This window comes from Eubalaena glacialis, chromosome 12 (genome assembly GCF_028564815.1).
Source record: "Eubalaena glacialis isolate mEubGla1 chromosome 12, mEubGla1.1.hap2.+ XY, whole genome shotgun sequence".
NCBI classification, from domain to species: domain Eukaryota; kingdom Metazoa; phylum Chordata; class Mammalia; order Artiodactyla; family Balaenidae; genus Eubalaena; species Eubalaena glacialis.
The window spans coordinates 7,701,552-7,989,909 of NC_083727.1; the positions used below are offsets into that span (position 1 = coordinate 7,701,552).

The 288,358-nt window shown below is 47.3% G+C and overlaps 5 protein-coding genes across 8 annotated transcripts; 2 read left to right on the forward strand and 3 right to left on the reverse strand.

Annotated features, from left to right (window-relative positions):
- The first annotated feature begins 272 nt into the window (after positions 1–272).
- Positions 273–29,098, forward strand: SLC22A2 (solute carrier family 22 member 2). Of its 2 annotated transcripts, XM_061207303.1 has the most exons (11): positions 273–1,288; positions 3,181–3,284; positions 9,553–9,707; positions 11,660–11,828; positions 13,657–13,771; positions 15,317–15,423; positions 17,153–17,367; positions 17,964–18,072; positions 19,062–19,174; positions 22,615–22,714; positions 28,294–29,098. In XM_061207303.1, exons 1-11 carry the CDS (start codon positions 878–880, stop codon positions 28,358–28,360), a joined length of 1,665 nt encoding a protein of 554 aa, XP_061063286.1. In that variant the 5' UTR covers positions 273–877; the 3' UTR covers positions 28,361–29,098. The 2 variants fall into 2 exon arrangements, with proteins under 2 accessions (XP_061063286.1, XP_061063287.1); XM_061207304.1 differs by lacking the exons at positions 17,153–17,367; positions 17,964–18,072.
- Positions 29,099–48,614: 19,516 nt separating this feature from the next.
- On the reverse strand, positions 48,615–81,642 carry LOC133102012 (solute carrier family 22 member 1). Of its 3 annotated transcripts, XM_061206920.1 has the most exons (11): positions 81,130–81,640; positions 75,837–75,940; positions 70,400–70,554; positions 67,891–68,059; positions 66,598–66,712; positions 66,254–66,360; positions 62,486–62,700; positions 58,925–59,033; positions 52,777–52,889; positions 51,490–51,589; positions 48,615–48,818 (listed from the first exon to the last, which is right to left on the reverse strand). In XM_061206920.1, exons 1-11 carry the CDS (start codon positions 81,538–81,540, stop codon positions 48,719–48,721), a joined length of 1,698 nt encoding a protein of 565 aa, XP_061062903.1. In that variant the 5' UTR covers positions 81,541–81,640; the 3' UTR covers positions 48,615–48,718. The 3 variants fall into 3 exon arrangements, with proteins under 3 accessions (XP_061062903.1, XP_061062905.1, XP_061062904.1); XM_061206922.1 differs by lacking the exon at positions 52,777–52,889 and having other exon boundaries at positions 81,130–81,642; XM_061206921.1 differs by lacking the exons at positions 48,615–48,818; positions 51,490–51,589; positions 52,777–52,889; positions 58,925–59,033 and adding an exon at positions 59,052–59,705 and having other exon boundaries at positions 81,130–81,642.
- Positions 56,289–57,204, forward strand: LOC133102464 (large ribosomal subunit protein eL42-like). Its single transcript, XM_061207456.1, has 2 exons — positions 56,289–56,344; positions 56,806–57,204. The coding sequence occupies exons 1-2, from the start codon at positions 56,289–56,291 to the stop codon at positions 57,152–57,154; spliced, it is 405 nt and encodes a 134-aa protein (XP_061063439.1). The 3' UTR covers positions 57,155–57,204.
- A 10,358-nt stretch (positions 81,643–92,000) lies between the features above and the next one.
- Positions 92,001–202,312, reverse strand: IGF2R (insulin like growth factor 2 receptor). Its single transcript, XM_061207284.1, has 48 exons — positions 201,985–202,312; positions 181,890–182,029; positions 171,974–172,098; positions 170,303–170,401; positions 164,648–164,780; positions 163,276–163,405; positions 161,399–161,504; positions 158,713–158,875; positions 158,376–158,553; positions 157,435–157,538; positions 151,857–152,021; positions 149,286–149,426; positions 148,032–148,172; positions 146,822–146,959; positions 146,091–146,238; positions 145,410–145,587; positions 144,631–144,746; positions 144,015–144,183; positions 142,285–142,464; positions 139,858–139,959; positions 138,605–138,706; positions 136,059–136,254; positions 133,164–133,334; positions 132,198–132,341; positions 131,942–132,117; positions 131,592–131,679; positions 130,925–131,140; positions 123,751–123,881; positions 123,395–123,492; positions 117,598–117,734; positions 116,266–116,456; positions 114,658–114,784; positions 113,507–113,626; positions 112,962–113,218; positions 112,477–112,695; positions 109,855–110,004; positions 107,574–107,735; positions 106,261–106,468; positions 105,783–105,929; positions 104,507–104,741; positions 103,667–103,803; positions 101,397–101,511; positions 100,519–100,665; positions 99,759–99,946; positions 96,197–96,383; positions 95,571–95,723; positions 94,530–94,599; positions 92,001–93,809 (listed from the first exon to the last, which is right to left on the reverse strand). The coding sequence occupies exons 1-48, from the start codon at positions 202,131–202,133 to the stop codon at positions 93,411–93,413; spliced, it is 7,476 nt and encodes a 2,491-aa protein (XP_061063267.1). The 5' UTR covers positions 202,134–202,312; the 3' UTR covers positions 92,001–93,410.
- A 62,103-nt stretch (positions 202,313–264,415) lies between these two features.
- MAS1 (MAS1 proto-oncogene, G protein-coupled receptor) lies at positions 264,416–265,406 on the reverse strand. The gene has a single exon (XM_061207520.1). The coding sequence runs from the start codon at positions 265,391–265,393 to the stop codon at positions 264,416–264,418; it is 978 nt and encodes a 325-aa protein (XP_061063503.1). The 5' UTR covers positions 265,394–265,406.
- Between the last annotated feature and the right edge of the window lie 22,952 nt (positions 265,407–288,358).

Genomic DNA, 288,358 nt, shown 5'->3' on the forward strand with positions numbered 1-288,358 from the left:
GGAAAGATGTTTGCCTGTTTCCCTTGCATTTGGATGCAGCCAACACCATCCTAAAGAGCCCCTCCACCCCTGACCACAGGCAGAAATAACTAAGACCAGAAAACAGCGGAATGAGACCACTCCTGCCTGCATTACACTTGACCTACATGTGTGGAGAACATTTTATTCTTTCCTCACAAACAGGTCAAGGGGTTCCAGGGTTCAAAGGCAAGAATGCCAAATTGTCATTCTTTAAAGAGCAGAATTACAAAATCCTGGAAAAATCAAAGCAAACAGCCCCAGCAGGTACCCCGAGTGCCCCGGCTGTTGTTTGTAGAAAAAGCCCAGCGATAGAATTTGCAAACCGCCTTGAATCCAGACAAGAGCTCTGACCGGCAGACCATGATTCGCATCGTACCCAGCGAGCAAGGCCAAAATTGTGTGTGTTTCCCTGCAACACCTTAGCGAAAAGGTTGGCTGTGTGAGTGAGATATGAATGTATTAATTTCCTGGACACTCAGTTTACTACAGAAAGATCAACAGGGCTGTGATATGTGACAGTGCTCGGATTTCTCCCGGTGTGGTACAGAGGAAGGATTGTTTGCGGGGCCGGCATGAGGTAGGGACCCGCTCACCGGAGGGATGCTACAATAAACACAGCATCTTGCCCTGTGACTTGCTCGGGGAGTTTCGGGGGAGCAGCTGGGCACACGTGGCCGGGGAGGTGCGTGGCTGGGAGTTGGTCCGACCAGTAAAGGTCTGGACCAAAGGCTGGTCGCTTTCTAAAATAAACTCACCCTTTGACTTTTGGTCGGGGTTGTGCTGAGCTGGGCCCAGCCTCGCTCAGCGGCGTCTGAGCAGCGCAGGAGACAGCATTGGGACTTCTCTCCCCGGAACAATGCCGACAGTGGACGACATCCTAGAACACATAGGGGAATTCAACTTTTTCCAGAAACAAACATTTCTCCTCCTCGCTCTGCTCTCTGCCGCCTTCACCCCCATCTACGTGGGCATCGTCTTCCTGGGCTTCACCCCGGACCACCGCTGCCGGAGCCCCGGGGTGGCCGAGCTGAGCCGGCGATGCGGCTGGAGCCTGGCCGAGGAGCTCAACTACACGGTGCCGGGCCCGGGGCCCGAGGGCCAGGCCTTCCCCCGCCGGTGCCGCCGCTACGAGGTCGACTGGAACCAGAGCGCCCTCGGCTGCGTGGACCCGCTGGCCGGCCTGGCCGCCAACAGCAGCCTCCTGCCTCTGGGCCCCTGTCGGCACGGCTGGGTGTACGACACGCCCGGCTCCTCCATCGTGACCGAGGTAGGTGATGGTGGGACTTAGAAGGGATGGAGAAAGCAAATCGTGCAGTTTTTCTTAAGGAAGAACCCAGGGAGGGCCAGATGTACTCTTTGGACTCTAAGTATCTTATTAAAAAAAAAACCAAATAAACAAATTAATTAATTAATTAATAAAATCAAATCCTAGTTTTCAAGAAAACATACAGCCTCTTATTTGTCTGTAGTGTGAGTAGGTGAGTTTAAGCTTCAAATTCTGACAATAATGATTCTAGCGTATGCAAGTCTCAGTGGTAAGAAGCAAGCAAAAACATCAGAATTCCTGGAAATTATGCCAGGAAAGGGAAAATTTTCAAGCCTCCTCTTTTTCTGGAAGCCCTGCCTTCCCTTCCACTCTGCCATGGTACAGATGGACACCTGACACCTCACAGAACTCACCTGAACGGTGCCTTACTGTGATACAATGTACTTTTCTCTCGATGGCTTATTTTTTTCTCTTTAATTTCCTCGAAGTATCCATATCAAACCATTTGGGCTTGGCGCTTATGCTATGGTACTATTATTTTATTAAAAACTACACTTGGCATTAACATCTAATCATGAGGCCTCTTTTCAATAAATAGAAAGAAAAAATGGAGACTTGCTGTTTTAAAATTTTTTATTGGAATATAGTTGATCTACAATGTTGTGTTAGTTTCAGGTGTACAGCAAAGTGAATCAGTTATACATATACATATATCCACTCTTTTTTACATTCTTTTCCCATATAGGCCATTAATGACAGAGTATTGAGTAGCGTTCCCTGTGCTATACCGTAAGTCCTTATTAGTTGTCTATTTTATGTATAGTAGTGAGACTTGCTTTTATTGGAGACAAAGCAAAATGGGGGGATAAAATTATTCTGCAAATACAAAGAAAGCCAGGTGCCTGGCTTAACTTAAAAGGACTGCTTGGATGATGTGAAGATATTCTGTACAGGCGTTAAGGTAGAAGAGCCATTTGAAGGATCTAAAATGGTCTGATAGTTACATGAAATGTGGAGGATTGAAGACTTAACACCATAAAACTTTTTTTTTTTCTTCTACAGTGATTCTTTATTTCCAGCCTCCATTGGCTTAACATGTTTGTGATTTTTGATTAAACAAAATCATTAAAAAGTAGAAATAATGTTTAACCAAGTATCTGGGCATCCTGTGATCCAGTCAAGTGGACACATGAAATTAACCATCACAGGAAGCTACCTGTTTCTTAAGGCCTGGACCCAGAAAATGGCAAAGTAAAACTTCCACCACATTCTGTTGGTCAAGTACCATAAAACTTTTAAGAGGCTTTTGCAGCGTGGTTCATCTCATTGTTCATACAGAGATGGGAGACTGAGGCCCAGAGCAGAGAAAAATTTTGCCCAAGGCCACAAAGTGAGAAAGTTAGTCCTTAGCCCTAGAAAGGGGTTTTCTCCCGACCTCCAGGCTAGCGCCTGTGGCTCCCCAGCACCGCCTCCTGTTCCAAGTGAGGACAAAGGTAACAGCCATTAGCAAGATGCTAATTCCCCTAATTTAAAGAGACACTGAACAGCCCGGCTTCCTTAGGGCAACGCTTGTATGTGTCCACACACATATTTAATAAAATTACAAAGAGAAATGGTTTGTGCGTAAGTAATTACCCAATTTGAGCTCATTTACCCAAAACAGAGTTCAGCCTGATGACATACTGCCAGATGGAACGCTAAACAGACTGCGGGACAAATCTTCAGGGTTGTGTAAAGAAAATTAACACGAGCAAGAAAAGAGTTGGTTTATTGTCATCCAGTCACATCAGTGCCATGCAAGGAATACCTCCTGAGTTCCCTGGATTGAGCTGTGTCTAACAGAATTTTGTTTTCTTTCCCTCCCAACCCGGGACACCCCTGGCCTCTCGCAGTTTAACCTAGTGTGTACCAACTCCTGGATGCTGGACCTGTTTCAGTCGGCTGTGAATGTAGGATTTTTTATCGGTTCTGTGGGTATCGGCTACCTAGCAGACAGGTAGGTACAGTACAAAAGTGGTGGAAGGTAAGCAGTCCAAGGAGAGCGCTTGGATTCACCTGTTCCTGCTTGAATACCATCCATTCCCAGAGCACACAGACCACACTTTCCTGAATTGTCGTGACGGTCTTAGATTTCTTTTACAGCTTTGATTAGCATGACCAATGTCTTTATTTTCTAATTCTCTTGGATCATAGAGGGATGTTTCAACACTGGGCAACAGTGTTTCCTGGTGGGCTATCCAGAAGCTTAGCGTTAGAAGGGAGAGTGATAGAGGATTTGATCCCTTTTGTAATCCCGATTCTTTCTTTGGCCTCATGCCATCCACCTGGTCACGCGTCTTCAGGGCCTCTGAGCTCTGTCCCGTCCTCTGCTTGCCTCTCCTGTGCTGGAACCAGGTAGACTCTCCCTTTTGTTCTTACCTGAGCCTGTGGCGTTGCAGGATTCCTGAACTGGGGCCCTGGGGCCAGATGTAATTATATGTATGGAACCTAAGATATAATCTGGTGAAAGGGAAACAGGGTCTCCACACTGGCAGAGGTAAATATCCACTTCCATACTGTCACGCCCCTGGAGAGAGATAAGGAGAGACCTCTCCACAGGGAAAGTACAGCAGGTGGTCCTCGCACATGGGTCCGTGCCTCTGGGAGCTAGTTTTCAGTGACTCATACTATTGGAGCCGTTCCTATGTCTTTTATTTATCCACTATTTTGTCATCCCAGGTTCACTGTGCTGGAAGTTCCTCATAAGGTGCATCTTTACTCTGTTGATGATCAATTAGACATTATTAGGAGTCCCCCAAAGGGAAAGGAATAGAAAAGTTGGCTTTATACTTGATAAGCACCTTAGGTAATTTGGCCATCAGTGCTAATTATTTAATATTCCTAATATTGACTGTTTATTGAGTATTTCCCATGTTCCAGACACCGTGTGCAACATTCTGGACAGTATTATCCTCTTTAATCATTAGTCACCTAGTGAGATAGTGCCATATAACTATATAATAAATATACAATCTTTTTAATTTATTATAAGCTATAACTATATGTATCTAATTCTGAAATAAGTGGTAAAGTAAATACACGTTATGCTTGTTGCCTTCCCCAACTATGTCTTTGATACAGATAAACCAAAAGCCGTGAGCTTAATATTAGATATAGATAGAACATTTTCTCTGATGATACTACAGTCTGGATTAAAACTTGCAAATGTGTTAAAGATTAATAAGGATGGCTGAATCAATCACACCCTCAGGGGCATCTGAACTGTCACAGCCGGGGCGCCCTGTGGCAGCAGGAGGGAGGGAAGGCGACAGTGAAGGTGCTGGGTCATGAGGCAGCCCCGTGCATCACACCACTTCTGTAACTGTCTGCTCAGCCTCCCTTCGAAGGCTCCTCCTGGGCCTCTGTGTGGCACAGAGGCTTGTGAGGTGCAGAGGAAGGTCATTCGCTTTTACTTTTATTGCCACAGAACTGGCAAGAAGGACGGTGGTTTGGAAATGACCCCTGAAGTCCTGAGAGGTACCCTGACGAGGGTGGTGGAGAGTCCGCCCTGCTCCCCGCGTGTGGCTGTCTGGACCCCTGACTCCCGGCTCCCTCTCCACTCGCTCTTCCACTAAGGAAGAGATTCTAACACTCAACTCGCCAGCGCAGAAGTGAGCGAACAGGGGACTGAGCTTCACAGCTGGTTAAATAAATGAGTTAATTATTCCCTTCCCACTCAGAGAGTACGAGAGTACCGGTTATCCTTCTCTCCGGATGGTGCATTCCTGACTTAAAATCCCCGGTCAGTTATCCACCTTCTTAGATGACCTCATTATTTTGTTCCCATTGTTGAAATCTCCCATGTAAAGTTGACTACTCATTATTCTTCCCCCCAAAGCTGTGTACATCCCTCTATTTCTTTTTCTTAAACTGTCTGAAGTCTGGTTGGTTGCTGCCCCCTTCTCTTCTGTTTGTGTATGCAGGTTAAGGGTGCATAATAAGACAACCACCCTACTACGGGTCCAAAAAGGACACTATCTATTGCACATTTAATGCCTATTACTGAATAATTGTCAGGTTTTATAGAATGGAACAAGAATCTCATGGAAACCCATCTGATGCTACAGATTAAACCAACACTAAATAAAATAGATTGTCAGCTATGAGGAATTTTAAAAATATTGTTACTGAGCCCAAACTCACTCTGCTTGCCACTTGACAGGCCAATAAATCGGAGACGAAGTGTTGAGACAAGGAACACGACTTTATTCGGAAAGCCGGCAGACCGAGAAGATGGCAGGCTAGGGTCCCCAAAATAACCATCTTATCGGGGTTTGGATGCCAGTTTCTTTTATAGAACAGAGAGGGGGAGGAGATGGGGAAGTAAAGTAAAAACACCATAAGTTTTGCAAATATCCCCTGGAATGGCCAGCCTCAGGGAGGGGATGTGTTCATTTCTTCTTCCTTGCAGCCATCAGCAGGTGGACAGGGTCCGGATGTTTCCCTGAACAAAGGCACTTTGGTTTAACATTCAGGCAGAGGGGCGGGGTTCCCGGAGGCAGGCCATTATGTATAGACAGTATCCTTTTAGTGAACAAAAGCAACGGGAAGCAAAGGTTAAAGTAAAAGAAACAGATCCAACATGTAGTCAGACGTGGTTCTCTCCTGTAACAATATGACCTAACAGCTGATGAAGGTGTCTTCTAGAAGAAAGCCAGGAGCACGCTATGAACAGATTATAATAAGAATACTGAGCCTTACACCAAGTCAACTTTCTGAAGGTCACCTTTGCAAGTAGACGGAGGGAGGGAAGGGGGATATATGCTAGAGATTTTGAAAATAAACCTTTTGTAAGATGTCTAATTTGTTTCATCATTCAAACCTCCTAAAGAATGATTTTCAGAATCACCTGACACCAAAAAAGTAATCTCTCACCAATTCAAGGGTTTTTGACTCTGATGGTCAGTAATTTAGTGTCAGGCTTGTAAATGTTTAACAACTGACTCTCTGAAGGAAAAAGCCCCAATTTGTAGGGTTGGTTGATCTCCATGTTGTCAAGGCTCCCACGGTGGTCCATTTCAAGCTACCAAAGTCAGGTCACTGAACACAGAGTTGGCTAGAAATATGCACCATTCTATGGTATTTCCACCATACAACTACAACAGATAGACATAAAAAACTTCCTGAGCATAGATAATGGTCAAACACAGTAAAATAATTAGGGAGAGATAAGTTTTGCATATTTATTACACATGTTTTTAACATAATTTACTTTATTGTAAGTGTGTACTTTCATTTTTTTTTTTAAACTATCTCTAATTTTATTTATTTTATTTATTTATTTATTTATTTATTTATTTATTTATTTATTTATGGCTGTGTTGGGTTTTCGCTTCTGTGCAAGGGCCTTCTCCAGTTGCGGCAAGGGGGGCCACTCTTCATCGCGGTGCGCGGGCCTCTCACTATCGCGGCCTCTCTTGTTGCGGAGCACAGGCTCCAGACGCGCAGGCTCAGCAATTGTGGCTCACGGGCCCAGCTGCTCTGCGGCATGTGGGATCTTCCCAGACCAGGGCTCGAACCCGTGTCCCCTGCATTGGCAGGCAGATTCTCAACCACTGCGCCACCAGGGAAGCCCTGTACTTTCATTTTTAATAATGGCTGTGTTTAACAATCAGCTCACAAATTTTCTGAAAGTCTATCAGTCAGCTCTCGAGAGCCAGCACTGCACTGTCCAGATTTCACAGAGGAACGAGATCAAAGCAGAATCAAAGTCCCAGTGGGTCGCAGTCGAACTTACTCAACTCTGTGGAATCTTTCAAAACTAGCTCTCCCCTACGTACTATGTGCCAGTCATTGTACTGGGCATCCCTGTGTGTTACATTTCACTTAGGATCATAACAGCCTTTGAAAGGAGAGTTTATTATCCCGTTTGCAGATGAGGAGACTGAGGCTCAGTGAAATGAAAGCAATGCTTCCCAAATGTTAACGTCCATGTTAACCACCTGGGGGTTTTGTTAGAATTATGATTCTGATCCAGTGGGTCTGGAGTGGGCCTGAGAATCTGCATTTCTAACCACTCGCCGGTGATGCTGATAGCCCCAGACTACAGTCTGCGTAGCAAATAGCTAAAGGACTTTTGAAGCCAGCATTCCTGGAGTTCACCCCATTCTCTTTTATTTGCTCTTCGTTTTTCATTTAACCACTTAAGTGGTTCTGTTGTGGTAGGGTAGGAAGGGGGGGAAGGTTCTCAAACCACTCTCCCAAATCTCCAAAATTTCTTCCAGCCCTGCCTCATCGTGTTTTTTTGTGTGTGTTTTTTATTTATTTGTTTATTTATTTTTGGCTGTGTTGGGTCTTTGTTGCTGCGCACAGGCTTTCTCTAGTTGCGGCGAGCGGGGGCTACTCTTCGTTGTGGTGCGGTGGCTTCTCTTGTTGCGGAGCACGGGCTCTAGGCACGCGGGCTTCAGTAGTTGTGGCTCGCGGGCTCTAGAGCGCAGGCTCAGTAGTCGTGGCGCACGGGCTTAGTTGCTCCGCACATGTGGGATCTTCCCGGACCAGGGCTCGAACCCGTGTCCCCTGCATTGGCAGGCAAATTCTTAACCACTGCGCCACCAGGGAAGTCCCTGCCTTATTGTTTTAATAGCATTGTGTCTTTATGTGAACATGTCCCCTAGTGGAGCTGTTCTGCATTGGTAGATTTGATTCTCTGAAGGCTTCCACACACTGAGTTTCAGATGGTGAATGTTCCCTCTCATCAGCCGTGGGATTTTGTCCATATACAGGAGCATGGTTATGGTGCTTGGTGATTTGGCTGAGTCAACTTTGGAAGTTGAAGAATTATCACTTCAGCACATACTTGTAAATTCTTTGAGGGTAAAGGGAGAGGTTCAGGAAGAAAGGCTAAAACATTGTGTTGATATGACTTTGGAAAGCTGTGGATAAAAGTCCAGGGGGTATATGTTTACAGTGAGGAACCACTGACTGAGAATTTTAAAATGATGTGGTCAAAACAGGTTTTTAAGAAGTTTAGCAGTTTACATTAATTACTAATGAGACTGCTTGATCTTTAAATTTCAGATTTAAAGCATTAATAATCCCAAGTAATTATTAACAATGTTGTGGATTCTTTTCAAATGGTCAGTTAGTATTGAAATGGTCACTAGAGCACAAATTGCCTAAAAGAAGAGCAGTAATTAAAAAATGTCCAGCCACATCGAATGTGCACTGCTAATGACGTGGTAGCACTACTGACATTCAGTTTGAAGTGGATAAACAAACAAAAATTAAATAAAACATCGCTTTGCGTGAAGAATTTTTAAAATATCCACTAACAGCTAATTAGGGCGTCTTTTAGAACAAAACCAAGAGGACATGATGAAATGTGAAAAAAAGAGACTGAACCTCAAGTCAGCTTTCTGAGAGGCAGCTTCGCAAAGGGAGGGAGGGAGGGAGGGAGGGATGAGGGCTGGGTGCGAAGCTCTTTACGTGTAATACCGCACTTAATCCCCTGGTCAGGCTGGGTCAGATAGCTCTTCTCCAGATGAAGAAACTGAGAAAGGCCGCATAACTCGCCCGACATCCCAGTCAGCAGTAAGGCCAAGGTTAAACCCAGATTCCCACGTTTCCGTCTACTCTGTACACTGAGACACTCTCCAGGTCCCTAAACCGTTGGGACCCAAGTCTCTCAAATAAAATGTGCAGGAGCAATCCTGCTAAGATACTCCACGGCAAAGGCCTATGGGATGGCAACAGGTGAGATGATGACAGCGCCTCACAAAAGACCGTTTCCATGGAGACACACAAATACCATGAAGTCCAAAGGCAGTGTTGGAAATGGATGGGGAAATACATTGAACACGGAATTTTGTTTTTTCTAAAGCAAAAGCTCCTCAGTGGGCAACTAGTTGAGACTGTTGGTGCAAAGGCCCAGCTCATGTGATGACAGAAGACCTAGACGGGCCCTTGGGGCATTCAGCACTGGGTGGCCTGAAGAATCACCCCCTCCCCACGTACCCTCCACAGTATGGGGCTGAGAGGTGCTCCATCCCAGGGTGAATGGGCCTCACTGGGCTTCAAGTTTATACATAGTGCCCTGGTGCAAAGTCCTGATGGAACTGACCTGAAGTCAGGGATTCTCTTGGTGGGTATCAGTCTGTACCTCCTGAATTTCCATAATTCAGAGATAACCTCCACTTTAGTTTAGAGTTCCATAACTTCCATGAATTTTCTACAACCCTCATGAATCTAATCTAATTCCATTCCCTCTCTTCGTTTTCTCCTTGCAGGTTTGGCCGTAGGCTCTGCCTCTTGATTACAATCCTCATAAATGCTTCATCTGGAGTTCTCGTGGCTATTTCCCCAACCTACACATGGATGCTAATTTTTCGCTTGATCCAAGGACTGGTCAGCAAGGCAGGCTGGTTAATAGGCTACATCCTGAGTAAGAACGCTTGTGATTGTAGCTATGAGGGACATTGCTGGCAAAATATAGTCAGTCACCTGAGGGTAGCTGCACAGGAAAATGGACTCAGCTTCAAGACAATGTTGAAAGATTTTTTTTCTGTATCAAAAGAATTTCTGAAATCTTTTCAGTAAACTCATTCTGCATTCCTCCTAGAAAGAAAACAATGAAGCAGGAATGAGAGTAAACATCATGCCATCCAAACTCTTATACAACTCTTCAGGAATTTTTGTTTTCTGTGCCCTGGGGTGTACCATAGAGAGGAAATCTAGCCTACCAGGCTTTACAGAGAGACAATTCATTGATGAGAATATATTAGATTTATAAGGGGCTTTATTAATTTGAGTACAGACATTCTAGCAAACCACAGTTATCCTCAATGTATATGCAAGGAAACCAAGGATAGAAGTACTGTGGTCAATCTCGGTTCCTCAGCGAGCCATTTGTAGGACCAGGAATATCATTTACATCCTACTCATTAGGAGCCAGGGTTATGCTTAAGCTCCATGGATTATAAGAGAATATTTGAATGATAACAGCAGAGCATCTGTAAAATAATATTAAGGAGAATTACCACCATAATTAGATCTTGGGAATTCACTCCATCATTGCTTGCCCTTCTGCTACATTCAAGTAGCATCCACACAAAGGGAAATGGACACTGAAATTAAAATAGTATTAATCAATCTTTCATTTCGCACAAGAGAACTAGAATATGTGTGCTTAAAATTTGACCCAGTATAGTTAATTTGGGGGATTCTGTGAGATGAAGAGGAGATGGTGCCTAATACTCTCAGGTGCCTGTCATGGTCGTCACCTGATCTATGTCTGGGCAACAAAGGAACTAATGTACGCAGTTATTCGATGAGAAATTTGGTTTCTCATACACATGACATGTAGAAATATGTAGAATTTGAATTTAAATTTCATCCTTCTCCCATTAATTTCTTCTCCAGTCCCTCTGGATGTCCTTAAGGTGCACCTGTCATTCACCCTCTTTCTACCTGCTACCCCAAGACCTCATCCATGACCCCAACCACTTTGAAAGACAGACATTTCTATTTATTAAGCATGTACATAATTTTGTCTGTCTTTTTAAAATGCTTTTGGATAATTCACAGGGATTTATAGAAATAATTTCAGAGTGCATTTCTATTTGGTTTACAAATAGTTGAAGTCTTTAACGTGATTACCAAACATTTAAAGCAAAACTCTGTGGTTCATGGAATATCTAGAATCTCAATTCTAGAATGTCTGTAATATAAAAATGACTATTTCTTAAATCCACGTACCACAGACTTCATACTTCTGTCATGATGTAGTCATGGGATTGGATAAGGCTGATTATTATACCATGTGCAGTGTTATGCTCGTAAACCAGCTCTTGGAGAATAAAAAGCCTGATTCATTTCTACAGAAATTTCTATAGACATTTCAACAATTTCTAAGTTGTAAATACTCCCACCATGACTGCTTTTAAGATACCAATGGGTTAAAAACCAGCTTGCAAAATTCCTGAAAATTTAAAAATCAGTTCTTGCAAGCCAGTACTAGCCGACTCCAGTCAGCTTGGAACGCCACCACCAGGTTTCCAAGCCATTTAAACACATTAACAGGATTGCCAAGAAAATGTTTAACTCATGTAAGAGGACAAGTTATATTGAGCTATTCATTTACGTGAAAATCATCTATGCTCTAAAGTCAATGTTTACTCCATGTAATGTGGGATTATAAGATTTCACATTAATTAACACAACAGCAGTAATCATAACAAAATAGGTCCCAAAGAACATTTAAAAGTTTTCAGAGAGCTGTATAGAAAATTCTAGAACTTGGACTACTTTTTGAGTTGGCATTCTAGTTTCCGCATGGTTAGACAGCCAACTCACTGTTGTACTGACTTGCGTTGACCATTTGGGTTCTCTCTGCAGTTACAGAATTTGTTGGGCTGAGCTATCGGAGAACAGTGGGGATTTTTTACCAAGTGGCCTTTACGGTTGGGCTCCTGGTGCTTGCTGGGGTGGCATATGCACTTCCGCACTGGAGGTGGCTGCAGTTCACAGTGACTCTGCCCAACTTCTGCTTCTTGCTCTATTACTGGTAAGTCCATGTGGAACCAAGAGGAGATAGACTGAAATATTTTATTTAGCTAAAAAGACTGTCTTCCCCAATGCACACCATCCTTCCAACCTAAGATATCCTTCACTCTTCTGTTTCACAGGAAACCCAGGTCCATGTTTCAGGGATAAAAATCATAAGCTTTAACCTGTCTTCCCCTCTGGAAATCACATGTTCTTTCACTTTGAACTTAAGAGTTTTATGACTTGGATCTCACGTTTTTCACATTATTTTTGTGGTGTTTAAAGTGGCTTCCAGTAGCCATGATACCCTTTAAAGAGACTGACAATATTACTGTTCTTATTCTGCCCCTCCTCAGAAGAAACTTTAGGATAGAGAAGGGGAAGTATGGCACTTCTGTCACCACTTCCCATACCATGCCAAAAGCAGACATCCCCAATCAATCACAGCAGTCTTTATCCCAGATAAGGCCGACATGGCACCCCAGAGAGACCATACCAAGCAATCAGAGTTACCAGGGCAAGTGAAGTATGTTTCTCACCCCTGCCCAAGGGAAACATGGAGAACAGTAAAAACAGAAGAAACTATCGGAAACTCCTAATGCAAGGTTACCTGAGATAAAGCAAGAGGGATGCTAGATTATCAAACAAATCTCTCTCCTATGAGAAAACTCACTTATTTAGCTCCTGGACATATCTACCTGTTCTTCCCATAGCTGTCTTGTCTAAGAATTAAACATCTCAACCCTTCCCAGGAAGCCCATTTCTCCTCCAAAAGCCAGTAAAACTCTGAGAGTGATCCTTAGCTTCATTCCTATATCCTTTCTACCCCCTTTATATCTCTGAAACCATCCCTTTTTTCCCCTGTTCTCATTAGGAATCCATTACGTCTTGCCTGGATTTCTGGGTAGACTCATAACTGGTCTCTTTGGCATCAGCTTTCCCATCCTCTAATCCATGTTTCACGCCACATTGTAAAAATCCAGGCCCACCCCGTTACTCCCCTGCTTAAACGTCTTTCAGTAGTTTGATTCCTTTCAGAATAAAGACCTAATGCTTTAGCATGATAGAAAAGACCCACCTATTATCCAAGTTCTGACTGTTTCTGAAGCATTTCTTGCCACTTTCACTCAATAGAGTCAAATTTAATGTTCTTACAATTCTACAAGCTCCACAGAAGAGTAGAAAATAGGTATTTGGGGTGTTTTGTTTTCTTCAGATAAATATTCAGAAGTGGAATTTCTGGATCATACAGTAGTTCTAATTTTTTTAAGGAACCTCCATACTGTTCTCCATAGTGGCCGCACCCATCTACATTCCCACCAATAGTGCACCAGGATTCCCTTTTCTCTACATCCTTGCCAACACTTGTTACTTCTTGTCTTTTTGATAACAGCCATTCTGACAGGTGTGAGGTGTTACCTCACTGTAGTTTTGATTTGCTTTTCCCTGGTGATTAGTGATGTTGGCCATCTTTTCATGTAGTTGTTGGCCATCTGTATGTCTTCTTTGGAAAAATGTCTATTCAGATACTCTGCCCATTTTTAAATTGATTTGCTTGGTTTTCTGCTATTGGATTGCATGAGTCCTTTATATATTTTGGATATTAACCCTCTATCAGATACATGGTTTGCAAATATTCTCTCCCATTCAGTAGGCTGCTTTTTCATTTTGTTGATGGTTCCCTTTGCTGTGTAGCCCCTGCACACTTTTATTTCCTTTGTAGATCCAACCAAACCTCACTGTGTAAGATCCCTCACAGAAATCTGCTTATGACCCCTGGGGGTGGGTGTTCAGTAAGATTTTCCCCTCCACTTAACAGCATTGATGACACTTTTTCTGTGCCCTAGGTGTGTCCCTGAGTCTCCTAGGTGGCTGATCTCCCAGAACAAAGATGCTAAAGCCATGAAAATCATTAAGCACATAGCAAAGAAAAATGGAAAATCTCTGCCTGCCTCTCTTCAGGTGAGCCAGCAGCTGAAGTATCAAATCAGGGAACAGTGGAAAGGAAGATTTGGGAAAACCGTGCATTGTCTCAATGGGGAGTGGCAGAAGGGGCCCACCCACCATGTGCAACAAGATATTTCTGTTGTTCTAAGGTTTGTGGTTCCCTGGTAGAATATTTTAAGCAGATGGAAAACATAAAACTAAAGGAAGCCAAAAGTCTTTTAAAAGTCAAATGAAGAGCTTCTATCTTGTTTACCTCTTGACCATGTTGCCCCTTAGGCTCCAGTACTCGGTACTCAAAGTCTTGTTTACCTGTGTGTCCATCAACATCCTCAGGGAGGGAAGTTTTCCCCAGAGGAAAGATTCTTCAAACACAAATAATTTCTTAGAATTTTTAAAATTTTGGATAGAAATTATCCCAAAACATTTTAAGCAACCCCTGCCTTCCTGAATAGAACAAATTACCGAAGTGTTCATTTTCTCTGCATTTAGTGTTTTGCCTTTAGCGGACCTCATCACCTTTAATTTAAACCTTTTCATCTGACAAGGCTTGGAAAAGAGAACATCAAGCTTATTAGGAATTTATATTGAAATAAGAGTAAGTCATTTCTGATGAGGCTCTAAGATGAGTGACCTGTAAGAATTTGAGATTGACGTGGCATTTAGAGTGAGGATTTGGGGGCTCAGAGCTCTTTTTTCTTCACTTCCTCTCGGGTTTCTGGGTGTTTGGAATATGTATTTTTTTCCCACGAATGACAGGCATAGCACTGATTCTTGGATTGCAGATCCTCTCAGAAACTGGCCAGGGAATAAGGCACATGTGGGTCCCTGTCTCGCTCAAGGTCAGAGTTCACGTGAGGGTGGTAAGTCTGGTCACTGCTGGTCTCCTGGAGACGTCTTCCCCTCGTTCCTGGGCCTTTCACACAACATCACGTGCTGCTCCAGGAAGGGGACAGAGGGGAGTGGGTCTCACAATGGTTCTGCTTCCTGAACCCTGGAGATGAAATGTCCCCTCCACCACCTACTGTGTCATCTAGAGTAGGGCTTCTCAATTCTGTGCACAGGACCACCTGGGGACCTTGTGAACGTGCAGATTCGGGTTCCATCTGTCTGGGCTGGGGCCTGAGATCTTTCATTCTAACGAGCTCCAGGCGATTCCGTTACTGGACTGAGTGCCAGGGTCCCAGATCACTCTCCTGACCTTTGGGTCACACACCGGTCCAGGTGTGCAGAGAGGGCGTGTCAATGCCCTCAGCCCTCAGGGCCACTGGGCTGGGCCTTGATTTTACCGCACCCGCTTTACCAGCAGTATCCCTTTATATACGTGCATGAGTTACCTCACTTCTCTGTAGCCCAGCTTCCTCTTCTGTGAAATGGGGTGAAAAACGTAGACCTAACTTGTAGGGTAGTTGTAATGATTAAACAAGCTAATGTGTGTGAAGCGCTTAGCTAGTCCTGGGCACATTAAAAGCACTCAGCGAGTGTAAGGCATTATGTTCCCTGGATGACCCTGGGACGCCATCATGAAATATACAAAGCTCTTCCTATTTTTTCTATTCTTAGAGCCTCGGACCTGATGAGGAAGTTGGCGAGAAGTTGAATCCTTCATTTCTTGACTTGGTCAGAACCCCTCAGATAAGGAAACACACTTTGATCTTGATGTACAACTGGTAAAGATTATTTTTCACTTTAAAATCCCTCCAAATTCTTTAAATCTGAATCATCCACATAAAGGGAGGGACCAAGAGTACCTTCAAAACATAGCCTGGGTCCAGTTAGCATCAACAGTGGATTGCAAGTAGGCTCATTTATAGGTGGTATTCCTGAAATCATTTTTCTCAGGCAGATGTTGAAATCAGCTTACAGTCCCAACGCATAGATCACTACATTCTCAACCTTGGCTTTCCCTTAAGAATCACCTGGGAGGTAGTGAAATGCCAAGGCCAGACCCCTCCCTGACAAGGATATGGATTTAATTGGTCGAGGGAAGGGCCCAGGAACCAATACTTTCAAAATCCTCCAGGTGATTCTAATATATAGCCAAACTGAGAACTATTGGTATAGATTAATTTTTTTCAATTGAAGTATAATTGATTTACAATATCATGTTAATTTCAGGTGTACAGCACAGCAATTCAGTTACATATATGTGTATATATATACATGTACATGTATATATTCTTCTTCAGATTCTCCTCCTTTATAGGTTATTACAAAATATTGAGTACAGTTCCCTGTGCTACACAGTAGGTCCTTGTGGTATAGATTAATTGATGAAGAGTGTACATCTCTCCTGATTGTACAAGGCTTTTTATTTTTCTTTTCTACCTGGAGAAAATAAATAAGTAAACTTCCCGAACAAGAATAAACCACAGGAACAGATGAACCAGTTTGCAGGGCAGAAATAGAGACACAGATGTAGAGAACAAACGTATGGATATCAAGGGGGGAAAGTGGCAGGGGGTGGTGGTGGTGTGATGAATTGGGAGATTGGGATTGACATATATACACTAATATGTATAAAATGGATAACTAATAAGAACCTGCTGTATAAAAAAATAAAACAAAATTCAAAAATTCAAAAAAAAAAAGAATAAACCACAGGAATAATCCACTGGCTCCACAATCCAATAGCAAGCCTGACCGTCCTCACCGCCTGCAGGCTGCTCCAGAGCCCTGTGCTGTGGGCCCTGCAACAGCCTCCTTTGCTGCAGCATGCTTCCCTTCACCGGGCGGCATCACCGGGACGACTCACATCAGCCAAAGGAAGCTTCACGGTCACTGACAAAAGCAAAGCTCATCAGGAATTAATTTAGCAACCTTCACAATATTGCATGTAAAATGCATCAGGGAAATTTGGCTTCATTATCCTTTCTTTTTCTGAGTAATTGTGATTCTTGCTAATCATCCTCATATTTTCCATTACAGACAATGAACATTTTTAGTCAACAAAACTAGATCAAAATGTTGCTGTATCACGTCAGAAGATAAATCATCAAAAGTTGGCCTGTACCCATTTGGGAATTTGGTACCCATTTGGTCTCCTGGGTTCCTAATATTTGGATTAAGTAGTCAATCCTTGTGATTTCGACTGCATTAGAAGACCACAAAGAGAAAAACAATTAACAACCACTAATAGCTTGATACAGTTTACTAAATAAATCACTCTAGTAAGACATTTCTTCTTGCCTTTCAATTTGGTTAAGGAATGTTAGCCTAATTCTTCCCCTTTCCTGGTTCTGGGGTCACAACCAGCCCCCGCAGTGGGTCAGATGGTGTTAAAGCAATGGAATAGAGGGAAAAACAATAATAAGAGGACCAAAAAAGGTGACCTACAATCAACCTTTCAGTGACTTGCTCCTGGTGCCTGGCTTGACCTGAGCTCTCCTCTTTGCTCAGGTTCACGAGCTCTGTTCTCTACCAGGGCCTCATCATGCACATGGGCCTCGCCGGGAGCAACATCTACCTGGACTTCCTCTACTCTGCCCTGGTCGAATTCCCGGCCGCCTTCATCATCCTCGTCACCATTGACCGCGTGGGTCGCCGTCTTCCATGGGCTGCATCAAATACGGTGGCAGGGGCAGCCTGTTTAGCCTCGGTTTTTATCCCTGAGGGTAAGTGTCGGGCCAAGCCGGGGTGTTGTCTTCCAAGGCCCTGAGAAGAGGGGGTATTACAGCCCTTTGATAGAAAGACCATGTCATTTAACATCCAAGTCAATTTGGAAAGAATGAACAAAATATTTGGGACCTTCCTGAGTGAACCCATATGGCAACTCTGCCTTTAAGAACAGTGGCACCCAGTGGTTGCCTGATGTAATATAATAACACCCACTGGTTCTTTGATGTAATATAACAAGAGAGGCTAGGAGGACCCATGCCACAGGCCATCGAGCTGGCCCGGAGCAGGGAGTATGCTATTTCTTTTGGGTGACTTCTATAGACTAAAGCTGGTGCAACTCTGGAAGCTGGTATAATTGTGTTGTCATTAATGACTGGGGTCTAAAGTGAAGAGAGTATCAGAATTGTGTCTGAGGCTAAAACAAACAGACATGGGGAATTTGGCTGAATTGTCCTGGGTCTATAGAAGAACCGATTGTGCATTCTTGCCCCATTCTGGAGGGTGCACTTTCTCCTTGCAAACGCCCCTGGGGCACTGCTGGGAGACCAGGGAGTGAGCGCAGCATGTGTCAGCGGTGTGTTTTCCCCTTCAGATCTACACTGGCTAAGAGTTACAGTCGCATGCTTGGGTAGAATGGGGATTACAATGGCTTACGAAATTGTCTGCCTGGTCAATGCGGAACTGTACCCCACATTCATCAGGTGAGCACATTTCCTTCAGCATGAAGAGAGCAGCTGGGACATTTGTTTACTGGTGAGAACGACCACAGGTGCCAGCAGAGGACACCGTACTTTTTTCTTCAATTTATTTTATTGAAGTATGGTTGATTTACAACGTTGTGTTAATTTCTGCTGTACAACAAAGTGATTCAGTCATATATATATATATATATATATATACACACACACATTCTTTTTCATATTCTTTTCCTTTATGGTTTATCACAGGATATTGAATCTAGTTCCCTGTGCCCCTGTGCTATACAGTAGGACCTTGTTGTTTATCCATCCTATATATACTAGCTTGCATCTGCTAATCCCAAACTCCCAATCCAGCCCTCTCCTGCCACCCCCTCCCCCTTGGCAACTACAAGTCTGTTCTCTATGTCTGTGAGTCTTTTTCTGTTTTGTAGATAAGTTGATGTGTGTCATATTTTAGATTCCACGTATAAGTGATATCATATGGTATTTATCTTCCTCTTTCTGACTTACTTAGTATGATCATCTCTAGGGAAGACAGCTTACCTTTCAAAATGCAGGGTAAGAGAGGTTGAGACCATTTCAAGGCAGTATGCAGGTCACACCTCACACTTACAGGATAGGGTAAAACACAGAAACCATGCGATGAGAACAGAAGCTATTGAATTGCCAGAGAGGGATGACCAAATGTCAACATGAGGGTAGCCCAAGCAGGACCATAGAATAGAGCAGGGGAGACAGTGATGAAAGTAAAAAATGAAAATTGTCCCCAACACCAATTAAAAATCTTCAAGAAAGTTAATATAAAACAAGTACAACAGAATATGAATGGAATTATGTACCATGTATCATTTATGTGCATTGACAATAACATGTATACTTTCAGTTCACACACACATTTTAATGATTTGGGGAAGTATTTATCTGGGGGGTGTGGGAGAGAACCACTGTCCTTTGATAAGCAAAGGATACATCAGTGTCCTGTGTTTCAGGAACCTTGGGGTCCTCGTCTGCTCTTCCATGTGTGACATCGGGGGCATCATCACGCCGTTCCTGGTCTACCGGCTCACCAACATCTGGCATGAACTTCCACTGGTGGTTTTTGGTAAGAAATCCTCAGAGATGTCTTTGAATGAAAACCTATTTTTTAGAGGCCTCCATGTTTCTACCTCAAAACAAGTGCTATGTTTGCAAGTAACTACTAAATATGACTAGTAATTGCTACTACCAGTAGTGTAGTAATGCTAGTATTACTAATAGTATTAGCAGCTGCCAACACTCAAGTCTGGGAGCCCACGAGGACTTATGCCCATAGAGGTGCAAAGTCAAGGGAGAGTGAGGTGGAGTTTCCCCTGAAGAAGACCCTTCTCTCCTCACTGATTTCCACCCCTTTGTCCAAGAGCTCACTCTTTCTGCCTCCTCTATGCCCAGATGTAGAAAAATACAAACGTTTTTACTTCGTTACTTCAAAAAAGGCAGTTAAAATTTTGCAAAGGGCAATTTCAAAACCCAGGGGAAACAAAGACCAAGAAAATGTGTTAGAATAACTGGAACACCTGTGTGCATGCTGGGCACCCTGGTCCTCAGATTCCTCGGCAATTAGATTTAAGGAGCATGGGCACAGCACTTCCCTCTGACCCTGAAGGATGTACAGACACTGAGCCTGCCTCTCCCTGACCAGCCCACAGGAGAGAAGGGGAGGGACAAACCTAATTATCAGCAAATGCTGAACGTGAAGTCTGCAGACTGTGAAAGGGGCTGGGAATCCTGGGCATTTCCATTCACTCAATATCCATTGTCTTTCCCCACAGCGGTAGACAGAGGGACAGGTCCTCTCCTTCTGTGCGTCCACGCAGACACAGCTCCAGAGCCATACACGTAACACTCACTTTGTCAGTGTTAGCCCCAAGGTCTCGATGGACACATTTCAATCTTCTCTCAGATGCATTCTGAGTCTTTATTTATTTATTTACTTATTTTTGGCTGTGTTGGGTCTTCGTTGCTGCAGGCAGGCTTTCTCTAGTTGCAGCGAACAGGGGCTACTCTTTGTTGCGGTGCGCAGGCTTCTCATTGAGGTGGCTTCTCTTGTGGCGGAGCACGGGCTCTAGGTGCACGGCCTTCAGTAGTTGTGGCACATGGGCTCAGTAGTTGTGGCTCGCGGGCTCTAGAGTGCAGGCTCAGTAGTTGTGGCACACGGGCTTAGTTGCTCCGTGGCATGTGGGATCTTCTCAGACCAGGGCTCGAACCCGTGTCCCCTGCATTGGCAGGCGGATTCTTAACCACTGTGCCACCAGGGAAGTCCCTGAGTCTTTCTTTTAATTTGACAGAAATGTAACACTTTTCTCCATGGGCATACAAGACTTAATCTGGGGGTAGGAAGGGAAAGACCAGCTCAGATGCACAGCAGGGGGATAGCACATAGTTCTCCTCTTAGTGCCACGCGTTGTCACACACAAGTGTCTCTGCTCATTCCCTTCTTCTCAAGGAATTTGTGAAGGGGAAATTTTCTACTGCCATAGATCTGCCAGCAAAAGCTCCAAACCTTTGCTAGAACTCACCCTTGAAAGAGACCCAGTGAATGTCTCCACGTTCCAACTTAATAACAGGATGGCCCAGGTTGATAGAACACGAGCTCTTTATCCTGAGATGACCAGCGTGGCTGGCCCTGCTGGGAGGCACGTGCCCCAGATTCTTTCCTCCCCCAGCTCTGGCCAAGGAACCTGACCCCAGAGCCCCCTTTCCATCTTGGGGAAGCTCCCTCACACGCTCTGCATCCTTCCTTCCATCCCAATCTTGCCCACTCCCCTAGGTGGGCAGTGAGTGATGCATGGGTCAGCGGGACATTTCTGGGTAGAAAATAGATACTTCATTAGTATTTATTTTGTTTCTCTTAGTACCATTTAACCAAAAAATTGCAAAGTCCAGACCCAGAGGATCCCCCCATACCCAGACCCTCCCTCGGACCTTGCCTTTCCATCGAAAAGATAAAGGATTTTAACTGCATTTCAACATTGAAGTAAACTCAAAGACAATTCTCAATTTTATTTTGCTGGTAGTTTCCTTCTCTCACCAACCTTTAATAGCTAGCAGGAAGCAAAGCTAACAGTTTTACACTTTTTCTTTCTCTTTTCACACAATAATGGTGTGTCAATTGTGCTCTTGAAATAGCCAGAAATGGTCATCTAGAAGCCTGAAAACCAACAAATAAACACATTGGAAAATCCTGGTTGAAAGAGCACTGGAAAAATTGATAAGGGATATCCTAGTAAATTAGGCCTATCTTTGCAAATAGAAAGTACTAAATGGATGATAATTTGATTATCTAATATATTCTTCACAGTTCACTCACTTCAGCGAATTGAAGCCAGCTGAATATGTCTCTTGTTTGCATGAGTTACAACCAAGTGAATCTCTCGAGGTTTGGGGAGATCTTGAGAAGTTAACTATTTAGTTCATGCCATGTGCCAGGCACTCTTCTAAGCGCTTAACAAATATGAATTCATTTCAGCCTCAAAACAAGCCTTTGTGGTGGAGATACCACCCCACTTTCTGTCGGGGAGTCTGGAGTATCAGGGGGATCATAGAACTTCTCAGCGCTCTGAGACCAGTACTCGGGGTGTCAGTACTAGACCCAGGTGCCCAGAGCTACAGCCGGTGCCCTGAACCACTGCACCCTGGAGGCCCATATGTCTGCCAGTTTTAAGCGTGCAAAAAGTGGAGTCCAGCAGGCATTTTTTGAAACCCCCCAGCTAGCGAAGAACCCATATCCTACTTCCTGCATTCAATGATGGAAAAACATATAAAGATGTAACCTTAAATCCTAAACTCTTAATGGGAATTTAGAGAAACAAAAACACCAACATCTGCAAAAGATTACAGCTGGAGACAAAGGAAAAAAGGAATAAGAGAAATTTATCCAATACCTGAATCAGAACAGAAAGGCCTGGCTATCTGAAAAAGACTATATATAGCCATATATATATATATGAATCACTTTGCTGTACACCTGAAACTAACAGAACATTGTACATCAACTATACTTCAATTAAAAAAAATAAAAAGCAAAAATAAATAAATAAAAATCCAATAAAAGGCCTGGCTATACTATTTAATGCTGTTATGAAATAATGCGTGATTCATTACTTTTATTTGCTAGTAATGATCCAAGTTTCTGACTCATTTTCATTACTGAGTGCTTTATATTGGCAGGGCTATATTCTTTCTTTTCTTAGCATTGGTTCTTTTTCAGAGTTATTTTCTGACTCCAAAGTATCTTAATATCATGGCAATGTCCTCTAGCCTAGAATAACCTTGACTCAAAATGTTAAGTATTTCATTTCCCTATAAGGAATTGTAATCCAGCAGAGTGTGGAATGGGCAAAATATTTATGATGGGGAATAGGGCAGTCAGAGATAGCAAAAGAATCTGTAAGTATAGGAAATCAGCAAAAAAAAAAAAATTTTTTTTTAAGAAATAAGGAGAGCTTTAATTATAGAGCCATCATGGTTCAGTTCTGAACGTGATTTGCGTCTGTTGGTTTTCAGCTGTAGTTGGCCTGATTGCTGGAGGACTGGTGTTATTGCTCCCAGAGACCAAAGGGAAGACTTTGCCTGAGACCATTGAAGAAGCTGAAAACATGCAGAGGTAGGGAGCTGGGATTCCTAAATGAACTATTCAATACACGTTTTGGGAAAACTCTGGAGCCAGTTGTAAAGAAAGATGAGGTTGAATCTATACCTCGCACCAGACACTGAGATCAATTCAAATGAAATCAAAGACTAAAATGCACCAAAAAGGAAACACTAAAAGAATGAAGATACTATGGGAGAATACCTTTAGCCTTTCATAGTGAGGAAGGTCTTTAAAATTTGACCACAAATATCCAGGACCCATTAAAAAAAGTTTGCCTTCATAAAAATTTAAAATTCTATGTTGAAAAACTACCATAAACTTTAAAAAAAGTAGCAAACTTAGAGAAAATATTCACTCCTTCATAAAGGGCTAATTTTCCGAATATATAAAGAGGTCTGACAAATCTGTAAGAGCAACCCCTCAACAGAAAAAATGGGCAAAGGACTTGAACAGACAATTTAGTGAAAGAAAGAAAAAAACAGTTCCAAAATATATTAAAATATGCCAAATCTCTTTCATAATAAGAGAAGTGCAAAGTAACACCACAGTAATAGCCACTGGGATTGTTAAAGATCAAACTGCTTGGTAACATACAGGTGACCCTTGAACAATGCAGCGGTTAGGGGTGCCAACACCGTGTGCAGTCAAAATCCACATGTAACTTTCAACTCCCCCAAACCTTAACTGCTAATAACCTGCTGTTGACCAGAAGCTTATGGATAACATAAATAGTTGATCAACAAATATTTTGTATGTTATATGTATTACATACTGTATTCTTACAATAAAGTAAGCTAGAGAAAAGAAAATATTATGAAGGAAATCAAAAGGAAGAGAAAATACATTTACAGTACTATACTGTATTTATCAATACTGTAAGCTTACATCGTCTGTTTATAGACAAATTGTCATTACCTACATTAACATTGTCTTATATTATACAAAACACTGTAGATGTTATATGTATTACTAACACTAGACATCAAAAATGAAAAGATAATGTAAAAAAGAAGTCCATATTTATTAACAGATATAGTGATTCAAGCATTGAAAATGAAGAAGCAGCAATATGATTGCTTTATGGTCGCCTAGTGTAATTGATAATACAATTGCTTCATGGCAGCCTAGCCTATACACTAATGAATGAATTGATATAAAATGTTTATGTCATACAGTATACAGTCATATTCATAATACAGTATTGGAAACATTGTTACATTTTTTAAAACACCACTTACCTGTGATGATAGGCTGATACGCAGTTTCTCCAATCCAAGCCAGAAAGGCGTATTGTACGATAATGTAATCCTTTGAAAGCAAAATTATAAAACAGAAAATGAACACTTTAATTTTATGTTAAATATCACTCACCTTATGCCTATGTAAGGATAGACTAATGTCTACGTATACTTTATGCATTCATGACATGCTTAACTTTGTCTTAATTTTTTCAATATTTCTAGGCTACATGGTTCATCTGAGAGTTTTTTCAAATCATCACAAAATGCCAAAACATTTTCCAATATATTTATTGAAAGTGGACCACATAAGCGGACCCGTGCAGTTCAAACTCGTGTTGTTCAAGGGTCAGCTGTACAATGTTGGGAAAGGATATGGGGAAATAGGCAGTGTCCTACATCGCCGGTAGGAGTCAGATTTAAAACCTCTATGATGGGCAATATAACAATAGTATCAAAATTACAAATGTGCTTATCTTTTTACCAGCAATTCCACACTTCTAGGAATTTACATGTGCAAAACGGTGTATGTACAGTATTATTCATTCAAACAATATTTTTTATGTAATGAAAGATTGGGAACTTTCAATGCCCATCAATTGGGAGACCAGTTAGATAAATTATGGTATGTTGTTCAATAAAATACTCCCTAGTCATCAAGAAGAATGAGGCACCTTGATATACACTGATAAGGAAATTCTCCTAGGGGTATTATTAATGGAAAAAAGTAAAACATAGAAATGTATAGAGTCTATCATTTGTGTACAAAGAGCAAAAAACATATACATTAAATATATGTACAATTTACATGTATCTCTGGAAGAATATGCATAACATTGATTGTCTCTGGAATTGGGAGGCTATGGGATATCAGTAGGAGGGAGACTTTTCAGTATATTACTTTTTGTACTTTCTGAAGACATATGAATCTATTTAAAAAGTAACCTTAAAAAATCTAAATAAAGAGAATCACATATGACACATTCCCCATAAATTTGTTTATGTGATATGCTTAGATATTACTGTTTATTTTAACCATATTCCATTTTTGGCACCATGAACTGAACTGAATTGTATCCACGCTACAAACCCTTCACATTTCGCATATTAAGCACTTGGGAAAGGTCACAGCAGAAGAATCACAGTGGTCTGAGCTTTCCCTAGAACTTGGAAGAGGCTTTGAATTCAGCCAGATGTCACGCACTGGCAACCCACAGGATACAAGGGTCTCAAGAGCTTTGCTTGACCCCCATATTTTTTAAAGTGGGAAATCCACATAAACTGAATTTCCAGGATCTGTTTTTTAAAAATCAGAGGATTGGGTAACACTGAACAGGCATTTCCTCCTGTTGACAGTTTGCAGGAGCTGAGTGGTGACGGCTCAGCTCATAGAAGGGCATGCTCGCTGGAGTCGGCCACAGACCCGCATTCCCTACATCCTGTGCCTAGGACACTTCTGTTTTCCGCCTGGCGAGTGTAGACATTTGAGTTTGAGATCCTTGACCTTGATCAACCAGCCCCCATAGACCCCATCTCAGTGCAGCTTGCCACGCACATGAGTGCCTCCCCTTGAGGACAGAGACTCTACCCCATTTACGGTCGTGTCCCTAGAGGTAAGCACAGAACCTGGCACAGACAGAGCAGGTGCTCACCAAATATGTGTGGAATAAATGGAGAGCTCCTTCTACAGCATCCCTAAGTGACGTTCCCCCAGGCTTTTCCCAGCCAGCTCCGGTGTCAGGAAGGCAGTAACATGTGATGGTGAGGAACAGGCCAGGTCTGATGCCGAAACCTGGCCTCTGTGCACCGACACCAAACTGAATCTCAGAGACAGAGTTTTGGGTGAAGTAGAAAAGAATAGCTTTATTGCAGGTGCCAAGCTAGGAGTCCAGGGCAGCTGGTGCTTAAAAGACCCGAACTCCCCGAAGGCTTTCAGGGAAAAGTTTATAAAGACAGGGTGAGGGTGGGGGGTTTATGGGGTGTGTGATCAGCTCATGGAATGGTATGTCATTCAACAAAAGACTCCAACCATTCTGATTGGTTGATGGTGGTGTAATCGGGAGTCAGCATCATCAACCTTCCGGTTCCAACCGGTCTGTGGTCTACGAGCTTGTGGGCAGCATACAGTTAAATTCTTCCACCTGGTGGAGGTTTCAGTATCTGCAAAACAGCTCAAAGGACACAGCTCAGAATATTATCTATAGTCCTTAGGGAAGAAATAAATGTCCTTGACTTTGGTTACTGGCTAACATATTATTATTTTTTCTTGCTTGACTGTGTTCCTTTCTTTCTGCATTTTCTCACTTGTCTGATTAAATTTATTCTTTGACTAAAGTTCTTCTACAGACAAAAGGCAGGCAGAGGACATGGGTGGGAGTCTATTCTGGGAAGGCCTCATAGGGTCCTGCTGGGTTATAGGTCCTCACATTTCCTATCGTGTGGCCTTAACTCCTCTAGGCCTGAATTTTTCTTCTGTAAATGGGGACAACTGTTCCTACTCGTTGGATTTTTGTAATGATTAAATGAGGTAATACATGTAAAGTGCCTGGCCCTTAGTAAATGTCCAGTAACCACCGGGATTATTCATAGAAGTTTTCACAGCTGTTCTATAAAACAGGAAAATATGTACCCAGATGATTTATTGGAAATCAAATTTTTAAATATATGCCGAATGGTTTTTGAGATAGGGAAGTGCAGCTCAGTGACATACACTTACACCTATACTTGAAAGAGCTTTCCATTTTCATCAGGCTGGTTCAGAATAGGCTAAAGAGATATTTTAAAAGATTATTTGTGTTGTTATTGTATATTCTCGCTAATTATGTGATCTACAGATACTTCTGTGAAGATTTGCACTTTCCTATTTTCTGTATCACGTATAACCCAGTTCACCTTTCAAAGATAGAAGACAGACCTGTAAGCCTCGGGGCTTCTTTGTGAGAAGATGGGGGACTGAGGCAGAGGTGGGCAGAGACTCCCCTGCAGAGAAAGGTGAGGAAGGGCAGCCTGCAGGGGGCAGAGGCGGCCAGGAGGGGGCGCCCGACCGCAGTTGGCCCCTGGGGTCAGGCAGGCTCCTCGCTCAGAAAAACCGACCCGGGCAGAGCACCCCAGACACTGAGCGAGAGCAGAGAGAACAGGGAGGGCAGGAGCCCCACTACCACCCAAGTCATTTGGTCCCTGAGCCCATTCAAGGTACAAAGAGAGCTTTCTGGCTTACTAACATACACCTCATTTCACCCCTGCAGCCTGTTTCCTTTTCTGTAAAATTGGGTCACAGCAGCTAACATGTCCTAAGAGCTTTCACTAGTGCTTTGCAAGCCCTTTTCATGCATCACCTTATTTAATCCTTGCAACAACCTATGCAACAGGTAGTATTATTAACCCGATTTGACAACAGGAAAAAACAGCAGGGCAAGAGAGATTTGCCCAAAGTCAGTAAGTGACAAAGCAAAGTTCTAACCCTGGCAGCCCAGGGCCAGGGCTCATGGACACGCCGCACCTCAGAGGGCTGGGTTCAGCCAAGGTGCCCGTGCAGAGCTGTGTTCGGCTACCGGTCACTGTGGCTGCTGCTGCTGTTGACATGGAGACCCTGGGAGCTCGGCTGATGAGCGTGGGCCCCTGCATCTGGAGTCTGAGAGGACCAGTGATTTGGATGAGCTTCTGCTCCTATCCCCGTCTCAGATGGATCCAGAGGCTGAGGCAAGACTAAGCCCCTCCGAGTCAGGGGGATTCTGTGAGGAGCTGGGCCCCAGGAGCAGCCCCACGCCAGATTTCAGTATTATCAACAGAAACATGTCAAGAGGGCTTGGCTGGGAACAGCAAAATGAAGAAAGCAGCATTTCTGCACTGAGTATCAGCAACATCCTGGTGTTCATAAAGACAAGATGACTGAGAAAGGTTGCAATTTGAACAAGTTTTTGAATTGGTTTTTTACTTATTTACTTTGACTGAAAAGTAAATAAACTTTGATAAAAATAATTTCTCAAGTCTTATTTGCAGAACTGATGATAACAGTGTCTATATTTTGCAGTTATCATTTTTAATTGATAGAAAATTAAATTTAGACATTTACCACGTTCTCTATTATGGAGAGAGGTGAAACACCTTAAATAAGGAACGTAGGCCAGTCCCACTCCTGGGAGAGCCTTTAGGCGTGACTCCATCCACGTTATCTATTCACCACGCTCTGTCCATTTTCTTTTTGAGCATCACCCCTGGGAACTCTCTGCAAGACTGATCCTGGACGAAGCTTATACTCATTTTTTGCTCCATTTATCTATTATCCACTTTATTTTGGTTTTCAGCTCTTCATAATCTCTTTCTCCCCTCTCCATTTTTGTTTTATTATTGCAGACCAAGAAAAAACAAAGAGAAGATGATTTACCTCCAAGTCAAGAAGCTAGACACTCCACTAAACTAAGAAGAGAGAGCTGCTCTGGTTTGCTTCGATTAAACAAGGCCAGAATCAGAGATTTCCACTCTCATCACAAAGCCCATGCAATTCAACCTTACTTCTCTTTGAACACTGTTAACCTCGATCAATAACCAAATGGAGTTTGTTGTACTACTGTATAAAATCTGCCTATGGGACGAGGTCCCGCAATCTTCCCTTGCTTGAACACTTTCAATGACCTCATCTTACGTAGGTACCCTAAGAGGGAATGCCAGTACTCCACTGGACCAGATATTTCCAAGGTAGATGCTAGAATGTCCCAAGGGGAGAAGTAAGAAGTCTGTCTAGGAAAGAGATAGCTTACACATGAAAAGAATGTCAAGATTTTGTAACTTATATCAGCAGAAATCTGGCTAAGAGTTTAGGAATGAATTGTAATGATACTAGGCCCAGGAGGATGAAACATAATAATGGATCGGGTCAAATTTATTGACATGAGTGCTCTAAACCAAGATTCTAGATTTAATGTGCTGGCCAGAGCATCTAGCATTAGCTCCAGCAGTTAGCAGACCAAAAACATGAGAAAAGATATAAGAGAGTATTTCCATAATTTGAAATAAGTTGGACTTCTTAGGCACGAACAGAATCCAAGAGCCATAAAGTGAATGATTGATTGATCAATGTGACTACATAAAACAAGGCTAAATTCAATGAGGCTAGCTGTATAACACACACCCCAAAAATAAATTTAATGGATGAGTGACAGATTTGGGAACATATTTGCCACATATATAAAATATTCAAAGGGCTAATATCCAAAAGAAATAAAGAGCTACTAAAAATCAATGAAGAAAAGACAATCCTGTAGACAGACCATTAGAAAAAAATAATGGTCCAAGAATATGAAGTTATTTATAGAAGTAGCATTAAAAAATGGTTAAGTTAGGGACTTCCCTGGTGGCGCACTGGTTAAGAATCCGCCTGTCAATGCAGGGGACAAGGGTTTGATCCCTGGTCTGGGAAGATTCCACATGCCGCAGAGCAACTAAGCCCGTGTGCCACAACTACTGAGCCTGCCCTCTAGAGCCCGCAAGCCACAACTACTGAGCCCATGTGACACAACTACTGAAGCCCGTGCACCTAGAGCCCGTGCTTCACAACAAAGAGCAACCCCTGCTCGACACAACTAGAGAAAGCCCATGCGCAGAGATGACCCAATGCAACCAAAAATAAATAAATGAATGAATAAAAGTAAAAAATAAAATAAAATAAAACTTCAAAAAAATGGTTAAGTTATATCAAAAAAGATGTGCATCCTCACTGTTAGTCAGGAAAATACAAATAACAATGAAATATTTTTCACTCATCAGATTAATTAATAAAATTAATAAAACTTAATAAAATTGGAAATATCAAGTATGGATGAGGATATGAAGAAACTTTCATGCATTGCTGGCAGGAGTATTGATTGGCATCTTCTTTAGGGAAGCAATTTGGCAGGGTCCATCAATAGTAGAAATGCACATGTCTGTGACCCAACAATTTCACCCCTAGGTATCTATCTTTGAGAAACACAAATGTGTACACAGATGCATCTCAGAGGTATTCATTGCATCATTTGTTGATGACAGCAAAAACTGGAAATAGCCAAAGTCCTTAAATATGAGGAATGCTTAAATAAATATGGTATATCGACTTAACGGTTAAAAAGGAATGAAAAAGATGTATATCTACTCCATAGAAAGACCTCCATGATGAAGGGCAAAGGTGAGTTTTGGAATAATAATGTAGGAATGATAGGATGTACATCTAACTAATGATCTAGGGGGAGGAGGAATGGGACTGGGCAGTGCACAAGGAAAGATTTTAGATTTTTCTGTAATTTTTGCATTTTTATGTTTTCATGTGCATGTCCATGGCATGTTCATGCTGTTTTAAAAAATAAATGATTAACTCTGGAAAATAGTTCGGCAGTTTCTTAAAAAAACTAAACATGCACTCACAATATCACCCAGCAATTGGACTCCTGGGCATTTATCCCAGAGAAAGGAAAACATATATCCACACAAAATTCCATACACAATTGCTCATGGCAGTTTTTATCTATAATAGACAAAATCTGGAAATGACCAAAATGTCCAAAAATCCCTCAAGGAATACTCCTCAACAAGAAAAGCAACAAAGCAACAATACACAGACAATTTGAATGGATATCAAGGGCATTATGCTGAGTGATAAAAGCCAATCTCAAAGAAAAACTATTGAGATGGAAAACAGATTAGTGGTTAATTACGGTAGTGGTTACCTAAACCTACATGAGTGATAAAATGACATAGGTCCATATTCACATACTGCATCAATGTCAATTTCCTGGTTTTGATATTATACTTTAATTATGTAAAATGTAACCATTGGGGGAAATTAGGTGAAGGGGACCCAGGACCTCTCTGTACTATATTTGCAACTTCCTGTAAATCTATAGTTATTTCAAAATAAAATTTTTGAAAATAAATGATTAAAAGTACAATATTTAAAAAAATTAAATCCTATGGGGGCCCAGAAGAGGCCATTTCTCTATAGCAATGTTTCTTAAAGTTAGTGATCAAAATGCCTTTGAAATCCAAAGAAAACTACAGTTCCTCTCTCCAGAAAAATACATACCCCAAATTTGCATACACTTTCACAGGTTTTACCAATCCCTCACTCAGTTAAGAACTCTTGCTGTAGACACAGGGTTCAGTCCATAAACCAAATCCAGCCCACTGCCTGTTTTTTAAATAAAGTTTTATTGGCACACAGCCACACCCATTCACTTCTTTTTTTTTTTTTTTTTTTTTTTAAAGTATTGTCCCCACCCCAGATCTACAGAGTCAGAGACTCTGAGGGTGAAGCCCAATAATCTTGGGGGTTTTTTTGTTTTGTTTTGTTTTTTAATTAATAGCTACTCTATTTATTTATTTATTTTTGGCTGTGTTGGGTCTTCGTTTCTGTGCGAGGGCTTTCTCTAGTTGCGGCAAGCGGGGGCCACTCTTCATCGCGGTGCGCGGGCCTCTCACTATCGCGGCCCCTCCCGTTGCGGGGCACAGGCTCCAGACGCGCAGGCTCAGCAGTTGTGGCTCACGGGCCCGGTTACTCCGCGGCATGTGGGATCTTCCCGGACCAGGGCTCGAACCCGTGTTCCCTGCATTGGCAGGCAGATTCTCAACCACTGCGCCACCAGGGAAGCCCCCCATTCACTTCTACACCCTCTATGGCGGCTTTGCAGTGACAGCAGCAGAGTGAGTAGTTGCTACAAAGATTCTCCGACCCACAAACCTTAAAAGATTTACTATCTGGCCCTTTATGAAGAAAAGTCTGCTGACCCCTGGGTACAATTCCACCTCTTGTAAACTGAAAGAAACATTGGAATAAAAACATAATAAGAGCACAGAGAGGGCAATACAATTAACATTCTAAAATCCGCATTCCTTTTTCTGTGTGCCTGGAATGCAACACCATTTTTTGTAGGCAGGCAAACAGGCAAGAAGTCAGATGAAAAGGTGGCAGTTTGGAAAGAAGAAGAAAAGCTCACATTATGTCAGTGCGCTCGTGGACATGGCCCCCTTGTGGATCCCTCCCTATGCCCTGAGGTGGGCTGGGATGCGACCTCCAGGCTGGACCCAGCGGCCTTGGGGTGTGTCCTGGGGGTGGTGATCCCCAAAAGCCCCAACACCCTTGAGGAAAAGAAATGGGTTGGCTGTGTAAACTGGGAGAGGCAACTTTTGAGTGGAAGGGCAGGGGACCACTCTATCTGTGTTGTAAGATGTGATCAGCAGAATCCCCATTACCTAACATCCCAGTCATCAAAGACTATTATTTTAATTTAACCTAAAACAAAAAGAACATATTTCTATTTCTTCAACGACAGATGAAGATCTTTTCTTTAAGTGTAGGCCTCCTGATAGGAGTTCTACGTGCTCTTTCTTGCATAAACCTAATGCATTGTTTATGATTTGCAATTTGGGTCTCTTTAAAGTAGAGACAGAACTCAAAACACTTTGAAACAACCTGAATCCAAAATCCCAGATTCTTACCACACTTTTTCTAACATTTGACTTGCCCACGTTTAGATGACATTTTTAGGTACTCATTTCACTGAATATCAAGAAGGCATTTAATTTACTTTAATCAAATTATAATAAAAATGCATTTTCACCTTCCTATTTCATCAGGTTACACGATGTCATCAAATTAGGTAATCACAATACCAAGTTCAATGAGAAAAAACAGATTTAGGAACAAATCTAATTGATCCTTCATCAGCCTGTAACTCAACTAGGAGATGCAGATGGGTGGGCACATTAGAATGTGGCCACCTAGCCGAGCTGAGGGGTCATCAGCTGGTTTTGCTACCCAACACAAGTCGGTGTGCCCAACGCACAGGGAGGCCAAACAAACCGAAATGTCAGAGTTCGGAGCAGAGAAAGGTTTTATTGCAGGGCCAAGTAAGGAGAATGGGTGGCCCATGCCCCCCAAAACCCCCCCAGCTCCCTGAAGGATTTCAGCAAAGCATTTTTAAAGACAAGGTTGGGGGTGGGGGGCAGTGGCAGGTTTGGTGATCAGCTCGTGCACAATTCTGTGACTGGTTGATGGTGAGATAACAGGGCAGTGTCACAGGGGTTAGCATGGTCAGTCCTTAGGCGCCAGTAGGTCTGGGGGCTACATGATCATCAAGTAGTTAATTTCTTCCCTTTGGTGGTGGTTTTTAGCATCTGAAAAACTCAGGAAATATGCATGAGATACTGTTATCTGGGTACTTCAGAGAGGAGCTACAGCAGAGGATATGGGGGAGGGGGTCTGTCCCAGAAAGGCCCCATAGGGTCCTGCTCAGTTACAGTTTCACAGAGAGGTGGTGTGCTGGTCAGGGTTCCCCAGAGAAAACAGAACCAATGGAAGATATATACATATACACATACACGAAAGGAAACTTTGGCTTACACGATTGTGAAGGTTGAGAAATCCCACGATCTACTGTCAGCAAGCCAGAGACCCAGGAAAGCCAGTGGTGCCATTCAGTCCAAGTCTGAAGGCCTGAGAACCAGGGGAGCCGATGCTGTAACCCCCAGTCCCAGCGCAGAAGACAGATGTCCCAGCTCAACAGCAGGCAGGAAGGGAGGATGGCAGGCAGGGGACAACCCTCCCTTCCCCTGCTTCTTTTTCTGCTCAGTCCCTCCATGGATTGGATGATACCCGCCCACGTTGGGGAGAGCCATCCACTTTACTGAGTCCACCGCTTCCAACACTAATCTCATCTGGAAACACCCTCACAGACACACCCAGATATCATGTTTAATCTGGACACAAAATCATCACAGGGGGGTAATCCTGTAAACCGTTTTAGTAGAGGCTGGTTTCATGAGCTTCTCCTAAGCCCAATGCTGGTAGTTTAAACAAAACATAGAATTTTCTTTGTTTCTCTCATGTGAGACTCGACGAATAGGACAATGTGTATAAAACACTACTACCCGAACTGAACCCAAAGAATAAAACTCCCTTCCCTTTTCCCTTTTGGCAGCTTTTAGTACAAGATCCACGATTAACAAGGACTCTGAAGCCGTGAGCTGGACTGACCCCCATTAAGTTCTGGAATCAAAAGTGACTTGGCAAAGACTTCTTTTCCAAAAGAGTCTGCCTCTACGTTATGTCATCAGACAAATGGGTCTTGGGCTCAAGTTCACTTTCAGATGTCTTTGGCAACAATTTCTTTAAGGCAGGAAGATGTGGAGTGAGAGGTGTACACATCCATCACTCTCCAGCTGCTGTAATTTTCAGGTTTGTGTGATATCAATGTGCCTTCACTCTGTGTCTTCCCTGCCTGGAGTCCAACACATCTTGCACCAGGAGTGCTTTTCTTCAAGCATAAATCTCACAAACGTACCACCTCTATCACGACTGGTCCTGGCAAAATTGAGGCATCCACGTTCCAGGTTCCCTTGTCCCTGGGCTGCCTCTCTTCCCTCCCCACACCCACTCTCCCTGGCCAATCCAGGGCCCTTTGACACCAAGCAATCTCCCCTCTGGTGCCTCATCGAAAGAGAGGCACTCTATGACCCAGAATCTTAGGGCTCTCCTGGGGAGCGGCCCGTGGGGGCAGAGGGCATTAATCCTGGAAACCAGCCTGGCTGTGTTGTGGAAACTAGTGGTCTCCATCCCAGTGCCGTTGGTCCTTCAATCACTTCAGTGCTCGTGTGCCCAGAAACTCCTAAAAAGCAATGACTCTGAACACCAGGTGCTGGCTGGGATTTCCAAGTCATTGGTCCCAGCCCAGAACTCCCTTCCCAGCTCCAGATGTCCTGAGGGTTCCTTGCAGCCAGCATTTCTTTTTGAGATTTTACTGCCAATGACAAAAATGTTTATCATCTTTAGATTTTGATAAGAAGAAGAATTCTGAAAAGGTCCATATTCATATTTTGCTTGCACAATATATTGGCTCAGAAAATATTCATATTTTCTAAGCCAACTCTCATCCCCAGGAAAACTTGTGGAATGTTACAGGTATTTACCCCCAAACAGATGTTCAGTGATGATTTTCATGTCAGGCATAACTACAAGGGTCAGAAACCGTAGGAGGAGTGAGCCTACCCAGACGCTGAGCCCCGGAGGTCATAGCCCAGCAGGGGCCCAGTTCAAACACAACAGACAGGTGCTGTGTGTAGGACCGTGCCTGGAATGTCCCTCATCACTAGAGCGCTGACCACAGGCTACTAACCACAGCGCAGTCCAAGTGTGCAGGTCTTCTCTACTTGGGAATTACGGGCTACTGAATAATGGCGCCAGCGTGACCCCAGGCGTCGGGGTGAGATGAACAAAGTGGATGTGGGCTTTGACTTCATGGGCGATGGAGGAAGTAACCGGGCAGCGACAACACAGTGTGGAGAGTGTGCCTGGGGACAAACAGGAAGGAAATGCCTGCGCTCCCAAAGTCAGAGCTGGGCCTGCTTCCTGAATGGAGACAGGTCTCCCTGGGGAGCTGACACTTAGCTGCAGTTCTAGGAATCTGCAGACAAAGGAGAAAGTGCGTTCCATGCGGAGATGGCAGCAGGTTTGGGGAAGATACCCTGGGTGGTTGAGGTTCGGTGTGTGCAGGGAGTGGACAGGCAGGCAGAGTGGCCAGGGGTGTTGACCTTGACCTTGTGGGCAGAGAGTCGGGCAGGGAGAGTTGGGATGGGCAGCAGGAGGCGTGGAGCCGCCAAGTGCTGGCCTGAGCAGGGGCTGAGAGAGGGAGGCAGATGAGAGAGAGATTTAGGGAGAAAAGAAAAAGGATGGCTCTTAGATATGGGGCCAGAGGCTAAAGAGGCATTTCAGAAGAGTCTAGCAGTGTGACTTATCCCGTCACAATCTAAGAAAACAAACACGCTAGAAACTAACTGCACATGCTCGGCAGCCCCGGGACACTTCACAAAGGGACAAACGTCCAGGAGCAGGTCTAGAGGTCCTGAGACTGTCGGTACCTTAGAGCACCACACAGCAATTTCTGTCCACAAAACAACCAGAAATCGTAAAAACGATTTCAAGTATTTTCAAGTACTCTCTCAGAAAGCAAGAAAAAATAGAAAACATTTTAGAAACACTTTGATCCAAAAATGGTTCAAAGAGAAATTGCATCAAGATTGAGAGTAGGGATAATAATAAATTTTCTTCTTCATAATTTTGACAGTTCCTCGATTTTCTGTAATGCATGTATTTTTAAAAAAATATTTGTTAGGGACTTCCCTGGTGGCACAGTGGTTAAGAATCCGCCAGCCAATGCAGGGAACACAGGTTCGATCCGTGGTCCGGGAAGATCCCACATGCCACGGAGCAACTAGGCCCATGCACCACAACTACTGAGCCTGTGCTCTAGAGCCCTCAAGCCACAACTACTGAACCCGTGTGCCACAACTACTGAAGCCTACGCCCCTAGAGCCCGTGCTCCGCAACAAGAGAAGCCACCGCAATGAGAAGCCCGCGCACCGCAACGAAGACCCAACACAGCTTAAATAAATAAATAAGTAAAGTTAAAAATATATATATTTGTTAGTCAGTATTTGGTGCCTACAAAAGTACCTATGTGACAGATGGGTCACTGATAAAGGTTTCCTTCCCGAATCCATTCCTGGTCCAGCCCCCATCACACCAAAGGTAACAACTATTCCAGATTTTGTCTCTCTCATTTCCTTGCTTTTAATGTTTATCACACACACACATGCGTACACACACACACACACACACTCACGTATGTATGCATCCTGTTAGAAAACAAAATTCCCCAGAGTAAATTTTAAAGATCTAATTGGCTTTATTGAACAATTCATGCATCAGGCTGTGTCCCATCCATCGTGTAGAGGGGTGCTCCAGAGGGTGACAGAAAGGGAAAGTTTCTAAAGGCAGGACAAGGAAGTCATAAACAGAAAATAGGATTATTTCAGATTAGGTCAACTTCCTTTGGTGAAAGAGGGGTCTTATTAGGTGGGCTACCTCACCTTCCTTTGGGGGATGGAGAGGGCCCATGTGACAGATTCCCTCACTGGTACTGACCAGAAAATTCCTGATTGACAGGTTAAGGCTGTATTTCTGGGGGAGTTTGAAGCTTCAGTTAAGTTAGGTATTAAGCTCTGGTTTGGTGGCCTGACCTAGCATCAGTGACTCCATTTAGTGTCTGTGGTCTTCTTTTATCAGTTTCTTTTTTTTTTTAATATATTTTTTAACTGTATTGAAGTATAGTTGATTTCAATCTCTTTTCATCTCTGTTTTATATTTCATTACTTTCTGCTTTTATCTTTATCTTCATTTTTCTTACTTTGGGTTTATTCTGTGGTTCTTTTTCTAATTCCCTATTCTGAATAACCATTTAGGCTCTGAGCCTCAACCATCATAAATAACTAGGATATTGGCTGATTCTTGTCTGGGAGGCTGCTCCCATCTGGGAAGCGTTCCCCACATCCCCAAGTCCTGTGCCCCATGTCCCATGTTCCCTGGCTGGGACCCTCACACTCAGAACGTAACCGGGAGACAGTCCCAAAGCTCCATCCCCTCCCACAGGCTCTGTTAGGCCCCTTATCAACATGGGTTGGTACAAAATGCACAAAAATATTTTCCCACAGCCAACCAACAATGTGGGTTGCTTTTTTCTTTGAGCCGTGCTGAGTTGGGAGGCCAGGAAAACATCTGTTCCTGGGTCTTCAAAGGAGAGCAGCCACTGGTGCTTTCTGGGGACTCCTCCAAACCCAAGCCCGGCTGTCTCTAATTTCCCTACGTGGGAATTGACTGCCCCGGGTGAGACACTGACACATCATTATCTCAGCTCAAACACATTTTTTAAAATAATAACAGTTTTCTCTCTTCTAGGGGCAAGAGAATGCTATTCAATGTGAAGTGCAGCAGAGATAGTAATTAACTTAATGAGAGGACAAAGGGAAACTCTAAAAAAGAGATTCCCCCTCCCTTCTTTTAAACTTGGCTCCAGAGAACATGGCCAAGTTCAACTAGTGAGTGATTCTTTCTAAAGCATGCCAGAGAAGGGGGGATTGGTCAAGTGTCTCTAAGGAAAGGAAGTCCCACTAAACCACTTAAACAGGGTTCTCCAACAGATCAAACTAGGTAAGTCATTGCGATGGGGTGAATAGACAGTAGAAGATAAAGAGGGAAGACAGTGTCAGAGAGAAGTGAGGAAGGCCAGAGACAGAGAGAGGTTTGACGTGTCTTTACTGCTGTTACTTTGTGTCTGCAACTGCAGTAAAGCTGAGGCAGTAGATAGGAGTGCTTAAGAGCTGGGATAGTGTAGAGATGAGAGTTTTCCATTTACTAGCTATGTGATGCACATTTAAAGACTTTTGCTGCATGTATCAAATTGTCCTTCAGAATGTGTTACAAATTAATTCCACCAACAGGCCACGGGAGAGTGTGCTTTTCCATGTCCGCATCCCCACACACAGTTTCTCTCTTGCTCACTCACTCTTTCTCTCTCACCCACCCACACACACACGCACCACTGACACACACAGTTTTGCCAAGTTGATCAGCAAAAGATCACACCTCATGGCTGTTTTCCCTGCGTTTCCTTGAGCAGTGAGGTTGAGCATGTTTTCATATTTCTTGGCAATTTTCTTTTTACTGTAACGTGACTATTTTTGTCCTTTGCCCATCTTCCCTTTGGGATCTTCCACTTTTGCTTATTAATAGGCAAGAGCCTTTTATATATTAAGAATATTAACCCTTTGATTGGCATGGAATCCTCACTTTGTGTCTTGGAGTTGATCATTGGCCTTTTAGTTTCTTATTTGGGATTTTTCACATACAGAAATGTTTTTAAAATTTCAGTGGACAAATCTATGTGTGTTTTCCTTTATGGTTTCTTGATTGGTATTATACTTAGAAGGTCTTGCCTAAACCAAAATTATATAAATGTTGGCCTATATCATCTTCTAGTATTTTAAATGGTTTTATTTTCCACTTTTAGATAATTCAACCGGAATGTATTTGATGGAAATTGGAGGGCATTGTTGGAATTCCCCACCTTCTAGGGGTGTTCAGGATTGTCTCCATGCTTGTGGGGTAACTTTGGTGTGATTAGATTGGAAGGTCTTTTGTCTCGGTCCAGTAATTCTGGATATCACCATATCTCTGCCGTGTGGAAGGGGCTCCCTGCCCCACTTCCTCTTCCCACACTGCCAGCTTCGCCCAGATTCCATTCCCGAGCAAAGCACTCCTCTGCTTTCTGTGGAACTCAGACGAAGCCCCAAGCTTAGGGGTAAAACAAAAGGAAACTTCATATCGAATATTCTACATATGCGTATTGCATCGAGGGTTTCTGCTTTCCTTGACTTTTATCTTTTTCCTCATTTTGCTCACGTTGCCACACTTCTCCTCATTCTAGCAGAATTTCTCAAGCTCACCTCCTAATTCACTAATTTGGTTTTCTGTAGTATTCAATGTGCTCTTTGTTGCCTCTGTTGCTATTGCAGATTTTTTTCTTCTAAAAGTAATACAGTAAGTCCCCTACATACAAACAAGTTCCATTCTGAGAGCACGTTCGAAGTCCAATTTGTTCATAAGTCCAACAAAGTTAGCCTAGGTAACCAACTAACACAATCGGCTACATAGTACTGTGCTGTAGTGGCTATATAATACTTTTCACACAAACAATACATAAAAAACAAACACAAAAAATAAAGAGAACATTTTTAATCTTACAGTACAGTACCTTGAAAGGTACAGTAGTACAGTACAACAGCTGGCATCCAGGGGCTGGCATCCAGGGGCTGGCATCGAGTGAACAGGCAAGAAGAGTTACTGACTGGAGGAGGGAGAGGAGGTGGGAGATGGTAGAGCTGAAGGATTGTCAGCAACAGGAGACGGAGGGCAAGCTGCAATTTCACGCTCGCCTGACTTTGATGGAACGGACGTTCACATCTTTGAAAGTTCGCAACTTGAAGGTTCATATGTAGGGGACTTACTGTATATCTATTAAAAATTTCTTTTCTCTTTTCATGACTTCATTATCTTCGAGAAACTGGGAGAGGACATGAATTAGAGATTTTCTTGAATTTTCCCCTTTTTGTGGGGGGAACTCTTTTAAAAGGAAACATTCGCTGATAGCTCACTTTTTGTGTTTGTCATTTTGGCTTGAACTCCTAAATCTTTCTAATGTTTGGTTACGTTTTCTGTGCTCATTTTTTTTTGATTATGAAATCTACATTTTTTTTTCCCTAGAATTAATAGCTAAGGTAGTTTCCTGGAGTGTGTTTCTTGTTATTAAATGGAAATGTCACCACCATAGTCACACACGCAGAATGTGTGGGTCACTCTTCAAAGTTTGTGGGTACAGACAAGTGGATATTAGAACAGATTAAATTCGCTGCAAAATGGGTTTGCCCCCCATCTCCGGCCAGACTGCACTTTGATTCTTTGGCTCACAATGAGATGGAAATGTCCTGGCATCAAGAGTCTGATGTTGGAGATTTCCCTGGTGGCACAGTGGTTAAGAATCCGCCTGCCAATGCAGGGGACACGGGTTCGAGCCCTGGTCCGGGAAGATCCCACATGCCGTGGAGCAACCAAGCCCGTGCGCCACAACTACTGAGCCCCTGGGCCTAGAGCCCATGCTCCGCAACAAGAGAAGCCACCACAATGAGAAGCCGGCACACCGCAACGAAGAGTAGCCCCCGCTCGCCGCAACTAGAGAAAGCCCGTGTGCAGCAACGAAGACCCAACACAGCCAAAAATAAGTAAATAAATAAATTTATTTTTTAGAAAAGTCTGATGTTGGTTAAAGGATTCCACCCACCCATTTTTTTCTGATTAAATGTGACACCTAAACAGTATCTCAATATTACTTGAGTTGCTTTCAGCCTTCTGCATGGGGATTGGAAAATTACAAGAGCAGATGGGAGGCCCTGAGCTGTTGTTCCCACTAGAAGCAGACAAATAAAATAGTGTGCCCACTGCCTAGAGCTGAAATTTGGGAATTGGGGGGCCATTCCACTCCAGCAATTGAAAGTTAAGAAGGCAGAATTTGTAGCTTCGTAAAGAAATTCACTCACAGCCTCCCAGAGTTTTAATGTCAACAAATCTTACTGGACAAGAACAGTAAACTAAGACACAATTCTCTGTCTAAATAGATTTAGGAAGAGGTGTTACAACCAGGGGGCAGAAAAGAACATCAAATAAAAGGATTTACATGTATTTTTAATCCTTCCTCAGAAGAGAGAAGGGATATACACTTCTCAGGAACCAAGGTATAAATGTATACATATTCTCTATCTGAGAAAAGAGGAAAACATTTTTTACAGAGTTACTTAAACTAAATTAGCCCGGGGGGTGGAGAGGTTACATTCAAGTCTCTCTGCATCTGGTTGTCCTGTGTGACTTCACTTCCTTTGGAAATTACTTAAATCATTTGTTTATTGGTTTAATTTGTCTCCCCCAACTAGAATTTAAGTTCTATAAGAGCAAGCGATTTTGTCTTTCTTCTTCTCTGACTGGATCCCCAGTACCTAAACTGTCTGGCACATAATAGAGGGTTTATTAATGGCTGCTAAGTGAATTAATGGCAGATGGTTGGATTGATGGATCGATCAATTGATGGAAGCAGTTAAGGTACTTCTTGAGGCATAGTATGCCTTGATCTTGGCCTTTATTTATCCAAGACAAAATAAAAGTCTGGGGATATGGGTGAGAGAGGTCCATTTGTGCAGCCTGACAATAATGATTATCGGGTAATGATCCAATTCCTAGGTAAGAGCATTTTTACCTAGGGTCATTAATTCATTCACTGTATTTCTTTGGTGTTGATTTTTTTGTCATTACCAAGTGCGTCATTTTTCTTTAACTTACAACTAATCAGCATCTCTGCATCCTTCTATGCAGTGGCTCTCACACATGCATTGCCAGAAACTATGCGACTGAATTAACCAGGATTCCTGCACCAAATGTTAGAATTACCCAGCCTTTTCCCACAGATAGTGGTGGTCCAACATTGCACAACTGTCCTTTCGAGCAAAGCCAGCACAGGGGCTTCCCTGGTAGCGCAGTGGTTGAGAGTCTGCCTGCCAATGCAGGGGACACGGGTTCAAGCCCTGGTCAGGGAAGATCCCACATGCCGCGGAGCAACTAGGCCCGTGAGCCACAATTACTGAGCCTGCGCGTCTGGAGCCTGTGCTCCGCAACGGGAGAGGCCCGCGCACCGCGATGAAGAGTGGCCCCCGCTTGCCGCAACTAGAGAAAGCCCTCGCACAGAAACGAAGACCCAACACAGCCATAAATAAATAAATAAATAAACCCAAAGTTAAAAAAAAAAAAAAGCCAGCACAGAACAAGATTTCAAGGGCCACTTGTATGTCTTCCATGAGCCTTTGGGATGAGATGGAAATCCATCTTTCTTGTTAGAGGGCAGCCTTTGGTTTGGGACCTGGAACTCCAGTGGTCAGACGCAGTGGGTTGCGTCTCCAGCTTTGAACAATCACAACCATGTCAGGAGCAGCTGGTCCACAGGGACTGTACTAGAAAAGGAAAAATCTTCAAGAATCTCCCAATTTCAAATGACAGTGGGTCATCAGTTTTATTTCCCAAATCCCTGGACAATATGTTTCCATGCCCGTGAATTGGGTCATAGGTTTTTCTTTTTTTCTGTGTTTAATTTTTATTGGAGTATAGTTGATTTACAATGTTGTGTTAGTTTCAGGTGTACAGCAAAGTGAATCAGTTATACATGTACATATATCCACTCTTTTTTAGATTCTTTTCCCATATAGGCCATTACAGAGTATTGAGTAGAGTTCCCTGTGCTATACAGTAGGTCCTTATTAGTCATCTATTTTAGTCATGGGTTTTTCACCTTATTCTGCCCCTCCCCTATTAGCCTTCCGGCTAATTGTTAGTGGATTATCATCAAGTGAGTCCCTCAAATTTTCTGAAAAAAAGAAGAAGAATACATATTGTTTTAAGTGCACATGTCTGATTGTTATCTTCCAATTCAATCATCAAGGCAACAGTTCGGACTTGCTCCTCCGTGGGGTGCCACACAATCCCGTGAAGGTGGGCTTCACCAGGTCTCGCTGGGCCATGGCCCCTTCACTGTCTTCACCCTCCCTGATCATGTCCACAAGAGCAGGAGGAAGTGGGGAGAGCCCATGTCTGCAAAAATTTCAGAATTTTTCAGGGTGCTGGCCTGGGATTTATAGTGCCACTTGAAGGTTTGACTCTAATTACTATTAGAGTGTGATAGATAAGGTAGGAAGGAACAGTCTCGTAATTTCCATTTTTTCAGGATGAATTAAGAAATTGTAACACTTTGAAATATTATTATTTTTTTAATCTTTGAAGGTGATAATTCCATGACTGTTTCTGCCCAACACACAACTGGCTTGTTGGGCAGCCAGGCCCACAGCAGCAGCTACCTGTTGGCATTGTGAGTCATGGTTGGGGCAATGCCCATGGACCTCTGTAGCCCATCTCCATCTTCCAGCCCTCCACCCCTGCTCGAGTCATCTTTTCCCATGTGGACCAAGCAAGTCTACATGCTCTATTCCTAACCTATCGTTCTCAACTTGGAATGAGTCCCTGAAAGCTTTGACCTTGGTTTCCAGGTCAGTTTAATTCTGGATGGCCCACATATTTTAATTTAAAATGATCAAACCATAGACATTACATATTTTAAGCATGTTTTCTTTCCTTCTACATCTGTTCCTGATTTATGATTGTTAACCTTGACATTAATCTAACCCTCAGTAGCAAATTCATATTGTGTTGTGTTGAACAATTAATAGAATGCCTTATAAACTTTATTGGAAACTCATGTGTGCTTTTTCCTTGGCTCAATTCCTATTATTTGTTCCTTTTAAGTATTATCACGGATTGTGACTCTTTTTATAGTCTCAGCTTGTTCCAATAGACTCTAATTACTGTTTCTATGATGTTGAAATTGTCCCTGCTTGGCCATTATGAGCCCTCCATATGTAGGCATCTTTGTCTTTTTAGCGTGACCTTAGTCATCCCTGACAGTCTTTGCTCTTTGGCAAAAACGTTCCCCCCACTTTTGAATTTTGAATTTTTCTTGGCCCTATAGGCCTAGCCACAGCAACTCTTCCTGGGATCTTAATTTCTTTCAAGCAAATTGTGTATGGGAGACTAAAATATGGACGCCTGGAGTGCATATGAGATGGTCCCACTGACTCTTTCAGCAGGCAGGGCAGAGGCAGCCTCAACCAAGAGTGAAATTACAAGTATTTCCAAGACACTTGGCCACAAGTTCAAATTTGGACTGAGCCTAAGATTAGGCCACAAAAGCCTGCCGTGCACAGGTCAACTACCAAATGTTTCAAGGGCACTTCTTTTCATGAAGAGCTATTCTAGATTTTATTACTAATATTAATGTCTGGGACTGCAATAGCAGAGCAGATTATAAACCAAACATTCTTTGGACAGTTAGAGACACATGGACCTTCGGACTGGACGGTAAATTGCAGAGGGTAGATTATGAGCGCCAGTGCTTGGAGTCGGAGGGGATGTCAGCACATGGAGAAGAAGTCAGAGAGATGGAGGACGAGGGGCCTGAAATCTAGGCCTGGAAAGGGGAGGAACATTTTAATACAGTTAGAGGGTCACTGAGACATAGATGGAACACTGAGAAGGTTTCTCTGAACTAGGGTAACTGAATGACCAAGTGTGACCCTCTAAATAGTCCAGACCCTCCCTCCAGGACTAGATGGAAACAAAACTAGCATCTGACTTGAAGAGGTTAGAAGATGGGCCCATGCATCACCAAGCTCTGTTCTCAAGCTCTTGAAATACCCCCATTGTACCCTCCTGGAACCAGCAGAGAATCCTGACATCACCAGCCAGGGTGCGTGTGAAAAGCAGGCAGTACGTCCCTTTTGGAGCACTTAGCAGCTGTGATCAGGCCTCCTGTTCTCAGGCCACTGGGGGAAGCACAGTGGACGGGTGTCATGGTTGGGATGAGAGGATGCATATGAGAGACCTCCTGACCTCTGAGGGGCTGGCCTGCTCAGATGTGCGCCTCATTCCCACATCTTCATTCTAGCTTCCTTCCCTTCTTCTAAAGACCCCCTTTGTCCCTCCATTTTTAATCTAGAAGGCAGCTTTGAGCTTCCAGTTTTATAAATTACAGATTAGCCATCTCTTTGTTTTCTTATCTCCTTCCCAACCCAGCTTTCATGCCCAAAAGGGCCAAGGGAGGCAGATTTGCTAAACAAGAGGCCATTTGGTCCCTGGGACCTACTATGCCACTCCCCAAGGGGACAGCAGCCTTGGGGACAGTGAATCCCCCTCCCTCCATATTCCTCAAGGGGCAGAAGGTCAGAACACGTGCGCTTGCATTTGAGGGGTAAGTATAGTACCTCGTGGGTAGGGAGTTATTTAATTAAGACAGAGCAAAATTTTTAACTGAGATGTTTGGGAAATGTACCTATTGAGAAATTTCATATGCAGTCATGTACGTTTGGGATGATTTTATATGTAATGTAATATGCAACGTGAAATGTAACAGAGAGAGGGAACAGAATGATTTCGTAAGATGAATCAAACCAGATTTGGTTCAGCAAGAAAAATACATTTAAGCACACAAAATGCTTAGAAGAGCAGAGATAGATTCTATACTGTCTGGACCTTCTGACAAACACCGGAAAGAGAAGATGTTAAAATGGAGCTTGTGAAGGGTTTGTTGAGGGTGACCGAGTGCAGTGAGTCCTGGAGCCCATTTGCCCCATCTGGGAGGGAAAGCCTGGCCAGGAGGCAGTGTCGGGCCGCTGTCCTGACGGCTCCCTGGCCACCCCAAGGAGAGTCAGGCCAGGCAGAGGGGGTATGGCAAACGAGATGGAGCAGGAAAGCCAACAAAATCCCCGTCATTTAATTTCCAGTGAAGGGGACCAAATTCTAGGAACAGAAATGGTTGAATAACTTCTCTCGCTCAGTGCATCACTATGCAGTCATTAAAAAGACTCAGACCCATGTGGCCTGAAATGGAAGAATATTAACTTGCAGACCAATGTGTAGGGCATGACTCCACGAGTTCTCAGGCCATAAAATTCAAACGTGTGAGAAATGTAATCTTGTTTTTCTCAAACTTAGTTTTTATCTCAATTCCCCACTCTTCCAGGAAGTGTCCTCAAGGGAAGCCTGTCCTCCATGCTGTGGTCCATCCCCTGCAATGTGTGTGCATATGATGGGCGCATCCCAGCAGCCACCTGGGACCTGGGAAGCCCTGCTCAGCAGAGCAACGAGACGGCGGCACCCGGGCTGTCCCCAAGCCACCAACTAGCCCTGGGCAGGCAGCCTCGAACTTCTTGAATATAAGAAAGGAAGAACTTTTATCCAGTTGAAGCCTTTGATAGTTGGGGGATTTCAGTTACAGGCAAATTTAACCCAGACTAATGTACCCCCTGGGAGCTCCACCAACATCTTGAAGCATCAGACATTGAACCCTCACCTGCAGGGAGGAGGCCAAAGTGGGGTGGACAATAGGACACACTGCCCTTAGCAACCAGGCGCAGGGGGGGAGCTGGTGGGATGGCTCGGTTCCTTCTCCAGCGGAAGCTCGGCGGGTCCCTGCAGGACGCAGATGTGGGGACCAGGTGGCATGGAGGCTGGGACAAACCATAAAATCGGTAGATGGTAGAGGAGGCCTGGGAGTCACATCCAGCTCATTCCAGGGTCGGGTCTCCTCTGTGACATCAGGCTGCTGCTTTATGGCCACGTGGTGCCCCAGGGAGTGAGGCCGACAGGGAGCACCTCCTGCCCTGCGGTCACCTGCCCTCTTCAGGCACCGTCCCCGCCCCTCCAGTCCCCACTCCACTCGGCTCCTACCTGGCAGGCAACCCCGTCCCCATTGCTCGTTTTCTTCCATCTCAGTGGTTGGCTTTCAAGACCCGCAGGGAGAAATCTCTAATGGCTGGGTTCCAGGCACTGAAGGAAATGTTGGGGCAGGACTGGGGAGGTGATTTTCGAGACCCTCAAATCCCTCCACCTGCTTAAAAGGTTGGCCCTGCTGACCCTCCTCATCTAACAATACGACCAAAATGGCCTCACAAAGGCTTCATTCCTACTGTGAATGCCCATGTGGGCGCTGTTCCCAGCACGCCCTGCAGCTGCCTTCGGCCTTCCTGAGAGCCCAAGATGACAGAGGCATACAGCAGGCGCTCAGCACATGCTTGCTGAAGGAACAGGACTTCACAGCTGCCGGGAAGGAGGGGGCCCCTGGCTGCCACGCCCTTTCCAGGAGCTTCTTCTGTTTTCTGAGGCCTGAGTCACACCTCCCGGGCTCTGCAAGTATTCACAAGCCATCTGTGCCCTCCACCCTCCTCTAATGGGATTCACATTGGCTCGTTGTAGCCACAGCGAGGAAGGCAGGAAGGGAAGAGGCCCAACGTCATCTCTTGACACATAGGAGCTGCTCCTGGGTCTGCAGACACGCAATCCTTCACTGTTTAGACAGACCACACTGTGATGCAAACCCTTGTGTTGTTCAAGTAAAGCCTGACCTGCTTCTCTTCCAGAAACAGGGCCATCTAATTTGTCCAGACATGTCTTCTGAGCAGAAAGACAGAGGTTTCTCTGTTGTTTTAACGATGACCCCTCTCTGTCTAAAGTCTTCCTCAGGAATTTTGCCCAAGGATTCTAAGAAAGATTAGACAGGCCATTTTTAATACACATTTGAAAAACTGATTCAAAGCCTGCAATTTACATATTTGTTACCAGTAAAGAGTATAATTGCGATGGTCAAAAAGATAAGATACAGAGTCAGGGCTTTGCTTGGGAGAAGCTGAAATGAAGCGCTAGGTCCCCTCCATGGGTCCAGATGTGTTTTTGTTTTGCTTAATTATTTATTTATAATCTTTTAATCGAAGTATAGTTGATTTTTAGTGTTTGTGGTTTTTTTGCCAAGGGCACGGTTTCAGGTTTCCAAGTAGCCCACGTCCATTCTCAGGGGAAGGTCAGATGCCATCCAGGACAGAATCCAGAGATCTCAAGTCCCCGAGGCCATCCCCTGGCTTAGCCAATCTGGCCGTAAGTGTTTATAAAATGACCACAGGTCTTTGATCATGCCTCCAATTCACATTAGAATCTCTTTTCCCCCAATGTACTCTGAAGGGTGCCCAGTATGTTGTCTTTGTGGTTTGTCTCACACTTAAAGAAATTAGTTAAGTCTTTGTGTACTCCAGGAATGAAATCTCTTCTTGAACCAGACCTTGAACCAGTTACTACTAATTCACAGTAAACTGAACTCCTCTTTTTGCTGTATTTACTGTGATATTCCATAGTTGGCATGAGTTCATCTTCTAGTATCTCCAACAAGAACTAAAAGCAAGAGTGAAATAGAATAAAGTATTCTTAGAAAGTAAGTGGCAGAAACGTCTTCCCTAAAAAGCTCACAATGCTCCTGGCCTTTGGATGAGGAGCGTTATGTGTAAGCAGGGCTGGGCGGGAGTTTGCTGGAGGAATCACCATGCTTAAAAACCAAGTGCCCTCCAAGAAATCTATATGTTGAAATACTTTTGCCAACACAGGCACCTACAAATACAAAGACATTTTCTCTCAGAGAGTGAATAAAACAATACTTATCCTAGGAAACCAGTTACGGAGGCCTCTTTTATAACAGTATTTAAATTCTATTGGACCTTCCAAATAATTTAGATAATTAAGTACCTGGTAACCACCAACAGCTCTCACTGGAAAGGGTAAGTAGATAAAAGACAGCCAGGGCTCTGAGAGACTTAAAACAAAGAAAATAAAACAAAACAAGGCACACTTAGTGTTCTTTAGAACTGATATTGACTTAGGGGCAGGCAAGTAGGAGGAAAAGCTTAGGGCTTCTGAGCATTTCTTCAGATGATAACTCTGTCCTCATCTCTGTCACCCGGTCCCCAGCGAAGCATCTCTCTCGGGTGCCTGCGAGTTGAATTCTGATGTTTGGATCTGAAGGTAAATCTTGTTTTCTTTGGGCTTTGCTTTCCTGTAGCAATCAAAAATTAAAAATCTAAGTTAAAACACATAATGGGGGACTTTCCTGGTGGCGCAGTGGTTAAGAATTCGCCTGCCAATGCAGGGGACACGGGTTCAAGCCCTGGTCTGGGAAGATTCCACATGCCGCGGAGCAACAAAGCCCATGTGCCACAACTACTGAGCCTGCGCTCTAGAGCCCACGAGCCACAACTACTGAGCCCGCGTGCCACAACTACTGAAGCCCGTGCGCCTAGAGCCTGTGCTCCACAACAAGAGAAGCCACTGCAATGAGAAGCCCGCGCACGGTAACAAAGTGTAGCCCCCGATCACCGCAACTAGAGAAAGCCTGTGCCCAGCTACAAAGACCCAGTGCAGCCAAAAATAAATAAATTAATTAATTAATTAAAAATTAATTAATTAAATAAAATGTATAATGGCTTGATTAAGAAACTGTTGCAAAGTTGTACCCAGGAATAAGTCTCAAAAGAAGAGGTGAGAACAATGACAGCAGGTGACAAAGAAGAGAAGGGTCAGCAGAGACCACCAGTGACCGGTTCTGGTTCTCTGCCTGTTTTGCTATGGCCTGTGAGTTAAGAACGGTTTCTTACATTTTTAAATAGTTTTCGAAAATCAAAAATAAAATATTATTTCTTGACACTTGGAAATTAGATGAAATCTAAATTTCAACATCCATAAATAAAGTTGTGCTGGAACTCAGCCATGCCCATTCATTTGTGTACTGTCTGTGGCTGCTTCCATGCTGAAAGGGCAGAACTTGGCAACAGAGACTGAATGTCCCCGAAGCCAGAAATATTTACTCCCTGGCCCTTTAACAGAAAGAGTTTGCCAACCCTTCACACAGAGCACCTGTTGTGTTGCTGCCTCACTCCATCACCTGACAGTCAACGTTCCATTTTGAAGCTGGGGACTTTGAGGGTATCTGTCATTATTTCTTCCATCTGTAGAATGGGTATGCTAATGACAGGAGCTGCCTCGCAATGTTTTGAGAGGATGCGGTGAGAAGGCACCTGAAACTCAGTGAAGCTGACGCACCGTGAGCCCTCTGTTAGCTAGAGCTACCACTACTCCCATTCCCTGACCTTGTTTCCTGGAAAGTAGGGAAGAAGGTGTCATTGAAATGATCTCTCCGGCAATAGACTGTGGACACTATTTATGGAATTAGGATAGTGGAGAAAACAGATAATGAAATAAGTGATGATTATACTTTGTGCAGGGCATTATCAAGAACACAGGGCGAACAGGGAGGTGTTGGGCTCAGAGCAGAAGCCCCTGGCCTCACCTGGCAGGCCAGGAATGGCTATGACGATGGAGTGAAGGGATAAACACAACATCTTAAAAGATGACAAAGTGCCTATTAACAAATTATAATGAAACATCTTAAAATCAGGTAGTCAACCTTAGCTATATATGTCTACCACTTGGGACCAAAAAGAAGCTTATTGTCAGCAATTACAAAATGTGTTTACAGTTAAGATAGAGTGTTTGTGCCTTATCAGTACTGAGAAAAGCAGATTTCCTCAAAGTGAGGAGCACAGAGGGCCTGAACAGGTATTGACTGTCATTAAAAGTTGAGGTTTCCGGGGCTTCCCTGGTGGCGCAGTGGTTGAGAATCTGCCTGCTAATGCAGGGCACACGGGTTCGAGCCCTGGTCTGGGAAGATCCCACATGCCGCAGAGCAACTAGGCCCGTGAGCCACAACTACTGAGCCTGCGCGTCTGGAGCCTGTGCTCCGCAACAGGAGAGGCCGCGACAGTGAGAGGCCCGCGCGCCGCGATGAAGAGTGGTCCCCACTTGCCGCAACTAGAGAAAGCCCTCGCACAGAAACGAAGACCCAACACAGCCATAAATAAATAAATAAATAAATAAATAAATAAATAAATAAATAAAATAAGTCAGTTAAAAAAAAAAAAAAGTTCGGGTTTCCGGGTTCCCCCATTCATTTACCAAGTCAGAAACCTAGAAAGCCCAGGAATCTGCATTCTTCTGCATACTAAGTTTGAGAGTCACTGAGGAAATCACACCATATGCAAGAAGAATGGAGAGAATCTAAGATTTATTGAATACCTACTATGTGCCAGGCAATGGATTAGTCGCTATCACCTACTTTATCTCATTGAACTTTCACAGCAACCCTCTCAGTTAAGTATTATTGTGACTATTTTTCAGGTGAGGAAATGAAGGTTATAGGGTTCCATGACATTCCCAAAGTCACTTGGCCAAGTAGGCGACCACCCCTGGACTGAACCCAGGCCTTAATGAGTCCATGGAGTCTACTCTCTACTTCCCAGGGACACGTGTGTCCTTACTGTGGGATCCAGAGAACCGAGCCTGTAACGACCACATCATCAAACGCTTTGTCTTTCTTCCTTTCCTTTTTTATGGCTTTAAGGGTAGGACCTGGGACTCCATTGAGCACTTGTCCCCATCATAGGAATGAAAGTTTTAAGTCATTCTTCTTTGTGAAGAAAGTCACTAAGGAATCTGAACCAACAATCGCTAAAAAGACAGAAGATTGATTTAAAAATAGCTTCCAACTCAGAGCTGTTAACTCTGTGGGTGACCTGGGGACCTTGGTGCACCATGTGGTCAGGATCACAGACAAATCGTTCTATCTCACAGTTTAAACCAGATGACTGTCTGCCCCAGCGCCCAGGGCTCACCTCCGCAAGTTCTCCGCGTCCTTGATGGTCTCCGGCAAAGCGACCCCCTTGGTCTCCGGAAGAAGCAGCGTCATTCCCCCGGCAACCAGCCCCAAAACCGCTTCAGATGAGACAGATTTCACATGGAGCCATTAGAGCATGGTCAATACCATTTACATATGATGACAGCTAACTAAAGAGATGCCTAGGTAACACACGTGTGAGGGTCACTTTTAAAAAGTTGGGAACATCTAGAAAATTAAAGCAATAGGATAACTGGAGAAATGGCAGAGCAAGAAAAGGGAATATTGTCTTTGTTTTACTTCCACATAAGTATATAGTTCTACAGTAACTGATGTTTAAGTATTAGGGGGATTTATTGATTCAGGTACTTCAAAAACAATACGGGACTCAATTTTGACTAGTTACTATATATATAAAATACTATATTAATTTAACATAATATAATATAGTATTTGTATATACTAACCATAATTTATATATTATCGTTTATATTCAGTTAACTATAATATATATTATATACAATAATTTGTTGTAATATATAATAATATATAATTATATAATACATACTTTATAACATACATTATATATAAACTATAACATTATATTATAGTTACTATATATAAATATTATGTTACCATATATACATTTGATATGGAGCCTAGGTGATATGTATGTGGGCAGTGTGGGCCTCTCTCGTTATTCATCACCCCCCGTCGCCCCTCGTGGGTTCGCCTGGGCCCAGGCATGGCAGCTCTCTACATGGGCAGCCGTTTTGCCCTCCACCGAGTGGTAGGTTTGGGGAGAGGTGGGAGAGTCCCCTCCTCCTTCTCTAACCCAATATAATCAGTAACAAAGCTGATACTAAACTTTGATTCCCATTTGTCCCCTTGTGTCTGCTGTCAATTGTTAAGATCTGGAAGCGGAACAGGGATGATAAACTAGCACCTTCAAACCTCTAGTAATTACATGTTAAATACACAAAAATTGGGAGTCAAATTCATAAGAAACCAGGAGGCTATGTCAAATGTTCTCTCCGATTCTATTGCATAGAATGAATTATTGGACTCCAGAGCCATAGGACATAAACCTCTGGCCCACCTTCTAGGAACAGCATCTTATCTTCCCTGTGAAGCAAGACAGAGTGAACCAGGAGCCAGTGAAAGAGCAGGCACCATCCTTCCCTTCTGTACACTCGCTGGGGGATATCATTTGCTCATCAAATAGTTCTCGAGTACTCACACTGAGCTGGAAAGAAGGAATAATAAATGTTTCATGACGTCTTACCAAACAAAATGAGTGGTAAGCCTTGCCAAACCTCCATCAGCCTGAAGACCAGGAAGGGGGTGATGACCCCACCCAAGTCACACAGGGAGGAACACACCATCACTCCAAGGTTCCTGATAAAATACAGAGAACGAAAAAGATGACATTTCTGTGAATCAATTTTCCAAATGGTAAACTTGTTTTAAAGCAAACACACCATTCCCGAACCTCCAGGGAGGGGAGAGGGGCTGCAGATGGAGTTAATCACTGATGATTTAATCAATCTCACCTACATAATGTGCCGAGAGGGTGGCACACCCCAACTCCACAGGGACAGAAGCACCTGTGTTCAGGACTCTTCCAGACCTTGCCCTGTGTACCTCTTCATCTGGCTGTTTATATCCTTTATAATAAACCAGTAAATGTAAGTGCTTCCCTGAGTTCTGTGAGCCATTACAGTAAATTACTGAACTCAAGGAGGGGGTCATGAGAATCTGATTTATAGCCAGTGGTCAGAAGTGTAGGTGGACAATGCGGGGCTTGCAACTAGCATCTCAAGTGAGGGCAGTCACGTGGGACTAAGCCCTTAACCTGTGAAGTCTGCACTAATTCCAGGTAGTTAATGTCAGAATTGGATTGTAAGAATTGTTTGGAGATTGGAGAATTGGTTGGTGTCATTAGAGTTTTTTCTTTCACATAGAGGGACAGGGAAGGATAAAGAGAGGATATTAAGAAATGGAGGACAAAGAAAGCCAAAGGGGAAATGTAAGGAAACTGTCTACTTGAAATGACCTCCCTCTTCATCCCTGACAATAGTCTTTGCTCTGAAATCTATTCTGTCTTATATGAATATAGCCACTCTGGCTTTCTTTTTATTAGTGTTCACATGGAATATCTTTTTCCATACTTCTACTTTTAAACTATCTCTGCCCTTAAATTTAAAGTTAGTTTCTTGTAGACAGCATACAGTTGGGTCTTTTTTTTTGCCAATCTGATATCATTTTCCTTATCTCTGAAAGACATTTACATTTCTTGTAGTACAGGTCTGCTTGTGATGAATTTGTTCAGCTTTTATATATCTGAAAAAGTTTTTATTTTCCATCCATTTTTTGAAAGATTATTTTTTGCTGAGTCAAGAATTCTAGGTTGGGGGCTTCCCTGGTGGCGCAGTGGTTAAGAATCTGCCTGCCAGTGCAGGGGACACGGGTTCGAGCCCTGGTCTGGGAAGATCCCACATGCCGCGGAGCAGCTGGGCCCGTGAGCCACAATTACTGAGCCTGCGCGTCTGGAGCCTGTGCTCCGCAACAAGAGAGGCCGCAATAGTGAGAGGCCCGTGCACCGCGATGAAGAGTGGCCCCCGCTTGCCACAACTAGAGAAAGCCCTCGCACAGAAACAAAGACCCAACACAGCCATAAATAAATAAATAAATAAAATTAAAAAGAAAAAAAAAAATTCTAGGTTGACACTTTTTCTTTCAGTACATCAAAGATGTCGTTCTACCACTTTCTTGTTTGCATTGTTTCCAATGAGAAATCTACTGTCCTTATTATCTTTGTTCCTTTTTCTGATGTCTTTTTTCTCTGACTGCTTTTTAAGATTTTTGTGATGTGCCTTTCTTGATGTTGTGTGTGTGTGCTCTGGGTCAGTTTGTCCTGTTACCCAGCGTGCCACTTCAAATTATAAATCCAAGCATTCTTTTATTTTCAGACATTTTTTTCAAGTTTTTTTTTTTTCTTGAAGTTCTTTTGTTTCATTATTTCAATTATCTTCTTGGGAACATATGTATAAACATGATCTCTAAGCCTTTTAAACTCTGCTTATTTCAATCTTACTTTGCAATTCTTAGGCCTGTCTTGCCTTTCCTTTACTATATCAGTTCTCCTTTGTACTGCTTTCAAAGTAGTTTTCATTTGTCAAATATTTTAATTTTTCTTTTTGTTTTTTTTTTAGCCTGAGCTGACTTCATCTATTGTCTTATCACATAGTCTGCCAAGAACTTGCATCTCTGCTTTACACTCTTATTTTATAGAGATGATTGATTCATTAATATTTTGCATTTAGTTGTAGTATATTTGGCCACACTTTTTATTTGCTTTCTGACAATATTTTTCCCTGTGCATTTTCTTCCTTTGCCATTTGCTTTTCCTCTTCCTTTCCCCCTTTCATCTCATGATATATTTGTATAGCTCCTGGGCAAGTTACTTTTTAATTTATTCTTCTTCTTTCAGTACTATGATTTCTTCCTGTATCAGCTATTTTAGAAGGATTTGAGGGGAGGGGCATGTTCTAGGCTACTAGAAATTTTCTTTCTGACCAGGGTTGTCTGTGATTAGATGCTTTGGCCTCTCTTATCCCTAGTCTACAGGGGCTGACAGTACAGGACTTCTCACCCGGCAGGGTCTCTCTCTTCCACCCCACCTCACAGCACACTGCTCCCTCAAAGGTTCCTGAATGTTCTCCCACAGCCTTGCCCTCCCTGCCTCATCTCCAGCCACACAACACCCAGGGAAGGAAGCATATGCCCCCAGCCCTGCCTCCTCCCTGTTATTGCAACAAGGGCTTGTGGGTTAGACCCTTCAATGTACACTTCCTACTTTGGAAAACCACTGGCCTTGTCTCAAATTTGCTGTCACAGTGAGCTTCCCTGGAGTCTTCCAGACCCTCTTAGACTCACTGCATTAGGCAGCCCTTCTTCTTCACTATTGTCTTTCAGGGTCATCCTAGTTTCAAAAATGGCATTTGCATTTTTTTTTCTTCTGTTTCTCATTCTTCTAATAGTGTTAGTGTGATTTCCAAGAGGAGGAAAAAAAGACACCATTATTTTTTTTACAATTTTAAGAAAATAAGTCTTAAAAAGAGAGAAAAATTTGATAAGCACACAGAAGCTAGAAGAAGTGAAGAACTAGTCCCTTTCTTTAAAATTCATATATCTGTGATACTTCATTCATTCATTCTACAAGCACCAGGTGACTGGTTAGTATAGCTACAGAACAGTTGCAGGAGGTACAGAGAGGTATGATATGTAGTTCCTGCTTTCAAGGAGCTCGTAATATAGTGATGAGGAAAAAATAGGAGGATGATTTTCAATACAAGGCAGAGCATACTGATGCCAAAAGAATGTTCTTGACAATACATGTTGCAGACAGTTAGAAGGAGGATGCTGTTCAACTCTAAAGCCTCCTGTGAATAAGAAGCAGGGTCAAAATGGTTTAACTAAAAACTGTTTGCACTTGAAGTGTTTATAAAGTAATAATCCCTTTTTTCCAATTTCAATTTGATTCAATTGATTGAAAATACCGAAACTTCCATGACTGCCTTACTTTTGTGTGTGGTGTGTGTGGATCAAGTTTAAGTTATTTCTGAACATCTGGCCTCCCTTCCTAATTACTGAGAATCCTCATCAAACTGACTCTCTGCACAAATGGTCAAGGGCTCCTTGAGGACACGTCACTTGGCCTTCCTCCACCCAGGGCCAGGCACTCAGTACCTTTGGCAGTTTACATTCTGAGTCAGTCCCCTGGGTCCAGTGGCCATGACAATGGAATTGTTTGGCCCGGCTATTTTAGACTCGGCTCAGAACTGCCAGATGTAGGTTTTTCTCTTTCATTTGTCTTCGTCTCTTTGTACTCATTCCAAGCAACCTTTTCCAGATGAGAATATGAGAGAGGGCTTTTTAACGAAGGGATGGGCAGGAGAGAGAAAAGAGTGAATCAGAGTCACCCTTGTGTCTTCTGGCTTAGGGAGGGGTTCTGAGAGCTGTCCTGGTGTAAGAGGAGGATGGGGAGCTGGAATATTTCTTAGACTTCACTGGTCTGATGACATGGGGAGAAGAAACAATTTATACAGAGGGAAAAATGAGTTTAAGGAAATCTGCCAAATTCTAACAAAGATCAGAATTAAAGCTTTAAATAAAGTGGTTAATTACTTTTACAATCAAAATGCTCTTCATTTAAACTAAGTCTTCTAAGATACAGATGATAATAAGTCCATGCAAAGACGCTCAACATTATTAGTAATTAGGACAATGTAAATCAAAGTCACAATAATAGCTCTTTCCATGCCGATACCGCTCTCGCAAACGTGGTGAACATTCCTAAAACCCGCCGGACTTTCTGTAAGAAGTGTGGCAAGCACCAACCCCACAAAGTGACACAGTACAAGAAGGGCAAGGATTCTCTGTGTGCCCAGGGAAAGCGGCGGTACGACGGGAAGCGGAATGGCTATGGTGGGCAGACTAAGCCGATTTTCCGGAAAAAGGCTAAAACTACAAAGAAGATTGTGCTGAGGCTTGAATGTGTTGAGCCGAACTGCAGATCTAAGAGAATGCCGGCTATGAAGAGATGCAAGCATTTTGAGCTGGAAGGAGATAAGAGAAAGGGCCAAGTGATCCAGTTCTGAGCTTCATATTTTGTTTTGTTATGAAGACAATAAAAAATTGAGATTGTTTACTTCGTTTAGTTTCAACTGTTTATTTATTTATTTTTTTGGAAGGGAAATAAACTAGTACCATCAATAAAATTCTCCTTGGGGGGGGGGACGTCACAGTAATACCACCATTTCCAAGAATTACTTATGTTTTTAGAAGCTGGCGATACCAAGGACTGATGAGGATGTAGAACGACCAGCTCTCTCACGCGCAGCTGGTGGAACAGAAAATGGTGCGGCCACTTTGAAAAACATTCTGACAGTTTCTCATGAATTTAAACACACATCCACCACGTGACCCACTCCTAAGAGAAATGAAGACGTATGTCCACTCAAAGACCTGTATGTGAATTCTTACTGGCAGCTGTATCGTAATTACCCCAATCTGGAAAGAGCCCAAACCTCCATGAGCTGGGAAATGGACAAACACATCGTGGCACATCTTCCACACACGGGACACTACTCAGCAATAAGAAGGAACGAAGCGCTGATACACGCCACAGCATGGATGGGTCCCGTGATGCCACGTGAAAGAAGCCAAACACAAAAGGCTACACTCTATGTTATTTCATTTACGTAACATTCCGGAAAAGGCAAAACCATAGGGAGGGAAATCAGATCAGTGGTTGCCAGGTACTGGAGGTGGGAGGGGAGAAGGTGGACCACAGAGGGATATGAGGAAGCATTTGGAGGTGATGGAAATGTCTCTATATTACATTGACTGTGATGGTGGTGAAACGAATATAATCAACACTAATCAAACTGTACCTTTTAGGGGAAATTTTGCTCTAAGAAAATTCTACCTCAACAAACCTGACTTTAAACAATGAGTCCTCTAGGCCTGTTGCTATGTTTACAGAGTCATCATGGGAAAAGCATCAGCTTCAAGGTCAGAAAGAAGCGGGTTCTTGGTTGCCAAGAGGGTGAGGGGGTGGGGGAAGGATAGACTGGGAGTTTGGGATTAGCAGATGCAAACTATTATATATAGAATGGATAAACAAAAAGGTCCTGCTGTAGAGCAAAGGGAACTATATTCAATATCCTGGGATAAACCATAATGGAAAAGAACATGAAAAAGAATATATATATATACATATATATATTATGCATAACTGAATCACTTTGTTGTACAGCAGAAATTAACACAACATTGTAAATCAACTATACTTCAATGAAAGAAAGAGAGAGAGAGAAAGGAAGGAAGAAAGTGGGTTCTTGTCTGGGCCCTGCCACTTTCTAGCTGTGTGACTCTTGGAAGGTCTCTTTCCCTTTGTAAACCTCAGCTTTCTCATATGTAAAATGGGGATCACAATGATATTATAGGATGACCTGCAGCCCATGTCTGGCAATGCTCTGTATGTCACTGTACAAATATGAACTGCTCTTAAGCAAGTTATGTCCAGAGGTGTCAGTGGAGCTGCGGAAGTTTAGACAACTGGTCGGCGCCAAGGACAGGGTTGAACCTCAGCCTCCCACGCACCGCCCAGGGCTCTCTCCTCTGTGCCAGAAACCTTTTCTCTTGCGCTGGCCCTCCATACAGGGCACGATGCAACCCTTAGCCCACTGAACCTATGCATTTCACCTTCTCTACCAGATTAGGCGAGGGCCCTGTCTTTGATGCCCAGCCCCCATCTCAATGTCAAACAATCCACCCTTGGGGCATCTTGGCGGATGGTCCTCACCGAGCCTGGCTGGCCCACAGCTCTGCCAGCGGCCACCCGGCCCACACCACCGTGCACTCACCTGAGGAACGTAGGGTACAACTCAGCGTTCACCAGGCACACCATCTGGAACGCGAGGGTGATTCCCATTCGGCCAACACAAGCTACCACGATATTCAACCAGTGCAGATCTGGAGAAGAAACACACAGAGGGTGTGGAGAGCAAGTGAGGACTGTGCCCATGGAGTTGCCGGGAGAAGCCATGAGTGGAACCTTGGACTTCAGAGCTGGAAGGGCCGGAAAGATCGTCTTATCTGACCCCTCCATTGTGGATACGTAAACTGAGTCCTGAAAGGTTTGGGGACTTGATGATGAGGGGGAGGCCCCGCTGGGCAGAGGGACAAATGTGCTTTTCGAATCTCAGCTCGGCCTCCCGTCAGCTGTGGGAGCCGGCAAACGCTTTACTTCTTCTTCTCTTTTTTTAAAAATTAATTAATTTATTTATATTTTGGCTGTGTTGGGTCTTCGTTGCTGCGCATGGTCTTTCTTTAGTTGCGTCGAGCAGGGGCTACTCTTCGTTGCGGTGTGTGGGCTTCTCATTGCGATGGCTTCTCTTGTGGCGGAGCATGGGCTCTACGCGCGCGGGCTCAGTAGTTGTGACACGTGGGCTCAGTAGCTGTGGCTCGCGGGCTCTAGAGCGCAGGCTCAGTAGTTGTGGCGCACGGGCTTTGTTGCTCTGCGGCATGTGGGAACTTCCTGGACCAGGGCTCGAACCTGTGTCCCCTGCATTGGCAGGCGGATTCTTAACCACTGCGCCACCAGGGAAGTCCACGATTTACTTCTTCATGCTTCAGTCTCCTCAGCTGTAAAATGGGGATAATTTTACCCAGCTTATAGGTTGTTGTGAGATTTAGAGATAATACATGTCAGATGCGCACCGTGACCACTCCCTAAGTGTTGGCTTTTCAATTATCGTGCGATAGTGTCGTTGCTGGCACGGTTCCTGAAACGTAATAGGTCCTCAACAGCATGGTTCTCTCGGGCAGAAGTCCTGGAGCTGGTAGACCAGACTTCTCATCCTCAGTCTAGTGCTCATTTCCCAACACATTTTTTAACCCAAACATCTTTCAGAGCAGTCTGAGAATATGAGGAAAGTGAACCCTCGTCTCCTCCCAGCAGACTGCTCTCGGTTCTTGATTAGCTGAAGGTACAGGAAGCCCTCTCCTTCCTGGGGAGCCATCAAAGCATTAGGCACCATCATCCACTTCACCTGGTTGTTAGATGTTTACCCAAACACTGAACCACCAGTGGCTCCTGAGACAGGCCAGCTCACTAACAAAGCCTCTGGGGTCACAGACAGCATGTCATCTTGACACGTGAGAGTGTGTCCCGGGAGAGCGGACCCAGTGGTCCTAGGACCAAGATGGCCCAGGGCCAGCATAGTCTCTCCAGGTCTCGGCTGCCCTCTGCCTGGTGGAGAACCCAAGCCAAGCCTTTAGTTAGGGACCACACCTCCCAGCTCCCAAAAGATAGAAGATAAAGGAATTCACTCAGATATCTAGAGGGGGGCCCTTGTCACAAATTCTGTAGCCTTTGATCGATTTGGCCAGATGCTCTACTGGACGTGCACAGCATCCCTGCCCTCAGAGAACTGCCCTGCCTCTGCCAGGGCCCGGGCCACTCTCCTCAGCAGCCAGAGGGCCCAGTTAGAACCACAGTCCTGCCGCGTGGCCGCCCCGTGCAGACCCAGGTGGTGTCCTTCCATGCTCGGGATAAAATCCACGCTGGCATCCCCTGCTAACTCCTGACCTCACTCTGGCTGTCCTCGCCCCTGCCTACCGAGTCCTAGCACAAGGGTCCAGCGGCTCCTCCCCCAATGCCCAGCTCTCCCCATCCAGGGGGTCCTCGCTCTTGCTGTTCCCCTGCCTGGAAAGCTCCTTCTCCGGATGTTTCCATGGCTCGTCCCCACTTCATTCAGGTTTCCTAAGGCCACCTTTGACCACCATACAAAGAATTATCGCCCCGTCCCTCTTCCTCCTTCTCTTTTTCATCTAGAACATAAGCTCTACAAAACAGAAACTTTCTCTGCTTTGCTCACATCTGAGATCCTAGGGCCGAGATGCCTGCTACATCAAGTGCATAGAAGGTAACCGAAATATTTCCTTGTTGGGGTGGGGGGGGGGCGGGTGGCAGTGAAGGCTTATCATCTAATGGGATGAGGACTAAATGGGGGCAAGTGGAGAGGGTGGGCACTGGGAGGAGGGTCCTGGGGGGCGCAGGACAGAGGGGATGCTGCCTAAGCTCCCGCTCAGCTTAGGCATCACCTAAGGTTTATCCCTGAGGTGATAAACAGTCTCAGACCTCAGGCTCCCTCTCAGCACTCCATGCTGTTACTAAAAAATAAAAATAAAAATAAAAATCTGCCCATTCACTCCATTTTACCAGGATTCCAGAAAAAGGGAGATGGGGAGAAAATGGGTAAAATCGATTTCAGATGCTCTCTGCCTCTTTTCCTGTCTTCTTTGTTCTCTCTCCACGAAAGGAGGGAGAAAAAACTTGAGTTATCTTTTTCCATCTCTTTAAATTTCCAGCCTGATCTATAGAACCTGGTTCTTGAGAATACAGATTTTACAGGACGTTTCCCATAATATCCTATCCAAAAGCCTGCCAAAACGACTCAAACCAAAGAGCTCAGAGCACAAGCAATAAAAACTGAGAAAATAGCAAATCTGCCTTCGTATTTTTTTTAACATTTCCAAAAGTAACATGAGAAAGGCAATTTATGTACTTAAATTAAAACCACCCAAGTGATTCCGCTTTGGCTTATCTTGGATTGCTAAGAATTATGGAGTAAAGCACACAGGTACCAAAATGGCTGGTGTTAGAAAGACTAGCAATACCAAGCGTTGGTGAGGGTGTGCAACCATGGGAATGTTCATGCATCGCGGTGGGAGTGCGAATTGGTCCAACCATATGGAAAGCTGTCTGGCTATATCTACTAAAACTAACATACGTCCCCCTCACAGCAAGGGAAATGACTGTCCACGAAAAGATGTGCCCGAATGTTCACTGCAGCCTTAATCCCATTGGCAGACCCTGGAGGCCACACAACAGTCAATCAACAGTGGCGTGGATACATAGTGGGGTATTCATACACTGGGATGCTTCACGATAAGGAAAAAGTACAAACTTCACTCTCGTGACAACGTGGACGAACCTCGTGGACGTAAGGATGAGCAAATGAAGTGAGGCCATACAGAGTACGCGTGGTATGGTTCCGTGTGTATGAAGTTCAAGAACAGTCAACATTAATCTGCAGAGACCAGAGCAGTGGTGACCCATGCAGGGGTGGTGAATACTGATGGTCAAGGAGGGTGAGGAAACCTTCCGAGATGTTGGCAATGTTCTTTATCTTTTTGTAGGTCGTGGTGCCCAGGCATACATACATGTAAAAATTCACTGGCTTGAACACTTATAATGGGCTCATTGTACGTATGTTATACCTCAATGAAAATGTTTTAAAAAATGATTCTAGACTCAGGTAATGCCTTGTTTTTGTTCCTGTTCCAGAGGCTTATGAAAGAGTTAACACACTATTCCCACAATTCAATGACCCAGAAGATGATGAAAGTGGACCACTCACCGTGTGAGATAAAGATCATGAGGAAGCAGGCTGCCCCCACCACCAGATTGGACCCGGCCAGCGGGTAGAGGCGGCCGAAGCGCTCAGTGGTGACGAGGATGATGAAGGCCGCCGGGAATTCGACCAGAGCAGAGTAGAAGAAATCCAGATAGAGGTTCCCGCCGGTGACGCCCATGTGCATGATGAGGCCCTGGTAGAGTACGGAGCTGGTGAACCTGAGCAGGGAGGAGAGGCCAGGTCAAAGGCAAGCTCCTCGGAAGAGGGGAGATTTAGGATTCTGGCTGGGAGGATAAAGGACACTGTGAGCTGGGTGTAGAATGTTCTAGAGCAATATGAGAAGAGGGGGATCAAAATCAAGAAAGGTGCCCTTGAGGGGCCCTCGATGAGACCCTCCTTTCACAATTTATGTGAGGGTGTGACTTACAGGATAGGTTCACATTTTCGAGAAACGGCAAACAATGGTAGCTACTTTTTACTGTGCACCTGGGTGCTGGCCCTGCTCTGAGCACTGCGTGTGCCCTACCTCATCAGATGCTCCAACGGCCTCCAAGGGGAAGGGCAGGAGAAGGCAGTGGTGAGTGAGCAGTTTCAGGAATCAGACTGCTGTGTGAGCTGTGTGGTCTTAAGTAAGTTAACTAACCTCTCTGTGCCTCAATTCCTTCAGCTGTGAATTTGGGCTGTCTTGAGAATTCATTGAGGTAATGGACAAAAAGCGCTCAGTATAGCTCCGGGCACATAGTGGGCACTCGGTGAAGATGAGATTTTACTGCTGTCATTGTTGTCTTTCCAAGGGCAAGAATCCAGAGCACAACAGGGTGGAGAAGTCGGCCAAGTCTTTCCAACTCCACAGTGGTCCTCCCTCCACACATCACACCATCTTTACCAGGCAGTATTCTCTTACTCTTTTTACCTCATATCCCGCTGCACGACCCCTTCATCCATATTCGAGGAAAGAATAGCCATGTTACAGAAAATGGCACACAGACCGACGGGGACCAGCACAGTCACTCCCACTCAGGGGAAAATTTAGAGAGTCCCATGTGTCACTTTTGGTCAAACTACATAATTTTGGAACATTGAATGATTCTATTGGTACAGTTGTTCCTCACTGTCCTTTGGGGATTGGTTCCAGGAGCCCCCAGGATACCAAAATCCAAGGATGCTCAAGACCCTTGTATAAATTGGCGTAGTATTTGCAAAGAACTTATGCACATCCTCCCGTATACTTGAAATCATCTCTAAATAACTTATTATACCTAGTATAATGTAAATGCGATGTAAATAGTTGCTAGCATGCAGCAAATTCAAGTTTTGCTTTTGGGGACTTTCTGGAATTTTTTTCAGATATTTTTGATCTGCAGTTGGTTGAATCCCCAGGTGCAGAACCTGCAGATATGGAGGGTCGACTGTATTTACACTGTGAGAAGAGATTTAGGTGGATAAGAAATTATTTTCTTATAGACATGCCAATTGCCCATCAGCTCCAAAACTGAGATCACAGCAGATGTTTCTCATTACTATACCCCCTGGTTTTATAAAGCTGCACTCAGAGAAGCATGGGATGCTTTTGTTTCTAGTCCTAAATTATTCCTGGTTGAACCAAAGGGTCAAGAATACAAGAAGAGGACTTCCCTGGTGGTCCAGTGGTTAAGAATCTGGCTTCCAATGCAGAGGACGCAGGTTCGATCCCTGATCGGGGAACTGAGATCTCACATGCTGCGGGGCAACTAAGCCCACGCGCCACAGCTACTGAGCCCACTCATCCTGCATGCTGTAACAAAGATCCTGTGTGCCACAACTAAGACCCGACGCAGCCAAATAAATAAATTTTTTTTTAATGTAAATTAAAAAAAAAAAAAGAATACAAGAAGGAAGGCACTGGGCAGCAACTCAGTGAGTTAAGATAAGCCCGGTGGGGTCCTCCATGCTGGTTAGCTTAGCCGGTTAAATGGGAATGGTCACCTTTAACCCATAAAGGGACTGATCCAAGAGAAAGGAATGGAGAACCCTGATTTTTCTGTCCAAAAAGACCCCCAAAAAACAAACAAAAAACCAGCAAGTTAATAAACGTGCAGGGTTGCCATCTTTTGGCAGGACCCATGAATTGCATGCACACATTAAAATACAAACAGCAATTTGTAGTTGTCAGGCATAAGCCCTTTATACATATTATCTCATTAATTCTTCCAACAGGCCTGTGAGTATCATTACATCCACTGGCTGATGAGGAAACTGAGTCACAGAGATCATGAAGCTTCCCGACAGTCACACAGCCAGGAAGTGATGGGCACCCCTCCCGAGATGCTGTGATGAATGGAGAGGATGGGGGGGGAGGGGAGGGGACAGTAGGAGAAGGAGTCCAGGGGCCAGATCGCATGAGCCCTTGTAGGAAGGAATCTGGTTTTCTTCTCAGTGGATTAGGAAGCCAGTGAGGACATGGACGAGGGGGTGACCCGGTCCGTGACCTTTGCCTGCTTTGTGAGCAGTTCCTGAGGGGTACAGGAGTGGGAGCAGACCACCAGCGAGAAGGCTACTGCAACAACACAGACGAGAGATTACGACACTCAAACAGGGACCTAAGAGTGCAGGTGACGAGAAATGGCAGAGTCTCAGTATATTTTCAAGACAGAGCAGAATCTGCCCAAGGATTGCGTGGAGGGGTGTAAGACAGCAGAGGGGACAAAACCGCCACCTTGACAGGAGTGCTTAGGGGATGGAAATGGGCCGTGGAGTAATATAGGAAGGGAGCAAGCCTTCCTATCTGCAGGGTCCCGGGCCTCCACACCGAAGAGACATTGCTGAGTCGGATACTGAGCGTCATGAGAAATGCACCAGGCACCTGGGGTGTTCGCAGAGGCCCATCACGTAGCGGGGCACAGGACTCCTGGGCCAGCCCAGAGACACAGTGACCGGGGCTGCCAGGACAGGGTGAGGTTAGCCTGGCGTCTGAAGAACTTGGGATGGCTTCTGTGGAACAGTGGTCATTCATTCAACCTCCAGCAAATATTTACCGAGGGTGCCAGGGGCTGCCCTCTTAGTTGGAACCCTTATTTCATGGAAGGGCAAACAAGTGCAGGGCAGCAGAGCGGCTCCAGTGGAAGGGGAGCCCAGGGTCCAGCTACTCAGCCCAGGTATTCGGGAAGTAACTGCATAACCTCCCTCGTGCTGAGAAGAAAGCCCTGATGTCGGGAGCTGACCCGGCACCCCTTGGGGAAAGAGGGTGGAGACCCCGTCTCCACGTAGCTACCTGGGAGGCGGATGCAGCCCTGGGGGTGTGCAGGGGGTACGTGGGTGAATCTGGATGTGGATGTGAGTTTCCTAATCGGGGGGTGAAAAAAAGCACTGATGCTCTCATCGGGGTCTATAAAGGTCTTAGATGCGAGGAAGGGCTCTTCCTCCTTGAAAGCACCAGGAGCCACTGACATCTCATCCACCTTCTGATGCTATGTCAAGACTCGGCTACTCCCCAAAGATGAGACGTGTGGGATTTGAGGCAACCTTGAGAACCCTCCGTCCAGCTTACTGTTGACCTCTCCTATGTAAGAATTTCTTCCTACTAAAATGAGGCCCTTCCTCTACTATGCAATCCTCAAGGGAGAAATCAGGTGTCTTTTTAAGGGCTCTTTGACCACTGGAAACCCATCTGGAAATTCCTTTTCATGCTTCTCTTTTTCCACCTGAGTTGTTCCACTGTCTTTAACTTGTACCCGGGTATGCAGGTAAGCCCACCAGTTCCATCTGGGGACAGGCGTCGGAAAGGCCCCTTACCACAGGTACATCAGGATGAAGGTGTGCTTCCTCAGGTGCGGCGTGCGGAACAGGCCTGCAAACGAGGGGCTCAGCTTTTCAGTGACATCCTCTTCGAGAGACAGCATCTAGGAAGGAGTCAGGGCGTCAGCTGCGTCCAAGCTGCCGTGAGCAGGAAACGCCATCAGAGCCCCCTTTCCCGGCCCCCGCCCCGAGGTCCGTCCTCGCATGGCTGCCCGCCACACCCATCACCCCAGATGTCACCAGTGCCCTCTTGCGTCCCAAGGCAGCCCCACAGGCATGCTCTAAGTCATAAATGCAACCCAAAGTTCAGTGACGGGAGAAACCCTTTGCTAGCTTGTCACCTTTAGATCAGGAGGAGGCAATTTCCCATTCTTTTGGGCTATGTAGTCCATTATCTTTATTGCTTGAGTGTTTCTCTTTTGCGATAACAGCCATCGGGGCGACTCGGGCACAAACCTGTGGACACAGATCACCACCGCTTCTCATTTTCTCCAGAGCTCATCTGATGTTAAGCCCCGATCAGAGCAGCCTGCCCTCCTCACGCTGGGACTGCAATTCCTCAAGCGTCTGGTGGATGAGGATATGGGGCCACTGCGTGCTGGCCCAGGGAGCCCACACAGGAGCTCTGTGAGTCACTCGTGCTCTTAGTGCCACCTGCTAAGATTTACGGACCAGAAGAGAACCATCGCTTCCTATGTAGCCTTCATTCGGTGGGGCGGGGGTCCCATTCTCTCCTGGAAGCCGGCAGCCCTTCTCCCCACCCCAGGAAATCTCTCACACATAATAGATGCTCCACACGCCCCACCCCTTGCGATACAGCAGATGTCTCCTTGTAAGACAGGGGCTGTTGAACATGTCTCAAAATATTTCCAAAACAAAATAAACTACAGTCACTTTTTTTTAGCATCAGATACACCATGGTGTCTATTTCAAATGGGACAGGGATGTTATACAGTCAAAGATTGGGAATCTCTGGTCATCTGAAAACACACAGGTAGAGTCTCACCCAACCCGGCCATCGGGACTCAGCCAGGGGGTCCCGTCGCTGGAGGGCCCCTTGTTTCACGCTGACAAGGAGGGAGCAGGCCCTTCCTGAACGGGAGTGTACTTAGAGCCGCAGTTTTGAGAAACTGGGCGGACTCGATGCCTCCCACGGATAAGATCTGCCCGCAGCAAAACGGTGACAAAAGCTGCATGGATGCGATCGCTCTCTCCACACACCTCTCTGCTACCACGCACCCCCGCTTCCCTCTCCCACGATAAAAACTCATCTGTCTAGCTGCTTCTCCCTTCACCCCGCCAAGGGCTGACAGCTAATAAGATTAACAGCTCACTTGAAAGGGTTTTGTTCATAACGGTTTAATGTGCACACTCCCCAAAGATCCTTTCATCCCTTCATTCACTCGACAAACAGCAGATGCCTACTTTGTGACTCGGTGCACTTCTGTCTGACTCGTAGCATCCCAGCCTCTGTCTTGGGGATGCGAAGTGAAAGAAGCTCTGTTTGAGGGCAGCGCCCCCGGGGAATGAGGGTTACCCTGGGACAGAACTCCCCAAATGACACAGATGGCTGTAAGCCCCAGGCCTGCGGGTAGGGCCGCCGGGAAGACGGGGTCCCCGCGAGGACACAGTACCAGTAGCACAGCAGGAGGAGGAAGGTGGGCAGAGAGACGGCCAGCTGGAGCCAGCGCCAGTGAGGGACCGCGTAGGCCAGGCCGGAGAGCAGCACGAGCCCCACCGTGAACGCCACCTGGTAGAGGATCGCCACCGTCCTTCTGTAGCCCAAGCCCACGAATTCTGTGACTGAAACAGGAGAAACGTCACTGGTGGGCTCCACCGAGGAGAGACGCCAGGGCGGCGCGCCCCCAGCCTCCTCCGTGCCCTTCCCCCTCCTCCCCACGATGCCCAGTCCTTTCATCCCGGCTCTCCTCCAGCCGCCCCTTTTCTAAACCCCCCATCTGCCGTCTGGAGTTCTCCTTTTCACGCGGCAGGATTCAGTCTGCCGGGCTCTCTTCCCTGGAGCCTTCCTCCCATCGGCTCCAGGCCGAGCTGGACTATCTTCCACGACCCCCCGGGGTGCTCGCTAATTTCACGACCGTCTTTGAGTGCCCGCCAGGGACCTGGCCCTGTTGTGGGTGTTTGGATGTATCGTGATCTCAGTCGGCAGAGTCCTGCCCTCCTAACCCCGCATTCTCGTGAGAGATGGTGGACGACACACACAAGGGAGTAAATCACAGCAGGGGCATAACGCGATGCGCGCTGTGCGGAGAGAAAAGGTAAATGGCACGAGACGATTCAGGAGAGTCCAGGGTGGAGGGGTTGCAGATTTTCAGAGAGCAGTGGGGTGGAGCTCGTGCCTGAAATTTGAGCCAAGACCTGCAAGAGGTGAGGGAGTTAGCCGAACACGGAAGGGCGAAGCGAGTTCCAGGCAGAGGAAACAGCAGCGCGGTGGCCCTGTGGACGAGGACCCCATCAGTGGGGCAATGCGCCCTCCTGGGGGGCCTCGCAGGCTTGCCGAGAACATTGGCTTCCACTGCGGGACACGCAGAGCCGCTGCGGCACGGGGATAACGCGATCCCACGTCTATTAAAGGCTCACTGTGCTGTTCCCTGTAGGTGCCACAGGGAGCCCGCCGTGGAAGCGAGGTGAGGCTGGTGTCTGGGAGCCGTGGAAGCACCAGAGGAGTGAGATGGCTGGGGTTCCGGAGGTATTTTGAAAGTAAAGGGGGCAGCAGGGCTGGGGAGGGGGGCACAGGTGGAACAGGCTGGGGGATGGGGGAGGACAGTCTCCTGGGTCCTGCCACGTGAAGGGGTCAGGGAGCAGAGGAGGAGCCAATACGGCGGACTGCGCAGGAGCCGCGTGCGCAGGACCAGGGAGTGTGTGACCCGCAAGCAAGTGGGGACAGCCGCGGGAGGAACGAAGCCAGGGGTAGCTCTCACGGCACCACAGATAAATAGGGGTCCCGGTGGGTCTCCCTTTCTCTCTAGCCTTTGAGCTCCTTGAGGGCGGACGGGGGCCTTATCTCTCTTGGCACCTCATCTCGCCCCCTGCCTGCCAAATGGCAGCAGGTGTGCGCGCTGCAGGGAAGAGTATGGGGCGGGCATCCCTCTAGGCTACACCTGGGGCACTTCATCTACCTCGCAGCATTGTCATCCCCATGCCGAGGACCCTGAGGCACAGAGAGGTGATGGGACTTGTCCGTAAGACCACACAGCCGGTCAGTGTTGGGTGTACATTTGACCTCAAAATTAATCCTCTTCACCATGTGCCAAGTAGTGCACGTTCAGCATATAGACGGCTGGGCTTTCACTAAATACGTGCTGAACTCACTAAACTTAACCAGCGTGTTCATGGTTTCTCAAGGGAGGAATATGATTTTTCTTGGCTCTAGTGAACTATTTCTCAGGATGCCAAGCCATAGGAAATCGTTTTCAGAGACGGCAAGACATGGCAGAAATGTGGATTATCCTCACTGCTGTCTGATGTGCCCAAAAACCGGCTGAGGGATGCACAGATGGCTCTTATATTACCTCCTTCTAAGGAAGTATTTTTCATTTTCTATTCTTACCCTTCATAGAAAATTTGAAAAAAAATAGTATATAGAATTACATTGCTTTACCCTTCATTTTTTAAAATCATTATGTTTACCTCTTCTTTTATTTCCTCCATGTCTTCTCTCCTAACTGTTTAGTGTCCTTCAAACCAGTTGAGTTTGTTGTATTTACTTTGAAAGATGCTGGTTCTTTCATATTTAAAATGTTAAAATACTCTCCCACCTGTCTCCCCTCCCTGCACACCCCCTATCTCTGTAACCATGTCACATGTGATCTTCTTTTCCCAAACGGATTAGTTGATACGGAAACACTGATTTATTTAAGTGGTTATTTAAGTGTCTCTCAAACAAAAAGAAAGAGAGAGAGCGAGCAAGAGAGAGAGAGAAGAAGGCCATCCTGACAGCATGCCCAGCCCTAGTCACGCAGACAACAAGTACAGCTAGAATGACCACACTTTCTCCAGACCCTGCAAACATCCTCTTCCCCAAAAAAACCCACCTCCACATTCGGCTCCATCCCATTCTACCCCACTACCTGACTTCGGTGGCTTCTTAAAGTGTGTGGAAACCTCAGGCCAGCGGATGCTTACTCAAGGTGTAGCCAGCCGTCCAGCTGCCCTTGCTGACCAGCCCCTGCCCCAGGCGGAAGAGCAGCAGGGACGTGTAGTCTGGAGCAGCCGCCGTCAGGACGCCCAAGATGGCACTGATGAGGGTGGTGGCCAAGAGGCACACTTTACGGCCAAACCTTCAGAGGCAAGGAGACAGCGAGGGGAGGTGAGTATTGAGTATTCACAGGGACGATGGGACAGCAAGTGTCTCTAGTGGGAGACAAGACAGTTTTTCTGAGGGATCATGCAGTCCGTTGATCACTGCCCCTCCTCAAAGCCTGACCTGGTCCTTCCTCAGTGAACAGCGACCAGAGGCTCTTGCGAGGTTAATTAAGCCACTCTGAAGAGGAATCCTGACTGCTCTCAGCAACGTGGCATCTCAGCCAAGGATGAGTGGCCTCCCTCAGTGACTCTCCTAGTTCTCAGACTCATCTCCTCTCATTACCTTTGTATTTAACAGACTGTATTACTATTAACAGGGTGCACCAGAAGCCAGGCTTTTCCCCCCACATAGTTAGTCTTATCGATGGTCATACAAGTTTTTCTGGGAAAACCTTCAGTTCTAATAGTATAAATATTTTTTAATAAATTTATTTATTTTATTTTATTTATTTTTGGCTGTGTTGGGTCTTCGTTGCTGCGTGTGGGCTTTCTCTAGGTGCAGTGAGCGAGGGCTACTCTTCGTTGCTGTGTGGGGGCCTCGCATTGTGGTGGCTTCTCTTGTTGTGGAGCACGGGCTCTAGAGCGCAGGCTCAGTAGTTGTGGCACACAGGCTTAGTTGCTCCATGGCATGTGGGATCTTCCCAGACCAGGGCTCAAACCCATGTCCCCTGTATTGGCAGGCGGATTCTTAATCACTGCACCACTAGGGAAGCCCCTAATAGTATAATTATTGAAAAGTGTTTTTCCCTTCCTTTTTCATGAATAAAATGGGCAAATTATTTGCTAAAACTTCATCCCATAATCGTGCTTTATTGATTCGATCTTTTAAATCTTATCCCACATTCTCTGGCAGTAAGGCAAGGAAGGAAGGGACCAACTTCTTACGTGGTTACATTGAACTGGCCCACACCCAGGATCTCTGCCCCGCGGCCCAGCAAGCCCTCTGCCTTTCTCTGTCATCCTCTTTCCTGGCTTCCAGCATGTCTACTTCATTTATCTACTCCATGTCTTCTTGCCTCAAACTTCTATATACAGACACTTCTTGTCTGAAGCCCACATCTTCTTACCCAAGAATGTTCAGACATAATAGTACCAGCATCCATTTTCTCCTGTGTCTCCTCCCAAAGGCAGCCTCACTCACTGCACTTGGGTCCAGCCCTTGACTGAGCCCCTTTGGTTCCTTGCTCTCTCCATGATATTGTCCTCATCTTCCTGGACCCTTCACCTTTCCACTTCCCCATTTCCTTCACAGCCATCTTGTTTTAAAGAGTCATCTATGCAATGATCCAAAACCTATGGGATGCAGCAAAAACAGTTCTAAGAGGGAAGTTTATAGTGATACAAGCTTACCTCAGGAAACAAGAAAAATCTCAAATAAACAACCTAACCTTACACCTAAAGGAACTAGAGAAAGAAGAACAGATAAAACCCAAAGTTAGTAGAAGGAAAGAAATTATAAAGATCAGAGCAGAAATAAGTGTAATAGAGACTAAAAAAAAATAGAAAAAGTCAATGAAACTAAGAGCAGGTTCTTTGAAAAGATAAACAAAATTGATAAATCTTTAGCCAGACTCATCAAGAAAAAGAGACAGAGGGCTCAAATTAATAAAATCAGAAATGAAAAAGGAGAAGTTACAACTGACACCACAGAAATACAAAGGATCATAAGAGATTACTACGAATCATTATACACCAATAAAATGAACAACCTAGAAGAAATGGATAAACTTCTAGAAATATACAATCTCTCAGGACTGAATCAGGAAGAAATAGAAAATATGAACAGACCAATTACCAGTAATGAAATGGACTCAGTAATTTTTTAAAAAATTTCCCAACAAACAAAAACCCAGGACCAGACAGCTTCACAGGTGAATTCTACCAAACATTTAAAGAAGAGTTAACACCTATCCTGTTCAAACTATTCCAGAAAATTGAAGAGGAAGGAATGCTTCCAAGCTCATTCTAAGAGGCTAGCATCACCCTGATACTGAAATCAGACAAAGACACCACAAAAAGAGAAAATTACAGGCCAATATCACTGATGAACATAGATGCAAAAGTTTTCAACAAAATATTAGTAAACCAAATACAACAATACATTTTAAAAAAATCATACACCATGATCAAGCAGGATTTATCTCAGGGATACAAGGATGGTTCCATGTCTGCAAATCAATCAATGTGATATACCACATTAACTAATTGAAGAATAAAAACCATATGATAATCTCAATAGATACAGAAAAGGCTTTTGACAAAATTCAACCTCCATTTACAATGGAGAACTCTCCAGAAAGTAGGCATAGAGGGAATATACCTCAACATAATAAAGGCCATATATGACAAACACACAGCCAACATCATATTCAGTGGTGAAAAGCTGAAAGAAATTCCTCTAAGATCAGGAACAAGACAAGGATATCTACTCTCACCATTTTTACTCAACATGATATTGGAAGTGCTAGCCACAGCAATCAGACAAAAAGAAAGAAAGAAAGAAAGAAAGAAAGAAAAGAAAGAAAGAGAGAAAGAGAGAAAGAGAGAAAGGAAGGAAGGAAGGAAGAAAGAAGGAAAGAAGGAAAGAAAGAGAGAAAAGGAAGGAAGGAAGGAAGAAAGAAAGAAGAAAGGAATCCAACAGAAGAAGTAAAACAGTCACTGCAGAAGACATACTATATGTAGAAAATCCTAAAGATGCCACCAAAAAAACTATTAGAACTAATCAATGAATTCAGCAGTTACAGGCTACAAAATTAATATACAGAAATCTGTTGCATTTTTATACAGTAATGACAAACTATCAGAAAGAGAAATTAAGGAAACAATCCCATTTACAATTGCATCAAAAAGAATAAAATACCTAGGAATAAATCTAACCAAGGAAGTAAAAGATGTGTACTCAGAAAACTATAAGACATTGATGAAAAAATTGAAGACAATACAAAAAAATGGAAAGATATACTGTGCTCATGGATTGGAAGAATTAATATTAAATGGTTAAAATGACCATACTTCATTCAAGGCAATCTACAGATTCAATACAATGTATTGAATTCAATACAATACAATACCATAGAATACCAATGACATTTTTCACATAAGTAGAACAAATAATTCTAAAATTTGTATGGAAACACAAAAGACTCCAAATAGCCAAAGCAATCTTGAGAAAGAAGAACAAAGCTGGAGGTATCAGGCTCCCTGATTTCAAAGTATACTACAAAGCCACTGTAATCAAAACAGTATGGTACTGGCACAAAAACAGGCATATAGATCAATGGAACAGAATAGAGAGCCCAGAAATAAGCCCACACTTATATGTCAATTAATCTATGAAAAAGGGGGCAAGAATATACAATAAGAAAAAGATAGCCTCCTCAATAAATGATGGTGGGAAAACTGGACAGCTACATGCAAAAGAATCAAACTAGACTACTTTCTCACACTATATACAAAAATAAACTCAAAATGAATTAAAGACTTAAATGTAAGACCTGAAACTACAAAACTCCTGGAAGAAAACATAGGCAGTATGCTCTTTGACATCAGTCTTAGCAATAGTTTTTGGATATGTCTCCTCAGGCAAGGAAAACAAAAGCAAAAACAAACAAATGGTACTCCATCAAACTAAAAAGCTTTTGCACAGCAAAAAACTATCAACAAAATGAAAAGGCTGTCTACAGAATGGAAGAAGATATTTGCAAACAATATATCTGATAAGAGGTTAATATCCAAAATATATAAAGAGCTCATTCAACTCAATATCAAAAAAACAAACAACCAGATTTTAAAATGGTCAGAGGATCTGAATAGACATTGTTCCAATGAGGACATACAGATGTCCAACAAACACATGAAAAGATGCTCAACATCACTAATCGTCAGGGAAATGCAAATCAAAACTACAAGATATCACCTCACACCTGTCAGAATGGCTATTATCAAAAAGACAATAAATAACAAGTGTTGACAAGGATGTGGAGAAAAGGGAACCTTAGTACACTGTTGGTGGGAATGTAAATTGATGCAGCCACTATGGAAAACAGTGTGGAGTTTCTTCCAAAAATTTAAAATGGAACTACCATACAATCCAGCAGTTCCACATCTGGGTATTTTTCCAAAGAAAATAAAAACACTAATTCAAAAAGATATCTGCACCCCTATATTTATTGCAGCATTATTTACAATAGGCAATATATGGAAGCAACCTAAATGTCCATCAATCGATGAATGAATAAAGATTTGGGGGGTGTGTGTGTGTGTGTATATATATATGTATATATATAATAATGCAATATTAGCCATAGAAAAGAATAAATTTGTGACAACATAGATGGACGTAGAGGGTATTACATTAAGTGAAAGTAGACAGAGAAAGACAAATACCATGTGATCTCACTCATGTGTGGAATTTAAGAAACAAAACAAATATATATTTTTTAAACTCATACATGAAAATTATCTACTCCTGAAAATAAATAAATGCTAAAAATATTCTAATCTACTGTGACCGAAAAATTCACTCCAACTTCTTCCCACATGTAAAGATGAAATTAACATGCTTTAAGGAAATACGGTGGGGTGTGTGGGGAAGAGTCGTCCACACACAGAAATCCACTCTCTCATCTCTCACTTACCTTCAACCTTCCACTGACACTGCCATTGCCCACCAACTTCTACATGTGGATCTTCTCTCCATATGCCCTCTCCTAGCTTATCTCAGACTTGGTTTATAGCTTTAAATACCAATTGCCAGTGACAAATCCCAAATATTTAACTCTAGCCCAAACCTCATAATCCAGTTGCCTACTTGGCATCTCCTCTCTGTCTCACAGGCTACTCTGAACACATCTCTAATCTCATCACTTCCAAGACAGAACTCTTGCTTGCTCCCACCCGCTTCACCCCAAAGGGCAGCAACCAAGGCTGTTCCTAACCCATTCTGTCCCGTCTCAAAAAATGGCTCTGCCCGCCTCCACCCATCTGCTAGAAGCATAAACAGTGGCTTTGTCCCCCTTCCTCTCAGCCCCGCACCCCAGCTATACACTCTGCATGCAGTTTCAACCTCTGAAATCCATCCTAAATCCCCACCTGCCTCCGTCCTGCTGCCCCACAAAGTCCAAAGCACTCGCTGCCATGTTTTGTCTCCCTCAACTTCTGCAAAGATTCCCACTGGCCACATTCTCCCTCCATTGGCCCCTAAAGCCCGTTCTTTCCATGGTGTTGATGCTGTTTAGTTGGATCGGCCTTTACGTACCTGTCTGCAATGTAGCCGATGCCCAGAGAGCCCAGGAAGAAGCCCACATTCACACAGGACTGAAAGAGGTCCACCTTCCAAGAGTCATCGCACACCAGGTTAAACTGCGGGTCACACCACGGTCGGAGGGGCCGAAAACACAAGACCGTTTGTAAGTCAAACTACACCTTCTATCCTCCCTCCGGACAACGTAAACGCACAACACAAAATGTGGGATCCCCCAGGTGCTTCACATCTTTTTCTCTTTACCACATTTTCATAAGACAAATTCAAGGTTTCTGGTGAATCTCAGTCAATGTCATTACATGCCTAATATCTTTACCTTGGCTTTACCCTCAATATACACTAAAGAGGCTGTTGTCAAGTGCCACTGACAGTTATCAAACGACAGCACGGCCAAAAGGGAAGCTTTCTAAAGGAAATACAGCAAAGTCATTATCCAAAGACAGAAATGTGGTAAAATAAATGTTTTCCAGAATTGGTCAAGGCCCTTAAGTAAGTGCATATTAATTATATGTTTAATTATGTAAATTCTACCAGTAATTATGTAAATTGGTCATGACTATGGAGCTGTGAGTGTCAACACGAGAATTGCTGAGCAAAGACACAGAGGCCCGGCGGTGGGAGCTTCTTGGGAGCAGCCCGTGTGCTGCACAGCGTGCAGGGGGTAGGGGGGGACCCAGGGGTGGCAGGAGACTCGGGGGGAGGGATTGAGGGGGAAAGACCTAGGCAAAGGCAGGAGCGGGTCCCCTGGGGAAGGACACTGCTATGTGTGGGGTCCCCTCCATGCCTGGCACACGCATGGTGATGCCCACACGCCTGGGCAAGCTGGGAGGCCCGAGTGCGGAAGCATCACCGCTTAGAGCTCAGAGGTGCAGAAAGCAGGACGGCGCCCCAGGGACGCGAGAGGGACCGGGGGGGTGGCAGCCGGGGCCCTCGCCTCCCCATTCCTGGCACAGCACCAGCTGGGTGGTGTCCAGGGACACTTTGGATTCATGGTTCCGCCCCACCAGGCGACACTGTGGGGTGTGACGCAGGGAGGTCACTTAGCAACTTTGGGCCTCAGTCTCCCAGTCTGATAGGTGTGTGGTGCCCGTCCTGTCACCGTCACAGAGCTAGTGCAGACACTGCAGGGACAAATCATGTGCAAATGGTTTGGTAGATAATAAACCATTTGACTTTTTCAGTGGAGGCTTTATTACCCACCACCTTTAAAAATCTAAAGTTGCCCACACGAGCCATGCCCTTTTCCCGGTCCCGGGGATCCATCATGAGCACTGTTAAAAATAAAATATAGGTAAAACTCCTTGCTACCACTGGCCTTTCAGAAACTAATACTGAGCTCGCGCTACCATCTGTCTCATGCCCAGAGCCCGCTCTCTGCTCGCAAGAGTAGCTCAGATCTGAGAGACAGGATGAGATACCAGTCACTCCCATTCTCTGCCGGTCCAGGTGTTTATTCCCTTTAAAATTCAGCTGAAAACACGCCCTTGCCAGAAGTTTCTCCTGCAGATCTTTGGCTTTCCTGCTGCCTGGTCCCTGTCAGCAGAACGCGGGGGAGGCCACTCCTGGGTGTTATCTAGCTGTCCCAGGTCTGCACCTGCAGCCGCCTCTTTGCAGCCTCCACCCACGTCGCCCAAGACGACTTTCTGTGCATTCTAGATTTCACCAAAGCCGCAGGGCACCGGTTTTTTGCCCTGGGTTTGTTCTACTCTTTTCAGTCAGCATCTTTGTAAGATGTCCCTGCCACCCTTCCTGAAATGCCCTGGGTGCCATCCTTCCCCGGGGGCGTGCAGAAGCCAGAGTGTTCGCGGAGCTCAAGGAAGGGGCACCCGGCCTTCCCTGCTAACCCCGCCTTCCCTGAGAACTCTGCCCCCAGCTGCGCTGAGGGTCTCAGTCTGGAGGCACCTGCAAGGCTCGTAAGCCTGCCTGCCTCTGTGCTCCCAAACCCTGCCACTGCCCCCAGACACTTTTGTGCCACCAGGAAGACAAGCCTGGCCCCTGGGGAAAGCCTGGGGCTGCACAGGGGGAGTGCAGGATGGGGTGACCTAGGCCGGGTCACCGTCCCTGCTGGAATTTCACTGGGACCGGGCCGTGTGGTGGGAACACAACCTATAGAGCAACATAGTGTTCACCAAGCTCGCCCGAGCACAGAATCACCCAGCGTCCTCGTTAGAATACAGGTTCCCATGGATCCTGTCTCAGCAGATACGGATCGGAACCCAGGTGATCCCTGGGATCAGGCGAGATTGGAAACGGCACATTCCTGCCCCAGATGGACCCTGACCTCCGCCCCCAGGACGAGGGGGGGAGCGGAGCCGGGTATCCAAACAGGTCGCCTCATCGTCCTCCCTTAAGCCAGTTCCAATGTCCAAGGCAAGGCCAAGTTAAAGATTATTTCTGCAGAAATAAATAACAAAGGTGAATTCCCCCCAAATTAAGCTTCAGCTGTGGATGCGGAGAGGAGGCAAAAGGGGTTTCGAGGCAGTGGGAAGGGAGAGTTAGAGGGAAGCCCGCTCCTTCCAGGAGAAATTGTTCTCACGCTCCTGACCTCAGGGCCCCCGCTCTCATGGCGCTTCATCACCTCCAGCCGGGTCCCACCGCCCCTCACACTAAGCGGGTCCCCAGATGAGCTCTACCCTACAGCCCCTCACCTCACCCTCCCAGGCCTCCCCAACGCTGGATCGTAGGGCAACTGGAAGCCCACAGTTGGCCAGTCGGTTCTGTGTCCCCTCCTCTCCAAGTCCACTGCCCCGCTCAGGCCACCACCTGGCCAGCCTCCCACACCTGCAGGAACAGCTACTGCCCTGTGTTCCAGCCTCAGTGTTCAGGAGCTCGGTTCCCCTTCCTCCCCAGCCAGAACCCTCTGGCAAATTGGCCCCGTCCTTCTCCCCAGCCCCCGCCGGGCCTGTGTCTCTTAAATCGGTTCTTCTTTTCATTCCTGTGACAACCACGTTGGTTGACAGTCCCCCCGGGACTCATGTCTCGGCCTCCTCAAGCTCTCCCCGCCTGAGGAAGCCCCCAGCCCCACGCCCACCAGCGCCTGGACCATCCCCAAGGTCCAGCGAGGATGGTCTTCCTCCTCTGCCTGACTAGCAAGCTCCCTTGTTTGGCACGAAGGCAGGGTGGCCAGATTTAGAGGAAAAAGAAAGTACATGGTGCCCCGTTGAATTGGAATTTCAGATAAACAACTCTTTTTTTTGTATAAGTATGCCCCCTGCAGTATTTGCATTCCCAGCATCCGTTGTATTCCCAGGTATTGCACAACATTTGTATCAAATGTTGTGCAATACCTGGGACTTAATTAGCCTAAAAAAGTGTTCGTTGTTCACCTGAAATTCAAATTTAACGGGCGTCCTGTATTTTATCTGGTGACCTGCGTAAGGACTCAGTGCTCTGGCCTGAAGGTGAGCTGGCACCACCATTCTCCCCTGGAATTCCTCTGCTGGACCCTGGATTCCAATCAATTTAACAGCTCGTTGCTGTCCGAATGTAGCACCCGCTCCCTCTCCCCTGAGCTTTGGCTCACGCTTCCCCGCCCACTCTGTTCCCTCTCCTTGCTGCTCAAAATACCACCCGAGGCTCCATTCAAATGCCACTTCCTAAGGACCTACTGTATAGCACAGGGGACTATACTCAATATTTTGTAATAACCTTAAAGGAAAAAGAATCTAAAAAAAAATAGATATGTAGGTATGTATACCTGAATCACTTTGCTGTACACCTGAAACTAACACAACATTGTACATTAACTATACTTCAATTTTTTAAAAAATGCCACCTCCTTCTGGAAGACCCCCGTGATCAGCTCAGTAGCTAAGATCCCCCTCTTTAGAGCCCACTGGCCCCTCCGCATCTCCCACACATGGTCTGGGATGCCGGTCTTATTCTCACCACTGCCATCTGTCCCTCACTCCCTGGAGACTGCAAACTCCTTAAACCTCAGAGGTTTCTTCTCTGTCTCCCTCCTGGCATCACACCCAGTGCCCGAACAGAGGAAAAGCTCAGAATACGTTTACTGAATGAACAGATGGAGGAGTGAGTGGATGAATTCTTGCATCTGATCCTTTCCAAGCAGAGTATACTGCAGCCACAGAGAACAACACTTCCCCGTCCTGGTCTATTTCTAGATTCCCAGCGAGAAGAGTGGACAGTTCAGTATCCCTGGGAAATGAGTCTTCCAATTGGACATCTGTCGTTGGAGGATGCCTTGGAGGTCAGATGTTCGTGCACTAGCACCTGCCCTGCTCCCCCCTTGGAGGAAACTCCCTGCTCTGGCCCCCGCCCTCCTCGAGACAGTGAGCTGGTGAGGCCAGAGGAGCGGACACAGCGCTTTTCTCCGGCAAGAGCCCAGATGTGTTGATGCTGAGACTACTCAGTTCCCTTGTTTCAGGTGAGTAGCACCCTCACCAAAACCGAGCTTTGCTGACAGACAGACTCTGCATAGTTCGGGTCTGCGGCTTCACCACGTGACCTTGAGGCCAGTTTCCAAGTGCCCGTGCTTGTCATGGTACAACACTTTCCAAAGGGTCCGTGAAGGAAAAACAACCTGGTGCCTTTAAACTAAAATACTCGCAAAGCAAACACTCAGATAACTCATTAAACTATGCAGGAAAAGCCTTTGCCACCATCCCCCTCTCCCGTGGGCCGTCAGTGGGACACCCAGCGTAGCTCGGCTTGTCTGGTCAGCACCTTCATGCTGACCCCTGTGAAGGCAGGGCATTATCATTGCTGGTTTACTGATGAGGAAACTGAGGCTCAGAGAGGTTGAGTAACCTACTCAGTAACGCTCAGCCAATCCGGGGCCTGGCTGGGATTCTGTCTGACTCCAGGTCAGCTTCCACCCACCTCAGAGGCCAGTGGTTAGCTGTCACGTGTCCATGGCTCTTGAATGCGGGGGGGGAGGGAGGGGGGGAGGGACGGGGGGCGCTTCACAATTCTAACAGTGGGGAAGCTAGACCCCAGGTGAATTCTGCAGGCCTGCGGAGGAGCCAGCGGGGCAGAGAGAAGAGGAGCCCCGGTCTCCCCAGAGACCCGCGTCCAAGCAATCCAGCTCAGCCTGGCTCTCGATGGTCTCTCCTCAGTTTCTTCCTTTAACACCCGGAGTCTGTGGAGGATTAGACAAGGGAAGGATCCCGAGGGCCCAGCCTGGAGCCTGCTGATGCCAGCGTTCAGGGAACACAGCCCCGCTCCCTCTTTCCTGACGTGAAGCTGAACCTGGTACTCTTCGTCATATATTTCCTCCCTGGCCCCGAAACCCACAGGCTCGCCCCAGCGCAGGGCCCGCTCGTACCTCGGTCACGATGGAGGAGCCGGGCGTGTCGTACACCCAGCCGTGCCGACAGGGGCCCAGAGGCAGGAGGCTGCTGTTGGCGGCCAGGCCGGCCAGCGGGTCCACGCAGCCGAGGGCGCTCTGGTTCCAGTCGACCTCGTAGCGGCGGCACCGGCGGGGGAAGGCCTGGCCCTCGGGCCCCGGGCCCGGCACCGTGTAGTTGAGCTCCTCAGCCAGGCTCCAGCCGCATCGCCGGCTCAGCTCGGCCACCCCGGGGCTCCGGCAGCGGTGGTCCGGGGTGAAGGCCAGGAAGACGATGCCCACGTAGATGGGGGCGAAGGCGGCAGAGATCAGGCACAGGATCAGGAAGGCTTGCTTCTGGAACCAACCGAACTCCCCGACCTGCTCCAGAACGTCGTCCACGGTGAGCATGACTGAACCAGCACCTTCATAGCTCTGACCAGACCTCTTCGGCCGCAGGGCCCGGGGTCAGTGCCTCATGTGGGTTTCTGTGCAATGGACTGGTCTGAAATCAACTTGCTGTCTAAGCATAACACCCCTGGAAGCCAACCAACTGGAAATAATCTTTCACCCTGCGGTACGGGTTTCAGGCAAGGGCGGGAGGATGACTGGCCAAATTGTTTGCTGGGCCAGGGAGTCTCCTGGGCTGGGGGCCTAATTCTGTTGAGTTGGAGTTCACAGCGCAAAAGCAGCGAGCAAGGGCGCCGTGAGCCTCCCGCAGTCTCTTCCAAAGGGATTAGCTACTTTAAAACTCTTTATCATCCAGATAAACCAAAGACAGCATGCTGGCCGCCAGGCACAGCTACAGGACCTACTACTTGTGATTGGCATCTGATGCAGGGGGGAGTGAGGGTCTGGCTGGGGTGATGGGAGAGCCAAGCCCTCCAAACGGACCCGTCTCCCTACCTCCTTGTCCCAACGTAGGATGACCACGTTCTCTGGGACCCACGAGGGACTTCACCCAGCTTCACTACGTCCCCAGGCAGGCTCCCGGCTGCTGGTCTGTGAGGCACCCTGAATCCCCAGGAAAGCTGGCCAAGGGGGTCGTCTGGGCACAGACCTCCATGGGCCCCGGCCAGAGATGCTGATAGAAGACCTCAGAGAGCCACAGGCAGAAAACGCCGCCCCCTCCCCCCACCTCAGCCCGGACATTCAGGCCAGGTCCCTCCCTGTGCACACAGGAGGGACAGATAACAGATGCAGGGGCTGCCAGTACACCGCCTCGTTCCTGGGACCCTCGCCTCTTCACTCCGTGGACAATGGGAGCTGGCCACCGGCTGGTCTGCTAATACAGCCCGCCTCAGGGGGCTGCAGCTCTGCAAACCCCCTCCCTGCCTGGACTGAGCGCTCACTGCTGGGGAGGGAAGGAAGAGGGCTGGGGGCGGACCTCCGCAAGGCAGGGCCTCGGCAAGTCCAGGCCAGGCGCTGAGTGAGATAATAGAAACTATATCTTGGTCTCCCCCCACCCGCCCTGTTCCTGGCACGGGGCCCCTGAAACCCTTGACATTTCCTAGCGATAGGAGTGTCTTCCGTTCAGCGAGGTGGCCCCAGGTGGGCTCCTGGATGGCTCCTGGCCACAGGAAAGACCAAGCCATGATTAGAGACTTGGAACTTTCAGCCCTGCCCCCATTCTCTTGAGCAGGGAGAAGGGCTGAAACGGGGGTTCATGGCGACGACGTGGTGAAGTGTCCATTAGAATCCCAGCAGCCGGGGTTCGGAGCGAACACACCCACACACCCCAGCCCCATGGGGACAGCAGCTCCTGCTCTGGGATCCTCCCCGACCTCGCCTGTGTATCTCCTCTTCTGGCTGTTCTTCTGATTCTTCACCATATCCTCTAATAAACTGGCGAACCAATCAATGTTTCCCTGTCTTCTCTGAGCCGCTCTAGCAAATCACTTGAATCCAAAGGGGGAAGAGGTGATGGGACCCTGAGTTACAGCTAAGTCGCACAGAATTGTGGGTAACCTGGGGACCTAACAGTGATTGGCATCTGAGGGGCGGGGGCAGTGTCGTGGGTCCGAGCCCTTAACCTGCGGGGTCTGACGCTCTCTCCAGGTAGATGGTGTCAGAACTGGGCTACACTGTGGGACACTCAGCTGGTATTGCAGAGAAGTGCTTGGCGTGGGGAAAACACCCCACATTTGGTGACCAAAAGTGAAGTGTCCTGTGCGAAGAGCGAAGGGGCCTCCCGGGAGCAGGGAGAGCTGGGTGTTCCCTGCATTGGAGGAAGCTACTGGGGTTTCTAACACAACCAGCCCCAAATGCACGGGCTCCCCTGACATGAGTCCTCAGCTTGGGAAGCAGCCAGGGTGCGATCCTGCTCCCAACACAACCTGGGGAGGAAGCAGGACCCTCCCTGCCCCCGCCTCCCCGGCCAGGCCGGACACCACTGCCCACTTTTCTCCGGGGAGAGGGCAGCCTCCCGGCTCTGGGCAGGGGCGCCCTCCGGCTCTCCGTGGCCTGGGAGCTCTTTGTTCCTATTGGACCGGAGAGCAGGGAGGCCCTCCCCTCGCCCTGCATCACTCCCTCCCCCCGTCTCCCAGCCCCTGGTCCAGGTGCACATCGGGGTGGCCGGGTCCTCCTGGGCTCAGATTGCAGAGGGTAGAAGCGACCAAGGCCCATGGGTAAGTGCCAACTGGGAAAGGCTGGTGCCACCATCCTCACTGGCCTCTCGGGTGACGGGCCAGGCTCCTCCCTGATCTTGATATTTACATGATCTTGCGAGAACCCTCGAGTTACCCACGTGTTAGAGACAAGAAACCAAGGCCCAAGAGGTCAGTCCCTTGTCCACTGTCATGCTGCTGGCTCTCGGCCAATTCTCAAGAAATCGATGCACTGAAAGCCCCAGGGCCAGTGCCCAGTGCCCAAGTTTCCAGGACTCTTGTGCTGCCACTCAACTTGCCCAATGGCCAATGAAACACAGATTTCATGCAAATATGCTTCTTTTGTTCCAGGACAGTTCACCCCACGCCTTGGGACCTCCCGAGGCCTCAGACGTAAGAAGAGAGGCCGGGCTCCCCTCCGGGAAAACAGAGAAGGAAGAGGCGTTAGGGGCAAGCCCAGATCTGCAGGTGAAAAGCCGGCCACCAGGGCTCCCGAGGTTCAGGTGACCCTCACAGTGGCGTGACTTCACCACGACCGGGCAGACTTTCCAGAAGGGCTGTGGGAGAACGGGCCTGCCTGCCACCCTGCGATCCCGGCCCCGGAGGCCCCGCTCCTGCCGCCACTGGGCGTCCTCCTCCCGGGCTGTGCTGCAGTGGGGCGGGGACGGGGTGGGCTGCGGCTGTCCCGGCACCGAACCCCAGGGTCACTGTTTCCCTCTCCGTGCTGTCAGGAGGGGACCGTCCTGGTGGAGCAGACCTCTCGTCTCAGCCCCTGACCCCGGCACCTTCTTCCAAAGCAGCACCGCTCAGTAAGGCCATTAGGGGACGGGTGTTATCTACACTGAGGAGCACGGAAACGGCCAGAAGCGTGGGAACAGCACGGGAGCCCGCCGTGAGGCTCCGGCCTGGCCATCAAAGGCCCAGCCTTTCTTAGGGGCACGGACTGTCCCTCACACCCCAGGCTCCTCCCCGAAGCCAGCGGCCGGCTCTGATGGTTCTGCTTTGCCTGCACCCAAGCCACTGACACAGAAGTCCGCCAGCCAGGATGCTCCCGCCCAGGCCTCAATCAGGGGACAAAGCAGAGGAGCCCTCGGCCTCCACCTTCTCCTCCAGGGACCGGGACTGTCCTCCCAATGGCCTGCGTCTGCCTCAGCTGCCCATGACAGTCTTCTTGTCCTCACCTGTCCCAGGAGACAGGCAGCAGAAGCCGGGCATTATTAAATCCCTACCTACCCTCCCCACCTCCAGAGCTCAGAGGGCCGAGTGCGCACAGATGCCACCACTGAGGCTGGGGCTCCTGGGATGTGGGCCAGCCCACGAGTGCAGGCAGGAGCCCGTTCGGTTCTATTCCTGATGAGGCTCCAACATTCCAGGGCAGGGTAGCCTCGCGACACGGTGTGGAAGGCTTGTCCAAGAGAACCCGCCCAGCCCTTAGCTACCCACCGCCCTGTCCCCGCAAAGGGACCCACTCACTCACCCACTGCACAAAGTAGAGCACCTACTGTCTGCCAGGCTCTGCTCTGGGCACTGAGGACGCAGCAGTGAACAAAGAAACAAACATCTCAGAGCAGAGTCTGTACTCAGCAAGGGAAATGCTGGACTGTATGATAGTAGGTGGGAAGCGCGACGGAGAAGATCTTGAGCAGGAAGGTGCGGGCTGTGACCGCAGAACCAGCGGTCAGGGATGGCCTCTCAGAGGTGATGTGAGCCTTGAGGGAGGGAGGAGGGCGAGCCCTGCGGATGGAGGAAGAGCGTTCCAGAGAGAGGGGCCTGCAAGAGCAGAGGCCCGGCGGGCTTAGCAAGGAGGCCAGCAGGACTGCCGGAGAGCCAGCGGAGGGAGCAAAAGGACGGATGCCAGAGGGGCCACGGGCCAGGGCACAGGGCTCTGCAGGCCCCGCCAGGACTGGGGCTTTACCCTGCGGGCCCCCGGAGACAGCCTGAGCCTGGGCAAGAGGCCGGGCCCAGGTGGCTGGGATGGAAAGAAGCAAACTCAGGATATGATTGAAGGTAGAGAGGAAAGGATTTGCTGACGGGCTGGGTGTGGGTATGAGAGCAAGCGAGGAGTCCAGAGGCACCAAGGCGTTTGGCCTGAGCATCGGAAGGACTGGCTTGCCCTTAACCGAGGAGACTAGTCTGGGGGCTGCTGTGAAGCGGGCCACGTCCAAAGAGCGTGTGGACAGCGCATGGGAGAGGGGCTTTGGAGTCAGCGAGCCCGTTCAAAGCCCGCCTCCATCAGCACCAAGCTGTATGCTATACATCTTCTAAGCCTTAATCCTCACGGCTGCAAAATGGGTCTGCACCTGCCCCACCCCATGGCGTGGCTGTGCGGATCAGAAAGCCTGGGGCGGGAGGTAAGCTTTTCTGTAAAGGGCCCCGTGGTAAATGCCCGGGCGTAGTGGCCTTTCTGGGCCGTCTGGTCTCTGCAGCTGCTCCCCTTCAGTCCAAACGCCAACGCAGCCCTGGATGAGACGTAAATGAACACGTGCGCCCAGCTCCCCATAGAGCTTCATTTCGGCACATGGAAATTTTCGTTTCATCTAATTCTCATGTGTCACGTAATATTCTTCTTCTTTTAATTTTTTTCGACCATTTAAAAACATAAACCCCATGCTTAGCTTGCGGGCCAGACCAACTCGGGTGGGACACAGCAGATGGACTTAAAGCTCAGGCCTTGGGTCAGGGTGAGCGGTCAAAACAAGCTGTTGTTATGACAGCAGGGGAGAGAGTCCGATGACTCCTCCTGGATGTGCACAAATGCACAAATTCCCCCTCTTGGATGACATGCGTTTCCCAGGCTGGTCTCTGGTGAAAATCCAAAACAGAAAAAAAGAAGAGACAGTTAAGGGAATTCCCTGGCGGTCCTGTGGTTAGGACTCCTTGATTCCATTGCAGGGGGCATGGGTTCAATCCCTGGTCAGGGAACTAAGATCCCGCATGCCATGGGGCCAAAAAAAAAAAAAAAATTAAATTAAATTAAAAAAAGAAAAGACAGTTAAAAGAAGAGACTCAGGACCATGGGACTCAGAAACACTCTATTTTGCTCACAACTGCCAAGCTCCACTGTGCCCAGCAGATAGAAAGCATGCAAGAAACAGTTCTTACATTGATGACTGGATCTAGTTTTACGGGTGTGCCAGCACTGTGTGTGTGTGCATGTGTGTGCACACGTAGGGGTGCCCCTAAGGGGTGTTCAGAGGTTCCCAGGAGCCCGGCCTGAAAAGCGTCTGTGTTCTCCACCTCCTGAGTGCACTGTAGCTTCTGTTCCCAGTTAGGGGCTGAACTGAGCTCTCCCTCACCCCAAACTCACATGCTGAAGCCCTAACCCCAGTACTTCAGAATTTGGAAACAGGGTCTTTAAAGAGGTAATTACGTTAAAATGAGGTCAGTAGTTTGTGCCCTAACTTATACATAGAGTTTCTTATTTATATAGAGGAGATTAGGACACAGACACACACAGAGGGCAGGGAGACCATGTGAATACCTGGAGGAAGGCGGCTGTCTGTAAGCCAAGGAGAGAGGCCAGGAGAAACCAGCCCTGCCAACACCTTGACCTCAGACTTCCAGCCTCCAGGACTGTGAGAAAATTAATTTCTGTTGTTTAAGCCCCAGTCTGTGGGCCCTTCTCTCCCACCAAGAACGATGCTGATGCACTGAGCACAGACCAAGCGCCAGCTGTTACTTCTCAGTCTCCATGCTAACCCAGTAAAGCAGGAAGCACTCTCTCCTCACATGAGAATCCAAGCTAAGCAACTAACTAACTTGCAGGAGCTACTTGGATGCAAAGCCAACGCCAAGCCTGACCCCTCCCTTCACAACCTACCCACCGGCGACCTCCTGCCTCATTCCCACCTGTGAACTGGCCTCTGAGGGGCTAGTATACACAGGCAGTTAAGGGCGCAAATCCTGAGCCAGAAGAACTTGGTTCAAATGCCATCTCCGTCGTTCACCAGCTGTGACCTTAGACTGACTGCCTAACCCTCAGGGCCTCAGTTTTCCATCTGCAAACTGGGATACCAGGAGTATCCACTCCACAGGGTTGCCATGAGGATTAGATGAGTTGGTATCTGTCAACTGCCTGGCACACAGTTAAAGATGTATCCGCGCCAGCTGCCACCCCAGGGCCCTGCACCTGTGGGCACAACTGTAACCTGCACCGTGACTCAGGAGGTGTGCTAGCGTCTCTCATGGTACCTGGCCTGAAAGACTTTCAGGACTGTTTGCATGGATTTTCTGCATAGCCTTTTCAAGAAATCCCAGGAAAGGCGACTGGCGTGGACCATGATGGGCATGAAAGGCAGTGAAAGGTCATGTAGGGCAGCCTGGCCTAGGGGCCGGCGCCTGGCACAGCCATGGGGTCCCCCTCCACGTGTCTCATCACTGCCCGGCCGCTCTGGGAGGCTGTGAGCTCCTGGAGGCCAGAGGCTGGGCCTCTGGTCTCTGGATTAATTCCTGTAACAAAGTACCACGGGCTGGGTGGCTTAAGCAACGGAAATACATGGCCTCACAGATCTGGGTGCCAGAAGTCCAAAATTCAGGTGTCGGCAGGGTTGGTTGCTACTGAGGGCCGAGCGAAGGCTGTCCCAGGCCTCCGTCCTTGCCCTGCGGATGGCCGGCTCCTCCCTGTCTCTTCACACCTCTTCCCACGGTGCCGTCTGTCCCTGTGTCCAAATTTCCCCTTTTTATAAGAACACAGCCCTAGTGGGTTAGGACTGACTCCACTGACCTCACTTATCACCCCAGTAAAGACCCTGTCTCCATGTCACATTCTGAGGTACTGGGGTTAGTACTTCAACGTGTGGATTTTGGGGAGACGAGATTCAACCCGTAACAACGTCTATACCCCAGCGTTCAAATGTGGGGAAATAAATGAAGAATGGGGTCAGAGCACCATTTCAGTGGTTCCAGTACAGCGGTCCATTGGTATCCACAGGAGGCTGGTGCCAGGGCCCCCATGTGTCCTGAAGTCCGGGGATGCTCAAGCCCAGAGTCACCCTCCTCCATACTCACAGCTTCGCATCCACGGATTCGGCCAACCACAGAGCGTGTAGTACTGTGGTATTTATTGAAAAAAATTGGCGTCTAAGTGGACCCGTGCGGTTCAAACCCGTGTTGCTCAAGGGTCAACTGTATTTCAAGATCAGGGCTCAGGGTCAACTTCTTGGGGAACTTGACCCCAAGGAGAGAGAAGTACTGGGGCGACACAAATGGCAGGGGCAAGGCGGGGGGAGGGAGCGGAGGCTTCCTCTGGGGAGGGCAGGTCTGAGGTAGCGGGTGCCCACTTGGCCTGTCATTCATCAGCCGCAGTGTGTTCTCGAACAGACAACCCACGAGCCTGCTCCTCAGGACTGTCCCGAGAACAACAGAGCCATGCCCACGGTGACAGCACCCTCAGCGGGCTGTCCACGCCCCACCAGGTCCCCCAAGGGGACGCGGGCCAGCATCCAGGGACTGCTGCGTGCCGTTCCCCTGCTCGGAGACTCACCGGCCACGTTTCCTACTCTAATTTCGCCCAGCAGTGTCTCCTTCTAAAGACTCTCTGAGAAGCCTCATAGCAACAAAAGCCATTTACCTTTCATTCAGCATTTTCCAAACTTTCTTGAACGTAAGTCGTTTCCAATTTTTGCAGAACATCTGTCATAATCACACAGAACAAGTGTTCCGTGGGGCGCACTTAGGGAAATGCCACTATACGACAATCCGTCCGTATGCCAACGCGATCTTCTAGTTCCAGTGTGATTTCGATCATCCTGAGCCCCTCGCCTCTTGTCCCGTGCTTCCAGAACGAGTCCCAAAGCCATGAGGTGGGCAGAGCAGGACAGGCCTCGTCCCAGCAGCAGGGTGGGCGAGGGCGTCCCTGAGGGGAGAGTGACCGTCAGGCGTGTCAGAGCGCCATCAGGATGAGGAGGGTGACCTCACGTGTCAAGGTCACCAAAGTCAAAGAAAGGCTGAGGAACTTTCCAGACTGAGGGGAACTCAAAAGAGACAGGGCAACTGAATTGGACAGGATTCTGAATGGGGTCCTCTTAGTGAAAACGGTGTTGCCATGACAACTGGCAGGACCACGTGGGTGTTCTGGGTCCGGAGGGTGCACTGTGTTCGTGGGGGGTGACATCCTGAGGGGCCTGGGATGACAAGGCACCAGGGAGGCAGCTCACTCTAGCACAGTTGAGGGAAAAAAGTTCTTGGTCCTGTATGTTCAAATTCTTTGTATGCTTTGTCAACTTTTTTTTTTTAATTTGCAGCCAAGTGTCACAGGGTCTGCCTGGGAACCTGACCCTCTACGCACCCACCCCATGGGATCCGGCACCCACGTCACTTCCCTGCTCTGGTGGAATGAGGCTTGCTCCCCGGGCCGCTTTCTCCAGGACGGCGCTGAGACCAGCTGCCGGGTGACCTGCATTGTCACCTTGTCCAGGGGGGATGACCAGCAGGACCACTCAACTTTGCTTTCCTCTAACTCCGTGAGTATCAAAGTAACAGTATAAATTTCATTGAATTTGATTCACAAACTGGTCAAAACAAAATAGAATAAGAGGTAAAGAAATATGAGTAACTAATAATTCACAGCCTAACTTTGGCCTTTCCCTCTATGTTTAGGGGAAACACTGTATTTCCCCCAGGGTGGTACTGACAGCGACTTCCATGGGACTCTTCAAGTTCCAGGACTGTTCCAGCCTTACCTCTGCAGCCCCTCCAGCCCCTCCGTCCCCACCCCAGCCCAGAGAGGAGCTGCAGGACCACCCGGACAGGCCACCCCGCCCGGGCTTTGTGCAGCGAGCCACCCCGGGTACCCGTCCTTCCAGGAGGCACAGCACGCTCAGCTTCCCTTGAGAGACGCCGGCCCCACGTCAGCCACGTTCATTTGGGGAAATAAGAAGTTGTGTTGCGAAGTCAGAGTCATGGGGATTCTCCAAAGCTGGTGAAGGGGGTTTTGTCAACCTAAGCTGGCCAGTACTTTCCGCTCCCGAGGCACACCACATCCCCTTGTGACCTGATCCCCTGGACGGGAGCTAAGACCTCCATGCCCACTTCTTCAACTGGTACAAAGGGACCAAAGAATTCCTTCTGAATGCCCGGGTGGCAGTCGGCCTCCCTAAAGGAATCGTCGGATGATCAGCCTGTCAGAGGTTGGTGGAGAACTGGATTCAGCTGCATTTAGAATGTTCTTGGCGGGAGCCATGTTTCCACTCCCCCGTGTATTTCCTGGGCCCAGGGTTTGCCTACACCATCCTGACCTTCCACTTATCCCATTCCTCCACCATTCAATGGACAGTCTCAAAAAAGCGGGGGGGCTTAAAAAATTTGGTTAAAAGGAAACTAATTAGAATCTTAAAAGATTCTAATTCCTATTTGCTGTCAGGGAGTGGTTTCCTAAACTACCTGTGACCACTGCTGGCACGGACTGTTAGTCTGTTTGCAGGGGCTCAAGAAAAGAGCCTGAGCAAAAGCTTCACGCACACGGTCACTTCCCCATCCCTCTGCGGCCGGCACGAGCTGGGCAGCAGGGCAGGTGGCCCGAGGTGCAGATGGAGAGCCTCCCCACCATCAAGTTTACCAGCAGGGCCAGTGAGCACCGCAAGTGCCCCTCCGGACAGAGAGGGCCTCCTGCGTCTCAGCAGGAAGGGAGTGGCTTGGAGAACAGCCCCCTGGACACAGTGTCCGAGGACCAGCAACTCTGGCGTCACAATGTAAACCTTCATAAGACCCCAGAGTGTCTGTCTCAGGAGAGACATTGTAAAATCCTTAAAAATAAAAAAAAAGTCACCCCAATTGGAAATAATCAGAAAATGAGGCGGGAAGGATGCTAACTCCGAGAAGTCTAGTCGTTGACGTTGACATTGACATTGTAGTAACTCCCTGTTTGGTCTGCTTTCACATTAATATCTAAGAAGCTCTCATTACGTGTCAGTAATTTCAGATGGAAACCAAATCTGTGCAAGAGAACCCCTCCTGCCCCCATGTTAGCTTGGGCTGCGCACCAGGATGCTTTCTGGTAGCATGGGATCTGCACGCGCGGTGGCTGTTTTGGTCACAATACCCTTTCTCGGAAGGAGGAAGAATCAGGTGTGGACGAAGCTGACAGAAGCCCCGGGGGCCTCGGGTGAGCACCGACACGCAGGGAGACTCCAGAGAGAAGGCTGATGTGCTGCTCGTGAAGGGCCGGCTGCCATCCGGACACGTAACAGGAGGCACAGAGATGGCACTGGGCGTGGCAACTAACCAGGCAGCTTTTCACGCTCATGGGGAAAAAGCAGGAACAACCAGTTAATAATTTATCTTTTATTCAAATTGTTGAATACTTCATATTACAGTAAATTTGATTGAAAAAAAATGAGGAAAGAAATCAATTTTTAAAAATACACTCATGTTGAAATCAAATAAGCCAGCCAAACGGAGTACAAACCAAGGAACCCTGTAGGTTGGTTTGCTTTCCAGGATATGAATACCACTGAGTCTATATACAGTTCTATAATGCAAGAAAAGTCATTCATTAAACACTTCAAGAAAGGAGCCAACAGCCGGGAAGGACAGTGGTCTCGCCCTCCCGTCCTGCAGACTGAGAGGCCGGCCTTGGCCGCCCCCCCCTCCCCACCCGCCCCGAGCAGGAATCCAGGTGCAACGCTAGGGGCGAGAATCTGGCCCACTGGCTTTCATGCAATTTCCGTGAGTCACGCACTGTGCAAATTAAGGCTTCTTATAGGTCGAATGGTTGATAAACACTTTTTTCTTAAAAAAAAAAAAAAAATAAGCACAGTAAAGGTGGTATCATGAGAACCTGAAGAGGTGAGACCTACACCCCCAAGTCCGGAAAAAAGTCTGACATCTCAACTCCATTCTCTCTCTCACACACACACACACACACACACACACACGCACAAATCAATCTTTGGGTGGGTTGTTTAACTTCACCAGCTGGCGAAAGAAATACTGATAACTGTGCTCTGTGCGCCTAGGACTGAAGATGTCATGCAAAGAGCTGCAGCCGTTACTGACCAGAGGCAGACAGCAGGCAGACCCTCCAGAGCCCAGGCACTAGGGACCCACACGTGTGTGTGTGTGTGCACGCACGCGCCCTTACGAGACAGGAGCAAAAGGGAAAAGAGACAGAACGGCAGAGTCTAACCTAGAGGGCATGTCGTGGAGTTCAAAACCTCATATGGAACCACCCGACCGCCCCAACAGCCTCCCTGCTAAGGGATGGACAGATAGATTACCCCCTGCCGGCAGGAAAAAACTGTTGTTGTTGTTGTTTTTTTCCTTTTTCGCAAACCTGAGTAATTGTCAAAGTCAATAAATAGGAGGAGAGAATTAAATGCTAAAATATAATGATCAAATACCCTACAGGGCCTAAAGCAGCAAGGGTTTTCCGCAAACGCAGCCCTCTGTTCCGAGAGGCATCTGGCCCAGGCGCGGTAGGAAGCGCCCGGCGGCCACGTTCTATGCGAGGACTTGGGACTAAACATGCGGCCCCGGCGCCGCCCTCTGGCAGCTGGAGCGATGCCCCATCTCGGTGACCACAGAGAGCGGCACCCACCTCCTCACCCTCTCCCCCATCACCAAAACTCTTCCCTTTTGAAACAGTTTTTGTTAAAGGCAAAAATGATAGAAGCATCACGGAGTCGAAGTCTTATTTGGTTGGAGGTGCCGGCGGAGTCGCCGAGCGCACCCCGCAGTCTAGATGTGCAGGAGGTCCTCGTCGCTGTCGTCGTGGAAGGAGCTCACGGGCTTCTGCGCGGCCCGGGGCCTCCCCCTCCTGGCCTGCTCCACACTCACCAGCCCCACCCGGTCGTCCGCTCGCTCCCGAAGCGCCTTCCTGGGCGGGGGCCTCAGTGGGTGCACGCCTTCAGCCCCGGCCCCTCTGCCCGGGTGCACTTTCACCTCCGGGAGGGTCAGCACCTCGTCCTCGCTGTCCTGGTCGTCCCCGTGCAGGGAGGTGAGGGCTTCGGCTTTCACGGACTTGGTAGTGACGTGGCCGTTCTCCTGCCCCTCCTTCCCGGGCCTCGGCGACGGCAGCTGGATCTCTTCCATCAGCCACTCAGTTTCGTTCTCGTCCGCCTCTTCCTCCTTGTTCACCTGCCGGGACACAGCAGAGACCGTGGGTCCGCCTGAGACCTCGTCGGCCTCCTCTGCCCCCCTCCCTCCATGACCCACCCAGAGGCGGGGCCCTCTTCCCAGCCCACCGCAGCCATCACGGTCCCGTGCTCCCCCTCAGGGAGAAGGGGAGGGCTGGTGACTGCCAGCTCCTGCTGAGACCCAACCACGGCAGATGGTGTCAGGAGGCAGGAAGGCGGCCAGCGACAAGGCGGCGGTGCCGGGGGACGGGGCCCCTCTGCTCCAGGTGCCCTCGGGCAGCAGGGACAGGAGCCGCGCGGGGGGACGCGAGGATGAGTGTAGTTGAGGGAAGGCTTCCAGAAAGCAGCTGGCAGCACACTCAAGAGCCACGAGTGCATTTAGGCCCTCTGGCCTGTTTCTAGACATTTATCCTAAGGAAGTCATCCAAATGCCAGAGGCACAGAAATTTTCATTACTATCTTTTTTTGTAGAATAGCCAAAAAAGTAGAAGTAAGCTAAATACTAAACGCTGTAAGAAATCAGCTGCCACCACAATGAGAAACACTTGAAGGAAAAAGAACAAGATGTGTGTTCGGGTTAAGAGCAGAGGAACATTTTCCCTTTGTCCATTTCAAACTTCCCGCGATGACAGGTTCCTGTAGTCGCTGACCGACATCGTGACAACAGTTCGATCGCGTGCGCGCGTGCGAGTCGCCCAAGACCCCGGCAGGCATCAATTACCTTCGAGTATTTGTAGGACACGCTTGCGCTTCTCCGACAGCAGCTGGTGATCCTGCTCATCACCGTCTCCCTGGAAGGAGCCCCACGTTACTCCAGGCTGGAGCCGCGCCCCCTCCGGCTCCCGAGTGCCCGCCCCCAGGGGGCTGCAGCCCCAAGAGCGAGCGCTCCCTCACCCACCACAGCAGGGCTGTAAACCAGTTCAGCAGGAAGAACGCTCTAGAGTCAGACAGATGCGGATCCAAATCCTGCTCCCCGTTTTCAGGGTGTAAGAAGGGCCAGAGTGGGTTTCCCAGCACTTGTCCTTCTGCTTTTTCACGTCAATACGACGACCCACACCTTCCCACCACCCCAGGGCTGCGCTGAGATTACTGGGCCAACGGACGAACACAGGGCCGGCTCACACCCAGACCTCCCGCTCCGATCCTGCGTCCCACTGACGGCCTCTCAGGGTCGGGATGGCTGCGGTCAGCACTCCCCGACCCTCTCTCCTTTGCCTCTGGCTCCTCGGGCAGGTGAGAGAGGCAACAGGCAGCCCCAGAGCTGGACCATCCCTGCGCTCTGGACAGGGCTGACCACACACAGAGTCCTGGGCCTCATTCATGCGTGACATGAAATCTGCTGGACGGTCCTGCTGCCTGTGAGTGACAAGACCTTTCACCAGCAAAGGGGAGCCAATGGAGGAGGTGTCACAGCCGGTACCTAACAAATGCTCCCCTTTTAAAGGGCAGACAAGTCAGCTGATCAGAAGGAAGTCAGCTCGTGACAGGTGTTTAACTCTCTGTCCATCTGTGGACACGTGCAGAGAGCCACATCCTGGGAACAGGTGGGCCAGGCCAAGGCCCGCAGAGCATCTGCCACGTGACCTGACAGGGTCCACAGCCCTGGTCAGACAGGACACATCGCCACAAGGATGCAGACGTTTGCAAAACACAGCTTTGGGGACCGCTTCCACACTTTGGCTGCTGATGGGCTCAAAAAAAGGAGCCCAGATTCCGACCCTGAACCACTGGCCGGCCCCCCGGCCCACTCCCCTCTCCTCACCGTCGCTCCTTCTTATGCAGTAGCAGGGCGAGCAGGCAGCCGGTGAGCGCCACCAGCAGCAGGCTGAGCACGGCCCCCACGGCCTGGCTCCGCTCCGAGAGCCCCGTGCGCTCCTGCGCGTCGTCCCCGGCGCTCTCGCTGTCGAAGCCCACCCTGCGGGGAGGTCACACCGCTCAGCCACCGCCAGTGCCTAGCGAGGCCCAGCTCAGGCGGTGGCCCTGCCTTCGCAGCCCCCCACAGCGAGACGAGATCCACCAGAGGTGGAGGACAACAGCGGGCAAACCCCTCTGATGATGAGACTGAGGCAGGAGGACGGGGAAGGGCGATCCTCCGGCCACACGGCCCTTCGCCACTAAGGGAACGAGAAAAGCCGAGCTTTGGGCAACACGCCTCCCCCAGGCCTCGCTGATCCCGCTGCAGGGCCCCGAAAGCACAGAGGCGCTTCTGGAGCAAAGACTCAGGGACACGCTGGCCGCCCTCGTCTCCCGGGAACACGGCTCTCTTCTCTGGGAAGAAACAGTGATCACAGCCCAGGTAATAGCTTCTCCCTCCCAACAACTCATCTTGGGACACAGCCTCAATGCTCCTGGAGTTAAGGGAACACCGTGGGGCAGGACCCCACTTACCCCAGAGGACACACGGCAGAGGTGTACCAGGAGAAGAGGTACTGGCAGTCGGCGGTCTCGTGGCTGAACTCCGGGATCCCGTCCTTCACCAAGGGGTCACAGTGGAAGAAGATGGTGGAGGAGACAGATTTCGTCTTGTCTTTTCCACACTTGGAGGAAGAGGCAAACACCACATCCAGATCGCCATCTGTCAACGAGGCAGGTGCACACACAAGCACAGCACCATTACCACTGGTGTTTCAGTAGTGGGCCAAGTTTACTTTTTCATAGCCTGTAAAAAGTCTGCAGAGACTTAAAATCAGACGTAAGTGTCCTTCATCAAATGTCCCAGATGAGCTCTCACAGACTGCTCAACACACATTATGGGGCCCCTGCCCTAAGTCAGAATGTGGGAAAGACTTGAACCTTGCCCAAAAAGAGGTCTGGCCTTTGTCCTCAGCTGACAATATGATCTGGAGGGGGGGCTGCCTACACGGTATCAGTCCATCTGGAGACCGAGCTTGACCAACCAACCAACCAGCCAGTCAACAAACCCACCAGTCAACCAACGAATCAGTTAACCAACCAACCAGCCAGTCAGCCAACCAACCAACCAACCAACCGAGTGATCAACCAGTCAAGCCTACGCAATGAAGCCCCAATAAAACCTCTGGACACTGAGGGATGGGTGGGCTTCCCTGGTCAGTTCCTAAGCTTTTGTGTGTGTGTTGTCACGTTTATGCTGGGAACATAACACATCCTGATTCCACAGGGAGAAGATAACAGAAGCGTCTGGCTCCCTCCCAGACTGTACCCTACACACTTCTCCCACTGGCTGATTTTACTCTATATCCTTTCACTGTAATAAACTGTAAGCACGACTAAAACAGCTCTTAGCTCTGAGCATCCCTCTAGTGAATTATCAAATCTGAGGCGGAGATGGAGCCCCCTGAACTTGCAGCTGGTGTCAGAAGGGAGAGGCGCTTGTGTGGACAACTTTGTGGTTGGAGACTCAAAATCCTCACGACCGGCCACCGCTGGAGCACCAGGGAGCACAGCGTGTGCAGCGACACGCCCGAGGGCAGCCGAGACCCGGGAAGGCCCCGCGCCTCCTCACTCATAACCGGCTGAGCCATGACCCGAGTGGGCTGTCCCCCAGGCTGGAACGAGGGCACAAACTGGTGAGCCAGTGAGGGGCCGAGGTGGCAGCTCTGAATCTCAGCCAGAATCTCAGCCAGAGACGGGCTTTGCGGCTTCCCACTCTTGCCCACTCGGATGAATGCAGACTCGTGAAGGGCGTTAAACTGCATTCTTCCTGAAATGTGGACGAAGGCTTAAAACTAAACCAACTTCCTAGCGCTGGTGAATGAAGGCAGTGAAAAGGTCTGAAAATGATTTCATTAACCAAGAATAAATAAACGTGCGCACACAAGTGTGCGTGTATATATACACACAGACACACGCACACCCTGAAGCTGGGGGACCGCAGGAGGCCAACTAGACTAGACGCAGGCCTTATGGACGCAAAGGTTCTCACTCCAGTGGCTGGGCCCCTGACCAGGGCTGTGGCGTGGAGCCTGACCACTGCTGCAGGCACACCAGCAGCAGTGCCCCTGGGTGTGAGGAGAAGGGAGCACGGAGCTGGGACAGGCCGGAGGAGGAGGACGGGGCGGGCGGAGGCAGTCCAGCAGGAAGGCCCGTGAAGAGGCGGCACAGGGCCTGCAGGGGCTCGTGAGTAATCTGATGGCTGGGTCTGGGCGCGTTTGCAGGACCAGCTGCTAATAAAACGGGAGTCTGTCAAAATCTTCCAGGCTGTGTTCAATAGAGCTTGGACTTTCCTTCTCTGCAGAGCAGTGGCCTTGAAGGCGTTTAAAGCAGCCCTTCAGTCAGTCAACAGACATTTACTAAGCACTTACTACAGGGCCAGGCCCTGAGGACAGCACCTCAAGAGGGGGCCCAACCAGCCACTGCACGTCTCCAGCATCCGACCCAGAGTCACTGGAAGAGAACAGAGGACCAGCGGGCTGACTCCATGACAGGGAATCACGGAAGCAAGCCAGACTGACCTGGCAGGTCTCTGCCCGGCCCCCCGTGGGCGCTGTCAAGTGCAGTGACCAGCTCGGTACCTGAGCATGGAAACGCCCTCGTCTATGTCAAGTGCAGTGACCAGCTCGGTACGTGAGCATGGAAACGCCCTCGTCTATGTCAAGTGCAGTGACCAGCTCGGTACGTGAGCGTGGAAACGCCCTCGTCTATGTCAAGTGCAGTGACCAGCTCGGTACGTGAGCATGGAAACGCCCTCGTCTAGGCTACACCTTCTCAGCGAGCAGCTGCTCCCCCTCCTCGCCGGGAATCTCTCTCTCAGCAGCCCTCTGAGGTCAAAGTCAGCTGGTTTTGTAAACACATTTAATTGTTTAAAAAGCGAGTTCGTTCACTTGGTTCAAAAATCAAATCATGAAATGGTATACAGTGAAAGACTAGTTGTTTAAAACAAAAGCACATGATATTCTTTCAAGGTCAAAAAGGAATCCGGAAAGAAATAAGGGAGGGCAATTAAGAGGTACAAACTTCCAGACACAAAATAAATGAGTCACGGGTATGAAGTGTAGAGTGTGGGGAATATAGTCAATAATTATGTAATATCTTTGTGTGGTGAGACATGGTAACCAGACTTATCGTGGTGATCATTTTGAAATAGCGTTGTAGGTCAATTATACTTCAAAAACAAACTCACAGAAAAAGAGATTAGATTTGTGGTTACCAGGGGAGGAGGTTGGGGGGAGAGGGAATTGGATGAAGGTGGTCAAAAGGTACAAACTTCTTATTATAAAATAAATTAATAATAGGGATATCATATGCCACTTGCTAAACATAATAAACCCTACTGTATGTTACATTTGAAAGTCATTAAGGGCGTGAATCCTAAGAGTTCGCCTCACAAGAAAAAATAATTTTTTTTTTCTTTTTCTTTAATTCTGTATCCATATGAGATGACAGATGTTCACTAAACTTGCTGCGGTCATCATTTCATAATGTATGTAAGTCAAATCATTATGCTGTGCCCTTTAAACTTATACAGTGCTGTATGTCAATTACATTTCAATAAAACTGGAAGGGAACAAAAAGAACAAAGGAAAAGCTCCATCAGTGCAGCGGAATGCCCTCCTCCACACCCACCCGAATACTTGGGTCAGGTCTCTCTTTTCTTCTCATCCTTTTGACAAACCCGAAACCTCCTACCCTTCTACAGTAACATCTGAAGTTTCAAAATAAAGACATATTGTGACAAAAACCAAACCAAAGGAAATTCCGGACGTGGCCATGCACGCCCACCTCACCACCTCTGGTTTAGACCAGGTTTTGCTTGTTGGTTTAGGAGGTAAATCTTCCCTACAGTGAACCGCTCGGGTCTGACACACGCTGCTCAGTCCGCTATGACAAGCGCGTGTCAAGACACAGGATCGGACCCAGGGCTTTTGTGCTAAAACTGATCTGACGTTTCAACTGCAGGGCGTTTGTTCATGAAAATACGTTACAGTTCCTCCAAGGAAGTTAAACATGGCACATGGAGGGAGAGAGTTACCTTGAACGTAGTATTTGGTTTTGTCAGAAGTCCCGACTTTCCTACTGAAGTGCTGGTCGTTGGGCTTCACCTGACAGATGTTGGCCCCGGAGCACGCGGGGTTCGTGGAGCTCGTGATGGAGGACAGCTGGATCTCGTACAGGTACTTGTCCCCATTCGTTCTCATGTCCCCAGAGGCGCTGAATCGCCTAAAGAGACAGAAAAGGTCGGGTGACTCCAACGGTCCTTCGAGAGAGCCCTTTGTCACCTGGACCCAAAGCCCAGGATACGGGGCAGGGCTGCAGGATACTGCCGAGGGCACCACCTGCCGTCTCCCCGTCCTACTGCCCACCCCTCCGCGCTCGGAGCTTCGCTGCCCTGTTCTCAGATGCTGTGCCCCGCACCATGCCCGCTTCCCCCTGCCCAGGCACAGCCCCGGACCCCAAGACCCACCCAGTGACACCGCTGAGCAACTGATTTTTTTATTCACAAACTAATAAGCCCAGAAGTTCCTCATCAAAAATTGTTTCAGAAGGTTCCAGCTCCGCCCCCTGGGCGAGGGAGGAGGGGCGACTTTATTTTTACGCTCAGGAGAACTCAGCATCTTTGGCGTTACACTCAATAGCTAAGTAGTGCTTGCCCTCTGTTTGAGCGAAATATGACGACTACCTGGAAACAGTAACTAAAACACACAAACACTTGGGCCTCTTTATCTCGCAGCCCTTGGCCGGGGAGAGATCTGACTACGTGGCAGCACCCAGAAGGAAAATGCTCCACTGACTTGAAATAAATGTCCCCGAGGCTGAAGCTCCTGCCGTTGGCCGGGTTGGTGATGGTCCCGTTCACCATCTGCACCTCCTGCGGCTTCACTGCGCAGGCTGCGCGCGAGTCCCAGCTGAAGTGGTAGGTGCAGCTGTCCATGTCGAACCTGCAGGCGGCACACAGACCACGGTCACGGCCACCCTCCCAAACCAGAGGACGCCGCCGGGCTAGGAGGGCGACTTACGATCAGGAAGATGCCCATCCAGCCCATCTGCCATGTGAAAAAGCAGGCAAGCGCTTACATGTATTCTTAAAATTTAGAAACTGTGCAACGTCTAAAAGCTGGAAAGATTTGCTCCTAGATTTTTGAATATTTGCTTTACAAGCACCTCAGACTCTCCAACTGATTCAATCCTTTGACAACGCCTGGGTCTCCCCTTTCCCAAGCCCAGTTTCTGGAAGGAATTGGTCAGTTCACAAACACAGCAGCTCACACGCTCCCTCTGCTGGCCAAACGGTCCCCCCCTCCACAGCCCCAGACACGGAGCTGCCCAGAGATTTCCAGGATAATCCAAGAGCAAGCATCCCAGGTGCCACTGTGCCAGCCGTGGGTCCAAGACAGGTTGCTTGAACAGCTGGCCTTGGGTGGCACCAATCAATGCCCTTTTGGTTACACTGTGACATTCAAAGCCGGAAGCCGGTGAAATCCTGCTTTACGCGTGTCACAGCCCCCATCCAGGGACCCCTCCCCGTGCGGGGCAGCTCCGGCTCCACCAGGCCGTGGGTCTCAGCGGCCGGTGCCCCTCGCCGCCCCCAAGGGGAAACCACGGGGAGAAATTCCGACGGGGTCCCGGCAGGCCCTGCACACAGCTTCCCTGGGGAACCCCATCCCCTCACCTTGTGAACGAAGGCCGGCCCACTGTCTTCGCACAGGTCAGCTCGATGACGGCAGATGCCGTCTTATTGTCACCACACCGATGGCCTTTTGAATAAGTCACGATGACTCTGTCATCTGAAACACAAACGACTGAACTGACGCTATTTCTAGGGCATCGCAGGAGCCCCCGTGTCAGAAGTCAAACCTGTATCACGAACAAACGTCTGTGCCTCTGGAGACTCATTACACGGGTCCATCAGCGCCGCCAAGCCTGGTGACTGCGCCTGGCCCGCATCGCTGCCCGCACAGCAAGAGGAGACCGGGGTTCAGACCCCAGCCGACCCCCGCGCACCGTCTCCTCACCTGTGCGGCCGGGAGACCCCCGCAGCGTGCGGTCCGGGGCCGAGCGGGGAGCGCCCGGTGCAGCGTGCGTGCGGGGCCCCCCCGCCGTGCGCAACTCCTGTGCCGTTTTAGGCGCTTCCCCTCGCGTTCCTCCACCCCACCCTGAGCCTCCCGGGAAGGACAGGGCAGGCGCCAGACGTCCACCCTCCAGCGTGACACTCCACACACCACAGCTCTGGTTTCCTCAGGCCTCCTGGCTCCACGCGGAGCTTTTTCTGCTTCTGAAGGTTCTTCTCCACGTGGTCAAAGAACCAGGGGAAGCCCAGCCTGCAGGGGCCGCGCAAAGCAAGGCCGCGCTTCCAGGGGCACGTCTCACAGGGGTTCAGCGCACAGACGGTGGCTCTCGGGGCCAGCACGGGACAGTCCTCCAGCCTGACCCTCACACACCCGACCCACGTCCTTCGAGACAGGGGATGCGGAGGGGGCGGCACCCGCTGCCCAGGTGTTCTCCGGGGCATGGCCAAGGCACGGGGACCCCTCGACAGGAGGTGAGGCCCATGCTCCCGGACCCACCCAGGTTCAAGGCTGCTCTGGGTGAGTTTGTTTTAAATATTGGGCTTCGGTGAAAATTTTGTAAGAAAGGGTTCCACAGCTTTGAAGAGAAATGCTTAAACTTCTGGAACGTGGAACCAACAGGTACAGGTCTTGATGAAGTGCCTCCACCGTCATACTAGACGGACAACACGCTCAACCTTCCACACCTCCAATTACCCAACCTGTGAAATGGACTCTAACACCTACCCGGGCCACTGAGGACCACACGTGTACACACGCATAAATCACACATGTACACACACGTACAAAGCCTGGTTGCCGGGGACTGTTAATTCCTGGGACAAGAGTCCATCTCTTCACCCACAAGGTCACACCCCCTAAATGCTCGTGGGGGTCACGGCGACTGGCCTTAGATGGTCGTCCTGTTGGGGCCCAAGGGTAAGACCCCGCCTGGTGTATCAGGGAACAGGTTTTACTAGCTCATCTTTTCATGAGGCTTCAATGTTCTAGTTTTTCTCACCTGGCTGTGGGAAACCGAGCGAGAGACGGGTCAAATATCCACGAGGACGAGACAGCAGGGACAGACCCACCCGCAGCCCCTATGCCCTTCGTGGCGGCTACGACCAAGATCTCCAACGGAGGGCGGGCCGTGGGCCAGGAGGTCTGGCCACTCCTGCCGGGGGGTGACTCGCCCCACTTCAACCTGCAGAGTCGGGGTTTTTCTCAAGGGTGACAGTGGTTCCCCAGAACTCCCTTTCTCCCTGTCAACAGCTGGAGTGGACATAAGGCTCCCCGTGCTCTAATCAGGACAGCTCGGGGACCCCCTCCAGCCAGACAGGCACAGTGAACGTTGTTTCTTCCTTGTCCTCCCAACACACCTGACTGTTCCTAAACTAAGAAAACCCTGCCTTTTCCTTTTACGTGATGAAAGACTCTTTCACTCAACCAATTGCAAGATGAATTTTCTATGAAAACGAGCTTCATTTTGTGTTTCCGAATTAAAACATTATGAAAATGTACCCTGAATCGTCTTTACCAGGTTCTCATGTCAGCGTTTGGCTTCCCCGGATAAACACTTGCACATATACACGGAGGCTGGAGCAGGGACTCAGAGGAACCCTGAACGTTCTGCCCTCCTCCTGAGGACAAACACCTCCCCAAGATCGCCCAGCCCTCTAGACACACAGACTAGGACCTGCCGTCCCGGACGACACAGAGCAGTACTTATTCTGATGCTCCGGGAGGTGCCAAGTGCCTGAGAAACAGTCACTGAAAGTAACACCTGGAGGCTTCAACCAAAGCCAGTGCTGACCCTCTGGTCACAGGAGGACACCTCCACCTTCCCGACTCTGACACGACACCTGTGACCATGCAACAAGGGTCCAGGACTTACCTATGACGTCCAGCTTCTGCGTGTGAACGAGCCCCAAGACCTGGACGTCGCCAGAGGGGCTCTTTTTGCAAACGCTGGCTCTTTCAGAGCAGTCCAGGGGCCCTTTGTATATTTTCTGACACAAGTTGATGTAGTACCTGTAAAATGACACAGAGAGAGGCAAGGTCAGTGTCTGTCCTGCACACTCGGGGGCAGCTCCTTCCATTCCTTCCAGAAAAGGTAATCGTTCTGATAGCCAAGGATTTCGCAGCACCTCCGGACGCAGCACTGAAACAGGTCTCTGGGTAAAGAAAGGCCAAAGAGCGGCTGGATGCTGAAGAAGCGAGTGTGCCAAGTAGGCACACGGGGTGAGCCCCGAGACTCGGGTGGTTTAGTCAGGACAAGCAGCGGCTCAAACCCCGGCGAGTCGTTCCCTCGCTTATGGCTACTTAGGCCCTCCAGGTCCACGCTCCCCCCTGCCGTGTGGACAGAAGGATCCCGGAGCGCCTGGGGGAAGGCGCTATGCAGGGAGCAGTCAGTCCAGCTAAGCCACCGCGGGCCAGCACAGCCTAGGGACTTCGGGCAGCAGAGCCGGGACGGTTCACGCGCCCCGACACACGCAGCCACGGACGGCTGCCCCTCACAAACATGCACCAAACCGAGACTAATTCCATCAGGCCCACAGCGGACCAGGGGCTTCTCTGGGTTCTGAAGGTTTCTGTCGCCTCTGCTTCCAAACCACCCGCCGCGCACCAGGCCGCCCTGAGCGTCAGAGGAATGAGGCCATCCCGCCTTCAGGGTCTGAGCTAAAGCACCAAGCACCCAGCCCGTCAGCACGCGGCCGAGGTGGGGGGCACTCACGAGGTCCCATCGTGGACAAAGAACCAGGAGCCGGTGAGGGAGGACAGCAGCCGCAGGTCGTAGGTCTTGTGCTTCTGGATGAACTTGCACTCCATCTTCTTCGGGGGGCAGATGACTTTGGTTTTCCACTCAAACGTCACCTCGCACCCACGAACTTCACTGAAGACCTGTGGCCGCCCCACATCGGCATCCTCGTCGCACTTGAAGATAATCGCGGACGTCCGGTGGCTGTTGGCTGGGGCAGCACACGGGGACCAGTCAGACCTGGCCTGTCCCTCACTCGTCCTTAGGCTCCTCCCCGCCTCCGCTGCGCTGGCCCTTAGGGACCCTGTCCATCCCTGGCCGCTCCCCATGCAGCCCCGGCCAGGTCTCGTCGTGTTCCATTCATGTATCTCAACCCTAAATAGACCAAGTTCCCTCGGGGCACAGTATCTCCTTCTGCACTTATCAACCTCACAGCAATAGCGCGGTGCCTTGCAGACAGGTATTCGGTATTTGATTAATGTATGAATGACAATAAAAAATGAAAACAGTAACAATAAGATACCTGTAATTCATTACCTAAAAACGTGTCATCCAACAGACCAGGAGAAAGGTCCTGTCTTAATAAGCCTCCAAACAAAGCTACAGTAGTCCCTTGTAAACTTAATATTTCTAACTCCTTAATTTGTATCATTTTGCTCCCTGATGACTTACAAACACTAAACAACTTCTCGAGCATTTATCCCATCGCTTTCCTTGGGAATTCACATCAGTCTGTGCCACATGTGTTACTAGGACTCCCTCGCGTGCCCGTTCTCTATGCGGCAGCAGCAAGGATGCTGGGCCCGGCTGGCCGTGACCCCCGCCCCTGCCCAGCCCAGCCCACCACAGACCAGACGATCAACCGACGAGCCCCTGCAGGCCTGATTACCCCCTCACCACCCTGCAGACCCAGGACAGGAGCAATTCTGCTGAGAGTGAACGTGAATCACCGGTGCTGAAAACTGGTGTGTAGACACGAGTCCCTTGAGCTGGGGAGTGGGCGAGCTGACCACCTCGAACCTGCCCCCCACCTGGCCCTGCCGTGCAGTACATCCACGGTTACGCAATACATCCCACAGAACAATTAAAGACGACTTTTCTTCATGGAAAATAGCCCTGGCTAGAAGATTATATGCAACAGAATCACTGCCGTTTACTTGGACGTCCAGAAAGATCTGAGCACGAAGCAAGCCTACCATGGGTACAAGGCTACCTCACCGGCCTGGCTGGGACCTGGCACTCTCCCACTTACAGTGTCTGCAAAAGCCCCACTCGTGGTCTCTGTCGTAGTTTGCGGTGGTCGCACACCAGAGCCTGGCCCTGCCCTCCAGAACACACTGCTCATAGCTCTTCCCATTGAACACGAAGGGAAACACACACGGGTCGCCTTCTTCAGTTTCTGGAAAGAGAAGAAGTCTGCGTGACCCTGATTATCAGCACCACGTTGGCTGTGCCTTACCAGGCGCCGTCACCTCAAACAAGGACTCTGCATAGAAATGGTCACTCTCAACCAACGTGGGGACTGCCAGGCCTCCCGGCCACAACGTGACAAGCAGTTCGAGGGCCCGAGAGCTCACACCTAGGGCTGTTAGGATGGATCGTCCCACGGTCCGAGCCAAGGTCCCGGTGCTCGCAGCATCTACAGCATCATTCCTCAGTTCTCTCCTGCTGCCACGTCTAATTTCATGTTTCCTGGGAACGTTAAGATTCACTCCCCTGCAAAGATTTACCTGGAGGGCAATTATCTCCGTTGGCGTAACTTAAAATGACAGCTTCGTCCTGGTGCCTGTAATCCAGTCTCATCGACGCCAGCCTCCCGAAAGACACCCCCTTGCTCCTGGAGAGTAGACAGACGCCTCCGTCCTTGCAGCCTCCTTGGTCCAGGCCCGCAGCCGCGGTGCACACCCCGATGCTGTAGGTGCGCGAGTCTCGGGTCACCTGGAGAGACATCACCCCGCGGCCGTGAGGGGTCTCCGGGTGCAGGGTGCCGGCGCTGCGGGAGGCGGGCGCGTGCAGGCAAGCGGCGGCTGGGTCCACGGCTGTACCCGGGCGCCTGGGCGCTCACCTCCTCCTCTGGGGCCCTGCCCCCCTCCAGAGGGCGACGCCCTGTCCACTCTCTGGGCGCCTTCCGCACCGAGGCCCTGCCCACCAGTGGCAGCCCTGCTGGCCGTGCTCCCGCGGGCCCGTGGGGGGCGGCAGCTGCGAGACCCCAGGCGGCTCGCCCCCCTTCCCGAAGCCCACGTCTCCCGCCTGTAAGCTGGGAACGCCGAGGACTCAGAGCTGAGCGCAGAGCGGCCGCAGCCTGACCGAAGGTGCCGCCCTTGCCGCCCAGCCTCTGCTGAGCACCCATCGGGAGAGCCTGCACCCAGGCACGGTCTCCGTTACAGCAGCCAGGCCGCTGGCACCTGGGCACACACCTCGGAGCTCACCGCTCACCAGCCGCCGTCCCCTGGGAGGCAGGGGATCCCGCGGGCTCGGTCCACGGCCATACGACTCAGCAACGCCTACGTCACAGGGATGTAGGCCACGGCCCCAGCCACGTAACAAACAGTCCACAGCGCTCAGGCCGGGGCCGGACCAGCCCCCTACACACCCAAATGTGTTCGAGTCGGGGGCCCACAGCTCCCTGTCCCCAGCACCTCTGCGGTCACGCTGGAGACAGAGGGGGTCCACATGGCCTCTGCCGGCCCCGCCCCTTACGGGCACGTGGTCACACACGTGTCCACGTGCGGTCACACACGAGCGGCCTCCGGCTCTCCATCTGCGACATGAAGAGCCCCCCTGCACCCTCACCGGGCCGCGGAACCCTCCAAAACAAAGAATCGCTCCCACCGCGAGGCTCATCTCCGGCGTGAGCCGCGACTGGTTTGCACACCGTCCGAGCCCCGCCCGGGACAGAGTAAGGCCGCCCCCCCGCCTCGCACTGCCTCGCGGCCACACGTCCTCCAGTGACCACACGCGCCACGCTGCGAAACGCAAGCGAGCGTCAGAAAGCACCCAGGCGGCGGCCCCGAGATGGCGGGCGCCGGGGCAGCAGCGCTACCTTGAAGGTGCTCTTGGAGAGGCTGGACAGGTTAAAGCTGTAGTGCAGCCGCTCGTCCGTCAGGGAGCAGCCCTCTGCCTTCACCTCGTCAGGACACACCAGTGGCGTCTCCCACTCGAACACAAAGTCGCAGTCGCTGGTCCTCAGCAGCTTCGGAGTGCCCTGTTTTAAGGAAGGGCTCGGGCTTGAACCCACGCGGGTTAATAAGCACAGCGTCCTCCCTGTTCCCCCGCAAGTGCCAGAGACACCTGCCCGGGGGCTGCGGGCTCCTGCGCTGCCTCCAGACCGCCAGGGGCTCGGGGTGACCCACAGTGGCCTCTCTCCAAGAGGAGGGAGCCATCGTCCCCGCCAGCGGCAAGGAAGCAGCACTGCCCTCCAGCACCGCGAGGCAGGCCTGCCCAGGCCCCAGCTCCTCGCTGCCCCTAGGCCGTGGCCCTGCACCTACAGAGGGACAGCATCTCAGGGCTCCATGCTACCAGCTCAAAGGCAGAAAGGGAAGGATCTTTAAACGTCATGACAGAGAAGCGTGTGAAACCAAGACCCTCCCGCTGCGAAGGATGGAGGCAAGTGATTCTGTATGCATCTCTGCTCCACCGCCTCTGGAAACTGAGGATGTTTACGATAAGGTAGAGAAGTGACCTGGCAAGACATTCCACAGGCCAAGTATCATAAATAAACATAAATCAAGGTGCTTTCTCCCTCCCTCAATCAGCGACAGCCACAGAAACAGATGAGGAATTTCATTTTTAGCTGTAGCTGAGAATCTGTTTTTCTATAAATGTAAGTGATGAAAATATCTCCACTAAAGATAAAAAAACACAGGGAGAGAAAATCTCCTCGAAAATCTTTCCAAACTTGACGCACATGCAGCGTGAGATACCGTTTCTAAAACCCCAAAGTACTGACCACTCTTAGCACGCCGCTGCTCCGAGACCAGCGCAAGTCCAGGGGTACCTGCGGACGTGTGTCCAGACACCCCACTTGCAGAGACAATGGAGCCGACGATCACAGCCTCCCTCGCCTTGATCACTCAGGATTATCCTCACACCCAACAGTTTGTGAACAGGGAAAGGTCTGTCTGGGAGCTTTGGGGCTCTATATGCAGAGGCCCCAGAAAGCAATGGTTTGTTTCTCCCCCTTCTCTCAATGACTGTACTGCCCCTCCTTGGCAGGCTGCTGCCAGGCCACTTCCTGCCACTGTCCAGTCACCCATCTGTGGCAGCCACAGCCCCCTCTCCCTCACAAACCTGCTACAGGCCAGGGAATCAGAATGTCATCTTACTGAGATTCCATGTTACAGAACCACGACCTTTACTTGCGCTCCTTCAGCCACAAGAGCCTTAGAATTCATCACCTTCAGGGTTTTCAGAGGCAGTTCAGGATATGTGTGTGTCACACACACACACACACACACACAGTCCTGTAATCAAGTACATTAACACTTCTACATATTCACATCAGGTGTGACGAACACAGACCATAAGTAGCCCCAGTCCACTCACGTCAAAGGATTGTAAGTTTTTGGAGTTTTAGGGATTTCAGAAGTACAGGTAAGGGGCTGAAAACCAGGCTGCCTGGAGCAAAGAGCTCTCCACTGGAGCAGTGGGTGGGCGCCCAGCTGCCCCTGCAGAGCCATGTGACATCAGGCGGCCCTTCTGAGTCAGTGCAAAACAGGGGCCACAATCTACCAATTTATCTCCCATTCTCCGAGGGAGGTTGAGAGAAAACTAATGCAAAACTCTTTATAAAACAGCACTTTTTTTTAATGGAAACCAGTTCTGTTTTTTAAATGCATGTAAAACAAAAATCAATGGCCTCCTTAAAAGTAGATTGTACAAATTTGTTGTAGCTATTTTGATTCCAGAGGTCTTTTGTTTGCTAACTTCCAAAATTTGGATTATGTCCTGAGTGATTACAGCTGCCAAAACATCTGACTTCCCAATAAGATAAGTAATGTTATAATTTAAAAAAAGAAAACCAAAGTTGACACTTTTGTATATTGGTAGGCAAAGGTGAAGGCCACTTCTATGCTCAAGTGTTTCATATTTTTAAATTACAACAAGCCTGTGTGTGCAAAATCTGCCCTGGTAACTCAGGGTGGGCTTACTTATTGTTAAATTAATGGCTTTAAGTTATTCCATGAACCACTGGCACACCACATGATGCAAGGCAGGCGTTGTGAACACAGGCATTCTTGGTCTGAAACAGGCTTTATGGGTTTCCAGCTCTGGTTCATCGACCCACACTTTGGCTCCTACCTTGTAAACAGGCGCTCACTTACCATGCTCACACCCCTCTTACAATGAAAGGCGATCAGTGAGGTGTAGTTGAAATGCTTGTCCACCAGGCAAGGAGTACTACTTTCAAAGTTCAAGTAAACTTCGTTAGCTATGGGATTGAGTATCGGAGGTCCTGCGACTCGACCAATATCCTAAACAAAGAAAAAAGCAATGTTTCAGAAAAGTAATTTTTCCCCAAGTTAGTGGAAAAACGGCTAACAGAGAATTGCAAAAATTACATGCCATCTGTTTTAAAGATGAGTAGCACCTAAAGACATTGGGTTAATAGCAGCTCATCTGAAAAGTCCTGACAATAAGGCACCACAAAGAAACCTGTTTGCCAGTGGTTATCAGTTTCGGTCCTACATTAATAACAATGGTTCTACTTCTACTCAGGGTCAATTTTTGACAATTCTAGGCAACAGGAATGTCTCTCTCCAGTTACACCGGGGCAGCTGCACGGTTTCTGGCTCCGGCTGGTGGGAAGCAGGAGCCCACGTGGCTGCCCCAACAATGCCCCGTCTCCTCCTGCCCAGCACTGCGCAGGGACAGCTGCTTCCTCGGTGGTGCCCACGGCGTGGCCTCAGGGGGCACTGAGCACACGCTTACTCACTCCCCGCCGTCTTCCGCGGCTTCACACAGCCCCTGGCACACACTGGCTGCTCAGCAAGTGTTTTCGAGCAAATAAACACGTGAGTGAAAGAAAAGTGACCGGCCAGGAATGGTGTGTATGTACGTGTGTGATGAGTAAGTGTGTGTGAGAAATGAGTGTGTTATGAGTGCATGTGATTGTGATGAGTGTGCGTGTGATGGGTGTGTGAGAGGAGGGTGTGTGATGAGTGTGGTGACTGTGTGAGATGAATGCATGTGATGTGTGAGATTGTGTGATGAGTGTGTGTGATGAGATGCATGTGTGTGATGTGTGTGATGAGCGTGATGACTGTGTGATGTGTGCGTGTGATGAGTGCATGTGATGAGTGAGGTGCATGTGTGTGATGAGTGTGCATGTGATGATCGTGTGTGTGATGAGGGCATGGGTGACGAGTGTGTGTGATGAGTGTGTGTGATGAGTGAGATGCATGTGTGTGATGAGTGTGATGACTGTGTGTGTGATGAGTGTGCATGTGAGGATCGTGTGTGTGATGAGGGCATGGGTGACGAGTGTGTGTGATGAGTGCGTGTGATGGGTGTGTGAGAGGAGGGTGTGTGATGAGTGTGATGACTGTGTGATGAGTGTGATGACTGTGTGTGATGAATGCATGTGATGAGTGTGAGATATGTGATAAGTGTGCGTGATGAGTGTGATGACTGTGATGTGTGTGTGATGAGTGCGTGTGATGAGTGAGATGCATATGTGTGATGAGTGTGCATGTGATGATCGTGTGTGTGATGAGGGCATGGGTGACGAGTGTGTGTGATGAGTGCGTGTGATGACTGTGTTTGTGATGAGTGTGCATGTGACGATCGTATGAGTGTGTGATGAGAGCATGGGCGATGAGTGTGTGTGATGAATGCGTGTGACGAGTGTGAGATGTGTGTGTGATAAGTGTGCGTGATGTGTGCATGTGATGAGTGTGTGTGATGAGTGTGAGATGCATGTGTGATTAGTGTGTGTGTGATGAGTGTGCATGTGATGATCATGTGTGTGTGATGACAGCGTGGGTGACGAGTGCGTGTGATGAGTGCATGTGTGAGATGAGCATGTGTGTACTGAGTGTGTGTGTGTGTGTGAATGAAGTCACAACGTGCTTTGTTCACCACTGTGGGGCATGTTAGGTCCACAATGACACAACACCCTCTCTAATTAGAGAACTTCCTGCATTTTTTTAAATCTGAGAAAAGATAGCCAGATGGGAAAACAAAGCAGACTGGACCTGTCAGCAAGTGGTTCACACCAAGGCTCCCCCCTGCACCACTAGAAAGGCTGACACCAGAGCCCCTCCTGCCAACATCTGGTTGCTCCAGGCCCTGCACTTGTCACGTAGCTACGCCTCTGTCAAGTTCATATCGCGGCCCACTTCCCCACCCCTCCCAACGTCTCTCCCCACCAACACCACAGATAACATCCATTTTTTAAAAGGACATCTAGATACCTTATGACAGGACTCCCTGTTTAAAGAATGCAGACAAACACACCACTTTTGAGATGCATTTCAAATAAAACATACCAAGAATCTGACAAAACATGACTATAACTCATGGAGACAATGTTTAGAGATCCAAATCTATACTGGAAGGCAGAACGCTCAGCTATTAGCAAACCAGCTTATACCCTTAATTACAACTCATTTACCAAAGAACCTGCTTGCACTTCACAAGCGTTTCAGTGACACAAGACCCGCATGTAAGCCAAGAAACCAAGTTCCATCAGCGTCCTTGAGCCTTCTGACCTGATACAAAACAGTGTACACGTGTGTTCACATTTTCTTCCATAACTGCTGACCACCCTCATCCCCCGACAGCTCAATGCACAAACCCTTGCAGTCCGCCTCCCCTAGTGGACTCAGACGCACGTAGTCCTGGCTCATTTCCCCATTCTTTCTCCAGTGAAAGCCAGAAACACAGCATGAAGGAGACTGTTAAAAATCTTGCAGGATGGTCTCCGCCCTTGGTTCCCTACTCACTATGGGGGCGCCATCGATGGGAACTTTGCACACAGCGGCGCCGGCGGGACAAGGCACCCCGTGCATGGGGTTCAGCGGCTGGCAGATGTTGATGTAGAAGTCAGGGCTGGTGTCGGAGGCGTCGTCCTCGCTCTCATCGTACGCTTCGTACCCCCCGGTGCGGTGGATGAGGGGGGACAAGTCGATGATGGAGCTGCCGTTCCTCACGGAACATTCCGTCTGTCAAGCAGGAAACAGGCCTCATTGGTGTCTGCAATACGTGTTCCTGACCCCCAAGTCACCCACGAGAACATAAGCTGAACCAAAAGAGCACGAAGGGTGGACCAGCACCACAAATGCTTGGTTACCTAACATCGGGCACTTTGAACCAAGTATGACTGGGGCCCCAGGAGTGGATGAGACAGGCTAGGGGCCCGAGGGAGTCGCAGGAGAAGCAGCGCAGGGCCCCCGGGTGGGCCGCGCCACACGGGCCCAGCCCGACTCACCACCTGCTCGCAGGCCAGGGGCGTGTGCCAGTACAAGAAGAGCGTGCACGTCTGCTTGTCCAGGGAGATGAGCACGGGCCTGTTGGTGGGCCCGGCCTCGGGTCTGCACACGAAGCTGATCACGCTCTTGTAGCTCAGGCCGGTCTTGGAAGGACAGGGGGAGCCGTCCTCGTACACCAGCTGTAAGACCTGGTCCACGTACTTCAGCCTCTTGCTCGCCTTGCCCACGCTGATCCTGGTCTGCCCGAAGCAGGCCCCTGTCCCAAACGCACAAGGGAGAGTGGAAGACACACAATTATGGATTCAAACCACTCGCATTCCCATGAGAACTTTCTGCAGAACCAGACTTTGAAATTCACAGCTAACACTCTGGAGGGTCCCGTGTGGTTTCAGCAAATGTTACACATCTAGTATTCCATCATGTGGCCACGAAGCCCCCGCACCCCAACCAGCCCACTGCTGCCGATGAAGGCATCTGACCTCTTCGCGGGAGGGACGCGGAGGCCGAGGCCGACCTCGGGGCAGGGAGGGCGGGCCGCACTCACCTACGCCAGGGGCGCAGTTCTCGTTGTCCCCGCACACGCTGAGGTAGACCAGCCCCTTCTCGCTGTAGGCGGCAGTGTAGCCGGCCCTGCCGCTTAGAGAGCTCAGGTCAAACAGGTGTCCTGCTCGGGGGAAGGGATGGGGACACCGTGACCCATCGCTGGCGCTCACACACAGATCCCGCCGGCCAGCGGGCCTCCTGATTCCTCGTCACGTGTCACCGCCCCCCTTCGCTGACGCGGCCCCCCAAAACTTTCCTGACAGCTAGAAAGTACCCAGGAGACAGCGGCTCAGGGTGTCCTCCTGCGCCTGGGCCACAGCGGCCACGGCGATTCCGGTGGAGTCAGGAGGGCCCGCCGGCATCCCTCCCGCTGCCAGTGACCCACCCCCAAACCTTTCCGGGCCCCAGCGCTGAGATCCTGTGGTTTCCTCGTTGCCCCACGTCAACTCTGAAAGGAACAGGAGACTGACTCCAGCTCCGCCAGCCTAGAGCTTGGGACCAGCACCCCAGAAACAGGAGTTACGGGGAGCACGGCTTTCAGGGAGGTGCTTAGTCTCTTCTCCACTGAAGAACCACGTGTCAACAGGACCGGGCAGATCCAGCAGGAAAGGCCAAACGTGCACCCACAGGACAGGATGCTGCTGCCCGGTGTGCCTGCTCCCCAGCCTCACACTGGGTCTCTCACCGCTTGCGCGCGCGCACATGTGTGTGTATGCACGTGCGCGCGTGTGCACGTGCGTGTGTGCCCACATGCGTGTGTGTGTGCGTGTGTACCTGCGTGTGTGCGCACGTGTGTGTATGCATCTGCGTGGCCGTGTGTGTATGCACGTGTGTGCGCGCGCGTGTGTGTGCGTGTGTACCTGCGTGTGTGCGCACGTGTGTGTATGCATCTGCGTGGCCGTGTGTGTATGCACGTGTGTGCCCACATGCGTGTGTGCGTGTGTACCTGCGTGTGTGCGCATGTGTGTATGCATCTGCGTGGCCGTGTGTGTGCGCACGTGTGTGCGCATGTGTGTGCGTGTGTACCTGCGTGTGTGCGCACGTGTGTGTGTGCATCTGTGTGGCCGTGTGTGTATGCGTGCACGCGTGTGTGTGCACGTGTACGCGTGTGTGCTGAGGGGGTGGGGATGGGTGGCCGGCAGCGCCCCTCACCCGTGGAGGGGTTGGTGACCTGGCAGTCGTCGTGCACGTTGCTCTTCACAGGGCAGGCGGCGGCCGTGGGCCAGGAGAAGGTGTACTCGCAGTCCTCCACGGCACTGAGGAACATGGGCCTGGAGTTCTAGAAACAGGCGAAGGGCAGACAGCTGCTGACGGGGTGCGCACCTGACGCAGGTAACAGCGCCCACTGGCGTCGAGCAGGAGCTCCCCTGTGACGCACAAGCCCGTGACACACCCGTCTCGGTGTCTTCACGGGACGAGGGCAGACTGGGGAGAAGCAAAGGGTCAGGGTTTGCTCCTGAGATACCCCTGGGGGCTTGACACACACAGGGTGAGAGAGAGCCGGAAATCCCCTTGGGGGACAGGGACGTTTTCCGACAGCTAAGGCTTCTAAGGTGGGGGCGGGGACGGGGTGGCGAAGGGTGCTCAAAGGGCGACCGCGAGGCACGAACGAGGAAATAAATGGTACCGTCCTGCAAAACGGAACCGGCATCTGTTACGATGGACATAACAGGGAGACCCGCAGGGAGAACTGGTCATGAACTAACTAATCCCCCCACCACCTGGGCTAAGGCTCCCTGCCTCTCAGACGTGTCTCGTCCACACGGTGAGGGTAAAAGGGTAAGATTCGTGCAGCAGCGCCCTCCTTCCCAGATAAACCTGCCCCCGGCACCCGCGTGCAGAGCCCTCCACAGACCAAGCAGCTGTCTTGCTCTGCCGTGAGCCTCTCTACTCAGTTACAGAGCTGAGCGCGTCTACGGGGGCCCAGGAGTCCAGACCCCAGCAGCGCAGGGGTCCAGGCTCAGCCTCTGCACAGCCTCCTGCGCGGAAACCTCAGCTGCCACCCCGTCAAGGCGGCAGACCTCAGGCTCCTCCCGCCACGGCTGCCCACACGCAGCTGGACGGTGGTGCTCCGTCCTGACACTGAGGATGGAGTGCACTGGGCCAGCCTGACCTCACTCCCCAATCTTACAAGACAGCACACAGGCTGCGCCTTAATCTCCGAGGCAGAGTTGCTCCCGCGGTGGAAAAACAGTCCAGAGAAACCATTAATTCAGCCCCCACCTGCTGAACTACATGTACCAACACGTCAGGGAAGGAATCATCCAGAGATGAGACGAGAACCCAGTTACCACGCACCAACCACATGCCAGAAACGGTGCCCGGCACTTCACGCCTCCTCTCTCTAACCTCATAGCGAATTGGCAGGACAGGCCAAGCTCGTGTTGGTAACAGGTGTTCAGTTTAGGGAGGTTAAGTGACCGAGGTACACGGCCAGGAAGTGGAAGAGCTACCTTGGAACCGGGTCTGCCCAACCTTCTGCTTTACCCAAATGCCTCCACGAAGGCAAGGGCAGGTTATCAAGTATCAGTTCTCTCTCCGGCCTTCAGGGATCTGAGTCAAACTTCAAAGAGAACCACCGAATTCTGGAACAAGAACTGCCAGGGTGGACACCCCGGGACCACGGGCCCGAGGCCGCACCGCCCATGCCCTTCGTTAGGCTGCGTCACCCCGAGCTCTTCAAGTCACATCCCAGGAAGTGAGACATCAGTCTCGCTGACCCTGGACTCACACGGGGGCCGAGACAGCTGTGTCACTTACGAGTTGGCTCTCGCTGCACGAGAAGCGGATGGTGGTTGACTTATTCCGGATCTGGTCCGGACACAGGTCACCATCGACGTACCTCAGGAGAGTCATGCCCTCGCTCCACTGAGGGCCATCCCTCACTCTGCCCAGGTTCACGGGCTTGGAGCCACCCAGCAGACACACAGCCGCCTCCGGAGGGCACGGCTCTGCAGCACAAGCAGAGACAGTTAGGAGTGACCATCAGCCCCTGTCCAGTCTAGGACTTAACAAGGGACGTAACGTCCGGCACACGACATAGTTGATTCTAACAATCACTGCAAAATGTCAGTGTTTTCTTTCATTAAGTCAGATGCCAATGACACCATGAGTTCTCACTCCATGAAACGCTGTTTTACCACAGATGGGTTGGGGGTGAGCATGGGGTGTGGGGAGAATTCAAGGCAGAACAGCCTCAATTATTTCTGATCCCCAAACAAGATGAAGCTGAAACACCTAGATTATGCCCACGGAACATTTTAAATGGCCTATATTCACGTGCTATCTTACTTTAAGAAGTCACCAAGAACTGTGCCAATTTCCCAGTCCCTGAAATGTCTGAGCCATCAGCCCTGGGTAAAGAACGAGTCCCACTTCGTGGTTAATAAGAGCCTCGGTGTCACCAATCTAGCCAGCATACAAAGCAAGGGGAAGTGGGCCATGGCCTCAAACCATGCAGAGGAGAAAAATAACTTTCTGGGTTTGTTTTTTTTTTTTTTAAAAAAAAAAAAAAAAGACAGGAACAGTGTCTCCTCTGAGTTGAGCCAGACAAGAGGCTGCCTCAGTGAGGCTGCATAAAACTCCAAGAAAACGGGACAGGTTTCGTCTCCAGGATCCCAGTGGGCCGTGGATGGCACCAAGGTCTCCGTGGGTTGCTGCTCCTAGTCGCACGGGTACAACTGAGTTCTAGCCTCATCACTGGCACCAAGGGTCTGGGTGCATCCTAACAGGACCCCACCCACTCTGCTCTCAATGAATACAGAGGGCACATACCCAGAGCTCCATTTCCCACCCTCCTATCTCCTGCCCTGGCTAAGAATTACCTGCCACGGTGATTATTTCTACCCACCCTCCAGCTCCCCACATTCAAACGATGGTTATACTGCTCCCAACAGAGCCTTCAGCACTGATTTACCCTGGACCACGCCAGGGGTGGGTCATCAAGACCCTCAGATAATTCCTCCTGCTGCTTCTTGGCAAAAGCACTCATGTGTCAGAGAGCATCGCGCCGTCGAAGAATCCACTCTTACTTCCTCTTCGCCCATAAACTCGCTACAAGCCATGAGCACCTCCGCCAGAGAGCTCACTCACCCGAGCCAGCCTGCGGAGCCAGAGACTTGCACACGTTGATGAGGTAGTGCTCGGTGGCTCCCGTCCTCGTGACGGCTTCCCAGTTGTCACTGTACCTCGACAGGGATGAGAGATCGAAGGTGTTCCCAGCCCCGTCTCTGAAGGGAAGAAAGCGCCACGGTGAGGTTCAGCTGGATTCTAACAGAGTCTAGCGCTCCGTCTGCAAAGGATCAGTATAAAGGCAGAGTCTACTCCTGACACCCTGGGAATCAGATCCTGCCAGGGACAGAACTCGACACTGGACTCTCCCAGCTCCAGGCGGAATCAGCAACAACACAGCTTGAGTTCAAGAAATGTCAAGCCCTAGCTCAACAAAGTTATGTATTAACCAAAAAAAGCAAAGAGTAAGCGCCTGTCCTGCTCAGGCCAGTGAAAAGACAAGGGTACACAGACAGCTAAGACACGCAGTGCCCAGGGCAGCCCGGGCAGGCCACCTGCTTTCCAAGCTGGAGGACACCAACAGTCACTGAAATAAAACAGGCTGATGTTGACCTGCTCAGGTAAAGGTTTACTTATTGCATGAACCCCAAGCAGGGACAGACACTGAGAGCCAGCCCTACGCCAGGTGCAGAGTTAATGGTAAGAAAGACAAACACTCCCTCTGCAGGGCGCCAGATCCAGGTGGAGACAGAGGACAACCACACATGCCACTTCACCAGGCGGTAACCTCAGCACATCAGAGACTGAGAACCACCCATTCATTCAAAAACCACATGCCAACTGGGGCTATTGTGTTGAAGGAAAAGAGATAAAAATCGCCCATTTTATGAAGTCTGCAGAAGTCACAAGGTAATTTTTTAAAATGTACAGTATGTCAGACGGCAATTAGAGCGAAGAGGGAAAAAAAGGCAGGAAAGTGGGTATGAAGTTTGGAAGGGGAAAGAGGAGGTGAGATTTTAGGCAATGGCCAGGGAAGGCCTTCCTGAGGAGGCCGCCTCTGAATAAACTCAGAAAGACGCGGAAAAGCCAGTCACGCAGGGAGCCGGCCAAGCGCAGCACGGGCAGAGGCAGCAGCGGGAGCGAAGGGCCTGAGGCGCAGAGAGCCCGGCGCGCTTGCAGGAAAGCAAGGAGCCCCATGTGGCTGGAGCAGAGCAGACGTGAGGAGTGACGCAGCAGGGGCTGAGGGTACCATCACACGGAGCGTTCCAGCCGGGAGAGACGGGGCTTCACCGCATTGAGGGGTCTCAGCAACGGCCTGGGCCGGCTTACAGTCCAACAGGGCCACTCTACTCACTGTGCGGGACTAGCCCAGCGTGGGTCAGGGGACCACGGAGGGGCCACTGCGGCGATGCAGGGGCGAGATGAAGACGGCCTGAACCAGGGCAGAGAGGTGCTTCCGGAAGAGAGAACTCCAGGTATTTTGAAAGTTGATGGACCATAAATGGGATGAGAGCGAAAGGATGGAGCTGGCATTAATACCGGCCTATGTGGGAGACACAGGTATTTGCAAAAGCAGGTCCTCAAGAACTTCATATAATGGACCATCTGATAGAGACTTATTGTAAATGGTTAAAGACCTAAAAGAAGAAATTGAAACTATAATAAAAGAAGGGGGGTAGAATGGAGGAAAGAAATGATGAATTAGAGTACCAACAGGGACTTCCCTGGTGGTCCAGTGGTTAAGAATCCACCTCCCAATGCAGGGGACGTGGGTTCGATCCCAGGTTGGGGAACTAATATTCCACATGCCCTGTGGGGCAACTAAGCCTGCACGCCGCAACTACTGATCCCGAGCGCCACAACTGGAGAGAAGCCCGCATGCCGCAACGAAGATCCTGCGTGCCGCAGCTAAGACCCGACGCAGCCAAAATAAATTTAAAAAATTCTTTAATTAAAAAAAAAATAAACCGTTTCTAAAATAAGTTTTAAAAAAGAAAGAGTACCAAACAGAACCCCTAGCATGAAAAGGACAGTCATGAAAATTAAACAGGGAACAGTCAAAACAGCAAATTAAATCAGCTGGTAAGAGAATCATTAAGTTGGAAATAGGTCTAAGGAAACAGAATACAGTCCAGAAACAGATAAATAAGATATTTAAAGACATGGTGAGGGATTCCCTGGTGGCACAGTGGTTAAGAATCCGCCTGCCAATGCACGGGGGACAGGGGTTCGAGCCCCGGTCCAGGAAGATCCCACATGCCACGGAGCAACTAAGCCCATGCGCCACAACTACTGAGCCCACATGCCTAGAGCCCATGCTCCACAACAAGAGAAGCCACCGCAATGAGAAGCCCGCGCACCGCAATGAAGAGTAGCCCCCGCTCGCCACAACTAGAGAAAGCTCACGCACAGCAACAAAGACGCAACACAGCCAAAAATAAATGAAAAAAATAAATTTTTTTTAAATTAAAAAAAATAATAAATAAAAGACATGGTGGATAGAATAGGAAAGCCTAAGATATGATTAATACAAGTCCCAGAAGAAAAGAGACAGAATAGGTTAGAGGCAACCTTCAAATACACAATCACTGCAAATATTCCTAAGTGAACAAGAGACATTCATCTTTAGTTTAGAAAGCATCAACTTCCAAGCAACATAAATAACAAAGCCATACCTAACAAATCAGACTGAGACTGCAGAACAAACACAAGAGAAAATATACAGAAAAGGTAGGTTATCTACAAAGGAATGAAAATGGGACAGACGGGGGCAGATTCTCTAACAGCAATACTAAGCACCGGAAGATGGTAGATTACCTTCAAAGTGCTGACACACACAAAAAAAGTATTCACCTGGAATTCTGTACCAAGCTAGTGACAATAAAACTAAGCCTTTTCAAGTAAGGACCAAGATTTAACTCGACAGAGTCTCTGTTCGAACCACCAAGCAGTGTGACTCACAGTGCGATGTACCCAGGACCAGTCAGCAACCGTGGAAGGAGCCAGCGCCACAAGATGGACCAGGAATGGACAACGGTTCCTTCGCTGTCTCTAGTGCAAGGTGACACAGCTCTTCACCCCATCAGAGACCAGAAGCAAAGAGTTTGCAAACCAGCACTACGCATAGCATTATACTAAACAGAGTACTTAAAGAAAGAGAATTAAGTCAAAAGCAACGGGTAAAATGCAAAGAGGAAGAGTAAGCCAAAGAAACAGAGACATTTCTTTTCCTCTTCAAAAGAAGAAATTTATATAGTCAAGCAACCAATGAATATTTTTTTAAATCACAATAATGACTTATTCAAGAGGTAAGAAAACTCAGAACAAAAGCACTCGACCACAATACCATGGAGATGGGGAGAGAGCGTTGGTGCTACAACGTTCTACGTTATTTTATGGTTGGAGAGATGGGTATAGTTACCAACTTTAGCTTTCCATTAAATCAAAAATACATGTTTAAGGCAACCATTAAAAGAAAATGAATTATAATTCAGGGAATGCATGATGAAATTTTTTAAAAAGAAACAAAAAAATTATAATTAGTATCCTCAGAGATGATTAGAAGGACTTATTTGAAATTCAAAATAAAAATCTCCAAAGGATAGCCGATTTTTTAAAGTTCAGAAAATATTCCAGAATGGAGTAAAAACACGAAAACAGAAGATGCGCAATAAACTTTTCTACCAAACATACACAATTCTTGTAGGAAATGGGACAATGCCTTCAAAACTGAGGGGAAATTAATTTGAATCTGTAATCCTACTACAGCCAATCAGATGTAAGAGCAAGTTACTGGCATTTTCAGACAATGCATGGGTTCTCTCCCATCCAACCTCTCCAAAGTACAGGAGGATGCACTCTAACAAAACAAAAAAGGAAGCCAAAACAAAGGACATCAAATCCAAGAAGCAGTGGATCCAAGCCAGGAGTGATCCCAAAATGAGCTCTGATCAAAGAGCAGAAAACACACGGCCCAAATCCGAACTGAGACCTTCCTGAAGAAGAACGGTGATTATCCGTAGACACAGCATCGTGAAGAACCCTGACAGTCTGAGATACAATGGGAAGGCATATTATTCTGTCAACAATAAAAGAGAAAGACAACGTAAAATGCCAAGATTTAACACCTATCGAGGTAGCTATGTTCCAAATATTAAGCAAACTAAATGTGGAATGATTTTTGGAGCAACTTATGAAATAGAACAAATGGGAATCTTCTGACCTAAACACTAAGCCTATCTTCCTTCAGTAAGAGGAAGCTAAGAGACACAAGATTATGTCATTTCTCTGCAGATCCAATCAGACCATGTGATTTTGCAGCAAATGATGTTTATGCAATACTGTAAACGCCGCTTATTAGTTTTTCATTCTTTAGAACCACCCTCTGAATAAAGTAGGTAAGACCGTTAGAGTTACCCAGCAGGATACACATGTTGTAAACCTTGACAATGCACCAGCAACAGTTTGCTGACATTGCGGCAGTGGGGGGGGGAGCAGCAGAGGGAGAGGCAGCGTCTGAGGCCCTCGTCTTACTTCGTGGGAAGTAAAGAGATGTCTAAAGGTGATGAAACAAGAAACAGAGCTTAGAGTATATCATCCCATATTCTAAAGGTAGCCAGAAGAGGAAATAAAAATGGAACTAATGAAAGTGGGGCAGGGGAGAGGGGAGAGAGACAGAATTACATTTCTGGTGTCTGAAGACAGAGTCAACTGATACCATTTGAGGATGACAAGTACGGGTATATTGATCATTTAGAGTCATGGAAGGCTCCAGACAGAACTACAAGAAGACATGGTAAAAAGTGGGATGAGGCTGATGGGATGGGGGAAGCTTACTTCATCTGACACAGTTTTCTACACTTATGAATTCATACAATATACACGCATAAGCTTTCATTTTAACTGATTCTTCAATTAAAGATAAAAACTGGAAGGAAACAGGGAAATGATTAATTTTTCCCCAGGACGGAATGCTGTAACTCAGTGATTCTTTTCAGGCTGGGTCCTCATGCAACAGAAACGTCAGCATGTCCCTTAAATATCCAGAAATGTGTAGACCCGTGAAACCAAAATCTCCAGGGATGGAACCCAAGATGTGTATTTTGTAACAGTTCTGAGGGTGACGCTGGTGAAATTCACACACAATGAAGACCTCCACCTTATCTCAGGAGCTGCCAACCACCTCATTTCAGGAGCCTACTTGAGCCACAGGTAACAGAACAAAGGAACCAGTGATGGCAGCTGAGAACCTGCAGGGTGGGTGTCACCCCCTGGCGCTCTCTCCTACCCCCACCCCCCATGCAGCTCCACCATCTCCCTCTCCACGTCTTTTTCACCAGACACAGGCAGCATCCAGGGAGGGGCAGAGGCCAGGGGACACCCTGGTCACTCCAATCCACTCACACCCATGAATCATACAAGGTTTCCTGTTTCAACGCCAGTCACTTCCCTGTACCTTAACACAAGGTAATCAAAGAATATGAAAGTTGTGAAGGATTTAGCAGTTACCCTAATCCAACTCCTCAGTTTAACATTCAGGAACTAAGGCTTAGAGAAATCACCTGACTAATCTAATCCCCTGTCCCCCGCCCGGCCACTAACTTTTTTTTTTTTTTTTTTAATATTTATTTATTTATTTGGTTGTGCCGGGTCTTAGTTGCTGCACGTGGGCTCCTTAGTTGTGGCATGTGAACTCTTAGTCGCAGCATGCACGTGGGATCTAGTTCCCTGGCCAGGGATCGAACCCGGGCCCCCTGCATTGGGAGTGTGGAGTCTTAGCCACTGCGCCTCCAGGGAAGTCCCCCGGCCACTAACTATTAAAGCAAAATATTATCAAGTAAACCTGACTGCCCCAGGGTCAACACCCGCATCGACTTACTTGAATGAGCACTCGGTCAGGTCGAAGGGCGGGCAGGCATACTGCGTGTGCCACTCGAACAAGTAGGAGCAGTCAGAAGTCTCCTGGAGAAACACCGGCTGCGGAAGTGGAGAGACGTGTCCGTGAAACGGGACACGTCAGGTAGTCGGTGCTTTAAGGATGCAAATAGTAAGGGATGGGCCTGCTCATTACACTCTACACAGACTGATCAAGGTGTGAACACAGTTTCTGTAAATAACGTACTTAAACTAAGCTAACCAGGAAGTTTTATGAGACGTAAGAGCAGATTCACTTTGTAAAGACAAAGGCAAAGGGGTGAGGGCAAAGCGGCCCCCCGCTGCGTTGAGCACACTCACCGCCCGGGTGCTGCGGTCACAATAGAAGATGATGGTCGTGGAGCGCCGGTACACCTTATGGCAGGTGTCCCCACCGGTGTAGTTCATCTTCAACACCCCATTCTCATAGGTCAGCTTCTGGGTAAGGAGACCTGCTCAAGAAGCAGCCAGTTCAACAAGAATCAGTTCAGGAAGCCCCAGGCTGGTCATCACAGACATGGTGCATCACACACGCTGAACAAACACAAGACCAAGTGTGCCTGGCCTACTGGCACTGGACCACTGGCTCTGTCACGTGACACTGTAGAGACTAGAATCAGTCCTCCTCCCGCCCAAGGCTGCGACCTTATAGACTAACCACGGGATCAATGACGTACAGAGACCCCTGGCCTGATGAGCTCAGAGGATGTCGCTTCCTCTTCACAGCCCCTCAGGGAAGCCCATGTACTCACCCCATCAGCTACTTCAACTTCTTTCTTAAAGATTCTTAAACTTATCATCACTTGCCCAGCTGTTGAGACAGCATGAGGACCAACAGCCTGTCTTATACATTTTACAGCCCAACCCTGTATGAAGTGTGTCCCCTTTGTCTCAGTTCTAGAAAGTACTACCTCAGAACACCCATTAATAGTCCAGTGGGTGCCAAAGTTGGAATAAAAAGAAGACATATGATCTTAGAATCGGTAACTGGTATTGCTAAATAAGAATGAAATAAACGCTAACAACATTTATCAGTACATGTCATGGTGACGAAAATCAAGTGAAATCAGAAACATCATTGGGCATGCGGGGGTGGGGGGGAGGGCCGGGGGGCGGAGCCAAGATAGCAGTGTGGAAAGACGCAGAGTTCGCATCTCCCCACAACTAAGGCGCCTGCCGGACGCTGGTGGGGGACCCTGACACCTAAGGAGATGGGAAGAACCCCCGAGCAAACTGGTAGGACGTGGGGGACTGGGGGGGTTGGAGAAGTGGAGACCCGACAAGACCGGCGCCCCTGAGGGGTGGCTGAGGTGGGGAGGGGTTCCCATGCCCGAAGGGACCCCCAGGGGCTCGGATCAGAGGGGAGCAGGCCCAGCGTTTCCCCTGCCCAATTGGCCGGGGAAGTCTGCCCAGCTCCCGGACCGGGTCCTACACCCTCAGAGGTCCCCTCCGGGCCGGGTTAATCCTGGGGACATAGGAGGGAGGCCAGGAGAGAACAGGAGAGGCAGGAGGGAGGTGGCTATCCAGGACCAGAGGAGCGGGAAAGGAGCAAGGGCGTTTGCCCCGCCCACTCGAACCCAGGAAAGCTGCTGGGCTCCCAGGTGGGGTCCCCTGCCCTATGAGACCAGGGGCGGGAGGCACGTCTGGGCCCCTTCTGTTCCTTGAGCCTGAGCCCCACCCCCTACACCCCCCAGGGCCTTTTCCAGCCCTGTGGGTACTAAGCATAGGCCCTGCCCACCACCCAAACCTCGCCCCTGCTTAGGCCCCGCCCTCCACAGCCAAGGCCTTTTCCACCTTTTTTTCTCCTCTTTTTTTTTTTTTTTACTATTGGTTTCTTTTTACCTTCCAGTTGTTGTTTCATCTATATTTTTATTTTTATATTTTTTCTAACATATCTGTTAGTTTCCTAGTCTAACTGTATTTTTTACTTTGTTATTGTTCTTTTTTTTTTTTTTTTTTGCCACCCCTCGCAGCTTGCAGGATCTTGGTTCACAAGCCGGAGGTCAGGCCAAAGCTCCGGCAGTGGGAGCTCTGAATCTCAACCACTGGACTAACAGAGAACTTCAGACCCCAGGGAATATTCATCAGAGTGAGGTCTCCCAGAGGTCCTCATCTCAGCACCAAGATCCAGCTCTACCCAACAGCCTTCAAACTCCAGTGTTGGAAGCCTCAGGCCAAACAACCAGTAAGACAGGAACACAATCCCATTCGTTTAAAAAAAGGAAAAAAAAAAAATGAGACGGCAAAAAAGTATGTCACAGATGAAGTAGCAAGGTAAAAACCTACAAGATCAAATAAATGAGGAGGAAATAGGCAATCTACCTGAAAAAGAATTCAGAGTAATGATAGTAAAGATGATCCAAAATCTCGGAAATAGAATGGAGGCACGGATTGAGAAAATACAAGAAATGTTTAAGAAAGATCTAGAAGAACTAAAGAACAAACAGAGATGAACAACACAATAAGTGAAATGAAAAATACACTAGAAGGAATCAATAACAGAATAACAGAGGCAGAAGAACGAGTACGTGAGCTGGAAGACAAAACGATGGAAATAACTGCCGAGGAGCAGAATAAAGAAAAAAGAATGAAAAGAATTGGAGACAATCTCAGAGACCTCTGGGACAACACTAAAAGGAACAACATTAGAATTATAGGGGTCTCAGAAAAAGAAGAGAAAAAGAAAGGCTCTGAGAAAATATCTGAAGAGATTATAGTGGAAAACTTCACAAACATGGGAAAGGAAATAGTCACCCAAGTCCAGGAAGCACACAGAGTCCCACACAGGATAAACCCTAGGAGAAACACACCAAAACACATATTAATAAAACTAACAAAAATTAAATTCAAAGAAAAAATATTCAAAGCAGCAAGAGATAAACAAAAAATAATATACAAAGGAATCCCCATAAGGTTATCAGCTGATTTTTCAGCAGAAACTCTGCAGGCCAGAAGGGAGTAGCAAGATATACTTAAAGCAATGAAAAAGAAAACCTACAACCAAGATTACTCTACCCAGCAAGGATCTCATTCAGATTCGACGGAGAAATCAAAACCTTTTCAGACAAGCAAAAGCTAAGAGAATCCAGCACCACCAAATTAGCTTTACAACAAATGCTAAAGAAACTTCTCTAGGCGGGAAACACAAGAAAAAGACCCACAAAAACAAACCCAAAACAATTAAGAAAATGGTAATCGGAACATACATATCGATAATAACCTTGAATGTAAATGGACTAAATGTCCCAACCAAAAGACATAGACTGGCTGAATGGATACAAAAACAAGACCCGTATATATGCTGTCTACAAGAGACCCACTTCAGACCTAGGGACACATACAGACTAGAAGTGAAGGAATGGAAAAAGATATTCCACGCAAATGGAAATCAAAAGAAAGCTGGAGTAGTAATACTTGTATCTGATAAAATAGACTTTAAGACTGTTACAAGAGATAAGGAAGGACACTACATAATGATCAAGGGATCAATCCAAGATGATATAGCAATTATAAATGTTTATGCACCCAACATAGGAGCACCTCAACACATAAGGCAAATGCTAACAACCACGAAAGGGGGAATCAAAAGTAACACAATAATAGTAGGGGACTTTAACACCCCACTTACACCAATGGACACATCATCCAAACAGAAAATAAATAAGGAAACACAAGCTTTAAGTGACACAATAGACCAGATAGATTTAATTCATATTTATAGACCTTTCCATCCGAAAGTGGTAGAATACACTTTCTTCTCAAGTGCACACAGAACATTCTCCAGGATAGATCATACCTTGGGTCACATATCAAGCCTCAGAAAATTTAAGAAAATTGAAATTGTATCAAGTATCTTTTCTGACCACAACGCTATGAGATTGGAAATCAATTACAGGAAAAAAAATTGCAAAAACCACAAATACATGGAGGCTGAACAGTGCGCTACTAAATAACCAAGAGATCACTGAAGAAATCAAAGAAAAAATAAAAAAATACACAGAAACAAATAACAACAAAAACACAATGACCCTATGGGATGCAGCAAAAGCAGTTCTAAGAGGGAAGTTTATAGCAATTCAATCTCACCTCAAGAAACAAGAAAAATCTCAAATAAACAATCTAACCCTACATCTAAAGCAACTAGAGAAAGAAGAACAAAGAAAACCCAAAGTCAGTAAAGGAAAGAAATCACAAAGATCAGAGCATAAATAAATGAAATAGAAACAAAGAAAACAATAGCAAAGATCAATAAAACTAAAAGCTGGTTCTTTGAGAAGATAAACAAAATTGATAAACCCTTAGCCAGACTCATCAAGAAAAAAAGGGAAAGGACGCAAATCAATAAAATTAGAAATGAAAAAGGAGAAATCACAACTGACGCTGCAGAAATACAAAGAATTATAAGAGGCTACTACAAACAACTATATGCCAATAAAATGGACAACTATGAAGAAATGGACAAATTCTTGGAAAGGTACAATTTTCCAAGACTGAACCAGGAAGAATTAGAAAATATAAACAGACCTATCACAAGTAATGAAATTGAAACTGCAATTAAACATCTTCCAACAAACAAAAGTCCAGGACCAGATGGCTTCACAGGCGAATTCTATCAAACATTTAGAGAAGAGCTAACACCCATCCTTCCCAAACTCTTCCAAAAAACTGCAGAGGGAGGAACACTCCCAAATTCATTCTATGAAGCCACCATCGCCCTGATACCAAAACCAGAAAAAGATATCACAAAAAAAGGAAATTATAGACCAATATCACTGATGAATATAGATGCAAAAATCCTGAACAAAATACTTGCAAACAGAGTCCAACAACACATTAAAAGGATCATACACCATGATCAAGTGGGATTTATCCCAGGGATGCAAGGATTCTTCAATATATGCAAATCAATCAATGTGATACACCATATTAACTAAGGAATAAAAACCGTATGATCATCTCAATAGACGCAGAAAAAACTTTTGACAAAATTCAACACCCATTTATGATAAAAATTCTCCACAAAATGGGCATAGAGGGGAACTACCTCAACGTAATAAAGGCCATATGTGACAAAGCCACAGTAAACATCATTGTCAATGGTGAAAAACTGAAAGCATTTCCACTAAGATCAGGAACAAGACAAGGATGTCCACTCTCGGCACTCTTATTCAACATAGTTTTGGAAGTCCTAGCCACAGCAATTAGAGAAGAAAAAGAAATAAAAGGAATACAAATTGGAAAAGAAGATGTAAAACTGTCACTGTTTGCAGATGACGGGATACTATGCATAGAGGATCCTAAAGATGCTACCAGAAAACTACTAGAGCTAATCAATGAATTTGGTAAAGTAGCAGGATACAAAATTAATGCACAGAAATCTCTTGCATTCCTATACACTAACAACGAAAAATCTGAAAGAGAAATTAAGGAAACACTCCCATTTACCATTGCAACAAAAAGAATAAAATACCTAGGAATAAACCTACCTATGGAGACAAAAGACCTGTGTGCAGAAAACTATAAGACACTGATGAAAGAAATTAAAGATGATACAAACAGATGGAGAGATATACCAGGTTCTTGGATTGGAAGAATCAATACTGTGAAAACGACTATATTACCCAAAGCAATCTACAGATTTAATGCAATCCCTATCAAGCTAACAATGCCATTCTTCACAGAATTAGAACAAAAAATTTTACAATTTGTATGGAAACACAAAAGACCCCAAATAGCCAAGGCAATCTTGAGAAAGAAAAACGGAGCTGGAGGAATCAGGCTCCCTGACTTCAAACTATACTACAAAGCTACAGTAATCAAGACAGTATGGTACTGGCACAAAACCAGAAATATAGATCAACGGTACAGGATAGAAAGCCCAGAGATAAACCCATGCACATATGGTCACCTAATTTACAAAAAAGGAGGCAAGAACATACGATGGAGAAAAGACAGCCTCTTCAATAAGTGGTGCTGGGAAAACTGGACAGCTACAGGTAAAGGAATGAAATTAGAACACTCCCTAACACCATACACAAAAATAAACTCCAAACGGATTAAAGACTTAAATGTAAGACTATAAAACTCTTAGAGGAAAACACAGGAAAAATACTCTGACATAAACCACAGCAAGATCTTTTTTGACCCACCTCCTAGAGTAATGGAAATAAAAACAGAAATAAACAATGGGACCTAATGAAATTTAAAAGCTTTTGCACAGCAAAGGAAACCATAAACAAGATGAAAAGACAACCCTCAGAATGGGAGAAAATATTTGCAAATGAAACAACGGACAAAGGATTAATCTCCAAAACATACAAACAGCTCATGGAGCTCAATGTCAAAAAAACAAACAATTCAATTAAAAAATGGGTGGAAGACCTAAATAGACATTTCTCCAAAGAAGACATACAGATGGCCAAGAGGCACATGAGAAGATGTTCAACATCACTAATTATTAGAGAAATGCAAATCAAAACTACAATGAGGTATCACCTCACACTGATCAGAATGGCCATTATCAAAAATCTAGAAACAATAAATGCTGGAAAGGGTGTGGTGAAAAAGGAACCCTGCTGCACCACTGCTGAGAATGTAAACTGATACAACCATTATGGAGAATAGTATGGAGATTCCTTAAAAAACTAAAAATAGAACTACCATATGACCCAGCAATTCCACTATTGGGCATATATCCTGAGAAAACCATAATTCAAAAAGAGTCATGTACCACAATGTTCACTGCAGCACTATTTACAATAGCCAGGACATGGAAGCAACCTAAGTGTCCATCGACAGGTGAATGGATAAAGAAGATGTGGCACATATATACAATGGAATATTACTCAGCCATAAAAAGAAACGAAATTGAGTTATTTGTAGTGAGGTGGATGGACCTAGAGTCTGTCATACAGAGTGAAGTAAGTCAGAAAGAGAAAAACAAATACCGTATGCTAACACATATATATGGAATCTTAAAAAAAAAAAAAATGGTATTGATGAACCTAGTGGCAGGACAGGAATAAAGACGTAGACGTAGAGAATGGACTTGAGGACACTGGGTGGTGGGGGAGGGAGAAGCTGGGGTGAAGTGAGAGTAGCATCGACATGTATACACTATCGAATGTAAAATAGTTAGCTTGTGGGAAGCAGCAGCATAGCACAGGGAGATCAGCTTTGCGATGACCTAGAGACATGGGATAGGGAGGGTGGGAGGGAGGCTCAAGAGGGAGGGGATACGGGGATATATGTATGCATACGGCTGATTCACTTTGTTGTACAACAGAAACTAACACAGTATTGTGATGCAATTATACTCCAATAAAGATTTAAAAAAAAAAAACCTCACTCACACACTGTTTTACAGGAACACAGCAGACATTCCTCCTACTCAGGAAAGTTATAATCTTTAGATCTTAAATCACAAGATATAATCATAACATCTTAAATGTGGAATTCCATTCTTTTGCGAAAAGAGAAGAAACAACCATGGTACCTGCCACTTTCTGAAATCCCTGGTGTCCCCGCTTTGCCTGACAGGATGAGATGACTTTGGACTTGTCATCGGTCGAGCAGACACCTGAGGCCAGCTTTCCACAGACCCGGAAGTAATAGGTGTATTCGCCAGCGCTCACGACGGTGTCATTTAGGCCAAGAGGCTTCAGGTCATACATGTTGCCATGCCTTGGGTCTCTCACCTCACAGTTGTCCCCTTCAAGAACACGAGAAGGGAAGGGCAATTACACACACTCACACCTTCAGGCAAAAGTTCTGCAACTTTTCTGCTAAGTACTGTCTTAAAAGAGGCATTAAACATCACTTCCACGTTGTCTCCTTTTGTCTGTATACATAAGACAAACTGCCTGGCAAACAGCTTTCTTGAAAAGCTTAGGTCACAGGATGAAGATCCACTTAAACAAAACCAAACCCCACGTTCATATTCTCAAGCATGAGATGCCGAGAGTCCATCAGTCTGGGTAGGTGAGGAAAACGTAGCTGGCAAAGTGAGCAATGGAGTGGAGTAAAAAAAATCAAGGATAAGAAGCTGTCCATCCACTAACAGACGTTTCATGATCATGCACGGGGTTTCACATCTAAGATGCTGTTAGAACACCCCCTACTTCACACATTCACCAGGATCAGTGAGCAGGGCCGGGTCCTACCTTCCACGCGGACGACGGGACAGGCTTCCACGGTTCTCCAGACAAACACATACTCACAGTCGTCCAGGAGCTGAAAGGTCGGGGATCCCTACAACGGAAACCAACAGCTCACAGTGTTCTCATTTATTAAAAAAATGAGTCAAATGGTAGCTAGAACTAATACCCAACTTTTAACCTCCACAAGAAAAGTACATGGCACTTATGAAACACATCAGATCTGGGGGGAAACAGCACATTCTAGTCAAACCCTATCGATGGCCTCAAACCCCTGAAAACTAAGGCAAGTTCTACATCAGACAGAAGATCTGGAGACTGGAGGGGCGTGAGAATGAGGCGCGACAGACACGCACCGTCGTGTGGGCGCACTCGAGCGTTATCCTGGTGGAGAAGCGCTGGTTCCCGCACTTCTCGCCGTTGACGTAGACGATGCTCAGGGACCCGTTGGCGGCAACTTGAGGACTGACCTGCACGACGCCCAGGTTCCAGCTCTTGTCTTCCGACACTAGGCAGGACCCCACTGCACTGCCTGGAAGGGCCAGGAAAGCCGATGAACTTGGGGGTGGGAGGAAAGGCAGAACGAACTTGAGTCCAAAGCTCGGAACTCACCGTGGCAGCCAGGAATGTACGGAAGAGGATTGCAGACACTCAAGTAGAAGGTTCTCCTTTTTCCATCAGCCGAGGTGTCAACCGCAGTCCAAGGCTTCTTGGCTTTGCTTAGGCCACTCAGATCATACTCGTTCCCAGCGAGGTCTGAAACACATGAACACGCTGGAAATCCCTGCCCTCCCGGCAGCTTTGGGCACCGCCTTTCAACCCCGAAGACCAAGGATGCACGAACTTAACATTCATAACAGGGACTTCCCTGGTGGCGCAGCAGTTAAGACTCCGGCGCTCCCAATGCAGGGGGCCCGGGTTCGATTCCTGGTCAGGGAACTAGATTCCACACGCATGCCGCAACTAAGGAGCCCACCTGGCACAGCTAGGACCCAGCACAGCCAAATAAATAAATAAATAAATATTTTTAAAAAAATAAAAACATTCATAACAGAGAAATGAAGAGATCCACAGGAAGCCGAGAGGTTTCTCCTACAGAAACATACACCTGTCCTGACCCTCAAAACCTCCATTACAACAAATCACCACGGGTGTGGAGGTGAGGCTGGGGGCCACCACAAAGAATGAGGGCTGCTGGAGACGCGGCTCAGCATCCAGGTACACCTTACGGAGCTTTATCCTCTTGTTCTTTTCTTCTCTTACACTGTAAGAAGCTCTGACAGTGTACTTGATTTTTTTCCCCTAGTTTTCTTCTCCGTTCTTAACCAACTTCTGACCCCAAACTATAGCTCAAAACCATTAATTATGTATCCAGATTCTCTTCAAGAGAAGCTTTACAATTCTAGTATCATTCAAAGAAAATATGTAACACATATATCATGCTGCCTGTAAAGTAAAACATACGGTACACAGAGACACACGTGCACACACACACAGACACAGGCCAATACACACACACTGACACACGAGCGCACACGCTTTTGACCGGCCTCTTAATTCCTGGTGCCCCGGCCTCACCCGTGACTTGGCAATCCACCGGAGAAGGTACACAGGCCAATGCAGTTTCAAACTCAAAGAAAGTGTCCCGGATCCCCAGGCCAGAGTCAATGTCTTGATGCAGGAATCTGGGGGTCCCTGGGTAAACGTCGTCATTGCAGATGAAGCGGATGATGAAAGCATCGGCCCTCCCTGGGAACAAGAAGACCAGACTGTAGGACACCACAGCGATCACAGCGCAGCCGTACACGCGTGTGGCACCAGGACAGCGTGCCCGGGAACGAGCCTCCAAGCCACCCTCTAAGACAATCAGGTCGAAGCGCCAGGTCTGGTTCAGGGACCCAATCTGAACTACAAAGTGGCCACGTTCACTGCGATAGTGACCCACGTAAAGATGGTTTACACTGTGAACCTGGTGTCTTGGCATTCTTCTATTCCAGGAAGTGTGCAAATGCTATATCCGTTTATCTATCCAAACATTAGAAAAATGTCACTCTCCTTTACGGGTTTATTCGACAATATTTACTTAGTTCCTACTACACACAGGAGTGAAAGAAACAAGAAAACCCGCCCTACTGGGAGCTGACACTCCGGTCCAGCGCCCAAGTAGTAAGCAAACTAAAGGCAGCCCCTCACAGACCAGTTGGAAACGAAGGAAAACGCAGCAGGGACGGGGCCTAAGGAACCCCAAGGGTGGTGGGGACGAGGCATGGCGGTTTCCAACGCAGTGGCCGGGCTCCCTGAGAAGGTGCCATCTGAGCCCATCCCGAAGAAGTGAAGAGAAGAAATGAACCGCCTGGCAGTCTTGAGGGGAGAGCACTGCGGGCAGAGACGACAGCAAGGACGAAGGCTCAGGTGGGGAGGATGGGCGAGAGTGGGCCTCCACAGTTCCAGAAGCAGGAGGTCAGCGGGAGTGAGCGAGCACAGTGGCGGGTGACCCAGTCAGAGGAGCAGCCGGTGTCCCTCGGCCACTGGACAGGGCTGGCTGCTACTCTAGGCGCACGTGGAGCCCTGGGGGGTCTGAGCTGGGAGAGATGTCGCCCAACACTTAAAACATCACTCCGACTGCCCAGCTGAACACAGGCCCCTGGGGTGGGGTGGGGAGGACGCAAAGCAGGACGGCCAACGCGGAGGCTCCCGCAGGGAGGGGACCACGGTTGGGTGGTGAGCGCCAGAGGCTGCACTAGGGGAAGAACCCTAGGGTCATCAACACGTTAACCCTCACAGGGGACCAGAGATGCCCAGCTAATACAGGAGGAAACTGAGGCAAAAAGAGGGTAAGGAGCAAGTCTGGGCAGCACGGCTCTAAGGGCTGGTTATACATGTGCTGCGCCCCTGGGGTTGCCGGCGCCTGGATTCAAACCCAGCAGAATAAGTGTCAGCGGCTTTCAGCCACACGATTAGGGTAAATAAAAAAATTATATATAAATGCCTAATCTATTTTATTTTTAAACAGCACTCTGGAACTGGAGAGCAGAAGAATTATAAACAAGAATGAAGCACGCTGCTTTCTGGATACTGAAGCGAGTGAGCACCTGTTTTGACCAAGAGCTGAAGAACTTTCCACCTGTAAAGCAAAGGATTACCGCTCCCCCGGCTCTACTAAGCTCTCCCTAACCAACTAAAAGTATCTCAGTCTGTGGTCCAAACCCTCCCCAACAAATGATACAGAACAAGACCAATTCCCTTTCTAGGACAACCCTTCCAGGATCTGATAGCAGCCCCCAGGCCCCATGTTTTCTGTCCCTGAAGACCCCAATTCTTAAATCCCCTTCACAGGAATCCTGAACTCATTCCTTCGACGCCCTAAGAGTTCTCTTCCCAGCGTGTTAATGGATCTGTCAGCTTGCGCGTGATGCACAAAAGGAGCCGGTGACCGCAGACTGTCACGGGTGCAGGAGGGCAGAGCCATTCCCACTCCCTTCCGGATACTAAGTTCCTCTGACATCGACTCAGACGTCCCTCATATTTTCCGCCCCACACATCACACGACTGCCCCCTCCTGAGTCCATCCCAGTGCGGTGCAAAGAGCACAGGTTTAGAAGTCAGAAGACGTGGGTTCCAACCTCAGCCCTGCGGCTCACAGGCTGTGTGTGTGACTGCGCCTCTGGGGGCCTCCGATCCTCAACGCAAAATAGAAACGTGTTAGTCGGCAGAGCCAGGATGAGGATCGAGAGACCTGGCTGCCAGCCCTGGCTCTGCCCAGCGCTGAGCCCGTGGCTCTGTCCAGGGCACAGGGCCTTCCGGGGCCTTGGTCACCTGTGAAGCGAGAAGGTGGCTAAGCAGAGGGTGTGAGCGCAAATGAGGATGCAAAGCGCACACAGCACTCCACACAGGACCGGCACACACACGGCGAGCATTCACGACAGTAGCTGTGACTCCACCACCACTGTCCTCCCGAGGCCCTCAGACTCGGCCTTGCACCTTACGACACCAAAAATGGCAACTTTCAGTTTACAGTCACAGCTGCAGGAAGGAGTAGAAATGTGAACCCACTGGAGACGCAAAACTGTATTTAAAGATACAATAAAGACTGAGTAGAGGAATTGGCGGAAAGGAAGAAATTTAGGAAAAAACAAAGTAATTCTGTTATCTTCACCCACCGCTTCTTTAATACCTGAAAAACACAGCACAAAAGGCCAAGTGAACACATTCCTATCAGAGGAGCCACTGGAGGTGCTGGTGGAGGACGCCTGGGGGCGGGCGCAGCAGAACCTAGTGGCCGGGACCCCTCGGCCGCGGGATGCACTCAGGCGGCTGGGAGAACACACCGGAGGCTGGGCACGTGGGGCTCAGAGGCGGGGAGGGTGGCCAGGACTCAGAGTCTACAGGCACTCCCGTTAACACTCTGGAATGTTTACAGTCACAGAACCCCCAGGACACCGGTTAGCTGCAAACACAGGGATGTGAGCTCACCTCTGGGGTGGGAAGGAAGCCCCGTGTAGGTCAGAGTTATAAAGCCCTCGGTGGACAGCTGGAGGCTCTTCTCCAGTCCCACCAGCCTTCCTGGCTTCAGATTCTTCAGCTCTTCCGTCTGGGTCTCTGCCTCACAGCCGGAAGCTGGCTTTCCATCCAAGGTGCCACAGACGGGCATCGCGCCGCACACGTTAAACTGCAGGCCAGACAGCGAGAACCACACACCAACTCAGGCCACGCGACTCAGCGGGAACACAGCCCCGAGCACCTCAAACCCTGCCCAGCCAAACAGGGTCGTCTGCTTGTTATCCAAACACCTGCATGATTTGTTCCTTATTAGGCAAATGACCAACTTTCCATGCCTGGGCAGTTAAACCCTGAAGCTAGTACATAAAGCAAAAATCAAAGACCAAACGGGAATGCCCATAAATTGCCTGTAAGGCTTTATGTATACAGCCCCATATCTCTAAATGCATGAGACACATTGCATATAACAATGCAGCATGTATAAGAGAGAGACTATAAGTAACCAGAATTTTACAGTATTTTTGATTATATGAGGAAAAGCATATATGGTTGAAGTCACATTAATTAAAAATAAATATAATGGGATACCCCTGTATTTCTTAAAGCTGTTGATACCATTTGATTTAAATCCAGTAGTTGATATAATGAAGCAGGATATGCTCTTCGGTACGAGACACGGAAAGGAAAGACTTCTCTACAACTGGCACGTGTCCGTGGACGACATATAAAAAGTTAAGAACTACATGTACAAAGTATTTTTCTTTCAGACCAAAGTTTACTACTTAGGAAATGGCCACTTAAGACTACACTCAGGCAGGTGCCCTGCAGCCACGTGGGCTGCATGGTCACAGAAGTATGTAGTATGTAGGGGCAGCTGAGCCCAGCAGGGCCAGGTGATACAGGAACAGTGCCAAGTAGCCGGCTGGTGGGCGGTGGTGTCCTGAGCCTTTCTGGCAGCGCAAGGGCTGTGCCCTGACTCCCAGGAGCCTAGACACCCTACTAATCAACTCCACTTCCACTTTCATCATCCACAGTCTGTCCCTGCTGTCCGCAACTGTGCACCTGCCACCTCCCGCCCCTGCCACTGCACGGGCACAGCCTTTCTGGCCTGCTTCGAGCATATTCTCTACGGGGTCACCTCTTCCAGTATGTCCCCTACAGAGTTCCCCTTTGCTGGCATGTTCTCCCTGGGTTCACCTCCTCTGGCATGTCCTCTATGGGACTCAACAAAGTTCCTGTCTGCTTCTCACAATCACACAGACAGCCAAATGTACTGTCACCTATGATAACCTGTTACAAGCCAAACTCCAGAGCAGCAACTTCTGAGAGGGGGTGGGGGAGGGAGGGCTGCAAGCCACTGTGCTGCTGAGTGACGAGCCCCGCCAGGTGCCTTCTGGCTCTGGAACAATCTGCAGGCCCTCCCGCATGCGCTGTGCCTGCAAAGTCCCCTTTGCATCAAACTGTTATAACATTCTCACCCCAACTTCCTGCTTTCAAAAGGTATTCTCTTCTTCCACTGTGGATTTTGCTAGAAAAAGTTAAACCTAAATAAAGATTTTTAAAAAGCTTTCTCCCTGTCTAGCAGCGCTTAGTTTATAACAGAACAGCATTAAGTGGAGATTTTCCTCCTCACCACTCCAGACACCCTGTCAGGGCCGCCCATGAAGGAAGTGCTGTCAGAAGATCCCAGAGCACTGCCATCGGTCGTCTCCCTCTTATAGGGGAATATAATTTCCACTTGACCAGTGGCTCTGAAACCCCAGTGGGCATCAGAGCCACGTGGGGCCTTGTCAAAACAGACTGCTGGGGCTTCCCTGGTGGCGCAGTGGTTAAGAATCTGCCTGCCAATGCAGGTGACACGGGTTCGAGCCCTGGCCCGGGGAGATCCCACATGGCGCGGAGCAACTAAGCCCGTGAGCCACAGCTACTGAGCCTGCGCTCTAGAGCCGGCAAGCCACAACTACTGAGCCCACGTGCCACAACTACTGAAGCCCGCGCGCCTAGAGCCTGCGCTCTGCAACAAGAGAAGCCACCGCAATGAGAAGCCCTCGCACCGCAACAAAGAGTAACAACTAGAGAAAGCCCGCGCGCAGCAACAAAGACCCAACGCAGCCAAAAATAAATAAATAAATAAATTTTTAAAAAACAAACAAACAAACAAAAAACCCAGGCTGCTGGGCCCCACCCACAAGACACTGCACCTCCCGCAAGTTCCCAGGCGATGCCCACGCTGCTGGCCTGGGACCACCACTCCAGACACATGGCCACGGGTTACAAATACCCTATTTTCTAAAGAATGACACCCTCACATCTGCACCATAACAGGATGGGGTGACAGTTTCACCTCATTTCCCCTTCAATCTGGATTTTCTCATCTCCTCCTGGGTAAAAGCTGCCAGCCATCACAGGGCCCTGGGCAATCCTGAAGACACCTGCCTCCCCTGCAACCAGCTGCAGGTGACTTTCATGCATCCTCCCGTCCTTTCAAGGCAAATCGGAAATCACCACACAAGCCTTACCACAAAAGTCTTCCCGATGCCCGAGACCACATATCCTTGAGAACTGTTCAGTGGGTTCAGATCAAACACATACCCACTGTTGGGGTCCCTGATGGAGCAGGCCTGCAGGAACAAAAGAGGCAAAGAGGCACATTCGAAGCTGGTCCATGAGAACATGGCGAAGACAGAGCAGCTCCAAAGCCTGCCCGTGTGGACTGCACTGACGCTAAACCCCGTCCGAGGAGCAGCCCTGGGAGAGCTCATGGCCCCTTCCAATACCGCATCTGAAGCGCTCCAAGTGGGACACCAGCTCAGAGATGCTGACCTCATCTGAGCTCCTAAGGCTGCTTCATTTACCTGAACAAGACCACTGCTGACCCCCAAAGAAAAGTGAGGAACCGTAAGAGACCCACAAATAATTAATTACCTGTCTCTTCCCCTCTTCTAGGAGGGATAACGAGCCCCCCTCTTCCCCCACCGCCTCGTGTCTTTTTTCCACCCCACCCGCCCTATGCAGAGAATGGAGCAGTGGCCACAGCCTCAGAAAGCACTGCCGCTGGGCCAGGGCGGCGTGCCCCGACTCCCACCCTCCCTGGGTCCCACAAGCCCGGGACCCTGCGCCGGGAACATTCATCTGGGTGAGCCTGGGCTCTGCTGCCTGACGGAGCCCTGAAAAGGGAGGGAGGGAGGGAAATCCGTCCCATCATAAAGAAAAACACCCCGTGCTGTGAACACAAGGTGCACCCCTGGGAGGGCAGAGAACACATCTCAGAGCAGCTGGCTGCCACGTTCTGCACGCAGGGGTTCACCCGAGGGCAGGAGCACGTGCCAAGGCCGAAGAGCGCCATAAGCCCAGCACTGCGGCGGGCACAGGGCTGCAGCAGGGATGTGGCTGGAAGCAGAGCATTAAAACCTTAAACGTCACGTTAAACCACACGGGCTGTGTCCGATAGACGATGGGGCAAGTTTTAGGCATGGTCGTGCTATTTAAGCACCCATCTCTGCGGTGACGGAGAGCCCAGAGCCACTGCCACGCTGAAGGGACAGTGATGTGGGGAAAAAGGAAGGAACCCAGAGGAAAACTGAAGGTCCTGGTTCTCATCCCAGCACTGGGAGCCGGGGCTGAGGGAGAGGAACGCGGGATGACTTCCAGATGCCTGCTGTCCAGGCGGAGGAAATGCAGACGCCGTGAGGGATTAAGACGCACAAGGGGAGGGGTGCAGAGCTGGGAGACCCGGATGGGAATGGCCAGAGGTCCCGGACTGCACCCGTACCTGGTCTGTGTCTGTCGTTACTTGGACAGGACAGGCAGCCTCCGTGTTCCACAGGAAGCTGACCACACACTCCCAGCTGAGAGAAAATATGGGATGGGTGTTCTGAAAGGACAAATCCGGGATAAAAGTCAATATGAGAAAATGGAACTCGCTCTAACCAAAAGAATACTTGCCTGATAAATAAAAAGAGCTAAAATCTATGGATTATCATGGGACAGTGCTAGGCTAGGTGCTTCACGTGCCTTATCTAACTACAACTTAATGTCCTCAGCATTCCTACTAAGGAGATGTTCTCTCTTACGCCCGGATGCTGGGAAATTCACCTGAGGTCACGCCAGGAGTCAATGGTAGAACTGGGACCCAAACTGAGGTCTGAGTCCAGTCCACGCTGTTGAAAACCGTTCTACACCCAAATGCAGAACAAGAACCAGAGCCAAAGGTCCCGGTGCACACGATCACAGCCTCGCAAGCGCAGACACAGGCGAGACTGACCTATGGGGCGAGGGGTCGGGTCGCGGCGCGGGGATGGACCGGGAAGGGGCACGAGGAGGCTCCCGGGCTCTACTTGCAGCTGTGGGTCTAGTTACACGGGAACGCTCATCCCGCTATGAGTCACTGACTATCTGGGCACTCTCCTGGGTGTGTTTTCAATAACAAGTGTGATGAGCATTCCTCAACTGAGCCTCAGGACAACCTCTACCCGCCCTCTGTGTACAGATGAGCAAATGGAGGCACCGAGGAGGTGAGACGCCCGCCCAGACGCACAGGTGAAGGAGACGCTAGGCTGTCCCGCACGCCTCACCCACCAAGCGCCCTCTGATCTGAAGTCCACACCCTCTCAGCCGCAGCATCACCAACAGTAAACTAAACACACACCCATCCCTCTGTCTCACCACGCGGCTGTGAAAAGTCCTGGGACTGCGGAACTCCCCGGGACATGACCCTCACTCAGTGTTTCCTGGGCCCGTGAAATGCGCCACCCCCTGCACCACTGCTGAGGGATACAGTAACAACGTGCAGTCGCTCTGAAAACTGAAAAACACTGTCCAAATAGGATGTCACAGGAAAGCTGAAAAAATAAGGGTCCGAGAGAACTTCCTGGAACTGTCCAGTATCTCCGTGGCAACGAGACACCAGAGAGGGGAAGCTGAGTGCGATGAGGCCCAGGGAGGGGACGCCCGGACGTGCCCAGGAGGAGGCGAGGGCCGGGCTGGGCAGCCAGCATTCCTTCCTGGGACGGAGAGCAGAAATCGGGAAGCCGACTCCGGCTTATCAGAGTGTGTGTTTACAGCTCAGTTATGCGACACTTTCCTTGCACAACTCAGGCTGTGCTCAGCCAGCTAACATTTTCCTTCCCTTATCAGAGTGACCTTAAGCTCTAAAGACATTATCTCTTGGGAAAAACTCGTGTGCTGGCAAAGGACAGAGAAAACTTGGCGTCTGCAGGACGCCTAGTATGTAAGTGACCGAGGCCCCCTGCCTGCAGAGAGGAGTGGACACACCGGGCCGGGTTCTTGTCTACGAAGTGAGAGGACACTGTAGCAGACCCTTAAAAAGTGTAACCAGCCCTTGGAAATAATCTGTTTGATAATAAACATGAGCTCTTTATTATTCCCACTCAGTGTTATCTAAGAGTTTGGCATTTATTCAAAAAAACACGTGACCCAGGTATAAATGTAAGGCTCCAGGTTAAAAAAAAAAAAAAAATTAAGTTTAGAATAACAAAGTTCTGGAAATGGACACTGGTGATGCGTGCCCAGCACTGAAAATGTACTTAATGCCACTGAACTGTACATCTAAAAATGGCTAAAATGGTAAATCTTATGTTATACATCTTCCACCACATGGTTTTTAAAAAACCAATGGGGACTATCCCCAATGACCCCGGAGCATTTTTATTTGGAGTTTTCTCTTCTGTTCTGCCCTGGCCGAGGAACTCGGGCCCAAATGCAATCTCCATCACCTTCTCCATTTCCCAGCCTTGATTTTTCATCCCTGCTTTTCTGACATATTACACACACCTCCCTCCGTGTTCATCCACTGGCCTGAGCTGCACCCAGCCTCAGTCTCCTCATCTATGAAGTCTGCTGTTTGGACTGAACCGTCTCTAAGACCTATTCTGCAGCCGTGATCCTCAGATCACCGACTCACAGGAACTAACAGGCAGGGCGGCATCTGCACCACTCAGAGAAAAAACTCAAGTCTACAGAAGACCATACAGTGTATGTCACAAACCAGCAGTAAGAGATCAGGCTTAACATTGAGAAAGGACAGCCACGAAAGCACCATTACCGTGCTCCTTGCCTCCTTGAGTTTGTATCACATGCTGACCTGAAGCAGAATTAAGATCAACCTTTGTCCCTGTGAAGAGACACAGAGGAACCCAAAGCAACCAAGGTCATAGGTGACGAGCAGCACCTTCCTTACCAGGCTGCCCCTGGAACAGACGAGGTGGATCCTGGTGGTGTAGGTGGTCCGTCTCCCATCGCTGGTGGTACAGGCCGAGCCATTCACATACTCCAGAAGGAGGCTGCCGCTGTCCTCCACCATGGGGCCCGTCTTCGCCACCCCCAAGTTGCTGATGGAGACGGCTTCAGAAAATGAACCCTGCAAACACGCGCGTCCATTATGTTTCCCTCTGAAGAGAAAACAACTGATTTCCTCATTACTAACACAGTGGATTCTCATTATTCACAGTAGCTGTGTTCTATAAACTCGCCACAAATGCTGAATTAGTGAATACAGAACCACCGTTCGGACACAGAGGGGAAACACAGTCAGCCCTCCATATCCACAGGTTCTACCTCTGCAGGTTCAACCAACTTCAGATCGAAAATATTCAGGGGAAAGAAATTCCAGAAAAAGCAAAACTTAAATTTGCCATCAGCATCTATTAACATAGCATTTACACTGTGTTAAGTATTATAAGTAACCTAGAGGGAACTATAGAGTGAGGATGTGTGTAGGTGATGTGCAAATACTGCGACACTGTATATAAAGGTCTCGGGCATCCTTAGATGTTGGTATCTGCCGAGATCCTGGAACCAATCCTCTCCCCACACACCAAAAGGGACGACTGGAGGTACCTATATGTACACTTATGTCACACAGACTGTGATCTTGAAACCTCAAGATCCTGGTAGATTCTATTTTCTTTATTTTACAAAAGAGAAAACGAGGTTCAGACATGCTAAGTGACTTATCCAAGGCCGCCCCACTAACGGGCATCGCAGGAAGGACTCAAACCCCGCCCACCCGGCCAGGAGCCAGGAGCTTCTGGCACCGCACTGCCCACCCCTCGGGTCTCCACCCTCTGGCCGTCTGGGTAGGAGAGCCGAGACGAGAACGCAGAGCCACGTCAGGCCACTCTGCGCACGTCCACGGAAGACTGTGAAAGCGCCCGGTACTGATTTGGAGTTACAAATAAACATGAGCAAGTAGACAACTTCGCAGACACAGAATCTGTGACTAACGAGGACTGACAGTCCTTTGAGGCCGTTGCTCCGACAAAGAGCACGCGCGCGTACGTACACGTGTACACACCACGGGGCGCTCACCCTGAACCACCAGAGAGCGCTCGCCAGCTTCCTTTAAAACACCTCCAAGCTGCCGCGTAACAGAAGCCAGGAAAGTACATTCCCGACATGCTATTTTTAAAGAAGCACACATACATCTTTATTTTAAGATGCACCATGTACACGGAGCCCAGGGAAACATACCAAAGCTCCGGCAGTGACTGCATTCCATCGGATGACAAAGTGCAGCTTGCACCCTGGCGAGAGCTAACACTTGGATCCAGTTCATCCACGGCAACTCTACCGAGCAGGTGGCCCCCTAATTAGTCCAGAAGTAAGAGCCTCCGGAAGCAAAAACTATTCTTTTCAGATTTCTGCAGCTCACCCAGAGACACTTCCTCTGCCGAGTACTGTGAGCAGAGGAGGTCCCCGACACCCAGGCTTTTTTAAATTTTAAATCTGAACAATGACTCGAATACGATCACATCTGTGGGGGGCAGGGGAATTCACCCCGAGGCCCCTCTCCCACTCAGAGGGCTTCTCGGCAGCAGCCAGGCCTGCTTAGACCTGAAAGTCCCCAACAGCCCCATCCACCACCAAGTCCTACCAAGTCCTGGGCTCAGGAGGGGACGGCAGACTCACTTGGTCGTTTTGGTACTTCATCTGGCAAGCGGACGCGTACCGATCGCAGCCCGGCACTGGGTTCAGAGGTCGACACACGTTTATGTAGTACTTCCTCCACGTGCTGTGTGCCCCGGCATTGTCCAGGGCATACCAGTTTCCTCCATGACCGCCCTCGGATTTTGCTAGACTGAAATTTCAAAGGGAAATGCATGCTTTTCAAGCTGACAGATTTCGGCCGTACGATTCATTTCTAAGCAGTTACAGAAATACAGAAGGAAATGTGCCCCGCCCACCAAACTACCAAAGCCGGCACACCTGTGTTCTCGACCTCACTAAATGCAGTCCCCGGCACACCTGGAACTGGCCCCGCACCTCTGCACTGACAGGCATTGCTTTAAATGATGCAGCGAAGAAGACTGAGGCTTTGCTGGGCGAAGACTGGTCTATCTCGCACAGGCTACAGGACCATTAGCAGAATTCATCCTGCTTAAAGCTCCCCACCTCGGTCCTGTACCCAGAACTAACCTGATTCCCTATCATCGGCTCAGTTACATACTCACCAGCAGGGTCTAATGGACCTCAGTCAGCCCCATCTAGACTGGGGCCAGGCCAAGGGCAGGCCGACGCGCCTCACCTGGAGAGATCGTACTGCTCCATCGTGGAGGGGTCGGTCCCCACACACTCCAGGGGCTCCTCCGGGCAGGCGTAACTGCTGTACCACCGGAAGTTGTAGGTAGAGTTATCTTCTTCCTAATCTCAGGACAAGGACAGACATGGGAGGGGTGGCAGAAAAGAGTAATCATTACACAAAGCCAGCATTTCTAAAAAGACGGGGCATTTTTTTCTAAATAAAAACCACAGGAAAGTTAATTTACTTTGCCCATCCCCTCTCATTTTATTAAAAGGAAGACTGCCCAGCAATAAATTAAGATGGAAATCTATCCTCTGTTAAACGGGAATAAGGGATGGTTTTGATGCTTTTCTGTGTTTTGTACCCAAAACCAACAGTGTCATGGGCTGTGACTGAGGTGTACAGCCCACTGAAGCAACAGCTCAGAAAATGAGTACTGCCCGTGTCCTCTGGCAAATCTAAAAGGATTAATTAAAATCATAGGAGATGATGATTTACCCAGGAAACCAGACTAATAATAGCTCTCCTTCTAAATAAAGGTCCCACGACAGGCTCCTGTATAAGTCCTGGGGAGCCAGACAACTTGATGGTTTATCCCCAGGGACCATCCCAGATCCTACGTCACCTACGACAGAATCTTGTCTCGCTCCAGAAAACTCACAAGCCCTGTCTTGACCACATTTTTCCTCTTCCCCTGCCTTTACAAGACTGACGTTCTCTCCCTCCCTGCCCCCGTCGCTCTGCAGACACACACACGGGCACACACACAGCACAATTCCTACCTGATATTCAGGGAGACCCACTCCAGCGTCTCGATCACAGAGAAAGGTGAGCAGCGTGGCTCTTGGCGTGTGCTTTTCATTATTATAGGGTGTGCCATCTTTGTAGTTCAGCTGGATCATCCCGTCATAATATGAAAGCTTAGCATTACTGCGTCCCAAGTTCCAAGACTTCCCACCACTAAAACAAATAAACAAACGTCTCTCAAAAAAGATACCAAGACCAAAAGCTCTGTGATGCTGCGATGCTGAAGGAAGCGCTGGGGACAGTGTAGGGGGTGGCAGTGCCGCGACCGCGGTTAGGATCTCAGCGCAGCAGCGGCGCGAGGGCAATCCCACCCCACACCAGACCCAAATCCACGCTCAGCACTGCTGGTTTAAGGCACAAGTCCCTGGACTAACACAATACTGAAAGGAGAAGCATGTACATAAATCCATCTAACAACTGAGAAGTGCCGACTACACAGAAGTGAGGCGCTGCACGAATCCACTTCCTGTCCTGCCCCTTCTCTGGGAAACGAAAACTCCCAGCAGCATCCTCTGGTTTTCAGTCCAGGTCTTCCCAGAGTTTACACACTCGTCATAAAGCAAAGATGTCAGCAGACAACACACCTACTCCAGAATAAAATACCTGTGAGCACAAGATACCTAACGGAAGAACGGGAACTGGAAACCGTCACTTGCCTTTTTGACACCTGACAGGCTCCCGAGCCCAGCTGGCAGGAGTCCACGGACACCGCACCACACACGTTGATGTAAAACTCGTACTTCTCCGTCTCAACCTTATAGGCACCATGCTTCTTTGTGAGAGGCGACAAGTCAAAAGAAAACCCTAAGAAAGAATCAAGACCATCCCGGGTCAGTGAGACCACAGTGAAGAAGAGCCCCCTGAGCTCCAGGCCTCCAGGAGAAGCTCGTGGCCAGGCCTGCCCCACAGCTGGGACAGGAGCGACCAGGGCCGCCATCACCAACATTTTCCCTTGGAGACGGGTCCCCCGTCACCACGCCCCTTCTGCTGCATCCACCGAAGACCCGAGTCAGAGCCCAGAATTCCCGGGTGAATAAACAACCAGTGTGTTCAAAGGGGATGACCACAATACAATGGCCGTGAAAATTCAACGGCGGTGGGTTTCTTGCGCAGAAATTCATGCGAAAAAGCCTTTTCAAACATGATTTATTTCCTGTGCTCCTCAGGCTTTGCAATCAGCAAACCTACCTCGACTTTGAATGTGACAGGTTTTTCATTATCTCAGATAAGCCTCAAACACCAGATTTTCAGAGTTTTGGTCAAACAGTATTAATAGAATTCTAACACAGATTATCTCTGAAACACTCATAGAAAATGTTAAGAACAAAACACAAACAAGCTAAGCAGGTGCAGGTGAGCCTGCCCCACAAGGCGCTCGGACACACACCTGCCTGGGAGTCGAAGACGGTGCAGTTGTCCCCCTCGGTCCTGGACAGCACGCAGGCCGCTGCCGTGTACCACTCAAACTCGTAGAAGCAACCATCCGCCCCAGAAGTTCTCAGCACTGGGGCACTTTCTAAATCACCTGCCAATGGGGAAGAAAGACCCATCACTGATCCGGTCTCAAAAAGCTTCCCTTGTTCTAAATACACTCCTACAAATGCCGATCTGACGCCCCTAGAATGGTCAAACCTTCGGAGACAGAAAGGACAAGGCTAGGGGCCAGGGCTGGGGGGGAGTCCGTGTTTAATGGGGACAGAGCGTCAGTTTGGGAGGACGAGAAAGTTCTGGAGATGGATGGTGGTGTAAACGTACTTAAGGTACAAAGTAAATGTAAGGTGCTTAATGCCACTGAACTGTGCACTCAAAAATGATTAAAATGGTGAATTGCATGTTACCTATATTTTATCACAAATAAAATGATAAATCTTATATTATGTATATTTTACAATTTTAAAAAATTTAAAAAACAAAACAAAAAACTGTCCTGGTCCTTGAACTTATCCCACAGCTGGGAATTAATCCAAAGGAAATTTTCCAACAAGAGGTAGAAGAGGATATGTCACAGCACAATCACCAACACTGGAAACATGCTATTAGCCCAACAATGGGGAAAATGCTTAAAAATAGTAAAACCAAGCCATTAGCAACAAGGAAGCCCCTAAAAATTATAAACACAACAGTGAAACATAAAAGAGTCTTCACAAAATACTATGTTTTGAGGAACATAAAATTGTGTGGATCTATATAGACCTTGACCCTGAAAAACAAGGCGCATTTTGTGTATCGACGCTGAGATCACAGACAGCGTTTTCAAGCACGTGTGACGCTCCCCCTTTGCAGGAAGTGGAGCGGCCTCCACGTCAGCCTGCACCAGGCCTCAGGAAGAGGAAGCCGTGCCAGGAGCGTAAGTCATCTGGAAAACTGCAGCACGACCCCCCTGGACACCATATGGTTTCTCCATCGCTGCGCGGGGCTGGGGCTGGGGCTGGGGATCAAGTCCAATGGACCAACACTAATGCTTCTGGAGCCTCGGTGCTCGGCCCTAGCCCGCTCTGCCTCGTCACCTAGGCAGGGGCCGGCGGCAAACCGAAAACTAAAGAATGCGGCTGCCGCTGGGGAAGCCCACGAAGGCACCACCCGTTTGTAACATGTACCTGGCTTGCACACGAGTGTTATATTTGTGTTTATTTTCGTGCTGCCACACTCATCACCATCTGAGTAAGAGAGCTGAATGTGTCCTTTCTCTCTCGTGGGAGAAGAAAGAAATTTGCCCAGATTTTTACTTCCGTCCTTATCTGGAAAAGAGAAAGCAAAGTGAAAAAAACAGGAGACGTGATTAAAAATGATAATGACACACACGAAGAGGTACCAAAAATGAGCCGAGACCCCGCAGGTGTTCAGAGGGTCAGTGGGTTTCTCTTGAGTGACAAGTTTGACAGGGCAGTGGCAGCCACACTGAGGACCCCAAGGGCACCTTCAGGCTTAGGAGGAAAGTACGAGAGTGAATAAACAACGTCCTCTGAGGGCACAAGAGGCAGAAAGGCAAGAACGCACATTACACCACCCCGGAAAATAACACTGTTCTCCCATTTGCGGGGCCCTCAGCTCTCCTGAGACACAAGGCCTGTCGAAACCGAGGGGGCAGCATTTGTCCCATGACCAAAGCAGAAACTAATTAAACTTGTTCAGCCAGCCAAGCACGTGACCACTTAATTCTTGGTTCAGTTGACTTTTACTGAAGGTCTGTCTCAAGTCCTTCTCAAATAAAGGCAGGGACATGGCTGGACCTGCTTTTAAAAGACACACCACCAATTCTGAATCCTGGGATAATTCCTAAAATCCAACCTGGGTTCACAATCCCTTATCTAATGCTTGTAACAGATTCCAATTACTCTCACTGCCTGTCGTTTTCCAGGTGAGTCTTAAATGACAAACAACTAATATGCTACAAACACTTACATCCAATTGAGAAGTCGCAACCAACACAGTTACAGCAAAAGGAACCCAAGGGGTCCAGTGCTCTCACACGAGGCTACGAGAGTCCACTGGCCTGAAGCCGTAACGCCTGAACAATTCCAGGCAGTAAGGTTGTTACAAAATCAAAATCAGTTTTACACGAGCACTGGCAATGCTCCTCCACAGGTGACGGAGTGAAAAGATAACCAAGTTCCCCCCACCCGCTTCTTCCTGTTTCCAGTGAGCCCACGTCAGAAGGCTTCAGCCAACTTCAAGACACCCGAATGCACCAGTTCCCTACATTTGAGTCATTAAACTCTTTTCTTCACCATCCTTTATATGCTGAACCCAGAGAAAGGAGGCTGAGATAAACCACAGGAAGAACTTCTGATTCACTCCAACCTGGATGCAGCCGGGCTCCGCGTTACCTACAGGCACAGGGCACCACTCACCCACAGCGCACACGGCCGCATCCTCGGGGCAGCCCCTCGCCTGGCCCTTCTGCAGGACCCTGTGGCAGATGTTAATGAAGAAATGCTTCTTTTCTGGTTCCCTCTGGCTGCCATCCACGGCTTCCCAATTCTGTTCCAGTTCTGTAACCAAAAAAAAAAAAAAGAGTCTTCCAGCCTAAGGCAGTGATTATTTCTCTGTGAGTCACACCATAAATGGTGATTAAGCGGAAGGTAAAGGCCTGCGGCTGCTAGATGTCAGGCACTCACGTTTCTGGACCCAGCAGGCTGAGGGCACACAAACTCAGCGAGAATCTCAAGCCTGTCTTGAATGTGACGGAAACAAGCCAGCCCCGAACAACTCCTCAGAAGAGGAGGCTTAACGGGGGGGGGGGGGGGCAGAGGATTAAACAGCAAAATTCCCCCAAGCCCCAAAGTCTGAAATCAGAAACTGAAAAGCAAAGCCAGACGCCAGCCCGGACTTGAGATGCCACTGGTGACGCATCTGCCTCCAGACCACAGATAAGGCAGACCCGGCCCACGGCTTAGTGCTCAGTGCCCTTGGAAGATAAACAAGATACGTGTGGTCCCTTAACTCAAAGTGTTCACGACTCAGTGGTGCATGAACAGAAGAAAATCCGTGGAAGGCAGAAGGAGCACAGGCTGACAGCAGACAGCAAGTCAAAGGCGGACCATCCCCCAAACAGCCCCCAAAGGCATCACTGAGAGCCGTGTGGGAAGGAGGACACACAGACAGTGAGGACGCTCCTTGTGCGGACTGGAGACTTGGGTTTAAAAGGAAAATCCCACATCAGTGGTAACACAGTCACTACACACCGGTGTCAGTAACCGGGAAGGACTCACGGCCGACCACGCACTGAACAAGGACAAACGCTGTTCTGAAAGCTTTGGCTGGGCTGCAGAGGGCTGAAGAGCGTCAGGCAGGAGGACTTTTTTAAACTATCAGGGAAGGATGTGCGCTCTCACCTCACAGCTTCCTTAGATACGTGGGTGCAAACGCTACACAAGTAACCTGGGTCCCAGAGGACCAGAGAGGTGGCCGAAGTCAGCTGAGTACGAATGCATCTCTGCATCCTCGCAGATCCTAGGATCTGAAACCACCACTCAGTTTACTGTAAGAAAATTGGGGGGTGGGGGTGTAACTTGCTCAAGTAAATACAGCTGGATGCGGCGGAACGGGCCTCAAACCCGGGTCTGAGCGGAGGTGAGAGCTCTTCCCACTCGGCAGACAGAAAACCAGCCTCTTGACCAGCACACAGACTGTAACCACGGCACCAGCCCCATGGCTCAAAGGTGCTGAACCAGGAAAGCACCGAGACGGTTATTCCCTGGGCAATTCGCTGCCCGAGAGCATCTATAGTGGGGCTCGTGTTCAAAGGAGAGCCTTCCAGCACCCCACGAAGGAGGAATTCTCCTTCTAATATGATACTTTCCCAAGCAGCTGGGACTCTGAACACGTGAGTAATCGTTCCAATACTAGCTGGTGACTATGTGACTTCAGGCCATTCTCCCTGTCTCGTGTATTATTCCACTTTACAGAGGCAACTTGCTTCTATCTATGCCCAATTCCAGGGCTGCTAAAAGGGTGAAACTAGAAGTCCCCACCTAGATCTGGTTATCCCTGTTGGGTGACCCCATGCTTATTGTTCAGTCTTCTGTGCCCCCTGCTAAATTCCAAGGCCCAGGGGGCAGGGGTCGTGCTCGCCAGGTTTGCTGCCGTATCCCCGGCACCTCGTCCAGACCCCGCCAGTAACAAACGCTCCGCAAGCCTTGGTTCACAAGACAAATAAATTAACCTCGACTCACCATGAGCCAGGCCCCTGTGACAGGTCCCACATCCCTCCTCCTTTCAGCCTCACAAAAGAATCTGAGGTTGGTCAGGGAATGCAAATCCTGATTTCAAGACGGGAAAGAGGCAGTAAGATGGGGCGGGGGGGACGACACACACCTGTCACCCCAGGTGTGCAACCCTCTGGGCCTCATAGTCTCTGTGTTAAGTGGGAACACTGCCTGCTTGAAGGCTGTTGTAAAAGCTTAAACTCTTTTTAACTGAGCTATGACTGACACATGACACTGCATCGGTTTTAGGTGTACAATACGATTTGATGTATGTATATACTGCACCACGACTGCCTCAGTAAGTGCAGTTAACAACCATTATTACCACACAGAGGTACCAATTTTCGCGGGGATGATGTGACAGCTTTTAAGATCTACCCTCTTAGCAACAAGAGTTTAAAAAAAAATTTTTTTTTTCTAATCACAAAGCACAGGGCCTGGCACACAGAAGGCACTTGGCCGTTTTAACTGAACTACGATAAGATGAGCCCAAGATATTCCAAGTAGAAAGCAGTAACGCCGACCTCAAATTCAGATATCTCGCCTCCTGATTCAGTGTCATTTCTGATAATTCATACTGCTCCGTGAGAAGCGGGGAAAGGCCACGATACAGTTAGTTGACAAGGAAAACAGTAACAGCATTTCCAAACGTGCTCGTGGGGAAAGAGGCGAGAGAACGTTCTCGAGCACACACGGAGTGGGCGGTGGGCCTACCTGAGTGCCGGGCCAGGGCCGACAGGTCGAAGCGCTGCTTCCCGTCGGAGACGCCGCAGAGCAGAGCCTCCTTCTCGTCCACGCAGGCGTACTTCGTGTCCCACGTGAAGAAGTAGGAGCAGTCCACCTCCCCGGTGAACACGGGAGCCCCTCTCCCGTTGTTACCTGTGCCGCATCAAAAGGAAGAAAGCACCCATGATGTGACCAAAACCCAGGAACGTCCCAGGAGCAGGGGCAGAGACAGCAAACAGGACACCCATAGCAGCTGTGCAGGCAAACAAGTTCAGGGCTCAAACCCCAGAGAGCAGAGTGGCTTTACTGCGTTTCAGACAACCTAAACCCTGCAGGGCAGGCCTGTGTTCCTTTCATCTTGGTGGGATGGTCTCGAGAGGACAGAAGACTGTTTTCAGCGGGGTGTGAGCCCCAGGCAGCGCTTGGCTGCTCACGGGCTGCGGTCAGTCTCCGAGAGGCTCATAAACACCAAGCCAGAACAGGGAGTCACCGAAAGGGGGGCAGAGATCAGGGCTCCAGTTCCAGGAGTGCCACTGGCTTAATGACGTGCATGTGAGCAGGACAAGTTCCCCAGGACTCGCCCCTAAAATGAGCATGGAAGAGGGATACGGTCTGCAGCCGCTCCCAACTGAAGGGTGCTGAGGTTTAGTAACCTCGCCCCGAGAGGGGCCAGCATCCTGGATCCTGGGGACTCTGGCACGCGCGGGTCACTCACACCCCACTCCAATCAGCCGTGTCCTCGCCCACCACCTCGAGGGAGCCCCACGGGGTTCTCAACCGTGAGCCCTCCCGGCTCAGCTCCGCCCTGCAAGCCAGCCCTTCATGTGCCGCTTCCCTGCCCACGTAGCCTGGGATTCAGCAAACTCTGTTGACTTTTCCCGTACCAGAAATTCTATCCCCTCGCCTTTCCGAGCTACTGCACTGCTGGCACGAAGGTCCGTTTTCCACCCCGTGATGGTTTAATAATCCTCCTCTGGACCTCCTACATGATTTACCTTTCTTGAGGTTTAGGGCCCTGAAGTGCACAATGTTCTAACGGAAAGGGAAATAATATTCTGTACCAAGGGCTAATGCTGTTTCAATTGCAACTTCTATTGAATCTTTAATATTATAAACATCATAATTATAACACCAGCGACAGCGGCTAAGGCACACGGAGCACAAGTTGAGGCAGGCGCCGTGCTAAGCACTGAGCCCTCCGCAGGGGTTGGATGCAGAGAACAGGCTCTGTGTTAGGTACTTCACATACATTCACGCATTTCAACCGTGAAATCCTACGACACAGGGACAATCTTAGTCCCATTTTGCAGATTTAGGGGGGCTAAATAATTTGCCTATGGTTTCATAGCTAGAGAGCAGAGGAGCCAGAAACCAAACCCAGACGGTCTGGCCCCAGAGCCAGACTCATAACCACAAGGCAAGACTTCCCTGCGCTACTGTGTGTTTTTGGTTTTTTGTTTTTTTTGTTTTTTTTAGTAAGTCCTCTAAGCCGTTCTCTTTTAAGAACCAGTGCTCCCAACTTCCCTTCCGACAGCACCCGCTCTAGCTGGGGGTCCGCCGTGCCCTCCACCGAGGGAGCAGTGAAGCTGCTTTGCCTCTTTTCAACATGCTCCCCACCCCTGCCCCTTCAAGGTTTACATACAGTTTAGTCCCATTGGACTGGTATTTCACTGTTCAGAAAACATCTGTGTTTCCTGAAAACTTGATGCATTCACAGTGTTTTTCTTTTACCAGATAAGTTTACAGACGATTAAATGATACTATGAATGGTTCCAGGGTCCATTCCTACTCAGGAGCTACATTTGCATCTGAAACTTACTAAGGATCTGCTGGGAGAGCCCATTTTAAATAAAATTTAAATAACCACTGGCACGCACTCTACCTGCATTCTTATTTAATTCCTCGAAGAATTTTAAGAGAATAATAAAGGAAGACTCCTCCCTACCAAACCACGTTGTTTATTTAATTATTTAAGCACAATGGCCTTGCCTTCAGGACCGCTATGCCCCACGGTTTCCACCCACCAGTAGGACGAGGATGACTTTCTGTAATCTCTCCATCAATCTCAATCCTGAAAGCTTCCTGGGTCTCCAGGCTCCAGCACATTCCCCAGCACACCCTTTACATGGCCTGGGGGTACGTGGGTTCCGCGACCAGCTGAAGGCGAAAAGCGGACCCTCCCAGGGAAACCAAGCTCGCGCCGGAGCAGCAGGTGGCCGCCCCATCCCCCCACCGCTCTGGGACAGAAACCCGTGCTGCCTGCTCACCAAACCGGTTTATCTTTCCCTCTAGACCCACGGCTAAACTGCACTTCCCGCCTCACTGCCTCTGAGGTTGGGCCATGCCTCTTAGTTCTGGTCCATTAAAAAAACTGCTGTTCCCATTCTGCAGAGTCCTTGGAAGCCACGTCCACAGACAGCAGCAACACGAGGTGGAAAATGCGAAGGTCCCCAGGTGACCACATGGAGCAGAGCCCCCCAACGCCTGCACGGAATTAAAGAAAATAAGTCTTCCGTGTGATCGTGAGCCACCTGAATCTGTGGACGGTTTTCTACTGGCCTATGCTAACACACCACTCCTCCCTCCAAAAACGGTCTAATGTCCTTATGTGACAGGATCACCAATAATCAGGTATCACATTACATCAAACTAGATATAAGTTACTGAGACAAATGGTAAAAAAATATATATATATATTATGGACAAAAAAATAAACTTATGCACCTTTGCGTCTCGAAATGCATGAAACCCTAGATTCAGAAGCATAAATAATTCCTGGAGATCCAAGTTGAACTATAAACCACATTTCATATTATTCCATAGCCAATCAACACCCAATTCAACATGCAAAAATACATCATTACATTTAACCAATAAACACAAAATCCACCAAGGGGTTTTCTCTAAAAACTCTAAATTTAAATTCAAACAAGGAATGAAATAATTTTAGAATACACAGAGTATAGTACATACACTTGGCTCCAAATCACAGAGCTAGAAAGAGTCTTAAATATTTCATAATCCAGCTCCAGCCTGAGAGTAGGCTCAAAAACATCTAAAGTCTCTGGATCTGGTCTCCGTGTCACAATCACAATGACGTGAGTCCTCAGGATTAAGGCACTGCTATTAGTTTTGTCAGGTCTGATAATGGCACTGAGGTTATGTGAAGGAATGTCCTTTCCTGCAGTTTGGGTGCAGTGTTACGATCCACTGGTAACATGTGACACAGCATATAAATATGAGGCAAGTTTGGTGAAACATTAACGGCTGTTAAGCCTGAGTGGTGGGGTGTGTAGGTTTTCACTGTAATGCTCTTTCTACTTATATATTTGAAAACTTGTATGACAAAAAGGAATAAAGGAAAAACAAATGGCCTCTATTTTTTCCCACCTCAGCCCCCTTGGGCTCTAGCTTCCTGGCACCACTCCTGGATGTCCATCCCTCTTCCCTGGGAGCCCCTGACCACGGGCCCTTCTCAACATCCTCCTCGTCTGCTGGGATCTTTCTGGATCATTATTCCATCCTCCCAACATGCCCAAATGAGATCAGCACATTCCCAAAGATCGCGGCCAAGTCACTTATAAAAAGTGCGGACAGAACAGGGCCAAAGGAGGTAGCGACAGGACAGAGGGAGTCTCGGCCCACACAAGTCGCCCACCGCAGAGCAGCCCAGCAGCAGGGGAGCCGGGAGACCCGGGCAGCCCGAGTGCCTGAGGGTCTGGGGACTTGGGATAAGAAGGAGGCTGCATTTCCCAGGGGCCCGGACACAGAGTAGAAGGGGTGGACTTCAGAGAGGGTCTCCTACGAGCCTGGAAGAGGTGAGGATGACGGAAGAAAGATGGAGAATCCGGGGAAGGCAGGGCGGGCATTCAAACCGAAGGGAGATGGATCCAAAGGCCACGCCCAAGCCAGATGCATGGCCACCACTGCTTAGTCCCTTCACGCTGATTTCTAGATAAAGTCCAACTCCTCTGCAGGACACACAAGCTTTTCACAACGTTGCTCCACCTCCTTCTTTAGCCATGGCTTGGACACCCAGCTCTGACCTGCTCACAGCTACCCAAATTCCCGCCTGTGCATGAGCTGTTTGTTCCTCCTGCCACAAAGACCAGCCCCCATGGCCACACGGCTTTTGCACCCGGCTTGCCCCTACTGTCCTGCAGGGCTCCCTCACCCAGCACCTCCTCTTAACTGCCTCGGTCCTCGGGGGTACCCAGACCCCAGACCCCTGACCTCAGTGCCTCCCTCCTGATAAAGGCCCAGGTGACAGACCTTGCCAGGCACCCGCAACCTGCCCGCGTCCCCCTGCGCTACGGTAGTCACCGTCCTCATCCCTCTCTCTGCTTCTGGTGTGTAAATGCCCGGGGAGCTCTCAGCCATCACGGCATCCCTAGGCTTCGCAGGGTCTGAGCAAACAGGTACTAATAAAATGTGTTCAACGCGTCAACTGAGAACATGCCTCCAATGTAAGCTCGGAGTGCACGTGGCAGGAATAGGGGGCTGACAGGCAACAGTGGGCTGAGAACAACGGTGACGATGGCCAGCGGCTCCAGGAGTCAAGGGGCGTCCTGCTGTGAGGTCTCCCTCCTGCTTCAGCCCAGGTGATTCTCTGCCGGCTCTCCGGGCAGGTTACCAGCGCTCGGCGGTGCTCGCCACCCCTCCTGCCTGCCTCCACCACCAGACCCGCTTCTGGAGCACAGCTCCCGTCACGCACAGCTGCCTCCCCCAGGCCCCGCAGTGAGTCACACAGGAACCTGCCCTGTGACCAGATGGTTAAGAGCTCTACCATAGAAACACGCAAAACAAACAGTGAGGGGCCAGGAGACCCTCAGGGGTGGGGCGGCCGTGCGAGACTGTGCTGGCTGTGCGGACGGGGCCAGACCCAGGCGGCTCCCAGACCAGAGCTCTGTGCAGAGGCTCGGCCGGCTTGCGGGGCACCTGGGGTCACGGCTTGGAGGTCCACTGATGGGACGGCTCTCTCACGATGGTGGGATCCCATCACCTCTCAAGAGATGCAAACCGTGTTCAGAATCTCTGAGATACGGACGGCAGCGCAGCTCTGTGAAATGCCAGTGCCACTGTGACTTCAAGGTAGTTTCTCCGAGTCGCTCAGAAAAACCAAACATTCCACTTAAAGTTGCCCTGGGGTCTCTCGAGATCCCCAAATCCCACCTCTACAGCAGGGCCACCATTTGCAAAAGGGGTCACCTAGAAACTCATTTCCTAAAAGAAGAGTTGTTTAGTGACAACCCATCAGAAGGCGGTGAGTAAACCCAGCCTGCCGGCTTTGAACGCACTCCGTGAGTGAGAGCCAGAATTCAGGACACAGAGGCTTTCCCAGCGAGCCTGATGCTGGGCCCAGTCTCCAAACAAACAGAAAACGGAAACAAGACGTGTGTGTCAGGCGTTGGCAGGGCGGGGTGGGGTACTCCTACCCGCTACGACGGAGGGGGCCTCCAAGGGGCCACGTCTGCAGGAGGACGTCTGACCACCCCACTCAGCGCTCCACGTTTCCATGGACCCCACCCACCCATGCAGATACGCGGCTGACCCAGGGCGCACTCACCCGCAGTCTGATTGCACTCGAAGTTGATGACGCTCATCCGCTGGAAGCCGGAGCTGCACGCATCGCCCCCGAAATATACCAAGGTGAGGTCTCCGTCTGAGTACCTAGGTTTTTGTAATACACACACGCACACGTTTGGTAGAACCAAGAAAGAAACTTGAATCTTTAAACGTTTCTACAGTACGCCTTTCGCATACCATCCACAGATCAGCACCGACACAAAACAGCGAGCCCTCTCGTTGGCTGGGGAAGAACCGTCTACAGGAAATGAGTTCCAAATGGACGGGCTTCTCGTCCTCTTACTTCAAAGTAATAACTGGCTGGAAAAGGGCACTGAAGGTTTTGCTAGGACCATGAGGACTCTTCTGTTCTCATTTTTGGATTTTGTACAAAATAAGTAATGCCCAAGAAGACACAGCTTTCCCAGCAACTGCCATAAAAAGTCTGACCTGAGGGATCCTGGTCCCTCAGGTCAGAGAAACTACATTTTGATAAAGCTCTTGTGAAGGTAACTACCGAGGTAAGGGTCACGAGAACTGTGATGAATGCGTTTTCCTAGTTGTTCAACACTTGTGTGTGATGCCAATGGTGTTTCAGATTCTCAAACCGCCAGAAAAAATCAAAACTCCTCGGAAACGTAAATTGTAAGACGCAAAAGCATATCAACTAATGAAATAGCTTTCCTACAGTACGGTTCCCTACAAACAATAGATTATAAAGCGAACCATATTAACAGAAGCATTCTTACTGTAAAGCCAGGAAAAACATCCACCTGGTCAGGGACAAACGGCACTTGCCCGACTCATGCAGGAAAATAATGCCAGCTTAACTGATTTCCCTGTGCTTTGCGGAAAATGGAAGGAGGAGGACGGCAGGGGAGTATGTTATGTCTCACAGGGACACGCATGATGCACTTAGAGTTACGTGAAGGCCGTACGCACCGAAGGGTTTGATTCTGGCGCTTTCCCGCCACTTTGACTTGAGTGGAATCTGACTTCTTCACTTGGCAAACTGCAGCATCTTCCTTATTACAGACGTGTGCTTCAGTTCCTCCACAGACGTTCAAATAGAAAACATGTTCCCCTCCTCCCTCTGCAGTATAGTACGAGGAGTTTGAAGCTAAGGAAAGGGGAAAAAAACAAGAGAAGGCTCTGTTACGCACACAGGTGTGGGAAAGTGACAGCATCAAACTTGAAACGCCCACCCCAGGGCAGGGGGAGCTCGGCCCCTGGGCTCTCATTCCCTCTCCCACTTCCCGGCCCCCAGGCACCCACTCACCTCCGAGCTGGCTGAGCGGCTGGAGGTCGATGGCGATGTCGTGCTGCTCGCTGCTCAGAGAGCAGTTCCGACTTTCCAGGTAATCCCTGTGGCAGGCGTACTCAGTGATCCACTCGATTTCAAAGCGGCAGTTGGATTTCGCCGTGAGCTTGGGAAGGGTGCCCTATCATGAACGGGGTGAAAGGAATAAAATTAATTTTTTTCATGGAGCTTAAATGCAGATGTTTCTATGCTTCTGAAAAGCCAAAGGTATGTTATTGGGTTCTGACATTTTTCTGTTCTTTTGTCTGCCTTACAACAACTGCATTTCCTTGGAACCCTTCCAGTCCCTTCCAGAGTCACACGCAAGCGTCAGCCTGAGAGCCCGCCCTGAACGCGCTATCACCCGCCCACCACGCCCCTGGCAAGCAGTCATGATGTGTGAAGGGCCTGTGGTCCATGCACTCCTTTCAATCACAGGTGCCGCTAAGCCTGTGCCAGATGGACCCCCACCCCACCGCCCCTGCCCGCTGGGTGGACATCACTGAGCCTGCAGGCATCTGGGGAGATGGTCCCTAACCCCTTTCCACGGGAATGTCCATGGCTCTTGGGCACACTTCACCTGTAATCAAATCTGTTCCTGCCCCTGGGTGAAGCCAGGGTATCACCCACCACAAACCCGGATTCTGGGAAGGATGCCATGAAGTCACTGTTCACTGGGGTGCAGAGTCATCTTTCTAACCTTCCCTGGGAGAAATGTCTCACTGGCCTCAGCATCAGGAGTAGCTGTGCTGATTCCAGGCCCCTCACTCTGCAAACGTCTACTGAGCACCTGCTACACGCCGGGCACGGGACTAAGTGCCGGGTTTACCGGCACAGGATCAGTAAGGTGCAGAGATGCAGTCCAGCCCCGACTATTGACTCAAAATCGATGCTTTAACCCCTTGGCTCAGAGCAGTCAGACATACATACAGTGATGTGGACCAAGGGCTGAGTGAGAGAAGCTGGACACCACACGCTGTATGACTCCACTTGTGTGGGATGTCAAGAAAGGCGAGACAGAAAGGTGGTCCACAGCTGCCAGGGCCGGGGGAGCAAGGGAGTGATGGCAACTGGGCACCAGGCTTCTCTGGGGTGATGGAAAAGTTCTAACACAGACCGTGGCGATGACTGTGCAATTCTGTTAGTACACTAATAACCGTTAAATTGTACTTAAAACAGGTGTATTTTTATAGTACGTAAATTCAATAAAACTCTTTTAAAAAGATCTGTGTGGCAAGCTGAATGTTTACTCAAGTTCCAGCTCCTAAAAGCGTTCAATGAGCCAGTGGAAATTCTTCAGTAAACCTTCAAGTATTAAGGGGTCCCAGCCCACGTCACCCAAGTTCTGCCCAGGGAACAGTCAGGCTGGAAACAGAACCCCTAGGTCCACTGATAGCCCACCAGCCCAGCGGCCTCACATCCCATGGAGAACAGAGGGGAACTCTCCATTCTCTCCCTCGTGATAGTGTGAAATGATTTCTCACTGAACGCAGCACAAGTAAGAAAGGGAAACACTAAAACCACTGCCGGCTTAGAACATCTCCTCAGGCTCAGAAGATTTTGATTCACATCTGTAGGATGGATAGTATAAATAAATAGTCCTCAATATCAGATTCAGGACTAACGTGGATTACTGGTCAGTCGGGTCTCTGCTGAGCTGACATCACGCGACCCTAGAAGTCTGGGGACAACAAATGGAAAGCTGGCTGGACTGCACTTCTGTCTCCATACACCCCCCCTACACACACACACACACACACACACACACAAAACAGGCCAGTTGCCAGCCAGAAACCAGAGCAAATTCCACGTTTGTTTGGGGGGAGGGGAGGACATTCTTTGGCAAAAGAATTCAGCTCCTCCTACTTCATTCTACAAGGAGAAGGCAGAAATAAATTGGAGGAAAGCCCTACCCTTCCTCCCTGGGGATGTCTCCCCTCATCAGCATGGCCATCTGCGAAGACACTTAAGCAGCAATGGACCGGTGAGACACCACTGGGCATGGGGCCCAAGGACACCCCAGACGCAGGCCCTACCCTCAAGGAGTTTACAACCGCACTAGAATTGAGTAAACAGCCAGAGGACAGGGTAGTCAATCTGCCTGCGAGAGTGTGGGGGGGAGGGGGGAGGGGGGAGGCAGGCAGGCGACGGGGTGACGCGCTCCACTCTGAGTTGGCAGGAACCTCCCTTCTGGCCCTAATTCTCCTACACTGGTACCCACCCCCGGAACCTCAGCCGCTGGCCCGAGCCATTTCTGCCAGGTCTACATACCATCTGTACTACTCCTTTCTTACTATGTTTCTATAAACCAATTAGCTATTTTTACCTTGCCTCATCTGAAGCAATAACAGACGTGAAATCACAGGTTTAGGATGATACATACGGTCTTTTCAAATATTCATTCCAACCAGCATCGCTCTACAATTTTTTAAAATCTGTCTATGAACCACTTAGCATCTCACTCGACCCTTGAACAAAACACCATTCTCTTAGCATAGACAGCCCTCCGGGTCGTTGAGAAACAGCAAACAGCAAGCCAAGCACGTGCGTCCGAGTCCGTCCCGGGAAGCATGGCTGCCACCTCCACGGAGGCGTGTGTCCTGCACCAGCCCCGCCCCGACTTGTGCTCACGCCACTGGGGCGTCCTCTCAGACAAGCCACTCACCTCTCTGCGCTCCGACGGGCAGACAAACGTGATAGTCACCGCCGGGCTGTGACCCTCACAGAAGTCTGGATGAACTGCCCCTTCTTTCACATAACTCAGGACAAGCCTGGAGGACACACGACGAGAAAAGAGGGTTAGGGTTACAAAAGTACAAATTACATTCCAATTAGTCGGCTGCCCTGAGCCTTCAGCTCAAGCTTCTGTTCTCCCTTTTCCCACGTGTGCAGAAAGGGAGAACAGAAGCTTACAATATGAAAGAAGCCATAGTACGAAATAACTTAAATTTATTTCCATTTGGGAAAAAAAAAATTTTTTTTAAGTAAACTTCAATGAGTGCTTAAAACAAATACGTAGAACAACCAACATATAAACTTAAATACTAAGAAAAGCTGTTTGAGTACAACAAAAAAGATTATAAACAATCTAACAAAACAAGACAAACACAGCCCAGCCGGCCAATTGCATTTCGGCCTGCAAGGCAACACGACCACTTCTTCTCTAAACGACCACTTCTCAGTGCAAGCCGAAGATCTTTTTATTTTTTTTTAAGCCTGAAGACAGCCCAGCGCGCTGGCGACACGGCCTCCCGCGGCCGGGTAGAGCCTGGAACCGCCCACGGGGGTGCTGGCCTCGCTGTGGGTTGTGGCCGCGGCTCCCGGTGCACCGGCCACAGGACCACCGAAAACAGATGACCTTCCTTTCCTCTGAATACACGCCCAGGCTTTCGCTCGATGCCCACACTTTCCGAAGTCGTCTCTAGCCCTCCCAGCAGGGAAAGACACCCATTTATCACTTAGGACGGTGCGAGTGGCTCAACTGTGTCCCCGCAAACTTCGTACGTTGAAGCCCTAACCCCCAGGACCTCAGAATGTGACCGTATTTGGAAACAGGGCCTTGGAAGAGGTGATGAAGTTGAGTTCGCTGCTGTGGGCCCTAATCAGACAGTGCGGGTGTCCTTATAAGGAGAGGAGATCAGGACACAGACACACAGAGGAGAGGCCGTGAGGGGACACGGGGAGGTGGCCGTCTACGAGCCGAGAGGAAAGGTCTCAGAAGAACCCGCCGACAGCTCGGCCTCCAGAACTGAGAGGAAACAAATTTCTGCTGTTGAAGCCGCGCGGTCTGTGGTACTTGCGGTGGCCGCTCTGGCAAACGAATACAGACGCACGTATAGAAATCTCTCAGATGTTTTTAAATTTAGGTTATGCGCCAGCTCTTTCTGGCGACAGAAGTGTGATCTATCGCACACGGTGACACACCACTAGTTCCAGACTAGAGCAGGTGCAGCGAGGCGTTTACCAAAGGCTCCTGGAACAGGGAGAAAATCAAAATCCTCGATCCAAGTTCAGGATGTGGTCACGTGTGACACACTGGAGAGAAACCTCTCCCCACCAAGAGAGGTACACACGCGTGAGAAGAATGTGTGTAAACAACACGGCTTATTAGGAGAAATGAAACATCCCCACCGGGAACTAAGGAGCGCCCCCTTGTCCCAGTCGGGAAGCAAACTCTGCACCCAGAGGGGCGGTGGCAAAGCGGTCCTCCTGCCACTCGCCTCCAGGACGGTGTTTTTAAAGAACAGATAAAACCACGGACATAAAACCAACATCACAGGTGACAAAGCAGGGAAGATACCCAAACACACCTTAAGGTAGGCGTGACTTCATGAAGTGGATACCCGTATGGATATGGGCTGGATCATGATATACATTTTCCTGCCTAAGTCACCAAGCCTACGTGACTCAAGCAATGACCAATAACTTTACAAGCATATGCGAAGTAGTAACGCTGCAAGCCCTGTTGAAAAGGGATATTCTTGCAACTCCCTGAAAAGCCAGGCTCTTGCTGAAGATTACACATGCCACCAGCAGACCGACCTGTCATTGCTCACGAGCTTCAGTCCCTCCTTGGGCCGGCCGACGTCGAATGCCCGGCCCCCTCTCACCAGGCAGGCAGCAGTGCCGGCGGGACAGGAGCGCACCTGCGGACTCGTGGCCCGTACCGCCTCTGTAAAACGTGTGGCACTGAATCAGAGAACGCGTCAAGTGTAGCAATCACACTTAACCTTAGGTCCATGGTCCCTTGTAAAAATTATCAAATTTTCTTAAGTCTCCATAAGTGATATAAGGTAGCAGAGGTTTGGAAACCAGGAAGAGTAGGATCACATCCCATCCCGAGACCCTGGGCAAGCCAATGACCGATCTGAAAGTGGAAAATGGGAACAGCTTTCCTGCCCTGCAGGGCAGCCGGGAAGTGAGGGTGAAACAACGGAAGACGCCCACTCTGTAGCCGGTACATAAGAGGTGCCGATAAACAGGGACTAAGATATTACTGGTAGTTAAGGGACACAGCCCTTCTCCTAGAGCTACAGGAACCTTAGAATCACCTATAGACAAGAAAATGCAGTGTCTCCATGGAGTGGATTGGTGGAAAGATGAGTAGATTCATGGAAACAACCTATGGACAGTTCTGGGTTCGAATCTTAGATCCACCCCTTTCTGTCTCTGTAACTTTGGTCAAACTACAGACAGATCCAATTGCCAGGGCGCTACCTCACCAGTTTGGGGGAGGAGTAAAGAAAAGAACAAACTAGATGTGCCTGGAATAACAGCCAGACATTACAGCCTGCCGGCAGCAATACCACAGTGACTACAGCTGTGTTTCTCTTTAGGCTGCGTTACTTTTATCGTCATCTGGTATCCTACACGTTACAGGGGGTTTACAGTGCATCTTCTCCAGGAGTGCAGGAACCTCCACGTGCTCAGTGCTGCAGCCCAGCGCCTAAATTAGAGGCCACCACGTAACAGGGGCTCTAAAATAGTTCTGCCATGGATGGGTAAATATCACCCAGCCTGGGCTCTACCTAGTTAAAGTCTTAGCACTCATCGAGGGCAGGGTTTCCATGTCTCCTCTGCCCCAGCAGCTCTCAGGGCCCCTAGTACCCAAATCAGCCAATTCTCCCCTCATCGTGAGAAGGAAGGTTTACTTGAGAATCCTGAAACCCAAAGCATCTGGCAGACAGAACATGTTGGCATGGCCAATGGTCAGAAAGGACTTTGCGATGGCATGAGAATTTCCTGGGGGCAAAGGGGAGGGGTTGTGCAGAGAGCATCTTTGGGGACAAGCTTTCTTAGAGGGCCCAATCAGTGACAGGGTTATCCACAAAGGAATACGGTGCAAGAGCAAAGATACTGAAGCCTCCAGAGAAATCCTTCACCATCCCCACCCACAACGCCCCCAGACTCAGACCTATGTCTCTGCAAACATTGATGAACAGCGAAGTGTCCAGGTCAGAGTCGTCCACCAAATAAGCACCGCTGATCTTGATCAGTGGGTTTAAATCATGCTTCTTGAGCTCTCTGTCAAACACGTAGCACGGCACCTAGGAGAGACAGGAGAGAACACGAGTCTTCAACACACACCTTCCTGGGGGCTGGGGGCTCAGCAAAGCCTATGCCCCACATCATCAGACACCAGTCTCCAGGCCTTAGGGTCTCCAGGCCGCGAGGTCCCCCGATGACAGCAAAGCCGAGGCCGACAGGGCTCCGGCTGCTTCTGCCCACCTGTTCCCTCCCTGTCCCCCCTTGGCGTGCTGTCCTGCTGCCGCCTCTCACTCACGTCCTCCCTTGTCCCTACACCCCCGCGGCCACCACGCCGCAGCCCTGCAACCAGCGCAGACGTTCCCGCCTGCCCACCCTCACTGTCCTCTCTCCCTCTCCGTCACCCTCTTGCTGGACGCAGCCACTACCCACTCGGACCCCACTACCACTCTCGGCCTTCCCCCCGGCCTCACGCCAATGGCCTTCCCCTGCCCGAAACCCTTTCTTCACTTGGCTGCCTGGCTTCCAGGGGCTCCTGGGGTCCCTCTGCCCACAGCCTGCTTTCTCAGCCTCCTGGGAATGTGCCTCAACTTCCTCTGAACGGACCCTAAATGCAGAGGTGTCCCACGGCTGACTTCTCAGCCGCGTCCCTGTCTGCGCTCATTCCCCTGGTGACCTCGTGCACAGCGCATCAGATACCCGCCAGTGGCTCCCAAGTGTATGTTTCTAGCCGTGACCTCTCCCCGCAAGCCCAGACTTCATAGCCAACGCCAGCACAAAAGCTGTGTTCACGAGCAGCCTCTGCAGACAGAATGCCCGGGTCCAAACTCCGGGGCTGACACTTAGTATGACCACGAGCCAATCGAGCCTCTGTGCCTCGGTTTCCCCATGTGTCGAGTGGGAATAATAACAGTAACTATCGATACTTCATAGGGTTGCTGTAAAGACTGAACGAGTTAATACACGTAAAGCTCTTGGTGCAGGTGCTGGTGAGTCAATGTAAGTGTCATCTGTTGTTATTTACCGTTGTCACTTAGATACACAAAAGCATCTCAACTTTAACATATTTAAAATAGGCCTTTTGTCCCCTCAAAACCTGCTCTCATCCCAGCATTCCCCACCTCAGTAACGCACAATCATTCAGCCCATTGCTCAGGCCAAACTATGAAGGCCGTGGAGAAACCACACGTTCCACATCCAAACCATCGGCAAGTCCTCTCAGCACTTCAGACCCAACCCTGGGTCGGCTCCTCCATTACCACCCGTGTCCAAACCGCCATCACCTCTCGCCTGCAACAGTCTCTTTTAACGGGACCCCTGGTTCCAGCTCCCGTGTCCCCTACCCCCAGCCAATGTCTCCACAAGCACCCCATCAATCCTTCTAAAATTCCATTGGGTCACATCACTCTCTGCTCAAAATCCACCAGCGGCCTCCCATCACACTGAGGGTGAAATCTCAGCTCCTCCATGGTCTCCAACCTCGGGGACCCTCCACGCAGCCACGCTGGCTTCTGGGTGCAGTTCAGCCCCGTGGAAGTGATGCTGCCTCTACCTGGAATGATTCCCTGATAGCCCCACGGCTCTCTCACTGCGTTCAGGCCTCAGGTGAAGTGTCACCTGCTTAGTGTGGCCATTTCTGACATCGCCAGCTCTCTTTTTCTTCATAGCACTGGTGTCTATCACCAGGCACCCCCATCTGCTAACCTGAGTGTAAGCTCCCCGAGGACAGGGGCTTTGTCACTGTTGTAGCCCTAAGCAAGGCTTAGGACAGTACCCAGAACCTAACAGGGGTCCATTAAACACCTGTTCACTAACATGAAGAGAAGTTCCTCCTCTGGGCCTCTAGCTGGATTCTAATTTATGAGCATTCTCTCATCTCTATGAACGAATGGTCTTTTATTTTTTAAAAAGTCAAGGAGTATATCAAATCACATTATACACTTTAAGTATATGCAGTTTAATTTGTCCATTATACCTCAATAAAGCTGGTGGGAAAAAAGGGGGTGTAGGAGGAATGTCAAGGAACCCATTACAGGTGGCAAGATCCTGTGCTTTCAAAGTTCCCCCAAATTCAGAAGGCAAAGCATTCAAGCCCAGAGATGTGCCCCCGAGTAAAGGCCCAGGTCACCCAGTCTTTATGTGAAACATCCCCATATCATTTTAATCGCCTCAGCCACAGAATATTCTAAAAACCCATGTTCTCTGCAATCATTTCAAAATAGTTTGTTTCATCACTTCCTATGGATAATTCTCCTTAAACTGTCTTAGAAAACTGAAGCTATTCACAGGCAGGTCCATTTACAAAAGTTAACTGCTTAACGTTAATGTTTAGCTTTTAAATGTTTCTCAGAAAGATGCTATCAAACCCGCAGGAATGCGCTGACCCACTAACCCTCTTCCCCTGTCCTGTTTGCAGAGACTTCGCGGAGAGCAAACGGATGGAACCTAAGGACTTGCACCCCCTCGGAGCCTCAGGGGGGCACCTAAACTCACTTCAACCAAACCCTTAAAGCAAAGTCTCCCGTTGCCTACAACGCTGACCAGAGATCCTGATGCCAACCAAGGAGGGCGGGCATGGGCACAGAGCAGGTGAGGTCAGGAAGCCAGAACCACGCCTGGCACTACGTCCTGCAGAAAGGCAATGGAAGCGCAAGAAAGGGAGGACTGCAGACCCGGAGGAGGCTCTAGTAAAAGTAACCCGCGTCCATAATCCTGCAAATCTAAAGCTTGTCAACCCCTAGCAGGATAATACAGAAACATGAACTCAACTCAACGGGGCAGCAATTCAAGAAAGGAGACAAAGAAGCAACTCTCCAGCTACAAAATAAAGAAGAGGGAGCGGGTCGGCACACAGCAGGAGGGAAGATGGGGCCACACTCCTGCAACTAGCTGGATGTCACCGAAAGGCTTGAGGGCTTCCAGTGAGCCACGCCTGCGGACACCCAGCTCAAGGCCGTGAGCAACTTCTGGCTGTCTCCCGACTCCAGGAAGGAACAGGAGACACGCCCAATGCAGCGCCCCCCAGAACTGGAGGCAGCATCGGAAAAACAAGCAAGGCTCCTGGGGAAAGTCCTCCCACTTCCTGCTGCACCGAGCAGAGCAATGGAGACATTCATCAGCGCAGGAATGCAGCGGCCAGGGAAGGAGGCTGGTGCCAGCTCCCCACACCGCACACTGAGTCACCCTTGTTAACGGTGTATGGATGTACATTAACCGTATTTATGTAACTCCGGTAAGACCACTAGCTTGCCAGCTCTGCATTCTCTGTGTTCCCAAGAGTAGGATGGTAGGGGATGTACGTCCACGAGCTTTTACAGAAATTATGATCTAAAACGACCCCACCAGAATCCACTGAACAAGCACTACACCGGTGGGTTTAAAAAGGCACTTTTTGGAACCACCATGTTCTTTGCCCATCACACCATTCTAAATCTGACAAAGCCAAACCAACAGAAGAAATGAGGAGATATCAATAAGGTGTGGAAATCAAGGCCACACTGCCACTAAACCGAATCTAGGTTTTTTTTAAAGGAATGATGAGTGTTTCTACATTTCATATAATTTTTGAAGTTATATCATAGCCTGTAAGGTTTAATCAAATCCTACTGAAGACAGAGAAAAGGGACTATGCTTTATAGTGATCTGCTAGTGGTGACAGCGCTGCTTTTGCAGCAGCCATCATGCTCTCTGCTTCTTCCTGTCTTATGTAGCTACACCTAAGGCAGAGCAATGCCCTCCATACCTTCGGTCTATGAGCTCCATGAATGCAACAACCCTTTCAAAATGTAATGAAATTCCTAATGCTTAGCCCACAACATGCCCTCAATAAATGAAAACTCCATGAATAAAGCCCAGCTGCCAACCAGGCCCAAAGAAATGATCACTGGGAACATACCAACATTCCTCCTGCATCTTTGGATCAGCTTAGCTTCTAAGAGAAGTTAAACGTCACTTTTGAGAAAAACACAGACTGTATCTCCCCGTTCCCACCCCCCAAAACGACTTAGAACAGGGGTCAGCACACTTGTTCTGTAAACATGTTAGGCTTTGTGAGTGACGTAAGTCTCTGCTGTGTATTCTTCTCTGCTTTTTTTTACAATCCTATAAAAATGTAAAAACCATTCTTAGTTCTGAGGCTGTACAAACACAGGATGTAGTTTGTGACTTCTGACCTACAGCACAAAGAAAATCAAAAACAAGTCACTATTTCTTTATTTCTTTGGGGAAGCAATTATTCCCTAGGTGGTGGGAAACAACTGTCAGTTCAGCAAAGCAAGGTAAAAGGACGCTCAGTTAAAACAGGAAAAATGGGTGTAATAACTAACTGTCAGTTGGAGAATCAGGGCCCGAGGGAAGGAACCTCCATGGGGCCTGGAAGGCCTGGGGTCTCATAGGAGAGCACAAGGTGTCTGGCACTGTGGTTCAGAGATGCTTTTCCTGCCGTTAATGTACACTGGCAAACAGTTTAAGCTAAGTTTCAAAATGCAAAGTTTAAATTTGACACCATCTCCTACTAAATATCGGTGTCATTTCATTAGGCCTTATTTCTTTCCACACTTTGAACTTTCTTCCCATTGAACATTCCTTACACTCATGGAGGCAGCATTCCGACTGCCTTTTCTTTTGTAGATTGCCACATCTGAAGAGTCGGTGATAACTTACTATTCGTAACTAAATTTGTTTTTGTGTTTTTTTTTTTAATCTCCCGCTCCCTCCTCCTCCCCCTCGTACTCCCCCTCCTACTCCCCGCCACCCAGGCTCCTCCGAATCCCTAAATTCGGTTTTATTTTTTAAGAACAAACATCTCTTTTTGCCCTTCTTAAATGACAACACATTAGGTCATCAGCAGAAATGACTGATTACTCTCATCTGTCAGTTCCTAGTTCCTGAGAGTCTTTGAACTCAACCCTTCAGAACAGAAAACTAACAGAGAAAAGTGAGAAAACGCAACCCATGAAGACTGTTGTCTGGGTGAACACAGGAAGTCACCTTTAAGACCCGGGGTGGCGGGAGTGGGGAAGTGGCAGAGGAAACTGCCTTCTGCCCCCTCCAGCACCAGGGAAAGTCAGAGGCTCTAGGCTAGGGAAGAGGGTGCTTCATCGATCACCAGGAACACTTGACCAGATACCAGAGAAAGAATGGAAGTAATGATGACAGTCGTCTAGTCTCTGAGGTGAGCTGGCAAAGAACTGAAGGGCCAGGCACACCTGACCTGGATCCACAAGCCATCGAGAAGCCACCCCAAGGCTGAGGAGACGCCATCTGTAGGTGGCATGATAACCTAAACCCAAGCTCGACTTGTGACTTAGCTCTTGAGTTGCGTGGCATCAGAAACCAGGAACCAACCTGCGCTACACAAGTGAGCCATTCCATTTCCAGTCCGTCCTGCGTATTTAAACGCCCTGTCGTAGAAATAAGGACCATCCAGGACACCTTAACAATTAAATCACATGGTATCTCTGCTCAAATGGAGTTTGAAAACCAAAAAAACATTTCTACCCCGAAAGGTTGGCGCCAGTAGTTCAAATCCTAAAGGTCCCAGAATGTATTTCACAAACATGTAACCTTGAAGGGCCCTTGTTACCTCTTTATTCGCTTTAAATTTGTCTTCCTTGCAGGCTGCAGTCGTCCTCCACTCGAAGTAATGCACACAGTCTGTTGCAGTTACAAATTCGGGAGTTCCCTATTTTAAAAAAAAAAAGGAAAAATAAGTTAGCATACTGCATATTGTAAAGTGTTCTTTTTTTATAGTCAGAAACAGTGAAGGCTAACGAAAAATTTTAAACTAGCAGCCGGAGGTGGGGAATGACACACAACTCTTTTAGTTAAACAAGGTCATCAAGAAGTTCCCAAACCCAAAACTTCTGAGACAAAAGCTTCATAAAATCATGTTGGAATTTGGCTATAAATGATCCAAAACTGTTCTACTGCCCCAACTATGCAAGTACAGTAAGCTCATGGGAAGTAATCTTCACTGACCTCCCACTCGCAAACTCCAAATGTTCTCTGAACCAAATGCCAACAAAACCAAAGCCAGAAAATGTGACCTCATGCTTCCTGGAAGCCGAGGGAGGAGGCCCATCTGGACCTGACCGAGCTCGTACACCAGCCTTGCTCAGACGCCCCTGCACTTGAGGGCGGCCCCTCCCAGCAGAAGGGGACCAGCGAGGACTCCGAACTGGTCAGCCACAGTGTGGCTGGTTGATAAGACATGGCGGGAACTCACCTCTCTGCGCCCATGTGCAAATCTAAAGAGTTCTGTGAATTCTGGTTCTCACAGGGTGAACACAGAATTCTTGAAGACAATTTAGTTAAAATTCAAACAACAAGCTAGCTTATTCTGTAACTCAGACCTCCAGATTTCATACCATTGCAAACAGATTTTTTCCCAAGGTTTCAACATGGGCAATAGTGCAACTGACAGGCTGGTCCAAAATTAACAATATAAGTTTTATTTTTAAAGTTCTTCAGACAAGACAGTATGGGCCTGAAAACGCAACAGTCACAGCACCAAATTCTAAAAATGATATTTCAAAGCAATCTGGTAACCACATAAGTTTCACTCAACCTGATTTTTCTGAACACTTGGATTCTTACTCTGATTAGAGAACATTCATAGGGTTTGTACACAAATTGCTTTTGCTAAAAGCTAGCAATCATTTGCTGAGAATCCCTTTCTAAATACTAAAGATTAAAATCAAAAAATCACACACAATATGCGGAGAGTGAGAACAAACATCATGCTTTAAACAATTAGGTCCCATTTCAACACTAGTAATACCCCAAAAGTTGGGAACCCCATTACCCATTGGCCAAGGCTTCTTCTAGATAGATGTTAATATGTTCAATTTAATATAAATGAGGACAAACGTTTAAAAAAATAAACACATTGCCTTAAAAACTATCAAAATAAAATGCTGGGAGAAGAAGTTTCAGAATGAAAGAAAAAAAAATGTATGCCTGCAACATAAACATTAAACAGTGCTTTGAGTTTAAACACCCTAATCTTTACACTGTAGTTTTTACACAGGATGTGGGTCAAGTTTCACTTAAACGTTGTAACTATAAGCTTAGGATTTGTTTACTTATTGGTTCTTAATGGTGATGGTAATTAGGCTGGGGTTTCTGTTCCTCTGTTTGCTCGTGGTTTTAATTTTGCTCACTTAGTTATCCTAGAATACCCGCTACAACAAGAACGCCCCAAGGACAAACATTTTTAAAAGAAAGATTATAAAGTGCCTCTGGGTGGACTCACCAAGGTTTTCCCACATAAGAAGGTGATGCTACTCTGGATTCTGTGATTTGTGCTCTGCTGCTCACAGCTCACTGCTGTGTTGAATTCCAGGAGAGATCTGGTTGCGCTCTTCAAAAGAGAGTCACCTATTCAGAAAGAAAAGAGTATGAACAAGCCATAAAACATTCATAACCATAAAGCTCTTTCCAAGCATGAGCAAATTAAAAATGGCACTATAATTCATTTGAAAGCTTACAAACTTACAAACTGCCCCTTCCCCAGAATTCTCCGTCTCAGGAATGGCATCCCCACACAGCCAGCTGTTCAAGCCCCAAACACATTGCACTCAGTCCTATCTTCCTCTCACCTATCACATCAGAAAGTTGTATTGCTTCTACCTGCACCTCAAATGCATCCGCCTCTCTCCTTCTCTACAACTACTGAAACCACCGTCACCTCTCACCTGTATTCTGGCAACAGCCTCCTAATTGGGCCCCTTGCCTCCAACTCCTGTCTCGTCCCTCACCATCCTCCCTTCCCCATCAATCTTGCACCAAAAACATAAATCAGAATATATAGCTCGTCTGCTGAAATTCTTCAATAACTTCCCATCATACATGCTATAAAATCAAAATTCTTTAGAATGGTCCACAAGTACGGTGATCACTTCTCAGTTTGCCTGGGATATTACTGCAATAAAAAGTCTCCATAATATCAATATGATGATAGTTGGCATAGGAACAGATAAACTGACAAACAGACTGGAACAGAGATCAAGACACCAGAACAAAGAGCACACAGACATATCTATAAGTCAAACTTTGATACACAATAGAAGTAAGGTATCAGGTCAGAGAGCAAAGAGACTGTTCAATAAAGGAAACTGGAAACAAAACGGCAATCCATACAGGAAAAAGGATAAAAACTGAATCCCTACCTACCACTGTACACAAAAATCAACTCTAAAAATAAAAAAAAAAAAAAAATCAACTCTAAATGGATTAAAAGATGTAATCATCAGAAACCAAATTTTAACTCAGTAAAAGCTAGTTATCTTTTAGATCTTAATGTAGGGAAATACTGAAGACTCAAAAGCATTAACTACAAAAAAAAAATGTGGCTTATTAAGTTTAAAAGTTTATATTCATGAAAAAAATAGCTTAAGGAAAACAGAGCAAGTTATAAACTAGGAGATACGAAGAGCTGGCAAAGAACTAGCATCAAGAAGATATATACTCACACACAAACGAAAACAAAAAAAGTTTTTTTATAATTCTAGGAAATAAAACGAACGACGTCTGACAGAGAGAACACACTGAGAGGAGACAGAAGGGAAAACCCACACCTAGTCACAGTATGGTGATTTTAATATCAAAGGCAAAGATAAAATTCTAAAGCTTCTAGAGGGAAAGAATTGATCACATGCAATAGATAATATAAAATGGACAAGACATGATCAGACAAGAGAAAAACACCTTCATAAATAAAGAGATGTTCAACATCACTGGTGATGAAGACCATGCAGCTTACCAATTCCAGCCATTCTATCGACAAAAATTAAATACCAAATGTGGGAGGAGAGAAGGTCCAGAGCTCTCCTGTGTTGCTGGTGGAAATGTGAACTGGTACAACCACTACATAAGTGGGCATGGCATTGTGTCCTATCATTGAACATTCATGTACCCTAAGGCCTAGCTATTCAACTCTTAGCTAAATACATAAGCCAAAGCCATAGACATGTACAGGACAAGAAACATGTGAAAGACCATCTCGTGTTCTTCACATTAGCAAAAACCTGGAAACAGGGACTCCCCTGGTGGTCCAGTGGTTAAGACCCTGCGCTCCCAACGCAGGAGGCCCAGGTTCGATCCCTGGTCAGGGAACTAGATCCCGCATGCCACGACTAAGACCCAGCGCAACCTAATTAATTAATTTCTTAAAAGCCTGGAAAAAACTCAAATGGCCATCAAGAGAAGAGTGGACAAATTAACTTTGGTAGATCTACAGTATTACGTAGGAATCAGAGGAATAAGTCACAGTGAAAGATAATATAGTTGTTTTTCAACAATATAATATTGTTACCACTTAAATCCCAAAAAATTACACACAGCGTGATACATACTTTCTATTACGTTAAAAACACCACATACAGCCAGACATTTGAGAAAGACAGACAGACAGACTCTGGGAAAGAGAGGAAAGAAAAAAAAAATGTTCAAATACAGGATGTGAGCGAATGATCCCCTCCAATGAAGAAAGACAGTTGGATGGAAGACCACACAGACAGTGGTTATTGTCAAGGTCCTGGATTTTGTTAGAGAAGGGGCTCGTTGCATTATCCAAAACAACTAATTAAAAAACAGAAAGAGGTTACTTCACAGACTGATGATGAGTGCGTGTCACGACCTCAGGATTACAACTGGTCCAATTTGATAAATACACCAGAAATCTTTAATAGAGAGAGAGTAGAAAGAGTAAAAATTAAGACGCCAATGGAGAGCGGATAATGGCTTTCAGACCCACAGCACCATACCAACAACAGTACAGCGGTTCTTTCTCCTGCTTGCCTACGTGATTCTGCCTGCCACAATCGTCCTTCTCTGCCAGAAACTCCAGGGTTCTGTTTGAAAATCTTTTTTCGACCACATAGGCGCAGAAGCCCTGAGGCGGCTCCGGGACCGAGGACAGCGCCCATAGCCCCGCCCACAGTGGGCGTGTCTGGGAGCGGGGAGAGAGGGCGGGACTTCGACGCGCCCTGCAGCGCTGCGCTCCGGGAGACACGGAGGGCGGGCTAGGCCGGTGGGAAGTGGCGCGCGCAGCGGCCAGGAGGGGGCGCTCCCAGGCTGCGGGTCCCCCACCTTAAAGACCCTCCCCCCACGCCTCCTGTCCCCCCACACGGCGGCCCCATCCGGCCCTGTGCCCAGAGCTCCTGGGGGCTCCTCATAACTGCTGGGTTCGCCCTGAAAAGAAAACGAGGAGGGCCCTGGCCTCAGGCCGGGAGGGATCCGGCCGACCTCTGCCACCGCGGCGCGGGGCACCGGCATCCCTCAGCGACAGGCCCCATCGGCATCGCGCCCGCCTGTCCACCTTGCCTTCTTCCTCTGCCCGCTCCACCTGGCGGCCAGGACCGACTGCCGACCCCGGCACTCGGAGAGAGGCCGCAGTGCACCGCGGCAGTGAACCGCGGCAGACAACCGCGGCAACCGGCCAGTCTGGCCGTCCTCCCCGGACGAGAGCCGGGCGAGGACTGCGGGGCGGCGGCCAGCACGCCAGGCCCACGGCCAGCTCCCGAGGACGGCGCCAAATGGGCTGGGCCGCGCTCGCCGGGCCCGCCAGACCGCGCCGGGTCCTCCAGACCGCGCGCCGGGCCCGCCAGACCACGCTCTCCAGGCCGGGTCCGCCAGACCAGACCGCACTGGCGGGGCCCCACCAGACCAGACCGCGCCGGGTCCTCCAGGCCGCGCTCTCCAGGCCGGGTCCTCCAGACCAGGCTGCGCGCCCCAGGCCCGCCAGACCGCGGTCTCCAGGCCGGGCCCGCCAGACCAGGCCGCGCTCGCCCAGGCCGCGCCGGGTCCTCCAGACCGCGCTCTCCAGGCCGGGTCCGCCAGACCGCGCTGGGTCCTCCAGACCGCGCGCTGGGCCCGCCAGACCGCGCGCTGGGTCCTCCAGACCGCGCGCTGGGCCCGCCGGACCGCGCCAGGCCCACCAGACCGCGCGCGCCAGGTCCTCCACACCACGCTCTCCAGGCCGGGTCCGCCAGACCAGGCCGCGCTCGCTGGGCCCGCCAGACCAGCCCGAGCTCGCCGGGCCCGCCAGATCGCGCCGGGTCCTCCGGACCGCGCCAGGCCGTGCGCGCCAGGTCCTCCAGACCACGGTCTCCAGGCCGGGTCCTCCAAACCAGGCCACGCGCGCCGGGCCCACCAGACGGCGCTCTCCAGGCCGGGTCCGCCAGACCAGGCCGAGCTCTCCAGGCCAGGCCGCGCCGGGTCCTTCAGACCCTGCGCCCCGGGCCCGCCAGGCCACGCTCACCAGGGCCCGCCAGGCCGCGCCGGGTCATCCAGACCGCGCTCTCCAGGCCGGGTCCGCCAGACCAGGCCGAGCTCGCCCGGGCCCACCAGACCAGACCACACTGGCGAGGCCCCACCAGACTAGACCGCGCCGGGTCCTCCAGGCCGCGCTCTCCAGGCCGGGTCCTCCAGACCAGGCCACGCACCCCGGGCCCGCCAGACCCGCCCGACCGCGGCCTCCAGGCCGGGCCCCCCAGACCAGGCCGCGCTCGCCTGGGCCCGCCAGACCAAACCGCACTTGCCGAGCCCGCCAGGCCGTGGCGGGTCCGCCCGACCGCGGTCTCCAGGCCGGGGCCGCCAGACCGCGCCGGGTCCGCCAGACCACGCGCTGGGCCCTCCAGACAGCGCTCTCCAGGCCGGGCCCTCCAGGCCGCGCTCGCCCGGGCCCGCCAGACCAGGCCGCGCTCACCCGGACCCGCCAGACCCGGCCACGCGCTACCGGCCAGGCCCCGGGAGGTCCTCCCCACCCTGCGCGCCAGGGCACCCGCCAGGCCACGCTCGCCCGCACCCGCCAGACCCGGCCACGCTCCACAGCCCAGGCCGCGCCGGGTCCTCCCGACCCTGCGCGCCAGGCCCGCCCGGCCGCGCTCACCCGCGCCCGCCAGCCCCGGCCACGCGCTGCCAGCCAGGCCGCGCCGGGTCCTGCAGACCCTGCGCGCCAGGCCGCGCTCACCAGAGCCCGCCCGACCAGGCCGCGCTCCGGGCCTGCCAGGCCTCGCCTGCCACCCCCGCCGTCCGCGGCCGAGCCCAGCCGAGCTCGCAACCCGGCCTCGCTGAGGCTGCCGGGCCTGGCAATCGCGCCTCCACCTGCTGCCTCGGGGCCCAGCTCGCGGCCGCCGGGCCTCCTCAGCACCTCGCTCAGAGCCTGCCAGCCAGGCCGCCAGCCCTCTCCGTGCTAGTCTCCGACGTGCTCCAGCAAGGAAGGCCTCCCTCGCTGTCCACTCTCCCTTCTCTACTGTATCGTGTCTTTCGACGTGTGCTGTTCACGTGTTATTTCACCAAATTAAGAGTCCCCTCTGTCCAACTTTCCCCTACAGCTACTGCCTCACTTTTCCGCTCCTCTTTATATGAACACTCTGCGAGAGATTTCTACTCTCGCTTCTACCAGACACTCCCCTCCCCTTGTCCCCTGTACTGGCTGTTGCCCCACAGCCACGTGACCCACTGCTTTTCGGCTTCAAGTCTTTGCTCAAATGTCGCTTTCTCAGCGACACTTACCCCACTGAATATTCCTGAACACACACTCCTGAGACCCCCAGCACTCCTGACACCCCTTCCTTTTCTTTTTTATAGCATTCATCACAGTCTGATATACCACTGAGCCATTGTTTGTTCTTGTCTGTCTCCCACTCCACTAGAATGTAAGCTCCATGAGAAAAGGGATTTTTGTCTGTTTTGGTGACTGATTCAAATATTTGTTATAAATAAATGAATGAATATTAAGTGTTGGCTGTTTTAAAAATATTTATATATACATGTATCTGTCATGGTGTGATTTAACCAAGTAAATCAATAAAATATACTACAATTTATTGAACTATCCCCACAGTTAGGCTGTTTCAGCATATTTGCCACAACTACCAATGCTACAAGTAATTTTTTTGTACAAAAATCTATGTACAGTATTAATTCCTCCATTGTTGGTAAGATTACAGAAGTACATTACAGGGATCTAAGTTTTTAAATTTGATGGACAATGCCAGACAACCAGGAGAGACTATACATGAGATGAAAACATGAGTTATACCTAAAAATCAACGAGATATCATCTTAAATATCCAATAGAATTATATAATTTTAGAAAATGAAAGATACAAGAGGAAAAGGTATTTTCACATGTTAATAGAGACACAAAATTCAATCTAGTGATCAACCTGGATAGCTGTTGTAGATTTCTGTGAGTGCACACAAGAATCAGACAGTAAGTATCACCTGAAGTCAAGGGTCAGGCTCCTTAGAGTAAATGAAGTCACATGACCAGCAACTACAATTGAATTCACTCTATCCTACACCCAGGTCACCTATAAAAAGCCAGTCAGAATCCCAGGCTTTGGTGGTGAGTAACCTCACTTAACATCCTTCCTTAGTGGGTCTGCTACCTCGGTTAAATGGGCTGGTAACAGCCTTCATGAAGTGGACACCTAGTTTTTAACCCCCAGAAAGATTAATTAAATGAAAACCATGGTATTAATATTTAGGATTTTAGGAGGAATGTGAACATATTCAGTATTTTTACATACTTGCAATGTCTAATTTTATAACTAATTCAAAGGTTGTAACTAAGCAATTGATTTAGAATTGTGACAGTATTTGAACAACTAAGAGAACTTCAGGTTTATCATATTTCTACATTTAAACTATTAAATTTTTAAGAATTACTATTAGTCCTTAAGTTTTTACTGTCAGATCAGACATCTGAAGTACTTTAAAGAGAAATCAAATATATAAAATGCATAAATCACTTTAAAATGTGAAGATGATTCAACTCGGTTGTAAATGGAACCAAATGGTTGTTCACAGACCCCATATAAATGACTGCTAAACTCTGTTAGATTTATATACGTAACAATATAATATCCTTGGCCGAAGGAAGAACACAGGATTTTTTATCAAAAATAATGTAATATTATTTAAACCAAAGTTGAGGTCTTAATATTTGTTTCTAAGTACAAAAACTGCCCTTGCGGTCACTATAAAACTCACATCAACAATGATCTTCCGGGCTTCCCTGGTGGCGCAGTGGTTGGGAGTCTGCCTGCCAATGCGGGGGACACGGGTTCGAGCCCTGGTCTGGGAAGATCCCACATGCCGCAGAGCAGCTGGGCCCGTGAGCCACCACTACTGAGCCTGCGCGTCTGGAGCCTGTGCTCCGCAACAAGAGAGGCCGCGATAGTGAGAGGCCCGCACACCGCAATGAAGAGTGGCCCCCGCTTGCCGCAACTAGAGAAAGTCCTCACACAGAAACGAAGACCCAACACAGCCAAAAATAAATAAAATTAATTAATTAAAAAAAAAAAAAAAAAAACAATGATCTTCCCAGAAGGGTTACAGACAACCATCTTCCTATAGCAATGTATGAAGGTGCCCGCCTCTAGGCTCCTTGCCAGTAGTCCATGATTCAACCATTTAAACTTCTGCCAACGTGACTGAAGGAAAACTAGATTTCATTATTGCTTTGATTTGCATTTATGCCTGGCTTACTAATGAAGCTGAACTGACCATCTGGATTTCTTCTTTTGTGAATTGCCTTGTCTTAGACTTTGCCATTTTTCTACCGGGTTGTTTTTCTTACCATTTATTAAGAGAAATTCCTACCTCCTCCAGATTAAGTTTCTATGTTACTAGGTTTTTCCCAATGTTCTACTGTCTTTTTACTTTTAATTTTAACTAATCCATAATTTGTTACACAATATGAAGGAGAGGTCTAACGTTGTTTCCTAACAGATAAACAGCTTAATTACATACAAATTTTAGGTTATACGTTAAGTTCTCGTATGTATTTGGATCTATTGTTATACTAACTCTTCTGTTCCTCTGATCTGCTCCAGTTTTTGTGGCTATTTTCAAAATTCACATTTTTTTTCCTTTCTAGGAAGTTCATGTTAGTTTCCAGCTGTCCTCTAAGAGCCAGGAGTTCAGGTTACCCACCATAGTTCCCATATTAGCTCTACAACTGTCTGATGTGACCCTGTGACTAGCAGAACAAGAACCCTGAATAAATCCACAGGCTCTGCAGCTGGCCTGCCAGCATTCAAATCCATAACCATGCAACCTCTGGCAAGCTGCTTATCCGTTTAATGCTTCAGTTTCTTCATTTATAAAATGAGGGAAATGAGATCATCTACTGCAAAAGTTGTTGAATGAATTAAATGAGATAGTCTACTTCAAAACGTAACACCTGGCATGTAAGTGCACACCAAATTTAGTTATTATTTAGTTATAAAACTAAATTTACAATAACAAATTTAGTTATTTCTACCGTACAACACAAATTAGCAAAATTAGATCAGATTCAAGATTATCTGTGATAATGTTAATGTCACTCTCATTCGCTCATAGTAGTGTACTCTCCTGAGTTGAAGGACAGGGTAATAACCACTAGTGCTGAAAGTACACATCATCTAGCATACCATTCTCTCCCTCAGGGAGTTTGAGGCCCTAGGAAAAGTATGTCATGTGTGTCTGGGGGTAAAATGAGATTAGAAACAGCTGGTTTATATCATCATCAACTAGTAACAAATCATCTTTTTAACTCTCCCTTTTAACCAACCTTTCCTAGTCCATCAGGCCCAGCTTTCTAAAAACACTTTCTATCAGATTACTTCCCCCATTACCATCACAAAGACCCTATAACAGATCCACTACCTACCCCAGAAAATATCAACTCTCCTGCCCGGCTTTCAAAGCTGACCTGACTTGGTCATTCTCAAATTTTGTGCCAACCTCACAAATCACCCTCCTAGTGACTTGTGTGCATCTGGTATCCACCTATGTTACATTACACTATACTGTACTACCACAAACTAGAAGACACACTTTCATTAGCCAAAAATACTATATAGCCAAGTATTATAATAAAGTCAAGAGGAAAACTACTTTTCCTCTTTCTGAAAACCTAAGTAACACTGGCCAACAGGCCCACTTGTGGCCTCTCTCTCTGAATGGTCAAAAGATCCCAACCAGGAAACTGGTGATCTCATTTCCAAGTTTTTTAAGTATATCACAAAGTAATAAAATTTGGTCCAAGAGTTCAGAACAACCTGGTGCTTTCTCAGATCTCTACCCAGGGCCTCAAATCCCTCTTACCAGTGTTTTCAATCTAGACCGTCTCCGTGTTGGAAGAGAGGGAAACCAAACACACGCTGGACCTGACCAGGAGACCTCCCAGACCTCACTCTTCTTACTCTAAACCATTACTTTCTAAAAAGCCTTTTTTTTTTTTTAAAAAAAAAAAAAGCCCTTTTAAACTGTGCTTAGGAATTTCCATTCAAGATGAGAGATGGAACTACCAAAGTAAGCTGCCCCTCCCAACTCCAAAAACCTCCTGAGTTCCCTCTTCCCACTGCTACACTGTCCCCGGTCAGTCACACGCTGTCTCCACTTCATGACTGACCCTCACCATCAGACCTCACCACTGAAAATGCCTTGGTCAAAAGGTCACCACCCACCGACATCCATGACATCACATCCAAGGATGACACTGGCTGCTTTTATGTCTGCCCTACGTCTCTGGGCATCTGCCCCTTTCCCACTCCATGTAACTTGGTAGGGCTGTCAACCACTTGGATTACCCTGCCAAAGGAAAGGGATACTGACAAAAAAAAAGAGGGCTTTTGGGGAAACGAAATGAGCCCTACCTAGGAAAGAAAGGTTTGTGCTTTTTCCTCTGGGATGGGCGGTCCTTAGGACTATTTAATTTTTAATGTAAGCCCAAAACCAGTGACCACCTTTGACCCCATGTGAATACAGACTGCCTGAGACTCAAACCACCACAGAAGGAGGCAGAAAGATATAAAGGGGAAGGGAGCTAGGTACTAGAGGAAATGAGGTGAAAGAGGGAGAAAAGTAAAGACAGGGTTTAAGAAAAACATGAGAAGGCAGATCCATGTAGAAAACGTCCTTCTATATCAATAAACACAAACGTGCATAATTCTTCATAATGATTGCATAGTATCCGCTAGATGGGAGTAACCTAATCTGGTCTCAAATTGGAAGTTTAAATTGTTACCACTTTTAACTCCTATAAAACATAAAATGTATATTATGTATCATAAGCATATATAATTGTATAGACAGCTGTATATACATAGAGTCATTTTTGCAAAATTGGGATCGTGCACATCCAGTAATTTAAGGGTAGTTTTACTTACCCACGGAACGAAAGCTGTTTGTCTTCAAGTCGTGCATACAAACAGCACTTGATACTCCACACTGGGCAATATTCACATTTCCACAGATGTTGATTTTATAAAGCATGTTATTTTTGGTATCAACAGCTTCCCATGTATAACTAGAAAGGAAGAAAAGCAATTTGTCACTGTCACTGATCTGCCAATAATTAAACTTCTCTCTAGTTTCATATTCAAGCCACAGTTGCTTAAGATTACCATAACCTAGAAAATACACTTTCATTAGCCAAAAATACTAAACTCAAACTACGTTAAGTTGAATAGAAGCCAGGGCAGAAACCACTAAATACCACCTCACTCTGGTTCAATCCACCCTGAAGCAGCCTCAAGACTCCATGAACATTGAAATATACTTAAAATTCTACCATTAATTTAAGAATATCAGCTCAGATGTCTAAGTCATTGCTCAAGAATCACGTTGAATTTTAAGATAGTGACCTTTCCAATCACACTGGAATGCTGAAAAGCCAAATGATTGTTTTTAACTTCATCTTAATTAAAAACTAGTTACGGCATGAAAGACAGTTCTAGTTCTGGTTTTACCTTTTACAGCTACAGTTCAGATCTGAACTGACAAGGTGAAGCTGTGCCATGAGGCAACTGATCCAAAATCAGACAAAATTTACTTTAGGTTGATTCAATGTATCAAGCATTTTACATGCACTAAAACTTGCTGTCTGTTCAAACCTCTGGCAAAGTAGATACTGAGCAACTGCGCATGAACCAAAATGCACACTTGGGACAAAACACAACTGACCCTTGAACAACATGGGTTTGAACTGCATGGGTCCACTTATATGTGTATTTTTTCCCCTAAGTACTGTACCGCCATATACCGAACTACATGATCCACGGTTGGCTGAACCCACAGAAGCAAACTGCGGATACAGAGGGCGAACTGTAACGTTATATGCGAATTTTCGACAGGGGGGTGGGCAGGGTAGGGGGGTGGCACTCCTAACACCCACACTGTTCAAGGGTCAACAATAATGCTCTGTCAGTCCTGTCATAAAAATTATTCTCAATTCTCCACTCTTCCCAGGGAAAATGTTGTGTCCATTTTGTAAAACTTCCTCAGCAAGGGTAGACAGGAAATGAGGAAAGTAAATAAAAAGTTCCTGGCAAAACGCAAGGATACATTCATGCAACAGTATTGTTGAAAGGAAGATAAATCAAATCAGACTTGCTTCGGCTAGGCCTATCCTGGAATTGTGGGGGGCCTGGGTGTGAGACCCTGAGGTTGCTAAACCCTAAGAGCATGTGTATGTGTCAGGAGTACCCAAAGCAGTACCAGCTGCATGAGAGAATGCACTCCCCCAGGAGTCCACTTACCACAGGTGACAAAACACCAGGCCACACACCCCTCCCTGACCAGAGCCCGCCTCCCCAGAGCCCCGCCCAGCAATGGAGGAGCCCTAACACAGGGTTACTGGCAGGCAAGGAGCCAAGCATTCTCCTGAACCCAGGTCTGGGGCCCCATCAATTCCACCTGCCAGGAAGCCAAGGACCTGGGCACAGTCAGCATGCAGGCAGGGCTGCAGAATGCTCCCCTGGGAGTTCTGACAGCCTCTGAAGTGCGAGAAACCTGAAAAACAGGTTGGGGTGCTTTGGTGAGGGCCCAGCTGGGCTCAAAAGCAGTTACCACTGAACTCAGCTTCTTCATCGGTGACACCTTAGAGATATCTCCCAGAGTCAGGAGAGTTACATGGCCTGAGAAAACGACCAAGTGATACCAGGCACGAGAAAATCATCCATCAAGGCCTGTTTCTTTTGACCTTCACTAACCTTCATTCATTCGCTTCACAAAATATTTTCTTCAGTACTTAGAGAGGAGTACAGCGATGATCAAACAACAATCAGACCAAAAAATCCCTGCCCTCCTGGAGTGTATATTCCAGGGGAGGACAGAAAATAAACAGGTAAAGAAATACACAGGAAAATTCCATCTCCTAACACAAGCATGCTTTTACAAAAACAAAATAGCTGAATGTGATAGGAAATGACCGAGTAGTTACTTAATGTTACTTAATGTCATCGGGGAAGTCTTTTGAGATCATACTCACCCTGGGGCTTGAATGACAAAAAGAGCAACCCAGGGGGAGATGTGGTGGGAAGAATATCCAGCAGACTTACTAGCCATTTTGAGGTGGGAAGATATCCAGCACATGACCAGCCATTTTGAGGTCCTGAGGCAGGAATAAACTTAGCACGTGGATGGAAAAGAAAGGAAGGCCCTGTGGCTGGAGCAAGGTGGATAAAGAGACCAGGAGAAGATGACGTCCAGGAGATGGGGACACCTGGTCACGCAGATTAAAGGAAGCAGTTTTGATTTTGTACTTGAAGCAAAGAAAGGCCAAAGACCCACTCTGTGGATCTTTCCTTAAAATTTAAGCTAGGGTTTTCATGTGCAGAGAGTATTAGTAAACTTTTCTATAAATTACAGTTAATTAATGAAAATCGTGAATCTCTTACTCAGGACCCCTAAGTTTTTCCAGGATAGCAGACATCAGATTTAAACCCAAATTTAAAGCAATGGCATCATTAAAGTGTTCCAGAATCCTAAGAACATGAGAGGTGTGTGAAGGTATTTTAGAATGAGTGAATGAGTAGGAATCTACTCCAAAAACATCCACATGGTTACTGAAAATGCTACGTTTTTCTTAAAACAAAAACCCACTGCTGTTTTTTGCAGAGGTGATAGTTAAATAAGCTAGATGGAAAGTGCCTGTGTTTGTGAAGCAGAAAAGAGATGGAAAAGAGTAAAATGCAGGATGTTGTCCTGATATCTGGAAAGCAGCGTTCCTAGAAAGAAAGACGTTGCTCTAGTCAACTATATTTCTTTTCTCTATTTGTATCTCATCATATTTGCTTTCTGTCAAGATTTATCAAAATGATAAGCCATTATCAGATTAAGGGGTGAGGACCCCGTGAAAGTACATGAGTGCTGGGTTTCTTCAGGACTTTCATTTAACCACCAGGGCAGCACTCACAAATCCAAACTGCAGCACCTGGGCAAAGAGTCCTTAGTCATCTCCCTTAAAAATGGAGAAAGGGCATCTGCAGGCTGTCAGGGCTTAAAACGCTTGGATTCCAATGGGCACATGTTTGCTTTAAAACAGATACACATGCCCAGTGCCTTGTATCAATAGGAGCTCAGGGATAATCATTCCATTGAAATCATCAATCTGAAAGCTCATGGAGCATATTCCAAAAACTACAGTGTATCCTGCTATGCCCCCAGTTACATTCAAGTATCATCTAGATAAGCTTTCACTAGTAGGAAATATTTTTTAAAGATGACTTCATTAAACTTGAAAACCAAAGAAATATCTGATAGCACTTTTTAAGAAAATTACATGTTTGGAACTAGATGATTCTACACTCCTTGCCAGATTGAAGGCCAAACTACCAGAATGGCCTAGGCTGAAACCATTCTTTAAATTTATGCTAAAGTTTTAAAGCACCATGATCATATTCTAGAACCAGAGAATGGCTTCAGAAACAATAAAAGTACACAGACTAAATAACATTTAATGATACATTTAATGAATAATAATCTTTTGTCCAAAAGTTTTCCACTAGAAAATTCTCTGCGATAAAGTGAACATGTACAGCCAACATGAGGAAACCCAACAGTATGATTTATTTAAGAGCCAAGCAACTGAGACCGTTCAGCTGAGATTCCCAGAGAAGTCTATATTCTAAACTAAGCTTTTTGGACTTACACAAATAAAGAGGAAAAAAAAAACTAACAGGAAAAAATGAGACCAACATATTAGACCAAAGAGAAAACTAAGCTGTAATATTAAAATTTTAAACTTTTAGCAGGAAACAAACCGTGGAATAAAATACCTGCAAGTTGTGTGGAAATGCAGTCTTCGTTCAGAGACACACACACACACACACACACACACACACGAATGTTTTAAGGACATCTGCGCTACAAGCATCTCCTGCAGCAGGATAGGTATGAAAGCCCAGTGGGCATTTTCATGAAACTCTGACACTCATATCAGGTCAAGTCTTCTTCTAAAAGACACCGTGGCTCTATGCCGTCCTCCGTCTCATCTGTGAGAAACAGGATGCAGAGAGGCAGAGCAGAACCACGAAGGCCGGAGGAAGCGGGTGGCCCACGGGAAGCATCACCCAGAAGCCCCGCCCACTTCCAAGTCTTGCAAAATTCAGTTCATATCCTCTGAGGAGGCAGCCTAATCCCGGTTAGAAATGTTCTTCTGGACACAAAACCACCTGTGTAAGAACCCTGGCTTTGAAAATTAGCAAAAGCAAGCAAAATCCTTGCCATTCTTACCTCATTTTCCAGAGTATAAAATGCCGCTAGCCAATGTCCCCCTCGCCCTCTTAAAAACTCCAAATTCATTTCAAAGCAAACCTGACGATTAGACACACAGCTACGCATGCAACGCCCCCCGGACCACGTGGGCTGGTCCCTGCTGCGTCCTTAGCTCTGATGCCAGCCGTCCTGGCATTTCCCACCACCCACTGCTAGATCTTCTTAGGAGTCTGGCAACCCCAACTGCCCCATGGCTCTGGACAGGAGTGTCCTCTGCCCCAGAATGACATATGGACATATATATGGACAGAATCAATATATGCAGGCAGGTTGGGAAGGAAGCCGGTCAGCGAACTAAGAACGCGTCACAGCAAACTCTCAACCACAGGCGCTGACGGCCACTCAGCAAGCCACCCAAGCACCTCACACCATTAATCAACTCTCCCGAATTCCTCTGCTTCAGAGCCAAAGACTCCAAGGCTCAGAGACTTGAAGCCCCTTGCCCAACATCACACAAGTATGAAATGACAAGGCCAGGCATAAGCCAGGTCTGTCTCAGCCCCACGGGCCAGTGCTTACACTAAGGTAAACTGCCTCATTTACTTTCAATTTTTTTACGTTTTTTTTTTTTTAAACTTTTCAGAAAATATTTACTTTCAATTACAACACTGAAGCTGGCAAACCATTCCAGGAAACTTTACAATTTAAATCTTGTCACAATAGACGCCCCTAAAATGGCAGATCCAGGGGCTTCCCTGGTGGCACAGAGGTTAAGAATCCGCCTGCCAATACAGGGGACATGGGTTCGAGCCCTGGTCCGGGAAGATCCCACATGACGTGGAGCAACTAAGCCCGTGCACCACAACTACTGAGCCTGCGCTCTAGAGCCCGTGAGCCGCAACTACTGAGCCCACGTGCTACAACTACTGAGCCCACGTGCTGCCAACTACTGACGCCTGCGTGCCTAGAGCCCGTGCTCCACGACAAGAGAAGCCCACGCACCGTAACAAAGAGTAGCCCCCGTTCGCCGCAACTAGAGAAAGCCCGCGTGCTGCAACGAAGACCCAACGCAGCCAAAAATAAAATAAAATTTAAAAAGTAAGTTTAAATAAAATAAAATAAAACGGCAGATCCTGTGTGGCCTGTCGATTTCCAGAGTGAGTGAACGCATCTGAGCACGGCCCCCGAGGAGAGGCTGTGACCTTTGTGAAGATCCAGGCTACCCTACGTCAAACTGATGAACAGATGAGACACTTTTCTGAGCTCAAGTTCTCGCCTAAGTTTTCAACTTCTGCTACTATTTACCCCACCCCCACCCCGTCCAGTTCTGCTTTCTCTTTTGCACAGTTTGAATTGCCACACACCAGGGACACTGCCTTCAGCAACCTATCTTCCCTCACCCAATTGGTTTCCATGGAAAGAGTATCAATTCCCTCAGCCCCCTCCTCCCCACGGGCTGCCCTCACCTCACTTTTGTATTCAGGCCGGCTGAGGATTCCACTAAGAAGGAACACATCTACATTGTTCCCCCCCCCCCCCCCCCCCCCCCCGCCTCAGAGTCACACCCTCCTTTAAAATGACTCCTTAGCTCAGCAGAAAGCTGCCCTCCAAAAACCTCAGCCAAGAGTCCAATAGCGCCATCAGTAACTGGGAAACATCCTGCAATCAAACCATCGAGCCAGCAGGGAACAGGGGAGAGGACAGAAGTCACACACAAGGCAAATGACTTGAAGAGATGTCTGATTTTAAAGTGAATTCTGGAGACTTCCCTGGTGGTCCAGTGGGTAAGACTCCACACTCCCAATGCAGGGGGCCCGGGTTCGATCCCTGGTCGGGGAACTAGATCCCACATGCACGCCACAACTAAGAAGCCCACATCCCCCAACTAAAGACCCAGCTCAGCCAAAATTAATTAATTAATTCATTAATTATATTAAAAAATACAAAAATAAAATGAATTCTGTGGCTGAGCTATGCCCTGGAGGTGGACAACTCATCTCATTGTATAAGGTGAGCACACAGGCTGTCGTTCCCTTGGTTAAAGAAAACTTGAGACCATCTGCCCCTGACTGTAATCCCACCGCCTCTGCCGAAACTACCCTGGACCATGGCAGTCAGTCTGCGTCTATTCAGTGGCACAGAGGTTCTATTTTAACCTCATTTGGTTTACATTTCATAATATCCTGAAAGGTGCTGGCAGATCACCAGCTAGAAGGAAGTACACAAGTAGCATACTTGTGTCAACCAACCCAGAGACAGGAAGGCGTTTCTACTTTCCCAGTCCTGTTCAGCAAATGCCACATTGAGAACACAACCTGGTCAAAATGGGACCAAGCTAGAGGCAGCAAGGAAGAAGCAAATCTAACTGGCCATCACAAGTGCCTAGAGATCAGAAAGCTTCATGAAGAGAAACACAAAGCCATCTCCACTGAATGCGGTGCAAACGTCTGTCCAAAAGAGAGCAGTCAAAAGAAAAAGCCAGAGGGCTACAACTGGACAATTATCCTCAACTATGTGACACTGGTGTCTTAATGGGACACCTCTCAAGTTTTCATACATTATCATCACTGAATACCTGCAAAACTGCAACACCTTGCAAATATAATTTGGGGTTCTTTCTAATTTTTAAAAGAGCTAACATCTAAAATGAAGTATATAGAGTCCCACTATAAAATGTATGGTATGCCCAACCCCTTAAAGAAAAAAAAAAAAATCTTAGAAAACCGAGTCCCTGGGACTTCCCCAGCGGTCCAGTGGTTAAGACTCCAAGCCTCCACTGCAGTGGGCGTGGGTTCGATCCCTGGTCGGGGAACTAAGATCCCACAAGCCACATGGTGTGGCCAAAAATAATAATAATTTTTTTAAGTTTTTTAAAAATTTTAAAAAAGAAAATTGAGTCCCTTCCCTCCAAAACAGCTCCATGAACCTTCATTCTGTCCTTTACTCACATGTTGCCACACGGCCACACTCTTTTGAAATCTTAGTTCCCCCACTCGCCATGAGTCTTGGGGTTATGGTAATGGCCATGTGGCTATTAAACATTTGATTACTGGCCTACAATCATTGGTACATAAAGCAGGATAGAGGTACGATGTAATCAGTAACAAAATTAGTAAGCATGTATGAATCTATAATTTGGTTTCCTTTTTAAAAAAAAAAAAGTTGGTGCTATACAAGCTAAACTCACACAGCATGGTCACTGGCTAGAGGAATGTTTTTCTGAATCTAGAATGAGCAGCAAATACCAAATTTGGGGGACGAGGGGAATGCAAAGTCTTTGCAACCTGAACATCAAAAAAGATTTCTCTGCTTCTGGCCTGCATCCAAGTCCTCTAACAGAATATTCAGGAAACATTTGGCTCACTACTGCCCCTTATCATCATCAGATAGTTTCTCAGCTCATACCTCCAGACCACCAACCTTCAAAATCTGCAGCAGTCTCCTAAAATAGGAAGAGGGGAGGGAGTGGTGGGAAGTGGCAGAGGGAAAGGAGGTCATGGAAAGAGGCAGGGTTTCCAAAATGGACATTTGCAGCAGAAATGTCAAGAGCACAATGTAACCACTGTTGTCAATAACTTTTTGCTGCTGACACTAAGAGAGAAAAATCTGATCTGGCACGACAAATATGCACCCTGATCTGAAGGCCGGGGGACACATGAGTTTGACACAGCATCATGGCCAAAACTTATATAGGAAGTACTTCACTTCCTATTCTAACAAACCCACAAAGCTGTGGATAAAGATATGGAGCCAGCAAAAAGAAAAAAAAAAAAAGAAAAAAGCAAGGAAATGTCAGACTTTAGTCTCTGGTTTTCCCTGGTAGTTATGCAGGGTCTGGGAGCAGGAAGCCAGTTGTCTGGAGAGGGATCCGCTGGAGGCGAGGCTCTAAGTCAGCGTTAGGGGCCGAGGCGCCAGGGGGTCGGCAGGGATGCTTTTAAAACCGGCATCATGAGTGAGTGACCGGGAGAGGTCACGTGAACTAGAGGCAAGCTCCCCCAGAAAGGTGCCAGGGCGACGGGGGAAGGAGCCCACACACCTGGGCCTGAATCCTGCCCCACCCTGACCAGCCCTGTGGGACACACTTAAGCTCTCTGAGCCCCGCCTTTCCAGTCTACAAAGTTGTCTACCTCACAGCCACAGCGAGGAAAACCAAGACTGGGGACATGGAGCTTCTGAGACTATTACGATCTAAGCTCTCACCTGGCTCCACAGCAGGACTCAGGCGGCCTAAAAACTGAGTTCACCAACTTACCTTGGTAAGTCCTTCCTAAAGGACCGTCACGTGACACTGCCAGGCCCTGGAGGGGAGAGGGAAAGGGGGGGAGGGGGCAGGCCCTTGTTTGGGGGCCATCTCCAGGAGCAGCTCAAGACAGAGACCGGGGGCTCTGGACACACAGGCGTGCACGCACACACACACAAACACAGAGATACGCACACACACCAGCCACCTCCTGGCACGTCTCAGAAGACAGAACAGGCACTTGGGAGCCACCAGCTGCCACCAGAACAGAGGCCTGATGAACTAGAAACTTGTGGAGAAGAATAGGTCATACTCTCCCTCAAGAGGTTTCACTGCTCTGCAAGGCTGGGCTTCTTAGTAAACCGGCAAGTGCCCTCCACCACGGAAACCTACCACGAAGGACCCGCCTGTCCTCCCTCTGCCACACCTGCCGCATCTTTCGTCCCATCAACTCTGTGGTACCAGGATGCAGGCCAGGATTGCAACCCGAAAGCCTGCTCGCTGAGGACCTTTTTAAAATCTGGATGCTCTCATACTTTGTTCCTCAAATGCAGAAAGAAGGGTTGAATTACAGGCTAAACCTCCTCAATTATATGGATGTCCGAATTCAACTGCCTTTAACGTCAACCCAGCCCACAGCAGAGAAATCAAACCTTAAGGCTCGGTCCCCTCATAGGCCATCACCAACGTCCCCCAAACCCTCCCACACCTGGTACCCTTCCTTCAGAGCCCTCAGTACAAGAGAAAGTCTGCCTTCCTAATTTCCGGGCAGTCAGCTCAGCTGGTTAGCTCGCGATACTGATCAGGCCGCTCTCTGGGGGGAGTTCTTCACAAAGGCCAGTGATGTTGTCACAGGAGAAAAGTCTCTGCTTCTAAGATGCTGGGGTCATACAACGCAGAAACCCTAACACCCAGCTGGGGACCGGAAGCACAGTACCACGTCAGCTGTCACCTTCCTGCGTTCATCTAAAAGAACAACTGTATCCCCCCACCCCTCCCCAAGCACTTCCCCTGAATGACCTGCCAACACTGTCACAACCTCCACCCAATCCCTCCAGGCGGTCCCTAAACCTGCTTTCCCCACAACCCTGCCCATCTCTGAAAATGGAACTCCATCCTTTCAATTGCTCAGACCAAAAACCTAAGAGTCCGCCTTTCTCTTTCTTTCCTTACATCCCATATCCAATCATGGGCAAACCCTATCAGCTCCACCTTCAAAGTATCCACAATCTGACCACTTGTCACCACAACCCTGGTCCAATCTGTTATAACTTCTTACCTGGTCCATCAAAAATACCAGCTTCCCATCTAGGTCACTCCTGTGCTCGAAATCCTCCCAGGCTCCCGCCTCCCTCAGAATAAAAGCCAGAGTTGTACTTCTTTTTTTTTTTCATTTTTTTATTGAAGTCTAGTTGATTTACAATGTTAATTTCCGCTGTACAGCAAAGTGATTCAGTTATACACATACGTTCTTTTTCAGAGTCATTCTTGATGGCCTGTGGGACTTGGCCCCCAGCTAATCCTCTGCTAAACATTCCTGCCTTCCACCCTCTCCCTTGCTCATGGTGTTCCAGCCACGTCAGCCAGCATCCTCGCCAGAGCACGGATACGTGGGTCCCTCTGCCTAGAACACCCTTCCCCTGTTAGACGCGCAGGTCTCGGCCTGCAGAAAGACCTCGGGACAGTGCACCCTCCATGAAATAGCTCCACCCACAGACCCTCTCCCCTGCCTCACTCAGCCCGTCCACCCAAGCGTCTAACTCACACGGCCCCCTGTAAAGGATCCACTCTCAAAAGGCAGAAGAGAGAGAGAGCCTTGTGGGCTTCTCACTTTGTTTTGTGGTAACACTCCTCCAGCAGACAGCAGGTGGAGGAGCCCTCAGAGGACACAGAAGGTGACTCAGTGGAGACGCGCCCTTGTCACTTCTAGGAAGCCACCCCTTCAGCACGTCCATGCTGGTGGTTTGGGTTTCTATTTGCAGGCCAGGGGAGAGGAGCCAGGAGTGCTGGGGAGTGGCTTTCAGTACAAAACAGTGTTTTTTAAATGTCTAACTGGTTTTCAACTAGAGAGAATCACACAGATGGCAACAAATTAATGTCACACACAATCAAGACCCAATGGGCTGTCGACCCCCGGATGAGTTCTCCGTGTGCGCTCCGCATGTTTTATTACCACACACACGTATGTGCGAAGAATATTTACAGCGTTAAAGCACAAAGGCTCTGATTTAAAAGACCGCTCCTCCCAGGCTGCCACCAGTAAAGGCCACATTTCACTCCTTCCACATTCCTTCGTCTTTCCCTGGTCCCTCCATATCCCGAAACAAAACTAGAATTGATACTTTCACAACCTCTGATTTCCTGCAACTCTCCTGGCCCCCAATGAACAGTGACACGTGCAGGACTCTGCTCCGTGGCCCTGGGGAAGCTGCCCTCCGCAGGTTCACCGAAGGATCTAAAAGCAACAGCAAAATCCCACCGAAGGTCTCTGGTCGATGTGAAAGGCAAGTTTCATGCTCCCAGAAACTAGAGGGACTGGGGTCTCCCCACCCTGCACACAGGCCGCCCCCCGCGCTGGTTACCACAAGGACAGAAATAGGCACGTGACACACTGCTTCGGGCACCTCAAAACCCCAGCAGCAGCAGCTGGTTCTTAAGTTGTACAGCAAAGTGCAGCTGACGAAGGGCTTTTACATCCATCCCGCTGGCCTGCATGCTTGCGCCCGCTCCCCACCTACAACAAACGCCCTGGAACCCAGCACCCACCCCCTCCAGGGAAGCCGGGATGGGAGCCCCTTCTGACCACGGACACCATACAGAAGTCCTCTGGGGCTTCAGGGCCCCTGCAAAAGACAAACAAGGAGGCTCTCTCTTCTCCCCTGGATGGTGGACTAATGCAGCCACCACAGGAAGGAGGGCGATGCCAAGAAAACGGCAGGAAAGGGCCTGGGGCCGCCTGACATATGGCACCTGGCACCCGCCCAACCCCACACCTCCCTGTGCAAGCGAACTCGAGTTGGGCTTTCTGCCTCTCAGAGCTAAAGGAATCCTGAAGGATACATACCTCGCAACCACAGAATTCTGGATGCAAAATGGACCCTGAGAATCACACAGCCCAGTGGTTTTAAAACTTTTTTAAATGATGGAGATGTTTCTTTCTCAAAAGGACTCTTACATGGAGTGCCAATGGCTAGAATGGATAAAGACGAAACGCCCTCTGGTTGAGGCAGAAAGCCCTAGGCACTAACGGAGAAGCCGGGGGTTCAGAGTAACCAGCTAAAAATATCACTGACCTAATGCAGAGACTCTTAACGTATAGAAAGAAAGCAATCACTGCCGCCACCACCATTTATGAACGCTGAGGATGGCCAGGCACTTAAACGCACTCTGGTTCTCATACCATCCTAAAAACATGATTAGCACCCTGATTTGACACAGAAGGAAACCAAAACTCAGCAGATCAGTAACTGTCCACATTCAAAAGCAGGACAGTTGACTTCCAAAACTCCACTCCCAGCCCTCTTGAGGAGGAAACAGAGATCCAGAGAAAAGAAGTGATCTGCCACACCAGCACAGGAACCCAGCTCTCCCGACTCCACCTGCAGGCAGCCCTCACTGTACCCTGCCAACCACAATCAGCAGAGATCCAGCAGCTGTCTCCAAGCAGGAACAGGGCTGGGCGTGATACTTAGGAGGACAGAAAAGCACCTCAGACCAGCCACACAGACACACCAGCCAGAGGAACGCCCTGCCCATCCCCCGGCCTCCCCCCAGCAACTTGCAGCCAAGCTCCAACAACCGCTCCCAGCTCGATCCTGCACAGCTGCACAAAAAGAGGCCACAAATGTCCCAGAGAAGGCTTACTGCAAAGAGCACGATCAAGAAGCACCAGTCGTCACAAGGGCACCAACACCATGAAAATGAGATGACAAATGCCAACAAAGAAACTGGGCCCAAGGAAAGAGAATTAATAGAGCAATCAGAGCAGAACTTTACAATACATCTTCCAGGGGATGAGGAAAGCTGTGGCATCCATGAAGAACAGGCAGCTGTGAATATATATCAACTCTAGACCTTGTTGGAATTTTAAAAAACAGGAAAGTTGAAGAGCTTATGAACAACAGGAGAATTGCTAGCCTGGGAGACAGGACACAAGACATTCTTCTGGAACCCTGACCAAAGTGGTAGTCAGATACAAAGTATAAAAGAGAAACCAAGCAGGACAAAATATAAGTTATGATAAAGAATGGCTGAACAGCACAATTAATGAAACTTTGACCCAAGCAGAGAACATTTTTTCCAAACACACAGAACACTATTAACTTGACTAGGTGCTAGGCCACAGTTTCACCACATTTACTGCCCACAATGCAGGGGGAATTCCATTTACCTGGGGGAAGAAAAAATTTTTAAAAATTAGTGGGTCCAGGAAGTTTAAATAGTTAGAACTTTTGGGTACAAGAAGGAAATATTTAGAACTGAAGGATAAATAAACTATGTATCAAAACCTAAGTACTATAGGACTCAGGACAAAGAAACACATAGCTTTAAATTCATCCCTCAGTTATGTAAACTGATTTAAAAGATCTAAGCTTTCAACTCAAACTAGAAAAAAAGAGGATAAACAACAAGATCCTACTGTGTAGCACAGGAAACTATATTCAATATCCTGTAATAAACCATAATGGAAAAGAATATATATGTATAACTGAATCACTTTGCTGTACAGCAACAATTAACACAATATTGCAAATCAGCTATACTTCAATAAAACAAATTTAAAAAAAGAAAAAAGAAAAATTAGGTAGAAGTTAGCAATAGAGAGCAAAAATTAATAAAATCAAGATTTAATGGTGATAGAGATGGTGAACCAAAAAAAAAAAAAATGCTATGGGCTTCCCTGGTGGTGCAGTGGTTAACATCTGCCTGCCAATGCAGGGGACACAGGTTCGAGCCCTGGTCTGGGAAGATCCCACTTGTCACAGAGCAACTAAGCCTGTGCGCCATAACTACTGAGCCTGCACTCTAGAGCCCGCGAGCCACAACTACTGAGCCTGTGTGCCTGGAGCCTGTGCTCCCCAACAAGAGAAGCCACCGCAATGAGAAGCCCACGCACCGCAACCAAGTAGCCCCCACTCGCCGTGACTAGAGAAAGCCCATGCGCACAGCAACGAAGACCCAACGCAGTCAACTATAAATTAATTAATTAATTAAAATACTAGTTCTTTTGAAAAGGCTAAAAAGGGTAGAAAAGTCTTCAGTAAATATGTTAAGGGAAAAAAATCAGGAATTTTTAAAATGTATCTACAGATTCAAAAAGTATTTCCAAAAGCAAATATGTAGCATGCTACATATTTATATGTGAATACATAATTAAAATGACAATTTCCTCGGAAAATACAGATTATCAAAATTGGCTCAAAAAAAGTACAGAATCTTAATAAACAAAGTAGATGAAATGGAAACCATAATCAAAACTCCTCTTCCACTACATTCTACCTCCACAAAGGCACCAGGCCCAGATAGCTTTACTAGTGAGTTCTACCAAAATTTAAGGAAGAGGAATTGTCCATCCTATACAAAAACTGTTCCACAGCATATAAAGTACTAAAAGCTAACTGGCTCTCTCCACAAAGCAAACATTTTTTATACTAAATTCAGCCAAGAATAGTACAGCAAAGAAAATTATAGCCCAAGCTCACTTAAAAACACAGTTGCAAGCCTCCTGTATAAAATATCAGGAAATAGAAACAGATCTATTTCTACTTCACCTTTTCCTCACATCATACATAAAAATTAACTTGCAAAATTGATCACAGGGCTAAACATAAAGTTGAAACTATAAAACTTCTAGAAACAAACACAGGAGAGAATATTTTTGACCTTAGAGTAGACCAGTGGTTGTCAACTGGAGGTAATTTTGCCTCCTCCCCACCCCCTGGGGTCATTTAAAATGTCTGAGGACATTATTGTTTGTCACAAATGGGGGGAAGGGTTGTTGCTGGCATCTAATGGGTGAGACCAGGGGTGCTCTTAGCAATGCTAAAGACAGGCCCCACAACAAAGATTTATCCAGGCCAAATGTCAAATGTGCTGAGGTTGAGAAACCTTGGTGCAGGCAAAGATTTCTTAGGCTATAAAAAGCACAAACAATTTTTTAAAAAAAAAGATAAATTGAAGTCCATCAAAATTAAGAAATATCCTTTCTTCAAAGGATATATTAAGAAAATAAAAAAGCAAGCCAAAGACTGAGAGAAAATACACATTATACATACCTGAGAAAGGACTTGACCCATAATATATAAAGAACTCTTAAAACACAGTAAGATGACCCCCAAAAAAAGTGTGTTAAGGGATGAGAGGAAAAAAAAAAAATTTTTTTTTTTAAAGAATCACTACAAAAGATATCCAAATGGTCGATAAGCACATGAAAGATGTTCATCATTAGGCATCCCAATAAATACAAAAAAAGATGTTCAACATCATGAGTCAGCAGGGATATGAAAATTAAAACCACACTGAAATACCACTAGACACACACTAGGATGACTAAAATTAAAAAGACTGATAAGATCAAGTGTTGTTAAGGATGTAGAAACACTGGAACTTTCACACTGCTGATGGGAATACAAAATGGACCACCACTTTGGAAGTCAGTTTGACAACTCACTCACTCCCCATTCACTGAACAATCCCACTCCTAGGTATCAAAAAAAAAAAAAGCATAAGTCCACACAAAATCTTATAAACAAATATGCACAACAGCTTTGTTCATAATAGCCAAAAACTAGTAACATTTAGATTAGTCTCGGGTCAAAAAGAAAATCAAAACTAAGACTACACATTATTTAAAATTGCAGGACTTCCCTGGTGGTGCAGTGGTTAATAATCCACCTGCCAATGCAGGGGACGTGGGTTCGAGCCCTGGTCCGGGAAGATCCCACATGCCGTGGAGCAACTAAGCCCGTGTGCCAAAACTACTGAGCCTGCGCTCTAGAGCCCGCGAGCCACAACTACTGAAGCCCGCGCGCCTACAGCCTGCGCTCCGCAACAAGAGAAGCCACCGCTCCGCAACAAGAGAAGCCACCGCAATGAGAAGCCCACGCACCACAGCAAGGAGCAGCCCCCGCTCCCCGAATCTAGAGAAAGCCCGCGCGCAGCAACGAAGACCCAACGCAGCCAAAAATTAATTAATTAATTAATTAATTACTTAAATTGCAAGAAAAAAATTTTTAAATAAATAAAATCAGCAAAAATAAAGGGAGAAGGACGTTTGTTGCTGCCTCCCTGGGGGGAGCAGTGGTAGCCAGCGGTCTTCTGGATCTGTTCAGTTGGTGGTGTCTCCACTCCAGCTCTGGCCCTTCCCAGTTTTCCCCTCTGCTTAAGAAATGCCTAAGGAATACTTGGAGAATAAATGAATCCTGTGTCACCTTGCCAGGACTAAAGGTGAGGAGACACCATTAGCATAAATTCAGGCCTCTGTCCCTCACTGGTCAAGAGCCAGCTATGAGGAAGATACAAAGGACCCACAGGTATACCGGATCTCAGCTACCTCCATCTCCATGACCAGTGGGGGCACTACCAAGAGGGCTCGTGGCTGGGACAATAAAAAGGAAAGAGAAAAGAAAAAGGAGAAAAAGAACAGTATCTGCAAAGGAACAAACTACTTTCTACCATCAGTCCCAGTTCTTCGACCCTTGTGAATTCTCTCTGCCCAGCACAATACAGTTTTATATGCCAAGATCAAAATAAAGATGAGACATCTAAATTATTTTACTCAACCCCATCTTTTAAAAATCCCTCCGTGAAGCACTGATAAAAGACATGAAGCCCAATCAGGAATTCATTTCCTGGGAATCTGTCAGGATGCTGTTCTAAGAATTAAAGCATGTGGTCTAACATACCCCTAATTAACAATCTTGGGCTACACACACTTATTGTTGCAAGAAACGTATACACACAAATGGATGTGGTCCAGGTTCAACATGTGGCCTAAATTAGGCATATAAGCACTATTCCTTCAGAAAAATCACAGGGAAAAAAATATCTCCTTAGAGACATCAACTAAACCAACCTCAACTCCCAGCTGGCTTCATTATTCTCTTATCCTCAATGTAACAAAAACTTTCCAGCATTTATACCCAAACAATTGGGGGAAAACTTGTTCTGAATAAATTTTAAGGTACTTAACTACCTAAATCAAGCCAGCCCAAAGCGTTACTTTATAACTGGTACAAACTGTTAGAACCGCACTCATTAAGAACGTTGTTAACACCAAAATAAAGGGTGGAAACTAACCGATTACATATGTAAGATGGCCTTTTACAAAATGTATCTCACACAGTAAAAAATAAAGCTATGGACAAGTGGAGGGCCTTCTGATCACTTTCGTGACTCTGCATGGCTGCCCTCTGCCCCCCTCACCTCTTGTGCTCGCGGGTCCTGCCCCAGCGACCTCTGGACATCCCTCACCAGCACAGCACTCCTTCAGGCCCCAGGCCCTCCATGCATGCCAGTCCCATGGGCAGTCACACTGGCCTCTGGATTCAAGTGCTTTCTTTCTACTACACGCCACCTCCCGAGAAATAGGTGAGTGATAAGAATCACCGACTTTTTCCACAGCATAGGACTCACCTGGTGCATCAAACCTTGTGAAGCTTCAAAAACACACAACTGAGGCTCTCCAAAGAGCAAGCACTACAAGTGCCGAGAGAGCAGATACACTTCGGGAAACTTGCCTTTGTCGTCCCTGCTTTTCACTGCCCAGCTCTCTCCACAGACACAAAGATATTAAAGCTGCTGCTGAGTCAGTTGCTTCGCTGTTGCCTTCATCCCCGCCATTAACTAACTGCAAGGGGACAGCACCCTGACCACCACCCTCACCCCAGGAGGGGTCAGAGCCACACGGGTGCCCTGCAGGCAACCCTGAAGCAGGCCCAGACCTCCCTCGTGTTGGTCCTAAGGGGCTGCAGGTGAAAAGCACCCTCTCAGGTTCTCGAGAGCTGGGCTTGGGAGGAGAGGTTGTTTTCCCGGAAATCCAACTCCCTTTTCCAGTGACAGGAGAACTGCCTGCCAGGGCTCTAGCTGATGCCGGGTGGCATCTGGGCACCCCAAACCTGCGCCCGAGGGGATCGGGAAACCGCGCCAGGCACCAAACCACCAGGAACAGGAGAGTCTTCCACGGAAAAACGTGTTTGTCGTTACAAGCAACCAATTTACAAACATTTGGAACGTGACCCGGTGTCTATGGGGACCGCTACCACCGACAAGCTGCACAAACAGTAACAGCAGAAGTCTACTTTTCACACTCACAGTGAACCCTGGGGAGTTATTTACAAGTGGACGCCCAGGGGTGGAATAAAAGGCAGCTGAAAACATCTGGCTTTGGTGCTACTTGGTAGAATTTTTCAAACTGCATTTAAAAAGATGTTCAGCCCATGTTCCCATTCAAATATGTGCTAGAGTTAAGGAACTTTTAGCCAGTGTTACCTCATTCAAGAAAACCAATTGTTTTTAAACCCCCTCCCCAAGGGTAAAAAAAAAAAAAAAAAAAAAGAAAAAGAAACAAGTCTTAATAAGTATTTAAGCCAAGGAATCCATTTGGAACAGGAACAAATAGAAAGAATTCACTTTGCAGGTAGTGGGTTTGAAGTATAGATTTTTAAACACAGCTCTGGGGAAGTCTCAAGGTGAAACCACAGAGCAGTAACGGGAAAGAAATGTGCACAAGCCCAGCTGTGACCTGCCTGGGGCTGCGGTCCTGAGGAAGGCCGGCAGAAAGGACCTGCACCAACGTGAAAACTCTCCTAAGACCACAGAGGGCACACGCTAAATGCATATCCCCTCAGAACACCGTGGAGCATTTCCTAAGTTATGCCCACGTGTGACCATGAGGCGAAGCATTTCAAGATACAACGGCCATTTCCTACTGGACCAAGAGGCCGAGGTCTGCCTGGATGTGAGGTTCATAAACCAGGTTCCAGGCGCTGGGACGACTACCACCCTAAAGCAAAAGTGAGGGCCCCTGCAGCAGCCACGGAGTAGGGGTCTGCCCTTGAGGCCAACTTTAACCTCAACTATTAAGAAATCAATTCCAATTTGCTAACACCACCACTAGCCCAGCTGAGCTAACTTCTCACAGATGCGTTTGGTCACAACAGCCATTATTCCAAAACATCCCCCTTTAAAGGTCAGTTGCAGCCTGACCGTGTGTCAGCTAGGGCCCTTTTCTCTGTAACGGGGGCTTCCGTGAGTAACTGCTATCTTAGAGCGGCTAACTGGCCTACAAACTAATGTGCTGTAAACTCTCCCTCCCGCCCCGCTACCCCTTTCCAAAAAAGGGAAAAGAAAGAATACGGGCCTTTCCGTTTCGATTGTGAGCTCAGCCTCACTCTCCTCAAAGTAATAATTTCTACAAGTTCTGAATTCAGGGGTTAATAGGACCATCTCTGATGCAAGCGAAGAATATGAACGCCACCACAAACTCAAAATTCAGCTCTAAGTGGGCTAAACCTCACTTCATTCTGCGAAGTAACTTGCTAACGCCAGGGATAACTGTTGACTGTTCACTGATCTTTCAGAACTTTTCATCCTTTTTTTTTTTAACCAAAGTTTAAAAAATAAATAAAAGCTGTATTTTCCATCACCCTAAACAGTCCAGAGAAAGTTGGTTAGAAAATTCTCAGAATTGGCAGTTCCCCAGCCCCAGGACTCCCGGCCATGGCAGGACACGAACAGCCCTCATTGGGACGAGCGATTATACAATCATGGTTCCCAGAGCAAAAGACTCCACTAGAATAATCCACCCGGAGACAATGACATCATGTGAACAACTAGACAGGAAGTTAGGCTCGGAGAAGTGAAGGGTGAAGTCTTGAAAGCCAATACTGGATGACCACCCTCCATTCCCCCGATCCAAAAAAAATCCCAAAAAGTCACCTTCTGCAGAAAGGCTACTTTAAAGAAAAAATGGAAAACCCACATGGAGGAAAGCAATCAGCAAATGAAACCAAAACCCCCCAACTCCACGGCCATTGGTGCGGGTGAGTCTTTCCACACTAAGGGCCCCCTCTAAAGCCCCGCTGGTGGAACTTTGAGGACAACGTAGAGTGGGAACAAAGCAGAGCGGTAGTTCCTGCGTCCTCCAACTTTCGCAGGCGCACCGCTGAGAGGGCAAGCGCTGGGCGTGAGGTGGCCGCAGTGTGTCACCCGGGCGGGTGGCGGCGGCCGGCCGCTCGCACACAAAGCCGCCCCGGACTTACTGACAGCCACAAGTGGTCAGGCGACGGACCCCAGCCAGCGCCGGGCCGCCGGGGCCCCCGCGCCCCCCGCCCGCGCCCATGACCCCCAGTCTCTTATCCTTCGCCACCAGGCGGGCAACTTTCCCTCGGGGACGGGCTGACCCAAGCCCGGACCACAGGCGACTCGGGGACCCCGGCCCCTCCCCCGAGCGCCCCTGCCCCCCACCCCGCCCGCCGCGCGCTGGGGCACCGCGACAGAAGCCTGCACCCAGGCGGGCCACCCACCTGCACAGCTCGGGGAACTCGGCGCCCTGGCTCTCCGCGGCCCCCGGGGCCCAGACCAGTAGCAGCAGCTGCAGCAGGAGCAGGGAGCGCGGCGGGCGGCCGGCGGGCGCGGGCCCTAGGTGGGCGCTCCGGCCGGCAGCGGCCCCCATCGCGCCGGGCCCCGGCTGCGCGGCTGGAGCGGAGCTAGCGGCGCGCGGCTGCCGGGGGCCGCGTTCGGGACATGGCTGCGCCGCCAGGGCGGAGGCGGAGGCGGAGGCGGAGAGGAGCGCGAGGAGCTGCAGCAGAACAGGAGCCCGAGAGGCGCGCGGCTTGTCTGGGCTCAGCGGCGGCCCCGGAACCGGTCACGTGACCGCCGGGCGGCACCGCCCCCTCCCCCGCCCCGCTCACATGACTCCCTTGTTCAGGTGATCCCCGCCCGCCGGGCTCCGCCCAGGCCCGGTCACGTGAGCGCTGCACGCGCTGGGCAGGAAGCGGCGCGGGGGCCTCGGGGGCGCAGGTGCGGGCTCGAGGCCTGTGTCCCGGCTGCTGCCACGGCGGGGACCCGGCCCCCGCCTCAGTTTCTCCCAGCGCGCACTCTGGGTCGCGATGTGGGTGCTTCCCAACTTGGAGTCACCGTTTCCCACCCTCGACCGTTAGGGAGGGGAAAATAAGGCTTCAGACTTAAGGTGCCGTAAATGCCACCGCACAGCCCTGTTATTTCGGATCCTTGATGAATGGGAACCCACTTTTCTTGCCCTACGGAGGTAGATCGCGGAGCCCTACACGGGGCTTTCCAACCATTGCCCAGCAGAGCTTCTCACAACCTTGTGTGACAATGTTATTTCCCAAGCGTGGGCTTCCTACAATAAGGAAGGGCGGCACCAATATAGGAACTTGAAATATAAAGGAGGCAAAAATGTAACTATCAAGCGAGTGCCACTCAGCAAAGCTTTATTAATCCCTCTATTCAAATATTTTATTAAACCCATACTATGTGACTGACTGAGCTAGGCACAATGAAAATAAAAGGTAAATCCGAAAAGACATGAACTCAAAAAGTTTACCTTACACAGAACAATCTGATTATTATACAGAATAATCATGATGGTAACCGCTCATCCTTTTTAATGCTTACTCCACACCAGACACTGTGTTAGCACCTAACATGCATGAATCCAGGAACCGTGTTATAAATGAGGAACGGAGGCACAAAGATGTTAAGTAACTTACCCAAAGCCACTTTGATGTGGCAAAGCAGGAATTCAAACGCATACAATAATAGCTAACATTTATTGAGCAGGTAATTATGTGTCAAGTACGGTTGTGGTGCTTTGATTTAGCTCAGTTAATCTTAACATAATCCTATAAGAGACGTATCTTTATAGCACCCATTTTACAGATAAGGAAACTGAGGCACAGAGAGATTAAAAAGCTTGCAAGTCACACGGCTAGTAAGCGGAGAAGCCAGGGTTTAAGCTCAAGCTAGACAGTCCCAGAGCGTGTGGCTTGGCCACGATGCTATATTGCCAAAGAGGAATATGGCCCAAGAAAGGAAAGTTGGTGTGGTGGCTCAAAGGGCGTGCTCAGATGTCCAACTGTAGGCATCATGAAAAGGTTCATATTTTGCAACTCCAGTGTTATAATTGATACAGGCAAAGATCTTCAGTGGAAACTAAAACCATCAGGTGAAAAATAATTGCAAACCGGAATATTCACTTTGTCTCAAAGGATATTTCCCTAATAAAGAAAAATACATCTTTACAATGGAAAGGTCTGGTAGAACCACCTTTATCAGGAAATTAAAGTTCATATCTCCAAGATTTGGAAAAACTAACATTTTCTGCTTCCTAAAATGATGCAATGAAAAATACTGCTAAAGGATAATATTTAAAAGAGAGTATAATCATGACTCAGATGCAGGTGTAAAATGAACATGTGTCAAAGATAATATTTAACTCATTAATGTCAGACCAGTAACATGTTCCAACTGGTTCAAAAGAGAATCCAAAGACAATCCAACACACATGCAGTCAGGAATGCTGAAGTTAAGTTGCCTAATAGATGGAAGATTAGTCAATGCTCATAGGTCAAATGGATGTGAAAGGAACAAAATTTGCATTTCTAAAGACAAGAATCCTAGACATTACCATTAGTATTCCACAATTTAGAGAGTTGTAAAATAGCTCAAAGATAATGAAAGGCTCAAAACCCCATAGAATCAGCTAATGCACAAAGTTGCATTAGACAGCATCTAGCTTTCCACTGAAGTTACCCAATAATTTTTTTGGTCCATTTCAAAGTCTTTCACAATTTCCCCCTGTAGTACACAATATCACTTATGTGGTGTTATTGCCAAGATGTTTAACCTAAATCTAATAAAAATAAAACTATCAAATCCAGATTGTGAAACATTCTACAGGAAAACTGAACTGGACAACTCAAAAATGTCAGTGCTCTGAAAGACTTCCCCCCTTCCCTCCTCCACCCACCACCCCCCCCAAAAAAAAGCAAGAGTAAACAACAGACTGAGGTCAGATCTGACCAGGTAGCTGTTTTATAAATAAAGTTTTACTGGAATGTAGCAGCATCCACTTATGTATTCCTATGGCTGCTTTTGCCTGCAATGGCAGAATTGACTGGTTGCAACAGAGTCTAAAGTATTTTACCATCTGGCCTCTACAGAAAAAGTTTGCCAACCCTTGTTCTAGATCAGTAGTTCTCAAAAGTTTGGTGCTTGGACCAGCAGCTTTGGCATCACCTGCCAGCTTGTTAGAAATGCCAATTCATGGGCCTCACTCCAACCTGTTGACTCAAAATCTCTGGAGATGGGCCCCAGAAAATTGTTTCAATAAGCTTTGTAGGAGATTCTCATACACATGATGGTATGAGAACCACTGTTGCAAAAGGGTGAGTGAGAGAATTCCCAGGTCTCTGGTGAGTTCCTGGGATGGGCTGCCAAGTGAGGGTCCTTGGCTCCACTCAGGAAAGAATTCAAGAGGGAGCCATAGTAAAGTGAAAGCTAGTTTATTGAGAGAGATACACATCCCATAGACAGAATGCAGTCGTCTCATAAGGTGAGAGTGGCCCGGGGGTGTGGAGGTGGTTAGTTTTTATGGGCTGGGTAATTTCATAGGCTAACAAGTGGGAGGATTAATCCAACTATTTTGGGGGAAGGGGTGGGGATTTCCAGGAATTGGACTATCACCCACTTTTTGGCCTCTTACGGTCAGCCTAGGAATTGTCATTGCGACTGTGGGTGTGTCCTTTAGCATATGCTAAGCTAAGGTATTACAGTGAGTGTATAATGAGGCTCAAGGCCTACTGGAAGTCAGATCTTCTGCCATCTTGGATATAATTGGTTCTAACCAGTTTTTGTTGTATCCTCAAGGGCCGTGTCATTATTTTAATGGTTGTGCCCTGCCCCCTTCCCTCTTGTCTCACCACTGTCCTGAATTAAAGGAGACTAAAGAGGCAAGACAACAAAATGTGATGCATGACCCTTAACTGGAGTCCAGATCCCTAAAAAGGAAGGTGTAAGGGACACTTGGGGATAACTGGGAAAACTTGAATGTAAATTGCGTATTAGATACTCTAAAGTCAAATGGTAGAGAGCATAACTCTCCTGTATTTCATTTAAATTTTGCAGCAAACCTTTGAGAAAACAGAGACTTAGAGATGTAGCTCAAGACCCCATGTTATGGGTTGTATTATGCCCCCTAAAAAGATATGTTGAAGTCCTAATCCCCATTACCTTGGAATGTGACCTTATTTGAAAATACGGTTGTTGCAGGGTAATTTTTGTTAGCTCGTACTACAGGAGGGTGGGCTCAGTCCAATATGACTGGTGCCCTTGTAAGAAATGATGTAGAGACACCGAGACACACACGGAGAAGATGGCCTTATGAAGATGGAGGAGTGAGGTATCTGCAGGCCAAGGAATGCTTGAATGAAAACCACATGGGAACACAGAGAAACAACTCTGGCCAAAGATTGCGCTAAATCCTGGGCTTATAGAATGTGATCCTTCCCTCAAGTAGTTTATGGTTTAGGAGGGGAGATAGTCAATTTTAATATAAGTTTGGAAAAATTGTATTGGGGTCAGCTCCTACAGGATCTTAAATGGGGACCTAAGAAATTTAGATTTAATTGGATATAAAGTGAGGAACAATAATGGCTGATAAAATACTACCTATTAAAAAGTCACTGTGTCAAAAACCATTCCTGTATTTCATGGTTTACTCTTTATAGAATCCTCTGAGCATAGTAATCCTATCCACGCTTAAAACATGAGAAATTCAGGTATAAAGAAATTAAATACCTTCCCTGAGGTCATGCAATTAGTAAGAACTTCAATGTGAATATGATCTAGTATGAAAGTCCAAGATTTTAACTCATAAACTTCCTTCTCGTTGAGAGATTTGGAACATGAGAGAGAGAGAGGGAGAGTTAGTTCACAGTTATACTTCAGGAAAATCCATCTAGCTGCAGGATGGACTGAAAGCCACTTTAATAAAAGCACCAGAATTAAGGTGACAAAAGAGACAGTGGAAAGGCTTTTGCCCTTCCCCAGGAACACCCAGTTCCCACTTGATTAACACCTGGCCAAAAGTAGAACTCAGGTTTTGTGACTCTGCAGGGCACTTAGGTGCCCAGTGACTTCCTGGAGCAGTGCCGGTGGGAACAGAGGGGGCATGGGAATAGAGATGGATGTGGTTGGCTGCCTTCCCGCAGGCATTGCCCATGTCCTTGTTTGCTGGCAAAGCCCACCTCCCACTAAAGAGGCTAAAGATGTGAGACCCTTGCAACACAGCCTTTCTTACAACGGAGGGAGAGCATATGCCCCAATCCTGACCGTGGAAATTGATGGGAAGTCTCCTGAGATTTTTCTGCAAAATGTTTTTCTCTCCAATAAGTGATGCAAAGGAAATCCTCTCCCCTCAACCCCACTTTTTTTTTTTTCCTGGAAGCAGTACTGTCTGTATAAGGCACTTGTAGCTGCTACAGCCCCTTGTAACTCCAAGGGAAGATATGGCCAACACAGTGGGAGAAAGATGGAAAACATCAGGATCATTGGTAACGTTGCTGACCACTTCACCAAAACCCTAGAACTGGCCAGTATCTGATCATTCACTTTATGACATGATAAATAAATTTGCTTAAGCCATGTGTGTTAGTTAATAATTTATTGCCTCTCAGCTCCAAGTGCACCCTTCAATATATGCTATTTTATGAACAAAGGGGTTCTTGTAAGTAGTTCTCTTTACAATGAGCATGATGTTAAGCTTTCTGAGCGTAGAACACGCTCTGGAGGGAAATCTCAAGAGAAGAGAGTTTCCTGCTCTTTCCAGGACATCCACACCACTGGTTGCTGACTGCCTGCCCCCCTACCCGCATGCCAGAGGGTGACCTAATGCAACTACAGACCAGCCTGGCTATATAAGGGAACTTCTCTGCTATTCAGTGAGCTGAACCACACCTTCTCCAATGAGATCTAAACCCCTTCCAAGCTTGTCCTCCCTTGGTGCCAGCCCTAGGGTACCATATAGAGTTCCTTTATATCTTATAGTTTCTCTTTTGTCATAGTTAATAATTTTCCATATTGAATATTCCCTGTTTCTATCCTCTGACTGGACCCAGACTGCTACACCATGTTTTTCTGGCTTTTGTATTCCTTGCAGCCCAAAGCGTACCAACTGACGACACAGTGCAACGCTTGGCAACTGGTTGGACAGGACAGACAGAAGGCGGCAGTGAAGATTAAAGTTTCTAGATTGGAAAGAGTGCTGCCAAGAACAGAAAAAGGGAACAGAAGAAGAAAAATGGATTTGAAAAGAAAGATGCTGTGTCTTTCTGTGCAATAACTAGTCAGGAATACCCAGGGGAAGGTGCCCTGCAGGCACTGGTAATACAACACTAAACAGACCTGGGAGTAATTAGTAACACTAAACAGACAGGGGAGACAGTTGAAAAGACAGGAGCACTGGTGATGGGAGGGGTAACTGGACATCAGCAGAGTGAATGAAAGAGCCCAGGGAGAGAACAAAATGGATTCTTGGTGTATTCGTGATCTACTGGAGTATGATAAATTACCTTAAAGTGACAATCATCAGTTATTAATTCTCACAAGCTTCTGTGGGTCAGGAATTCAGACAGGGCCCAGTAGGGAGGTCTCCTTTCTGCTCCATGACTTCTGGTCCTCAGCTGGAAGATTCGATGGCCCAGAGCTGGAATCATCTGAAGGTTCATTCGCTCCAATGTCTGATGGTTGGTGCTGGCTGTCGGCTGAGACCTCAGCTGGAATGCCTTGCGTGTGGCCTCGACACGTGGCCTGAGCTCCTTCAAACATGGTGGCTGGGCTCCAAGTCAAGCAGAGAGAGAGAGAGAGAGAGAGAGAAGGGAGAGAGAGGGGGACTCAGCTTGAAAGTCCCAGAACACTGGTTTGGGTGTGCACTCTTGGTCAGGGCAGTCACTAGGCCCTGCCCAGATTCAGGGGGAGGAACCCTGGACCCCAGCTCTCAATGAGCCAGTGGAAGGGGACAGGTATTAAGGTGTGGTCATGTTTGGAAAATGCAAAGTGCCCCTTTGGGGAGCACCATGTTTATGGGGAAGAGAGAACAGGCCAGAAAAGAAGGAGAGACATGGAAAGAAAACTGAGGGGATTCATAGGAGCCGAGAGGGAAGAGAAAGTTCCTGTGAAGTTCCCCTTGAAAACTGTGTGGAGCTTATTATGAGACGCACATGTGAGAATGAACGGTGGCAGCTGCACTGTGGCAACTCCAGCAAGAATCTCACTTTAGGTTGGTGGTTGGAAGGGAAAGTCCTCAGATTAATTACAGACATTCATTCTTTAAGTTCTCCTGAAGTAAGTGAGAAGACGGGAAATAATGTCCTTCAAACAAACCATCATGTGACTCAGGATATGTGCTGTGGTTTCCTTAGTTTGTAACATTCTCTACAAGGAGAGTCAGGAGCTCATGAATAAATACAAGCATTTGATTTGTATTAGCAAGACTTCTACGAGTGAGGGCTCTCAAAAAACTATAATAGGACCATTGGACCACCATCTTTCTCTTCTCTACTCCCTCTCCACAAAATGCATAATTCCATGAGAAGACAGTAAAGTTAATTCAACAAACACGTATTGAATATTTATTTTTTAATTGATACTATACTCAGCACTAGGAGTGCAAGAAAGGCACAGTCCCTGCCTCAAGGGACTCAGAGATTTAAGAAGAAAGATGAGAAACCAACGATTTACTACTTAGTGTCATAAGGAGGTAGGCAATTACCTACAGGGAGCTAAGGGAGACAGAATTTCCTCTAAGAGGAATTCCCGAAGGAGACGATTTGAGCTGGTTTAGCCAGAACACAAGTCAGAGTAAAGGACTGGGGATGGGGCGGGGGATTGGGGAGGGGAGGTGCCAGTGAGGGAAGCTCAAGCCAGATTTTGAGGAACTTTGTGCTTTGCTAAAGAGAGGTAAGTCAGAAAGAGAAAGACAAATACCATATGATATCACTTATATATGGAATCTAAAATATGACACAAATGAACATATCTATGAAACAGAAACAGATTCACAGACGTAGAGAACAGACTTGTGGTTCCCAAGGGGGAGAGGGGTAGCAGAGGGGCGGATTGGGAGTTTGGGGTTAGCAGATGCAAACTATTATATATAGAATGGATAAACAATGAAGTCCTATCATAGAGCACAGGGAATTATATTCAATATCCTATAATAAGCCATAACGGAAAAGAATGTGAAGAAGAATATATACATATGTATAACTGAGTCCCTGCTGTACAGCAGAAATTAACACAACATTGTAAATCTACTATACTTCAATAAAAAAAAAATAATAATAATAATAAAGAGAAGGGAAACTCGGGAGGATTTTTAGCTGAGTAGCCACATAATCAGATTTTTATTTTAGCCAGATCACACTGACCACCGTCTGAAGGACAGGTGTAGGGGTCATGTGAGGGGGACTTGCTAGAGGCAGGGAGGCTGGTTGAAAAGACTGTAACTTAACCCAGGTGTTATGGGTTGAATTGTATCCCTCAGAAAGATGCTAAAGTCCCAATCCTCAGTAACCCAGAGTGTGACCTTATTTGGAAACAGAGTTGTTGCAGATGCACTTAGTTAAGATGAAGTCATTCTGGAGTAGGGAGGGCCCCTGATCCAATATGACGGGTGTCCATATAAAAAGAACATCATGTGAAGAGACAGACACACACACCAGGAGAACACCAAGTGAAGGCTGGAGTTATGCCACCATGAGCCAAGGAACTACCGGAAGTTAGGAGAGACGCCTGGAACAGTCCCTTCCCTAGAGCCTTCAGACGGAGCACGGCCCTGCCAATACTTTGATCTCGGACTTCCGGCCTCCAGAACTGTGAGACAATAAATTTCAGTTGCTCTAAGCCACCCAGTTTGTGGTACTGGTTAGAGCAGCCCCAGGAAACTGATCCACCAGGGTAGAATGATGAATGTTCACGTGAAGGCAGCCGCAGTGGGAACAGAGAACAGAAAGAAGTGCAAACTCATCAGCATGCCGGGGACCAGCTGTGGAGGTTGGAAGAGAGAAGAATTAGGATGACGCCCAGGTTTCTGGTAGGATGACTGGGTATTTGGTGATGCCATCCACTGAGAAAGAGAAAATCCTCCTAAAATGCAAGCTCTGTGACTGTGTTTGCTTGTGCTGGATCCCAGGGCCAGAACAGTGATTGCTCAGTACCTAGATACTTATTGAATGAATGGAAAAATGAAATGAAATAGGGAAAAGAGGAAGAGTATCTTATATCTATAATATACACATAGATATTTTCAACATTTCCCCTTACCTCATCAAGTTTTTGTTTGTTTGTTTTTGTTTTTTATTTATTTATTTATTTTGGCTGAGTTGGGTCTTTGTTGCTGCGTGAGGGCTTTCTCTAGTTGCGGCGAGCAGGGGCTACTCTTCATTGTGGTGCGTGGGCTTCTCATTGCGGTGGCTTCTCTTGTTGCGGAGCACAGACTCTAGGCGTGCAGGCTTCAGTAGTTGTGGCTCACGGGCTCTAGAGCACAGGCTCAGTAGTTGTGGCCCACGGGCTTAGTTGCTCCGTGGCATGTGGGATCTTCCCGGACCAGGGCTCGAATCTGTGTCCCCTGCATTGGCAGGTGGATTCTCAACCACTGCGCCACCAGGGAAGCCCCTCATCAAGTTTTAAAAGTGCCATATAAATATATATTTTTTGTTTAGCCTTATTTTCAACGTTCCCTACTGTCCACATTTTCTCCCGCATACTTACTGTTCCCTCCCTTTTCCTCTTCCCTTATTCTAAGGTGCATATTTTCTAATCCAAGAAATCAGAACCGTGGTCCCTTAAAGAAAGTGCACTTAGAGATACCACCACACATAGTAAGTGCTCAATAAAAGCTACTATTGTTATTGTTATCAGAATAGTGAGCTTGTACTGCTCTGAAAAATCTGGGCCATAGAGCTATCATACATTCCCCCTTTTACTTCCCTCCTTCTCACGTCATTTGACTTCTTACTTAGTCTCCGTCTTTGTCCTTTGTTTCATTGCTAACCCTTCATTCTGACCTGCCTGCTACTCTACCATGAATCTTTTGACCTAATATGGAAGAAACGTATATTAGTTATCTATTGTCGCTTAACAAATTACCCCCAAACTTGATGATTTAAAATAGCAATGAGCATTTATTATCTCCCACTTTCTGTGGGTTGGCAGAGAAGTTCTGGCTCAGTGTCTCTCTTAAGGTTGCAGTTGAATGTGAACCAAGGTTGCCATCACCTGAAGGTTTGACGGGCTGGATCTGCTTCCATGGTGCTCGCTCATGTGGCTAGCAAGTTGGTGTTGCTATTGGTGGGAGGCTTCAGTTCCTCTCTGTGGGGCCTCTCCACAGGGCTGCTTGAGCATCCTCACAGCATGGTGACTGGATTTCCCTCAGAGAAAGCAATCCAGGAAACCAAGATAGGAGTTGCAATGCCTTATAAGGCAAAGCCTTAGAATTACATACCATCAGTTTGCCCATATTCTATTGGCCACGTAGACCAACACTCATATAATGTGTGAGGGAACTACACAAAAGCATGAATGCCAAAAGCTGAGGGTAACTGAAAGTCATCTTGGAGACTGGCTGCTACAGAAAGGCAGAGGGGAAGGTGAGGGGCTAAAGAAGAAAAGGTGGAAGGGATAGTGAATGCATAATCAAGGAAAAGCAGATATCAGAGGTAAGTCTTTTTTGTGAATACTGTATTCATTCATTCCACTGTTTTCTCCTTCATTTTTAAAATTTTTTAAATTGGGATATAGTTGTTTTACAATGTTGTGTTAGTTTCTACTGTACAGCAAAGTGGAGTTCCCTGTGCTATACAGCAGGTTCTCATTAGTTATCTATTTTATACATATTAGTGTATATATGTCAGTCCCAATCTCCCGATTCATCCCATCCCCCTTTCACCCCTTGGTGTCCATATGTTTGTTCTCTACATCTGTGTCTCTCTTTCTGCCTTGCAAACCAGTTCATCTATACCATTTTTCTAGATTCCACTCTCCTTCATTTTTAAAACTAATTTTTTATGAATAAAATTCATCAAGGTAACATGAATCAACCTTTCATCTATGTGAATTTATTTTCTGAAAATCTTTAATTTTATTCCCAATGGTTAATGACAAATTTTATTCCTGTCCCAGTTGTTGTTTGTGTTTTTCTAATGGCGTGTCAAACTTATCATGATGAATTATAGAATTCAGTGTTCTCATGCCCCAACCTATTTCTCTATTTATAGTAGCGTGTGAACTTGTTGTTCCTAAGAATTGAATTTGTCATTATGGACATATTTATTTCAGCAGGCCTATGTCATTGATGCTGTGTACAAAAGGCTGCATTGGCACACCTCACAAAAAATGCAAGCCTATCCCAAGAAACTCTCCCAGTGGAACTGGTAGCAGAGAGAGCCTTGGGCATCTGAGTTATAATCCAGTCTCTGCCTCTTTGACTTTGGAGGTCATTTAACCTCAACCACACTTTCTTCATCTAGAACCAGGGTCAAAAACACTCTCTTAAGACCAGATGGTAAATATTTTAGGCTTTGTGGTCTCTGTCACAACTATTCAGCTCTACTATTGTAGCATGAAAGCAGCTATAAATCTACGTAAGCAAATGAGCATGGCTGCGTTCCAATAAAACTTTATTTACAAGGAACGGCCGTCAGCCAGATTTGGTCCAAGGGCTATATAGTCTGCCAACCCAGATCTAGAAAATGGACACATGTAGAGGATGTTGTGGTTGACTGCTTGATATCTATTACATCCCAGCTGATTAGTCTGAGCCAATCAAAAACGTCTATCTCCTGGGCCGTATTAGTTCAGAAATGGTTGTGTCTAAGCCATTCCGTGCCGGTGATACACAAGGAGAGGGTTATTGGAGGCTTCTGGGAAATCAGCATCCTTGCTCTTAAGAAAATGCTGCTGCACAAACTAGCCTCTCTCTCTCTCCCCAAGGCATGAACAGGGAATCTTATAGGTCTAATCACCACCATCAGCCATCCTACCAGCCTTAGAGAATATTTTCTCTAGAAAAATAGACTTTCTCTAGACTTCTTTGCATGTGAGCTAAAGAAAAAAAAATGTCCAACTTCTCTTTATTAACTCTAAATTGGGTCATCTGTTACTTCAGCTAAAGGCATCCTAAGTGAAAACCCCATTCAAAGAGTAGTTATGAGATCTAAATGTGATAGCAGTGTGTGTGACATGGCATGCAAATTTTTCAATATAAATCTCTGCCAATATGGGTATTGGTAAGATTGAAATAATCATCCAAATCCTCCCCCAGATCATCACTGGGTCTCAGTCACATTGACTGTCTACACATGCCTTTGACACCCTTATTTCATTAAAAATGAAAATCATCATCTCTCTTGAATAATTTTTTTTAATTGCGAACTATCACTTCTCCTAGCTTGAGATACCCAACCAACATAAGAAAGACTTGGTGGAAAGAAACCAACAGTGATTATTAACCTGTCAAACTGATGAAGTAGTGGCATCTGCAAGAGTGGGTGAAGGTTCTTATAAAGCAGTTTCTTTTTCTTTCTTTCTTTCTTTCTTTCTTTCTTTCTTTCTTTCTTTCTTTCTGTCTTTCTTTCTTTCTTTCTTTCTTCCTTCCTTCCTTCCTTCCTTTCTTTCTTCCTTCCTTCCTTCCTTCCTTCCTTCCTTTTCTAGAAAACAGCAATGGGGAAAGTTAAGTTTGAGGAATGTGGGACTAGAGTCAAAAATCATCTTCTTTGACTATCCAACTTCTGCCCCTGAGTAAATAATTACATACTAGATCTGACTAGCCCTCATAAGTAATATTCCCTAGTATCAAAAGGGTATTAATGGGGACTTGTGGTTATTTATGAAGATCAAAAAGTGCTGAGAACATTATAAAGTTAAAATGCTCACAGTCTCATTTTCCCTCCCTCTCTATCCACTCCCCCTGGAGACGGTTCTCTCAACTAGCAGTATTTTTTTTCTATTTCTTTTTTTATCTATCCATGATGACCCAGTTCCATGACGATTTGAAATTTGAAACAAAGTAATGATGTAATCCAATACAACATTTCATAACTTGTATTGCTGGCAACTATGTCATAGGTACAGTATATGAGAAATGGATAATAAATAGCCATTCTAATTGATCAAGAACTCACAGTGTACCAAGTATTATACACGTATGGGGTGGTTGACAATCATTCACCTTCACCACAACTCTGTAAGGCATCATTTTCTTCATTTTACACGTGAGGAAATTGCGGTTCCTAAGAGGATAAAGTGACTGCCTAAGGTTGTAGAACAAGGGGGCGGAGGGACCTGGAGTGAGATACGGGTCTGTGAGATTTCAGAGAGGTTCAGGGAGAAGAGGTCGGTTGGGAAACTATGAGAAGTATGAACAGAGCTCATGTTTCTGGGGCGCTGCTGGCTGAGGGTCAGCTCCAGGGTGGACGAGCCACATTGGGGTGGCAGGGCTCAGGACGTGCCCATTGCACACAAGCAAGGAAAGGGGACGGCCAGCTGCCCAGAGGTAGTGAGACCCGTGCCAGGCCCTGGACACGTCACGGCTGCGCGGCTGCCCTCACCCCCAGGACGCCTGGACCGGGCTCTGAGTGATGATGGAACTGGCGCTCAGCTGACGTCTAGTTTCTGATCCCAATTCCAGTCTTTCTTCCTGGAAACCTTCCATCTTGCCTTGCAGCCCAGCACAAACCCTCCTTCTCTATGATGGCGTGGTGGTTCCCTCCAGCCCAGTGGCGCCTCCACTCTGAATGCCAAGGACACTCCTCTTGCTTGGCATTTGCCACGTACTAACTCACTCATGTGGTTAGTTAACTTCCCATGTGGAGGCATTTATTTTGGTAAACTCAAAGGCAGGGGCTGTATTTTATTGATTTTTTGTGCCCACATATTATTTTTTGTGTCCTCCACAGGATCTAATACAACGCTGAAAGGGAGCAGAATAGGCCACCCCAAAATGTGCCACTTTGGCGCGTGGATTGTTTTGAGCTGAAGGCAATCAAGACCCAGCAGATTCAAGAAAACCGTTTATTTTTCCCTTAACTACCTGAAAAAATTTAGATAGGGGGCCTGGCCAGAAAGAGAGCTATGATCAGAAATGATTTTTTATCTGAAGGACCTACCTGTGGCAGGACAAACATCTAATTACCAAACACCTGCTCTTCTCATGGCCTGTGAATCCCCCTCCTCCCCTTGGAAGCCCCAGACCCCATCCCATTCCTTAGCTCAGGACGGCATATAAGCCCCAACTGCCCAACTTGTCCTGCGTCTCAGGTCATTGAGCTCCCATATGTACGTAATTTAAATTTTCTCCTGTTAATCTGTCTTCTATCAATTTAGTTATTAGGCCAGTCAATTTACGTATTAATTATTAGATCAGTTTAATCAAAGAACCTCGAAAGGAGAAAGGGAAAAGTTTTTCTTCCCGACAACAAGAAGCATGTAATAACATTCCCTTATTTGATGTTGAATCGACCTGGTGAGAGAGACTGACCAGTGACATAGGTCTACATGTCTGGGCCTTTTTCCGTAGGCCCTTGAAGGCACAGGGGTGTTTATGGGATGTACTATGGTTTTGTGGTTAAGCATCTGGGCTTTCAAAAGGCATCCTGGGTCTGAAAACTTGTTCTCCTCTTACCTTCTAGCTGGGTCATCTGGATGACTAACTTAACCTCTCTCCACTTTAATTTCCAAATCTGCAAAACACAAATAGCAATTAGTGTCTGGAAAGTGCCCACCACTGTCTTGACAGAGAACTTCCATGTGCTCCATACACATTCAGTGCTTGATAAATAATATAGGTGTGGTGACGGCTTTTAAATATCAGTGACCAAATAATGTGTTGAATGCACATGAAAAGGTAGGCTAAGAATTAATAGAAAGAAACTTGACATTCAACAGTGCTGCTCTCTTGCTATACACCTGCTCTGGAGATGTATTTTTAATTTCTGTAAAATGGGAATCCTCTTCTGTTCCACACTGTGCTGTGACTCTTTCTTTGGACTGTAGATTGTAAACTAAACAGTACTAATGGAGTGTCCCTCTGTGCACAGAATTCAGTTCTTCAGTGGTATTCATCAGGGACCCAGGAATTATTTACATTTCTCTATATCAATGGTCCTCAAAGTGTGGTCCAGGGACCCCTGAGGGGTCCTGAGACCTTTTTAAGGTGTCCATGAGGTTAAAGCTATTTTTATAATAATACTAGGATGTATTTTGCCTTTTTCACCCTTTCGCACATGTACAGTGGTGTTTTCCAGAGGCTCCCTGTGGTGTGATGATGTCAGATTGCTCAGCTAATGGCTTAAGGGTTACACTATTCCTGTGTTTTAAAAATTTCTCAGTTTTAATATTGAATACGGTAAATATCAGTAGATATAACCCACATTTTAAAAAAAGGACTTTGAGTTCCTCAATAATTTTTAAGAGTGCCAAGGAATCCTGAGACCAAAAGGCTCAGGAACCCCAGAATTAGATGCTTTTGCACTAGTTTCCAAGTGCAGTGTGTGACATCACCTCACCTACATTCCTGCATCAGTCACCTTACAGTCTTCATTATCTTTGTTATAAAGCCATGGGAGCAGGGGTGAAGATTCCCTTTGATTTTAGAATACATATTTCTGGTCTGTTTAAAGAAGCCCTGCCAGCATTCTTGTTTACAATTGCAGTTGCAAAAGAAGCAACGTCCGCTCCAGCTCCAGGCCTATAGATGTTCTCATGGAATAATCAATCTTCCTTGTAACTTAAGAAAAACGCACACCATTACAGGCTGCTACTCCAGAAAATGGTCCCAGCAAACCAGCTGTTCTAAGTTTCCCTTTGTTCTGCATTTGATTTTCCACCTTGAACGCTGTGCTTTGCTTTAAGCGATTCTGCTCTAGAGTTTGTGAAATAGCTCCACTGAGCAGTTCTTATAATGATTTTCTGTTTCCCAAGAGTATGCTATAGGCATTGTGGTTACAGAAATTAGAATAGGCCGGCGGGGTGGGCTAATTATACATAGGGACTGTTGCTTCACGCTTTCCTGTCCTGCAGACTCAAGGCAGATGGTGTGATTGTTCACACAGCAGGGACAGATTTGCCACCAAAGGGCCAGGAAATCTCGGCGGGAGGCACCCAAGTACCAGGGGTGTGTCGCACATTGACCTGGGCATCCCGCCAGCAAAACTTTCCTTTTTGGACAATGAGGGAGACCGCTTGCGTGGGCTCCACCAAGGCTAATCGAGCTCTAATTTGCCCGAACTCTGGAACCTGCCGGCTTTAGGCTAAAAAGAGAAATTAGACACCTTTCAAGAACAAACAGCAAATGCACATTCCCTTTTAATTATACTGTCTAACCACCTACAAACAGAATCCTTCCTTAATATAGCCCCTCTGGAGATGACTATTCAGTAGACAAAGTAGATCCTGAGTGTGTTTACAAAAGACAGCTGCTTTCTTTGGCTAGTTGTTGCCATTAATCAAAATTTATATGGAATGGCTAGTCTTTGCCAGAACAAGAATATAATCAAGATGACCCTGAAAGGTTGAGAAAGGTTAATAGACTGAAATAGAATTCATAAATTCCACTCATATGCAGAACTAGTCTCCAAGTGTCCTTCAGATATTGAAAGAAGGTCCCTTACTTAGAGGCACATACAATATAGTAGGTCTACAAATACAAAATACAAGACAAATCAGTACAGTTCTGTGTGTCCCCATCCCTAGGGCCACCCCAGGCCCAGCCACCATCTGCTCTAGCCTACTGCAGCCTCATCCTCTGCTGCTAGGCGGCAGCCACTGGGAAGTTTTAGATGTTTAGAACGTTCTAGAATCAGATTTCAACGCACTCGCTGGTGAATTTCTCTCTCGGCAATTCAACCCCACTCCACCTGAAAGCTGTCCTCTGGTAACATGGCCCCTCCTCCCTACCCGTGGGCCTGAGTCACCCACTTGACCCAGACCAGGAACAGCAACGTTTGCAAATACTTATCTGTTGGGCTCAGGAGCCGTTGCCTGGGGGCCCTGAGGATGTGAAGACTCAGATACAGAGTTACAGAGCTGGTTTAAGCTCCCAGAGCTGAGATAAAATATGCCAGGAGTTGAGGAAGCAGAGAGGAAGCGGGGGTCCCTCCAAGAACGCCGGGTGTGGGCCTCCGGCAGCCTTGAGTCTGAAAGAGTCGGAGAGACCAGCCCCTGGTGCCCTTTGTTGACCATCAGCACCCTGTTGCCCGCCAGTTCGCTGGTTCTGGTTGACTCATGCCTGTGCCTCAAGACTTCCCAGTCTATTGTCCGAGGACCCAGGTCACTCCCGAGTCCCCTAATGTGGAGGACAGAGGTACTCGTGGATGTGAGCATCCTGAAAGTAGGGCTGGCGGGATGAAGGGAAATCTGACCTTTGACCAAAGGCGGGCTTAGGTGGAACCAGTTTTTACCCTCCCCCGCCAGGTGGAATGTCGTGACCCTGTTACACTTCCCAGGACTGGGGTAACTGCCTTCAGAGCGGAAGAACGTGGAAACACAAGAGCCATTTCCCACCCAAAAGGCTGAGCTCAGCCTGCAAGTGAGAAAAAGGCAATTGTGAGTCATCCATAATTTAGATGCTGGGAGGGGTCCCTGGGAAGGGGTCCAGCATCCCATCTCCTGGGCTGACTGCTGGAATGGGAGAGTACAGCAAGCGTGGTAGAAATCCCAGGTAAGTTGAAGGATGCCTGGCTCCCAGGGCCTCATCCTAGAGGCTGCAAACCCCCGAGGCAATTTCTGCGCCCATGGGGCCCCTGAGTGGTTGGGCAGCAGTGCTGAGGCGCTCAGGCAGGTGAGCTTGTGAGAAGCTTCACAGGGGGCAAGGCAGCAAGGAAGTGGCCAGAGTGGCCAGGGGTCCTGGGCTCTCCCGACTGGGACAGAGACCAACTAAGATGGCCTGGTGAGGGTGGCCTTGCAGGACAGTGTACCTCCTTGGAAGGTAGCGAGAATAAGATGACCAAGGACCATCGAGCACCTCCCCGCCCCAGAACAGTAGGGGACCCTCCCCCGAAACCCCGACACCACCCAGGGAGAAAGGACAAGGGAGAGAGGTTGGGGAGGATCACCAATTAACCAAGCAGTTTCCCGAAAGAATCTGTTGTAAACCAGAGGCAACCGGATTATGGCAAGGTGAAGTTCTCCTCCTTCAGAAGAAATGAAACGTTGTCAGCTAAGTTGAATTCCATTTTAGAGAAGTCACATTTCTGCACACCTCAGTTTGTGGATAGAGAAATTTATGCCTATTATGAGGTCACAGCAATATCCTGCTAAAAGAGTATTGTTTCCCATTGCACTTGTAAATTAATCCAAGCCCTGGCTTCTGGCCTCCAAGACCATGAACCTGTTCTTCCTCCTCTGGTTCCACCTCCCCCCCTCACTAACCTTTTGTCCCACTGGCCCCCTTTGTGAACAGTGCGATCGCTCCTTCTTTCCTGACTCAGGCTTATGTTCTACAGTTTCTTCTGCCAGGAACACTCTTTCCCACACCAGCAGAGGAAACTGGCGCCTTCTCAAATTCGGAGAGGCCAGCTGCAACCGTGCCAAACAGTTGTTCTCGCCACATCTTCTTCTCTATCTCAGCACTCTTTTCTTTTCTTTTTCGCTCCATACATAGCATTTCATACTTTATTGTCACTTATTTATTTATGGTATGTTCCCCTACTAGACTGTCAGCTTGGTGAGGGTAGGGATTTTGCCGCAGTGGTACATGTAGTCCTAGCACAGCACCTACATATAGTAGGCACCTACCAAATATTTGTTGAACAAATGGATAAATAAGCAAACAAATTAACCAGCATCATTAAGGACTCCGGAAAGTGCACTGGAAGTTCAAGGCTGGAAATGACTAATTCTGCTTAGCGGATTTTAGAGAAGGTTTTGCAGAAGGAACACACCGTGACAGCACGGGAGAGAAAACCGATGCTGCGGTCAAGAGACGAGAGTGCGGAAGGCACATATACACTAGAAAAAAAGATCCAGAGAGGACAACAACATTTACTGCGGCTTTAAAATTCTTCCATATTAGAAAATATGATTTGGAGGAGGGAGGGGGTTCTAGCATAAGAGGCATGCCAGATTGTGTCATCAATAGGAGTAGGAGATGCTAGAGTGTATCATCAATAGGAACAGGGGATGTTAGAGTGTTATCAATCAGGTCAGGGGATGCTGGAGTGTATCAATAGGAATGGAGCATACCCAGCCTTCAGCTCCCCCATTGGTGAGGTTCTAAATAGAACAATGTATCCAGATTATAACCTCATACTCCATACACATTGCTGATTTGCTAATGAAGACCCTGGAGAGAGCATGATAAATGATAACAAGGTGTGAGAAAATGGAGTGGATTATCTTTAGCCAGAAGAATGCTGAAAAATAATGATAATACAGGTGGTCTCTTTTTAAAGAAGAAATTTCATATTTACGGAAGAGATAAATGAAGTCAATTATTTCCTTACAAATTATTCTTTTAGTTTCACCACCAACAAAATGTCTACTGTTTGCTGAATGAGTAAATGATCTTAAACACTGCTAAGATTTGGTGTGTCACTGTATATTCATTTTTATCTGAGGCTGAGTGCATGCTGGATGTGTCAGGAACTGTGGCTGCCTGAGACATGGCTCTGTACACTGTGTTGGAGCTCTGTCCAACGTGTCAGTCTCATTCCAGAGAACTCTATGTCATCAACTCCTGATGAGCCTGACATAACTCGTGTGACCATTCTGGGTTGTTATAATACTTGACTCAAGGAAAGAAATCTGAGAGTGTAATTACTGTGTGAGAAGTCGTGACTGGTATATGTATACTTTTTGGAAATGTTTTTCAAAATTATAATACATATATGAAACTCCTAAGGACCATGTGTCCCCAGACTGGGATATGCTGTTTCAAATATTAACCCGCCCCCCCACCCCCGCTTAAAGACCAGACACCTTCTTACAACTCAATTATAAAAAGACAAATAACCTAATTTTAAAATGGACAAAGGAATGAAATAGGCATTTCTCCAAGAAAGATATACAAATGGCCAATAAGCACATGAAAAGATGCTCAATGACATTAGTTATTAGGGAAATGCAAATCAAAACCGCAAGATACCACTTCACATTCACTAGGATGGCTAAAATGAAAAAGGTGAGATAACAAGTGTTGACAAGGACACAAAATAGCACATATTATGTAATTCCATTTGTATGAAATGTCCAGGAAAGGGAAATCTATAGAGAAAGTAGATGAGGGGTTGCTTAAGGATGGGGAGAGGGATGGTGGGGGAACAGGTAGCTAGAGAGTATGGGGTTTCTTTTTGAGGTGATGAAAATGTTCTAAAATTGACTGTGGTGATGACTGCACATATCTGTGAATATACTTAAATACCATTGAATTATATACTTTACTTTTTTTGAATTATTTTATTTTATTTTTTACTGGAGTAAACTTGCTATACAAGGTTGTGTTAGTGTCTGCTGTACAATGAAGTGAATCAGCTGTACGTACACCTATATCTCCTCTCTCTTGGACCTCCCCCCCCATCCCACCCATTTAGGTCATCACAGAGCACTGAGCTGATCTCCCTGTGCTATACAGCAGGTTCCCACTAGCTATCTATCCTACACATGGTAGTGTATTTATGTCAAACCTAATCTCCCAATTCGTCCCACTCTCCCCTTCCCCCCCTGTGTGCACATGTCTGTTCTCTACGTCTATGTCTCTATTCCTGTGCTACAAATAGGTTCATTAATTATATACTTTAAATAGGCAAAATTGTATGGTATGTGAATTATATCTCAATAAACCTGTTTAAATAATAATTTTTTGAAAGACCAGGCAGCTATGGAATGGAGTTAGAGAGGTTTTCCAACACACATATTCCGGATAAATCACCTTTTTTTTTTTTTTTTTGCCATATCTGTTCTTTCTTTATTTTTTTTTTAACATCTTTATTGGAGTATAATTGCTTTACAATGGAGTGTTAGTTTCTGCTGTATAACAAAGTGAATCAGCTATATGTATACATCTATCCCCATATCCCCTCCCTCTTGTGTCTCCCTCCCACCCTCCCTATCCCACCCCTCTATGTGGTCACAAAGCACCGAGCTGATCTCCCTGTGCTATGCAGCTGCTTCCCACTAGCTATCGGTTTTACATTTGGTAGTGTATATATCTCCATGGCACTCTCTTCGTTCCAGCTTCCCCTTCCCCTTCCCTGTGTCCTCAAGTCCACTCTCTACTTCTGCGTCTTTATTCCTGTCCTGCCCCTAGGTTCTTCAGAACCTTCTTTTTCTTTTAGATTCCATATATATGTGTTAGCATATGGTATTTGTTTTTCTCTTTCTGACTTACTTCACTCTGTATGACAGACTCTCGGTCCATCCACCTCACTACAAGTAACTCAATTTTGTTTCTTTTTTTAATTTTTTTAATGTCTTTATTGGAGTATAATTGCTTTACAATGGTGTGTTGTTTCCGCTTTATAAGAAAGTGAATCAGCTATATATATACATATATCCCCATATCTCTTCCCTCTTGTGTCTCCCTCCCTCCCACCCTCCCTATCCCACCCCTCTAGGTGGTCACAAAGCACCGAGCTGATCTCCCTGTGCTATGCGGCTGCTTCCCACTAGCTATCGGTTTTACATTTGGTAGTGTATATATGTCCATGCCACTCTCTCACTTTGTCCCAGTTTACCCTTCCCCCTCCCTGTGTCCTCAAGTCCATTCTCTAGTAGGTCTGCGCCTTTATTCCCGTCCTGCGCCTAGGTTCTTCATGACCTGTTTTTTTTTTTTTTTTTAGATTCTATGTATATGTGTTAGCATACAGTATTTGTTTTTCTCTTTCTGACTTACTTCACTCTGTATGACAGACTCTAGGTCCATCCACCTCACTACAAATAACTCAATTTTGTTTCTTTTTATGGCCGAGTAATATTACATTGTATATATGTGCCCCATCTTCTTTATCCATTCATCCGTCAATGGACACTTAGGTTGCTTCCATGTCCTGGGTATTGTAAATAGTGCTGCAATGAACACTGTGGTACATGACTCTTTTTGAATTATGGTTTACTCAGGTATATGCCCAGTAGTGGGATTGCTGGGTCATATGGTAGTTCTATTTTTAGTTTTTTAAGGAACCTCCATCCTGTTCTCCATAGTGGCTGTATGAATTTACATTCCCACCAACAGTGCAAGAGAGTTCCCTTTTCTCCACACCCTCTCCAGCATTTATTGTTTGTAGACTTTTTGATGATGGCCATTCTGACCAGTGTGAGGTGATACCTCATCGTAGTTTTGATTTGCATTTCTCTAATGATTAGTGATGTTGAGCATTCTTTCATGTGTTTTTTGGCAATCTGTATATCTTCTTTGGAGAAATGTCTATTTAGGTCTTCTGACCATTTCTGGGTTGGGTTGTTTGTTTTTTTGATATTGAGCTGCATGAGCTGCTTGTATATTTTGGAGATTAATCCTTTGTCAGTTGCTTCGTTTGCAAATATTTTCCGCCATTCCGGGGTTGTCTTTTCATCTTGTTTATGGTTTCCTTTGCTGTGCAAAAGCTTTTAAGTTTCATTAAGTCCCATTTGTTTATTTTTGTTTTTATTTCCATTCCTCTAGGAGGTGGGTCAAAAAGGATCTTGCTGTGATTTATGTCGGAGTGTTCTGCCTATGTTTTCCTCTAAGGGTTTTATAGTGTCTGGCATTACATTTAGGTCTTTAATCCATTTTGAGTTTAGGTTTGTGTATGGTGTTAGGAAGTGTTCTAATTTCATTCTTTTACATGTAGCTGTCCAGTTTTCCCAGCACCACTTACTGAAGAGGCTGTCTTTTCTCCATTGTATACTCTTGCCTCCTTTATCAAAGATAAGGTGACCGTATGTCCGTGGGTTTATTCATCACCTTTTTAAACCAGGAACACATTCAACACTGTGGCCTCTGCAATGCTGTGCACATAAGAAGAATTCAGTAAAATAGTTGATAAATAAATGAGCAGAAAAGTAACATACTTATGAGTGAGTATTTTCTGTTTTTCCTAAGAAGACTGAGTAAGAGGGATAAATGCCAGGAGGAAGCTTTAGATTAGGCATTTGGCAAAAATGGCCTAACATGAAGGCTTGGACCATATAGTAGAAGAATCTGTTGTGGCCTATTCATTTTAAAATTGAAAATCAGTTCAGTCCAGGAAGGGCTCAGTGAACTTTTCTCTGGCGAGAATGAAATGATTCAACCCCCCTGTTTGCTGTTACCAGCCCTTGACTTTTCCTCAGCTGTGGTAAACAGCATGGAAAGCCAGAAGCATCAAAGAATCAACAACCTAGTGGGAGAGGCAAAAATAGCACCCCCTGAACAATTAAAGAGTAAGACCTAGCCTATTATTATCATACCCTATATTTGGGGAATGATGACATCTCTCTCTTGTTTGTTCAAATAATCTTTCTCTTCCCTCTCTACTCTTTTCCACCCTTAATAATTGTGTGGTTTGGTATTTTAGGTGAATGAAAATTAATTTCATTTCAGGAATTCCACAACCCAATAATTTTTGAATTATCTAAAAATCAGGGCAAGAAACTCTAAAACAGAGTGGAGGTGTTTGATGAACGGGAAAGGTCCATGATGAAAATGCCATATTATTTGTGATACACTTTGCTTAAGAGAACATGCTTTACATACTAATGGAAAAGGAAGTATCATACAACATACAGGATAAAATCCCAAATGTTGACAAGCATGCAGTGTTTGTTCTAGGACTGCCCCAGCTACTCCCTACCAGGCTTGTCTGGGCAGGAGGAATCACGTTTCTTCTTGTTCGTTAGAGGCTCCTCTCCAACAGGGAGCACTCAGGGGACACTTAAAAGAGAGCACAGCTGTATCCCTGTTCTGAGTCCAAACCACAGGCTAATAATGGTCCAACTCCTCCCAGACAGGAAACCGGACTCATTCTGAAGAACATTGCACGTGGAACATACTTGGTAAAAGTTGGACGGATGAATCTCTAGAAGGATCCTGGATCTGGGGTGGGGGGAGGGTGAGAGGCCCTGGTTTCCAGAGAAGGAATGCTTCCCTTGGGGCCACAGTGGCCACCAGATCTCCCTGTGCCAAGAGATGAGCTGGCAAAAAAAAAAAAGGATTCTTCATGCCAGCGGGGGGAATTGGCCCTGGTCATCAGGAGAGTCTGCCCTTCCACATGGGGGTGTCGAAGAACACATTTACACACTGGCGGTCTTGATGTTTCCCTGCTCAGTTCTGATGGTAAATAGTCATCATGTGACAGCCACAGCCTGAGAAGGGCATGATGATCAGGATTTTCAACCCCTGGAGATGAATACTTGGGTCATCCTACCAGGAAGGCTGCCTAGACCAACAGAGGTACTGGCTGAGTGGCAGGGGAATCTAGAATGGATGGAAAAGGAGGGGGATGATGAATAGCATGTGACCTTGAGCAGACCAATCTTCCTCCTGTACATTTCCCAGGGAAAGAGACTCACCAGAATCCTGGAGCAGCTGTTTCCAGATGAGGTGAACTTAATATATGAAGCAGTTGTGCAAAAAGTGGACTGTACTGGATGATGGTGCCCTGCCCACTTTCCCCCTTCACATTCAGGATGCTAGTTTCCCCAGATGCAGGGGATGTTTACTGCTGAAGGCTCACAACTGTGTTCTTTTCCGGGTGTGGTCCTCAACTGAAGGGAGCTGCCCCACCTGAGTGACATCCCCTCTCCAGGGGCAGCCCCCAGCCAACGACTAGTTAATGCAAAGTTAAGAAGATTCCGTCCCCTTACCTCATTAGAGACATCGCTGTGTATGCTGGTACGTATTTAGCAACCAGTTCTCTGGGAAGAAAAGCCCTGGTTTGTAAAGTTGGGCGATTTCCATGGTGTAAATACTCCCACCCACTGTGGCCGATTTCCAGATCAAGCTCACATCACTGAATGAGGAGCTGCAGGGAGATGCACACAGCCACCCTCCACGAGCCGGTGGGAACCTGTCAGCCACACCTCCACACACCTCGTGAAGGGCCATCCCAGACTCAGAGCTCCTGTGGCATCGGCTGAGACCTGCTGAAACCACATCTCATCTCGACATCTCCTCCACTCAGCTCTGCTTCCTCGCTCCTTACAGGGGATGGCCCTGAGACTCTCTCACAAGCTCACAACCCTCCATCGCAGAGTCTATTCCTGGGGAACCTGCACGGTAATTGCCCCTGGGACTCTGTGTCCTTGGGAGTCTGTCCTTGGCTTATTTTCTCCTCACTCTGTAATCTTTCCCTCGGCAACTCCATACCCTCCTACCGCTAGCCATCACCTCTGAATCAGATGACACTACTCCACTCTGGACTTCAGGAAAGAAATTTCCAGACCCCTATGGAAGTCAAACAGATTTCGCTGCTACTTAGAACTCGACATGTACAAGCTCATTATCTTCTCCCGAAATCTGCCTTTTCTTCTACATTGTCTTTCAGCAAAGGATTCAACATCTTCTCAAAGGCATATACTTTCAAAACAAAATAAAACAAAAAACTCATCTTTAACAGTTCTTTCTCCCTAAACTCTTGGCGACCCTCTAGTTCTCTCTCTCAAAATCTGTCCCTTTTCTCACATTCTGTCTCCACCTTACTTAGGTCCATAATAGCTTTTGCCTGCACTGTCTTAATGCCTCCAAGAGTCTCTCTGATTCTTTTCTCTCCATCTTCCTGCCCACACTGGTCCACACCAGCAACATCCAAAGTAGCTGGGTCTAACAGTCCAGTAGGAAGCAAGAAGGGCAAGGGCTACTCTATTATTTTAGTCTGTTCCTTTTAATATATGCCTTATAATTTACATGTTATATCCATAAATCCATAAGCTTTTATCTTTTATAAATAAATACTTTTAATGGAATGCATGCTCACTTTTTTTGTTTGTTTGATTTTTAGTGGTACATGATCAAAAAAGTTTGCAGGTCACTGCTCGCCACTAATCCAGTGACCTTTCTACCTCACAGATCCTCTTATGTCCCTCCTGTATTTGGTGACTCCCTGGACTCAGATGTCACCTCCCTCATTAGACCTCCCCCAGTTTCCCACATCATCAACTTCCTTCCTCATTTATCCAGAGATCCTCATATGACACATACATTTTGGGGTTTTGCATTGTAATATAGAAATTTACATAAAATGTTCTTATTCTCTGGTATATTTTGAGCTCGTTGAGGACAGAGACTGTATATTTTTCCCCAGAGCCTTACATATAGGAAGATCGATGTTTGTTGAATGAATATTTTAAGTATCATACACCTCAAAGACTGATTTTAATGATATATTTTACATTTAAATAACCTATCTTTCATAGAAAGCATAATGGTAGTTAATAAGACACTGTGTAGGATTAAACAGTCATCCTTTTCAGGAAAAGTTAGTGCTCCCTGACAGTCGTTAGGTTACTGGCCACAGAAACGAATTCACAGAATGGTATTACCACCAGGTGGCAGGATGACATTGCTCTTCAATTTGTATTTTTCAACTTGAGTCCTCTTCCAAAACATTATTAGCCTACCCGTTAAGCTACGTTAGAACACATCACATGTCCGCAGAAGAAAGTGGAGTTGGAGTTCATTCTACTCCTGGGTCATCCTCACCCCTTTCTGTTGAGCCCTGACCTTTGCAAAGGGCATCAGGTCACAGGTAACGCCGCTCTCCTGAGCCCATGCTGCGGGAGGTCTGGTCTCTGCATGGAGAAGTCTAATGCAGTCATCTCGGCCGCAACACCTGTGGGGTCAGGGCACCAGGGGGCTTCTGCTGGCAATTTTCCCTCTGTACCAGGCACCTCCTCTCAGACCCCAGCGAGCCAGGCAAAGGATAACCTTTGGAGACGTTAACGCAGGGTGCCCCCGCATGTCCCTGTGTCCACATTCAGTCACAGGGTGCCCGCCCACATGGCTCATCACTGGTGTCCTGCATCACGCAGAATGCAGAAGCAAAAGAGTCAGTACTTAGCTTTGAGATTTGAGAGCCTGCCTGTAGGTACCTTTTGAATGTATTTTGGGGAAGAATGCAACAAGGTGTTCTGCCCTTCCCCTTTCTCCCCAAAACTGAATAAAGATTCCCAGATAGGGCTTCTCTGGAGAGAAGAGCCTTAAGTGAGTCAATTATGCTGGAAACCTGGGCCCTGACCTCTCCATCCCAGAGAACCCCCAGATCATCTGGGGAAAGATAAGACCAAAAGGGGAAAGTGCCACCTTTCCTGTTAGAGCCTAGAGGGGCCAAGAGCCCAGGCAGAAGGACAGAAGGGGCCCCGCACACCCCAGCACCACAAAATAAATGTCATTTATCAAAGACTCGCCAAGTTCTGGGCACTGTTTTACTTCTGACTCATTTGATTTTCACAACCACCCTATGAGTTAAATTATTTTAATCCCTATTGTTTTCGGATGTGAAAATGAAGTTTCTGCCTTGCTAGGAAATGGTGGGGCAGATCTTCACATCCAAGCAGTCTCTAGGCCCATGCCTCTAACTTCCATGCCAATTGCTTCCCTGAATGGGGCACGAGGAAGCAAAGGAGCAGAGCCTGCAAGGGGGCTGAGGTCGCACGAGGTATGACTCAACCATGAGCTGTACCACTTGTCCCTCAAAGGCCAGTCAAGACATCTGATCAGACCTCCACCTCCACCACAGCCCTACCTTAACTCTCCAAAACTTGGAAGTTAGTCTGGGGAAAGGCACCGACCAAGTTGATTTCTACTCTCCAGTGGATTGATGGCTCCACACAGAAATTAAATTCAGTGTCAAACTCCAATAAAAAAAAAGAATGAATTAAAAAAAGTATTTATAAAGCAGAAACAGACTCACAGACATAGGAAGCAAACTTACGGTTACCAGAGGAGATGGCGGGCCAGGGGTGGAGAGATAAGTTAGGTGTTTGGAATTAACGTATATACACTACTATGTATAAAATAAACAACAAGGACCTACTGTACAGCACAGGGAATTATATTCAATGTCTTGTAATAACCTATAAGGGAAAAGAATCTGAAAAAGAATAGATATATACGTATCACTGAATCACATGGCTGTACACCTGTAGCTAACATACATTGTAAATTAACTATACTTCAATTAAAAAATAGTTAAAGAAAAAAAAATTCAGTTATCAGAAAAGTAAAGAAAATTTCCAATTATCCAGTTTCTTGCACATCTGGCTTGGTAGACTGAGATTCATGCCCAGCAGAATAAGGGAAGGGAAGAATTCAAGCCCATGCTGAACACCTGCTCAAGCCAGGCACTCTTAATCATCAATACCTTAATCCTCCCCACAGCCCTCGAGGGGCTGATAACCTCTCCACGTTGACTGAGCCAGGATCTAAGAGGGCAAGTTTACAAGGCTGAGACCAGTGCGAGGTGGAGCCAGGATTCAAGTTCAGATTTGTCCAGCAGAAAACTGCAGGGCATTTGCACCGTGCCAGGAAGCCTTGCTATTAGAGGTCAGCCCATCCGAGGCAGCTGTCTTACAGGTGAAGGATGAAGGGAAGGCTCTTGGACACGCCAACCAGCTGGTTCTTCTCCATCCCCTCACTCCATCGCTCTGACTGAACACAGAAAATTCTCTTCTCATTCCGTATGAGTGATTCCTGGTTTGCAGCTTTTGGCACTGGCTTATCTCTGATTCTGATAAAGGGAACTCTGCTGAAAAGCTCTTGGCAGTTGTTCGGTAGAGGAATTTTGAAAATTTCAATAGCTTTATTGAGGTATCATTGGCATGCAATAATTTGCACATTGACAGACAATAAACTGTCCATTTGAAGCAGACAACTTGGTAAGTTCTGATATATGTACACGCTTGTGAAACCATCAACACAGTCGGGATGGTGAAAATATCCACCCCCCTCCGAAAGCTTCCTTGTGTCTCTCTTCTGTAAACCCTCCCTCCCTCACTGCTCCCCTCAAGCAACTGCTGATCTGCTTTCTGGCACCCCAGATTAGTTTGCATTTTCTCGACTTTACATAAATGGATTCGTATAATATGGACTCCTTTTGAGTGGATGTTTTCACTCAAAATAATTATTTTGGGATTCATCCACACTGTTACATGTATCAATGGTTCGTTCCTTTTTCTGGCTGAGTAATATTCTATTATACCACCGTTTGTTTATCCATTCACCTGGTCTCTCTATTCTGTTCCATTGATCTATTTATCTATCTTTCTATCAATGCCACACTGTTTTGATTACAGTAGTAGAATTTAAGGTGGGATGAGAAAATGCTTTAAAAATGCCCCTGAGGTCCATTCCATGCAGGAGAGTCTGCAGGTTCCTCTTTCTTTCCCAGGACAATGAAAAAGCCTGTGTTCTCCTCCCAGAGGGCAGCAGGGTCCACCTTTTGCTTAAATGGTTTTAGAACAGTTGCCACACAGGTTACAGCAGAGAATATTCTGGGCTTCTGTGGAGAATATCAGTGTGGGAAACTGCAGAAAGTTGCCCCGTCATTTGCTCCTTGCTCCCTAAACCAGCACCTGAGCCAAACTAAGAGCAAACCCAGTGACCTGGTGCAGCCCCTCCCTCAGGCAGGGAGAAGCATCCTCCTTCAGGAACGAGCCCTGATGGTGTTCCCAGCACGGGGTCACCCAACTGGACACTTGCTAGCAGTTTCTCTAGAGATGTGCAGATGGTAGGAGACTGAAATTAGCCATTAAAATACAATTTGAGAATGTTAAAGAATCCATTGCCCTATCTCCTTTCCTTCCCTGTCCCTCTTCCAACAACACTCCCAATCCCTCTGCTTTGAAAATTGTGAGCCAGTTATGTACTAAAAAAGAAATAGAAAAAAGAGGCTGTCTTTCGTCTCCCCACACCCTGTGGGCACGGTACTGACTCTCTGTGTCAGCCTTGAGACTGCGTGCTGCAAAGCTTTGAGCCAAAAGGGAAGGAGTGTCTCTGGAATCTCTCCGTACTATCTTCACAAACTGTCTGTAAATATAAAACTATTTTTAAATTAAAACATTATTTTTAAAAAGTCAACATAGCCATTTGAAAGGGAAATTAGGGAAAGGGAAGATTTACTAAAATTGCTGAAAAATAACACTACAGTTCTAAAAAGTAACCATCCTCTCTGTTTTCATCTTCCCAACTGAAAATTGACCATTAACCTTCCATCTTCCAGATGCTCCTCTTTGATTGGGTATTTATTTCTTCAAGCTGTAAGATGGTCCTTAGATGCTCCAGGAAGCAGAAGCCTGAGTGTGTTTTTGTTTCTCCCCCACCCTTCTGGGTGAAAACACCCACCCATCTGTTACTCCTTCTCCCCAACGCTGATTGTGTCATTTTTCCTGGTTTAATCAGAGATAAGTAGAACAGATATTGAAAGCCTCCTCAAAGGAGAGTCTGGAGATGTTCAGTGCTCACAGAAGGTATGAAAGCATGGAATTTAAACATGAGAACTTCAGGCTGTTGTCATGGTCACCACTGTTCTTGTGTAATAAAGATGGAGGACTTAAAAACATCCATTCCCTGTGCTGGGAAGCAGGGTTGACAAGGCTGATACTGAAGAGTATCCTACTAATGGTATAATCTCACAAATGGATAAAGACAAAAACACAGGGTCTATCACCCACTAACACCAACCTGTCTCCTGGTTACAGCTCCGCCTGGGAGGAAGCTCATCCAGTAAACACAAGTGTCTAAATGAAAACAGAGTCCCTGGAATCTGACCCTGACTATACACACTACTGAGTGGAATTCCATGAAAGGCAGGTCTATCTTGGACCTCAACACAGTTATTACTTAAAAAAAAAAAAATCACAAGGAGGAGTTCAGGTTCATACTGACTGCTGCATAGTATGTACAAGGGCAGCATCACTCTGAGACTTTGAGGTACTTACCAACAGAACAGGGAAGGTGTTAGATACTCATTCACAGGTCAAGTCAATCCTTCCCTGTGTGAGCCCTGTGTAAGAATTGTGAGTGGCCCTTAGGTGACCCCCAAGGAAGCCCACCTCCTGGGGTTCATACCTTTGTGTGATCCCCTCCCCCTGAGTGTGGGCAAGACCTGTGACTCACTTGTAACCAAGAGAGCATGGCAGAGGTGATGGGATGTCGCTCCTTGATCAGTTTACCATATATTGATAAGATCCATCTTGCTAACAAACATGCTGGACACTTCATCACTGGCCTTGAAGAAGTGGCTGTGAAGTCAAGGGCCACAGTGAGCAGCCCATGAAACAGAGAACCATGGGTGCCTCTATTTTCAGAGAGCAGCCTCCAGCAAGAAGCCAAAGGCTTAGCCCTGTGACAAGAAGTAAATGAATTCTGCCAACCACCTGAAGGAGTGTGGGAACAAGCCTTACTCAGCCCCAGCCGACACCTTGACCACAGCCCAGGCTAAGGACCCAGCTAAGCCATGCCCAGACTCCTCATCCACAGAAACTCTGTGATGATGAATGTATGTTATTTTAAGTTGCTAAATTTGTGGCAGTTTGTTATGCAGCATTGCTGACTGATACAGGGGATGAGATATACTTTTGTGCCTTAGCCATTTTTACTTTAACATAAAAATTTCGTTCCTAGGAGGTTCCTTCATGCTATGAGAAGCATCCTTTCTGATTCCTTCCTGCCACAGAAGGGATCCCCAAATCCAGGCTTGTGGTGGAGCCCCATCTGAAAAACATGACAGTGGAAGAAGGGTGGTTCTCCAAAGGAAAGCCAGGGTCCCATGACCAGAAGAAAAAGGAAACAGAAAGTGAATATCCCCAAAATAACAATTGCCCCCCTGAGAGTCCAACCCACTTAATTCGACAGAGGAAGAAATAGGCCCCAAGAGGTAAATGGCTTCCAGAGTCCACACCCCATGACAGGGTCAGAAGCAAAACCACGTTTTCTCATCCCCAGTCCAGGACTCTTATCACTAGAGCACATTGTATGACTCATGTTTTTGGATGATCTTATTTCTCTGTTCCTTTAACCTATTTAGGCATATTTATTCAGTGAGAAAGCATTAAAATCAAAGTTAAATAATTCGTGAAAAGTTAAAAAAATCCAACAGTGGAATCAGACTTGTTATTTGGAAGAGAACGCCTATTTGGCTGCCCTTTTAAAACATTTCCAACTGGTTTTTGCATACTTGGGACTTTGAATTACTCCCACAATCAAGAACAACGGAAGAGCAAACACGAACCTGTTAAAGAAACAGAGAAGAGAGAACTAAGCTTTTGGCTTCTATTTCTCTCTTTCCTTACACGCAAAACTCTTGGGGGTCTTTTCATATAAAGAGATGGAAATGTAGGCTCTCTCACTGGAAGGAAGCTTTGAGCTCACAGAGTCAAATGCCCTCCAGTCTACATAAATGAATGAGTAGCTGCAGGGCCAGTTTGGTGCTGAGCATTCTGTGGGCTCGGTGGCTGAGGTCCCCTGCGGGCTTCCTTCCTTCACCACGTGATTTCCGTCAAGCCCACCTGAGATGCAAGAGCACCGGGAGCTTCCAAAGGCAGCAGTACATGTGCAAGAGGCTTCCTGAGACCGGAACACAGCTGCTCACTGCCCCGCAGTGGCCCTGGTGTCCCCAGAGCGGCTGCCTCGTGGATCGGAGCCCTTACGAGCAGCATGTCCCTGGTCAGGCCCTCGGAAAATAGTTTCTGGCACTTGCCTCCTGCATTGCTTCCTACTTTTATTTAAGTAGGCATGCTCTTAGGGATGGCCACAGTTCCCCCAAGGCCAAGGGGCAGGGGAGGAGGGAGGTTGCCGATAGAGGAGAGGAGGTAAGTATGAAGCCACGTCCTGCTGTGTGACTCAGAGCAAGGCACCCTCTCTGAGCCTCAGCTTCTTCCGTATAGGATAAAGGTAATGTCTGTTGCCCTACAACCTCTCCACGGGGAGCAAGTGAACTGACATGGGTGAGAGCCGTGCCCAAGGTGTGTAATAAATACCCAGCCAGTCTGGGCCGATTCCGCATCTCAGCCACAGCTGAGGCCCGAGGGCTAAGAAGTCACCATGATTGACGCTCTGCAGCTTACTGCACCCCACATTCTAAGTGCTGTTCGTATAATGGTGTTTAATCCTCACAACCACAGGCGAGATGAACACTATTATACGCATCCCCGTTGTACAGATAAGGAAACTGGGTCACGAGGAGGGTGAGGTTTGGAGCAACCAGCTAGGGTGTTGCCACAGCCCAAACACAGACCCAGGCAAGGGGGCCCCCAACATCAGGTTCCTCATTACCACGTTCTGCCACCTCTTAGATAAATGCGACACCCCCCCAGAAGGGACCAAGCAGCCCAGGGGCCCATCCTCCTCACCCTTATTTCCTCCCATTCTCCACCACCCTCTCCTTCAACCCTCTTTGGGTCTGGGATTCCTCTGTCTCGCTCCAAGATCCCTAGCTTTTGACCCTCTCTGGACCCCTCCACATTACAACCTCCACTGGGTCACCTGCCGCTTTGGTATCCACTGAGACCTGTGGCTTTCTCTGCAGCCTGGGGATGGTCCATCTGGCCCAGGGCCCGAAAATGAGGAAGTAGGAAGACTGCCGTTGTTGATCATTTGGCAAAGGCTTCTTGGTGGCCCATTGGAACCAATATAGAATGATCAGACATAAAGCGCCTGACCATGCTAATGTAGCAATGATGCCAGCCAGTCATCAACAGATCTGACACCCTGGTGGTGAGTTTCCTTTCAGGTAAGCCCCAGGAGGAAAGAGACATGGAGCCAGAAGGAGATCACACCTGGGTTCTGATGTGCTTCGACACAGATTTTGTAAATGTTCCAACGAGACCTTGGGGAGAAGGAGCTGAGGGGCTGAGCATCCCCTTTCCAACATCTGTGGAACCAGAGTCTTTAGCATCAGGCCAAGCTGTGGGACGTGTCATAGAGCTGTAATGTACTCCCTCCAAGTCACACTTAGGTGAACGTTTTTTTCATTTTGTCAAAAAGGTCTTTCAAGTTCATGACAATCTCTTTTGTCCCCCATAATTTTCAGTCTGATAAAGAGCTGGTGCATTTCTGATTGCTGTCCAATGCATTTCACAAATGGAAAGCCCTATCCCTTGTAATGATGCTCGGAAAACCACATCCGATGATACAGTAGGAGTAGCTTTCAGTGTTGTCCCACCTGGAGGTGTTGCCCAGGATGAGTCCTCATGGGCTGGCCATGCAGACTCTTGTCGTTTCTAACCAATTAGCTGCTGAGATGCCGTGCGTGTGTTGAGTTTGGGTTGTGTCTGATGACATGGGGCCAGAAGAGGCAAGAAAAGATCTATGTGATCTGCCTTAGCAAGTAGGGCAGCTGCCTCTTCCCAGATGATGGGGGGCTGGGGTCCTTGAACCCCAGACTTAGCTGCCTGGGTCACCGGCTGGAGAAGCCACCATTGCACCGTGTACTACCGACTGGCTTCCAGCCTGGCTGGCCTGGGTCTCCCTTTCTCCTCCAGGCCCATGTGCCTCTCTGCAAAGATAGTCCCTCGATTGAAGGACATGACCTTCTCAGACAGAGAGGAGCCCTTCTTAGATCAAGAATAACCTCCAAAGATACATCTGGAATTATTTATGGGAGACACACTATCTGGATTTGCTTTAAAATACCTCAGCAGCAATCACTACAAACACCACCACCAAACAGGGTGGGGTAAAGAAAAACAGACTGCAGAACGTTGACAACTGTTGAAGCTGAGCCATGAGTTCATGGGAAACCAGTGTTTTCTCAATGTTTGTCTATATTTGAAATTTACCGTAAGAAAGCATTTTTTTAAAAGGAGTAGGTGTCATGTTCTCAACTTGGTGTAGAAGGACATAGACACCTCCAAGAGACCGGGAGCCAGTAATTTTCTTTTCTTTTTTTTTTTTTAATAAATTTATTTATTTTATTTATTTATTTTTGTCTGCGTTGGGTCTTCGTTGCTGCACGCGGGCTTTCTCTAGTTGCGGTGAGTGGGGGCTACTCTTCGTTGCGGTGCACAGGCTTCTCACTGCGGTGGCTTCTCTTGTTGCGGAGCACAGGGTCTAGGTGCGCCGGCTTCAGTAGTTGTGATGCACGGGCTCAGTAGTTGTGGCGCACGGGCTTAGTTGCTTGGCGACATGTGGGATCTTCCCGGACCAGGGCTCCAACCTGTGTCCCCTGCATTGGCAGGAGGATTCTTAACCACTGCGCCACCAGGGAAGCCCGCCAGTGGTTTTCTGACATGAGGAGAATATTGGGGTGAGTGTTACCCTCACACCATGGGGCATGATGACTTATTTTTACCTGAATAGGTCAGTTGTTTGAAATAAGCATTCGTGTTCATAGTCTGATATGGTCATATAGTACAGAAATGGGCCATACATGGCCCTCCGACCTGGTGTTTTTTCAACCCTTGCTCTGTGAGGAGATGCTTCAGAAGGAAACACACAAATCCTTGTCCTCGTGGAGTCTATGCTGGGGGAGGGGTGGGAAACAGACAAAATAGATACCTATGTTCATGGTGATGTGGAGAAAACAAAGCAGGGAGGGGGATGGGTTCACCAAGGGAAAAGGTTATACTCTGCACGTGGTGGCCTGGGAAGGCCTCACCCAGAGGGCAGCAGTGACCTGTGCTCCAGAGCAGTGAAAGGAGTCAGAGAGCCGTGAAGAGCATTCATGGCCAGGGCAGAGCAGGTGCAAAGGCCCTGAGGTGGAAGGCTGCCTGGTGTGCTGGGGTTAATACCCAGGAGGTCAGTGTGCCTGGAGCAGAGTGAGAGGCGGAGGGGTAGGAGGTGAGCCAGAGAACTAACAGGGCTGGGGCAGGTCGGGTCCTGTAAGCTGCTGTGGGGTCTTCGGTTTTACTCTGAGCGGGATGAGAGCCACTGCAGACTTTAAGCAGAAAAATGACATGATGTGGCTGTTACCTGAAAAGGGCACTTGGGTTCCTGCAAGAAGACAAGGGAAGAAGCAGAGAGACCAGTTAAGTCCCCTGCACTGATCCAAGTCAGAGACGAAGGAGGCCTGGAGCAGGTGGCAGAGCGGGGACGTGAGAAGGAGAAGAATTCTGGATAGATCTTGGAGGTACAGGGAAGAGGATTTGCTGCCACGTTGGACGTGCGACCCGAGAGAACCAGGGGTCACAGAGGACTCGGGCCAACCGCAGGGCTGGAGCTGCTGTCAAGGGGCTGGTGGGCAAGCAGGTCTCAGGTCTGCCCTGCGTCCAAGCGAACAGCTCGATTTTTATCTGCTTATTGTTTGAAAAAATGTTCACTGCAAAAAAAATGTTTAAATGTTAGAGTCCACTGCTGTGATTAACTCTGTCCCTGCGGAGGGACTGGTCCCCCGGGGGCAGTTCAGACAGAAAAATACTTCGAGTGGTTGGACACTGAGTCTTCAGAAGGGAGGGAAGTCGTGCGGGGCCCTCACCAGGCTCACAACCTTACACAGCCTTTTGTCCAACTTTCAGGCTAGAGAGACAGATCTCCCTGGCCAGACGCCTGCCCAGAAACAGGGAGAGCAGCATTCACGACTGGGTGCCAGACCAAGGACCCGGCACAGCCCTGCGCTGAGGACCGCTCTCCTCTGAGTGTGGCGGGAGGTGAACTTGGCCTCGCTGGGGCTCGTGAGTGAGCTCCGAGCTGAGGTCGCGGAGATAGAGCCTCTGGGAGGCGCGGGGCACCCTTACTTTGCTCTTAGTGTCCCTTTAACGCCAAGCTCTGCTGTGTGCCCTCATACCCCATGTTGCTTATTATCTTTATTTTGTGCAAAATAAAAAGAGACCCCAGGTGCATTAGGAGTCACCCCCTCAGCTTGCGGGGACCCGCACCTCATCAGTGCACCGCTGGGACGACGGCGAGCCCTGTGGTCCAAGTACCATCAAATCCCCGAGGCTGAGGGACGTTTACACGTGCTTGGCCCACAGTTCATGGTCATCGGCGAGTGTGCCGTCCATATGCTCCAGTGCGTCTGGGGAACATGGGGTACCCAGTTATCACTGATACCAGGTTAACGCCCGCGCTGACTCTTTCATCCATAGAGACAACCTCATTTTTTCCTTTATCGTGAGAAAAATTAGGGACTGCTTGTGAGTTTTCGTGTAGAAGCAAAAAACCTGGAAACAGTTGCTGTCTGATAACAAAGGACAAATGTGTGTGGACTTGGGGCACCAGTGAGCAGGTCATGGGGAAAATGAGCGACATCAGAGCAAAAGATGGAGAGCGACTGGCCTCCGGGCACCTCACCATCACAGCCCTGTTCCTCTTCCTCTGGTTCCACCCACGCCCGCCTCCCGCCCCACCCCTCCTGCGGCCTCACCCCTCATGCCACCTTGAGCAGAGTGACTTGGCATATTTACAGGGAAACACTGCACGTCAGGTAGGCCCCCCCAAACCCCAAATATCTTTGTCTCATCTTCTTCTTCAAAACCCTGCAGATAAGCATAGGCTATCTTGTGTCTTCTTTGGTTTTTAAGTAAATACTTCTTTGGGTACTAATCAGGTGAAAGGTCACCCCACTTCCTGAAGCTGCCACACTCGCTTCAAGAAGATGTTGTTCTGATTTTCCCAAGCCCAGCAAGGTAGCTTTGGCCAGGTTAAAACTGGGTCTTGCATTTTATCCATTTAAAGTCAGAAACACCAAAAGGAGCCAGGGTCCTGAGGGGTCCCAATCTGCACATCTGCTAGCAGAAGCCTGGCATGTTAGAGACGCAGCTGGGACTTTTCCCAGGTCAGTCGGCCTCCTGGGAAAAGAAGTAAAGGCACACGCGGGAACTCACGGAACTCGACATTAAAGCTCTCAGAGAAAGACCATGGCAAACACACCCCAGGCCTGCTGGGACCACGCAGGATGAAGGCCTTCCGGGGGTTGACTTTCCAGGGCAGATGTCACAAACTGGCAGATCAATAGCCCACGGTCATGCAATGTTTGGTTCACATATGAGTTTTTAAAAATTAGTTACCAAGGTTTTAAAATGGGGTTATGGGGCTTCCCTGGTGGCACAGTGGTTAAGAATCCACCAGCCAATGCAGGGGACACGAGTTCGAGCCCTGGTCCGGGAAGATCCCACATGCCGCGGAGCAACTAAGCCGGTGCGCCACAACTACTGAGCCCGCGAGCCACAGCTACTGAAGCCTGTGTGCCTAGAGCCCGTGCTCCACGACAAGAGAAGCCACCGCAATGAGAAGCCCACACACCACAACGAAGAGTAGCCCCCGCTCGCCCCAACTAGAGAAAGCCCGCGCACAGCAACGAAGACCCAACGCAGCCAAAAATAAATAAATAAATTTATAAAAATAAATAAATAAAAAATAAAATGAGGTTACATCACATGAAAATCCACATTTGTGGCTTTTAAAACATGAGAAGATCAGGCACCACGGAGCCTGCCTCTCTCATGGCGGTGATGGACTGACAGTGTCTGCCCCCCTTACGCTGGCCTTTCAGTTCCTTGACAATGCTCCCTGCTGTACTCCCGGTCACCTGTCTTTTCTATCCGCTGCCCGGCCCCTGTAGGTATTTGAGTTTGGTCCTGAGGGAGGGACGGCCGGTTGTACAGCTTCCTGTACTGGCCCTGCGGCTGGACCTGACAGAAGCTGTAGGAAGCACCTAAGGGTGGGACTAGCCACACGCAAGCCCCATATGAAGGTTAAAGATAATGAGGATGGCTGGGCTTTCCCCTCCAGATCCAATTCCCCATCCACCGGGGAACCCTTGTACACCCTTCCTCCTGCGAGGCTCCCCAGTCAGCGCCTGGGCAGGAGACAGGGCCCACCTCAGCTATTGGAGCAGAAAGAATTTAACATAAAAGACTGTCACTTACATATAAACTTGTTAACTAGGTAACTGAAAGGGCAAGAGGAAACCCTATAGTACCTTTAAGGTATCTTTAAGGATACACTAAAGGAACTGCAGGAAACATACCCCGGGGCTGGAGAACAAAGAGACGAGGTTGGTATTACTAAGCCTGCAACTCTTGGGTGGGCGTGGCCCTGGAATCCCGGCCTCTGAGGAGGGGGTACTGGCAGCTGGTGCTGGGGTCTCTGAAGTGGGCTCAGCGTTACCGGCAGAGTCGAGGATCACAGGATCACAAGCTGTGATGAGAAAAACAACTTCTGAGAAAAAGAACTTTTAAGGAAAACAACTCTGTTTTTCTGAGTTGCTGCTTAGGCATTTTACAGTCTGATAACTGCTCACACCTAGGGTCCGGAGACTTGAGTTTAGGACACCCGCCACAGTTCCTGCTTTCCTTTTCCTGGGACACCTTTTACAATAACCACTTAGAGTGAAGCCTGGGAAAAGTCCGTGACCTTCGCCCCAACCATCTAATAAGTACTGGGTGTTTGCTACCCTGCTCTCTGTCTCCTGCTCCCTGGTGACCTGGGATGGGGGACTGCCCGCCCCTCGGCTCACTGCGCCCCGCTCGTTTCTGGGATCTGTAAGTAATAATAAATCTTGTGACTCTACTTCCTTTCTGTGAGTCTATTGAAACTGCACCTTCAATCAAAATGACCCCAGGGTTTTCACTTCCTCAAAGTGGAAGCTCGGATGCTGAGGGAGCTCCCTGCCGCCCCCGAGTGGATGTCTTGTCCCCCACCCCCATCCAGCAGGTCAAAATCTGCATATTCTTAATTCAATACACCAGCTCTGGCTTCTCAGCACACAAGCAGACACGGAGCCCATAGGAAGTGAGCAAGAAGGATCGGCCCCCCCTTCAACCTCCCTCTTGGGTCCCCAGTTGGCAGAAACTTGGAGGAGCCACTAGCAAAGCAGAACTTTGCTTGCAGAGCCCTAGCCCCAGCATCACACAGCTGAGTGTAGAGGCTGGTTGTTGAGAGACAATAACTTGATGACCGGCCCAGAGGGCTCCCTGTGAGCCTTTCCAACTTAGGTGCATCCATTCAACAAACCTTGAGCACCCCTGTTCTATATGCAGAGAGTATAATATCAGCAAAGTAGACACACCATTCCTGCCCTGGTGGACCTGGTAATCAACCTGAACTCTTTTTTCTTTTTTTTTTTTTAGGTCTTTCACTCTTCTACTAGGGTCTAGCATAGGGCTCCACCTCTGCTGGTGTGCAACCATAGCCAAGACATGGAAACAACCTAAATGACCATCGACAGATGAATGGATAAAGAAGATGTGGCACATATATACAGTGGAATATTGCTCAGCCATAAAAAAGAATGAAATAATGCCATTTGCAGCAATATGGATGGACCTAGAGATTATCATACTAAGCAAAGTAAGTCAGACAAAGAAATATCATATGATATCACTTATATGTGGAATCCAAAAAATTATACAAATGAATTTATTTACAAAACAGAAACAGACTCACAGACTTAGAACACAAATTTAGGGTTACCAAAGGGGAAAGGGGTGGGGGGGATAAATTAGGAGGTTGGGAGTTACATATACACACTACTATATATAAAATAGATAACCAACAAGGACCTACTGTAGAGCACAGGGAACTCTACTCAATACTCTGTAATAACCTATATGGGAAAAGAATCTGAAAAAGAATCGATATATGTATATGTATAACTAAATCACTTTGCTGTACACCAGAAACTAACACAACATTGTAAATCAACTATACTCCAATATAAACTAAAAATTTTTTAAAAGAATGGAATCATTAAGGAAAACATTAAGAAGTTTGTAAACTCCTAAATATAAAAAAATTAATAAAATTTAAAGGTTAAAAAAAATAATCTTTCACTCTTCTACTAGGTTCTAGCGTCAGGCTCTACCCCTGCTGCTCTGCAACCATCGTGTGCATGTTTATTCTTTGTGGAAAATACACATAACAAAAGATTTACCATTTTAATCATGTTTAAGTGTACAGTTCAGTGGTACTAAGTACATTGACAGTCTTGTACAATCACTGCCACCATCCATCTCCAGAACTTTTTTATCTTGTAAAACTGAAACTATATCCAGTAAACAATGATCCCTCATTGGCCCTGCTCCCCAGCCCCAAGCAACTACCACTTTACTTTCTGTCCCATGAATCTCATTACCCTAGTACCTCACATAAGTGGAATCCTTTTCTGTCTGGCTTATTTCATTTAGCATGATGTCTTCTGGGTTCATCCATGTTGTGGCATGTATCAGAGCTTCACTCTTTTTTAAGGCTAAATAATATTCCATTGTATGGATATACCACATTTTGTTTTTCTGTTCATCTGTTGGTAAACATTTTGATTGTTTCCACTTTGTGGCTCTTGTGCATAATGCCGCTATGAACAGGGTAGACCGATACCTGTTCAAGTCCCTGCTTTCAATTATGCCCAAATTCAATTTGGGCACATACCTAGGAGAGGGACTGCTGGATGATATGGTAGTTCTGTGTTAACTTTCTGAGGACCCATCATGCTGTTTTCCATAGCTGCTGCACCACTTGCATTCTTACCAACAGTACATACGGGCTCCGATTCTCCACATCCTTGCCAACTCTGGCTAGTTTCCATTTTTTTGATAACAGCCATCCTAATGGGTACGAAGTGGCTCATTATGGGTTTTAACATGAAATCAATGTGAAAATACCACATTTGTGTAGTGTTCTTTTTGGGATAACGCCTCAGTTATCACCCAGGAAGCTTCCAGTCAGCCAGCTCTTCTCTCCTTTTCCAGCCAGTTTGGTTTATTGGCTTTGGCAGCTTCAGCCTTTCTCAGAAGAAGGCTTAGACCCACTTAATAGGATGACATTAAAGAAATGTTGTAAGATCAGAGAGGCAGAGAGAGACTTAGAAAGTGCTTTCATCTTCTTTGATGCCTAGAAGCATTAACGCTGCCAGGGCAGAGAGAGCCCTTCCCGACCTCATCTGGAGTAGCAGCAGTGCGGGCGTCCAGGGCCCTGCAGTGACTGGCCATTGGTTATCAATGGGCAAATTGGGAACCAAACTGAACATCCAACAATTGGACAAATTATGCTAAAACTGTAGAGTGTAATTTTATGCTGACGTTAAAATTATCCTTCTAAAGCATACTTAATGACACAGGAAAAGCATATGATTTAATGTAAGGTGAAAAAGGCTGAATACAAGACATTAATGATGTTCAATATTTACAAATATGCCTTTAAAAATACTAAGAGGAAGTATATAAAAATGTTAGTAGTTATCTCTAGTATGGGTCACTTTTTTGTGTGTGTGTGTTTGTTTATTTATTTATTTATGGCTGTGTTGGGTCTTCGCTTCTGTGCGAGGGCTCTCTCCAGTTGCGGCAAGCGGGGCCCACTCCTCATCGCGGTGCGCGGGCCTCTCACTATCGCGGCCTCTCCTGCTGCGGAGCACAGGCTCCAGACGCGCAGGCTCAGTAACCGTGGCTCACGGGCTCAGCCGCTCCGCGGCATGCGGGATCTTCCCAGACCAGGGCCCGAACCCGTGTGCCCTGCATCAGCAGGCAGATTCTCAACCACTGCGCCACTGGGGAAGCCCCTATGGGTCATTTTTAATTCTCAATGTTTTTCTGCTTCCCAGATCCTCTATAATAAGCATTTAATATCTTTAAATTATTAAAACAAAATTAATGCTATTAAGCAAACACAGGGGCTGCAGTAGGCGCACTGAAGTACGTAGAACTGCCTGGAACTCTGCCAGGGAAAAGTAAAGGCATAGATAGTGGCTGAGAGGATGCAGCTATTCTTGTTACTGTTGCTATGGTTACCTGAGTCCTCACTCCCCTCTCCAGGCTGGTGTGGTGTGGACAAACAAGGGTGAGAGAGAGTTCACATGAAATATAAAATCCCCTCAGCTCACTGCCATCCCATAACAGAGAGGACTCCAGAATTAGGGAAAGTGCAGTTAGCTATCAAGACTTTCACTAATTAAGGACCCTCCTCTTTTCCCTCCAGAGTTGTTATATAAATGGGCCAGAGAGGGCTCCTGTACATTGGCCTAAAATGGTCCCCATGTCATTTTCTTCTTCACAGCAGGCTAGGACTGTTAGCTCAGAGCCCACTGGCACCCAAACTCAATTTCTCACACATTCAGTTGTTTCAAATATAGTCCAAATAAATGTATTTTTAGCCATTTGGAGACTGCCTGCTTTACATACCACATGAAACTACACTTAAAACATTCACTAGCTATGGCTAAGACAAACCCTGTAGCTCTAAAAGACCCCTTACTAGATTCTTTAGAGAAACAGAATCGATAGGAGAGATGGATAGATAGAAAGAGATATAGATATAGATATAGAGATACACACACACATATATATACATATAAATGATTTGTTATAAGGAATTGGCTCATGTGGTTCTGGAGGCTGAGACTTCCTTAGATTTGCAGTTGGCAACTGGATATCCAGGAGAGCTGATGGTGTTCAAGTCCAAGGCAAGGTCCCAGCCTGGAGACAGGCAGGCAGAGGGAGCACATTCTCCCTTACTCAGCCTTTTTTGTTCTATTCAGGTCTCCAGTGGGTTGAATGAGGCCCACCCACGTTGCGGAGGGCAATTTGCTTCACTCGGTCTATCAATTCAAATGTCAGTCTCATCCAGAAACACCCAGAATCAGGTTTAACCAAAAATCTGAGCACCCCATGGTCCAGTCAAGTTGATACATAAAATTAACCACCCTAGATCCCTGCTGCCCTTGGGAGTTCTCCAACCCACCCTGCTGCTGAGTGACATCACCTGGACACCCTGGGAGTTTCCCACCCTCTTCCCCAGTTTGGTGGTGGCCCAGTGCCCACTGTCCCTGGAGGGTCTCCTGCTGAGAGGGACTTCCCCATAGGCAACCCAATAATTCTTATTGTGCAACACTGCCACCTCGTGGTCCTGTCTCTTCCTTGATCAGCCTTGAAACTCTTGACTGACCGCAAGAGTCGTGTCTCATGGAAGAACTTTTGTATGACCCTTCCTGCCCCCTTCAAACTCTTGGGAGATGAGAGATAACCTTGAAATCCCCACGTTCTCTGCATCAAATTTTTCCCTACCCTCCTTGAATGTCTTGCCCCTAGCCCAAAGAATTCTAGAGGGTGTGCTGGGGAAGAGAAGCAGGCAGGGTGAATGAAGTACCCTGCCCCTATCTTCTAAGCTTCTCTCAACAGAGTTTGCAAAGTCAGAACTTAAACTCAAACTACACGGAGACCTTTAGTGGTCCCCAGCACTGAAAAGGGTATGATGCCCACCACCTGCCCTCAATGGACTTCAAAATAAGAACACTAAACTATAAAACTCCAAACTTACATGTGTGCTGAAATTAAAAATAATTTCTAGATTTTTCTGAATGCAAAAGGCTAAATAAGTTCATGGAAAATAAATATTGCATTCAAAAAATGTTTTGTTTTGCTTTGTTTTTGATCCCTGACTTGTTGGTACACTTAGCCTATGGAGAAATCCTGTACTGCTGACACTCAGGCATGGTGTAACATATAGACTCTTTGAGCCAGGACCACATTACTGATGCTTAGCATAGTGTATGGCATGTAGAAGATGCTCAATAAATGTTTGAACTGATTTAAACAAATAAGGTGGAGAATTATAATAACAATTTTAAAGCCACATACTGTGGAGGACTGTATTTTTCTTCCAGCTGACCTCAAGTCATTGAAATAATGTGATATGGAGAGTATTATACTATATTTACTGTTGTATCTTTATTAACAAGAGAAAATATGTAAAAAATCAAAACGGAAAATATTCTTCTTGCACAATCCACGAAAAAATAGTTGATAAACTGAGAAACTGAACTTCATTAAAATTAAAAACTTCTGCGGTGTAAAAGACAATGTCAAGAGAATGAAAAGACAGGGCACTGACTAGGTAAAAAATATTTGCAAAAGACACATCTGATCAAGAACTGTTATTTAAAATACACAAAGAACACTTAAAACTCAACAATAAGAAAACAAACAACCTGATATGAAAATAGCCAAAGACCTTAACAGATACTTCACCAAAAAAGATACACAGATGGCATATAAGCATATGAAATGATGCCCCACATCATATGTCATCAGGGAAATACAAACTAAAACAACAGTGGGATACCACTACACTCCTATTAGAATTGCCAGAATCCGGAAGTCCGACAACACCAAATACTAGTGAGGATGTGGAGCTGCAGGAACTCTCATTCATTGCTGATGGGAATGCAAAAAGTTACACTCACTGTGGAAGACAGTTTGGCAGTTTCTTACAAAACTGATCATACTAAACATACCATACGATCCAGCAACCATGCTCCTTGGTATTTACCCAAAGGAGTTGAAAATTTATGTCCACACAAAAAGCTGCACATGTGTGTTTACAGCAGTTTTATTCATAATTGCCAAAACTTGGAAGCAACAAGGTATCTTTAATAGGTGAATGGATAAATAAACTATGGTACATACAGACAATAGAAATATTATTCTGAGCTAAAAAGAAATGAGCTTTCAAACCATGAAAAGATATGGAGAAACCTTAAATACAAATTACTAAGTGTAAGAAGCCAATCTGAATAGGCTATATATTGTATGATTTCAACTATATAACATTCTGGAAAAGGCAAAACTATAGAGACAGTAAAAAAAAAAATCAGTGGTTGCCAGGCATTTGGGGGAGAGATGAATAGGCAGAGCACAGAGGATTTTTAAGGCAGTGAAACTACTCTGTATGATACTATGATGATGGACGCATATCATCATGCTTTCATTCAAATCCATAGCATATACAACATAAGAACTGAACTGTAATGTGTCAATGTAGGTCCATCAGTGGTACCCAATATACCCTCTGGTGGAGGTTGTTGATAATGGAGGAGGCTGTGCATATGCGGGGGCGGGGCTTATACAAAATCTCTGTATCTTCCTGTCAATTTTGTTGTGAAGCTAAAACGACTCTAAAAAAAAAGTGTCTTTAAAAATTTTCCTTCTTAACCAGAGTCAATATTTTCTAAATTTAAATAGTGAGATTTTTTTAAAACTCAGATCTCTATTTGGTAGAAGGAGGTTGCACAATTATACAACCCTTCCTGTTGCCAAAACCCAATGTAAATTAACTATAAGTTCAGAACTGTACATTAAGAATATCTTAAACAATTTTTTGGATGACTGAAAGAAAAGATGGAAGACAAGTGACCTCTGACCTTTCATTTGTCTTATTATTGGGTAATTAATAAATATATTTAGAAATGTCCTGTCCTTCACAAAAATATTATGCTAGAGGAGTAGCTAATGTTCCTCATAAAAAGAGATGACAGACAGAACTTGTAAAATGCTATTCATAGCATTTTAAGCAGAAAACTAAATGATAATTTATTTGGCTTATTAAGCTCTGCCTATCTTTAAAAGCCAACAAAACTCCAAACCCCTGAGTTCTTAAATGTCAGAGCCCTGTGATCAAGTCTTGATATCTACACTCTGTCAGAGGCTATTTTCTGCAGAAATATACCTGCTTCTGCTAAATATATTCCTCCCTAAAACACTGGGAGGTTGAGATTTTCTCTTTGTTGGGAGGTATCAAACACTAAAATAAGCTCCTATTTGGAACTCCTGGAGGGGTGGCACCCTAGCAGAGGAGTGCAAACCAGAAACAGACAAAGCCTTCCAAAACTGCAGGTCAGTCTCAGATCAGCTCAGCTCATGACTGGATTGAGGTCCTCAAACTCCACTCTCTCTTCTTCACCACAGTTTGCCGTGAACCTTCTTTGGTAGAAGATAACATCACCCAGAACTTCTACACTGTTCTTCAACTAGGATCTATGGACCCCCCAGATCATTTGGGCTACAATTCAGTATCACTGGTTTCTTTGTAATCTTATGCATTTTATTTTCTGCATTTAAAAATATTCTTCTAAGAAGGAGTCTGTGGGCTTCACTCGACTGAAAAAGAGATCCTGACATATAGTTCTCATATATAACGTCCAGAATTCAACCAAAAATTACCAGGCATACCAAACATTAGGACCAAGAGTAAAAGTCTATCGCCTTTCTATACAGTAGCAACAGTTAGGAAGCAAAATTAAAACAAAACCCTCGCCGTTTACAACAGCAGTAAAAACTATAGAAATAAATCTGATAAAATATGTGCAAGATCATCACTCAGAAAATTATGAAACATTTGTTGAAAGTTACTAAAGACTTATAAATAGAAAAATATTTTATATTCACGTGTAAAAAATATTTCGTAACATAAGGGCATAATTCTCCACCTAAACCGATCTATATACTCTACACAGTTCCAGACAAAATCGCAACAGGATTTTTATGTAACCTGAAAAGATACTCTAAAATGTATGTGGAATATCAAAATTTTTAAATAGTTCTCCAGAAGACCCTGAGACAGGGGTACATAGGAAAGTAATTTATTAGGAAGTGTTCCTGGGAAACTCTAGTAGTGAAATGGACCTTGTAAAGGAATCCAAGGGATACATTGGCAGCATTTGCTACATTACTCCTAAAAAAATAAATCGGGTGAGGAAATTTCCCTACCGGATATCAAGACTTAGCTAAAGCTATAGTAATTAAGGCAGTATGGTCTTGCCAGAGAGATTTTTAAAAATTTGACCAGTGGAAGAGATGCACAGTGCCGGCAGGGCCATGCTCCCTCTGAAGGCTCGAGAGAGGAATCCTTCTTTGTCTTCATCTGGTGGTCGCTGGCCATTTTTGGCATTCCTTGGCTTGTAGATGCATCTCCAATTTCCTCTTCTGTTTTCACATGGCTGCCCTCCCTCTGAGTCTGTCTTCACATGGCACTCTTATTAGCGCACGCGTCATTGGATTCAAGGCTTACCCTCATCCAGAATGACCCCATCGTAAATTAATTAATTCCATATACAAAGACTCCATTTCCAAGTAAGGTTACATTCTGAGGTTCCGAGTAGACGTGAATTTTTTGGTCTGTTTGTCTGTTTTTCTTTCGTATTTATTTATTTATTTTTAATGATTTTTTTTTCTTTTTTTTTGGAGTGGACATGATTTTTGGGGGCGGAGGGGACACTCTTCACTTCAGTCCAGCATAAATGGCTAATAACCATAAAAAGACGCTCAACTCTTTTGGACTCTGGTAAGTGCAAATTAAGCCTACAACAATATACTGTTTTATACCCTCTAGACTGGCAAACGCTGAGACGTGTACAGAGGATCAGCCAGATCCTCTGTACCCACTGAGTGGGTCAGCTGGACCTGTGTACTGTGGGGAGTGCGAACCGGTTCACACCCTCTGACCTGCTGTACTTCAGAAAACACTCTGCTGTGGTATCATAAATCTGACCCAGAAATGTCACTTCCAGGTATGTGCCCAAGAGAAACTCTTGCACAAGTGTACAAAGAGACATGTATAGAAAAGCTCCCAAACAGAACCATTTCCAGTTTAAAAACAAACAAAAAAATGGAAACAGTTCACTGACAGGAGAATAAATAAACTGTGGTATTTCAGCAGTCAAAGTAAATGAACTAAACGACACACAACAGCACAGGTGAACTCCTCAACATAACGTTAGGTGGAAAAAGAATTTTTCAGAAAACTACATAGAATATGATGCCATTTTTATAAAACACACACACAAAAAAAGGATATGTTATGTAGCATGTGTGACAAAATGTTAACTGAAAGACAGTGATAATGAGAAAATGCAGGGCAGCCGTTGATGTAGGTGTGAGTAGATTAAACACGGACATCACCGCTGCCTTGAAGGAATTTCCAAAAGCAGAATGTGAGCCTGGCACACAGAAGGGGAAAGAGGAAATTCATTTATTCATTATTAGTTTTTCACATGAAAGCTTTTTTCATTCATTCACTCAACAGTTAATTGAGAGACAAAAGCTGTCAGAGATGAGGCCTCTCTGGAGGCTTGAGGCTAAAAGGGTGTCATTGATCCACTGCCCTGGATCATTCTGGAAAAGGAAGGGGCTCCAAAAATGGGGAGGGGGATAGGGTACATAAAGGGTTTAAAATTTATTTTAAAATATTTAAGCTCCTTGATGAAAGAAGGTATAGATTCCTGCTAATCATGACACAATTCACGCTTTATTCATAAGTTTGTGTACTGTTCATTCTTATCTTTCTCAAACTAATTTCAGCCTTCTTAGTTCATTTATCAAGTGTTTCGTCACATCTTTAGCCTTATGTTGTATTGACTAATTTCTTTCCGATTCTTCTCAAGATGTTTTAGAGCCCTTTGTGTTTCCAGCCCTGTCTGTCTTACATTCTCATTCTGTACCCTTCAGCTTGCCAGGTTCTGCGCTGGAACGTCTACAAGGCACAGGTCCGCAGGATCCGTTCCCAGGAGGAACAACCACAAGGTAACAATGGCCCAAGAAGCAGGAATTTGCAGACGCTCCCTAGAGGCAGCCCTAATTCTCCACTCCCTGGGTTATTCTGGTCTGCTTGGTGGGCAATGGCAGCCCAGTGTCCTGCAGAACCTTCCTTTAAAACCTGAGATGAGAATCTTGGAGCAGCCCCAGTTCTGTTTTTTCCGTAGAGTTTAACAGTTATATCAGCAAACCGCAGCAGCTGGGCTGGGGGAGGGAGACGAGGGAACAGCTGAGGAACCAGAACATCAAGACTTTGTTTTCCTAACAGCTAAACTCTGCACCGCTTGTCTCTGCGAAAGATATTAAGCTTGAAGGAACATCTTCATCTTTCCCCAGTGATTCCTCATGTCATCTACAGGACATAGATTTCTCAGCTTCCTTTTCAGAATCCGCAGTGGAAGTGATCTTTGGTCAACATGGGAAAGAGTCTCATATAGGAGCAAGATGAAGAGCAGAAGTTCTGGAGTCAGACCATCACAGCTTGGATTCTTTATCCACCGTTAATTAGTGTGAGGACGTTGGTCTGAAAAGTAGAGATAATAATAGTGTGTCCTTATAGGGTTGTACCAAGTGAGATACACAACTGGAGCCCTAAAAAAGTGCCTGGCAAACAGTAGATAGCAATTTGAGTTGGTAGTATTAGTTTCTACTTCTCACAAGGTAGTATCATTCTTTATGCAAATGAAGTCTCATAACAATGGCCAATTGGTCTTACTTGTGAACTCATGTGCACTCCAGAAAAGAATATTGCTCTAAATCCCACTCTTGGGCATACATCCGGATAAAACTATAATTCAAAAAGACACATGTACCCCTATGTTCATAACAGCACTGTTCACAATAGCCAAGACATGGAAACAACCTAAATGTCCATCAACAGATGAATGGATAAAGAAGATGTGGTACATACATACAATAGAATACTACGCAGCCATAAAAAAATGAAATAATGCAATTTGCAGCAATATGGATGGACCTAGAGATGATCATACCACGTGAAGTAAGTCAGAAAGAGAAAGACAAATACCATATGATATCACTTACATGTGGAATCTAAAATATGACACAAATGAACTTATCTCCGAAATAAAAGCAGACTCACAGACATAGAGAACAGACCTGTGGTTGCTAAGGGATGGGGGAAGGGGAGGGTTGGATTGGGAGTCTGGGATTAGCAGATGCAAACTATTATACATAGAATGGGTAAACAACACATATAGCACAGAGAACTACATTCAATATCCTGTAATAAACCGTAGTGGAAAAGAATATGAAAAAGAATATATATGTATAACTGAATCACTTTGCTGTACAGCAGAAATTAACACATCATTGTAAATCAACTATACTTCAGTAAAATGAATTTTTTAAAAAGAATATTGCTCTAAAAGATGTGAAAAATTCACTGTACAAAATCAACTGTCTCCCTTTTGTTTAAAACACAAGTGCCACACATACCCAAACTTAAAGCTGCCCAAGGTTCTTGAAACAATAAGGAAGTTTGTCCCTTAGTTTCTTATGAAAAATCATGGAATCGAAAAAAAGCTCTCACAGCTGGTCATTATATAATTTTTTACTATCATCCACTCCTTCACATGTAGATCGTGCTAAAACTGTACCATAGGATGCACCATTTAGGTGTGTAGATTGAAGCTTGACAGAATGTAAATTGAATGAAAAATAACTTTTCAGAGACTAATTACCAAAATGATAAATATTCGCTACCCTGTGATTTTCTTCTTAGGGTTTCCTATTTCGTTGCTTCTCTCTAAACCCAGAAAAGGATTCCAGGGCAAGAAAAAAGAAGAGAAAAGGCATCCCCAAGATGTCCTAGAGTCGGAGCTGATGCAATAACTGGAGATGCTTTGAGCTGGAGAGGGAGGTGGGAGCACTTAGAAATGGGGGAGGGACACGTGTGGGCAGGAAAGGCGTGGAGCAGGCATTTGCCGTTTCGGAGGGTCCCATTATGTGGAGCATCTGTGGACTGTAGAGGCCCAGGTGTCACGAGGGCAGGTACCCCCTCCACCTGCCCCGTGGTAGGCAGGTCCTGAGTGTGTAAACTCGCCCAGGACTCTGCGCACACGTGATGAGAGTGTAACCGTGTGGCGGACAGAGGCGGCAGGCAGCAAAGCCCGGCCTCCGCGGGGGTGTCCAGGTGGTGGATGTGGCCAGTGTCAACGGCAGCAGCCTGGCCAACTCATCAGGACATCCAACCCTGATGCCGCCACTCAGCCTCCTCGACAGAAACCCAAGAACTTTCCGTTCTTTAGGTCGCTGATGCCTGCTTTCCTGTACCCAGCATAACATGGCACAGCACAACAGGACACAAAAGCATGACTTTACAGTTAAGAACAACTCCCCAGGTGGAGAAAGGAGAAGAAGTAGGGATGATCTAAGCCCACAGAGCCTCGGAGCAGTGCTTCCCAACAATCCATGGCCATGGACGTTATCCTTTTGTTTTTATTAACAATCCATTGCAGACTCTTTCTTTTGCAAAATATAACAAAAATAAACGACTTGAAAAATGAAGTGAAAAACGAAGTCATGTAAAATACAAGTCCAATATCTTAATTATTAGATTCAACAGACGTGAAACTCTTCTGTCCAAAGACTATAAATTATCTCAGCGCTTCCTCCTGGTGTGGTCTCCCGGTGGACCAGGAACCCTTCCAGGAGCCACTTGGGCCTGGAGGGAGGACTCTTTCTCTGAGGAATCCCCTGGTCTCATCCCAGGCTGTGGACCGAGGTGGGAGCTGGGACCTCTCTGGGGACACCTCCTGAGAAACCCTAACTTGCAGAGTTAGTCTGTCATCCAGCAGATACCGCTCAACTCCTAAGACAAAGGTGTCCTGCCTCGTCCTCCCGATGCTCCCTCACTGAACTCAGACCAGCTTTGATGAGCACCCCTGGTCATTCAGGGGCCTCTCTGTAACCCGAGAGAGAGGGCACAGGTTCACCCCATCTCCCAGGCCACTTGCGCAGTGTTATCATTTCATTCTGTTCTCCTCGGTGCCGTCATCTGTGCCGGGAGGGCCCAGGGACCCAGGGGTTCTCTCCGATGTCTGTAGCCTCAGCGATGCTGGGCCCTCACTGGCATCATCTTCTCTCATCTCAGTTCATCAGACTTTAAGACGAGTAAGGAAAATGATAGAAAGTGGGGAATAAGTTCTGTGAGAAAAAGCCAAAGCGAGCAGGAATGAGCTAAGAGTGATGATTAACACCCGCAGGTCCCTGGGGAGAGGGCGCTGCACCCCTTCCCCACGGACAGGCCCAGAGAACACGGCTGGATGGGGAGGACTGAGCCGGGCCACCCACCTGATGGACACACTCCATCCATGTGAAACTAACGTTCCTCTTCCTACTTCATGTGTCTAACCGAAGGCCCTTCAGACCTGACACTGAAAATACCCTTGTTCTGGTCTATAGAGATAAAAGGCAGGAGTTGGGTGTTAAGCCCTCCAAAAACAGTCTGAGCTGTCGTGCCCTCATTGGTTTAGTGAGTCCCTGACTCAGATGCAGGGGGGAAAGGGCCCCTCGGCCCCTCCGGCCCCATCGATTTCCTCTCTCCTTGGAAGAAGGAAGGTAGGAAGACACGGGAGCCCACTTCGATTTCCCATAAACATTCGTGCACACTCAACCAGTAATGAGGCTGAAGGATTTTTTTTTTAATTAATTAATTTATTTATTTTTGGCTGTGTTGGGTCTTCGTTGCTGCACGTGGGCTTTCTCTAGTTGTGGCCAGCAGGGGCTACTCTGTTGTGGTGTGCGGGCTTCTCATTGTGGTGGCTTCTCTTGTTCCAGAGCACAGGCTCTAAGCGCGCGGGCTTCAGTAGTTGTGGCATGTGGGCTCAGTAATTGTGGCTCGCGGGCTCTAGAGCACAGGCTCAGTAGTTGTGGCTCGCGGGCTCTAGAGCACAGGCTCAGTAGTTGTGGCGCTCGGCCTTAGTTGCTCCGCAGCATGTGGAATCTTCCTGGACCAGGGCTTGAACCCGTGTCCCCTGCACTGACAGGCAGATTCTTAACCACTGTGCCACCAGGGAAGCCGAGGCTGAAGGATTTTTAATGATGGTTCATTGTGCTGTTATTTTGTTTGTGCTTTAAGGAATATTTTTAGCTTTCTGTGTTTGACTAAGAGCAAATCATTCTAAAGGGTACACTTTGATCAAAAGCATACATCAATAAATCAGTGTGATCATGACCTTTGCATAAATAATATCCTGTAATATTTATCCCACAACTCGGGACAAGGCTTATGTTCCTAGATTAAGATGGTGATGGTACAAAGCTTACAAGTGTTAATCAACCCAATATTAGAAATGTTCTGGTTTTTTAATTTGTTAGCAATTAGAGTTTATTCATGCTGTACCCAAGAGGCATATGCGAGATCTTTATCCTTCTAAAACCCCAACAAGAATTCTTACGCACGAATATTTCATTCCTGGTTTCTGAAAAACTCCAATAAGTCCCTCTGAATCCAGAGAATGTAGTTTGGTATGACTGAGTAAAATGGCCTCTGAGCATAGCATTGGAATTCTATTTACAACCAAGAATATTTCTACCATAGAAAATTTCTCCTTTGTTTTCTAGTCTCACCTTATGATTTTCCAAAAATGAAATTTCTTAGCTTTACACCAGTCTCATCCATCAGATTTGGGTCAGGATGTCTGCTGGTCCTTTTGCAAAGTCCAATCTCCAGGAAACAATGAAGATTTGCCACCAGCGAGGTCAGGAGTCCAAATGGATGTGCTGCTGCCACACTGAAGGCCATTCCAGAAGAGAGATTCCCAAAATACTCTAGGCCAGGGTGGCAAAGTACAGCTGATGCCAGAGCTGGCCACCACTGGCTTTCCTACAAACTAAGAGTAATTTCTGACATTTTTTAATGGTTGAAGGAAAAAAGAATTTTTATGACACGTATAATTACATGAGATTTAATTTTTAGTATCCGTAAAGAAAGTTTTATTGGCACACCACTGTGCTCATTCATTTACTGTTGTTTCCAGCTGCTTTCATACAAGAAAAGGCAGAGTTGAGTCATCGCAACACGAACAGCAAGGCCCACGAAGCCTTAAAAGCTCCCTCTGTGGCCTCTGCAGGGGCTTCGTTGAGGCTGAGTGGGCTGCTTCAGAGGAGACTCCACTCGTTTCAAGAACTGATTCTGAGCTGTATTGTTAAGTAGCCTCCTGTCTCTGCGCTGTCCCTGGAGACAGTGCCAGGGCCACGCCCCTCGGGGTGACAGAGGAAGTCTGTCTTCATTCTTTGTCATCAGCACCATGGGCTTGGTTCTCATCACAGGGCCAGATACCATCGAGCGAGCTGAGAATCACACCTACTGCCTCGAAAGTGTGAGCACGGATTGTTTTTATTTCCCTAAATATACATCACGTGAAATTTACCACATTAACGATTTTTAAGTGTACATTTTAGTGGCATGAAATATATTCACACTGTCGTGCACTCATCCCCACCGTCACCAGAACTTTTTCATCTTCCCAGACTAAAGCTCTGTCCCCATTAAACAATAGCTCCCTGTCCCCTTCCCCCAGCCCCTGGCACCCACCCCTCCACTTTCTGTCTCTGGGAATCTGATTCCTCTAGGCGCCTCTCATATGCGGGATTGTATGGTATTTGTGCTTCTGTGATTGGTCCATCACTTAGCGTGATGTCTTCAAGGAACAGCTAACTTTTGGTGGCTGCTCCCCAGTTTACACAGAGTTTCACACACATTATCTGTCTTACTTGGCACAATTACTTTGTGAGGCAGGTTATTTTTATCCCATTAGAGCAGATGCTGTCAGGCAGCTACGGGGCCACCTGAGATCACCTGCAAGCAGTGTGCTCACCTCAGGCCACACTGCACCTGGCACAGGGCAGACCCAGAAGAGCTGGATGTTGTCACTCTGAAAGTGACCCTCGCCTATGAGGGGCAGGAGGTGGCGGCTCGGCACCACCTTCACTCCCAAGGAGGGCAGTTCTGAGGTAAGTTACCTGCGTTCCCTCAGAGGGTTCCCACTGTCCTGGGCCCCTGTACTCACTGAGCCACCCTATTTTGACCTCCTTGCTTCCGTCTGAATTCTTCACTCCCTCTCGTGCTCCCTGGGATGAGCTTCTACATATTTAGATTATAGGTACAAAATCCTTGCCTCAGGCTCTGCTTTGGGGGGAATTCCAACTAAGTTATTGAGTATAGATAACCGAGTCAGAGAGGTTAATGTGTTGACTCTTGCACAGTTAGGAAATAGAGAGTCAGGCTTTAGTCCTCGTCTCCTCACCACAAGTGCAGTGTCCTCTCGCGGCTCCCCTACTTGTAGGACAAGGTCTCTGCCTCAAGCATTTAGTCTGGTGTTGACTGAGAGATTAGAAAGGCAGTGTTTGCCTGGAACTCTCTTCCATACAGGGAGTGCCCTGGGGAATGAATGACCTCAACTGGGGCTCCTTGAAGAGAATCTAACCTCAGTTAGACTGCCTTGTAAAAGTGTTGTACTCAGGGAAATGGTCCTATTTTCAGCACGATATACCTGATCTGTCAAGATTGATTACTGTGAATAAATTTGGAATGTACAGATCAATAAGGACCTACTGTATAGCACAGGGAACTCTGCTTGATATTCTGTAATAACCTAAATGGGAAAAGAATTAGAAAAAGAATAGATACATGTATATATATATATAATATGAATCACTTTGCTGTACACCTGAAACTAACACAATATTATTATTCACCTATACTCCAATATAAAATAAAAATTTTTTTAAAATTTGGAATATACAGGTTTATGGGGCAGAGAAGGGGAAGGTCGCATACACATTTTCTATCTGTGTAAGTAACAGAGTATAAAGCAGAGGGGCCTCAAACCTAAATGTCTTCCTTTGAGAACCATATGTCTGTCTTCATCACTCAAAACTCGTCAGTCAGTTGGAAACTAAAATATGTTCTGGTGTAGGAAAAGGGGACGTTTGGAGACGTTCTGGGGCTCCTCCAGGACAGAATGTTTCATCGGTGCCTGCCCTTGCCTGTATTACTTGAATCATTAGTTTTCTGTTGGGTAAGATCTATAATTCACATTGAATCTGCTTTGACAATTTAAAGCTTTGTGCAACATGCATATGTACAAATTTTAAAATAATAATTAGTGAAGAGGATCTCCTTATCCAAGAATGACTAGTTTTAAAAATATTCTTTAAAAAGTTTCTTAAAAAGGAAACTTGTTAAAATGAAGACCAAAATCTCACAGTAAATCCTGAAAAAAAGAAAAAGCCGAGTACATTATTTTGAAAATTAAAATTATGAAAAAAATTTTTATTTTGTTTTTTATCAAAACTTATTTTAATGTTGTACACCTAAAACTAATACAATGTTTTAGGTCAATTATACCTCAATAAAACAGGGAGAATATCTGTAATATCAACCAAATGTTGATTTGGGGCCTTTTGAAAAAGCTCATTCTCAGGAGCTTTTTCCCTCAGAACACAGTTGCCATGTTGTAAGAAACTCTAATCACATCAAGAGGCCACTTGTGGGAGCTCTGGATGGCCTCTCCAGCTGAGCCCACAGCAGCCTGCCCATCAACCATATGAGTGCACCATCTTGGATTCCTTCCCAGTCCAGCCTTCAGACCCCTGCGGCCTCAGCCAACATCTGACGGCAGCTACAAGGGACCCCAAATGAGAAGCACCCAGCTGAGCTCAATGATCCCACAGAACCTTGAGAAATGACAATATCATCTTGTTGTCAGCTGCAAAAAAGAGCTAATGACACGATACCATGATATGATGTCCTTTACTTCATGGTTACTTTTGCTGAGTGTTGAGAAATGGCTAATTTTTGCAAAAATACCTGAGGACTTCATCAGTTTTCCCAAGACCCTTCCTTAAATGTTTCACATTAAAACCCTTCTTTTGGGAAGCTCTCATCTCATCACTATCCTTATTTATTTTCCTCTGATTCAACTGCTATCAGCTCTAACTCTGCTCCCTGCTCTCTTGTCAATAGTTTGCAGTGTTATTACCCCTACTTCTCTTACCAGCTCCACAGAATCCCAAATATCTTGCAGGATCGCCAATTTAACTTTGCAGTCAGTTTGCGTGGTGTTTGCATTGACTGTCAACTGTCGTGAGACTGATTCACAAAAATGTTGGTGAGGCAGGGGGAGAGAGACCCGCATTCTAAGCAGAGAGGGAGGCTTGGTGGGAACCAGTTTTATAAATGACACATTTGGTTATTAGTGTTTTCCCATTTTGAGGACTTTTACTCTCAACACAACTTTGTCATGTTAGGGAGTCAAATGTGAAATAAAAAGAAAAGAAGCTTCCTGTATGTGTTATCAAGAGATCAGGTACGGGCTTCCCTGGTGGCGCAGTGGTTGAGAGTCTGCCTGCCAATGCAGGGGACACGGGTTCGAGCCCTGGTCTGGGAGGATCCCACATGCCGCGGAGCGGCTGGGCCCGTGAGCCACAACTACTGAGCCTGCGCGTCTGGAGCCTGTGCTCCGCAGCAAGAGAGGCCGCGATAGTGAGAGGCCCGCGCACCGCGATGAAGAGTGGCCCCTGCTCGCCATGACTAGAGAAAGCCCTCGCGCAGAAACGAAGACCCAACACAGCCAAAATTAAATAAATAAATTAAAAAAAAAAAAAGTAGGGGCTGAGCCTAATCTATATTTAAAAAAAAGAAAAAAAAAAAAGAGAGATCAGGTACATTATGGCTCCTCCTCCTGCTTTCTGCACCCCTGCCCCCAACGCTCCACTTCCTGATTCAGCAGCCTTAACACCTGGGTGTCTAGTCTTGTAATACTCCTCTCCGTGAGAAAAAGCACAGAAAGAATTATATATGACTTGGTATGTTGTCCCTTCCACAGATGATTTGTAATTTTGCAAAGGATTGAGTGAAAAGTCAAAATTTAACCTCAGGGGAATTGTTGCACTAGCGGTGAAATTGCAGGAATCTCATGAGGCATCTTGGTTTTTCACTCCGGGCTTCCACTGCAGGGTGGCAGAGTCATTGTATGCTCCTCATACAGCTCTGTCCCGAGTCCATCTCCACCAGGCACAGGGCAGGGGAAGAGGACAGGGGGCCACTGGGCCCTCTGCTTGCTGACTCAGCGCATGAGTGTGACCTGCAGAGAAACAACCGTCACGCGCAGTCGGGGACCAGCTAGTCCAAGCTGATGCGGCGCCGACTCGCCCCCATCCTGCTTCCTGAACATCTGTCTTCTCTTGGCCTGGACTGAAACTGATGACACAGGACGAGGACAGAACTGCTGGAGAAATGTCCCTGGGCAGGAAGGGAGGGAGGGGGGCCAGAGCACAGGTGTGCAGGTTCACCTTAGCCAGGAGCTCGGTGAGCACCCCCAGAGTGAGACGGGGAGAAACCTGTGTGCAGAGAGATGCGGCTGGATCAGAAGATGTGATGCTGGTAAGACGTGGAAGGCTTCTATTCTTGGTGAAGGGAAGCAAGGCATCAGCTGAGAGTGAGGGCAGGAAGAAGACGCAGGAAGAAAGACTAGGAAAGAGGAGGTGTGAGATGGTCACCCAGGAAGTCAGGTTCCAGGCAGGCGCAGCTAAGTGGCTGATGCCGGAGCTGGATGGGGATGAATAAGTGGAGTTTGCCAGAATAAAGAGTGGGGGAGGGCCATCTCAGCAAAGGGAATAGCATCGCTTGGGTGACAGGGTGACTAGGGTGTCACCCTGAGAGAGGAATACAGGAGGAATGGTGGGGACGGCACAGGCTGCATCTGAGGTGTCGCAGGGCATCAAGTTCAAGTGTCCTTTAGGTGGCTGAATGTACAGGACTAGAGCCCAGTGAAGAGTCTTGTCAGTCAGTGCAGAGTTGAGGGTCATGAGTACGTGAGCGATTGTGGATCAGGCCCCAGGGAGATCGTGCAGAGGGGGAAGGGCAGAGGCCCAGGTACTGAATCCCGGGAAACACAGACACATTTAAGGGAGGAGCAGGATAAACAGCAAGGACCTACTGTACAGCACAGGGAACTCTATTCAATGCCCTGTAATAAACCATAATGGAGAAGAATATGAAAAAGAATACATATACGTATGTGTGTATAACTGAATCACTTTGCTGTACAGCAGAAACTAACACAACATTGTAAATCAACTCGACTCCAATACAAAATAAATAAATAAAGGAGGAGCAGAGAAAGAGCAATGACAGAGATGCGATGACTCGGAATGGGAAGGATTGGATTAAAATGAGAGCTGGAAGGGAGAGTGGCTAACTGGAATCCGAGAAAAGAGAGATTCGCAGGAAGACGATGGTCAGCGTGTCAGATGCCACACACGGTATGAGTAGAAGAGAACCCATCAGCTGAGCAACGTGGAAGGCACTCATGTTCCTCGCTGGGCCAATTACAATGTGGTGGGAAGGTCCGGAGTCAGCCTGCCGGGGGTGGAGGGGGTTGGTAAGGAGAAAGCACAGAGCATGAGTGTGCAAGGGCCTTTCCAGAAGGTTGTCTGTGAAGGGAAGGAGAGATGGCGGAGGAGCTGAACAGGAGTGTGGAGAACGGCTTTCCTGTTTGGACTATTGGTTTGCGTGAAGATGCAAGCGATGGAGCCCGCGTGTTTGCGGGAGAAAAGGAGCCCAGAGAGGAGAGCAGTGGATTCCAGCTGCGCTTCCAGGGACCTGACCTTCTAGGTGAACAGACAAGGGACCTGACCTTCTAGGTGCACAGACAAGGGAGCTGACTCTCTAGGTGCACAGACAAGGGAGCTGACCCTCTAGGTGCACAGACAAGGGAGCTGACCTTCTAGAGGCACAGACAAGGGAGCTGACCTTCTAGAGGCACAGACAAGGGAGCTGACCTTCTAGAGGCACAGACGAGCCAATCGACGTGTGACACAGTGATGATCATGAGTGCTGAGGAGAACCGGGGAGGAGAAGAGAGGGGGCAGGGGCTGTTGTCGGGTGGCAGAGAGCCCCCTGCTGAGGTGACATCTGACCAGAGCCTGAGGGAAGAGGGGGAGAGAGACCTGTGGGGAAGCATCCCAGGTAGAAGGAACATTGAAGCGGAAAGCCCAGGAATAGGAGTGCACTTGGCATTTCCAAAGGATCTTGAGGAGGTAGGAGGGGCGGGAGAAGTGAGCCACGCGAGTCCCGGAGAGTCAGACGGGGGCCAGGTCATGGAGAACCCTGTGGACCACTTCAAAAACTTGGTTTTTCACTTAAAAAAAAAAACCCACTTTGGGACTTCCCTGGCGGTCCAGTGGTTGGGACTCTGTGCTTCCACTGCAGGGGACGTGGGTTCAATCCCTGATCGGGGAGCTAAGACCCCATATGTCACGCTGTGCAGCCAAAGGAAAAGAAAACCACTTTGGTTGTTAATATAAGCGTAGGATTATTGTCTGGGAGGCTGGTGGACAGGAAAATTTGGAAGAGAAGAAAAATCTTCATAGTGGAGACGAAGAGGAAAGGAATGGTGAAGATTGGGGTCCTCCTAGATGGAGGGGGATCTGAGAGTCATTGCCTAATGGCTTGACTCTTTTTTTTTCCAGTCATCTATGACCGAAGGTAGTGAAGGGAGAGTGACAGTGAGGGGAGAGGTTCCAGACAGAGAGATTTCAGAGAGAGAGGGGGTTTGGAAGAGCTGCCCAGGTTATGGAGGAAGAGTTCACGGGGCCCTGACGAGAGGCCAGCCTGCTAGGACCGCACCTTGCCTGGAGCCCTAATCAGACCACGGCGGGGGGGGGTTCTCTGCCTGCTCAGCAGCCTGGGTGAGATGGAGAATGAGGGAGACACGGTGAGAGTGACTGGACCAGGGCCACCAGAGGTCTCCCAGATGGGGCGAGAGATGACGCAGAGGGGCTCACAGACAGGGCAGATGTCATGGCCAGAGACAAGTGGTCTCAGCGGTGTAGAAATTTCCTGGTTTCTAAGAGTATTTAAGTTCCTCTTTGAGACCAAGATCCCTTTGAGATGAGATGAGGTTGATCCCTTTTTCACTAACCCAGAGGCAGCGCGGCATCAGGGCAGACGATGGTGAACAGAGGAGAGTGATTCTGATCTCCATATTCTGTTCTTTCCCAGCAAAGATGCTCTGTTTTCAATCAAAAAACAAGATCATCCTAAATGTCACTGCTCCACACCCATCTGGGCTCCTGAAAGCAAGCTGCCTTGTTTCTGAATCAGATGTCATCACCCACTGAAAAGCCTCCTGCCTCCAAGTTTGGCTGGGTGGGAAAGCCTTGCGCATCGCTCCCAGTGAGGCTGGCGCCATGGTTACAGGCGACCGTTTCCTGCAAAGGAAGAGGACGGAGCAGAAACAGGTGGTAACAGAGAACCATTTCATCACGGCTTCTCTGAACCTTCGGAGACCCACAGTTATATAAATATTAATGAGCTGATTTATGGGTGCGAACATTTTACTCCCCCAGAGTCACATGAAGCATTGCCATTTTCGTGGGGCATCCAGAAGGGGCAGCAGGAAACCAAACACAGCAACGTAGTCTATAAGCTATGATGGGTTTCCCAGCTAAAACCTGGGACATTGTGCCTGAAGGTACAGACACAAGTCACGGCAGGCACGCAGCAGAGCACTGAGATGCCAATGAAATCCTGCAAAGATCTGTCTTGGGAGAAACGTCCGGGTTCCCTCCGAGACATGGCCACACTCTCCTCAGCCCCTGCTGCTGAGCCTCCTTCCAAGAATGACAGAAGAATATGGTCAGGACCCTGCACCTGCCTGCAGGTGGGAACTTTGTGGCTGTAAATACATCACCCACTTCATGGGGGCAGGGCGGGGCAGGGGGAGTGGAGAGGTTCCAAAAGCACAGTCACCCTCATGAACTCGTGAAGTAAGTTTCATTCATAAACATTTATATCCAGCAAAAGGTTTCAAAACAGACTTTCTTTACCTCAAGCATTCCCACAGAGGGAAGGGAAGCCGTGAGAAATTCCTCTACTGGTAGCCAAATGCTTTCCCTCACAACAGGAAATGATGCTCTAACACATGACGATTGGGGGGTTATAACATCTGCAGATGTTTTCTGTAGAAGTGTTGTCCCATGAAAAGTTCTCATGTAGCAAACAGAAAGAACATTCAACATTTAAAAACATGTAACAATGTTTGTACCCCATAGAGCTGTGTGTACACGTGTGTGTGTGTGTATGCATGTCTGTGTTTGTGTGTGTCTGTGCTTTACAGAACAGAAATGTGTATTTCTTCTTCCACTTAAAGACATCAGAAAGACTGAGGTTTCTTAACATTGAGGTGTGCCAGATGCTTTGCATACCTCATGTTCTCGTTTCATCCTCACCACAAGCCCGGGAGGTATGGACTATTACTGTTACCATTTTATACTGAGGAAATGAGGTCCCTGGGGGTTAAACCTGAGGTCACACCAGCAGCAAAGGACAGAGTCAGCCTGACTCCAAAACCCATGTTCTTCCCACTATATGACTTCACCTTCTCAAGGTCCATCAAATACTTGTACCCTTTCCTGTACACATATGTAAATGTTCCTGCTGGAGTAATTTTTATAGTTCATGGGAAAATGCTGCCAGGAGAGCTGAAGAGGAACAGAAGGAGATTTTTGAAAGCTACAGAAAGGATAGAGTTCCAACACGTATTTAGGCATTTCCAGAAGGTACAGCGCAAGAGTACAGTCTCAGCATTAATTAGCATCTCATGCATATGGGGTAAGGTGTCCTTCTATATCGTATTTAGGAGATATTCAGTTGCATCCCAAGCACAAACTATAGCTCATCTGCATCCTACTGTTTTTGTCCACAATTTCCTCCACCTGTCAGACGACAGTCTCAGTTTCAGTGGTGGTGGTGTGGTCTTCCGGGCGCCTGGGTTGCATCTCATCTTTGAAAGCCCTGGTCAGAACCACTTTTAAGGACTCCTTGAACCGCTTCTTCCTGCTGCTGCCCACGAAGAAGTAAATAAAAGGGTTGGCGCTGCTATTGATTGTAGAGAAGAGAAGAGAAATGTGGTGCAAGTTCCTGAACGTCGACCAATACTCATAATAGAGCAGGTAGAGGAGCCTCATGGGCATGGCGAAGATGAAGAATATGATGATGGTGACCGTGATGACAAGGTACAGCTTCGAGGAATGGGACGCCCATGCATTCTTCCGAATCTTCACTACCAAGACGGTGTTGGACACCACCATAAGTGGAGTGAAGACCAGGAAGCTCAGAATGGCTATGAAGATGATCACCGCCCTGCAGTCACTTCGGGAGTGAGTCTGTCCTTCACTGTCAATGCACATGACGTATTCCATGGTGGTCACTAAGCAGGAAAGTGCCCACAGGAGGGCACAGACGAATGCTGACTGGTGCTTGGGACGATGGCAGCGGTACCAGATGGGGTACAGGACGGACAGGCACCTCTCCACACTGATGGCTGTCAGCAGATACAGACCCGTGTTGTAGCCAAAGAGAAATGTCACCGACAATGTGACAATCGTGTAGTAATAGCCGGAAGAGAGCTCGTAATCTAAAGCATAGTCGACAGACAGAATAAAGATGCAAAAGAGTAATGAGATGTCCGCAATAGACAAGTGGGTGATGTAGACGGTGAAGGGGTTTCTTCTCATCCGGAAGCAGAGGAACCAGAGGAGAATTCCATTCTCAACAAAGCCCAGTGGGGAGATGCTCATGATCACCCAGTGCACGATGGGAATTTCCCGACGCGGGTCTGCTACTGAGGTGTTCCCGCTGGTTGAGGCGTTCGAGGACTCCTCAGCAACAAATGATGTCCCGTTTGCCTCATCCATGAGGGGACCTCAGCCTGGGCTCTTCAGGTATTTTTCTGTAAATAAGTTTAAGAAAAAATCAAGGTTGATGAACTGCAGTAAAAGGGAGACTTCAGCTACAGATTATAACCTTCAAGTTATACAAAAAGTGTTTACTAGACTGTACAATTCTCTTTCCAACGAAGATAAAATTAGACATTTCACTGAGAGGGAACTGATTTAATAATCTTTTTTGATCCCCCCAATAGCCTTTGATTCTGTGTTACTACTTGCTTGTGGTTCAGCGCCAAAGGGGATCCGCCAAAGCAAGAGGATCAAATTCCTGGTGTCCATATCTGGTCTGGCCCGAGCTTTCTGAATGGTGTTTTGAAAACCATCTCATCTTCTGTGCCTTCATCTCCTGGCCTGAGAGACCAGGTTCATCACATTAAAATGCGATGACAAAATACATCTTTGGGCAATGCTGTTGTTGTCACTTTTTAATGCATAAAGTGCCATAAATGATGGGTGATTGAGAGGGTACCAATATTTTCAAAAAGTGTGAACAATTAGAAGGTATGTGTTTTACGTGGTTCCATAGGGTACCAATATTCAATATGGAAAAAGTATGTTCAATAGGGTACCAATATTTTCAAAAGTGTGAACAATTAGAAGGTATGTGTTTTATGTGGTCTCAATATCTGTGACGAAGCTGTGCACCTACTCAGACCAGGTATGCCCTGCAAACCATCCCTGGAGAACAGATGGTGCGTTTCAACAAGATGTATTCATATCCTCGTGCTCCACAGGCCAGACCATGTGGCAAAACACTATTGACAGATACTAAACAAAGCACTAACCCAAAACTAATAAAAATGCTAAATATTTGAGACTGCAAAGCAAAGATTATCAGCAACTTTCCCTCACACTTTAGGAATTGCTAAATAAACATATGCACGGCTCCCACCCTCTTCCTGTTATATAACAAATATACATAAGCCACTTCCACCACTGGGGAATGGAAAAGGGAGGTGCCACAGAGGTCATCTCCTTTGTTCCAACTCATGACGTCCTTGACTTTTTTTTTTTTTTTGGTGGTGGTAAAACATTGTTCTTTGCTTTTGGTCCTTCCAAAACAGGGTCCTATATGTGCAAAATAATTAACCTCTAGAAAGTTAATTTGTAGATCGATGCCTTTTCTGAAAGAGCTCACGTGAGGCAGAACAGTACATAGACGTGATATTGTGTGAGTAGGTGGGCTGGTGAAAAGGCTAGTTTCCTCTCCGGTGTTTGATCCAGGAGCCCACAGAGGTCCCTGGCTCCATGGTCCTGAGACCCCTCTCCCCACTAACCCTTCCCTCAGCTGTTCTGATGACATCCTGGAAATTATTTTCACTGGAGCAGATTCTCCTTTTGTTTCATAATTAGATAAGATATAGACCCCAGCACCCTTAGGAGCCAAACACAAGGACCGGAATTCACAATTCCATGGCATGGCTGACCAAAGAGCTGCTGTACAGACCAGGCTTTATTTGAAGTTTGTAGGTAAGATAGCCATATTCCCCAAGTTCATCCACCAAATATTTTTCAGTGCCAACTTCAGGCCAGGCACTGTTTCAGGCACTGGGCTACAGCCGTGAATGAAACAGACAAAGCATCAACCACTTGGAGTTTATATTCCAGTGGGGAGACAGTCAATAACCAATAACTAATAACGACAGCAACAAACAAATAGATGTCAGATCATAATAAGCACCACAGAGAAAAGTAAAGCACAGACCAAGACCAGAGTGTGGTTTTGGAGACAGTGAGACATGGTTGGATTCTGGATGCAATTTGAATTGCTAACAGGTGAGATATGAGTTATTGGAGGAAAAGGGAAGAGTCTGTAGCCACTTGCTGAATGGATAACGTGCAGGGGGAGCAGTTTGGGAGGGGCCATACGGAGCTTGGGAAGCTCATGCAACAGCCAAACGGAGCTGTCTCAGAGCATGTCGGGAGCTGGGGTGTGGGAGAAGAGGTAGGCTGTGTGCAAACAGGTGAAATGTTACTCAGCCATAAAAAGGAACGAAACGGTGCCATTTGCAGAGATGTGGATGGACCTAGAGACAGTCTTACAGAGTGAAGTAAGTCAGAAAGAGAAAAACAAATATCGTATAATATCGCTTATATGTGGAATCTAGAAAAATGGTACAGGTGACCTTATTTGCGAAGGAGAAATAGAGACACAGATGTAGAGAACAAACGTATGGGTACCAAGGGGGGAGGGGGGTGGGATGAACTGGGAGATTGGGATTGACATATATACACTACTATGTATAAAATAGATAACTAATGAGAACCTACTGTATAGCACAGGGAACTCGATGCTCTGTGGTGACCTAAATAAGAAGGAAATCCAAAAAAGAGGGGATATACATATAAGTATAGCTGATTCACTTTGCTGTACAGCAGAAACTAACACAACATTGTAAAGCAACTATACTCCAATAAAAATGTTACAAATAAATAAAGATCATCATGCACAGACACACACACACAAAAACTAGGTGAAACGTAAAATCATGAGGCTAGATGAGATAACCTATGAAATATGGGTCATTAAAAAGGAGAAGAGGTCCAAGGACTGAGCCTTGGAGCGTTTCAAAGTTTAGAGCTTGGGGGAATGAAGAGAAGGAAGCAAAAGAAACTGAGAAGATAGGAGCATAATTTATTCATGGGAACAGGAGGGAAGGCAGGGTGTGTGGTTTAAGATGCAGCCAGGTGGGTCGAGTGAAGAGGGAGTGTTACAAGTTGGAAGAAGTTCTCTTCTGAATGTGCAGTATCTCTTTTTTCAGCAAAGTCAGGAGTAAGGTCATCCGCTAAGAGTGAGGAGATGTTAAGGGTTTAAGGAGAGAGGGCAAGAAGTGAAGTAATTAGGTGAAAGAGGGAAAGGACTGGGTAAATATACAAAGAGCAAGATTTCTGGGCAAACCTTAGAGCTTGCCTGGATTAGTGCTCATGAATTTAAAGAGAGATGATTGGCATGACGTGTGCTTTTCTTCAGCTATGGCTCAGCTGTCCAGGTGTGAGTGTGCAGAAAGAGGAGAGATGGATTTAACCAGGATTGGGGTACTACCAGGCTGGTGCAATGGAAAGTAGGGGACACATTATAGCACATAGAAAGTGGGGGACACACTACAGCACATAGACTACGGAATTCAATAGGGTTAGGAGAAAAGTGAGGCCAGGAGAGAGGTGACAGAGGGTGAACAGGAAATAGGAGCCCTCGACTGTAGATCCCAGCAGTGTCAGAGAACTAACTGCTGAAGTCCGAGTACTAAAGGTAGAGAACTGGAAAATAGGAGGCGGAGGTTGAACAGTCGGATGCTTGAAGCTGAGATTGCAGTGGTGTGGTTTGGGGGTTACTGGTATTGATAAATGTAGCACGTGACCATGGGCATGAATGGCTGAGGGAGAGTGGAGGACAAGATCCTTTGAGGTGAGATCAGGACCTGGAGCCAGGGTGTTGGAAGAATTGTCTACATGGACATTGAAATCACTGGGAAATAGGCTAGAATACAGGAATATCATTAGAAAAAACTGGCTGTGAGCCAGGTGTTAAATCCTTAAGGAATTTGGAAGAGCAGCCCAGAGGTCTGTAGACAGTCACAGCAAGGAGGGTGGTAAGTAACATAGCTGGATGGTATGCACTTTAGAGCTGGGTGTTTTGTTGTTGTTGGTGGTGGTGGTGATGGTGTTTCAGGGGGAGAGAAGAAGCAAACAGAAAAACCTGAAACACAAAAACGGTAGAGGGTATGAAGGGTCTAGATCAGTGTTGTCCAACAGAAATGTAATGTGAGCCATGTGTGTAATTTAAGGTTTTCTGCGAGCCACACACAAAAACGTAAAAAGAAACATGTGAAATGAATTTTAATAGCATATTTTATTTAATCCAATGTGTTCAAAATATCATTTCAATGTGTAATCGATATAAAAAATATTAATGAGCTACTTTAGCTTCAAAATGTAAGTAAGTCTTCAAAATGCAGTGTGTATTTTATTCTCATAGAGCATCATGCTTCAGACCAGCAACACTTCACATGTGCACTGGCCACACATGGCCAGTGGCTACCATATTGGATGGCACAGATCTAGGGCCATCACAAAACCAAAATAGCTTACATGAGGGAGTCAAATGTTTTCATCTTTTAATAACAAACCTAAATCAAAGAATAGAAATGTAAAATCAGGACCTAATAAGAATTTTTAAGAAAAGGGACAAGAACATCTTTCTGACTCAGTTCACAGTCTGGAATCCCTCACGGACCACAGCATCATTCAGCTTTTAGTTTCTCATTATATGCAAGAGAGCTCTCGTGTACTCCTCAAAAAAATCAGTCAGGAATTAATACACAGAAATCTCTTGCATTCTTATACACTAATGACAAAAAAATCTGAAAGAGAAATTAAGGAAACACTCCCATTTACCACTGCAAGAAAAAGAATAAAATACCTAGGAATAAACCTACCTAAGGAGACAAAAGACCTGTATGCAGAAAACTATAAGACACTGATGAAAGAAATTAAAGACAATACAAACAGATGGAGAGATATACCATGTTCTTGGATTGGAAGAATCAACATTGTGAAAATGATTATACTACCCAAAGCAATCTACAGATTCAACGCAATCCCTAACAAACTATCAATGGCATTTTTCACAGAACTAGAACAAAAAATTTCACAATTTGTATGGAAACACAAAAGACCCCGAATAGCCAAAGCAATCTTGAGAAAGAAAAACGGAACTGAAGGAATCAGGCTCCTGGACTTCAGACTATACTACAAAGCTACAGTAATCAAGACAGTATGGTACTGGCACAAAAACAGAAATATAGATCAATGGAACAGGATAGAAAGCCCAGAGATAAACCCATGCACATATGGTCACCTTATCTTTGATAAAGGAGGCAAGAGTATACAATGGAGAAAAGACAGCCTCTTCAATAAGTGGTGCTGGGAAAACTGGACAGCTACATGTAAAAGAATGAAATTAGAACACTTCCTAACACCATACACAAAAATAAACTCAAAATGGATTAAAGACCTAAATGTAAGGCCAGACACTATAAAACTCTTAGAGGAAAACATAGGCAGAAAACTCTATGACATAAATCACAGCAAGATCCTTTTTAACCCACCTCCTAGAGAAATGGAAATAAAAACAAAAATGAACAATTGGGACCTAATGAAACAAAAGCTTTTGCACAGCAAAGGAAACTATAAACGAGACGAAAAGACAACCCTTAGAATGCAAGGAAATATTTGCAAATGAAGCAACTGACAAAGGATTAATCTCCAAAATATACAAGCAGCTCATGCAGCTCAATATCAAAAAAAAACAAACAAGCCAATCCAAAAATGGGCAGAAGACCTAAATAGACATTTCTCCAAAGAAGATATACAGATTGCCAAAAAACACATGAAAGAATGCTCAACATCACTAATCATTAGAGAAATGCAGATCAAAACTACAATCAGGTATCACCTCACACCGGTCAGAATGGCCATCATCAAAGAATCTACAAACAGTAAATGCTGGAGAGGGTGTGGAGAAAAGGGAACTCTCTTGCACTGTTGGTGGGAATGTAAATTGATACAGCCACTATGGAGAACAGGATGGAGGTTCCTTAAAAAACTAAACATAGAACTACCATATGACCCAGCAATCCCACTACTGGGCATATACCTGAGTAAACCATAATTCAAAAAGAGTCATGTACCACAATGTTCATTGCAGCACTATTTACAATACCCAGGACATGGAAGCAACCTAAGTGTCCATCGACAGATGAATGGATAAAGAAGATGGGGCACATATACACAATGGAATATTACTCAGCCATAAAAAGAAACGAAATTGAGTTATTTGTAGTGAGGTGGATGGACCTAGAGTCTGTCATACAGAGTGAAGTAAGTCAGAAAGAGAAAAACAAATACCGTATGCTAACACATATATATGAAATCTTAAAAAAAAAAAAAAAGAGAGAAGGTTCTGATGAACCTAGGGGCAGTACAAGAATAAAGACACAGACGTAGAGAATGGACTTGAGGACACAGGGAGGGGGAAGGGTAAGCTGGGACGAAGTGAGAGAGTGGCATGGACTTATATATACTACCAAATGTAAAATAGGTAGCTAGTGGGAAGCAGCCGCATAGCACAGGGAGATCAGCTCGGTGCTTTGTGACCACCTAGAGGGGTGGGATAGGGAGGGTGGGAGGGAGACACAAGAGGGAGGAGATATGGGGATATATGTATACATATCACTGATTCACTTTCTTATACAGCAGAAACTAACACAACATTGTAAAGCAATTATACTCCAATAAAGATGTTAAAAAATAAATGCACTCACATTAAATATAAAAAGAAAATCAGTTAGGAAAGGTGTTTCAACACATAAGACCAACTTGTATTTTTCTATTATAGTCAAACTCAAGTAACCAAATTCTCTTTCTAAAGAGAGATCATCTTGTTTCCGTTGTTTAACCAACATGTAGGTTTCAGCCACTGCACTAAGAGTTAAGGATACAGAAATAAATAAGACACAGTCCTCTGCACAGTTTTACAGGGGAGGCAGACAGAACTAAATCTAATTCAGTATGGGAAATGGAATAAAGGAGACTGACCGCATCAGAGCAAACACGCACCAGGAAGCCTTGTCTCAGGGTTTCAAGGCGGGCTTCACAGGGCTGGGCCTTGAAGGGTCAGTAGGAATTTGTTAGCTGAGGAAGGAAAAGAAAGGCATTTTAAGAAAAAAGAACAGATGGACAAAGGCATGGAGGCAGGAGGGCACAGAATGTTGGTTGGACCCAAGGTGGAGGTATGACTTAACAAGAAATAAACAACTGGACTGAAGCATGAAGGCGTGGCTATGATGCTTCTTTAAATATCAGGCTTATTTTATAGGTTGTGCTTATCCAACATTAGTGCTTAAAAATTATATGGGGGGGCTTCCCTGGTGGCGCAGTGGTTGGGAGTCTGCCTGCCAATGCAGGGGACACGGGTTCGAGCCCTGGTCTGGGAGGATCCCACATGCCGCGGAGCAACTGGGCCCGTGAGCCACAACTACTGAGCCTGTGCGTCTGGAGCCTGTGCTCCGCAACGAGAGAGGCCGTGATAGTGAGAGGCACGCGCACCGCGATGAAGAGTGGCCCCCGCTTGCTGCAACTAGAGAAAGCTCTCGCACAGAAACGAAGACCCAACACAGTCAAAAATAAATAAATAAATTAATTAATTAAAAAAATATATTATATGGGGTTGCTTATTAAAAATGCAAATTCCAGGGCCCCACTGTTTCAGGAAGCCTGGGGTGTGACCCTGGAATCTGAACTTTCATAACCCAGGGCATTCTGATGCAGATGGGTCCTGGGCCATGGTTTGAAAAACACTACCCTACTATATAGCACAGGGAACTCTACTTAATACTCTGCAATGACCTATATGGGAATAGAATCTGAAAAAGAGTGGAGGTATATATATATATATATATATATATAAAACTAATTCACTTTGCTGTACAGCAGAAACTAAGACAACATTGTAAATCAACTATACTCCAATAAAAATTAATTAAAAAAAAAAAGAAAAATACTACCTTTTGTACTAGGGAGCCATTAAAGTTTCAGTGCAGGGCTGGGATGTGACCTGAACTGTGCTTTAGAAAGGTTACCCTGGTCATAGTCTACAGGCTGAATGGAAGGGAATGGTGGATGGATCAAAGAATCCAGTAGGGGGTTGTTGAAATAGTCCCAGTGAGAAATCAGAACTAGGATAATGACTGAGGAAAGAATGGATTCCAGAGACATTTCAGAGAAGACTGGTAAGGCCCCAGTGACCATGAAGGGGAAGAGTAATGGAGGAATCAGCGGACTGAGCTTCCCGTCTGAGGAGGCTGTGTAGACAACTCCTGTTTGCTGAGATCAGGAGCAGGAGGGGCAGCGGCTGGGAGAACAAAGAATTAGGTTCGTTGTGTGTTGAGAATGAAGCATCAGGAGGACACACATAAGGGTGGATTCCAGGTGTGCTAGCCTGTGTGTTCTCTGCTCCCAAAGGCCTACATCTTTCAGTAAGCAGAACTTCGCAAAACAAAGAATAATCGACACACGAGATCTTTAGAACATTATTCATTACTGTGCATTTGCCTGATTATAAATTTCAAATGTAGTATGTATATGCATAACTGATTCACTTTGCTGTACACCTGAAACTAACACAACATTGTAAATCAACTATACTCCAACAAATATTTTTTAAAATATAAATAAAAAAATAAATTTCAAATGCACAAGTCACCTAAGATCACATGCTCCTCTTCTATTCCCATGTCTCTGGCCTGGGTTCCTGGGATCAGTCTCCTCATTTCCTGTTCTTGCTCCCTGCACCAATCTACACCAATCTATCCTTCCCAGACCCTCACATTGCCATTCCTTCCTTTTCTAATACTCCCTCCACCACTCTGGTGTTACTCATTAATTACCTCCATAGCCATGACATTCCTCCTTATAGAGTTAAAATTATATCTTCTCCCATTAAACTGCAAACTCTTCCAAGGCAAAACTTTATTATTCACGTTTGAATCTCTAGGACTTGACATAGCCATTCAATAAATACATACTGAATTATTCCAAGAGATAAAGGCCATCACCATGGCCCTGAGAATGCACCCTGGTTACCCATGAAAGAAAACCGCCATCTTGAGCCCAGGCCATCACATGTGTCTTGATCATGATGTGGTTGGAAAGCAAATAAAAATCCCATTGAAAGTAATTCTCATTAAAAACTAACAATAACCCTGGGGACTTCCCTGGTGGCACAGTGGTTAAGACTCCACACTCCCAATGCAGGGGGCCCGGGTTCAAGCCCTGGTCAGGGAACTAGATCCCACGTGCCGCAACTAAGAGTTCGCATGCCTCAACTAAGGAGCCAGCCTGCCGCAACTAAGACCCGGCTCAACCAAATAAATAAATAAATATTAAAAAAAAAAAAACTAACAATAACCCTCCAAATCGATTTGTTATAGCGTGGTTTTATTTAAATGAACACATTGCTAAAAGTTACATTCCCAGTCTTACCAGACCAAACTGAATTTCAGTCCCTCAGGTGAAATAGCAGATGGCAAGAAGTGCCTTGAACGCAGCTGGTCCTACCTGCTCACCACCCCCAGACCCTTTCTTCCTCCAGGCTCCTGGGTCATTTTGCATACTATTCATCTCCATTGGTGGATGACTAAGATGTTTGAGGTCGGGAAGGGTACGGAGAGTGGAAGGGTGAGTGCTGCTAGCGGAAAAGACCGTCTAGCTCAGAAAGCAGTGAAGATGAGGGGAAGCAATTGCACTGCAGGATTAACTGCTATGGGTAACCTGTCTCCCTGTCAACCCAGTTCTGGTACCATGGGCTCTCTGTCCAGGCACACACAGCATCTTCTTTGTGCAGCTCTCTTTCTAGGCAGCAATCATCTTTGCAGTGATGCATGTTTATCCAACTGTGACTGTCCCGGATGGAAGGAGAGTATCCTAACAGCACTCTGTGTCCTTGACGTGGTTGGTAACACAGCAACACAGCAGTAGAAACCCCACTATGTAGGAAATGGCATCATTCTGGGAAGCACTACTGGCAGCATCAGAGAAGCATCTTCCCAGCCTCTCTTCCCTACAAGTCCTAGGGAGACAGCAGTAAGGTGGAGCGTGAGAATGCCATTGCCTAGGACTTCAGGGTTCAAGGCATCTTCCTTTTGTGTTAGCTTTGGATCCTTCAATCAGCCTGGGAGGCTGTTAAGTATGAAGGAAACATATCGCCTGCCTTATCAGTAAACAAAGCATGTTGCAGCCATCAAGTCATCACATTACAGCCACCCTGATGGTGAGCCCTGAGGGAACTCAGGATGGAGGCAGGATGCTCCCCACCCCCACCCCCCCACCCCCCAACCCCACCCCGCCACCAAGCAGCCAAACCCAAAATGATGCACCCTGAGGAGACTCTGGATGAGAAAGCACAGGATACTGGCCTCAGATAGCTGAGATGCTATGAAAGGAAAGATTTCAGTGAGCTCAGAGAGACTGTGCGATACACACATTCTCAACTAATTTGAGGATTCTTGCTCTGAGCTCTTCCCACTCTGCCCTGGGGCTCAATCCTCTGTTTAAGACCTTACCTTTTATAGCCTCTCTGTTATAAATCTAATCTAATCTGCCTCTAATCCTTCCTACTTAAGGAGTTGAAGGCATCACGTTTCCTAATGTTATAGGATTTTTTTTTTTCCTCCAGAGACTCATCTGATTTCTGATTATGACTTTGCCAACTTAGGACTGAAATCACTGTGTTGTCTCCACATTCAAAGTCCACTGTGAAGTAAAGTAGCCGCCAGTACTGTTTAAATGGCCCCCCAGTACCCAAGGGCTCACCCCAACAGGCTCATTTTATAGTCTGTTTAATCTTTACTTATTTATTTATCTATTTATTTATTATTTATTCATTTTTGGCTGCGTTGGGTCTTTGTTGCTGCGCACAGGTTTTCTCTAGTTGCAGCAAGGGGGGCTACTCTTCGTTGCATTGCGTGGGCTTCTTATTGCAGTGGCTTCTCTAGCTGCGGAGCACGGGCTCTAGGCACACAGGCTTCAGTAGTTGTGGCACGCGGGCTTAGTTGCCCCGCGACATGTAGGATCTTCCTGGACCAGGGCTCGAACCCGTGTCCCCTGCATTGGCAGGCGGATTCTTAACCACTGCGCCACCAGGGAAGTCCTATAGTCTGTTTAATCTTAAAACAAAATGAGGGATTTAACTTTTATCATTGCCTTTTTTCTAATTATAAAACAATATTTGTGTTCATTGAAGAAAATTTGAAAAATTCAGTAGGAAAAATAAATCACATAAAACCACTACTCAAAATTAACCTGATCTAACATTTTGGGTTGTTTCTTTTTAGTCTTTTTTTCTCCGTCTCACACACATTCTCTTTTAAAACTGAGATTGCATTTTATAATCTGTTTTGGTTGCCTGCTTTTTTTTTCGCTCAATATCATACTGTAAACATTTTCTCTGTCAGCCTTTACTTTAAAAAACATGACTTTAATCATCGCTATTTGGATGTACCATAATTTATTTTTAATAATCCTCTAACTTTGGACATACCAGTTTCTTCTGATGTTTCACTATTATTTTTTCAAAATAACAAAACACTGTGATGAACTCTCTTGGATGCAAATTTTGTGCACATCTTTCATCATCTTCCTAGGACATATTTCTAAAAGTGGAATTGCTGGATCAAAGGGTATAAATATTTTTCAAGATTTTAAAACATTTTAACAAGTTGTCTTCCAAAAACGGTATCAATTATACTGACATCACGGTATGAGAATTCTTTTTTTCACAGCATATATACTTTTTTGTCCCCATAACATCTCCGTTTTTAAAAATTCCCAACTTTGATAGGTGATTAAAAAGGTATTTTGATTTAATTTGCATTTATTTGATCTCTCATGAGTTTGAATATTTTTCATGATAACAGTCATTTGAATTTCTCCTTCGACATTATTTTTTCATTTCTTTTACTGAGTTGCAAGAATTCTTCGTAAATATAATACTTTGTCAAATATGTTGGAAATTCTTTTCCCCAGAAACTGGGGTATTTGATAGAAGATGTAAGAGGATACAGCTTGGAGTTTTCATAAACACACTTCCTGACTGTTACAAGTCTGCCTGTCCTCTGTTGATAATTGAGGTTTAGAAGTTGAAGGAATCACGTAGATACTGCAAACCACTCTTTATTTTACATGTGAGGAAGCTAGCTCATAACTAGCTCGAGATCACATATTTAGTTAGCAGCCAAGCCAGAACCAGAGCCTAGACAGCCCAGGTCCAAGAGGGCACTATTTCTCCTCCCCACTCCAGTCTTTTGTCAACAGTTCATCTATGTGTGAAGTTCACTCACCCACGCATGTGGCTAGTAGAACTTTGGGGACATTTAACAATGGCCTTAATGTCACCAGAAGTGATTACCACAATCAATTTGACTGTTAGTAAAGATTTTTATTAAAAGCCTCAAGGACTGGACTCTTTGTTTATTAAAGAATGCAATTATTTATTAGAAGATGGATTTTTATTTATTAAAGCACCATCTCATCTACCCAGTGCCAAACACTGAACAACAACAAAAACAGACAGGGATGAGTTGCTTTCAGTTTCTTCTCATCTGACTTTCTTCTGCAAAGTGGAGTGACCACTTTGGTGATAGTAGTCGTCACCACTATCAACAAACACCTCTATTAGAAAACAATAAAAGTGAGACGGTCCAGACAGCAGCATCACGGTTTTAGACAAGTCCCCCAAAAGGGAGTAAGATGTAATCTTGTTCTCGCACCCCTGCCCACACACAATACAAAGTGTGTTATGAGATTCTACTCCATCTCCTCGCTGTGGTCTCAGAGACGACACCATTGCCTAGACACACTTTCTCCCCTCTGGCTCTCTTGTCTCTTTGTAGTTTCTTCTCTGTCTCCTTTCCTGGATCTGGCCTCACCCTCCCTTTGGGCCACCAGGCTCCATTCCTGGCCCTCCTCCCTTCTCACCCTCCCTGGGTGGCTTCATCCTATCCCCTCATTTCAACTGTTACCACATACTAATGAAATCCAAATCTACAGTTCTAAGTCAGACAGCTCTCCGGAATATCAGACCCTATAACTAATAGCCCTGGATATCTCTAACTGGGCCTCTCATAACAGCACACCAACCTCAGCTGATCCAAAACAGAATTCAGAACTTCCCTGCTGTTCCGTACTTCCTCTGGTATTTTTAGCCTGCCAAGCCAAAAAACTGGATGTTTTACCAGGCACTGCTCATCTTGTATGTCCCTGCACCAGTCCCTAGAATCAGCCATTTCTCCAAGGAGCCCTGGTTCCTTTGAGTAGAGATGAGTATATAGAAGCCAAGATCTGGATGTGGGGTGTACCCGTTGCTATTGAGGTGTCACTGCTCCCAGGCCCTCTCAGGGGACAGAGCTAAGGAGTATATGTATATAAATATATATGTACAGGCATACATATATGCACTGACATCCATATTTCCATAACTTTCTACATATGTATTGATTACCAATGACTTCACACCAATATCTCCAATTTTGCTCCAGCATCACTGAGTTCAGTTTAGTGTTCTTCCTCTCCGTATTCGTAATTCCCATCTCTGATGGTAAGAAACCTGACTCCCATTGTCCGCAAGGCATTTACCTGTTTGATCAATCCACGAATAGGGAAACCATCTCCTCTGTCCGCCGCCGCCCGTCCTCCGCCCCCACCCGGATGCCCTCCTCATTCTGTTGATGCCCTTTCACCTCATGCCGCCGTCTCCTGCCCTGGGACACACTCCTCACCCAGCAGAAGCTCTGAACTTGGCTCCAGGTCCCCTCCCCCGCCACGCAGATGCCCTCCTTGTCCTGCCATGTCGCTGCTACCTCTCTCGCCCCAGCTGGGCTGCTCAGGCTCCTCCACCTCATGCAAGCCCCAGGCTATGAGAGAGGGTGTACTTAACACCCACCTCCCTCCCCGCAAACATCAAAAGAACTGTGGGCAGTAAGGCATCTGAATGCAAAAGAGATGTTTGAAAAAAGAGGTTGGACATTGTTCAAACTACATTGCAGGGTGACTGTCTATTCTGCCTGTACTTAGCCTGCTTTGCCTCGGAGCCATGCTTTCACTCAAACTGACCATAGATGTGAGTCCTAAACAAAGCAGCTTAGCCCCTCTGAACCTCAGGTCCTTCACTTAGTTGGCACATAGTTTACTGTATTTCTGGAAGCCTGGGGTGTAAAAAAAGCTAGAGACTGAAGAGCATTTTGCCAATACGAGTCTCATGGAAACGCCAAACTGAGATCATAAATCAACAAACAGGGAAAACAAGAATGGTGGTTTCCATAGATGTTTAAGGATGTGGGCTGGCAGGTCTACTCCAAATTGCTACCTGCATTTACTTCTCAATGAAAGTGAGAGGAACAGATGAGCAGCGAAGGTGATACAAAAGCAAGAAGAAGGAAAGAAGGCAGAGTTGTGGGGAGTTTCAGCTTTAATGAGGTATAAGGCAGAGTCTTAAGTGCTGTACGTATATGCTTGCTGAAGTTTTCTCTAAAGATCTAAGAAGCAGGCATCCTCTTCCACATTCCCATTCAGTTGCCCACAGTGCTCCCATGATCCTGAATTCTCAGTCTACCACGTCAGTCTTAAAAGGAAGGAAGGAAAGAAGGAAGGAAGGAGGGAGGGAGGGAGAAAGGAAAGGAAAGGAAAGGAAAAGAAAGGAAAGAAAAGGAAAGGAAAAGAAAGGAAAGGAAAGGAAAGGAAAGAAAAGGAGAGAAAAGCCAACCACATGAGTGTCCAGCGTAGGCCATCTGAAACCTTGTATGTTCCTAGGCAACAAAAAGGAGAGGCCTGACCCTAGGCTGGACCTTCCAGGGGTGCAGCTCCAGAGGAAAAGGCAAATTCTCCCCTCTGTGTGTGTGCAGTAACCTGGACAAACAGAAACCCATCTGTGAGATGGAATTTCCATGGCAGGTACGGGATCTGATGGGAATGTGCCGGCAGGAACATCTGTCCTGATATTAAACGCCTCATTCCCAGCTTCCTAACCCTTGAGCCAACTGCACAGAGAAGCAGGAACTTCTTGCTCCCTTTCCAAGTGTACAGCAGGATCGACTTAGACCACTCGTCTCAGAAGTGGGGGGACTGGGGGTAACTTTCTCTCCTGGGGGACATTTGGCATCTTGATGGTCCCACTGAGAGGAGGAGCCTACTGGCATCTAGTGGGCCGAGGCCAGTGATGCTACTAAACATTCTACAGTGCACAGAAGAGCTTCCCACAGCAAAGAATTTCTGGCCTCACATATCACGGTGCCAAGGCTGAGGCAGCTAGAGGCAGGCTTGCTTCCACCCTCTCACTGCTGCCTACATAGCGATCGGACAAAGTCCCGCACGTTCTCTCCCCAGTTTCCCCTCCCCATCCTGCCTGGGAAATATTGCCAAGATACTCACATCAAAGAGCAGGAGATTCTTTTCAACGCAACCTCGCCGCCCATGGGCCGTACACCTGTCTTTAGAAGCCACAGAAACCAATACTAATGCTGGTGCCCCCTGAGGAAAGGCAGAGGAACATCAATCCAGCCTCCAGCCAAGAGATTTCCCTGGAGGAATCAAATGCACTAACAATCCCTTCATACCCCAACCCCTTTATCGTTTATCACATCCCATTAAACAACCTTGAGCACCTCCAAGTCCACCATCAGATTCGTGAATGGATCCTAAGACTCCGGTCCCCTGTCACGAGTCAAAAAGAAAAAGTTAACACAGAAGTTTCAACCCTGAAGTTGAAAAACGACGTCTGGGGACAGCTAACGCAGCAAAGAAGCAAATTTTCCAAAACAAAGGCAGGAGGAGACAGGTTTTTGCCAACAAACACCAAACATCTAACACACTATGAAAACAACCAGCACAGAAAGAGTGGCCCGGGCAATAGCTTTTTGAAGAGGGAAAATCTTACTCTGGTTGTCAAGGGTAGCTACACCATTAGAAACTGGGGTGCAGACTCACTAGGTCCACTTGCTCGGGGGGAGTCAGAGGTGGCAGCAGGAAGGCTGGTCATTCGCATCCTGGGGCACTGCTGCCCCACCAGCCTGCAGGGTCTCCGGTCCCAGCATGTCCTCCAAGGATGGCTGCAGCCTCCCTTCTCTGAAGAAATCAGAGCTGCTCTCCCACTGCTGAAAATATTTGAGAAGTGCAAAGCAGATGGTCCCACGCTTATCAGCAGAAGCTGTGCTTCAAACGGCATCGTTCGGTGACACACGCAAGTGAAAATCTTCACGCTGATCCGCAATGGGAAGAAGCTGGTGATCATGTGAGGTGGTTGACCCCCTTGAACGACCAGTGCCAGCCAGGGCTGAGGAGGCAGATGGCCCAGAGACACACTGCATGGAAGGGCAGCATCGCGTGTGCAGCAGAAAGACAGACCCAGCTCGAATGCCTGACTCAGCCTGTAACTAACCAAGTGATGTCTGCCAAGCTCTGGAAGACTCAGTTTTGTCCCCTGTAAAATGGAGCTAATCATGACCACCCAAAGTTGCAATGGTTAGGGACTTCCCTGGCGGTCCAGTGGCTAAGACTTTGCCTTCCAATTCAGGGGGTGCAGGTTCGATCCCTGGTCGGGGAGCTAAGATCCCACACACAGCTAAGATCCCACATGCCTCACGGCCAAAAAAACAAAACATAAAACAGAAGCAATATTGTAACAAATTCAATAAAGACTTTAAAAATGGTCCACATCAAAAGAATCTTAAAAACAAACAAAAAAAAGTTGCCATGGTTAAATGAGGCATAGGTAGACACCTGCACAGTGAGGGACATTTTGTTAAATAATTAAATACTCGTTCCCTTCCTACAACCCATTTTCAGAGAGTCTCATGCCCACATGAGAGTGTAAGTGTGATGCAGTGGAGGAGAGAGCGAGAGAGAGCCCAGAAGCTACGTCCCAGGGCTGGACGAGCATCAATGCCCAGCTTGCTTCTCAGCCTGGTTCACAGACAATGCCTGGGAGCAGCTACTTCTGTTAGGTGCAGATTCGCACCCAGGCGGTCAAGTTCCTTCCCTCCCGCCACCCCCCACCCCGTTCCCTTTGTCAACAGACCCGAGGTGAAGGCACAAAGGCCAAGCCGAGGCTTCTGCATGGTCTGAGTAGCCAAGCCCTGTGGCGAAGACCCTTCCCCGCTTCATGGCAGCATTTATTTCTTCTTTTTCAAAAGTATTCCTTCATGCTTATTGTGTCAAAGCAGTCATGGACTCCCGGGACTGATTACATCAAAAGAGGGCAAGGATGCAATTTCAGATTCTGTGGGAAAGCAGACTTAGGAACCCACAGATGAAGCTTTCCTCGGACTATTTTCATAAGCAGGAAGACGAAAGGCGAGCCAAACTGGTCTTGTGGGAAACCTGACCTGGGGCTCTGTCCTCCATTGGGAAGAGGAGAGGGGTGAGCAGGGCACGTCCCCGAAGACCCTCAAGCCACAGGCAAAACAAGGTGAGGTCAGGGCATTTACTAGGTAGGCAGGTACTGAGCAGCAAATCAAAAATCGGGTGAACTCAGTGCGTTTTCATTACCTGGATTTGATGTTCCAAGGGAGGAAAGGTCAGCCTCCTGAAGACCTTTACATTTCCCAGAGGATCATCAGAAACTGCAGGGAAAAGCAGGACAGCCTAAGGCAAATGGCCAGGCCGAGAGGAAGGAGCAGTCAGCGGAGAGGGGATCAGACACAGGGAAGCAAATACAGGTCGGGAGAGAAGGAACAGGCTGGCTGAGAAAGTGCCAAGGGCACGGGCAGGAAGGAAGAGACCGGAAGGGAAAGAGGAGTGAGTGAAGGAGACTGGCGTGCTCTGCTCCTGGGCTCCACGTTGGCCGCTTCTCAGAAGCTCAGGGACCGTCCAGATCTTATGAACGTTTCACCCTGTTCCTTCGGGGGCTATGAAACCCTGAGCCGAGGGACCAACGGGGAGGAAGCCTCCAACGTCATGATTTAAGTCAACAGAACAGAGGGCCTCACCGATCTGCTTCTCCCAGCTCCTAACAGAACAGAGGATTCCGTCCATCCTGCAGAGAACAACAAGTTGCCCCATTAGGAAACTGGTAACGGTCAGCAGGTAAACGAGGAGCAAGGCAGCAGGGAGTGGTGCCTGGAGAGGTCGGATGGAGTCCAGGCGGGGGGAGAGGACCCGGGGTGGGGGGCGGCCGCTCAGGGGTAGCCTGGAAGAGATGGCGCTCTCTGCCCCCAGATCGAGTGGGCAGTGGAAGGCACCGATCGTTTTGTGAGTAATTGGCACCACTAACGCAAGCAGGAACCCTTGCAGATGGAGCCGGAATTTCACTGTGGTAGCTAATGATTTATACTTAGAGAAAATACGGCAACTCTGTAAAAATAAAACTGCTTGCATTTAAGCCACAAATAGGTTGGCTATTTCTGTGCCTGGCTTGTCTTTGTGAGTAAACATCCTCCTCTTGAGAGGTAGGGAGAGTTTGGGCGGAGGGAGGTGTAGAGAGAAGGGGTAACGGAGCCCACGGAGCCCCGGAAAATGAAGAGTCCCAAACGTTCAGGGTGGAAAGAGCTTCCATCTTTCGCCTCCACAAGTTCCCTACAGAAAAAAGATCCCTCTTTCTCCCATCAAACAACAGGGAAATATGGTGGAGAAGGCCTGGGGAAGGATATGATGGGACCAAGGGAGGAGGAAGCTTGGTAACCAAGGAGGCCACAGAGTAGATCCATGAGTGGGAGAACCCATGAGTGGTAGACCCATTGGGTGGTGGAACCCATAAGTTGACCCCCATGTGGGAGAATTCCTTTCTTCCATCAAGAGTTTACTCTTAAGTTTTAAACCCTCTCAAGGCCACGTATGCTTTGCTCAGGGTTAACCCCAGGGACACCCAGTGAATTCCAGTCACATCCTAGAATGTTCTCCTCATCTGGAAGGACCTCTACTTTACCCTAGATATTGAGCCCTTGGTTATGAGGAGACAGCCATCAAGTGCTCCCCAAAAGCCCAGCGCTCCCCTTAGTGTTAGAAAAACGGAGAGTTAGGATAGCAAGGGGGTAGACCGCTCAGACTGAGAGAAGGGCAACGGTGGGGCAGTTGTGGGTGCTCATGTCCGTAGGAAAAGGACAGAACTCAGAGTCAGGGCTGGAGACAGCAGGTCCTCAAAATGGTGGGCAAGTCATTTAGCAGCAATCGTCTTGGTTCACCATTTGGCCTCAGAACAGCTTCAGGTCTGCTAGAAATTTGGACTAGCGAACTTGACTGGAGTGGTGAGTGAAGCTTTATCCCATCCATTTGATTGACAGGGTCTCAGAGCAGGGCTGGCCCCGCCCTCTGTCCTCCAGTCCTGCAAAAGGGACTTCAGATCTCACTGGCCAGATAAAAGTCCAAGATAAAACCCTGAGAACAGAGCTCTGATCTGAATCCCATCAGCCTCGGGGACTCTTCGCCCTGCTTCTCCTCGCCTACCCTGGCCCGGCATCGGTTGGGTCTCTCCCAAGTAAGGATCTTTACTTTCAGAGCGTGTTTCTAAAACATCAAATCTTAAAGAGAAATGCATTTTCTACTCCCTGCCCTTTGTTTTCCTGCAACTAGACAGGCCAGCGTGGCAGGGCCCGTGAGAACACCATGGAGCAGAGCCCATAGCAGGTGTTGCATGGGGGGAAGGAGACCCACAGGAATCTGTGGAAGCAGCCCTCCTGGGTGGACCTTGGGAGGAGCCTGAACCCAGATTGGACCCGGCTGTGGGAGGCTAGGTCCCCAGCCCTGAGCCTCCCCGGACCTTCCCTCAGTATTTGGAATGTTCCAGAAAGACTCTTCCTGCCCAGCACCTTTGCAGGGAGAATGTAAAGTGACCCACAATGGGGTGAGTGGTCCTCAATCAAGTTGGTTCTCGGCACCGAGGAGCAGTGGGGACACTCATGGTGCGGTGGTCACTCGTGTAGACACAGCACTGGGCAGTTTCCTTAACGGTAATAGATGGACTGTCTCCTCCTGCTCTGAGTCAGCACCAAATCGGCAACACAGACACTTTGCCCTCTAGATTCCTTACCTAGATTGTAATCATGCGCTCTCTCTTGTCCAAACATCATGAAAAAATCCACTTGTGAGAAAGAGTATTTTTGGAGCATTGCCTTGGGACATGGAATTTGTCCATCACTCTGGATGTTCTAAATATTACCCTGGGTTCAGCCCTGCATTCTTGGCCAGCATTGTCTCGGCCCTTCATAAAACTGTAATTTCTAAATTACCCTTTGGAGATATTCATCAGCCAGCATTTAGAGGCTCTATGAGAAAAGAGACATGAAAAGATCAAAACTGTGTTCGTGTAGGAACTGGCTAGCACCCTTCCCGCCGTACCTCCAGAGTCTCCTGTTGGAGATTCCTGCGTCAGGAGTAGCTGAGTTTCTTCTGAGCAGCAGCCACTTTGTTTATGTCAATAGAACACAATAAAGAGTGTAATTGGGGGGTTTTCTGTCCCTGCTAGGAAGCCTGAAGACACATCATTGATCTGCCTTTGCGAATGCCCCACATGGCTTAAAAGAAGAATGTTCGAAATTACGAATTTAGTCAAAGGTCAAATTTGGGCACATTAAACTTGTATTCATTGTCCTTTTTCTGCCAATGACTGTGGATTTTGGCAAACAATGTTTTTCTACCTACAATTTCCTCAAGGAGACTGAAAAAATCAGTCACCTTCAAATGACAGAAACTTAAGTATTGGGACTACCACAAGTAGCTAACCTAAGTAGCTGTGACTCTGGACTCATGCAGAAGAGTTCTCTAACTTCTATGACAGTGCCTACTAAATTATTTTATTAGAGGTACCTGTTTATGTGTCTGTTTTCCCCCAAACACTTAGCTCCTCAAGGCAGAGGTCATGCCTTTCTCATTTTAATACTTAAAAAATTTCTCATTTTAATACTTAAAACCACAATTTTAAGTATTGGTTGTTTATTAACTGTTTCTTGAGTATTAGTCTAATTTCCCCAGCTGGACAGCACGTCATCTGGGGAAGGAACCACATCTACACTTCCTGAGAACACCAGGGGCTGAACACTGCTAGATGGTTTGACAAATATCCGGCTTCACGTAACTGAGAGTGAAACTCCTAAGCCCTCGGGTGAGAGTTTGCTGAACTAATCTGTCTCCATTCATCACAACTAGCACCTAGCAAACCCTTTTGAATATATCACGATATCACGCTGCTGACTTCCGTTTGTTTAGGGTATGAGAGGGTCCTTGGTCATCACTCCTGCTGTGTTTTAGAGGGACTTGCTACTCTCTTTTTAAAACCAGAGTGCCCTATCATGGCCTACTGTGTACTTGCTAGGTGATTTAGGTGGCAAGTAACAAAGGTGAAAGTGCATCCAACTAGCTTTGCTCCAGTTGTCTGAAAATAACACGTACGACAGGCTCATTATTGGTAAGTCAATCTCCATACGTTGCCCTAATGAAGGACGCTCAGCGTCCACAGCCGAGAAAACAATAGTTAAATATTTCTGGCAACCGTGGCTCCTTTAGACCTACCCAGCAGCCCTATGCTTGGTTATAAAAATTGTATCAGACAAAAACGAAAACGTCCAGCCTACAACAGTGTAAATTAGGCAAAATAACTAAAATCAACCTTAATTTGTCCCAACTTTAATCACTGTTCTGGGTAAAGAGGAAAGTACAGTCAACTCCCATTCATTCCGACTTGACCGCTAGGTGTGTGATTCTCCAAGACCTTGACCTTGTGCTTTCAGTGTTTGCTCCTTCCTCATTTCTGCAGACCGATCACCATGCAAGGGTGAGTCAGGGAAATAAGATGGGGGGGACGCCCACCAAACTCATGTTCTTAGCAGAATATGCTGGAGGAGAAGGAGGTTGTGCTATTGGCCAAAATGAGATTAGGGATGTTCAACATTTTCCTTTGAACATTCTTCCTGTGCTCTGCTGACAAGGATGTGTTAGGTCACCTCTGGTCACCATCCCTGAGTCAGAGAAGTTGGCTTTTATACGCCCTCCGAGCCCCGAGGTGGGTGGCACAGAAGTGGTCCCTAAGAGCTGAGAGGAAAGCAGTGGGTGATGGAGAAAGCAGAGGCCTCCATGCACAAGGCAAAAATGAGTGACCCCTGGGACGTGCACTTCCACCCCTCAGAGAATCCCTGGAACCCCCGGGGAGAGGTCGGGGTGGTGGGCAGAGACCTATCGATACAGGTCAAGCCAAGCGCAACCTAGGTTAATTTTATCATTAATCTGAGTTGCGTTCCAATCCCTTAAATAGTTCTGATACTCTGGAATTGTAAAAGGAGTAACCTGAGGTGAAAGTTCTAGAAAGTTCTAGAACAGGAACATTCTAGGCTCAGAGCCTTTCCTGAAAAGAGAAAGAGGGAGAGGGTAGGAAACTCAGGCATATTACCCACTGGGCATTGTTGGTGGATGGCTTTGTAATAGCAAACATGTAGTCCATGTATCACCTGACCAGTCACAGAGAGGCTCTATTTTGTCCCCCGCAAGCTGGGATCAGGGTTTTCCCTGCGTGCTTTTATCAGTCCAAAGATGTCAAGTGTCCCACTCTGCTCTGGAGGACTGCAGAGCCGAAGGCTGTCCGCTCGGCAAGGGGCTGGCAGAGCAGGGCAGTGCCCCAGGCACAGATGGACAAGCGCCTCGCTGTGCCCTGGACGACAGCTGAGCTCGGGGACAAGCCCTCTGAGAGGGACGGCTCGGGGCTGAGTCCCGCCCAGGCGGCTCCCGCCTCCCCTGCTGTAATCCGGCACCTGCCCCCACCTCTAGAGGGTCCACACGGTCCTTCTTCCTCCCAGCCTGTTACCATCTATCTAGTCACTGTCAGTGGAAAAAGTGCTCTGCAAATAGGCGCCTGATCTTTCTGTCTTGGGCAGATTGCAGCCTCTTTTTTCCCCCTGTAACTTCAGTCAATGATTGTACTGAGCAATGCGGGCTGGGGGCTGGGGAGGAGCCTTCAGGGCGCAATGGTGAGAAGTTGGATTATCAGAAAACCTGTGGTCCCAGGGTTCCCCCAAGAGAGGAGCTGGGACTCTATCTCCAGTCTCTGCCTCCAGAAATGGACCAGCAAGGGGCTGCTTGCGGCCCCTTCCACTTGACTCCCCAGTGGCAGCAGATGAGCCGAGGTGCACGATGGCTTATTGCACGCCCCCCGAAGTGCTCTTAGCCCTACCCCCTCCCCGCAGGTGCTCTGACTCTACTTCCTGAAGCAAGGGTAGGACGCTCCCTAATGGGCAGCAGGTTTTTCTGTGGATTATGATGTCTTGCCCTCTTTCATCCTCCTCCCCTACTTATGGGTATATTCATTTGCTAGGGCAGCCATAACAAAATACTACAGACTGGGGGGCGGGAACAACAGAAATTTGTTTCTCACAGTCCTGGAGGCTGGAGGTCTGAGGTCAA

What these genes read in the sequence shown, in the direction of transcription:
- SLC22A2 (XM_061207303.1), top strand. Translation starts at nt 878, where the DNA reads ATGCCGACAGTGGACGACATCCTAGAACACATAGGGGAATTCAACTTT. An exon ending in GCTCCTCCATCGTGACCGAG is followed by an intron (nt 1,289 to 3,180) that starts GTAGGTGATGGT and finishes GGCCTCTCGCAG; the next exon opens with TTTAACCTAGTGTGTACCAA. An exon ending in ATCGGCTACCTAGCAGACAG is followed by an intron (nt 3,285 to 9,552) that starts GTAGGTACAGTA and finishes TTCTCCTTGCAG; the next exon opens with GTTTGGCCGTAGGCTCTGCC.
- LOC133102464 (XM_061207456.1), top strand. Translation starts at nt 56,289, where the DNA reads ATGACAATGGAATTGTTTGGCCCGGCTATTTTAGACTCGGCTCAGAAC. An exon ending in TCGGCTCAGAACTGCCAGAT is followed by an intron (nt 56,345 to 56,805) that starts GTAGGTTTTTCT and finishes TCACAATAATAG; the next exon opens with CTCTTTCCATGCCGATACCG.
- LOC133102012 (XM_061206920.1), bottom strand. Translation starts at nt 81,540, where the DNA reads ATGCTCACCGTGGACGACGTTCTGGAGCAGGTCGGGGAGTTCGGTTGG. An exon ending in TGCCTCCTCCTGATCTAAAG is followed by an intron (nt 66,361 to 66,597) that starts GTGACAAGCTAG and finishes ACTCCTTCCTAG; the next exon opens with ATGCTGTCTCTCGAAGAGGA. An exon ending in TTGTACCCTACGTTCCTCAG is followed by an intron (nt 52,890 to 58,924) that starts GTGAGTGCACGG and finishes GTATTTTATCAG; the next exon opens with GAACCTTGGAGTGATGGTGT.
- IGF2R (XM_061207284.1), bottom strand. Translation starts at nt 202,133, where the DNA reads ATGGGGGCCGCTGCCGGCCGGAGCGCCCACCTAGGGCCCGCGCCCGCC. An exon ending in GTACATTCCTGGCTGCCACG is followed by an intron (nt 132,118 to 132,197) that starts GTGAGTTCCGAG and finishes TGGCCCTTCCAG; the next exon opens with GCAGTGCAGTGGGGTCCTGC. An exon ending in TCTCCAAGAGCACCTTCAAG is followed by an intron (nt 106,469 to 107,573) that starts GTAGCGCTGCTG and finishes ATGTCTCTCCAG; the next exon opens with GTGACCCGAGACTCGCGCAC.
- MAS1 (XM_061207520.1), bottom strand. Translation starts at nt 265,393, where the DNA reads ATGGATGAGGCAAACGGGACATCATTTGTTGCTGAGGAGTCCTCGAAC.